This window comes from Myotis myotis, unplaced genomic scaffold (genome assembly GCF_014108235.1).
Source record: "Myotis myotis isolate mMyoMyo1 unplaced genomic scaffold, mMyoMyo1.p scaffold_m19_p_17, whole genome shotgun sequence".
NCBI lineage: Eukaryota > Metazoa > Chordata > Mammalia > Chiroptera > Vespertilionidae > Myotis > Myotis myotis.
In genome coordinates, this window is record NW_023416321.1 from 18690184 (window position 1) to 18933976 (window position 243793).

Here is a 243793-nt window from a genome sequence, read left to right on the forward strand (position 1 = left end):
TTCCCCTGCGCCTGTTCCTCTCGTGGTACGGCCTGGAGACGCGAGCCGTTTGGCGCCGGAGGAGGCTGCGCGCGCAGCTGCCTTCCCGCCTCAGACCGCGGAGCTCGGTGGGCGTTGGACCTCGGTCCTCACGGGCTCCAGGTCCTGGCCGGCCCTCTCGGCCCGTTTCTGGATGTGCCGAGAGATGGGTTTGGCAAGACTCAGCCAGCATCCGAACAGTCACTTTTGTGTGCCGCCTTCACATGCACGTCACAGGCTTGAGCGGACCAGACTTTCCTCATTTCCTGCCAAACGGGCCTGTGTTCTCGCTTCCCTCAACCGCGAGGGAGCCATGGGAGTGGGAGAGAGAGAGTAAGCCCACCTGTTTCGTCTCTCCACCCTGTACCCCTCTCCTGAGTTTCCATGTCCGATGTCTTCCCAGGTTGGGTCTCAGAACATTGTCCCTAGTTTCTCATCTGTCAAAGGGAATGACATTTAGTTTATATAGAGAGGACCATTTTTAAAAAAAATTTTTTCAGTTACAGTTTACATTCAATATTATTCAGTCCCTATGTGGCTTCTTCTGTAAACCGTTGGTTATAACACTTGTGTTCAGCTGGGCTTCAGTTGGCCGTTCAGGTTGGTTCATCTATGTAAGTCGTAAATCCTTTTGGCGCGTGCAGCTTCCACCTTCAGGTGTGCAATGGATGGTAGTCTTGTCTGACTTTTACAGCCTCAAGAAGGTGTTTCCTGGCTACTCTCTCAGAGTACTGGGCTTTCTTTTTCTTTACAGCATGTATCACTACCCGGCGTTGAGGGAACCATCCCGTGGTGCCCTCCACTAGCTTCTATTAGCCCATCTCTTCCCAGCTTGGCATTTAGTGATAGCAGGTTGGGGCTTGAAGACATTCATGGTGGGGAAGTACTTACATCACTAACATCGTCAAAGGTTACAAATTAGGGAGGAGGGGAGTTTTCTTTTTGAGTACTGGTTGTTAAGCCTTCGCTAGAATACTGCTGTATATAGCTATGTATTTATCTGTTTACCACCCCTTGTCCCAAAGGTGGCGATGAGAATTTGGATCTGTCTGACCAACAAGCTTGGTTCATCATCCCACCCCTGTCATCCTCTATCAGTAGGAGAGAATGGAGGATACGATGGATAACGAAATGGAGAATAAAATCTATAATTACTGGTTTGAAACAGTATCAGGACCCCAGTATTTCCTCCACAGCCAACTATTTTTGAAGTAAGAAAAGGCTTAGAAGTCGGTAATGGGTGGGGCTGAGAGTCAGGTGTACTAAGGTGAAGAAAGTGGTGGTGGAGTGGAGAAATGGTGCTAGGTGCCATTGATGTGGGGGTGCTTTGGGAGAAGGGGCTAGAATGTATGTATCCGTTCATTTGTGCATGCATTATTCCTGTGTGTCTCTGCTTCTCCACCTAGATTATGAACACCTCAAGAACAATGGTTAGGTTTCATCTTCCTTCTTCTAGTACCTAACATACTCCAACTACATTAGGTGCTCTCAGATATGTGGAATTAATCATGAATACTTAACACATTCTTTGCACAAAGAATGTTTTAATAATTCCCAAAATACAGAAACATCTTCATTGTGGTCCTCTTGGTTTACAAATGACAATCAGCAGCCAGGGTCCTGGGCCTGGATGGGAACAAGGAGTAAGCCCGAGAAAACCATTTATTCCTGGGGCTCTGGTCAGTTTTATTTGTAAATGGAAAGGGAAGAAAATAACATGAAGTGTAGGCAAGAGGCAGAATCCCCACGGGAGGAGAGGAGTTTTAGAATGACTCCACAGCAGGCCTGCACCCTGCCTCATCCCATGTGACATCCTGTTACCCAGTAGGAGAGTGGCCGGCCGGCACAGTGTATCGACCATTCTGCCCTGTGGAGAGAAAAAGACTGGTTCTTGCTTCCCACACACGTGACCCAGCTCTTAGTGAGTCTTCCACGCAGAGCAACTTGGTGCCCAGCTCTCTCATCTATCTTTCTGCCGCCCCTCTGATTCTGCCTTTAAGTTTCCCTTGTCCACGGTATTTGTACTTTCCCCCCAGTCAGTATGCTTTGACATTTTAAAATCCTTCTCTCTTTCTGAAGGGGGAGAACACTGTTTTACGGGCTGAGAGTTACTAATATATAAATATCCCAGGTGCAACCATTGCCTCTCCCTCCAGAAAGGCTCAGCCCTAACAGTCATCATGCCCCTTGTTTTGCAAGGCATTTTTAGAGGATGCAAGGCACTTAACTCCTTCCATCCGCACAGCTGCCTGCAGAGGCAGCCTTTTACATTATTTATGTATCCAGCTTAAAGCACAGGAAAGTTAAGTAACCATCCCAACGTCCAGTGTTGGTAAGCTGGCAACTTTGGGGCTGACTGCCAGATGATGAGCAACACATTTTTATAGAAAATGTTGCTGCCAGTGATGAAGAGAGAAATGCTGTGGCAGCCATGATTGCATTATTTTAATTGTTCCCATGTCTACAGCTGATTGAACCAAGTGGGCACATGGGGTCGAAGCTGAGCCAATCGGATTCTCTTTCCCAGGCACTTTGACGGGGTCTGGGCTTAGCTAGTCCCAGTGGTTGCTTAGGATGTTAGACCCTAAACGTAGGCGGCGTAGTCTGTCTTGTAGACCCGGAGCAGAGAAAGCTGGTCTGCAGAGGGAGTAGTGAAGCAAATGCATCAAGAGAAGCAGAAACCTGCCAATTTCCAGCCCAACTTCCACTGTGTTCCTGAGGCCCAGCTGCACCCCTTCTGCGGGCTCAGCAAGCCACCGAGTCTTCTCAGATCAGCTCTCCCTCAGCTAGCTCAGGTTGTTTTGTTACTGCAGCCAAAAGACTTTTCTTTAATATCAGAGAAAGAACTAGATCTCAGGTCTTCAAGTCAGAGTTCCAAGCCCTGCCACTGTCCCACACTAGTCTAGACTGCAGAAAAGGTCTGGTCCTTGCCTACTGCCCCTTTCCCTGTCACCACACCCTTGTTAGGGCTCTGCCCACTAACTTATTCCTACAGTGTCCTCCTCACCAGTTCTTCATCCCCCCTGCTCTGGACACAATCTTTTTTGCACAGTGGATGGTTGCGAGAAGATTGGGGCTCAGCAGGTCTGAAAAGGAGAAAGAGAGTACCTGTGAGAGCAGAGGACAGTCCCAGAGACTGAGGCAGACTCTTGCTCTCCCGCCCAGGCGTATGTTTCCTGGGGGCTGAGTACTTCCAGAGTAGGCGAGGCCTCCCTCCTAGAGGCCCATGTAGACATCCCTACAATGCCTGCTGGAGGTCGGGGTGGCCAAAGGTGGGGACAGGAAGACTGAGATTTGGGTCTGTTTACTATTATAGTTTTTAGCCAGAGTAGATGGTGGTCCACCCAAACTTTGGGAGTTTCTAGGGAAAGAAAATGCCAACACAAGCAGACAGTGAAGTCCTGACGAATGAGGGAACTCTCTAGGTAAATGTCCAGGGACATTAATCAGAATACAAAAGATGAGGTGAGGGGCAGAGTTATGCACCTGTGGAGTCTACTGGACCAGCTCTGAAATGGAGAGTTTGCCCTTGGCTTTTGGTCAGATCATTAGCCAAAGACACTTATTGGTTTAGAGCAGTGGTCGGCAAACTCATTAGTCAACAGAGCCAAATATCAACAGTACTTCTTCAAAATAGACTCGCCCAGGCTGAAACCCGACTTCTGCACACGGGCCATGAAGTTTCAATCGCACTGTATGTGCGCCCGCACGTGGTATTTTGTGGAAGAGCCACACAATGGGGCCAAAAAGTCACATGTGGCTCATGAGCCGCAGTTTGCCGACCATGGGTTTAGAGGGACACTTATTGGTTAGCCTCCAGGATCACCAGCCTGGCCACCACCAATTCGATAAGCCTCAGTTTGCTCTTCTGTAAAGTGGGAATACTGGTTTTCACAGCATGGAAAGTTGGATGAAATCAGCTATGCATGTAAAGTGCTTAGTACATAGCATGCTCTCAATAGATGCTGGCTGCTGCTCTACTGCTGCGGGCTGTGCAGAGCCCTCCTGGACCCTGCTCGAGGACACAGAAGAATCTCCTAACGGATGAGCATTGTGGCCACTAGTCAAACCTGCTCAGTAAAGGAAGCCCCTGATTTCCTGAGCCATCCCTCTGGGGGCACTTTCAGACTGCAGGTGGAAAGAGAAGTGCTGTGAGTAGAACTTGGTCATCTTCCCCGCCCCCCCCCCCCGCCCCCGCCCCGGGCCCTGGCCAGACCTTGGCATGCCACATGGCAGGTGTTTTCCGAGTGACTCTGGTAATCGTTGCACCAGTAGTGGCTGTTGATCTGGAAGATGCCATAGTCAGAGCTGCCATCTGCATATTCATTTACCTTTGACATATTGAAATGGCTTTCCACAAACGCTAGGCACAGCCCTTAGGGAAAAAGAGAAGAGGGTGCTAGAGGAGGCCAAGCTGAGGGAGAAGGGAGATGAAGGAGAAAGGGAAATGAGGACTCGAAAGAAACAAGGTCTAAGAGGCTAGATGGGGCTCATGGGCTAGAAACACCTCCCAGCTTCTCCTCCCATCCTTTGGTCCATCAGCCCACCCATCAGTTTAACAATTCATCTTCCCATCCATGCTTCCGGCACTTAATAATCACCTACTGGGTGCCAGGAACTGTGCAAAGCCCAGCGAGGGACACTTAGTTGGTCCAAAGACAGATGCCGCCTTCAAATGGCCTATAGTACAAGAATGAAGATATGGACCTACAAATACCACAAAATAAATTAAAAGATGAAAGTGTTGTAGGACAGGTGTGCACAAATTCTGGGCAAAATGGAGACATCCCTAGCATACAGTAGTGTGAAGCCTTTGCATTGACTGTTCCCTCTGCCTGGAATGCTCACCTAGACATTTGGGTGACCATGCCCTTTACTTTATGCAGCACCGTTCAATGCCACCTCCTCAGAAAGGCCTTCCTTGACTTTCCTTTCCAGTACAGTGTTACCTATCACCTGCCCCCTGTTTTATTCTTCTGCATAGCACTTGTCAACACCAGGAAATACTTTATATATTTTTGTGTTTGTTAATTGCTTGTCTCTTCCCCAGAATGTGAACACTATGAGAGAAGTGGCTTTGTTTATATCCCTAGCACCTAAAATAGTTCCTGGTATATAATAAATACTCGAATAATTGTTGAATTAATATGGAATGTTGGGAAAGGTGTCTTGGAGGGGGCTGCTTTTTGAACTTGGCTTTCAAAGACGAGAGAGAGAAAGAAAGATGGCCAAGTAGGAGATGACCAGGACAGGAGAAATGGGGGTGAGGGATGAGGAAATGGCACTCACAGTCACTCACGGAGTAGCCCTCAAACCCATCCAAATCTTCCTGGTGCAGCAGCTTGGCCAAGTCACAGCGATTGATGAGGCTGGCCTGGGTTATGGCAACAAGGCAGCTGAACAAGGAGATGAATAATGCCCTTGTCATCCTCGGAGGGGAGAAGGTTAGCTGAGGGCCTGTGGTTCTTAGGGTCTCACAGACTTCCTGCTGGCTTTCTCTCTGAAAGTCTGAGAAATCTGGAAAGAGAAGCCAAACATCCTCGCTCGCTCACTGCTCCCCTCCTGGCTGCTTCGTCTCTTCTTAAGTATTATGTACTATTCTGACGAGGGATGCATAACCTATATCTAATCCCAAGGAAACATCAGACAAGCCAAATAGAGGGAACTTCTAGAAAATAACTGGCTTATAGTCTTCAAAACAGCCAATGCCATGAAAACAAAGAACGGGGCTATTTTTGACACTAGTGGTGTTTGTGCGTGTGCATGTGCGTGTGTGTATGTGTGTATCTTTCCCCTTAAACTAGGTGTATGTTCATGAGAGCAAGGGCCTTGGTTTCTCTATCCACCAGCTCCCTGAGTCAGACATGAAGCAGTTTCTGCTTGAACAAGGTGGCTACCCTGATGGCCTTGTCTCCTCACAGATCTTTTGTTCTGTCTTCTAAGACTCACTCCATGCCATCCTGAGCTTGCAACCATTCTTTTGTTTCTCTCTCCCACCCTAGAGTTGCCAGACTTAGCAAATAAAATCACAGGATGTCCAGTTACACGAGAATTTCAGACAAACTACGAATAGTTTTTTACTGTAAGTCAGTCTCATGCAACCCTATCCTGCCCTGACTGAGCAGGTTCCTTCAGAGACACGTGTCACTGAGCCTTGGAAAGCAATGACGTCCACTCTTGAGGTCCCCTTGGGGAAGACAGTGGTTCTGGCAGGTGCATTCTTACCTCCCCTTCTGAAGCTTACCTCTCTCCTACCCCTCTCTGACTCCAGTCCCAACTGGCCCAGGAATTTCTGTGAGAATCTGTAGAACAAGCTGTTTGGGTAGGAGTCTCCTCTTCCTCATGAACTATACTCTAGCCCCGCCCAGGTCACAGCTGTGCCTGTTCTAAAGAAGGTGGGAATGCTGGGCAACCCCCACCCCCCACCCCCTGCCTCCTGGAACCCCAGTTCTGTGACATCATCACTCTCTTGGAAATACTCTGGTCTTAACCATGCAAACTGACTATGTCTTTGAAAGCTTAATTCAATTTTAAGTAACTTTAAATTTTAAATTATAAATTTAATTAACACTTTAACTTAAAACTTAAGTAACTTTTTATGCAAAAATATTAAAATTTAGAATTCTAGCATTCAATGTCCATCTGGTTATCAGTGTAAATAATTAGTATCATGTTATGTCTAAAGTGCAGACGTATAGACAAATTTAAGAGTGATGCGTAATGTGATTTATGTAATATTGCAAAAATGTCCTCAGCTTCCATTTACGACTGAGGCAAATACTGTACTAATTCACAGGTACCTCCAGAACCACGAACAGGAACACAAGAACAAGAAGAAATTGTACACTCGGCATTACTAGAAAATGCTATTTCATTGCACTCATTTCTATCGCTATCTGAGAGGAAAGCTCCGACAAGTTCATTAATTTGTCTTTTCTCTTACGTAAGTACTTTTCTACTCAAAGCTTCTTTGCACTTTCAAATACAGTGGGGCCTTGACTTACAAGTGTCCCGACTAACGAGTTTTTTCGAGATATGAGCCGTCTCTCGGCCGATTTTTTGCTTTGAGTTGCAAGCTAAAATTCGGGTTACGTACGAGCCAGCTTCAGATACCCCACCGCTAGTTGGCGCAGCGAACGTCACAGTGATTTGACATACAAGTAATTTGAGTTACGAGCTCCGTCACGGAACGAATTAAACTTGTAAGTCAAGGCCCCACTGTAGTACCTAGCATGGGCCCCATTAAGCTTTCATTAAACCTGCAGAAGCAGTTGCAGTTTTGCCCCCATAGACTTAGGTAAGATGTGAAGAAGCACCTCCCAGTCAAGAGAGTGGGTGTTTGGTTAGCTCGTGCTGTGCCGGGCTGTGGGCCAGATCCTGAGTGACAGAGGTGTCTGTGGTCCTTGATACATTTAATTATTTTGTATGAGGGGGACTGGAAAGTACAGGGCACAGGTAGGAGCTCCTCTTGCCAGTTCTAAAGGTGACAGTAGAAAAGACAGTAGAAATCAATTGCTATGGAAAATGTGAGGAAATGACTGTTCTAAGTTTTCAGTAAGATACAAGAAAAACTTCAAATGATACAGCCCGCTGAAATGCAGAACACACAGAACCAAAATCAGTGACAGAGATGAAATCTGCACTGAAGGTAGAGGAGCGGATTCCACACTGCGGAAAACTCAAACAAGGGTGAAGTCGCACATTTGAGAAGTTCTCCACATGCAGAGCAGAAAGACACGGGGGAATCAATGAGACAAAGAGGATGGATATGGACGACGAATATTACAGACTTATACTGGGCCAAAGACACCAGTGCTGAAAAAGGTGTGGGTGCAGATCTGACGGCAGCCTATGTCCCAGGAAAGGACAGTCACCACTTAGACATACTCAAACCATATAAGACTGTGAGTGTTTGGCTTTATCATCAAGTTTAAACTTTACCCCACAGAACATATCCCTTTTCTTTTTCTTTTTAAATATATTTTATTGATTTTTTACAGAGAGGAATAGAGAGGGATAGAGAGTTAGAAACATCGATGAGCGAGAAACATCGACCAGCCGCCTCCTGCACACCTCCTACTGGGGATGTGCCCGCAACCAAGGTACATGCCCTTGACCGGAATCGAACCTGGGACCCTTCAGACCGCAGGCTGATGTTCTATCCACTGAGCCAAACTGGTCTGGCCCTTTTCAAATACTTTACAAATCATTTATAAAATAGACTACAAATAATACTCAACTTCCCCTTCCAAAGGAGGAATTATATAGGCTCCATACTCTGGCAACAACTAAAACAAAACAAAACAAAAAACAATCACACACACACACTTCCCTCCTGAGTATTGGGTCAAAGGCAAATTAAAATCTGGAATAACAGGTTTCTAAAACCATGAAAATGACATTAACATACAAAGTTTATGAAATCAGAGTGTTGATAACAGTTTATGGAAGAGGGAGTTATGGATCTGTCAAGCTTGAGAACTCCAGCATCAGGTAGATTCAGAAATGGAGAAAAGCTTTTCACACATCTCTAGTCTCAGGCCAACTCACTGTGCAATTTATCCAGTGGCCACTAGAGGCCAGCAGCGGCCCATGCCCAGGAAGTGTATGGGGGGTGGGGGGGGGAGGCCGGGGGCAATATCTCCATTTTATACAGTAGTAGAGCTGGGATTTGGGATGAGGTCTCTTTAGTTTCTGATTCCACCTTGTTGGTCCCTCAACACCAAGAGACTTCCCTGTGCTACCATATATTTAAATTTTTTATTGATTGATTTTTTTTTAGAGTGAGAGGAAGGGGAGAGAGCTATTTGTTGTTCCACTTATTTTTGCATTCATTGGTTGATTCTTGTATGTGCCCTGAGCAGGAATCAAACCCACAACCTTGGCATTTAAAAACTCTTTCCAGGGGAGTCAGAGGTCCATCACTGTTTTATAACAATGTTTATCAGATTTGGATGCCACATTCAAACGTTAGAACCAACTGTGGAACCTCCACTTTTGAGGGAGAAGATGGAATGGAGACAGCTCAGGAAGTGTAGTACAGTAGAGAAACTTGGGAGCCAGATAGGCTGCCACTTACTGGCCCTGTGACTTTGACTGAGTTCCTCCACCTCTTTGAGCCTCACCCTGCAGAGAGGAGGCAGAGAGATAGAGGGTGTGAGCCCAGGCACAGGTAGGTTTGATATATGGCAGCTACTACTATCATTTTTATTAAAAACTAGTGACCCGTTGCACGGATTTGTGCACATTGAAAAGAAGTTAATTAGAAGGTGGCCAGTGGGGCGGGACTGGGTGAAATGGGCTGGGCACGCCCTGGAGCCAACCTCCTGCGGTCCCTCCCCAGCATCTGTGGAGTGAGTCCAGTCCCTCCGGCAGGGGGGTCCCTCAACCTGGCCTGCAGGGATCGGGCTGAAACCGACTCTCCAACATCCCCCGAGGGGTCCCGGAGTGTGAGAGGGCACTCTGCAAAGTTGCTGTCATACAGGGTGTGGAACACAAACGCAAGTGTGCAGTAAACCAAATTTGGGGTCAACAGTGTTCCAGCAACAACATAACTCACAGCCAAAGGTGAAATTGCGCAGCCCCATGAGGAATCAGGCTCCTTCCTCTCTGGTTTCCGGGTGCATCACCCAAGAACTGCCACTGCCAAGTCACTGCAGCTCAGCAGCTCCTGTGCTGAGCATCTGCCCCCTGGTGGTCAGTGTGCATCATAGTGACCAGTCGGATGGTCAGACACTTAGCATATTAGCCTTTTATATATATAGATGAGTAGCTTAGAAAGACTGCAATCCCTTTCTTTATGTAGGAAGGACTCAATCTGGGAACAGTGGGTATAAGTTGTGTTGATTAGCAGTCAGCAGGTTGTGTTGATGAGAAGCCAGGGTCTTTCTAGGGAGCATGGGAAAATTCCAGGGGCAGCAGAGGCTCCAAGTAGATAAGTGGTGGCTGCCAGCTAGACAGCTGCAACAGTATCCAGGACCAGCAGCTGTGGATGAACTTGGACAGGTCCAACTTTGGCAAAGCCAATCCTTCTCCTTCCATACGCATAGCAAGAAGCTTCCTGACTGCTTATAAAGAAAGAAGACACAATCTTCATTGAGCACCTATTTTGTGCCAGACACTGAGCACTCATTCATGCCTGTGATCCTGTCAGGTGGGCACACTCACCCCATTTAACACTGGTGGAGCCTGAGATTTAAAGGCTTCAGGACCTGCCTAAGTCACAGAGCCCTGCTATCTCCACGAGGTTCAGACCTGCCTCGCTGTTGGGCAACAGTAACAGCACCTGATGGGTGTGCTGTGTACAGGAATGGCCTGGCGACCTCTTGTTTTATTAGATGCTAATTTCTCTACATTTTACCAAAATATAAGTATATGGCTTTATAAGCAACTGTTTAATGGGTATGGAACTTTCTTTTGGGGTGATGAAAATGGTTTGAAACTAGATATAGGTGGTGGTTGCACAACACTGAATGTACTAAATGCCACTGAATCATTTACTTTAAAAGGGTTCATTTTAGGTATTGTAAATCTCACTTCAATAAAAATAAAGAGAGTCGGATCCTGGCAGCAGCTGCAGCGGCGCTCATCTTTCCAGGCTCTTCTTGCTATCTCCTTTAGCTTCCGAAACATGGCCTCTGGTGTGCCTGCCTCTGATGGAGTCATCAAAGTGTTCAATGACATGAAGGTACGTAAGTCCTCGACACCAGAGGAGGTGAAGAAGCGCAAGCAGGCGGTGCTCTTCTGCCTGAGTGAAGACAAGAAGAACATCATTCTGGAAGAGAGCAAGGAGATCCTGGTAGGTGATGTGGGCCAGACAGTAGACGACCCCTATGCCACCTTCATCAAGATGCTGCTGGGCTATGCCCTGTATGATGCAACCTATGTGACCAAGGAGAGCAAGAAGGAGGAGCTGGTGTTTATCTTCTGGGCTTCTGAGTCTGCGCCTCTTTAAGAGCAAAATTATCTATGCCAGCTCCAAGGATGCCATCAAGAAGCAGCTTACGGGAATCAAGCATGAATTACAAGCAAATTGCTATGAGGAGGTCAAGGACCGTTGCACTCTGGCAGAGAAGCTGGGGGACAGTGTTGTCATCTCCCTGGAGGGCAAGCCTTTGTGAGCCCCCTCCAGCCCCCTGCCTGGAGCATCTGGCAGCCCCAGATCTGCCTGTAGGGGGTTGCAGACTGCCCCCCTTCTGCCAGTCCCCCACCTCCTGGACCTTCCTTCTCCCTCCACCCCTGATGGTTCTGGCCTTCCCAAACAGCTTTTGATCTTCTGATTCCTCTTGGGTTGAAGCCGACCAAGTCCTCCCTACCCCAGGCACCCCAGTTTTGGAGAGGGCCTGTATTTTTTTTAACGACACCCCTACTTGCAACCTGTTCCCCCTGCTTTCCCATGCTGCCAACTTCTAACTGCAATAGTGACTCTGTGCTTGTCTGTTTAGTTCTGTGTATAAATGGAATGTTGTTAAAATAACCCCTCCTTATGCTGCCTGGTTCCCCTCCCCTTTTCCACCTGGTCTCGGCCACTGGAAGCAGGACCAGTAAGGGACCCTTAATTAAAAAAAAAAAAAAAAGGAAGAAAAACAACAATAAAAAGCCTCACTTAAAAAAAATAAAAATAAAAACAGACAGTTCCTCCCCTAGCCTGTTTTGCTCAGTGGATAGAGTGTCGGCCCGTGAACTGAAAGGTCCCAGGTTCGATTCCCGTCAAAGGCACATGCCTGTGTTACCGGGCTTGATCCCCAGTAGGGGGCGTGCAGGAGGCAGCTGATGATTCTCATCATTGATGTTTCTCTCTCTCCCTCACCCTTCCTCTCTGAAATTGATTTAAAAAAATATTTAAACAAGTAATTATATAATGGGATCATCACTTGGTGGAAGTAATAAAGGGAGAGAGGAGAAAAGTTAAGAGCTGAGGGCGGAGAGGTTTTGTGGTGGGAAGGGGCTTAGTAGTTTGGGAAATGGTCATAAGAATCTCTAGACCAGCGGTTCTCAACCTGTGGGTTGAGACCTCTTTGGGGGTGGAAGGACCCTTTCACAGGGGTCGCCTAAGACCATCGGAAAACACATATATAATTACATGTTGTTTTTGTGATTAATCACTATGGTTTAATTATGTTCAATTTGTAACAATGAAATTGGGGGTCACCACAACATGAGGAACTGTATTAAAGGGTCGCGGCATTAGGAAGGTTGAGAACCGCTGCTCTAGACTGACTCTGAGAGCCAAAGGCAGAGATTTAAAATGAGCCGGAGGAGGTAAGCAGGAGCCAGGCCCTGCAGAACCTTATAGTTCATGGGAGGGACTGGGATGTTCAATCTAAAAGCTTGCTAGAAATGCAGAAACTTGAGCCCTACTCCAGACCCCAAGCCTACTGAGTCATAATCTGTATTTCTGACAAGAGTCCCAGATGTTTCTTACATTCATTACGGTTTAAGCAGCACTGGTCTGTATCATGGGAAGAAAAACCCGTATCACCAGCCAAGAGGGTAGGCTCCCAGGCATAGCTGGCGCACTTTATTTTGAATACCTTCTGAGACAGGGCAGTGGTTTCTGAAAAGGTATTTAATTTTTGAAAATTAGGTGCTATAAATCCTCGAGAAAGACCTTACTTAACTGCAGGGAGTTTTGTCATAATAAAATTCCTTCGCCTAGAAACATTTCCTGTGGAGTTAGTACTCGTCTTCCTTAAACTGAAACGGAGCCACAGTAACAAAAATGCGATAAGAAGCCGGCGCTTGGCCAGGTCCACCCTTCACACAGCTGGATCGGGTCTGAGGCAGCCCAGGTCCCGTGGCAGGTCTGAGCCAACGCGGACTTTTAAAGAAATTAAGCTGGTGGCAGTTCTGCCCCTGAGCGCAGCTCTACGTTGAATCTTTAATGCTGAAAATGTAGAAACTTGACAAAACTATTCCGGGGAGTGTGGTGGCCAGGTCTCTCGGCGAGTAGCGTGCACCGGGGAGAGAGCAGCAACTACCCTCTGTTGAAGCCCTAGGTGACCTTCGACCTATGACCCGCACCTTGCTCGGCGCTTCCTGGCGCAGCTTCCGCCCCCGCCCCTCCCGCGAAGGGCCGGCCCAAGGGATGTGGGCAGGGCCCTGGAGCCGGCGGTTAGGAGCCGTGCCTGTTGGGGGCGGGTCTCGCGAGGGGCGGGATTTGAGGAGGCATCCCCGCATTGGGCTGCCGGGTGTGGGCGGGGCCTAGCGCCGGGCTGGGTTGGACGGAGCGGGGTGCGAGTTGCCGCCTCTGGGTTAACTGGACTCCGGCGGCCAAACCTCCGGAGGCCGGGGGAGGCAGGCCGGCCTGTAGCAGATCCCGGATCTAGGACTTTCCAGGCCGGACCGGAATCAGGACCGGCCCTGCCCCAAACCAGTCTGTGAGGAACTCGCGAACTTGGGTTAGGAAATCCCGGAACCCGGATCAACAAACACCAGAACCGGAATTTAGAGCGGAAAGTCCCGGAGCACGGATCGCGGAGCGGACTCGGCGCGGAGCCCGGAGTCCGGATCGCTGCATCGCCGGACGGGACGGAGTGATGTCTGGCCGTGGCGCGGGCGGGTTCCCGCTGCCCCCGCTGAGTCCCGGCGGCGGTGCCGTTGCCGCGGCTCTCGGAGCGCCGCCTCCGCCTGCCGGACCCGGCATGCTGCCCGGACCGGCGCTCCGAGGGCCGGGGCCGGCAGGAGGCGTGGGGGGCCCGGGGGCCGCTGCCTTCCGCCCCATGGGCCCCGCGGGCCCCGCGGCGCAGTACCAGGTGAGCAGGGATGGGCGGGCGGCGCCGCGAGCACGCGGGTGTCAGGGTACGGGAGGGGGTTCTGGGGCGACCTCCTGGACTGGAGGTACAGGGGCCCTGCATGTGGAACGCACGCGACAAAGTGGAGGGCAAGGCGGCCAGGGGCCCTCGGAATCGGCGAGGTGGTGGTGGAGCACTTCGGGGACAGGGTAAGAGGGTGGAGGGGATTCTGAGTAGCTGAGAGATGGAGGAGTTGTGGGCGGGTGGGCTGAGAAAGAGTGTAGGTCCTGGGGGGAGGGTGGGGGCGGGTCCTAGGAAGTGATCCGAAAGTTTTGAAAAAGGGCCCCCACCGAGAAACCAGGGTTACCCTGCAGTTGGCCTCGGTCCCACTCCAAGTCTGAACTGTTGTTTGTAGCTGGGAACTGGCAGGGTCCTAGCCAGTCTGAGATGGCTCCCAGCTGCTCACGAGGAGGCAGGGCCTGGCTTCCCACGGGCACCGGAGGCCCAGGATGGGGCCGGGGGATTTCGGCCTGTGCAGTGGCGAGTCGACCCCTGGGTCAGGCCCAGGAGGCCTTTCACGGGATGACTCTGAGTTGGACCAGAGACAGTGGTGGCCAGGCCTGAAGAAGGACACAGCCCGGCCCATTCTGGGCAGACTCTCGTTCTGGCGTTCTGCCCGGTGTCGCAGTGTCCAGCAGTTGATTTGTTTGGAGGAGCAGAGAGGCTCCACCGAGCCCTGCTGCTCTGGGGCTGGAGGATCCTGGGAGAGTTGCTTCAAAGGGTTCTATCCAGAGCCCTTTGGGGCTTGGCTTGGAAGAGAGCGTCTCAGGTTGCAGCTTCAAAGGCCATTGAGAGGCAGAGGCTGGGAGCCTGTGTGAGGAACTGAGCCTGACTCTGCTGGTGGGATTCATCAGCCCCCCGCCGTTGTTTCTGGTTGTCCCACAACGCTTGGGGATTGCACCCATCCTGTTTCCTGTCCCCGCTCCACTTCTATTTAGCCTTTACGTTCTAGCAATGCCATATTCCAACCCATGTGCCACTTGGCACTGGCTCCTGGCAAGTTTGAGGGAAAGAAGGAAGCCGGGGCTTCTATTCTTCCTTTATGTCCCCAGGTGGAGGTCCTCGAAATGGGTCCTCATCGAATAGGGTACGCATGTCTCCCCAGGAGCCCTGGGCCCCACTTTCTGAAGAGATGCTTACCTGGGAAGAGTGATTTTCCCCTCTTACCACTCATTCTCCCTGCTCCCTCTAAAAAAACAACAAAAGAAAAACAAAGGGTTTTTCTGACAGAGACAGACCTGGTCTGTCTTTCTCATCTTGCTCTTCCCCATGGGGATTCATGGGCCCAAGGTGCCCCGAAGGGATGCCTCCATCAGTCATTCCGGCCCTGGGCCAGCTAGCTGAGCCCTGGCCTGGGAGCCCTCCTATGGGCCTTTGGCCCGAGAAGGATCTGAGGGATGGATGATAGGAGCCTCTCCAGTTCCTCAGCTTGCAACCCATGGGAAACGGGCTTTGGGGAAAGCCCCTGAGAGGATGGATTCCACAGCAACCCGTAGACCAGCGATGGCGAACCTTTTGAGCTCGGCGTGTCGGCATTTTGAAAAAACCTAACTTAACTCTGGTGCCGGGTCACATATAGAAATTTTTTTGATATTTGCAACCATAGTAAAACAAAGACTTATATTTTTGATATTTATTTTATATATTTAAATGCCATTTAACAAAGAAAAACCAACCAAAAAAATGAGTTCGCGTGTCACCTCTGACACGCGTGTCATAGGTTCGCCATCACTGACGTAGGGAGTGACCTTGAGCCAGTGGCAAGACTGAGCAGGCTGGTCAGGTAGCCTCAGGCTGCTGGGGGTGGGAACAGGGGTGAGGCTCACGGGGAAGGCGCTGAGCCTCTGCTTCCCTGGGCTGCCCATCCCACCAGCTCGACCTTTTCCAGGGGGAGGCAGTAGAGGTTGATGGGAGGGAAGACCCAGTTAGTTCTCTCTGCCTGAATTGAAGGAGGGTCGTGTTTGGCCTCTTACCAAGTCCAGTTGTGTGCTCAAGGAGAAGGGACTTGAGATCTGAGAAGCAAGGAGGGTCCTGTCTGTTAGGGCACATGAGGTGAGCTGGAAGAGCAAAGATTTCAGGACCCAAGTTGAGCAACAAGGGAGCCTATTGAAAGAAGGGAAGTGATGACCCACCTTCCTCCAGGCGTGGTCCTAGCTGTGGATCACAGATAGCCAAGCTCGCGGCTGAGGAGCTCAATGCAGACAACAAAGAAACACATTGCTGTGTTCACTCCAGAGAGTTTAAAATAGTTTTCACTTGTGGAGGGGGATGTCTTCTGGGCCCGTAGGCCCAGCCACCAGCTTTGAGGCAGGGCTGAACATGCTTTCTGGAGGCCTGGAGGGAGCAGCATCAGGCCCAGTCCTGCTCCTGGGTGGTGGAGGTAAAATAAAGCTTAGAATGTGGGTTGGTGCGAGGCTACAGGGCCAGGAGTTCACCTCGCGCTTCTGGGGTTCAGGGCACTGAGCTAGACCTTCCTAGCCCTGCTGCAGGTGGGGAGTTAGGGAACTTGAAAGTTCTGGGTTGCATTCTTTTTCCTTTTTTATAATCCTTGGGTTGTTTTTTGGAAGAGGAAGAGTTACTGGTGGAGCTTGGCAGGGCCAGGCTGGGATTTCATGAATAAGCAGCCCTCCCCTGGGCCCCTTCCCCCTCCTGGAGGAAGCCAGGGGCCTGGGGTGCGCTGGGGGCTCTGCGCCTGGGAAGTCTGGAGCAGATGTCTGGGAGGGGCCTCCTCTAGGCCTGCCTGTGCTGCCTTGTCTTGGAACTTTGAGTTACCGGAGCACCTGCCCGGGAGGGGTGGTGCTGCAGAGGTTTTGTGAACGCCCTAGTGAGGAGCACAGGGGCCTGGCTCGCACTCGGCTGGTTTCATTGCCTCAGTTGTTCCTCCCCTTCGGATCAGGCACTGAGTGGGAAAACATATCTGGGATGTCCGGGGACTGGGCTTACAGCTGTGGTCACACTGACTTTTTTTCTGCAATCCCTGGCCATGGCTCATTAAGGCAGAGAAACGGCTGTCTTTTGCCTTTCAGCAGCTCAGATGAAAATCTCTCTGATGAGGAGAGACTTATGGCAGGAATCCTGAGGCCCCAGAGCTCTCACCCCACCCCCATGGTTAACTCTCCATTCTCCCAAATGCTTCCTTCCCACCCTACCTACTCTTCCCTTCCCCATGCTTTTGGTTCATGTTTCTCTCCATCTCTCCATCTGGACAAGAATCTGACCCTCTGTGGTGAGAACATGGATTTTGTGCTAGATGAAGAGATGGGAGGAAGAATCTCATCTCCATGATTCTGGGGCAGGGGTCCTTTGAGTTGGTGCGAGTCCCCACCGGCTTGGCTTGGTTGGCTGGTTGTGCTGGTTGCATAATCTGGGCCCTGGGGCCAGCCCTGTGAAGCTGCCAGGGCCTGTGTGTGAGGCAAAGCTGCCAAACGGGCCTTGCAGACAGCAGCCATGGGAAGGGAGGTGGGAAGAGGGTTGGTTACTCCTGCATGGGCTCCACAAATGTTGGGGAGCTGGACCTCTGGGAAAGCCTACAAGCTTCTAAAGAAGTCATTTCTGTCACCCAGATTCCTCTGCTGCCCCTATGACTCTGTCCCTTGTGTCCCAGGATAATCTTATCTCCATTCTCCAGGTTGGGACTGTGAGGGCTTATGAGCCAGGTGGTGTGTGGACATAGGCAGAGTCCAGGTGTCAGCTGCTCTGTCTCCCATGAGCCACAGCTTCCCTTTGGGATCTTCTGGTATAGGGGGTTGGGGGCTGGGCAGTAGGGAGGTGAGCGAAGAGTCCAGTTCTGGGTTGTGAGTAGGGGCCATATGGTGACCAGATGTTTCCATACTGTGCTGCGGCCACCCCCACCAATTGAGACATGTCCAAGCCATCCTGTTGCAGCTTGCTTACCTGGAGTGCTGCTGCCTGATGGCCTTGCCAGCCTATTGAACTTCTTTCTCCCCTCAGGCACAGCACCAGGCTGGCAACGGGATGGGTTTAAAGGCTCTGCCCGTTCAGCCTGCTCATACCACACACTGCACCCTGCTGCTTGGCTATGACACCACCCCCGGGCTCCTGTGCTGTGCTTCTCCATCCTAGGATGGGAATGCTTGGTTGGACCATCTGAGGGCCTCACGAGTGCCTTGAAGCTGGCTAGTCCCAAGGAGCAGGGGCATAGCCTGCTGGGGCTGGAAGGTGGCATTAGGCCCTGAAAACTCCCCCAGGCCTTTCCCTCTGCAGGCAGGATTCTCCTCCCACCCCCCCGGGCTCTGCAGGCCTCATTCGCTGGCACAGCTGCCAGGGCGGTTGAAGGGGCGGGGCAGGTGTGGTTTACACTTCTGCTATCAGACGCCTGCTTCCCTTTGTTTCTGGCACTTCAGCCTGGCCTCTGCGGTGTGCTGTTCAGGGCTGGACCTGGCCGAGGACAGGGATGGAGGGGTTGGGCTCTGGGCCTCATAGGGCCCTGCCACTGACCTGTGCACCCCCTTTGGCTCACTTCCCCCAGCGGCCGGGCATGTCACCAGGGAGCCGGATGCCCATGGCTGGCTTGCAGGTGGGACCCCCTACGGGCTCCCCATTTGGTACAGCTACTCCACTTCGACCTGGCATGCCACCCACCATGATGGACCCATTCCGAAAACGCCTGCTTGTGCCCCAGGCCCAGCCCCCGATGCCTGCCCAGCGCCGGGGGTAAGCCTGTTTTTCCCACTCTACCTAGCACAGCTGTAGTGGCAACAGAAGGCTTTCCTCCGTCCTAAGAACTGCTATGACTGAGGAAGGCTCCTTGTTCTCCTGGGGGAGGATCCTGGGGACTGGAGGGATGGATGGGGTTGGGGGTCTTTTGGACCATTGACCTGTTAATTGAGTTTCTGTCCTCCCCAGGTTAAAGAGGAGGAAGATGGCAGATAAGGTTCTACCTCAGCGAGTGAGTATGTTGGGAGGGGCCTAGGGGGCTCACCCAATGGCTGGCTATGGATGGAGTCAATCTCCTCCAGCCCTGCGATGGGGAAGGGAGAGAAGAAAGAGCCAGAGCTGCAGCTGAAACAACGGATGAATTCCTTCCCCCTTCCTCCAGATTCGGGAGCTTGTCCCAGAGTCTCAGGCGTACATGGACCTCTTGGCTTTTGAGCGGAAGCTGGACCAGACCATTGCTCGCAAGCGGATGGAGATCCAGGAGGCCATCAAAAAGCCTCTAACGGTGTGTGCAGCCCTGGCTAATCGTGGGCCTTCCCACGCTCTCTGCCTCTCCTCGGCCTGGTTTTTTGGGGGCTAAGTGAGGGTCTGTGATGAGTAGAGCAGGATTTTTCACTGCGGATGCAGCCTTTAGTGGAGCATGAACTCAGTTAATGTGGTGGGACCAGCATGTTTTTTATGAAATATAAAATAGTAGAAATTAAAATAATTCTCCATTGTAAAGTACTTACCAGAATAGTAGAGGTATTATTCATAACATTTTTGTTTCAGGTGTTTATATAGATGTGTGTGGATTCTGGGTCATGATTTAAAATGTAAATCATGTTGCCCTAGCCCAGTGGTTGGTAAACTGCGGCTCGTGAGCCACATGTGGCTCTTTGGCCCCTTGAGTGTGGCTCTTCCACAAAATACCACGTGTGGGCATGCACATACAGTGCGATTGAAACTTCGTGGCCCATGCGCAGAAGTTGGTATTTTATGGAAGAGCCACACTCAAGGGGCCAAAGAGCCACATGTGGCTTGCGAGCCGCAGTTTGCCGACCACTGCCCTAGCCGGTTTGGCTCAGCAGATAGAGTGTTGGCCTGTGGACTGAAGGGTCCTGAGTTCGATTCTGATCAAGGGCACATGCCCAGGTTTCGGGCTCGATCCCCAGTTGGGGGCATGCAGGAGGCAGCTGATCAATGATTCTCTCTCATGATTGATGTTTCTATCTCTCTTTCCCTCTCCCTTCCTCTCTGAAATCAATAAAAAATATATACTTTATTTTTAAATATTTTATTGATTTTTTACAGAGAGAAGGGGAGAGGGATAGAGAGTTAGAAACATCGATGAGAGAGAAACATTGATCAGCTGCTTCCTGCATACTCCCTACTGGGTATGTGCCCTCAACCAAGGTACATGCCCTTGACCGGAATCGAACATGCAACCCTTGAGTCCGCAGACCGACGCTCTATCCACTGAGCCAAACTGGTTAGGGCTATACTTTTTTTTAAAGTTAAAAAAAGTAAATAAAATGCAAATCATGTTGATCATGGTCAGAAGTTTGAAAGGTAAAACTGGAGGATTAGGATAATTCTTCTCTCCTTACCTATCCCTAGAGCTTTTCTTTTTCTTCTTCTTCCTCTTTCTTTTTAATAATAATCTAGCACAGTCCCCTGAATGGTGAAGGCTTTCTAGGAGACGAGAATGTTTTGGGGCTGTGATGAGTTTTATTTAAAACTAGAGGCCTGGGGACAAAAAATTTGTGCACTCGGGGCGGGGGGGTTGGGGGGGGGGCGCCTCCTCAGCCCAGCCTGTGCCTCTCACAGTCTGGGACCCCTTGGGAGATGACCACCTGCTGGTTTAGGCCTGCTCCCTGGGGGATTAGGCCTAAGCTGGCAGTCAGACATCCTTCTAGCAGCCCGGGAGCCCTTGGGGGATGTCTACTTGTCAGCAGGGAGCAGGCCTAAGCTGCAGTCAGACATCCTTAGCGCTGCTGAGGAGGCGGGAGAGGCTCCCACCACCACTGTACTGGCAGCCGGCAGCCTGGCTTGTGGCTGAGCAGAGCTCCCCCTGTGGGAGCGCACTGACCACCAGGGGTCAGCTCCTGCATTGAGTATCTGCCCCCTGGTGGTCAGTGTGTGTCATAGTGACCAGTCATTCCCAGTCGTTCTGCTGTTAGGGTCAATTTGCATATTATCCTTTTATTATATAGGAGTGCCTGGCCAGCCTGGGTGAGGGGCTGATGGCTGTTTGCAGGTTGGCCACAGCCCCTTTAGGGTGGGGGTTCCTGCTGGGGTGCCTGGCCAGCCTGGGTGAGGAGCTGAGGGCCGTTTTCAGGCTGGCTAAGCCCCCCAGTGGGGACCCTCACCCCATGAGGGTGTGGCTATCCTGGGTGAGGGCCTGATGGCTGTTTGCAGGCTGGTCACAACCCCAGGCACCCAAGCTCCAAGTGGAGGCTGGCTGGAAGCAGGTATCTGGGGTTTATTTGTCTTCTATAATTGAAACTGTTGCCATGAGCGGAGGCCACAGCCGGCTCAGGGCAGGCAGGAAGCTTGGCTTCCTCCATCGCCCAGGCAACCAAGTCTCCTGCTTGCTCCAGCTCCATGGCTGCTGGCCGCCATCTTGGTTGGGTTAATTTGCATATAGTCACTCTGATTGCTGGTGGGCGTGGCTTAGGGCATAGCGAAGGTACAGTCAGTTAGCATCTTTGTCTTTTATTAGTGTAGCTAAGAGCTGGAGGCTTCTGATTTGCCTGATAGCACCTTGTGTGTCCACTGATTCCACAGTGTTGGAACTGTGGATAGTGCATCTGTTCCCCCCATAAAACTGGAAGTCCCTTGAAGGCCAAGATAAGGAGCCTAACAAGGTGCTGGCCCATAGCTGCCACTCAGTATTGATGTTGAATGAGCTCAGATGGGAAGACAGGGGGAGCATTGTTTTCTAACATGTTGGTCCACCTCTGTCTTCTTCTTTTCAGCAAAAACGAAAGCTGCGGATCTACATTTCCAATACGTTCAGTCCCAGCAAGGCGGAAGGTGACAGTGCAGGAACTGCAGGGACCCCTGGGGGAACCCCATCAGGGGACAAGGTGGCTTCCTGGGAACTCCGAGTGGAAGGAAAACTCCTGGATGATGTGAGTTGGGGAAGAAGCTATCTGGAGAGGACATGGCCTGTGTGGATTTTAAGACTGGGGCCAGCCACTTGGGCACTTCTGGGAAGTCCTACCTGAGGGAAAGGGCAGTGCTCCCGGTCAAGCTTTGCACTGGGCCAAGCCAGTCAGAGGTTGGGAGATTTGTATGGTTATTACAACAGTTCTCCTACAGGTGACAGTAAAGTGTCTTGAAGGGATTCCCTTTAAAAAAAAAAAAATATATATATACACACACACACACACACACACACACACACACACACACACATACATATATTTCTTTTATTGATTTCAGAGAGCAAGGGAGAGGGAGAGAGAGATAGAAACATCAATGATGAGAGAGAATCATTGATTGGCTGCCTCCTGCATGACCCCACTGGGGATCGAGCCCGCAACCTGGGCATGTGCCCTTGGCTGGAATCAAACCCAGGACCCTTCAGTCCACAGGCCGACGCTCTATCCACTGAGCCAAGCCAGTTAGGGTGTCCCTTTTTTAATTAAAAATCCTATGTTGGCTAACAGTGGGGCTGCACAGAGAGTCCTTTTCTTACTTCCAGTCATTCATTCTTCCCTGCTTCCTTCAGGGCCTAAGAATCCTCAGTACCCTGAACTTCAGGGCTGAAACAGTATTCCTCTTTTGGGGGCTTAGCATAGCTTAGCTTTGACAGCTCAGCAGCACTCCCATCTCACCCCTTTCCCTCCCCAGCCTAGCAAACAGAAGAGGAAGTTCTCTTCATTCTTTAAGAGCCTCGTCATTGAGCTAGACAAGGAGCTATACGGGCCTGACAACCACCTGGTGGAGGTGAGAGTGGACCTGGGGCATGGGAGCACAGGCTGATGTGCCAGGTGCACAGAGAAATAGGCTCGGTCCCCTTGGAGAGGGCCGAGTGTATGTTCATGCCCACCCCTTGGTGATGAACTGTGCTCCCTTCCTCCCTGCCAGTGGCATCGGATGCCCACCACCCAGGAAACGGATGGCTTCCAGGTGAAACGGCCTGGAGACCTCAATGTCAAGTGTACCCTCCTGCTCATGCTGGATCATCAGGTGACTGGGGCCATGTCTCAGGGACAGGGGCAGGTTTATTATAAACCCTTCCTGTCCCTGCCCTATTCTGTGGCTTTGGTTTTTCACAAGAACCCCTCCTTTGACTTCCTTCTATCCCCAGCCTCCTCAGTACAAGTTGGACCCCCGACTGGCAAGGCTGCTGGGAGTGCACACACAGACAAGGGCCGCCATCATGCAGGCCCTGTGGCTTTACATCAAACACAACCAGCTGCAGGATGGGCATGAGCGCGAGTACATCAACTGCAACCGTTACTTCCGCCAGGTTAGCTGGGAACTCCTCCTGGTCTTGCAGCCCCTGCGTTGCCTGTTGTCCCAGAGCCCCACTGAGCTAGCTCTTGGCCACATTCTTCACACACTCCCTGCGAGGACCCGCTTCCCCCCCGTGCCCTGAAAGGCACCTTTGGTACTCTCTCTAGATCTTCAGTTGTGGTCGTCTCCGATTCTCCGAGATTCCCATGAAGCTGGCTGGCTTGCTGCAGCATCCAGACCCCATTGTTATCAACCATGTCATTAGGTCAGTGGGAAGAGGGCACTGGGAAGGCTCTTCTAAGAGCAAAGAGCAATTTACCTTTGGATTGATCTAAAGCAGGTCTGGTTTCTTGCTCCCCAAGTGTGTGTAGGTTTGGCCCAGGTGGGTGGGATGGATACTGCTATGTACTCATCCTTCCCTTCCTGCGTGCTGCCTACAGCGTGGACCCTAATGACCAGAAGAAGACAGCCTGTTATGACATTGATGTGGAGGTGGATGACCCACTCAAGGCCCAGATGAGCAATTTCCTGGCCTCTACCACCAATCAGCAGGAGATTGCCTCCCTTGATGTCAAGGTTGGCCCTCTGTACCTCCCCCCTCACCTCCTCTGGGGCCCAAGTTGGGGGTGGGCATTCTCTTGGGCATTTCTATACATGTAGCACCTTGGGATAGGATTTCTGCCCAAGTCCTTTGTGGTTGGGTCTGGAAATAGACCCCTTAGAAGTGGGGGCCAGTCTGACATATATATATATATACACCCCTCCCCCCCAGATCCATGAGACCATCGAGTCCATCAACCAGCTGAAGACCCAGAGGGATTTCATGCTCAGCTTTAGCACTGACCCCCAGGACTTCATCCAGGAATGGCTCCGTTCCCAGCGCCGAGACCTCAAGGTGTGGTCCTCTTTCCTGGTGATGAGACCAGGTTAAACTCTGGGTGGTTTTATCCCCATCACTATTGATTCCAGGGGCTCAGGAGTGGGAATTATGCTACCACTTTTTCCTGGCTCTTTGCAGATCATCACTGATGTGATTGGGAATCCTGAGGAGGAGAGACGAGCTGCTTTCTACCACCAGCCCTGGGCCCAGGAAGCAGTGGGGAGGCATATCTTTGCCAAGGTGAGACTCTGCCCTGTTTGCCCTTCTGTGGTTGTGAGCAGCAGAAGCCTGAGCTGCTGGTCTCTCTTCCAGGTGCAGCAGCGAAGGCAGGAACTGGAACAGGTGCTGGGAATTCGCCTGACCTAACTGCTCAGGGATCCCTTCCTTTCTTCCCAGCCCAGGCATCATCCCTTTCTCAGCCTGGAAGGGACCACCATCTGAGGCTGCAGACACATAGGATAAGGAGCAGGGTGAGGGTTTGTCCTGTTACCCTCAGCTTCCCAGTGTTAGTTTCATAAATGTAGCAGTAGGATTCCTTGTTGCTTGGTCCCCAAAGCCTTATTACTTACTTTACGCATTGGCTTTAATTGGGTTCACAATAAATGCCTCTGCTCCCTGCAGGCAGGCCCACTAGGACTACTGGGGGCCTGGCTTTGCCATTGTAAGGGAGAAGGTTCAGAACCAAAGGCCATTGGCTTTGCTTGTTTACAGACTTCCCCTTGGGGCAAGTGCCCTAGCTGGCTCTGGGGAGCTGGGCAAGGAAGAGAGACTCAGCTCACTCTTCCTACCCTTTCTAAACCAAAGTTCTTTGCCATTCCAACCAGCCCAGCCTTGCTGCTGGCTTTTTCCTTTTCTTTGGGTATTTGCACTATTTGGGGAGCAGGTTCTTCTATGTGGGAGCCACTTTTTTGTACAGGGGGCAAGTTGGGGTTTTTCAGGGAGCCCTGTTTGGTGCCTCCTCCCTATTTTCTTTCCTCAATCTATGCAAGCGGCTCTGGCCGCCATCATCTCCTGGGATGCCAGAGGGCTGCCACTCCAGCTCTTGGGCCCAGGGCTATAAAGCCTCCTAGAGGAAGGGGACACTCACGTTCTCTGGCTTGGCCTGAGGCATGGGTGTGTGTGCTTGGTGGAGGGCAGGGGGGAGGGGGAACTCATTGCCATTTGGAGCTTGGTAAGAAGGGTGGGCCTAGGGCTTGGAAAGTGCCACTTCTGGCAGGTTTGGAAATTTCCAAATAAATCCTTGTTTATTGGTGGTGCCCAGACCTGGTCATTGAACAGTGCGGCCACTCATTAATAAACCGAAGTCCTAAAGGCCTTGTCCTGCAGAGCTTTATTTGAGGATCTACACGGACCATCCACCTCACTTCCATAGCTTCTTGATGGACATGTTTTTCTCACTATCCTTCTGCATGACCTGCAGAGAGAGAAAACATTAAGTTACCAACTGGGTGAACACAGGCCCTATCCCCACTGCTTTAGAGCCACCGTCAGCAAAGGCAGAAAAGATGGAGACCTGTACCTTGGCTACCGCCATCTCGAAGTCCTCCTGGGTGACATGGACTCGCCGTTCCCGTAGGGCATACATGCCAGCTTCCGTGCACACACCCTGAGCAGGGAAAGGAAGACAGGCTGTTACTGTGTCCTTGAACCCAGAGCTTCCTGCCTCTGCCCCTTCCTTTTCCTGGGCCTGCTGATTACCTTCACTTCAGCCCCTGATGCTCCTGGCATGAGCTCAGCAATTTTTCTCAGGTTGATCCCCCGGGTCAGGTTCATTTTTCGAGAATGAATCTTCAAAATGTCCAGGCGAGCCTAGAGATGAGAGGAAAAACCTGAGCCCCACTGTCTACCCCCTCAGCCAGATCCATGCCCAGCAGTGCCCATCACAAACCTCCTCATTAGGGGGTGGGAATTCAATTTTTCTGTCAATGCGCCCTGGGCGAAGCAAAGCCGAGTCCAGGATGTCAATCCTATTAGTAGCCATGATAACCTGAGTGGAGAAGGGGTGTGGCATCAGTTAGGCTCCTCCCCAGGTTGCACCTCACCCATGGCCTTCCCTCAGCTCCTCCCATCTCTAACACCACCTCACCTTGATATTCTTGGTGGCCTCAAAGCCATCTAGCTGGTTGAGCAGCTCCAGCATGGTACGCTGCACTTCACTGTCCCCCCCAGAACCCCCCTCCAGCCGTGAGGAGCCGATGGAGTCGATTTCGTCCATGAAGATGATAGATGGAGCGTGTTCTCGTGCCATGACAAACAGCTCCCTCACCATTCTTGCCCCTGTGCCGAGGCCAAGCTGGCATTAGGAGTTGAGTTCCCTACCCTTACCCTACCCCACCCCCCCTCCTTCTGCTTGGTTTTCATGTTTCTAGCCACAGTTACCTTCCCCGATGAATTTTTGTACCAATTCAGAGCCAGAGACACGAATAAAGGTACAGTCTGTATGATGAGCTACAGCCCGGGCCAATAGTGTCTTCCCAGTGCCTGGGGGTCCATACAGCAGCACTCCCTAGAGGGAAACAGCAGGTCTCAGGGCAGAAAGCCAGCCCCATGTTTCATTCAATGAACACATGCTGCTTGCTCTGTGCTGGATCCCATAATAGAAGCTTAGAGATATAAAAGAATGAATGTTAAGGTCCCTTCTGGTGTTTCTATCCAAACCTCCTCAGTGCCCTGATAGTATCTCTCCCCCAGCCCTCTTGAGTGGGGAGGGCCAACTTATCCCTCCCCAAACCCTGCACCCTGCCTGGCCTGGGACAGGTGAGGAGGAACAGCATGGCCCTCCCACAGAAGCCCTACTTCTCACCTTAGGCTGTGCAATGCCCAGTGCTTCAAAGAGTTCAGGATGCTTAACAGGCAGCTCGATGACTTCTTTGATCTCCTTGATCTGCTTGTCCAGTCCACCAATCATCTCATAAGTGGAATCTGGCACCTTCTCCACCATCATCAGTGACACCAGTGGGTCTACCTTGTTGGGCAGGATCTTGTGCAGAGTGTAGCTGTCATTCCTTAGAGCCACCCGGCAGTTGGGTGTCACCTGGGAGAGGGGAGAGACTTTCAGGAAGCTGTGTGGAGAGAACTGACCCAAACTCCCATCTCATCTGCTGCACTCACATCATTGATGTCGATGTTCTTGTCCACGTCTACAACAAACTTGCCCTCAGGATGCACCTAAAGAAACAGGACTCATGATTTTTCCTGATGTCACCAAACCACCAACCTCCCCCAGGGAGACCCATAAGTCCTAGAATAATGTGACAGAATGCTGTCCTTGGAAGGCTACACACAAAGGTATGGGAATGCAGCGGATGGTCCCTGGGGTGATGCTGCCTTTACCTTAACCAACACTTTCTTCTTATCCATGGCACGGACTACTTCCCCCACATAGGAGCCCTGCTCCTGCAACAGCTGTAGCTCCTCCCGCAACAGGCGAACTGGATGGGAAACAGACATAGTGGTCACCCAGCTTCTTTGGTGTTCCCTCCCCGATAATTCAATACCCAGGAACTAAGCACATTTGGAAGGGAAAGCCACAAAAAGAAAATACCAATTCTATTTAAGGGGGTTGCTATGGGGCTTGGAAAGAGATGTGCATGTGAATAACTATATAACATTGCAAGCCATATCCATGGACTGGGAGAAAACAAAAGCACCAATGTGAAGGTCATTCAAGGAGATCTGAACAGTCAGAAGTCAGACCAACTGCCCACAGCCAACCTTCCCTCTTCCCTTCCCCCTCACCTTTTGCATTAAGCTCATTTCTCTGTGCCTGCAACCTCCGGAGATTTTGGCTTTTATCATTCACAATCAGCTGCGGAGGACAAGAAGTTTCAAGAGGCAGAAAAAAGTAGGACGTTAAGATCTTGGTCAAGACCCTCAGGCTGGTATGAACCGAGTGAGGGAAGAGGACAAGCATCTTCAGGTTTCAGATTCACCATGATGCTAATGGCCTTGGCCTGTCCTCCAGCAGCCCCTCTGATCAAAAAAGGCTACTTGTCTAACACTGGTCCAGAAGAACAAACCCTAATGGGGCAACATTACAACTGGCTCATGTAGACAATTTCTTGCAGGGTGGCATATCAACATGCTCCAGTGGGAAGATCTTTGAGTCAGAAGCCTAAGTTCTAGCCCTCCTGCTGCCAAGTAACTGCTAGGCAGAGCCATTTAAAACATCTAGTTCTGTTACCAACTGCAAGTGGGCATAGCATCACTACACCATGCCTCTTTTCAGGACTGTCGTATGAAATCACAAGTGCATTTCAAAAATGAAACCCATATACAATACCTACAAATGTACCTGGAGTTTAGAAACTCCCTATGGCTTTCCTCCATCCAATGCGTATTCGTTATTCTCCTTATTTCTGTGGTCCCCGCTCCCTCTTTAGGCAAGAGCACTGTGTGGCCAATTCCTTTTTTCAGTCCCCTGGTGTCAGCAATGTCCAGACTCAATTCTGTCTCCCCTTGCACTCACTCTACCCCAACCCCCATCTGATAAACCTCAGCTCCTGAGCCTGTGTCCTCCCTTTTATGTGAAATCCTCTCCATCAGGCGTCTACCCAAAGGAACGGCCTCCTCTGTTTGACTCTGGAAGATGTGTAACAAACTATTCTCCCACTGGCCCCAGTGGGATTGTATGGATCGTTGAAATTCCTCAACCATTTATCCCCCTGCCAGCTCCCTTTGTCCCTCTGGAGCCCGTCTCACCTGGAGTTCTTCAATCTTGGACAGATAATATTGGCGGAGTCCACTGCCTGCCTTCCCCTCTTCCAGCTCCATCTGATGACACAGTGTAATTATTAAACAACAGGCTACATAGCCAAGCCACTTCCAGCCTGGACGGAGGCTTCAGATTTGGGTTCTAACTCTTCCTGCATTTCTTCAGAGCCCTCCCTGACCCCATGACTAAACTAAAAGCAGAATGCGAATGCCGCCTCCCTCATAGGAACCGTAACGACCCAGAGACGACAGACACGCACGGAGCGCTTTGTCCCGAGCCCGGCGCTTTACCGACCCGGGTGCTATTACCACAGGCAGAGCCGGGAGGATGGACGCGTTTCCTGTCTCCTGCGACTCGCAGACGGGCCCGTTCCCGCTCCCATCGCTCATGTCACTCCGCCTCCGCCGCGTCTCCTCTCCCGGCCTGGCCCTGACCCCCCGGGGCCGCGCTGACACAGCACATCCGGTCCCAGGCAGGGCCCGATCTGCATTGGACCACCCACCCCCGACCCACCGACCTCTTGCCCCAGCCGGCGGCCCACCTCGGATCACTCCTGCTCCGCAGCCAGCCCTGGCCCCCGCCCAGCCGCCGCCGCCGCCGCCACATACCTGCTCTGGCCCATCAACCGCCATCTTTCTTCTGTAGTGGAGATCGCCGGCATCCCAGCCGCCTCGGCGCGCAGGCGCAGAAGCAGGGACTCGGAGCCGGAAACCGGGGCAGAGAGTGCTTCCGGGTCATTGGGCCGGGTGCGCGCGGGAATGATAACAAATAACAAGGGCCCTGAGGGACCGGAGGTCAGCGCCGCTACGAGAGGCCGGGAGCTTTGGGAGGGCACAGAACTCCTAAATCTCTAGAAACTCGGTTTTAGTTCACGTGGTCTACTCTCTTGATCCCAACCTACAGTTTATATAAAACCTGGCGACAGAGTAAAATACTTTTTGGGGCCACGCTCCAAGTGACAGAAAACGTGGAGCCGGGGACGCGTGCTACGCAAGCGGAAGCGGAAGTACGTTGCTGCCTCCATGTGCTGCTCCCGGAGTTGTGGAATCCGTGTTGGCAGCGAGTGATGTGGAGCAAGGCGCTGCGTGTGATTGCTACGGCGAGCGGAGTCTAGCGCTCCGGGAAGAGACGTCCGGTTTCTCCTTTCTCCCCAGGTTGAGTGACACTCCCCCGGCCCACCATGGGCAAGAAGGGCAAAGTCGGGAAGAGCCGGCGGGACAAGTTCTATCACTTGGCAAAGGAGACAGGTGAGCCACAGTCGCGCCTTCCGCGAGCTAGACGGGCGACTTGTCAGGTTCGCCCCCCTTTCCGAACATTGAGTTTTTCTCGCAAAAGAGACAGTGGGTTGTGAGGCCGCAGAAATCCCGCCGGGAAAGCACCTCGTGGACTTGATTTTGTTGACGCCCCCAGGTTATCGTTCCCGCTCTGCCTTCAAGCTGATTCAGCTGAACCGTCGCTTTCAATTCCTGCAGAAAGCCCGAGCCTTGCTGGACCTGTGTGCTGCGCCGGGGGGATGGTGCGTAACTCCCGCGCTGTCACTCCCGGCGGCTGGTTTCTGGGCTCCATCCGGCCTGGGATGACTGAGAGCTGCATTGGGGGAGTGAGGGGGATACAGTAATACCAGCCTCAGCTTCTTACTCCCCAGAACGTGCACTGCAGAGGTTTGGAACGTGTACACAGGACGTGCTCGGGCCACTGCACTTGGCTGGGCTCCTTCTAACACGGAAGAGGGTTCATATTGTCAAGGGTTGGGAAGGAATAGGTAGTCCTGCGTATTTTAATCTTTATTCTCTCATAGGCTGCAGGTGGCTGCCAAGTTTATGCCTGTGTCAAGTCTTATTGTGGGTGAGTGACAGTGGTTCAGTGGTGCTTTGGGGGTGGGAGTACAAGGTGGTGTGCTCTACATTTCCTTTCTTCATGCTTGAGGCAACCTTTTGGAATACTCTGACCTGACTTCTTCCAGGGGTGGATCTGGTACCAATCAAGCCTCTTCCCAATGTGGTGACACTCCAAGAGGACATCACAACGGAACGCTGTAGGCAGGTGATAAGAATCTCTCTCTTCCTGTCCCCTTTCTATGCAAACATCCACCTGGGTCCTCTTACCCAAATTTTCTGAAGGCGAGACTTTTCATGTTTACTGTGCCTTGGGCAGTGTTTGCATGATGTCTGCAAGCCTGGGATATGCCTCGTGCACTCCCGCCTTTATTTGGTCAGGAATGAGGTGTTTGAAATTGGAAGAAGTGTGGAGATTTCAGTGACGTTATTTTCAGGAAGGTTCACTAGTATTCTTTCCTTTTTTTTTTCCTTTTTTTTAAATTTCAGAGAGAAAGGGAGAGGGAAAGAGAGAGAGAAACATCAATGGTGAGGGAGAATCATTGATTGGTTGCCTCCCACACACCCACATGGGGGATGGAGCCCGAAACCTGGGCATGTGCCCTGACAGGGAATTGAACTGTGACATTATGGTTCATAGGTTGAGCTCAACCACTGAGCCACGCCACTCTGGCAGACGTGTTATATCTCTCCCCTGTGCCAGGCACAGTATTTGGCCTTTGATGGGCACTCAACAAATGATTGGGTGGACAAATGACTGAATCAGGGACTCCTCCTTCTGTAGCTATTCCTGTGTTTCTGTTGCTATAACCCCTTCCCTCTTTTGTAGGCCTTGAGGAAGGAGCTGAAGACCTGGAAAGTGGACGTTGTGCTCAATGATGGGGCCCCCAATGTCGGGGCTAGCTGGGTCCATGACGCTTACTCACAAGGTGCCAGGGGCGTGGAGATGGTGGAGGTGGGCATGCCCTTTCAGGCTGCATTGGTCCTCGGCTAATCCTCTCTCCCCCACAGCCCATTTGACACTGATGGCTCTCCGTTTGGCTTGTGATTTCCTGGCCCGTGGTGGCTGCTTCATCACAAAGGTTTTCCGTTCCCGTGACTATCAGCCCCTGCTATGGATCTTCCAGCAGCTGTTCCGCCATGTCCAGGCCACCAAGCCCCAGGCCTCTCGCCATGAATCTGCAGAGATCTTTGTAGTCTGCCAAGGTGAGTGGGCACCACATCTTTCTCGTGACTCGTTTCTTAACTACCAAAGCACACTTTTTTTTTTTTTTTTTTTTAACACTTTCTTATATATCCTATCATCTTAGGATACCTGGCTCCTGACAAGGTTGACAGTAAATTCTTTGACCCAAAATTTGCCTTCAAGGAGGTTGAAGTTCAGGCCAAGACAGTTACTGAATTAGTGACTAAGAAGAAACCAAAGGTGTGTTTGAGTAATGTGGTCACTCTCAGGTCCTGGATCTCTGGGGAGATTGGGCCTGATGGGTCCAATAGACACCACATAAGGGACCACTCAACCTTCTTTATTTCCCTCCCTAAGGCTGAAGGCTATGCTGAGGGTGACCTCACTCTCTATCATCGTACCTCAGTCACTGACTTCCTCCGAGCTGCCAATCCGGTTGACTTCCTCTCCAAAGCCAGTGAAGTGAGTCCCAGACTTGGGAGAGGGTGAAGGGAGCCTCAGAAACATGGCCTGAATGTTTCCCAACTCCTTTCCCTCCTTCCAAACAGATTTCACTAGATGATGATGAGTTGGCACAGCATCCAGCTACCACTGAGGATATACGGGTGTGCTGTCAGGATATCAAAGTGCTGGGGCGCAAGGAGCTTAGGTATGATGTGAGGGTGGTGTAGGTGCCAAAGGCAGGGAAAGGCCTTTGAAGGCCATGATGTTGATCTCAGAACAGAATGCTGTTTGCTAGAGGTTTGGGCTGGGAACCTGAGCCCTAGGATTTGTGACTCAAATAGGAAATTTGGGGTGTGGGCCTATGACAGAGGAGGAAGCAGGGACAAAAGGAGATTGAAGGTCTGTAATGGTATTTCTGGAACAGGTCCCTACTGAACTGGAGAACGAAGCTTCGGCGATATGTAGCCAAGAAGCTGAAAGAGCAAGCAAAGGCGTTGGACATCAGGTGAGGAGGGAGCTGAAGCACAGTAGATGTTGACTGGGTGTTGGGGGCGGGGTGTCTAGGAAATAACCAAACTCCTTGGGCTGTTTTGTCAGCCTCAGCTCAGGAGAGGAGGAGGAAGGTGATGAAGAGGACTCAACAGCTGGGACCCCGAGGCAGCTCTCCAAGGAGGAGGAAGAGGAGGAACAGTTGAATCGGACCCTGGCAGAGATGAAGGCCCAGGAGGTGGCAGAATTAAAGAGGTGAGGAGAGCAGGGAAGAGTTTGGGGAACTGCCCCCCTCACCTCCCACAGCATTTCTGTGGGGATGGAGGAAGAGAATGAGGAAATGGTTGAGCAATTTTCAGAGCTGGGCAGGTATAATTCCTCCAACTGTCCCCTCAGGAAGAAAAAGAAGTTGCTGCGTGAGCAGAGAAAGCAGCGGGAGCGTGTGGAGCTGAAGATGGATCTTCCCGGGGTTTCCATCGCAGATGAGGGGGAGACTGGCATGTTCTCCCTGCGCACCATCCGGGGTCACCAGGTGAGGCGGGTTGGAACAGTTTGAGGAGACCAGAGGATCTGTTTGTGTATTTGGAAGGGGATCGGGGATTAAACATTTTCTTAAGTGTGCTGCATGATCCCCGCTCATGGCTGCTGTGTCCACCCATAAATATATGACTCGGTGAGGGGTGACTGGGAAAACAAGCAAGAGCCTTGTTTCAAAGGCCAGGAAGAAACATAAACATAACATGAAATTAGGAAGATTTGTGAATACTGTAAGAATATTGTAAATGTGTGTATCACATATAATATGTAAAAATAGAAGAACCAAGAGGCACTCTTTTCAAGAAGCTGTTTCTGGTAGGTGCAGTCAGGGTAACTGGGTTACCAGCGCGGTGATGGAGCGCTTCCCTCGGAGGGGAGCAACACTCCTCAGTTCACCGAGACCAAGGTAGCACCTTGGTGCACTTGGCTGCTGGATGGTGAATACAGGGAATTTGATTTAAATAAAAGCAGTGTCACAGGCAATTTGTGGCTTTTGTGTGGGAATGGGATCCAGATCTTTGTTGTACAGGAAAGTGTAGTGGTTCTGGAGCAGACTACCATTCATTTATCCATGTTTTGCCTCAGTTCCCTCATCTGTAAAAGAGAATAGAACCTACCTACTAGGGCGTGGGGGTGAATAAAAATGTTGCCTGGGCTCCTTTCTTCAGTGGAAACAAAATTCGTACATTATATCATTCTCAGAAGGTGATGGAGAACCTTTTTCTTGAGGTAATGTTTTTAGAGAAAATGTGTTAGAATATTTTAAAATGTGATGCTATATAGGCTATGGATACTTTTCCATAAACCTATTTTTGCTACCGTTGAAGATGAGACTGCTGAGTGGAACAGATGGGTGGTCTGGTTTGGAATGGGATGGTTTTGACAGCCCCATCACTTCCATGTCTGTAAAAGGAGATAATGTGTTTGCTGAAACTAAGATAATGGACACAAAAAAAGCAGTATGTTCTTTTAAGTACCCTCGATCTGTTTCTCTGTCAAACTTTAGTTGTTAGAGGAGGTAACACAAGGAGATATGAGTGCTGCAGACATGTTTGTGTCCGAGCTGCCAAGAGACGACATCTATGTGTCAGATGGTGAGGATGATGATGATACATCTCTGGATAGTGACCTGGATCCAGAGGAGCTGGCAGGGGTTAGAGATCCTCAGAGTCTAAAGGACCAAAAGTGGTAAGGTGGGGGCTGGTCTGCAGGTGTTGCCAAAGGCACTGGGTGGGGAGGGGTGTGAGTTCTCCAGGGTACCGGCCCACTAACCCACTTTCCTTGGGGCTACAGTGTACGATTTGCTAAAGCAAGAGATGATAAAGGGGAGGAGGATGAAGAAGAGAACCCATTGCTGGTGCCTTTGGAGGAAAAGGGGGTCCTGCAGGAAGAACAAGCCAGCCTGTGGTTCTCAAAGGTAAGAAGAGGCTAGGGGTCAAGACTCGGAATTGGCATTCACTGCTGAAGGATACCTGAGGATTTCCCCTATCACAGGATGGCTTCAGTGGGATTGAGGATGATGCTGACGAGGCTCTGGAGATCCGTCAGGCCCAGCTGTTGTATGAGAGCCGCCGGAAGGGGCAGTCACAGCTGCCACCACGACCACCACCACTACCACCTTCTAGTTTGAAGACAGAGAGAAAACCTTCCCAGTGCCCGGATGAGGCCCTTAAGGAGACACAGGCTCCACCAGGGACAGAGGCTGCCACTGGCCCTGGGGGTGGGGAGAAAGATGACAGCTCGGACAGTGACAGTAGCAGCAGTGAGGATGAAGAGAGGTGAGTGGTTGCAGCTGATGGGAGAAGGGATAATGAGGAAGCAGTGGTTCTAACCTTTTCTCTAAGTTGGGTGTTTTCAACCTTGCCTGTAGATTGAGAGTTTTAAAAATACTGATTATTCTGATTTAACTGGTACAGCCATGGTAGGATTTCTGGAAGTTATCCACGCAGTCTTAAATAGGAACCCGGGTTGAGGCGAGGTGGGAGTGGGCCAGAGTGATGTGGAGTGATGGTGGACACATAGTTCTTCTCTTCTGCAGCTGGGAACCACGCCATGGTAAGAAGCGAAGCCGTGGGCCCAAGTCAGAGGATGATGGGTTTGAGATAGTGCCTATTGAGGACCCAGGTGAGTGGGTCTGCACCCAGTGGGAGGGGAGGAGACCATGGATGTTTGGGAATCGAACTTGGACTTTTGTCCTCCCCCTGTAGTGAAACATCGGATACTGGACCCCGAAGGCCTTGCGTTAGGTGCTATTATTGCCTCTTCCAAAAAGGCCAAGAGAGACCTCATAGATAACTCCTTCAGCCGGTAAGGGAAGAAAATCACGAGAAGTCGCCCAGTGTGGGGGGTAAGTGGTGGTTTCTTCTCTACAAAGCATGGAGTGTCATTAGGGCTGTATCCTCTCCACCTAGGTACACATTTAATGAGGATGAAGGCGAGCTTCCAGAGTGGTTTGTGCAGGAGGAAAAGCAGCACAGGATACGGCAATTGCCTATTGACAAGAAGGAGGTGGAGCATTATCGGAAACGGTGGCGAGAAATTAATGCACGTCCCATCAAGAAAGTGGCTGAGGCTAAAGCCAGAAAGAAACGCAGGGTAGGTATTGGGGCTGCCCCAGATGAGGGGTAGGTGGGGCAGGGGTGGGGAAGAGATTAACCTGACTGAGGGCCTCACACAGATGCTGAAGAAGCTGGAACAAACCAAGAAGAAAGCAGAAGCTGTGGTGAACACGGTGGACATCTCAGAACGAGAGAAAGTGGCACAGCTTCGAAGGTAATTGGGGGAGGTCACCCACAAAGATACATAAGGGTTAAAAAGTGCCAGAAAGCTAACTGTTTCTTCCATTTACAGTCTCTACAAGAAGGCTGGGCTTGGCAAGGAGAAACGCCAGGTCACCTATGTTGTAGCCAAAAAAGGTGTGGGCCGCAAAGTGCGCCGGCCAGCTGGAGTCAGAGGTCATTTCAAAGTGGTGGACTCAAGGATGAAGAAGGACCAAAGAGCACAGCAACGGAAGGAGCAGAAGAAAAAAAACAGGCGGAAGTAAGCAGAGCCACCAGGGCCTCTGAGAAGGCAGTGTATGGAGAAGCGACTGCAGTTTACTCCAGCCTCCGTTACCAGCTGCACCCTGCTTGCATCACAGTCATCTGAAAAGACAGTGAGGTGTGGGGTACCTAGAACTCTCACGGTGCTCTGAGGACATCTGCCTCTTGTGAAAGCACTGCCGAAGTGCCCTGTTGGACTCCACAACCCTTCCATGAAGAAGACAGGGTACTTTTTTAAATCATGAAAGGGAACTTGAGTGTTGAGGTGGCATTCACTCTAATCTATTTCTGGACCTCTCAGGTCTCTCCATCCTCTTCCATTGACATTTAAATAAAACCATGCTTATAGATGTCTTTTCTGCCTTCCCATTAAGTGCTAACTTAGGTGCTGCACTGTTCTAAATCCTATTTAGCATGTTCTGACTCCTGAGGTAGAAATGACAGACAATCCACAGGTCCCAGTAGTAAAACATTTACTAGAGCAAGCAGAAAAGAATGCACATCTTAAAGAAACCTTCACAAAGTCACAAAATTTGAATTATGTATATTTCCTTTATAAACAACATAGAACAAAAATCATCAAAATCATCTCAGCAAAAGATTTTTCTACCATTGTGGCAAGTTAAAAAAAAAACAACACACAATGAAATAGGGGAAGACAGTTAAAAGCTGTTGGGGTTTTAAATTTAGCAACACTTCAGACCTGGAGCAATCCTGTTTTTAGGATCATCTTTCACCTTTTAATAGTAGTGGCTCTGGGCTTCTACTACAGGCTGCTTCTTCCTGTCTCAGGGCTGGATACAAACCTGAGCATCAACTCCACTTAGAATCAGATACCTCCCTTCCCTGCAAATGTATGGAAGCACCAAAGTGCTTCCCAAACATCCCTAACACCTCAAAGGACTGGCTTTGCAGAAGCCAACTCCTAAAAGGGACTGCCTGGGCACATGGCTAAGAAAAAGATTTTTACTTATAGATGTTTATAAGCTGACAGTAAAAAATACACACTACATGATATAAACCTAGAGTTTTATATCCTATAAGGCCCTTACAACAAACCCAGAGCCAAAAGAAGCTTCCCAGTTCTCACTGCTTATGATCAAAGCAGCCCCCCAAAATAATCCAAAAAACGATCCAGATGAAGGGGTAATGTCTCCAAGGGCCAGCTACCCACTAAGGGAAGGGGGTCCTTACACCTTGGGCCCCACCCAACCCAGCCCTGAGACACCTAATTACCAAAAATCTTTCTAAAAATAACAAAGGATTTCACACTTCAGCACATACCATCTAACTGTCCCATCGACTTTTCTTGCGCTTGGGTGGCTCAGGGACAGCAAAACCATCAGCTGTCTTATCTGTCTTGCCGTCCATCTTATCCATCTTACTGCTATCCACCTTGGGGTCCATCTTGCTCTCACGATTACAACCTTCTTTCCTGCTTTCACCATTCCGGCCATCATTTGCACCCCGGCCATCATTTGCACCTCGGCCATCATTTGCACCTCGGCTCTCTCCATGTCGGCCTCCACCTCCTCCATGCCTGTTCTCCCCATGACGATGGCTATCAGTATGACGGCTGCTGCTTTCTGGATAGCGGTATCCATCTCCATGGCGACCACCGTCTCCATGACGTGGGCTATCACCATGCCGATTGCCACTGCCACTCTCTCCATGGCTGTGACGGCTGCCACCCCGGTTCTCAGTATATCTCTCTCTCTTCCCATTGCTACCCCCAATCCCTTCTCGGCTGTTATTCCCTGAAGCTGTGTTGTTGACTCCCTGGGCTCCAGCAGTGGGGTAGGTCACCGGGGCACTGCTGAGGTTCCCAGTATTGCCAAAGCCTGAGATGCCCTTGGTGGCACTAGCAACGGGGCTATCAGGACTGTTAAGACCCTGCTGGGCTGAATTAGATGGTACAGAATTCAAGCTCCCTGCACTTGTCCATCCACTTGCCCCAGCAGCAGAACTTCCAGCTTTCTGGTTGCTTAAGCTGGCGGCAACAAAGTGACTCTTGTACTGTGACTAAGAGAGAAAAAGAACGAAAATAGTTATGATGGTGAGTTCAAGAAACTTATAAGCTTGGCAATGATATACAGGAACTAGGGTGTTCACACACACGAGAGTATCCATACTGTCTTGGCCCTGTGATTTTAGCATCCTGACAGCCCCACAATCCTGTGGCTTCTGTGCATATTAATCTGGAGATGGATAAAATATGTAAATTAAGGCCAGCTAACTGGAGGGGTAAAGGTAGAAGAGTTCCCTAGATACAGAATCAAATTTGTCTTAGCTAAAATATTACTGTCAACCAGATAGCAGTAGCCTTTGAGGAGGAAACTCAGTAGGTTGGTGAGGCAGAAGGGAACGGCAATCCTGCTGCAGTGCCACAGTCCTGGGCTCAGTGTGCCTGAGGTAGACGACAGCAAGAGGGGTTTCTGTAGCCTCTACACCTGCATCTCTAGATTAGCTACAGTTTATGTTCAAAATGGAAAGCAGTGAGAGAAATCCAGTATCAAGTGCACAAGCCCAGCTACATCTCAAGGCTAGGCCCCCTTGTCATTGCCCAAGAATTACTGCTGTAGCTCTTTTAACTAAATGCTGATCTCATACCTGGAAAGCCGCTTTCATTGCCGTCAGCCGATCTCCCATGGCTCCTGTGGAGGGCTTGTAGGCCTCATAGTTGCTCATTACATTGTTGTTATTTCCTCGGTCCTAAAAAATAAGCACACTGTAAGAATGGATGCAAAGTAGGAGAGCCCCTGCTATAGACTAGGCCTCAACATACTGAAAACGAGTGGGAAAGGGAACAGGATTTTTTTTTAGGAAGTTATGTTTTGTGAGAAAAGGTGTGGTAATGATGAATAATTTAGAAACACTATGCCTTTCAACCCAGTATTTCTATTTCTGGAAATTAATCATAAATAATGAGAAATGAGATCAGATTATGCCCAAAGCTGATTATGTGGCATTATTTATACACAAACATGAACATGTTTATGTAATTATGTAAAAACTAGAGGCCTGGTGCACAAATTCATGCACAGTGGGGTCCCTCGGCCTGGCCATCGATCAGGGCCAATCAAGGCTGATTGGGCCGGCTGGGGTAGGGATCACTGGAGGCTGGCTGGCAGTGGGAAATTGGCTGTAGGAGCGCAATGACCACCAGAGGGCAGCTCCTGCACTGAGCATCTGCCCCCTGGTGGTCAGTGCACACCATAGCTACCAGCCAGTCATCTGGTCGTAAAGGTCGCTTAGACTTTTATATGTATAGATTATATTAAAGATGGAAAGGCAACATGGCAGTATGCACATACTTTGAATCCAGACCCTTGAGTCTGAACCTTAGCTTTGTCACTTACCAGTGTGTAACCCTGAGTGCCTCAGTTTTCTTATCTGTACTCACTCTTACTGAGTGGCTGAGAAGACTGAGTTAATATGCATGCCTGCTTGGAATGGACCTGGCATATAGTAAGTGTTCAATACTATAATGTGGGAACAGATTATTTATCAAGGATACCAAGCTAACTATAATGATCCAGAAATGTAGACTTGGCTTAGGAATCAGAGTAACAGGAAACAGGCAGTTAAGATAGCAAGTCAGGGAGAGCTTTTGTTACCTGATTTGTGAGAAAAGCTCTCCCTCTCCTCTCTCTGATGAAATTTCCCAGAGAATGTAGAAATCACTCCTGAGTTTAGTTACAAGATACAACTAGAATCTACACAGTGACCCTGTGGCATGTCTAGCAGCAGGCTCTATCGAGGCGAGTGCTGGGAAAACAGACTGTGGAGTCCCATGTCCAGAGTTTCTGATTCACCAGGTCTGCGGGGGGCATAAGTCTACATTTACTGCTAGTCCAGGAACCACTGCTAATCTAGACTGACTTCCTGAGCACATCAAGGTGCTTCTTCAATAGAAGTCACAACACTAAGAACAAGCATTAATGTAGAGGTAAGCCAGCAAATTGAACACAAGCTTCCTTCTAGACAGAATTCCGAACTCACTGAGGTTTTCTCAGGTAGAGGAGAATAGTCCTACATTACTCAGGACTCAGGACCAGCCTTCAGGGCACTACTGTAGTACGGACTCACCGTGTTCTCAGAGCCTAGCCCAGGCCGCTCCCTGTAGCCCAGGCCTCCTCCACCAATGTTCAGCTTTTTGCCTTTCCCTCCTTTGAAGCGGGACTTCCGAAACCAGGCATTCTGCATTGAACACAATTCAAGGTTAAGCCAGGGTAGAGAGAAGGGGCCAGAGAAAGGATCAGATCGAAGAGGAAACTAAGTGGGAGGGAAGAGCTTCTTGCTTCATCTTTAGCCAAGAACCACAGATTCCCTTCCTTTAGGTAGTTCAATCCACCAATCTCTCAGGCGGCTTAGATCTTTATCTAAGGCTTCCTTTATTGCTCCTTCCCCCAGGCCTCCAAGGGAAGTGATTAGTTACGCTGGCCACTTCTAACTTCCTTGAGGAAAGTGAATTTGTTTTCTAGTTTGCAATTTACCTATACAAACCACTGGACATAAAAACTCAGAGCTTTTAAAGAATTACTGGGTTCAGAAGTAGAGGAAAAACTATGTGAAGTGAGGTTTATTAGAATCGACTCTAGGCCCAGGACTGGTAGTCACATAAATAAAAATAAAATTTTACCCACAGAGCGTAAAAGTTTTCACTGAACTAGATCACTGCCAGAATACTACTAATCAGATTTATTCACATTCTCTTCAGAATGCAAACACCTCTGGGGGAGGTTAGAGCTTTGACTGACAATCACACATGCCAAAGTTCTTGAGAGGCAGGGCAAGCTTGGCAAAGGTGATGAGAAGCTGACAGTATGAGAGCACAGGAAGCCTGAGGCACAAAAAGAGATGTATCTTGTTCAAACTTTCAGTTTAGAATTGGCTCTCTACACCCAGGAAAGGGAAGGAAACTACTCTCACAGGTCCTTTACTCTCAGGACCACATGACAACCGCATTATGGGTAACAGTGCTGTAGGCTGGCCTATCTGAAAAACACGTAAGTCTCTGATATCAGAATGTGTACTCTGAACACATTTGTAATTTGGGGATTGCATGTATTAACACGACTTAAGATTTAATTCGGTAGAATGGCTCACTCAATTTTGGACTGGCAATCAGTGTGGTCTAAAATCTGAAATCTAAGTCTATGAGGAATAGTTAAACACATAATTTTTTAAGACGTCACACATTTTTAGCCCCCAAAAGAGAAGACTGTTTGGGAGGAATAGAAGCCATCTTTGAAATTACACTTACATAGATGCTGCTGAAAGGAAAGGATGAGAAGATAACCAGATGAATTTTAATGCCCTACAAAACTGATCAGTACCTCTAAGCACTATTCCCTCCACTCCCCCTCCTTTCTTGACATGTTTCTAGGTTATCTGCCTCAGGCTTGTTGGAATTTGGTAACCTAGTTTAGTATTACAACTTGGAGCAACCTGAAGTGTGCCCAGCCCCTCACCTGCATCGCCAGATCTAGGAGTTCCTTGGAAACATGTTGATTGGCTCCTTCCAAGTTCCGGACAAGATCACCAGCAAAATTGCTGTCCTTGGGGGTTAGCAAGGTATAGGCCACACCCTTCTCACCCGCTCGTCCTGTGCGGCCAATTCTATGAGTATGGGTATCAATGTCTCGAGCCACATCATAGTTAATGACAGTCTTAATTGAAGGAATGTCCAGACCACGGGCTGAAATAATAAACCAAATTCTTTTATTCTTCATCAGGAGTCAAAAACCAAAGTAACCCCTCTCTAGCTGGTCTGGCTTAGTGGATAGAGAACCGGCCTGCGGGCTGAAGGGTCCCAGGTTCGATTCCGGTCAAGGGCACATGCCTGGTTGTGGGCTCGATTCCTAGTAGGGGGCGTGTAGGAGGCAGCTGATCAATGATTCTCTCTCATCACTGATGTTTCTTTTTTAAAATATATTTTATTGATTTTTTACAGAGAGGGAGAGAGAGGGATCGAGAGAAACATTGATGAGAGGGAAACATCAGCTGCCTCCAGCACACCCCCTACTGGGGATGTGCCCACAACCAAGGTACATGCCCCTGATTGGAGTTGAACCTGGGATCCTTCAGTCTGCAGGCCAGCGCTCTACCCACTGAGCCAAACCAGTCAAGGCTCATCATTGATGTTTCTCTCTCTCTCTCTCTCTCTCTCTCTCTCTTTCTCCCTTCCTCTCTGAAATCAATAAAAATATATTTTAAAAAAAGCAACAAAAAAGCAAAGTAACCCCAAATGCTAAATCTCTAAGAACTCAGGTTCCATTCTTTCACATATATATATTACATATATATTATTGATTTCAGAGAGGAAGGGAGATGGAGATAGAAACATCAATGAAGAGAATCACTGATTGGCTGCCTCCTACTGGGGATCAAGCCTGCAACCCAGGCATATACCCTGACTGGGAATCAAACTGTGACCTCCAGGTTCATAGGTTGACCCTCAACCGCTGAGCCACTGCAGCCAGGCCCAAATTCCATTCTTATCTAGGCAAAGTGCATAGTTTGCTGAGCTGAGATACAAGTTACCCTTCTAGAACAAATGCCACTACTATAGAGTCTATGATGCAGGGCCACCTACTGTAAGGTATATAACATCTGCCATCATAACCTGCCATTGCCTCTCTTGCACCAGGAATATATAAAAAATTAAAATCAGCTTCAAATATGCCTTGAGGCTGAGAAATTAACCTCTTTCTGGTTATGCTCAGTGTACTCTAAATTGCTCCATGGGGTATGGCCAGCCAGGCCAGCAGAGCACCCTCAATCAGCTTGATCAGGTATTATAGGTCTTGTATAGCAAGACGGAGCATCCTTACAGCACAGACACCTAAGGTTATTGGGGAAGTTCATATCCTACCTGCAACATCGGTGGCCACCAGGATGGGAATGTCCTTTTTCTTAAAGTCTGAAATGACCTTGTTTCTTTCACTCTGATCCATGTCCCCATGAAGCAGCCCAAGATTATGATCCTCCTGTTTAAGGTTATTGGCCAGCTCCTCAGCATTGGCTTTTTTAGTAACAAACAGGAGGACACTCCCAGAAGAGGTAAACTCGACCAGACGCCGGGTAAGCCAGTTCCATTTACTAGGCCCAGAATGGAGAATTTCCACAATCTGTGTCACATCTTCATTTGCCTGAAAAGGAAGAAATGAAACAGGATTGTGACATTTGTGCCACAGGGCACCTGAACAAGGACCAGACATCACATTTTCTACCTGCATCTAGCAGAACCGTAAACAATCTCTCTTCTCCTGGGCCTTCCTTCAGCAAGTCAAGTGCACTTGAAACTTAGGTCCCTTTCTCAAATCACTGTGCTCTCTATCTCCCCTAATGCGTACGTGTACCAACTAATCTGCTAACCGCAATATTTTTTATATGCCCACTACTCAGATTATTCTTAATAAATTAAGCTCCTTTTCTGCCCCTCCCACTCACTGTTCCTAGAATTCATCCACACACACAGAAGGCACTCAAAAGTGAAGAATGGACACTGTCAAAATGCTAACTGCACAGAACTTTAATAAACATGGCAAGCAACTTAAGGAATTCTCAAGGCAGCCTTAACTCAATTCCAAATCACAATTCAAGAGAAATTTTCCACACAGCGCATCTATACAGGTAAGGAAAAAACCCTTAACTCATTTTCACCAGGCCATTCAAGTCCCCCACTCCATGCTGTGCAGGTCTCCTCCCTCCATCATTTTAAATGTCAGTTCTATCCTGAGTGGTAGTGTTCTAGGCAAAGCTTGTTTCTTTTTTCCCCACAAATATTTTTTTTAAAAAATGGATGCATTTATTTATGGATCCATTGGTTGATTCTTGTATGGGCCCTGGCGGGGATCAAACCCACAACCTTGGTATATAGAGACCACACTCTAACCAACAGGGCGTCCCTTCTCTTTGGATATTTAACTTTAAATCAAGTTTGAAACATGCTGCCTCATCCATAAATACATATTTTTCCTCTCAGTAGTTAAGAAATTCATTCCATGTCTCCATAATCACTGAAGTCCCATCCAGCCCTGCTAAGGTTACCTCTCCAATATCTCCCTGCACCACTCGAATAGGGTCGATCAGGATGTCTCTGGCCAGTTTTTCAATCTTTTTCCGAAAAGTTGCACTGAATAAGAGAGCTAAAAGGTAAATTAAATTTTGTTAAAGAGTATGACTTCTTTTTTGAATAACCATTAAGCTTCCTACTGACATTCAAAATAGTTTTTAAAAAATATTCAGTTTTTAAAAAATAAGCCTACCTGAACTTTAACTTTAGTTAAAACAAAAGCAAACCAAAAAAACTGATTTACTAAGGAAAAAAGGCTTGATCGTACTCTATTTTTATACATTTTCTGTTAAGACAGGGTTGTCAGAAATCATATCTGCACTGTGCGTTGCCTCTACCCAATAAAACTGTATATATTGGAGCAAGTCACTCAATTCTCAGCCTTAGTATTTTCATCTATAAAAATGAGTGAATTATAACCGATGACCTCTAAGGTCCTGTGCAGCTCAGATAAACTGTCACTATCTCACCCTTTATAGTTCTCACCAGGACACACACATGATCACTTTTGCTGCCACAACTGAGTGCTTATAAAATAAATAGAGGAGCTTATTCTGAGTACAAATGTGGCTTAATGAACTGCTTCATACATACTTTGTCTGTCAGGACGGACATGACTGGCTATCGACCGCACCTGGTACTCTGGAAGAAGTAGAACAGTACAATTATTATAACTCTGCAATACAGTTTGGGATGCCTGGAAAAGTCATTTTAGTAAAAATCTTCATATGAAAGGTTGTAAGAATTAAGGGTGGGGGCGGGTGGGGGGGGGGGGGAGAAATAAGGAAACTTTGAAACTCCTAGATCTATCATTCAGTATGAAACGCAGAAAACATTTTGTCCTCCACCCAGTTGGGGTAGGTCCAGTAGTGTTTCAATCAATGAAGACAGCTAGAATTTTTACACAACCAGGTTAAGTGAAGGAGGACAGGAAAGCAAAGGGCCTTGAATGACATGACATCCACCCAACTAAGAACACAGACCTTGACATCCACAATCAAAGGCATATGAATAAAAATAAAACATAAAACCAATATTCCCCCTACATACAAAGGCATTTTCAATTGTCCTCAACCCAATCACACCTAACATACTTCTCCTGAGGGAACTCCTAAAAATAGTTAATATTTTAGCTGTAGCTCTACAATCTAACCCTCCCCAGGAATATTTTTAGCTTCTCTCACAGAAAAAAAAAAAAAATTGCTAAGTCCAGACATGGGAAAAATTAGTATCATGAGATCAGGGACAGAAGAAACTGGTATTCAGAGCATACCAAATCCCATGTCAAACATTCGATCTGCTTCATCAAATACAAGGTAAGAGACTCTCTGAAGATTGGTAGCTTTCTTCTTCACATGATCAATCAGTCGACCCTATGAGACCCAGAAAATGAATAGTAAATATAATTAAAGGCATTTACAACAACTTTCTAGAGCTGCGTTCCTGGCAAAAGTATTAATATGTCTTAGACTATAACAGACCCTGGTCCGACAGCCCTGACAAAGCCTAAAAAACCCCAGAAATTTTGAAAACTCCATTAGATTCTTCCTTTACATTGTGATTTAAATTGTGGGAAAATGGCCAGAACACTTTTTGTGAGGCATTCTGAAATGACCTAATTTAAAACCTTACTGATGGGCTTTAATGTTTAGACTACTCTTCTAGACAGCCTGACTATACTTTGAATGCCTTTCTGATTCTTGATGCTCTCAGTGACCTCATCCATTTTCTAGGAGAACATAAGAAAACTTATTTTAAATAAAGGGGAATTTGTAGCTATCCTATATAATAAAAGCCTAATAATATGCAAATGGTCTGAATGACGGAATGACCAGTTGGCAGGGGGCGGGGCTGGTGAGCAGGTGGCACCAGGCCAGACAAGGCAGGTGCCAGCAGGCAGAGGGAGGGGACGGTAATGGGGGGGGGGGGGGAGCGGAGGGGCTGCCACTCACTGGCTGGAGCCGTTCCCCGATCGACCTGTGGGTCACCTCCCGCAGAGGGAGGCCAGATTGAAGCTTAGGCCCACTCCCCTCCCCTGTATCAGTTGGACATCCCCCAAGGGCTCCTGGGTGCAGGTCAGGCTGAAGGACACCCACTCCCCCGCCCCCCCCTCCCCGCCCCGGCAAGTGCACCAGGCCTCTCGTTAATATATAGATCAGAGAATCTTAATGGACTGCTATTTTAGTCAATTAATCAAAATTAAACCAATGCCATGGGCCAGTGGTCGGCAAGCTCATTAGTCAACAGAGCCAAATATGAACAGTACTTCTTCAAAATAGACTCGCCCAGGCCGAAAACCGACTTCTGTGCATGGGCCACGAAGTTTCAATCGCACTGTACGCGTGCCCGCACGTGGTATTTTGTGGAAGAGCCACACTCAAGGGGCCAAAGAGCCGCATGTGGCTTGCGAGCCGCAGTTTGCCAACCATGGCCATAGGCTGTGACTCATCAGAGTATTCTCTACCATGCTCTAACACATTTTAGGGGGAATTCCCTCTAATAACTAACCACTTTTCCATACAAAGAGAGGCCGAGAAGCCATTAAATCCAAGACATACTTACTGGGGTACACACAACAATCTCTGCCCCTTCCTGAAGGGCCTTGGCCTGCTCCCACATGCTTCCTCCTCCATACACGGCCACTGATCGAAGATTATATGCTTTTCCAAACCGCTTACATTCTGCATGGATCTAAAAAGTTGTGGACATAATGACACATTAACAAACTCTGACAAAAACCTTTGTCACAACAAAAAAGGGAGTTATAGAACACACTCAGAATAAATGTCAGAAAATAAAGTGCTAGAAAATACTTAAACAATTCTCATAGCCTTTTAAAAAGTCTTAAAAGAGTAGTTTTTCAAAGGAAAGTATGTATTTGGTCATATAGAAAGTATATAACAATATTATCCAAAAGTTTCCTGGTAGCTCAATGTAAATGTATTTAATGCCACTGAATTGCACATTTACAAATGGTTAAAATGGGAAATTTGATGTGTATTTTATCACAATTGAAAAAGAAGTTTCCTGTAATTCTACCCACTTAACTGGTTGGTCCCTTGCTAGTTCACATTTGCAAGGAGGCATTCCATACAAAGCACATACCTGCTGGCAAAGCTCCCTCGTAGGACACACAATCACTGCAATTGGTCCATCACCTGGTTCCAGTTCCTTCTGGTCCATTATATGAATCAGCATGGGCCAGATAAAGGCAGCAGTTTTTCCACTGCCTGTTTTGGCAATACCAATCATGTCTCTTCCACTTAATGCCACAGGCACACCCTAGAGAAAAACAAAATATATCCACTTTCAACCTTCTATTGTGAAGATGTTTTGAAGGAAATTCTGGGGAAGGAGTAAATGACTATTAATGACATGCATTTTCACTGGAACAAAATTATCCTGGGCTATGCATGCCAACTATGGAATAACAAAAAATACATGGCATTCCCCTAAACTTCTTGATTTGGAAGAAATATTTATCATTCTCTTCATATGGATCAGCCACCACTTACAAAATATGAATGACTTCATTCTGCTTAAAATATAGAAATAAAAAAATTGTAATTTATAAGTATGTTACTAAAATTTTTAAGATCTTGTCCCCTTAAGAAGGTACAGACTGCCCCATCCACATACATAAAATTCTCAATTTTGGTGTAGGAATGAATCTGGTATATAAATGTGAAAAAGAAGGTACTACTTTCAGTTACAATGAGAATTTTCAGGTCACAGCCAAAGGGATCCTAGTCACTGACGAGTACTAAATTTGTCCACAGAAATCTTTATTTTTTATTTTATCCTCAACCGAGGACATGACTGGAGGGGGGGGGGGCACACATAAAAATATCGATGTGAGAGAAAAACACCGATCAGTTGCCTTCTGTACACACCCTGACCTTGATGGGGGGAGGAGGAAGAGGGATCGAACCCGCAACCTGGGTATGTGTTCTGACGGGGAATTGAACTGGCAACCTTTTGGTTCACAGAATGACACTCAACCAGAAATCTCTGACCGGGCCACACATAACCTTTTTTATTAGACTCTTTATTTCATGTACGTCTTCCCTCCTCTCCCCTTATTTAGGGCAAAGGTCGAAGACGAAGCTACAGAGGGAATATATGGATACATTCTACCCATGTCAATACAGTTCTGTACTAATCAGTGTGTTTTGTTTTTTAAATTGATTTTAGGGAGAGGGAGACGGAGTGGGAGAGAGGGTGAGAGGGAGAGGGAGAAACATCAGGAATTGAACCCACAACCTGAGTATGTGCCCTGATGGGGAATCAAACTTGCCACCTTTTGATGTACAGGACGATGCTCCAACCAATTTGAGCCACACTGGCCAGGGCTGCACTAACTAGTGTTTTATTGATTTGACTTGTTTGTAAAATAAACACAGTCACTGACTATCATTCTACTTCATTTTCCTATCAGTATGCTTTACTTACCTGGCACTGTATTGGAGTGGGCTGTGTGTATTCAGATTTCCGAATCTGGTGCATAAGTTGTTCATCAAACCCGAAATGAGCAAAACTGCTTCCTGGTCTAGGAGGTGCAGCACCAGAGACCTAGAGGTAAAGACAACTCCCAGGAATGATTTGTACTTCAAAATCAATAGCACTGGAAGTTCAACAATATTTACCTGAACCTAGCATTTAGCTTGAATATAATGTGAAAATGTACGCCTGTAGCCAAAAGCAATGCTGTTAAAAAGGTAAGAAAATAACAGATCTAAAACCTTATATAAAAGACTCCAGGATAAATATTCCTGAGATAAATGTCATGATTTAAAATGATTAAGTGCCTAGATATCTCTTTAATAAAAATTAATCTTCTGTAAGAAATTAAAAAATCATTGTTCAATTCATTGAAAAATGTCATTTTATTTTTTACCATTTTGCATAACTATTAGCCAGATGGTAGAAAAAAATAAAAGTTGCTCTTAAAATAAAATAAAGAGTGCAAATGAGCTCTAGATATGGTATGCCTTTGTAACCCACTGGTTACAAAGATACCTGCCATCTCCATGTTTAGTCATGCTTGAGGAGTTAATTCTCCACTTAGTGATGGTCCAGACACTGTCAAGCACTACACTGTACCCAGGTAAAGAACAAAGCTTATAGTTTCCATGTTGATTCCAACAGTGATAACCTCTCAGTGCTTCCTCTGGTGATGCTATCTATTTCTAATCAGGATTTTGCGTAAAAGATATTTTTTTTTTTTGGGGGGGGGGGTACTTTTGGCAAATAGACACACATATATACACTGTCAGAAAACAGAAGTTCAAATATCACATAACAACTGGTAAGGCATAGGCCAAAAAGCTGTCCACACCAGAGTAGATATCACCGTATTACCTGTGTGTTTCACTTTACTAACATCTAGCAGCACCCTAAACAACATGGCCAATGTATAACCTAAACTTTTTGGGTGGGCAATTTACACTATTACTGTGAAATTAGTGCACTCATGTTTTTAAAAGGTGTTAATTTCTTCTAATTGAAAAACACACACACAACTGTGCTGTATGTAATTTGAGAAGCAAGTGTATCTTAATTTTGAAATATTCTGACTTTATGTATTGATCACATCTACTGATCTTGTCTTCTCTTCCTGAAGGTGACTCCTACCATTCATTTCTAGCCCACCAAACACAGTTCTCAAAACACTATTCGTTGGAGAAATACTTGATTAATTTTAAGAGTGCAATGACATATTGATCCATACAACATACGAAGTTGACTGAACACATTTAGCATTCATGTGTGTCACATGCAAGAAGAATACAATCCTATCTTCGAAGAGCTGGAAGACTAATACAATAAAAACAAGACACATGAGCCCAAGGGATATAATTATTGCTCTAACAAAGACAGTCCAGAGACCATTAGAAAAGAAATTCAAGATTAAGAATATCTAGCTTAATGGTTGAACTTACCCGAAGATTGAGCTTATGCCGGAGATCTATTAGCTGCTGTGGGGTGAGGTTTGTTATCTCTTCATGCTCATTGTAAAAATTTTTTTCAAATGGTGGATAGTCAATCTGCAGGTCCAATTATTCAAAGTTAGTCTAGAATTCAAGAGTCAATCCTGTAAGTTTGACTTTAATGCAAAATAACCTTTTACAAATATTACACAAGTAAAGCCATATCAGAGAACAAAGGAATTCACTTATTCATGACAAACATCCCCAAAGTACAACTAGTACCATTCCCTAATCCCATTTTCAATATAAACACCAACCTGCTTTCTAAAGAGACACATAAGAGCACACTTCAGCAATAGCTGGTTTGGCTCAGTAAATAGAGCACTGGCCTGCAGACTGAAGGGTCCCAGGTTCAATTCCAGTCAAGGGCACACACCTGGACTGTGGGCTCGATCCCCAGGAGGGGGTGTGCGGGAGGCAGCCGATCAATGATTCTCATCATTGATGTTTCTCTCTCCCTCTCCCTTCCTCTCTGAAATCAATAAAAATATATTTAAAAAAAAAAAAACCCACAAAAAACACACACCACACTCCAGGGGAGTGAAGGGTGGAAGCAGAGTAGAGGGGGTCAAGGGGGGGAAGGGGACATATGTAATACTTTAAAAAATAATAAAAAAAAGATTTTTAACAACTTTGATGAAGACTAAGGAATTTACAATGCCAAAGGCTTCAGATTTTAAAAGAAAATAGTCCACCCTATAACATTTAAATGTTTTGGAGTAAGCTGTTCACTCACTTAGCTCTAAGCATTTAAAAATATTTCTAATATTTCCTTTGGGGACAGATCTGTGTGTAGAGGAAGTTCTATTCTTTTTAAAAACATGGAACTGTTTACATAACTTTTAAAAAAGGAATGACCAAGCACTTCCAATTCCAAGAAGGGAAGAAGTAATTTCTGCTACTCTTCACTGCTTACTGTACTAATAATACAAAACCGAAGCAAACCACCACATATGAATTTGGTTAAATGATTTTCTTTTTGACAACATGGTATGTCCACAATAAACTTAAGGAGAATCTTCTAAATCTTTACTAGGTGGTCGAAAACTTCCTAATTCTGGACACAGCCTAATTATCTCTCTATAGCACTGTTAACAAAAAGCCTTACAGTTTGCCTTTTAGGCAGGAACTTTTGTTATGAGACCCACAATGCTGCTGCACATAATAGAGTCTTTACCCATTTCCTTTAGTTCTCTTTATCAGAATGGAAGCTCCATGAGCAAGAATTTTTATTTTTGTTCACAAATTTTACATATAAACATGTAAATTTTTATATTAAGAAACAGAATGAGAAGAAAGCTACTTTTCAGTAGAAGGGATATCCTTCCTTTACTTCTGGTCTCTCCTGGCAGACTACCCATTACATAAGAAGAACTGGGAATACCCCAGGATGACGAAGTTTGAGCACTTTGTCAAAGATTTTTTTATTAGATGATTATTTCAAGTACTTGTATGTTTTTCCTTATTGAATTTTCACTCTTTATCATGGATAGTTCTTCCTAGATCAGATTCAAGTATTTCGTTTCATCTGTCACATGTAAAATACGAAGGCATTATGTGACAGCATTTATGCAAAAGGAAACATTTAGAAAACTGAATAGACCGGTGGTTCTCAAACTTTTTAGCTTCAGGTACCCTTTACACTTAACAAAACTAGATATGTGGGTTATATCTATTGATATGTACTGTGTTAAAATTAAAGTAAAAAATTTTAAAATTGCCGAAACCGGTTTGGCTCAGTGGATAGAGCGTTGGCCTGCGGACTGAAAGGTCCCAGGTTCGATTCCAGTCAAGGGCATGTACTTGGGTTGCGGGCACATCCCCAGTGGGAGATGTGCAGGAGGCAGCTGATCGATGTTTCTCTCTCATCGATGTTTCTAACTTTCTATCTCTCTCTCTTCCTCTCTGTGAAAAATCAATAAAATATATTTTTAAAAAAATTTTTAAAAATTTATTAATTCATTTAAAAAATAACAACGACCCGACCAGCATGGCTCAGTGGTTGAGCATTGACAGTCCGATTCCTGGTCAAGGCAACTGCCCTGGTGGTGGACTTGATACCTAATGTAAGGGGTATAGGAGGTAGCTGATCAATGATTCTCTCTCATCACTAATATTTCTCTCTTCCTTCCTCTCTGAAATCAATAAAAATAGATTTTTAAAAAATTTACAATAAACCCATTACACTTTAACATAAATGCTTTAATAAAAATAAGTTTTGACAACATTGTTTTACATTTTTAGAAATCTCTTTAATGTCTGACAAAAGAAAATGGTTGCTTTCAGCCCAGGAAAAAATCTGGCTCCTCAGAGATATGTGATTGGAAAAGGGAATTAAGTATTTATTAACAGCCTTTGCAGATTGTTGTGGATTTTTACTCTTCCTCAATTCTATACTAAAACTTGACAAGAGGTCATTTCTTACAGGTTATTTTCACTGCGTAATCTGAAATCATATCATGAACTTTTACATTCTGTTACATTATAACCAATGAATCTAACGTATACACTTTGAATGGGAATCTTTATTCATGCATGATTTTATAACATCATGGACTGGCCATTTTGAAAACACTGGTTTACTGAGGTAGTATGCAGATGATTCAAATGGTAAAATTTCATTATAAACACCTATTTTTAAAATCAGTTATTACCATCAATTTCATTACAACAGACTTTACATATAAGAAAGCTGACAAGCTCACTGTGATGAATATGTTTCCAAAATTCTAAGTTTTGTTTGAAAGTTTAAGTTTCTAACCTTGGCAATAAACACTTGTAATTGTTTTCCTTAAAGTGCCATTCATTTTCTCAAGTAAAAACAATATTCCATGAGAAAAATAGCTAGTTCAACTCACAACTCCAATACCTAAATGCTTTATTCTATTAATATATTTTTATTGATTTCAGATAGGAAGGGAGAGGGAGAGAGAGATGGAAACATCAATGATGAGACAGAATCATTGATTGGCTGCCTCCTGTACATCCCCTACTGGGGAATGAGCCTACAACCTGGGCATGTGCCCTTGACGGGAATCGAACCTGGGACCCTTCAATCCGCAGGACTATGATCTATCCACGGAGTCAAACCAGCTAAGGCAAATGCTTTATTCTTACTTTCCATTGTTTGACACAGAAAAAAGGACATGTAACGTAAGATCAAGATTTAGTAAATAATAATTTCTACTGTTTCAAAGGTATTATTTTTAAAATATATATTTTTATTGATTTCAGAAAGGATGGGGGAGAGGTAGAAACATCAATCATAAGAGATAATCATTAACTGGCTGCCTCCTGCACGCCCACCACTGAGGCTTACGCCTGCAACCCAGGCATGTGCCCTGACTGGGAATCGAACCGTGGGCTCCTGGTTCATAGGTTGATGCGCAACCACTGAGCCACATCAGCTGGGCTGTTTCAAAGATATTCTTAAGTGAAGCTGGCTTTTTTTTTTTTTAAACTGTGATAGTCTAGTACAGTGGTTCTCAACCTTGGCTGCACATAAGAATCACCTGGGAATCATTTTAAAATCCTGATTTCTGGGCCTCATCCTCTGGAAATTCTGTTTCGTTGTTATGGGGTGGGGCCACAACATTAGTAACAAAGAAACCGAATTTCCGGAGGATGAGGCCCAGAAATCAGAATTTTAAAAAGATTCCCAGGTGATTCTAATGTGCAGCCAAGGTTGAGAACCACTGGTCTAGCAGGAAAGAGTATACTGACTACAAGAACAGTTGGTATCACTGTCTTTTTAAATTCTCACCTGAGCATATATTTTCCATTGATTTTTTAGAAAGAGTGGAAGGGAGTGAGGTGGGGAAGAGTGGGAGGAAAGAGAGAAACATTGACGTGAAAGAGACCGGGGCTGGAGATTGAGCCTGCAACTGTGATATGTGCATTCAAACAGGAATTGAACCTGCGACCCTTTGGTCCAGGGGTTGACACTAACCACTGAGCAATCGGCCAGGGATAGTTACTACTGTTGATTCATGCTAAGGTGTTAGAATAGTTTTATCTAACATTGATTTTAAGCACTGATACAAATGCTGACACAGTAAACAAAAAGCAAAAATCTTAACATTATGAAAATTCTTTGACTGTAGAATCCCTGAAAAGATCATTCCAGGAATCCTTGGGCCACACTTGAGAACCATTGTTCTAGATCTAGAATCACTAGGGTATCAAAGGTCTAGTCTGATGTTTAACCTCGATGAAATATGATTTTTTTTCAAGTGAATATACGGATATCCTCATTTCCTTTTCCTGATTTAAGGAACCTGTAATTCCTGGTACCCCTTTGAAAGAACAGTCTCTTATCTGCTCCATATCTGTGAGAAATAAAGGTTTACAGCAATTATAAAATAAATGCAGGCCTAACAGTCCATTTTGAAAGGAAGATGGGTAAGTGATCTCACAGAACACCAGTGGTCCACAGACCACCGGTTGGCGACCACTGGTCTAGAAAAGAAGTACAATTTATTGAAAAAAAATTCTTCACATATAATCGAATGTGAACAAGCAATTCAGCTGTACCTTGAACAACATAGGCTATAAAGCCTCAATCACTCAGTTACTTTTTGTTTCAACCACTTGGCAGAGCTGACAAGATCCCCAAGAACAAATATTCTTACGACATAAGGAGTATAAATCAGGAGTACTCAGATATTGAGTACTCAGATATTTTTAACACTGAAGAAACTATTGGCTTGAAACAAGAATCAGATTCATCAAAAAACATCATACCTCTGAATGATCAATGGGAGGAAGAGGATCAATGATTTTTTTGGAAGGTGCAATTGGATTTCCATCACTATCATATTCCAAATTATCTTCCTCTTCCTCTTGAACCACACCAGCAGTTGGGTTCTCTGCCATGTACCGAAAATAAGCTTCCTGCAGGAAAGCACAAGAACATAATCATACCAAGTACAACTGGGAACATTTCTGCTCCTGTAATTAGTGCACACTGCGTACCAGATAATTGCAGTTTAAATACCTACCAAGTAAGAAGACTTTTACTAGCAATGATTCCTTTAACAATAGCAGTACTTGGAGGGACAATCAGAAGAAATGAGTGAGACAGTTAGTACTACAAAATGATTTAACTGAACAGAAGACTTACAAATCTGTCTGTTGCACAGCGTTCCTGGGGTGGGGTGTCTACCTACCCTGCCCAGAGCTGTGGGAACACATGCTGTGGCTTTACCGATCCAATTTTAGAAGGTGCCACTAATTAGAAGGGTCATAAACCTGGAAAGGGCTACTGCTCACTTTGGTTCCCTTCTCACCATCCCATAACTGACCAATGAGAAAAAAAATACTAAAGGACAGTCATTAATGTTCCATCTTGAAATATAAAAATCACAAACAGAACCCCTAGAAAGAGGTAGAGGTTGGATGTTGCTAGAGGCCTCAGAAGATCCCATACTACTCTACTTCTTGATTTATGAGAATACACATTAGGTTGGATTGTAAAAAATCAAGCTGAATAAAGCTCCTATTTGTTTCTGACGTCATAGTTGATCAAAAGTTCCATCTTCAACATGGAGGAAGGCCATGTTAATCTTTGTATTACCAACTGGTCACACATGTAGAAAAGGAGCAAGTCAAATGACATTCCCTGCTGAGTATCAGGAATGGCCATTTCAGTGAAGGCAAGCTCTCGCTTGTCCTCCGTGTAGACTTTGGGGTAAACATAAAAGATAGAAATCTGCATAGGAACTCACTTGGTCATCTTCCTCTTCAATGTCATCTCGAATACCCCTGGAAAAACAAGCGGAGAAACAAACTTCCCTGCAAATGTTCCACATACCCAGCTCCATACTTATAGCAGATTAGTGTTGAACTCCATACAGCACAGGAATTCTCAACACTAATAACAACAAAGCAGCAATAAGCACACTGAAAACTATCCATCCATCATACATGTGTAATTTCACTCTATATGTGGCAGTTTGCATTTCTTTTGAATGGGGTGCTAGGGTACCCCTAGAAACATCAATTACTAACGAGGTATAAGGAGTAAAAAACGTCTGAAGATATATACCCAAGGACCCTAGTCTTGTCAATCCCATACAACAAATACCAAGCAGTTGTGAAAAGCATTTTATATTAAAAAAAAAAAAAAATCCTGCTTTTGGTACACTAAAATAGGTCACAATTTTCTTAATGTCCCCTAGCTCTGGAGTAACTGCATTCAGCTATAGAATACTTAGAGACAGAAAAAAAATTAAATCAATTCTTGGTAAGTTTGAGACTAAAACTCCTAAGCAGTTCACCTAGAGAAGGGGTAAACGTCCCTTTGCTGACTCTATCAGGAGCTTTAGAAAGTGTGGTTGCTTAGTTCCCACAACCATCTCTTTCTAATCAACCATTTCTGTCTAATCTAGAGCACTTACTCTTCCTAAGGCAAGCTACACCGCCAGTGGAGGCTTACTGAAAGAGGATGAACACACAGTAAGCACCAAAGAGAGGGCTGAACCTCCATATGGCACAGGAACCTTGGAGAGGGCCTGAAACACTGATTACCAAGCAGAGGGAAAAGTCCAACCATGCCTACTTTTGTCTGGTAGCAAAAACTTTAAGAGGAGTGTATTCAGCAAGGGACAGAGGAAAACTCATTTTTCCAGAAAATAATGTATTTCAAGTTCTGACTCATTGCTAAAGCATGGTGTAACTCCTTAAATAAAAATTAGACTGTTATTTATTAACAATATACATAGTTTTTAAATGGCATAATCACCATTACTTCTCATAATCAACCCTATAGGCATTACCTGTTTTTTTATTAATTATGGAACAAAACTCAGAACAGTGAACCCAAACTTTATTAATCATGCGCTCTTAACTCCAACTGTAACTCATTCTTGAGTTTACTAAAACCAAAACCAAATAATGAACAAAAACTACAGAACATCAAATACCATTTTACCAAAAAAAAAGCTAATTACTGCAAATTTAAAGACTTTTGTCATTTCTACTATCTGCAGAAATGTTATTCAAGATACAGGGGTAAACTTCAAGTCAAGAATCTATGTATTTTATTTTTTCCTCTATAAATTTTAAGAGATATAGGTTTTGCAATAGTTGATTTTTATATAATCTTTGTGAGGGAGAAGAAAACAACTTACTTTACGTTTTTCTTTTCCTTGTCCTTTTCTTCAAGCCTCTTCATGTCTCTTGCTGCCTGATCCTAATGAAACAAAAGGATGTATACAATCATAGCAACTAAAAAAGAAATTTCTTTACAAAGAATTTTTAGATTCAAACAAATGCCATCATACTTTTAGCTATGCATTCTGACAATTGAATTTGGATGCAATCAAACTACATTTTGACAATTTTCCAGAGAAATACCCAAATGTTATAAAACCTTGGCTATACATCATGTGGATGACTTTTACTTGCAATTTATAACATGCATAGAAAAATTAGTAAAAATGCTTGCTCACTTTTTTTTTTTTAAGTTAATGAACTTATTAGTGGCTGTAAAAGACCTTAAACTTAGGCAAATCAGGCTTTCTCAAGGTGCAGCGTAAGAAAATTTGCTTCACATTATCATTGGGGATAGTAAAAAATGCAGATTTCTGGATCTGGCTGAGGAAAGGTTGCTGTCAATCCAAGTTTAGAAGTTGACACTGATTAGAAGGGTCACAATTTTGTCCCTAGTGGACTTTTGGTGATGTCTATAGACATTTTTGATCATCCAACTTGGGGGCAAGAGGAGGAGTGAAGGAGAGGTCTTTAGTAATATCTAGTGAATAAAGGCCACAGATGCTGCTAAACATCCAACAATGCACAGAACAGTCACTACAACAAAGAATGACTGAGCCCCAATAGTTGTGGGGCTCAACACCCTGCTCCAAACCTCCTAGATCAGAATCCTTGTGGATAGAGTAAATTGCATGTAGTTTTCCCATTTTCCACAGGCACATTCTTATACAAATAAAATTTATAATCACTGATCTAAATTAATTCTTTGTTTTATGCGTGAATATCAAGGTTAGAAAAATTAAATTTTCGCAAAGTTAAACACGTTCTGCACAAGTTTTTTATTATAAAGTAACATGAATTTTTCTGACTTCTTTCATTTAAAAAATGCCAGTGTAAAAAATCTGGCATCCTATTTAATCAAGTGGTCCTGACAAAGAGAAATTATTTTTAAAAGAAATATTATAGCCCTACCAGGGGTCCTCAAACTTTTTAAACAGGGGGCCAGTTCACTGTCCCTCAGACCGTTGGAGGGCTGGACTATAGTTTAAAAAGAAACTATGAACAAATTCCTATGCACACTGCACATATCTTATTTTGAAGTAAAAAAACAAAACGGAAACAAATACAATAATTGTATTTGCATGTGGCCCACAGGCCGTAGTTTAAGGACCCCTGCAACCAGTTTGGTTCAGTGGATGGAGGATTGGCCTGCAGACTCAAGGGTCCCAGGTTCGATTCTGGTCAAGGGCATGTACCTTGGTTGCGGGCACATACCCAGTAGGGAGTGTACAGGAGGCAGCTGATCGATGTTTCTCTCTCATCGATGTTTCTAACTCTCTATCCCTCTCCCTTCTTCTCTGTAAAAATCAATAAAAATATATTTAAAAAAATATATATTTAAAAAAATATATATTTAATACACAATCTATTTTTCAAGGGATTGAGCCACATGTAAGATATACAGGGTGGGGCAAAAAGTAGGTTTACAGTTGTATGTGAAACAGACTATTCTTGTATTATTATTAGTTATTGCATTATTTTCCATACGGACAACTGTAAATCTACTTTGGATCCACCTGCATTTAAGGCTATAATTAAAGTGAAGACGACATAAATAATGTAACATAAGAAATGGCTGGCAAACACTTATAGAACATATTTGTTAAGCCCACATAAACCCTTTTTTGAAACACTCGCTAAAAATAAATCCTCACATGACTGAGAAGAGAAAAACAAAAATCATACCTCAAAAAGTAAAATAAGCCCTGACCGGTTTGGCTCAGTGGATAGAGCGTCGGCCTGCGGACTGAAAGGTCCCAGGTTCGATTCTGGTCAAGGGCATGGTGCCTTGGTTGCGGGCACATCCCCAGTAGGAGGTGTGCAGGAGGCAGCTAATTGATGTTTCTCTCTCATCGATGTTTCTAACTCTCTATTCCTCTCCCTTCCTCGCTGTAAAAAAATCAATAAAATATATATTTTTTAAAAAGTAAAATAAAATCCTCATTTTGAGTTCAATCATAGAAAAATTTATACTGAAGATCAGTATACTTTGGCAACAACACTTTCTCCAAGATCAGACAATATCCAATCTCTGTCCTAAACCCAGTAAGACCCTTTTAGATACACCACCAGAAAATATTCAGAATGATACCATATCAAAAAGATTTAATCTCGCCAAAACCGGTTTGGCTCAGTGGATAGAGCGTCGGCCTGCGGACTGAAAGGTCCCAGGTTCGACTCCGGTCAAGGGCATGTGCCTTGGTTACGGGCACATCCCCAGTGGGAGATGTGCAGGAGGCGACTGATCGATGTTTCTCTCCCATCGATGTTTCTAACTCTCTATATCTCTCCCTTCCTCTCTGTGAAAAATCAATAAAATATATTTAAAAAAAAAAAAAAAAGATTTAATCTCCAAATTGCTTCAACTACTTGAAATGCCAAGCAACTGAATCTAGGCCATGCTTGGATACTCCCACTCAAAAAGGGTGATGACAGCTTGCACTACCAAAAATCAAATCTAAATTTAAACCTAGAAAATAAAGAGCTGATTTTTCTTCTAATTCATCACTAAGGATATCTCAAGAAATAATGAGAAATAAACTCCTTTGAGAAATGTCCATATCTGAAGGTTATATACATATATAAAGATATCTCAAACATGAAAAACCATTTATTGCCTTTACTTCTAGAGAGAATCATTTAATATATTTACTAACTTGCTACCATGATGCAAAAGCACATCTATGTTCTGAATAGTTTTGGTTGGTGTTAGACGCTCATTTTATTATTATACTTTTGTACGTGTTTAAAATTTTTCTTAGTAACAAGTAAATAAATAAAAAGAAAAATCAGAGATGGGGAAAAAAAGGACAAAATGCAAAATCATAAGAGCCTAGTAAGAAGAATTTTATGGAGTAGCCAGAAGTTTCAATTTCTACAGGGAAGTCATGAATGTTGGTGATAATGTTGGTAGTAAGAAATACTAAACATTAAAAGTAGAGAATACAAAATTTGTGATTTTAGCAAGTTCCTTAAATGTAACTGCCTTAAATATGTATTTAATAAAATATAGGTTGAATGAGATGTTCATTCCGCTTAAGAATATACCAAGAACTATTAAAACAAAACACACACAAAAATGTTGAGCTACTACGTTCAAGGTTTACAGGGCAAGTGGAAGTATAGTTAAGAAACTGGAGTAAAAGAACAAAATTCTCCCCCAAAAAGGTCAGAAAACAAATTCTGAATGAGGACTGAAGCGCTAGGTTACTTTGGGCTATTTCTAATTACTGAGAATTTTAACAAAACAGAGTTGATACTTGCTTCCACTTCAGCCATGAATGCCTCCAAGGGGTCATCATCGCTGTCAGAATCTGCTGGCTTGGAACGGAATTGCTGGCGGGTAGGGGAGTTTTCAGCAGGAATGTAAGGTAAATCAACATTGCTAGAGTCTTCTTCCTCATCTTCAAAGTATCTGAAAATTAAGATGTGTGACTGGTAAAGTGAATGTTTAGTTTGGGGTCAATGAATCTTTCATTTAACAGAAATGTTTATTATGATACATGTTACTATTGAGAGATTTAAACTACACAGGTCAAATTAGAGACCTTCAGGCTTTGTCTAAAGACTTCAGTATTACTTATTAATGAAAAAAGTCACAGCAGATTCTCCATTTCAATAGCGTCTGTTCAAATCAATTTCCAGTTCTGTTAGGTTTTCAGTACAAATTTAGTATATTATTGTTGAATAGATACAGCAAATATAAAGAATGTATGCTATGGGAAAAATTACTTTCAAATGAAATATTAAAAACCTCTAAAATTTTCTTATAATCCTTTAAAATTTAATTAATAAATCTGGAGTAACTGCAGATTTTTTTAATCCTTTAATCCTTAGAGACATATTCATAAGGGTAGGGACTTCCATCAGAAGTTCTGGGCTATTTCCTGAGGACCAACAGAAAACTTCTAGAACAGTGGTTCTCAACCTGTGGGTCGCGACCCCTTGGGGGTCGAATGATCCTTTCACAGGGGTCGCCTAAGACCATCGGAAAACACATATTTTCGATGGTCTTAGGAACCGAGACACAGCTCCTCTGTCTCCAGGCGGGTCCATCTACATGCAGATACGCCCACATACGAGTACACGGCATGATGACACCATCGCGCCAACCCCATCACATACACCCTGTACAAATACAGGTGTATGTGACAAGGCTGGCACCATAATGTACTTATGCGGACCAGTCACACATGTGTAAAGAGCAGCTACTGTGTAGAGAGCAGCTGCTGTGTTGAAAGCAGCTACTCTGTTAAAAGCAGCAGTACTGGAGGTAAAACGACACTTCATGAATTATAATTACTGGGTAAATGTAAAGTCATCAACTACTGCAAAAAAAAAAAAAATCTGTACCACGGGAACTTAATCTGGATGCTGATTGGTCTTTTTATATTCAGCTGTGGTTGATGTGAATACTGCCCCCTTGTGATAGTAAAAGGTATGTAAAAAAAACAACAACACAATGGTAAATCATAGGAAACTTTAATGAAGTGAATTGACTGAACTATGCCATGTATCATCTTTTGTATTATTAAAGTTACTGTTATATATTATTTTCATCTGCAAACCATCCCATGACAATGGATCGTGTAGAGAAGAACGTTAAGAAAATATAGTGAGAAAAAAATAGTGAGGATTTTTTTACTTTACAGTTTTACCTCAATAATTATAGCAGGAATTGAGAAACTTGCAATGTGTTATTTGTTGTGAAGTTCTATCAGCCAAATCTATGAAGCCAAACAAACTAAAACGCCATTTTGATAGCGAGCATCAGGGCTTTGCCGGCAAGGATACCAACTATTTTAGAAGCAAAGCTGATGGACTCAAGAAAGCCAGACTTGACACTGGTGGCAAGTACCACAAACAAAATGTAGCAGCCGTTGAAGCTTCATATTTGGTGGCACTCAGAATCGCCAGAGCTATGAAATCTCACACCACTGCTGAGGATTTACTGTTGCCAGCGGCCAAAGGCATTGTTTTGAGTTATGATTGGAGAGACAAATTTGTTACAGAATTGAGTGCAATTTCCTTATCTAACGACACTGTCCACAGAAGAATAGATGACATGTCTGCTGATATTCTTGATCAGGTAATCCAGGAAATTAAATCTGCTCCACTTCCAATATTTAATATCCAGCTTGATGAATCTACAGACGTTGCAAATTGTTCAGCTACTGGTTTACGTGAGGTATATTAATGATGGCGACTTTAAAGATGAGTTTCTTTTTTGCAAACCTCTTGAAACGACAACTACTGCACGTGATGTATTTAACACAGTTGGTTCATTTCTGAAAGAGTATAAGATCTCCTGGGAAAAGGTTTGTGGTGTTTGCACAGATGGTGCTCCAGCTATGCTAGGATGTCGATCTGGATTTCAACGTTTGGTATGGAATGAGTCACCAAAAATCATCACTATGATTCATTGGCAAATATTAGCAATAAAGACGCTGCCACCAGAGTTACAAGAAGTAATGAAAAGTGTCATAAGTTGTGTCAATTTTGTAAAGGCGAGCACTTTAAACCGTCGACTGTTTTCGCAACTGTGCAACAAGTTGGATGCGCCGAACAATGCTCTGCTATTTCACCCTGAAGTGAGATGGTCGAGAGGAAAAATTTTAAAACGTGTTTTTGAGCTTCGTGATGAACTCAAAACGTTTTTTAATCAGAAAGCAAGACCACAATTCGAAGCACTTTTCAGCAATAAAAGTAAACTGCAGAAAATAGCTTACTTGGTTGCCATCTTGAATGAGTTAAATTTATCACTGCAAGGACCAAATGCAACATGCCTCGATTTGTCTGAAAAGATCCTATCATTCCAAATGAAACTTCAGCTTTGGCAAAAAAAAGAGATGAAAATAAAATTTACATGTTGCCTACCTTATCTGCTTTCTTTGAGGAACATGACATTGAACCAGACAAAAGGATTACGATAATTTCTGTGAAAGAACACTTGCACATACTTGCAGGCGAAATTTCATCGTACTTTCCAAATCTGACAGCCCATTTGCACTTGCCAGAAGCCCACTCACAAAGTTGAAGATGTTCCTGAGACATCACAAGAGGAGTTCACTGAACTCATTAACAACAATGCAGTGAGAACTGATTTCTTTATAATGCCAGTTACAAAATTCTGGATCAAGTGTTTGCAGTCATATCCTGTTCTGAGACTGTGTTGCGCCTTCTTCTTCCAACAACATATCTTTGTGAAACAGGGTTTTCCAGCTTGTTGGTTATCAAGTCTAAATACAGAAGTAGACTTGTTGTGGAAGATGATCTTCGTTGTGCTCTTACAAAGACTGCCCCAAGAATTTCTGATCTGGTGAGAAAGAAGCAATCTCAACCTTTGCACTGATGTTGGCTTTTTATGCACACTGTCGCAACATGTAGCAATGTAGTTTACTGTTGTTATATTAAGACTGTTACCCATGCTACACCATGCTTCAAGCCAGAATTTCATTTATTTGTAATCAGAAATAAATATTTCACAATATATAATTACATATTGTTTTTGTGATTAATCACTATGCTTTAATTATGTTCAATTTGTAGCAATGAAAATACATCCTGCATGTCAGATATTTACATTACGATTCATAACAGTAGCAAAATTACAATTATGAAGTAGCAACGAAAATAATTTTATGGTTGGGGGGGTCACCACAACATGAGGAACTGTATTAAAGGGTTGCAGCATTAGGAAGGTTGAGAACCACTGTTCTAGAATTGAAAATAAATTCTCAATCCGAAACCATTCATCATACTACTTAAGTATTCAGAAACGACAACTTCAAAGTCGGGAGAAAATATCACTTTATCACTAACAAAAATCCCAGAAAAGGATACAGCTCTTTATAAACTAAACCAAAACAAAAACATTATTTATGCCTTACCTCAAAATTAAACATATAACCAAATATTTAATAAATTTAAATATAGTATGATTATATCACAAATATAATTGTAAATTTAAATAGCTGCAGCTTAAAATTTTAAAGCACTTCAAGTCTTTATAGGAATTACTTTAAAAGCTTTTATGTGACACACGCACGTGTGCATATTCACTTATATAGGTTTCATTTAACTAAAGAACTGGTAAATTGCTCTCTAGAATAATGATTCTTTGCTGAACTTTAAACACTTACTTCTATATTGAATTCCTGAATAACATAGCAGCAGCATGTACTTAAAAAAAGCTGATCTTGAGAAGTATTTTCGTTAAAAAAACAAACAAAAAACCTCAGTGTCACTCAACCAGGTAAGAAATTAAGAGATTTCTTTAGACTCAGCAAAGACAGAAATTATAATCTATAGCAGTTCTCAACCTGTGGGTTGCGACCTCTTTGCTGGTCGAACGACCCTTTCATAGGGTCACCTAAGACCATCCTGCGTATCAGATATTTACATTACAATTCATAACAGTAGCAACATTACAGTTATGAAGTAGCAACGAAAATAATTTTATGGAAGGAAACCAAGATGGCGGTATAGGTAAACACCAGAAATTGCTGCCTCGCACAATTACTTCAAAAATACAACTGAAAGATAAAACAGACATCATCCAGAACTACAGGAAGGCTGGCTGAGTGGAAATTCTACAACTAGAAGGAAAGAGAAAAGCATACCGAGACTCAGAGGAGGTGTGATGTGGAAGTAAAGTGCAGAGGCACGAGGCGCACGCGGAAAGGGCTGTCGGCTGAGGACACGGTTGTCTTTTTCAATCAGGAGGGAGTCTCAAGCTCCCGACTGCTCTGAACTCCAGTCCCGGGTGAGTCTCTGGGGACACAGGCTCATACGGGGAGAAACTGGACTGTCTGGCATGGGTCGGACCTCGAGGGCGGCTTTCTCTCAGAGGTGCTTGCAGCGATTACCAGGACACTGAGAAGCAGGGCCTCTTAGGGCAGGACTGAGGAGCAGCCATAGCTGCTTGCTCTGCCCTGTTGATCCCTGGGGCCCCGCCCCACACAAGCTGTGCGCCGGCTTTTGCATATGAAATGCCTGGCCCTTTGCAATCTGAAAATTACCTAACCAACTGCAGCTGGCCAAAGGCCCCACAGCAGCTTGCATTCCTTCACAGCTGAGCTCCTGCAGGGTAGTCTCAGGCAGAGGCTAAATTAGCAACTCCTTAGAGATCCAAGAGCCAGTGTACCCAGTGGTCAGAGTGGGACCATCCAATTACAACTCCTCAGATCCATAAGGGAAACACTCAGGGGGCAGACTCAGTGAGCACCAAAGCCCCACTGAAGCAAGTCTTGCCCCAGAAGGGTGTCTCCAGCACATAAGTTCTCCCACTGCAGACACAGCTGATTCTCACAGACAACTGGCCTGGAGGTCAATTCCTCCCAGTGATACCTACAACAATCAAGGCTTAACTATAACAAGACTGTGCACAATGCCCTGTCTGGTTTGGCTCAGTGGATAGAGCGTCGGCCTGCGGACTGAAGGGTCCCAGGTTCGATTCCAGTCAAGGGCATGTACCTTGGTTGCGGGCACATCCCCAGTGGGGGGTGAGCAGAAGGCAGCTGATCGATGTTTCTCTTCTCTCTCATCGATGTTTCTAACTCTCTATCCCTCTCCCTTCCTCTCTGTAAAAAAATCAATAAAAAATATATTAAAAAAAAAAATTTAAAAAAAGACTGTGCACAAAGCCCACAAGGGGGTGCACCAAGAGTGTCCACCTCAGGTAATTGGGGAGGCTGAGCCACTGGGCCCTAAAGGACACCTAGCACAGAAAGCCACTCTATCAACACAGGGAAGCATAAAAAATGCGGAGACAAAGAAACAGGTCACAAATGACAGAAATGGAGGAAAGCAAACTACTGGATATAGAGTTCAAAACCACACTTTTAAGGTTTTTCAAGAATTTTCTAGAAACCGCCGATAAACTTAGTGAGACACTCAAGAAATCTAGTGAGACCACCGATAAATTTAATGAGATCCTCAATAAGTCTAGTGAGACCCTCAAGGTTGTGAAAAAGGACCAACTAGAAATTAAGAATACACTGACTGAAATAAAGAATATTATACAGACTTTCAACAGCAGACTAGAGGATTGCAAGAATCAAGTCAAAGATCTGAAATATGAAGAAGCAAAAAACACCTAATTGGAAAAACAAAGAGAAAAAAGAATCCAAAAATATGAAGATAGTGTAAGGAGCCTTTGGGACAACTTCAAGCGTACCAACATCTGAATTATAGGGGTACCAGAAGAAGAGAGAGAGTAAGATATTGAAAACCTATTTGAAGAAATAATGACAGAAAACTTCCCCTACCTGGTGAAAGAAATGGACTTACAAGTCCAGGAAGCACAGAGAACCCCAAACAAAAGGAATCCAAAGAGGACCACACCAAGACACATCATAATTAAAATGCCAAGAGCAAAAGACAAAGAGAGAATCTTAAAAGCAGCAAGAGAAAGACAGTCAGTTACCTACAAGGGAGTTACCCATACGACTGTCAGCTGATTTCTCAACAGAAACTTTGCAGGCCAGAAGGGAGTGGCAAGAAATATTCAAAGTGATGAATGCCAAGAACCTACAACCAAGATTACTTTATCCAGCAAAGCTATCATTCAGAATTGAAGGTCAGATAAAGAGCTTCACAGATAAGGAAAAGCTAAAGGAGTTCATTACCACCAAACCAGTATTAAATGAAATGCTGAAAGGTATCCTTTAAGAAGAGGAGGAAGAAGAAAATGGTACAGATACAAATTATGAACAACAAATACACATCAACAAGTGAATCTAAAAATCAAGTGAATAAATAATCGGATGAACAGAATAAACTGGTGATTATAATAGAATCAGGAGCATAGAAAGGGAATGGACTGACTATTCTTGGGGGGGAAAGGGTGTGGGGGATGCGGGAAGAGACTGGACAAAAATCGTACACCTATGGATGAGGACAGTGGTGGGGGGTAAGGGCAGAGGGTGGGGTGGGAACCGGGTGGAGGGGAGCTATGGGGGGAAAAAAGAGGAACAACTGTAATAACCTGAACAATAAAGATTTAATTAAAAAATAAAATAAATAATGGACTTGAAGACAGAAAAAAAAATAAAAAAATAATTTTATGGTTGGGTCACAACCTGAGGAACTGTATTTAAAGGGCCAGAAGGTTAAGAACCACTGATCTATAGGAATTAGAACTCAAAACCCATCTTTTTATAATAACTACCTTATTAGAGTTAAAAAAAGATAACTGCTAAATATGTTTCCTGAGAACTGTGGGCAAAAATCTGAGATTTTTTTTCTACCACTATTAAGATTTTTTTATTTTAATTTAAATTCTTTATTGTTTAAAGTATTATATAAAACTATTAAGAACTTAAAACATAACAGCTTTAAGAACTCGGGTGTTGAGGCAAACTGTATCCCATCCCTACGTTCTGACAATAGCCTGTGTTTACAAAACAATTTATATGATGCCAATAAAAGACTTCAGTAAAGAACATAAAAAACAACAACACGTGAATTATTTAAAATCTCTTTAGCCATATTTAGGTCTCATTGGCCTCAAATCTTTTTTGGAACAAGTAAAGGTACAAGTAAGCACACAAGTATTTTTCCTTACAAATGAGTAAACTCGACAATTTAACTTATTAGCAACAACTCAGTGAGATAATCAATTTTAGAAGTTATTATTCTGGAAACAAAGTGTTTCTTTGCCTTAATTTCTGTTGATGGAATGAATTATCTCAAAGCCCAACCTTTGTTAAATTATCAGAAGTTACCACTTACGCATTCTCTTCATCAAAATTGGCCCGTTTAGATCCAATTTTATAGAAAGAAGGGAGCTGTGGTGGAGTTGACTTCCCAAATCCAGAAGAAGAGCTGGTTGCCCCAAAGGCACTGTGGGACTGTTGTGGGAGTTTTGGTTCTTCCTTCTTTCCAGCACTAATGGCAAAACCTCCAAAGCCAAATCCCCTTTTAGTGCCAGGGCCACCTTTATTCCAGTTCATGGTGTCAATGATTGATCTGTTAGGAACAAGATACATTAATAGAAAATTAACTTTATAAAGTAAATAGCCATTGACTTTATGTCTCTCCCAACCTCTACCAACAATTTCATACTCAACTTGTGCCTCTCAATTAACTTTAACTTTATACTTCAGATATGCAGTCTGCTAACTTCAATGAAATGGTCACGTTTTCTAAAACACTGAAGAAATTTTTATTTTATTGGACTCTCAATCTAAATGGGATGCAACATTTAATATCACCCCCTTTAAAAGGATTTGATTGCTAATTTAATATTTGTTAAGCTGCAAAAATACTCCTAAGACAACTAATACTTTGGAAGATCAATTGAAAAGACTTAAGCTCTTAAATTTTATCCTCAAGAGGTTTACAGTCTACCAGGAAAACAGACAAAAAAAAAAAAACACACAAAAGCCACTAAAACAATCTACAATTAATGTAATGCTTGCTATAACAGAGACTGAGGTGCTATCAGCAATGCTGTCCCAAAATTAATGATTTTCCTCTGGTAATAAAACCTCGAAGACTCAAAGAATCAAAATTTAAAAAATAGTAATTTGTAGAAATTACCTGTTATTATCTCTGAAGGGTACTTGTGAACCATGCATTTATTTAGCAAATGCACACTAGAACACTAACTAGGAAGAAACCCCTATTCATTGATATGTTGCCTTATGTGTTCAGTTAATCCTATGATTAAGGATTACAAAGAAATTTCCTGAGCTTCAATTCAATCAAATTAAAAACAATATTTTATAGCATCTTATTAGTCTTGGCTCAAAAAAAAATGTTTTTATATACATAAGCTTCCTAAGTTTTGTAGAAAAGCAGGAAGCTCAGAAAGCATAAAGGAACAAAATTTAAAACTACCTGAAATTTCCTCTCCCAGATATGTAACTTTGTTGATCTCTTTTGCTATGTATTCTACTCTATTTTTGTTGTTGTTGCTAATCCTCACTCTAGGATAGTTTTCCATTGACTTTTAGAGAGAGTGGAAGGGAGGGGGAAAGACAGAGAGAAACATCTATATGAGAGAGACACATTGATTGGTTGCCTTCAGCACAGGACAGGTATCTAAGGTATGCAACTAAGGATGTGCCCTTAACAGGGATCCAACTCAGGACCCTTCAGGTTGAAGGCCAAAGCTCTATCCACTGAGCCAAACCGGCGAGAGCTCTCCACTAGTTTTTAAGTTGTATACGCACACACATACAATTTGAAACAAAATAAAATCATACTGTACATTTAGTTACTGATTTCCTCACCTAATGATACACTATGAACATCTTTGAATATCAATAAATAAATATATTTCTCTACTACTGTTTTATAATGTTGTGAAACATCATATAGCTATATCTTTGTGTACCCTGATTTCGTTAGGATCCTTTTTTAAAATGTAATTGCTTAGTCAAAGGGAAAATGCATTCTAATTTAAAAAATGTTTAATTACAACTTACATTTATGGAAAAGTGTCCATTACACATTAAGTCAAATAAAAAGGGCATAGAACAAGGTGGACGATATGATTCAACATAATTCAACGTGAAAGCATGTGTAACATATCCAGAGATAGCTGGAGGGCTGTTAATCAAAATGTTAACTGCATTACTTGATTTTTACTTTCATGTTTGTATTAAAGTTTACAACTAATAATAAAAATTAAAATACTTATAATGGGCTCTGAAGCAAGTGTAGAAAGAGTTCCAAAAATGGCTCTTTATGATGACAGACCAAGAACAACATGCTCTACTTTTCTGCTTCTCTTCCCCTCCCCCATATATCTTACAGGTTTTGTTAGAAGCATAGCACTTAGTTCAGTTTTAGTATTAAATTTGATTTATGCTATGCCAATCTTCAACCTTAGGCCACTCTTAGTTCCACAGATGGGTCAAAGTTTGATTCCTGGTTCTGGGTGCATGGGGGAGGGGGGTAGAGGGGGTAACAATCCATTTTTCTCTCTCTGGAATCAGTGAAAAACATATCCTAAGGTCTTTTTTTTTTTAAAAAAAAGGAAAATAAGAGCTGACTATATTAGTATCATTTTGATAAAAACTAAAATATAAACAGCTGCACTCCTCCATGAATTATACTCAATTATTACAAAAGAATCTAAGTCAGATCTTTTCACTCCTCTGCTCAAAACCCTCAGATGGTTCCCATCTCCAGCACAGCAAAAGTGAAATCCTCACAATAGCCTAAAAGGTCCCAGTAGTTCTGCTCCCATCCCCAATTCTTTTCTTTTCCTCCCCTGAGCGTATCTCCTACCACTCCCTCCTTTGCTCACAGCGCTACAGCACACTGGTCTTCGAACTGGTCCTCTGCCAGGCCTTTAACCGGGTGCTAACCTCTGCCTAGAACATTCCTTTCCCCAGACACTGGCTGGGCTCACACTCCCTCACCTGCTTTCAATCTGCTTAAATAGTAGGTTATCTGTATCCCTGACCACCCTACTTCAAAATGCAACATCTTCCCATCTTTCATCCCAGCTGTATTTTTTCCTAAGGCACTAATAATCTTCTAATTTACAGTATAATTTATAGATTTATTTGTCTCGCTTCCCTCCACTAGAAAGTAAGTTTCAAAAAAAAAAAATAAGTAAGTTTCATGAGGGCCGGTGGAGGGGGGGCATCAGAGCCTAAAACAGGCCTAAGGAATAGGCACATAGTAGGCATCAGTAAGAATATTTCTTAAATGCATGAATTGCAAATGAGGCCATATAATGCCCCTTCTAGGTACAGGAAAACACAATATACCTTTTTTTCACCGCTCAGAGTCTGAACATTAATTTTTGTTTGAAATACTTATTGCTCACCTCCTATGTGCCAGAACCGGGCTTGGCTCTGAAAAGTTACAGTGACTAAGAAATAATCTCTGCCTTGTAGGAACTCCGGGGCGTATACAGCGGGGAGAAGAGATACAGAAACATCATTACAAAAACAAAAAGCAACATTCAAGGAAGCCAAAGGAAACTGGAGCCTACAGGAGTGAGCGGCAAAAGGGGAATGCTTCACCAAAGTGACAAGGAAGCTATCATTTTCCCCCAAACTCTCGACTAGCAGGTAGTTTCTCTTTATATTACTGGTACGTATGCTTGCAACTCCACATAAATTATTTACTCACATCGGGTAGGCCGCAAAAAAGTTTGTGTGACGATGGCGATGCTAATCACCATCTACTCAAGGCTGCACAGACATCGCCCACTTTGTCATTTACTGTCTTCCGATTTGACAACTTTTGCCGATGGGATCCCCCCGATTTGGAGGCTTGCGCCCGCCAACTGCTGCCGCCCAGGGTCAGAATCCTCCCGGTGGCCATCCCAGCCTCGGAGCTCGGCAACTTGGAAATCTCTTCCGTAGTCGAGGGGGCGGGCACTGCCTCCGGAAAGCCGCCAACTGGGCCTCCGTAGGAATTGCGGGAGAAGCGGGAGCCGGGGAGGGCGACCCGGCTCGGAAGGACCCCTCCAGGCCTCAGCCCCGCACTCCCGCCCCTCCCCGTCTTCCCAGGGGCTCCGCCGACTCTTTGTTAACTGAGGCCGCGGTCCCCTGGCTTTCGCTAGGCCCCGCAGTTGCCTCCGGGGCGACCAAGGGGTCGCGGCCCCGCGTCCAGACCCACCTCGCGCAAAACTGCTGCAGTAGCGGCAGCAACTACTACCGCCGCCGCGGAGTCCCACGTCCCGGAGTACGCGCGGTCCAGGCCGCGTCCCGCCGCGCTCCTCCTTCTCCGCCCCTTTCGCCGCCGCCACTCGACCCGTTGCTGACTGGGGGAGGGGAGCACACACCTGACATGCGCAATGCAGAGCGCGGGCCGAAGGGCGGGGTCTGGGTCTGCGATTCCCGGAAAGCGCCGCGGGCTCCTGGCCTTAATGCTCCAGAATGCCTTGCAGACCTCTCAGGCCGTTCGACGGGGTTCTGCTGCTGGGTCAGGGGTGTCCATAGCCTGTATAGGAGATGGGCCTAGGAGGGGAGAAAGAGTAGCAATGACGAGGAGCCGCCCAAAAATTCCAAGAAAAGGGGCTTGGGCGGAAGCCGCATAGACATAAGACCGTCGATCCCCTAAACGCTGGTCCTTTGCAAATCCGACCTGGGCAACATCTCTCCGCGTGCCTCCGGCCGCGTGGTTCCATGGAGCATGGCCACCTTCAGCTTCCGGAGCACCACTTCAGCGTGATGACAACCTGACTGAATCCTAGCGGAGAGGGATGGGATTGGCGAGAGCAGTTCCGGCCCCGGGGCCGAGATTATGTAATTTTCCCAGCAGCCCCACCTCACCTCTGCGGGGCGTAGGTGGAGGAGGTCTCGCGCGGTCCCGGAAGCTGCGTCCCGCCCCTTCGCCGCGCGCAGGCGCGGACGGGCTGCACGCAGTCTACGTAACGGATGGCAGAGGCGACGTGACGAGTGGGGCGGCGTGACTGAGCTACCGGGTATTGCTGTGTCCTAGAGGCATCAGGGGCACTAAAACCGCGGTGACCGCGCAGGCGGCGGCCAGGCCGCGAGGCCCGTGGGGTAGAGGTGGCAGACGCAGGAGCGCTGAGCCGGCTTCTAGCCCCGGTACAGGTAGGAAGCGGGCCATGGCGTGTGACTCGGTGGGGGCCGGGCCAGTCCCAAGTGGTCGCTCTCTGAGTTGCGTGGCCTAGCCCGGTCCGGTTTCCCACCCACCCCCCTACGTCAGGCCTGTGGTGACATGCACCGGCCCCCGCCGTTCCTTCTCACTTCTCCCGACTTTCTGAAACCACACAAGCAAGCTTCGCCCACTCCAAGGCCCATGTTCTGTGGGTCTTCCGGATTGGGGTGATTTTGAACGGTTCTGCGGCACTTCCCCACAGATCTGTGAGCAGATGCCGACCCGAAGGGCAAAGGTAGAGGAAGCTTCCAGTGAGTAGCAGGAAGTATGGAGTACAGATGTCAGGATGAATTGATTCTCCCTAGTGGGGAATGGACCCTGGTGGTTTGACAGAAGCAGCCACCTCTGACTGGTCCTCTCGGTAGGGTTCTAACACAAAACGGGTTTTCATTCAATGTGTGCGTGACTTCCAGAAGTCTGGCCATTGTCAGAAAGGCCTAACCAGCGGTTGACCCCTCTGGCGGTCGAACGACCCTTTCACAGGGGTCGCCTAAGACCATCCTGCACATCAGATATTTACATTACTATTCATAACAATGGCAACATTACAGTTACGAAGTAGCAACGAAAATAATTTTATGTTTGGGTCACAACATGAGGAGCTGTATTTAAAGGGCCAGAAGGTTGAGAACTGGAACAAGTAATGATTTCCCCCACTTATTCCCCCGCTGGTTTTGTAAGTCCAGACCCAACCTGTGAGAGGCTGCCGAGTGAGCTTGCAGAAGGTAATGAAACCAGACTTGTTAGTGTTTGTGTTCCCTGCCCCAGGCGTCTCATTCAGGCAGGCCTGGTGGCCTGGCAGGGAATTGTGCAATTGAGAAATGAATTGACAGGTGGAGCAGAGAGACCTGAAAGGGAAGGCCAAGGCACAAATGGCTTGGATAATTTTAACCTAAATAACCTAGAAGGCTCTATGTTACAGTGCTGAGTTGTCTTAGAAATGCTTCTATGGTGTGAACATTCTACGTGGAAATCCAGCTTGAAATGATCAGATCTTTTGGCAGGCAATTGACTGTGTCATTGGTAACTTTTATTTGCTTCTACTTGAAAAAGTTTAAACCAGATCTGAAAAGAAAATCACTAAAAACGAAGTTTTTAAATCTTAAAGAGTGTTCATAAGGCACAGGGGAAGGAAGTAATGGGACCTAATATTTATTGTGTACCTTCTGTGTGCCAGGCACAAGTCTGTACTGCCCACACTACAGCCCTGGGATGCAGTGGTATCTCTTTTTTGTAAGTGGGGAGCAGGAAATTTTCAGTAATTAACCCAAGATCGTATGGTTGGCAAATGGTAGAGCTGACATTAAACCAAATCTAACTATACCAAATGCTTGCTATTTTTCATGTGTCTTCTACTTTTGACTATACTAATAAAAGGGTAATATGCTAATTAGACCGGATAGATGGACAATCAGGCCCGCAGGGGAGAGCAGTTAAGGGCCATCAGGCAGGCAGGTAGGTGAGTGGTTAGGCGCCAGCTGTCCGGATTGCGAGAGGGATGTCCGACTGCCGGTTTAGGCCTGAGCCCACAACCCAGGAATGTGCCCTGACCAGGAGTTGAACTGTGACCTCCTGGTTCATATGTCGATGGTCAACCACTGAGCCACGCTGATAGGGCAATGCTGATAAGTATAAGTGTTAAATCTGTCAGATCTGTTTTCCTGTTCATTCCCAATACCACTGCCAGTTCAATCGTGTGCTTTTTTCTTTTAAAGAAAAATATATATTTTGATTTCAGAGAGGAAGGGAGAGGGAAAGAGAGATAGAAACATCAGTGCTGAGAAAGAACCATCGATCGGCTGCCTCCTGCACGCCCTCCACTGGGGATAGGGCCCACAACCCAGGCATGTGCCATTGACCGGAATCGAACCTGGGACCCTTCAGTCCACAGGCTGATGCTCCATCCACTGAGCCAAACCAGCTAGGGCCGTTGTTTTTTTTTCTTATCTAATTATTTCAACCACTTAATTTTTCCTGCTTCAGGTACCCTTTTCCAGTTCACCCTGTGTATGAGCTGTCAGAGATAATGTCATTCTCCTACTTAAATTCTTTAGTTGATTCTAATTATTCAAACTTATTAGTGTGGTATTTCCAGCCTCATTTCCCCCTCTTGAGTCTATAAACCCAGCATCCTATCAAACTCCTACAATATGTTATTTTAGGCCTTTATGCATAACTATTCTTCCATCTGCAGTGCCTGTTCTTGCATGCAGAAACCATGCTTTTAATTTTTTAAAAAACTTTTTATTACAAAAGCACATCATAGGAAAATTAGAAAACATAAAGAAAAATAAGGCAAAATGCCCATAGTCCTACCATACAAAGTAATTATTATTTATATGTAGATGTATATACATCCTTCCAAACTATTTTGTTTACACGTATTCGCTTCTAAAATAATATGGATTCTAACTTCATTTGTAACAATTTTTAATGGACAAAAAGTAAATTTGCCCTTTGTATATATCCACGGTTTAACCAAACAATTTCAAATTTTCCACTACTATAAGTAATACTGTAACACATATCCTTGAAGCTGAATTCTTGTGCAAATTTACAATTATTCAGGAGTCATGTTTTACTCTCTTGGCTTAATATCTGACATGGTAGTATGTTCAGTGAAGGTACATTTATTTAGATATGGTAGGATCATTTTATGAAAAGCAGTAAAAGCCAGAGTTCTTATATTCTGCAGGACTTGCTTAGCTTTTGATGGTTATTGAATCCTTATGTAGCAAAAATGGAAAGTTGAGACAAGGGAGACCATTTAGGAAAATACTGCAGTTCTTCAGCAGGTGCTGGTAGCTTAGGTTATGGTGGCTTTGAGAATCAAAGGAAATACCAGGATTTGGTGGCTGATTAGATTTCAAAGGGAAAAGAAAGTGAGAAATTAGATATCTTGCTTTTTTTCAGTAAGTAAGATTGGGAAAATGGGGTTAATATTAATATAAAAATAGAGATATTCAGGTACCTGTTGATTTTGAGACAGTTGTAGAGGAGGGATCTGCAGACTGAGATGTGGACTATTTTTGTACAGCCTGTGAACAGAGTGGTTTTTCCCATTTTAAAAGGTTTTACAAACATTTTATTTTGTGTTAGTTTCAGGTGTACAGCATAGTGGTTAGACAATAATATACTTTACAAAGTGGTCACCCCAATATTTCAGGTATGCACCTGGCCCATATATAGTTATTACAATACTAGTTATTATGGGTGGGGTCCCTCTGCCTGGCTGGTGATCGCCCAGTCCCAATTGAGGCTGATGGGGGTCAGCTGGCCCAGGAGGGACCACGGGAGGGCTCCAGGGCATGTCCAGCCCTCTCGCCCAGGCCCTCTTGCCCAGTCCGGATTGCCGGACCCCAGCAGCAAGCTAACCAACCGTTGGAGCATCTGCCCTCTGGTGGTCAGTCTGCATCATAGCGACTAGTTGAGGTGTTGACCAAAAGTTTGACAGATCAGTCAGATACTTAGCATATTACGTTTTTATTATATAGGACTATTGAATATATTCCCTATGCTGTACTTTACATCCCCATGACTATTTTTGTGACTACCAATTTGTAGTTCTTAATCCCTTCACTTTTTCCCTCAGGCCCAACTCCCAATTAACCCCTCCTCTAACCACCCCCCCCCACCCCCCACCCCCCAGGCTCTGGCAAGTATCAGTCTGTTCTGTGAATCTAGGAGTCTGTTTCTATTTTGTTTGTTCATTTATTTTGCTCATGTATTGTTTTCATTACCACCAACAGATAAGTAGTTGCATCTCATTCTTATTATATCCCTTCCCAGTTCCTATTTAAAGTTTTTCAAAAAATGCTTACTGAATGCATAGTGTAAAAGATTTTACAGATAATTAGTGACAGAATCCAGATGAGAACCTAGGCCTCTTTACCCCCACCTCATTGTTTTTTGTGATGCTTTCTAAAATGAATAATATTAAGAGAAAAGTAGGAGAGTGTCATAGACATATCTTTTGTTTCCAAATTTGATCATTTAGGTTTTGTGTGTTTTTTTTTAAGGTGCCATGAAAGTCTTCCTTGCTTTCTGTGTTGTCCTTTTGGTGTTTGGGAGTGTCTCTGAAGCTAAGTTTGATGATTTTGAGGATGAGGAAGACATAGTAGAGTATGATGATAATGACTTTGCTGAATTTGAAGATGTCACAGAAGATTCTGTTACTGAATCTCCTCAACGGGTGATTACCACTGAAGATGATGAAGACGAGACCACTGTGGAGTTAGAAGGGCAGGATGAAAACCAAGAAGGAGATTTTGAAGATGCAGATACCCAGGTGAGGTTTTTTTTATTGATTTTTTGGGAAATTGGAAGGATGGGAAAATTTTTAACTAGCACTTTTCCCAGACTTTAAAAGTAAAACCCAGGTCTAGGGAGACGTTTACTCTCTGGTATCTTTATTTTTGTTTAGTATGTGGAGTTCTTCTAAATGTTTTGTGGTGTTTTCCCACCTTTCGCATTGATGGAAAAATGAATTGTCTTTCTCCTCTTTGGAAAGCATGGGGTGGGGGGTTGGAAGTGATAGAGGATGAATTCTATGTTTGGATGAGAATTATATCATTTTGAACTCAGGGTTTAATAGCATTGGAGAGTCATTTGTTAAAAACATGTAATATCTCTCTGTTCTGTACTTGTTGCTAACATGTTCTATTTTCCTCTACAATTGTTGCCTACAAGAAAGAGATATAATTGCTGGTGACATGTGTAGAGAAAAACAGATTGCTGCCTCATTTTTGTAGGAGGGAGATACCGAGGGTGAGCCATATGATGATGAAGAATTTGAAGGTTATGAAGACAAACCAGATACTTCTTCTAGCAAAAATAAAGACCCAATAACAATTGTTGATGTAGGTATACAGGATTCTAAATTCCAAACTAACCAACAAAATATCTTACTGTTATTAATCCCAGAAATATAATTAGTGACATGTAGATGGTGTTGATATAATAGTGGTAGCTGTGAAAGAGTTTGACATCAATTCTTCTCATAAAACTCCACACCTATAGAGGCAATCCCTGTGTTTTTGTTCTAGTCCTCATAGTTTTATTTATTAAGGAATGATGAAGATGATAGCCATTGGATTTATTTTGGGGTGGGAGTCAAAATCAAGTTTAATACAAAGGGCTTTCCATCCTTTTATCCTACTTGACTGTCTTCACATTTCCTTAAAGAGTCTTTTACAAAGCCAGCCTGGAAAATCAAAATGGGCATGTTTTTCAAAGTATAATCATATTTAGTGACAGTTATTTAAAGTATCTACTTCTGTTTATGGGTTTTTTCATTGTCCTTCATTCCATGAGTTAGACTCCATCCTTCAGCCTCAACTAACATTCAATGGAATAATTGTTTTTCTGTAGGTTCCTGCACACCTCCAGAACAGTTGGGAGAGTTATTATCTAGAAATTTTGATGGTGACTGGTCTGCTCGCCTACATCATGAACTATATCATCGGGAAGAATAAAAACAGTCGCCTTGCTCAGGCCTGGTTTAACTCTCATAGAGAGCTTTTGGAGAGTAACTTTACCTTAGTAGGTAAGTTAGGCTAATAGAAGTCCTGCTGTGGGCTTGGAAAACATCTAATAAGCACTGTTTATTCCCCTCAGTATAAGTACCTAACTGCTTTCAGGGACTGCCAAAGAGGGTGCTTTTTTATTTTCTTTCAAGGGATCCTGTTTTTGTTGGGTTTTATATGCTGAATAAATTGTATTTATGAAATGATTTTCTCATCTGCTATTAATCAACATTTGCTAAAGAGCAATTGTTTCAAAACACATTTGGATAAGAGTCTGGCTGAAAGCAAGGAATTTTAACATTTTAAGTAGCTTGATAAATACTTTCAGTTCATCTTTTAGAAATTAGAATTCTCTCAGGTTCTAGGCACTTGAGTTTCTTTCTGATCCACTGAAGAGGTATGTACACTGAAGTACAGGAGAGGAGCCCATGCAGTTGTATAATGTAAAGGGTAAGGTGGACTTGCCCACCTTCAGCTCTGTTTGGCATTTAACACTTTGTTTCCCTTTAATAGGAAGCAAGTATGCATCTGCTCTGCTCTTTAGCAGACTGTTCAGTGTTGTGCTCGGTACTTTGCATATATTGTTTCTCATTTAAACTTTGTAAGAATACTGTCAGTTGGAAAGTTTCTTTTTTCCTAAGGAGGGGACTGAAATCCAGAAATGCTATTTTCTTGTAACCATGATATACTTAAACTTAGTATACATGCTTTCAAATTCCATGCTGTCTCTGCTGTACCATATTATTTCAGAGTACTTATTCACCTGGACATTAGGAAAATAATAAGCCGCCTTTAAGCCTTCGACTTCTCTCATGTGTTTTCATTTGGTGTGTCAGTCTTGCTTTACCTTGTGAAGTTCTGCACTTTCTTTCGTACATTTAATTAAATGAAGTGAGAGAATGGTTGGAATTTTAGTTTTTTCTAGATCTAAAATACAGCTTTTAATACCACTATTATTTTGCTGTTGAAAAAGCAAACTTTTTTTTTTAAATATATTTTATTGATTTTTTACAGAGAGGAAGGGAGAGAGATAGAGAGTCAGAAACATCGATGAGAGAGAAACATCGATCAGCTGCCTCCCGCACATCCCCCACTGGGGAAGTGCCCGCAACCCAGGTACATGCCCTTGACCGGAATCGAACCTGGGACCTCTCAGTCCGCAGGCCGACGCTCTATCCGCTGAGCCAAACCGGCTTTGGCGAAAAAGCAAACTTGATCAAAGTTAAGTCATACACATGGTGAGGGAGTGTTAAATAGTTTGTAGTGATGGTATTTTTTTTTTTATTCATTACATTGGGAGTATTTTTTTTTTATATATTTTATTGATTTTTTACAGAGAGGAAGGGAGAGGGATAGAGAGTTAGAAACATCAATCAGCTGCCTCCTGCACACTCCCCACTGGGGATGTGCCCGCAACCAAAGTACATGCCCTTGACCGGAATTGAACCTGGGACCCTTGAGTCCGCAGGCTGACGCTCTATCTACTGAGCCAAGCCGGTTAGGGCAGTATTTTTAACTTTGGGGAAAAACATTTAAACTGATTTTGTTCCATTTTTTATCTACTCTTAAGAAACTTATACTGAAGCTGACTGTCTAACTAACAAGAACATAGTAGTAATGCTAGAGTATGATTTTTTTATGGAGACAATAGAGTTTTAAAAGTAAAAGGAACAATGCCCATTTGTTGTCATGTATGTTCAAAGGAGAGTTCTATATGATCTCAAAGTATTGCCACCCAAAAACTCTGATCATTGTGGGGTCAGAGTGGAGGCGGGAGTGGTAATTAGGCCTCAACACTTTTAGGGAATCACATTAAGTGGTTTACTCCTAGGGGATGATGGAACGAACAAAGAAGCCACAAGTACAGGAAAGCTGAACCAGGAGAACGAGCATATCTACAACCTGTGGTGTTCTGGTAGAGTGTGCTGTGAGGGGATGCTTATCCAGCTCAGGGTAAGTAGGGAATTTCTGGTGCAACGTATATGTCTACCTTTTGTTTTTTCCAGCATGATTCAAAATCCTCTAAGTTTAGTGTCTTCAAGGAGGTCTAAAAGTCATCTTCTACTAACTGGCAAATGTCAAGTATATTTGATACATCTGATTCCCCCTCCAGGGTCTCTTCTTTGTAGTAAGTGGAGGTTACAGCTGTTCTTTTTTTTTTTTTCCCCCAGTTCCTCAAGAGACAGGACTTACTGAACGTCCTGGCCCGTATGATGAGGCCAGCAAGTGATCAAGTGGTATGTATTCTTCTTGCTGTTTTTCTCTGTACAGATTGAATTCTTAATTTCTCAGAGCTTATTCCATTTATTGTTTAGACTCCGTTTGGAGTTACGGACAACTTGTGTACTTTGTCAGAAAATTGTCCATTCAGTGTGTAGCTGTGAGTGGAGGTGCGTGTGATTAGGTCAGTCACCTGGATAATGTCTCTTTTGATTAATAGCAAAGTCAGCTCATTAGGGACCTTCTGCTACATAACACAACAGAGTCATGGGAGTGATGTCCCATCATTTCACAAGTCCTGTTCCCATTCAAGGGGAGTTTGTACGGATACACCAGGGGAATCTTCGGGGCCATCGTAGAAATAGGCCTATCACAGAACCTAACAGGTGAGTTTTGTGTGGTTTTTGTTTTTGTTTTAATAGCAAATAAAAGTAACCATGAATGATGAAGACATGGATACCTATGTGTTTGCTATTGGTACTCGGAAAGCCCTGGTACGACTGCAGAAAGAGATGCAGGATCTGGTATGTTGACTATTACAACTCAAACATACATAGAAATTGTGCCTAATTATTACATAGATGTTCAGCTTCAGAGCATAGCATAATTAATCACTTTGAAATAGGTCAGTACATATTCTCTTGAGAAGAAAACGTCTGTGCATAATAAAATGTCACATCTTACTTTCAATTACTTCTTCCTCTAGAGTGAGTTTTGTAGTGACAAACCTAAGTCTGGCGCAAAGTATGGACTGCCAGACTCCTTAGCCATCCTGTCAGAGATGGGAGAAGTCACAGAGGGAATGATGGATACAAAGGTAAGTGTGATGGAAGGCATATATTTGCAGACCTTGGCATTTGCAAGGTACTCTCCCTAAAACTCACGCTGTACAACAGCGGTTCTCAACCTGTGGGTCGTGACCCCTTTGGGGGTCGAACGACCCTTTAACAGGGCTCGCCTAAGACCATCGGAAAACATATATATAGTTACATATTGTTTTTGTGATTAATCACTGTGCTTTAATTATGTTCAATTTGTAACAATGAAATTGGGGGTCACCACAACATGAGGAACTGTATTAAAGGGTCACGGCATTAGGACGGTTGAGAACCACTGCTGTACGAGTTCTTCATTTATGACAGTGTATTGATTATGTGTTCCTTTCCCAAAAACACTCTAAGTCTTTCTTTAAGCAATAGATTAACTTGTCAAAAAAAATTGTTTAGTGAAGAATGCTCTCTAAATCCAGAGCAAATTGTTCCTAGGATTGCTGATGGCTTTTAGTTTTTTTTAAAAAAAGGACTAAAACTTTTATCTTTATCACCATGTCATTTAGTCCATTATTTTAGTTTCAACTAGTTTAAGAGAAGAGGGATGTATAGAGAGCCATGTTTTTTTTCTATTGGTTGTATAATGGTAACAGTACATCTTAATATCATAAAAATGTAGGCTAGCTCAAAGACAGTTATAAATGTAAGTTCAAGGTGATATGTTCATGAAGAATCTCCTAAAATTATTTAAGATTTTATCTCCATGCTTTTATTCTTATTTAGAACATTAGTTTGAGACATATTTTCAGCTGCTCAATAAGAATATTTAAGCATTGGTGTTACTAAAGAAAAGGTACAAGTTTCATTATAGAGAAATTCCTTACCTTATTTAAATTTAATTTTTTAAAAGCTTTAGCCTTAATGACATTGTACAATAGCAAGGAGGACTGAAGAGTAAATATCTTTATGAAAAAAGGGAAATACATTAAACCCTACTTTAAAATATAATAATTTTCTCTATTTCAGATGGTCCACTTTCTTACACACTACGCTGACAAGATTGAATCCGTTCATTTTTCAGACCAGTTCTCGGGTCCAAAAATTATGCAAGAGTATGTATGAAATAAAAATACTGAATATGATTTTCTTCTTTAGCTTTCTGTGTTGAAACACCTGCAAGATGCTTCTGCAATTTCCCTTGCCATATGAGTGAGGGAAGTTCATGACTCCCAAGTTTCCTTTTGCTTTGACTACATGCATCAGGAAGGTAGTTGGAAACCTATGGGAGATAAACAAGCCTCCCCAGTTGGCATGTGTTGCTGCACGTGTGCACCATGCACTCAGTGAGGTGGAAGAGAATCTTACAAAATGGCTCATATAAGAAAATGCAATTGCTACTCTCTGTCCTTTGTAGTCTATGTTCTTTTTTTTCCTTTTTCAATTTATGTTATGAATCTGTAATGTTTGAGTGAGTGCAAATCTGGCCTTTTCTGGCTTCTGTTTTTGTATAGTGGATGCTTATATTCTTTCTAGTATATTATCAAACACGTTAAATACCCATAGTAATATTTATAGTAATATATTTCAAATGTACGTACTCAGGGCTTGAATTTGTTGTTTGAATTCCGATTTATTGTATGTTCCCATTTCAGGAGAACATACTTATTTAAGTTCACCCTTGGTGTAGAAATGGTTCTGGCCTAAATTTTTGATTAAGGGTTACTCTCTCATAGGCTGTGGAGTTGAGTACAATTAAAAGCCATTCTGGGTTTTCATTGTGTGTCAGAATTACTCAGGTCCTTTTGCCTTTAGATGGTGTTGCGTCATCCTTGCCTTGTTTAACTCAGTATCAACACCGTGGGCAAAATACCACATTATGGTAACTGTGGAACCTTTTGGGGTGGGGGAGAGGTGAGTTGATAGTCAAAGATTACAAGGGAATCTTTGGTGAGTCGGAACTAAATTATATATGCTATAGTTGATGATTTCTAAACTTATTCTAAGCCTGGCTCAAAAATAAGATACTTCATTATAGGAAGGAAGCTAAAATAGGAGTTGGAAATAGAACCTAGAAACTCATCAAAATAAGCAGAAATGTTATTTAAAATATGGGCCTCTTACTTAAATGTAGGCTTATTTCTGGTTCCCCAGGTGAGATGGAATATATCTTGCCTGGAAGGGATATCACTTGGAGGTGTTCAAGTATAGGATAAAGGTCACTGGGGAATGCATTCATCAGTTAGGCAAGTGGATCAGGTGACCTGTAAAGCTCCTTCAGGCTCTGAGATTATATTTGACTATGGGATGCCAAGCCAGATACTATGCTGATTAATTGTAGGTATCTATTCATCTAAGTGAACTGGGTAATTTATATGCGTAGAGAATATCTTTCTTGTGTTCTTTCTAAATAGCCTTTTCTTTCATGACAGAGAAGGTCAGCCTTTAAAGCTACCTGAAACTAAGAGGACACTACTGTTTACATTTAATGGTAAGTATCCCATGTCCTGTCTGGGTTCTTCGTTTTCTGAGAGATGACCTTAAGGAGAGTATTGTTCCCTCCTAAGTGACAGCTATAAAAAAAACTATATTAGCCCTAACCCGTTTGGCTCAGTGGATAGAGAGTCGGCCTGCGGACTGAAGGGTCCCAGGTTCGATTCCGGTCAAGGGCATGTACCTTGGTTGCAGGCACATCCCCAGTAGGGGGTGCACAGGAGGCAGCTGATTGATGTTTCTGTCTCATCGATGTTTCTAACTCTCTATCCTTCTCCCTTCCTCTCTGTAAAAAAATCAATAAAATATATATTTTTAAAAACTGAATTATTAGCCCTAGCTGGTTTGACTCGGTGGATAGAGCGTCAGCCTGCGGACTAAAGGGTCCCAGGTTCGATTCTGGTCAAGGGAACATGCCTGGGTTGCGGGCTCAATCCCCAGTGTGGGGCATGCAGGAGGTGGCCAATGATTCTCTCTCATCACTAATGTTTCTCTCTCTCTCTCTCTCTCTCTCTCTCTCTCTCTCTCTCTCTCTCTCTCTCTCTCTCTCTCTCCCCCTCTCCCCTCCTACCTCTCTGAAATCAATAAAAATACATTAAAAAACAAACTATATTAAAACAAACCCCATGCCTTCTTATTGCTGTTGGGTTTCTTCAATAAGAGATCCTTGTATATACTTTAATTTATATTTTCTGTTGCATTTTAGCTGCCTAAGAAAAAAGGAGTTTATTAATTAAAAAAAGAGAGGGAGTTGGCGACTCAGAAGTATTAATGCTCTGTTAACTCAATAGGAAATGGCTTTGTTTTCCAGTGCCTGGCTCAGGTAACACTTACCCAAAGGATATGGAAGCTTTGCTACCCCTGATGAACATGGTGATTTACTCTATTGACAAAGCCAAAAAGTTCCGACTCAACAGAGAAGTAAGACTGCAGCCTTTATCATAAGTTGGCACCTGTTATTTTTTTCCTCTGGGGGAATCATCTATCGAGGATTTCAGTGATTGTATCTTTGCTACTTTACTTGAAAGTGCTAAATGGGAGTAGTTTTATGAAAATACTAAATGGGCTTTTGCTTCTGTTGAATTAAAATGGATTTCTTATGAAACTCTTTGTTTCTTGGGGAAAGGGCAAACAAAAAGCAGATAAGAACCGAGCTAGAGTGGAAGAGAAGTTCTTGAAGCTGACGCATGTGCAAAGACAGGAAGCTGCACAGTCTCGGCGTGAAGAGAAGAAAAGAGCAGAGAAGGAGCGGATCATGAATGAGGAAGATCCTGAGAAACAGCGCAGGCTCGAGGTAAGACCAACTTTTCTTATTACTGGGGTAAAAACTAAGATTTATAAGGATACCTATTTGTACCAAATTGGCTCTTAAGGTAATTTTGTGGAGGAATGTACACAGGCTAAAAGTTTAGCATTTTCTCAGTACTTGGGACCTTCAGTTAGTTAGTGGCACTTGAAGAATAGGGCTTCAAACCATGTTAGAGTGAGTCTGATCCTGGAGAATGATATGAATTACCCTATTTCCCCTGCACAATCTCATTTTGCAAGTTAAACTATCATTTTTCAAGCCAAATACTTACTGAAGTAGAAAGTAGGAATTTTAATAGAAGCCAGTACATGTACCCTATGGTTCAAATAAACTTGTTTTATAACATTTCTAATTTCATTATAGAATTAGAGACTTATATTTTATTTTTTTGTATTTTTGGTATCTATTTTGTACATAACTAGATTTTCAAACTTCAGAGCTTTTTAGACTATGGTATATTATGTTTCAAATACCAGTATGTTTTCACATTTTTGTGAAATAAGATACCATAGTCCAGCTCTAAAATTTTAAATCTTATAAATGCTGATCAGAAAAAGAGGAGGAGAACAAAGTTCTGGGTGATGTGGCACTTTAGTTGCCTGTAGAGTCACTAAAGCTGTTGAGCCAAGTGCCCAGGATACCACAGGCCTCCTCCCATCTTATCATTTCTCATCATTTTTTCTTTAGTTTAGTTTATGGGAATTTTTCCTCTGAAAATAGAGCTCTGTGTTTATGCAACCTTCTGTATAAATAAAAATGGCTTTTTAATTAATACACTGGAACAATCTACATGGAATCATTAATAGATAATGCCTTTCATTTTTCTATGAAAAAAGTTTTCTAGTTCTTTCCAGGGTTTGAAAATACAATAGGTTTAAGAAAAAGGAGGGCCCAGAACTTAAGTCAGAAATGAACTAACCTTAATTCTACCATGTAAAAATAACATAATCCTTTACACAACTCTCATGCCTAAAGGTAACCACTGTTACCTTTTAGCTTATAACTAAATATAGCTTATTTAGTTCCCCAACTCTATATATGTTTAGTGTGCATACAGGGATCAACCAATGAGTGCATAAATTAGCAGAACAGCAAATTGATGTTTCTCTCTCTCAAATAAATTTTTAAAAAAAGATCTTATGCTTTTCTGAAATGAAGTACAAATCCTTGGTAAATTCATATAATTGTTATATTGAAAGTTTTTTTTAGTTTCTGATTTGATATTGTAGTTACCTTTGCTTCATTTCAAGTTAATTTTTGTTAACCAATGTAGATATTAGCAATTTTTATAACTATCTTCTGCAATGTTATTTATAGTGCAAGTCTAGGTTTTTGAATAATATTATAGGCAGTATTCTAGTTTTGATTTTTTTTTTTAACATATTTTATTGATTTTCCAAAGAGAGGAAGGGAGAGGGACAGAGAGTTAGAAACATCGATGAGAGAGAAACATCGATCAGCTGCCTCCTGCACACCTCCACTGGGGATGTGCCCGCAACCAAGGTACATGCCCTTGACCGGAATCGAACCTGGGACCCTTCAGTCCGCAGGCCGACGCTCTATCCACTGAGCTAAACCGGTCAGGCTCTAGTTTTGATTTTTTAAAAATCTTTGCTTAGAGCTTAGTTTGGATTATCTCTGTCTGTCTGTCTGTCTGTCTCTCTAGGAAGCTGCCTTGAGACGTGAGCAAAAGAAATTGGAAAAGAAGCAAATGAAAATGAAACAAATCAAGGTGAAAGCCATGTAAAGTCATCCCAGAGATCTGAGTCCTGCTGCCACCTATAAGCTCTCTATTCACAGGGAGCATTAAAAATATCAGTCCATTTCTCATCGAAAAGTTTAAACACTCCCAGTGACTGAGAAATCCTTATTTCATCATCTGTTCTGTTTTTGGTTTGGAATTTACAGAAGTTAGAAATACATTGGAAGGACTCTGTTTCAGTAATTTTCTTCCAGATAATCACATTATTTTGATTATTTTACAAAAGGAATGATATATGAACTCTGTAGTTTTAAAATTCTTTTAAAATTATAACATGAATCATCAGTGCTTTTAGTGCTATTATATTTGAAGAAATATCATGAGTTTATAGATAAACAATTAGATTATTGCTTTTTGTTTAAACTAGGCAGTTGAAATGGCTATAAAGAATGACCCTAAACCAAGATTCCACAAATAACAATAAACATTGCTTGTTTTCTTGTGTGTCTACATTAAACTTGTAAAAAAATAAAACTTAGAACACTATCTGTGGTGTTGAAATTTCAGGGACTCAGAACAGTGTAGTTCACTCTATCTGTTTTGTAGGTGGAGGGTGCTGATGACAGTATTATAGGGTATCCAGATTTTAGGGTACTGACATGTACTGGAAAATTCTACAGATAGTACAGGAGCACAGTTTTCTCCTTACCTGATACCATAAGCTAATGACATTGTGAATGCTGTATTTTAAGTGGTTGTATGTTTTTCTTGAGTTAAATGCATGAAAAATTACCTGCTTCACCTAGAGTAGATCAATGGTCTACGTGAAGTCGAAGATGTTTTCCTTCTTGGTTGCCTCACCCTATTGGCTGTTCATGGAGAAGTTCTCTGTGTTGTGGCTGTGTCCCTTTGCTTCTCCTGCTTTTATCTCTTCCACAGCTGAGGCTGGGTATATTTTTTCAGAGAAATAGCCATGAATATGCATAAAAACACTTTTAAAAAATGAGCTTTCCTAAACTATTGAGAGTTCTTTCTGCCTCTTGAGCATGGTTGGGGAACCTTTTTTCTGCCAAGGGCCATTTGGATATTTATAATATCATTCTTGGGCCATACAAAATTATCAACTTAAAAATTAGCATGCTGTCCTAGCCAGTTTGGCTCAGTGGATAGAGTGTTGGCCCGCAGACTAAAGGGTCCCAGGTTTGATTTCAGTCAGAGTTGCGGGCTCAATTCCCAGTATGGGGTGTGCAGGAGGCAGCTGATCAATGATTCTCTCTCATCATTGATGTTTCTATCCCTCTCCCTCTCTAAAATCAATAAAAATATATATATATATAAAATTATCATGCTATATTTGGTCAGGCATTTAATTAACTCATCCCTAATGCCTGGCAGGGCCAGACCAAATGATTTCATGGGCCTTATACAACCCTTGGGCCAGACGATCCCCACCCCTGCTCTTGAGAAAGGAACTCTTGTGGGGGAGGCCCATTCATCTGCACGAGCATTTAGCTTGTTCAGATTTCTGCATTTTATAAATGCTTCCTAGTAAGAAAGCATTTTTTTAAGTCACTGCTTCACCGGGTAATTTTTGCTGGGGATGGGAAAGGGTTGGGTTTTTTGGTGGGAGATGGGGGTGGGCGGGTATATTTTTGCTGATGCTTTATGTGCAGGTGTGTTCTGAGGCAATAACAAGTTGCTGTGGAAACAGAATGTGCTGCTGCCTTTGAAACTGCATGGAAACTTTTCACATGGGTTTTTCTCTTAGTTAATGCAGAAATGTGTCAGCTGGGAAATGCAAATGTAATTTTTTAAAACAGTTCATGAAATTAAGTTATTAAAAATAACACAACTTAATGCTATATAGTTCTAGAATTAGCCTTGTTTTACAAACCTTTAAAATACATTTTAGAAATCAAAATTGATATGCTTAGCTATCTTTAATAAAAGCTTTCTTAAAGTCCCACACATTTGGGCCATGGCAGCTAATTTTGTAATTTAAGCATTCATATGAATGGTAACCTATGGACATATATTAAACTCATTGACAAAAATCTCAGAGTGCCGCCTTTACTTTTCTCGGGTTTCTCTACAACAGTATAAGCCCATAGGAATGTTTTTTCTGTTCAATAAAAATCACTTAAATGCTTTTCCTTCAAGAGTTGGCCTTGACAAGAATCCCGTAATTGTTGCCAGTTATTTTTTTAAATATTTCTATTTTTAGAACTCCCATCTGTTATTGATCGGCTTCTCCCTGAAGTCCCCCTCTTGAGTTAGAGGACACCATTATCTTCTAGGAATCAGAGGACAGAGAGAAGAGAATGTTAACTGTCACATTGGAAAACCACTAAGCTCTCCAATCTTGTCTGCATTGCCTGGGCACTTAGCAACGCTGAAACAAGCGCTGGACTGGGAAATAAAACCTGGTTTTAGTGCCAACAAAACCAATAACAAATCCTTTGACTTAGGGCAAGTCCTTAACCTCTTTGAGTCTCTGTTCTGTTCTTCCTTCTACGAAGTAAGGATAGTAATTATTTTCTCTACCTATCTCACAGGTATATCAACATCAAGGGATAGTATCTATAAAATTCTCTTCTAAACGATAGCATTGTAAAAATGTTAGGGATGTGCCCTGGGCAGGTGGCTCAGTATTGGAGTGTAGTTCCATGCACCCAAAGGTTATGGGTTCGATCCCAGTCAGGACACAAACCTAGGTTGCGGGTTTGATACCCGGTAAAGGAGCAAACAAGAGGCAACCAGTGGATGTCTTTCTCTCTCTCAAAAATCAACAAAACAAATCAATACAACATATCTTCAGGTGAGGATTTTCAAAAAAATGTTAGTGGCGTCTGGCTCTCCCTGTCCGAAGCACGCCAGCATCTTTCCCATTCCCCTCTTCCCCCAAGTGTGTTACCTTTGCTTTTCTCGCTAAGCCTGCGGTTCTCAACCTGTGGGTCGTGACCCCTTTGGCGGTCGAACGACCCTTTCACAGGGGTCGCCTAAGACCATCCTGCATATCAGATATTTACATTACGATTCATAACAGTAGCAACATTACAGTTCTGAAGTAGCAACGAAAATAGTTTTATGGTTGGGTCCCAACATGAGGAACTGTATTTAAAGGGCCAGAAGGTTGAGAACCGCTTCAAGGGTTCTTCTTTGCTTCTATAACTTGTTTCCTGAGCCTGCCCAGCCCAACTGGCTCACATCTATGTAACTTTCTAAAAAAACTCATAATTTGAAAAAAAATTAAATGAAATTTAAAAATTAAAATGTGCCCTTGCCAGGTAGCTCAGTTTGTTAGAGCGATGTCCTAATACACCAAGGTTGGGATTCCATCCAGGGTCAGGGCACATAAACGAATCAACCAGTGAATGCATAAATAAGTGGAACAACAAATCCATGTCTCCCCTGCACCCCCACCCCTCTCTCAAACAAATAAATCACCTAGGACTATTTTCCAAGTGGTGCATTTTTGCTTTCCTCTCGTGTTTCTCCTAATAGAAACCAAGCAGATCCTTGCAGAGTTCTCTAACTTGATCTGCAATATTTGACTTTTTTTGTGGGGCAGGACAATCATTTATAATTCTGTTTCCTTAGTAACAGAACCTTTTCCTGTCAAGCACCGAGATGTGAATCTCTTTCCTTCAGATGGGTCTTAGACCAAAGAAATCCATTGACTGGTCCTCTCACTCCACGCATCCAACAGAAATGGGCAATGTGAAAATTATTTAGAGCAGTGTCTACAGGATCTATTTTGGTGGGAAGGGTGAAATATGGTAGTTTATCATCCGGGATTCTCTCTCCTTTACTGTTCCTGCCGTCACTCATTTTGAATGATTTGAAAGGATGTAAGGGGGAGACAATTATACCCATAGGAGTGGCTTCTATTACAGACTGCTAAAACAATAGCAAAAAGTATTTTTTTAGTTTCTGGAGTTTGGTGAGCGATGTGTCATCGATGTTTCTATCTCTCCCTCTCTATCTAAAAATCAATAAAAAATATCAAAATAGCCCTAGCTGGTTTGGCTCAGTGGATAGAGCATCAGCCTGCAGACTCAAGGGTCCCAGGTTCGATTCCGGTCAAGGGCATGTATCTTGGTTGCGGGCACATCCCAGGTGGGGAGTGTGCAGGAGGCAGCTGATTGATGTTTCTCTCTCATCGATGTTTCTAACTCTCCCTCTCCCTTACTCTGTGAAAAATCAATAAAATATATTTTTAAAAATATCAAAATAAAGTTTTAAAAATAAAAGGCATTCATACCTTTTTGTTTTTAGATATTTTTTAAAATATGTTTTTATTGATTTTAGAGACAGAGGGAGAGGGATAGAGAGATAGAAACATAGATCAGTTGCCTCCTGCTCACCCCCTACTGGGGAGCAAGCCCAAATCCCTGCACCCTGACTGGGAATCCAACCGAGGACCTCTGGGTATATATCCAATTTTAGAAAAATCGCCCCCCCCCGTCCTGGTTGGAGTAAGTCACTGAAAAAACAAAACAACCCACAAAAGGAAGGTTTGTTCCATCACTTGAAATTGCTTCATCATTTCTCAAGCCCTGCCTGCTTGGCTTAGGCTAGCTTCCTCATCAAGGCAAACCTTACAGGTGTCTGCAAACAGCAAATCTCTAAGGCAGTGGTTTTCAACCTTCCTAATGCCATGACCCTTTAATACAGTTCCTCATGTTGTGGTGACCCCCAATTTCATTGTTACAAATTGAACATAATTAAAGCATAGTGATTAGTCACAAAAACAGTATGTAATTATATATGTGTTTTCTGATGGTCTTAGGGGATCCCTGTGAAAGGGTCGTGACCCACAGGTTGAGAACCGCTGCTAAGGGCTGCAGATGAGGAAGGATCCAGGGGGAAAGAAGATAAAAATGATAGTCCCATTAGTTGAGGTGTTTTCCTTTTACAGATAAGTAACCTGAAGCATAGAAAGTGTGGGTTTCCCTTTGCAACTTGTCAGCTTGTTACCCTAGAGGCCAAAGTGAGGGGGCATTTGCGATGTCTTTTTTTAAAAGGTGTGCCCTCGCCCTAGCCGGTATGGCTCACTGGATAGAGCGTCGGCCAGCGGTCTGAAGGGTCCCCGGGTTCCATTCCTGCCAAGGGCACATGCCTGGGTTGCGGGCTGATCCCCAGTAGGGGGCGTGCAGGAGGCAGCCCCTCAATGATTCTCTCTCATCATTGATGTTTCTCTCTTTCTCCCTTCCTCTCTGAAATCAATAAAAATATTTTTAAAGTGTGCCCTAGCACTAACCGGTTTGGCTCAGTGGATAGAGCGTTGGCCTGCGGACTAAAGGGTCCCAGGTTCGATTCCGGTCAAGGGCATGTACCTTGGTTGCAGGCACATCCCCAGTAGGGGGTGTGCAGGAGGCAGCTGATCTATGTTTCTCTCTCATTGATGTTTCTAACTCTCTATCCCTCTCCTTCCTCTCTGTAAAAAATCAATTATATATATAAAGAAGTGTGCCCTGGTGGGGTGCTCATTTGGTTAGAGTGTGGACCCCCAGGCAGGTTGCCGCTTCCATCCGGGATGTGTCTCCCTTCCCTTTCCTCTCTCTAAAGTGTAGGGCAGGTGGTCCCATTTAAGTCCCACCACTCGGAAGTAAAATTCTCAAAGTAGCCCAGTCAGCAGTCTAGTCCCCCCAACTCTTCATTATTGAAACCATCCCACTTCCTTCCTGCTGTGGCGGCAAGAGGTTCTGGGGAGCCCTTTTCCGACCCCAAAGGCTCGTCTTTGTGGCTTCCACGCACCTGGGAAACGGGTCCCTTCGTTGGAGACGGAGCGCCCTCCCGCAAGTCTGCGCGGAAGGAGATGACTCGCACCGAGAGCGGGTGGGGGCGGCCCGAGCGAGCGAGCGGGGAACCAGGCGGAGCTTCCGACCCGCGTGGGCCGAGCGGGGAGGGCGGGGCTTCCCCCGCGCGGGGCGGGGCGGGGCGGGGCGGGGCGCTCCAGCTCTCCCCGGGCCCCTCGACTGCGCATGGCACGTAGCGTCCCTCCCTCCCAGCAACCGGCCAGGCGGCGGCGAGGCCATAAACTAAGGAGGCGGAGCTGAGGCGCGATCGGGACGGCTCGCTAACTCCAGGACCAGGTACCGGGCTGGCCGGCCGTCTGGTGCGGTCCAGGGATCATCCGTCCATCCTCTCCCTGCCTCCGACCCCATCTCCTCCGGGCGGGCCTTCGTCCGATCGGCCATCCCGGGCCCCCTCTCAGCGAGTCCAACTCCATTCCCTCCGTGAGCCGTTGCATCCCGAGAGCAGCATAGGCTTGGGCCTGGCGGGGCGACACCGGAGCGGAGTTACCGGGCGGGAGAGGCGAGCGCCTGCTTTCCCGCCCCCTCGTCCCCCCCTGACGTACAGGTGGCGAACTCGGGGCCCAGGTTCAGTGTGTCCTCCTCGAGCCCAGAGACGGCAGATCCTGCCTCTCCGCCCCCTCGCCCTCATCCCCATCTTCCCAGGCTGGACAGGCAGCGGGGTCGAGACGCTGGAAGCACAGAGGTTCGGGTGACTCCCCGAATTAGCGAAAACAAAGAGCTCCCCAGCGTCTTGTTTTCCTAGTATGTTCAGTGTCCGCGGTAGGTTTGGGGTGGAGACCGCGGGCGGGGGTATGGAAGGGAGTGCGAGGAAGGGGCGTGGCTAACGAAAATAGTCCAAGTTCCCGGGAGATGGGCGACCAACTTCCCTGGCCAGCCTTCCGCCAAGACGTCCCAACACATCCCAGTGTTTCCCCCAAAGGGGAGAAGCCGTTCGAATCGGTCCCTTTCTTGTCGCAACAGCTGTTGAAATAGAACCATCTTCCAGTAGGTATCTGCGGCATTAGGCAGTTCTTCATGGAGGGATTGGTGTGTTCTAGGGACACCCAGGGCCTTTTCTTCTCCCTGAATCGTACCCGATTTCCTGTCTCCGGCCAGGAGCCTCTCCCGCCATTAGTTACAGTGCTGAGCTAGTTAATCGGTTCCCCCAGCCTTTAACCAGGTTTCTTAGAGGTTTTGTGGCTCAAATGCCGTATTTATAGTTGTAACCTCCGACATGGAGGAAGTTTAGAAAACCAGCGTCAAATATAGGGGGTGGGGGGGAGGGATGAGTAAATGAATCCTCCTTGCTATACCATTTGTCGCCTGGTCATCAGCATTGTCCAATCAGTTGGTGCCTTCTCAGTCATCATTATGCCTTTGCACACACAGTCTTGACAGGTCTCCCCGGCATCTCTTGACAGGTTTCTGGGGCACAGGCATTGGAACAGACCTCATCAGTCCTTTACCACTTGGCTGTGTGACTCTGGGTGTTGAGCCTCTCTGAGCCTTAATTTCCTGATCTATAAAACAGGGAAGATAATACTTATTGTGAGCTGATCTCTGCGAAGCTTTTAGCACAGATCCTGGCACACAGTAAGTTCACCACAAATGTTTGCTGCTTTTATTCTTACTATTATTAAGTTAGCAGATACGGGAGTGCCCATATTATGTGTTGGGCACAGTAGTCCCTGGAAATGCAACAGTGAACAAGATTATTCCCTACCCTCAGGGAAATTAAGAGTGTGATAGGTGTAAGGGTTGAATACAGAGGCCAGCCTGGCCTGTGTGGTTCAGTGGTTGAGCATCGACCATGCACCAAGAGGTCGCTGGTTAGATTCCCGGTCAGGGCACATACCCAGGTTGCTGGCTTGATCCCCATTATGGGGCATTGATGTTTCCATCTCTCTCCCTCTCCCTTCCTCTCTAAAATCAATAAAAACATATTAAAAAATACAGAGGCCAAACATCTACCATAGGTGGGAGGGGAGTGAGGGAGGATTTCCCATAGCACCGGACAACTGAGAGGGACAGGTCTAGGAAGGAAGGCGGATCTGAAGGGAAAGCAGGATATTTTTTCTTTCTTTTTTTAAATATATTTTTATTGATTTCAGAGAGGAAGGGAGGAGAGAGAGATAGAAACACCAATGATGAGAATCATTGATTGGCTGCCTCCTGCACGCCCCACATTAGGGAGCAAACCCGCAACTTGGGCATGTACCCTGATCGGGAATCGAACCGTGACCTTCTGGTTCATAGGTCGATGCTCAATCACTGAGCCGCACCAGCCAGGCAGAAAGCAGGATCTTGAAAGTTTTCCTTTGGGCTCCATTTCCTCCCTGCCTCTCAAGCGCCATGTCCTCACTTTCCCAAGGCTCTTCCCCGCCTTCTGCTTTTCTCTCACCATTTTCTCCTTTAGTGAGTTCCTGTCACTTGTATAGCTTTAGCTCCTAACTCTGGCTCCACGTAGCCTTCTCTAACCTCTCTTTTGAGCATCAGTCTTAACTTTTCTAACTGAATGCTATATATTTCCTCTTGGAATATATCTTTTCTCAATTGAAATATGATTTAAAAAGTTGAACTCATCTTTCCACCAAAACCACTTCCACCTCTGAGCTTTCCTGTTTTCTTGTTGACACACTACTCTTTTCCCAATTACTTGAGCTCACACAAAAAATCAGTCATCAGAGTTGTCCACAGATAGGATGGGCTCCCTGATAAGGTAGTGAGTCTCTGGCCTGGGACATTTTCAAGCAGAGGCTAGATAACCTTATATCCAGGAGTTTGTAAAAGCTATTCCTCCAAAGGGTGCAGGATGGGCTAGATAACTTATGGTGTCCTCACTAAATACATTTAATTTTTCTTCTCCCCTATCCATCAATTTCTTAACATTCCCTCTACCACAGGCTCTTTCACCACAAATACGGTCCACTATAATTGTATTCTAACTGGCATTCCTTTCTCAGTTATTTTTACACTCCACTCTCCCTCCCCCGCCCCCCATCCCTTTTCAAGTTAATATTCCTTCTATGTTCCTTAGAACAAGGCTTCTCAGATGTAATGGTCCACAGATCAGCACATTACCATTACCTGGGAGCTTGTTAGAACCACCAGACCTTCTGAATAAAAATCTGCATTTTAACAAGATCCTCAAGTGATTTGCATGTACAATAAAGTTTGAGAGACACTACCTTAGACCACAGTTTTGTGTTTGTCCCCTTTCTGTTCAAAACCTACAGTGACTTTCTTCTGCTGAATAAAGTCCATACGCTAGCATCACTTAAGACCTACTCATTGCTCTCCCATATGTGGAATTCTGCTTCTCTAACTGCCCCCATGAGGTGCTGACACACTTCTCGGCACATTTGGTCAGTCGTTCAATAGTACTGTGTGCCTCCTATGTGGTAGGCACTGCTCTAGAAACTAGGGGATATATACGCCTCTGGACAAGACAGAGTAAGCAACGGACAATAGCTAATCCTATTTCATGCTTAGAATTCACTCAAGCCCCACCCCTTCATGAACCTGTGCAGATCCACCTCTGCTCCAGCAATCGTTCCCTTTGCTGAGCTCCATAGGGAGTTGCCCATTTCTACTTGTGCATCCCCAACCTCCTGATTGAAAATTTTTAAAGGTGGGCCAGGCATCCATAGGTTGTTTGTTTGTTTTTTGTTAATCCTCACCTGAAGGTATTTTTCCATTGACTTTAGATAGAGTCGAAGGGAGAGAGAGTGAGAGAAACACCTCTTTGCCCTAGCTGGGTTGCTCATTGGTTGGAGCGTCATCCCATACACCAAAAGGTGGCAGGTTCAGTTTCTAGTCAGGGCACATAACTAGGTGGCAGGTTTGATCCCTGAACGGGGGACAACCGATTGATGTGTTTCTCTCACATAGATGTGTGTGTCTCTGCTTCTGTCTCTGTCTCTCTCTCTCTCTCCCCCCTTCTCCCTCCCTGCCCTCCCTCTCTTCCATTCTCTCTAAAAAAAATAAATGAAAAAAAATATCCTCGAGTGAGGATTAACAACAATAATAAAAAAAAAAATAATGCAAGAACTTTTCAAATATAAAAGTGCAGATGGGCTAGAAAGCAGCTGGTTCAGATTGTAGGAGGAGGATGGAGGGCCCTGGAAGGCACTCTCCAGGGGAGTTTGAGTGTATGGAAAAATATACTGGTAAGACAAATAGCAGAGATGTTGAAATATTTGGAAAAACTTAATAGCTACATGGAAAACCAAGAGAATGAAAAAAATGAGGCAATGATTAAATGTTTATAAAGAAAGAAGACATGGTCATCTTTACCTGTTTGCCCAGCTGCAAACCATGTTTGCATAGTCACAGTCATGTAAACGTGGATACCGATTTCATCAAACATGTGCCAGCACTGCATCAGAAGAATGAAGGCAGGAGAGTGGAGTGCAAGAAGGTGACACAGGAGAGCTTAGTCCCCATCTACCATGGTAGGAAGTTAGAAGATAAATGTCTAAAATGGGTAAATCATGGCCATATACACACGAAGAATAATGATGAGTCCTGGCTGATGTGGCTCAGTTGGTTGGGCTTCATCCCATGCCCGAAAGTAAGGTTGCTGGTTAGATTCCTGATCAAGGCACATGCCTGGGTTGATCCCCGGTAGGGGGCATGCAAGGAGGCAGCCAATCAATATTTTGTTCTCATATCAATGTTTCTCTGTCTCTCTCTTGCCCTCTCCCTCTCTCTCTGTAAAAAAATTAATAAAAACATTAAAAATTTTAAAAAATGATGTTAAACAGGCACATGAATAGAAGATAATTACTTCTGGGAAGGAGTCAGTGGGGATTGAGCCAAGAGAGGTTTAAACATTAAAGAAGAAAACCATATAATAAACTTCTTTCTTATAGAAGTTGCAGTATTTCAGATTGTACTTGGACAAAGTACATCCAGGTCAATTGTCACTGAAAGTTTCTCTAAGCAAATCTTTGGAATCTACAATTTATAGACTTAGTACAGTACTTTGAATGGTAGATTTGCAGTAAGTTTTTATTAATCAAAAGATATTTCTACAAAAAGAGATTTGACTAACTCCACCTGTTTCTATTTTCCTTTTAGGTTTAAATTTTTGAAATTGACATAGGCCTACAGATTAGGAACTCATGTCTTTTCTTGTAAGTAAACCAGAGCGAATTAGGGTGAGTGTTTCTATTCTTCTGGCTTTACTGTTTTTATTTCCTGAAGAGCAAAGTGTTTTGGCAGTACTGTAGGTGGTTTGTTATGTGAGGTTCAGAATCATGCAGAAGAGAGGGATGTGGGAAGTAAACCGGGCATCGCAGCCTCCACTCAGAGAAAAGAGCTTGCAGGCAGAGGCTGACCAGAGACACAGAATACACCCACCAGGTTGTCTGATGGAGAAGAAACAAGGTGGTGTGTTTTGTGAATATCCATCATTCAACATTAAATGAGTTGAATGTGTAGGTATGTAACCACTAACCATCTGCCCATTTCCTATGTATTTTCAGCGAGTTTGTGTGTTTGAAAAATCAGTATCAAATTGTAATCCTTGGAACACTTTTTTCTAAATATAATCATAGGTTTTCATCGAAAACTTTCTTAACGTGAAAAAATTTATTATACCCAAACACTTCACCAGCTAAAATGACCTTGAGAATGAATACTAGATTTAGCCTCTTTACAAGCTACCATGATTTCATAAAAGAGTGTATTTTATTTTTTATCAAGTATTTAATTTCTGAGTGCAATAATTATTTTAAAATCTGGCAACAATGTATAAATGCTATGATACATGATGAATATATCACTTTCTTTAAATATTAAAGTGATAGTTTATTTTTACTAACTATCTTGTGGCACAGTGCATGTGATTTTTTTATATCAAGTGTTTTTTAATTGATAGTGTTGTGTTTTGTAATTTGGAAAAAATTTTAATTGGAGAAGGAGAGAGAATGATGTTATAGTTCCAAATTATAATTCGTATTATGCAGCATATTTCTGAATGTTGCTTAATCTTTTTTCTTATGTTTATATATATAAGAACAATTTACATTGTAAAGAGTAAACTTCACTGTCAGCTGAGAGGAAAAACAGATTCTCTCCTTAGCCAGAACTCTGCCCAGTGGAAAGAATGTGTCCAAGCCAAACTTTAACACCAGTCCTTATGTGAAATACAACCTTGATTCCATTGCTTTTAAATGTGAGCTTCTTTTCTATTTCAACCCACTCTGATACAGGTGAAACCAGACCACTGATCAGTATGTGGAAACCCAATACTCGGTTGAAATAGGCCAGTAAAGTGAACCATAGATTGATCATGCTAGTTCCGTCCTTGTAAAAGTAGCATTTGGTAGCAAATGTTAGCAGCGATGACTTTAGAGATCCTACTGGATGAAGGATATGCAGCTAGTAATTTTCTTTTACAAACTAGTAGAGGCTTGTGAAAAACTCCTGTTTCATCCCTATTTTCTATATTGTGAATTCTAGTAATTTTCAAATTGGCCTGAGCATCTGTAATAGGTAGCCATGGAATGAGTAAGATGGAGCCAAAAGGTTGTTTTACATGTAGAAAGGAGAAAAACATTCTTCATTATCAGGGCCAGTACTGGGTTCTTCTCAATTTGCCAGATTTAAGAATAATTCATCAAATTAGGCAAAGAGGAATAGAGAAAGGAATTCATCTATTGTTTTCTGCAGTTAAATTCAAGATTCTTTTCAAAACTTTTCCATAGAAATGTATCTTAACTGTAATGCATGATTCTGTTTTTGTAGTTGTGTTTTGTTTGTCTCTCTAACGGCTGAGAGCTAATTTTTTGTGGTTTGGAAGAAATACTAATTCTCTTTGGGGTTTTCCTCTTTAGCGGTGGGTCTCGGAAAAGTTCATTGTTGAGGGCTTAAGAGATTTGGAACTATTTGGAGGTAAGTACAGTATGGCATTTAGCCATCACTTCAGGATAAATCTCACTGCTCTTTTGTTGACTAAATCAATTCACAGAAATTAACAATTCTAAGGGAAAGTGTACACTATAGTTGCTATATTTATTTGGCTCCTTTTGAATCCATGGTTTCCCAAAAACTTGAGGACTAATCTGGCAGTTGTCATTAGCCTGTCTTGATTATTAGAAAGCCAGTATTTACTCAAAGGCACATGTATTTCTCCTAAGTATTTGTCCAATTGAAATATATATTCTTAAAGGAAAATATAAGTGTTTAAAAGTTGCTAGCCTTGAAGATTTTAAAAGTAAAATTTTAGTTAGGATGAAGGTAGCAATGGTATGAAAGTTCTGGTTTTCCTGATCAGTCTAGTTGACTCATCTTTTCATGGCAGAAATTATGAGACTTAAGAGAACCAAGGAAAAGATCCATCAGAACAAAATATTAACTTCCTATTGGAAAACCCAAATGCTGATTTCAGAAGTTATGTAGGTTTGAAACTTGGAGATTTAACAGGCACAGGCATTTTCCTTTGGCTATTTTCAAACTGAGCCATTTGGGGAACTGTGACCTTAATTTATAGTAAATAAAATCCTTTTCTATAAAAATAATAGCAGTAGGGCTGCATTCTTTGTGTCTGAACACCAAGATACTCTCGTTGGCATCTGTAGCTAAAGAAACAGGTTATCAGATTGAATGCATTTGGTGGCTGATCCAGAATACCCCGAATAGGCCTAAGTAATTGAAAACTCAAACTTGTTAATTAGTAGGTGATACCTATGAATTTATTTTCCCTAATGCCACTCAACAAACTTCTGGAGCAGTATTTTTTATCAACTTTGTCAAAGGATTGTGTTTTAGATAAATGAGTTCAGAAAAATGATGAGTTATTTTTGTGTTCCTTATAAAGAACAAAAATTAGCTGTATAATAAAGGAAAGGCTAACGGAACAGAAATACTACATTCTGGTCCTATCCTCAATTTCTTCCCATCATTAATGGGGATACAATGTTTTTTAAAAAAGTAAACATTGGCATTGATGGAAATTGAATTGGGAATCCAGTGTATAATCAATTAGTTTAAAATATTCCAGTGTATGTGAACTGAATTTATGGATTTTGGTTTCAGTATAGGATCCTGAGTGTAGGATCTCTGGCTATCTTTTTACAGTTCCCTGGTCTCTCTTCTGAGGCGGGTGAAGAGATTCTTCTGTATATTGCTTACATACTTATGTTACCAAGTTTTGTACAACTTGGAATTTGCCCTCTACTCTGGAAGATTGGGTTTGATTTCCTTTAATCTAGTCACCTTTGGCAGACTGTCTTAAGCAAGCACTGCTCCTGCCATTTGTGTACCAGAAAACTGATGCCCAAGGCAAAAATATATATACATATTATTTTGATAAATTGAGGCTAATTGACTCTGCAGCCACTCTCCTCTAGCACAGTTGGATGTTATAATTTCTAATATAAGATATTTGGAAATGTATTCCAATATTTTAGAGTTAAAAATCTTGCTTTGATTATTTTTATCACTTTTACAGAATGAAGAAAATCCAAAGCACAGATACATAATTTGTCCACTTTAAGAGCAGAAAGTTGTTTCAGTTGTCTTTTGCTTTCTTCATTTTCACCAAAAGCAGCAGAGAGCTCCAAAGCCTTTGCTCTATTTGCATTCAGAATAGAATGTCTGACTAGAGAATCTAATTGGGTAATGGTCCCACATACACGTGTTGCTGTATTAAAACTTTTTTTAGAAAACCTGTTTTCTCGTCCTGCACTCCCTGGGAAATAGCCAGCTAACACTTTAACTTTATAATGAATTGTTTGTTCACAGTATTAGACTCTGAAACCAGGTTATTGAAAGTAACATTGAATGCTGAAGAAAAGTCTATGTATGACCAGAATTATAGCAGTTGAGTTATACTCAGTAAAATATACCCATAGAATAGTTCCCTGGTCAAGTTTTGAAGAGCCATAAATTCATTTTAAAATCCCATCCTATCTGCAGCATTTTTACTGTGGATGTGTGTGTGTGTGTGTTTATATGTAGCACTGCAGGCACTTTTCGCTGTAATGACTCTTAAGTGTTTTCTATTAATAAATGTAGTCCTAAGTGCAATAGTTGCTGTTCTGAATGTGGGTGTGTCTTTTACTAAAAAACAAAATGCCAACAACCCATTTCTCTACTCCAGAGCAGCCTCCGGGTGACACTCGGAGAAAAGTAAGTGACTTTCTAGGCTCTACCCCTGTGGCTGCTGCATGGAGATGACTTCTTGTGGCAGTTCATGTGTTTTGTTGGCTTATCATTTTATGTTTCTGCTTATCTGTCATTGAGCTTTATTTTAAGTGTAATCCTTTCCCTTGTAGAGATTCAGGTTTCACCCTGGAAAGATTTTGATGTAGACTTTGAAAACTGAAAAGAAAAAAAAATCTCAGGCACTTTTTGCCTCTCTCCTGGGGATTAAGGTCTCCTCCCCTTCCCAACCCTCCCAGTCGCCCGCCACCCCTCCAGAAAAGGAGAACGTTTCAACAATCTGAAATGTGGTTACCTTTTAGTGGCCAGTGGTATTACATTTTCCACCCTTAGCCTATGAATAATAGATGGTAGTCCACAGAGATGACATTGATCTCTGTCTAGATTGTAAGGCAGGACCTCAAATCTCCTACCTGAAAAACAAAGCCCAAAATTAAAAACTATAAAACAGAAAATGCATTTTTTATCATTAGCAAAAGCTACAAGACCTGCCCTCCTTCCAACTCTTCTAGCTTATTTTACCTAAGGAAATAACACACAATGCACATAGCATACTAAGCTATTTTTGATAATGTGAATCAGGGAGAGGGTAAGAAGCCTCTTCTAAATAGACTGCCTATTTATTTATTTATTTATTTATTTATATTGATTCTAGAAAGAGAGGAAAGGAGAGGGAGAGAGAAAAACATCGATTGGCTGCCTCTCACACGAGCCCCGACCAGGGGCCAAGCCTGCAATCCAGGCATGTACCCTGACCGGGAGTCAAACCTGCGACCTTTAGGTGCATGGAATGACACTCCAGCCAACTGAGCCACACCGGCCAGGGCGACTTCCTACTCTTTCCAGATGACAGACATGTGCACCTTTGTGAGCAGCCCCACAGTCAAGTGAAGGATGATGATGTTGACTAGGAATTTTGAGGAAAGCTATGGCTGTGCTTACTTAGTCTGCTAGCCAGGAGTAAGCACCTCTCTCTCAGATCCAAATATTTTCCAGTCAGGAGACCAAATATATTTCTATAGGCTCAATTGGGTATTTTTCCAGAATGCAGTGCCAATTATATATAATATTTCTATTTTCACAGCTGCAGATGTTACACCAAAAAGTTATCCTGTGTGAAACCTGTGGTTGAATGTGTTCATTTGGTAGCAGTATTGTCTTTGTGTCCTTTGTTGTATTTTGTTCTGAACTCTTTAAACAAAGTTATGTTATGGTCATTTCTGGATATCAATAGCTTATATATTTTTTAAATGTTTCAAAATGAAAAAATTGCTTTTCATGATGGGGGAACTAAGACTAGGCTTTGCTAGAATCAGTTTCTTTCTCTAGGCAACTTGAGATTACGCATTACACGAATAAACCTATGCTGTGCTGTGTTTAAAGAAAATGGACTAAGTATTTCATCCTTTTCATCTGAATTTTGACCTTTTCTAAATCTGAAACAACATAATGAGGCAATATCAGACCAGATCTCCTCCTTTCAAAATACCGCCTTTGTTTTCCTCAGTAAAGGCTGGTTTTTCTCTGAGCTCAAACCTAGAGGACCTCCACAAAGTAGAAAGCCTCAATGCAGTGCCGTTTCCAGTCGGCTGGGGACAGAGTGGTCGAGGAACCACAGCAACCACTAGGCTAGTTCATTTCATGCAATTGCAGATTGCCCAAGAATTCATTGAGTAGTTTTCTATAGTCAACAAAGATAGTAGAAATATTTGTCAAGTTATTAACTATTCACATCAGTAGTTCAATGAATTATTCCCTACCTAGACTCAACAAGTGTGTGTCTTTAGACTGTAGCCTAGTATAGCAGTTGTTTTATATGCACTCCTAGCAAGGAAGAGAGACACAGGTAATAAAAAAGTATCTATCTGTAGTTTTCCAAAGGGAGTTATTTAAAATGTATGTAGTAAATATTTTAATCTCAGGACTCCAGCTGAACTTTGTAGTCTCGTTCAAATTAGAGAAACATTAAGGAGTTTGCCTGAAGATCAGAGAAGAACTTCAAAGTAGCCCTAGATTTATTCTCTTTGAGACCATATTGTTACCTGCTAACATATGCAGTACAGTAGGTCTTCACTTAACATTGTCAATAGGCTCTGCAACTTTAAGAGAAACAACGTATTACCATAGGCTAACTGATAAACACAAGAGTTAAGTTCGTACAGCATCTCATCAATTTTATAACGAAACAACATTGAATGAAACTGTTCTTTGAGGACCTGCTGTACTTTCTCACATGCAGGTACAGATTCTGATCTATAACATGCCCCTAGTGAACGTGTTATATGAGGGCTGGCATTTCCGGTATAGGACCTTATATTGAAGCCTGTCTCCAATGGAACTGGCTGGCACCTTTACCCTGCTCTCCTTTTCAGCCGGTAGGAATGATGAGATCATGGGCAGAAAACCTCATTAAACTTTGTTTAAATGACTTTTTAAGTGTGTTCCAGCATTGTTGTATTTGACCAGCATACGAAATAGGAGCTGGCCTGAGGCCTCCATAGACAATGCCTGCATTGTTGTAGGCGTTGGGGAATGATACATCAGTGAGCAAGACCGATCAGGTCCGTGCCGCATGGAGCCTGCATCCTAGTAGAGAGACAGGCGATAGGTAAACTGCAGTAATTCCTACTATGAAGAAAGGAAAGCAAGATAATTAAGTGACTAGGAGCCTATTTTACTTTAGCTGGACAGTCTTCAATGAATAAATGACGTTTAAGTCGAGACCTCAGTAAGAAGGATAACCAGCCATGAGAAAACGGCAGGGTCAGGGGCAGGGCAGCTGGGGCAAGTTTCCTAAGATGGAGCAACAGAGTCACGGAGGGTGCTTTGGCGGCAGGTCCTAGAAGCGGGGAGGGTCCAGCCCGTGGGTACTCACAGCCAGAGAGGGGAGCTGGGTCTGAAAGCAACACCTGGATTCATGCTGACGGGTGGTGCGGGTTTAATTGAGTAGATTGATACTTGAGAACACAGGATTTGCAGAGGAAGACTGTGCAGGCGGTTAGAGGTATAATGGCAAAAAGATGGGATTCTTCAAGAATAACTTAGCGTGCAGCCCGTAAATGCTAAATAAAGGGGGAGTCATCATTTCAGAGCTCTTGGTTTGAGCTTTTTGCTCAAATTGCTACTCCATTTTTATCTCTCTCACCTGTGTGAGGCACCCAGCATGTAGTAACCAGTATCTGCAGATTGTTTCAAAGACAAAGTAGTTTCAAGAAGCTACAGTGGCTATTACATGATCCTAGAATTTGATTTCAGAACATTTGAAAACACAAGGTAAAACACAAATGTAAAAACCAAAACCAAACCAACCTTAACTGTTGATCAGGCTCTGCTTAGGATTCTGTTTTCTCTGTTCCACCTTATTTGTTGAGTAGGAGAGTGCCCAAAAAGCAGACACCAAAGAGGGAGGAGAAGAACAGAATTCACATTTACTGAAAACCCGGCAATGCTAGGCTCTTTACATATTGTATCTCATTACATTGTCACAACAACACTATAAAGTGGGAATTACTCCACTGATGAGACAGTGGAGATCCCGTGAGAGTAGAGTAACTTACCCAGGATCACAGAACATGTGATAGACCTGAGTTCAAGTTCTGCCTCTGGCTGGCCCCTAAGCCTATGGTCTTTGTGTTACACCATATGTTTTACTTAAAGTAGCCTTTCCCAAATTATCTTTTCCAACATTTAACAGATGTTAGGCACAAAAGGGTTCTGTGGACAAGTACCTTTGGGAAGTGTTAGGCTGAACAAAGTTGAACAAGTTTCCTTACTTCTCAGAGCTTTGAATATGTAGGTATGCCTGGTGATTCTCCATGAGAGAATGTCTGCATTTGCTAACTTAATTGGACGTGTAAACTTTGGGGAAATCTTACATTAAAACAACTCAGTAGAAAAACGGACAAGAGACAGAAAGAGGCACTTTCACCTTGGAGAAAACCCACATGGCCAATAAATACATGAAAAGATGTTTAACTTCTTTAGCAATCAGGGAAATGTAAATCAAACCCACAATGAGACTGGCAAAAATGAAGTCTGAACACAAGTGTTGGGGAGGAAAAGATGGATCAACAGGAACATACATACATTGCTGGTGGGAGTGTATATTGGTATAACCGTTTTGGAAAACAATTTGGCATTATCTCGCAGTTGATTGTGCATATACTCTGTGACCCAGCAATTCCACTCCTAGGTACAAGCTTTAGAGGAACTCTTGCATATATGAACAGGAGACACATTCAAATGTTTCTAGTAGCACAGTTCAGAGTAGCAGAACTGAAAAACTACCCCAAAAGCCCATCAGCATTGGAATGGATAAACTGAGCTAGGTCCCCAAGATGAACATGACACAGCATGGGTGTACCAAAGGCTAAATACAACAACAGGGATGAATCTTAGGAATGTAGAAATTGAGTTAGAATAATAATCTGCTGACAAAGCTCAATTTTGCTTGGCTAGGCTCCTCTGCTGTCAGCGTAAGCGGTACAGGAGGCAGAACCCCACTTAGTTTCTTTTTTTATTGGCAGCATCAACTGTTTTGAAACCAGGTGCACTTGAAACATCAGGGATCCCCAACACGGAGGTTCTGCCATATTAGAGCATTCTCAGTCACACTCCTCTGGTTAGCGCTGATCCAAGGGCCTTTCGTAGTTCACAAAGACCTTTTCCTGACTAGAGGTCAGCATAGGAAATCTGAGCTGGCCTGAGGCTCTCCATTTCAGTTAGACACGCATCCAAAGAAAGAGGATCCAAAAGAAAGGAAAATACTCAGAAAAATACACAGTCCCCCAGTCATACAAATACATTTTGGTCTGGAAGAAGGAACTGAGCCTATTAAACTGAAAGAAGAGTTGCTGGTCTGCCATGTATTTTGCTGGGCGCTTTCCTTCAGTACCTCGAAGGCCAATGGTGTGACGCCCACATCCTAAATGGCTGAGATCCAGCATCATTTGCAGCGCGAATGGGCAGGAATGAGGAGCAGGTCACTTTTGCTGCCTGGGATGATAGCTGAGACCTGACAGCTCTTTCTCTCTCGCCCGCAGCCCAGTGTGTTGGCTGTGTTCTTGCTTCCCTTGGAAATGTCTGAGGGACTGATTGGTCTGAGGTCTTGGTTTGCTAGAGAGAGGGCTTCTTATGGCCACATTTTCCCTATAGTAAGGTTCAGCATTTGATCTTTGGGATCTTATAGTCAGGACCTTAAAAATAGAACCCTCATGCAACAGGAAACTCAAGAGAACCTCCCACCTCTTCATCCCCCTTCTCTTCTGTAAATGTCCTTTATCCAGACATCCTTCCCCCAAGTAGGAATTTCATCGTGTTCACCATGCTGTGTACCTGAAACTAATATTGGATGCCATCGGTAACTGAAAAACATTTTTAAAATTTTTTAAAAGAAATTTATAGTTCTTAGCAAATGCGCCAGTTGTTGGAAGGACAAGCAAATCAACAGCTGGCTGGAACTGGCCCTTGTCCCCCACCCACATTTGTGGATGGTGCTGCATCAAACACCTGATGTTTTACTTCACATTCCTCATCAGAGTGCTGGCACCAGAGCCAGAATTTCTGCTTGTTTAGATGCCAGTCTCCTCATGGGTCTGAATTACTGCCTCCCCACTCCCATCCCACCCCCAATTTTCTCTTATTAACCGATTTTTCTTTTTCTTTAGACCAATGAAGCGAGCTCAGAGTCAATAGCATCCTTCTCCAAGCAGGAGATCATGAGTAGCTTTCTGCCGGAGGGAGGGTGTTATGAGCTGCTCACCATTATAGGTAATGTCCAGGGACTGCCAGGACCTTGGAGCTCCGGGGGGGGGGGGGGGGGGGTGCTGCAGCTTCCCTTCATCACCATGAATGTGTGCCTGAGGCTGTTAGCTACTTAGAAGACTGTGGTGACAGAACTGGCTTTGTTGTGTCTTCTTGGGTTTGTTTCTCCTAGTATGGGAAAAGAGATCATGTTCCCAAGAAAGGAGCTCTTATAATTTTTTCTTTTTGACTGCACGCTTCTGGGGTCCTGGGCCAGAGTCAGTCAGAATGGTTGGCTGAGAAGGAAGTACTAGGAGAAGAGTCAAGAACTGTCAGCCATGAAAGTAACAGTAGTGCAAGTCTTAACTTGCATTTTCTTTTGAAATCAAGTTTCTTGAAGGAAGAAGGAAACCTTTGCTGTTGTTCACCTTACTTATGGCATTCCTCTGTTCTTTTAGGCAAAGGATTTGAGGACCTGATGACAGTGAATCTAGCAAGGTACAAACCAACGGGAGAGTATGTGGCGGTACGAAGGATTAACCTAGAAGCTTGTTCCAATGAGATGGTGACGTTCTTGCAGGTAAAAAAGAATGTGGATGTGACACTTGGAGGGTGGGCTCTTTGCTCCAGTAGTAATTACAAGGCATCTCTTCCCTCTATCTTCTGAAAGCAGCTGGCAGGAAATGAAGGTAGACCATGCCGATAAGCTACGGAAGCTCTCAGTGAATAACCTTGGGCATTTGGCACTGAGGATTCCGTAATGCTGCCCAGCCCAATCTATATTCCTCTCTTCTACAAGGACTCCTTCCTGTCTCATTTATTTATTATTCAGAGAGGCTAGGCCACTCTCCTGCTTTTAGCACCCTATTGGCCTGAGGTTCCTTTCTATTAAAGAAGCAAGTAGCTAGCCTCTCATTTAACTGGAGAGACCACAGGTCTAATAACTGGCTGGGGACCGAATTCTCCTTGGCTGATGAAGGCTTGCACTGAGAACTCCTTCGATTTAGGGCATGGGTTAGTGTATTTTCAGTACAGGTAGTTGCACCCCTTCCCTTCTTCGTGTACAATGTTCTTCTGAACTCATGCTCATCTAATGGTGTTGTAATCCTGCTCCACAGGCTCGGAGCAGTTTTGCGGATCTGAGGATGTGACAGAAAGTCAGTCCTGACTGAGTTATTTGGGAAAAAAACATAGATACCTGATTTTATTCTAGATCATGTTGGACTTCCAGATTCTTATTCTGTAGAGCAATGGACAGGCAGGAGGTACTGTCTATCTGGCCTTAGCTCACATCCCAAAGGCCAGGACCCTAGTTTCTACAGTCCTCTTGTCCATTTTTTTTTAAACATCTTTTATTTTAAATAAATCCAAATTTATTTTAAAATTTCGTAGGTCTGACACTTTCTATAGCTGCTTCTAAGGAAGGGATCTCTCAATCTGAGGTTAGCTGGAGAAATAGCTTCCCATGTTTAGTAGTTGTTTGTTCTTTAATGCTTTCTTCCCTTGCCTACAACCTTTTCCTTAACAATAGGAAGCATTTCTTGTTTTTCTATCTTGAAGAGGAGTTCTGTGCCGTGGCCCTTGAAGTTGAGCTAAGCTTAGGCTTCGGAAATGTTCAATCAACAGTTTGTTTTCAGCGCCTCCGTGGTTGGGACTGTTATCAGCAGTTTCCCTGTTGGCGGGATTGTTTCTGGAGGCCCTCTCATTGGCTGGCAGAGAGCAGAACCTGGTTTCTCTCACTCCAGAGGGCACCTGCTTAGGCTCCTGCTGCTCCCAGGACTCTCAGAAGAGCACCCATCTTATTCATGCTGCCACCTTCCTGTTGAGTGTCATTCCTTGTGCCCCTTGATTCTGACTTCAGTTACCATTGGTTGCAGGGGGAGCTTCATGTGTCTAAACTCTTCAGTCATCCCAATATCCTGCCCTATCGAGCCACCTTTATTGCAGACAATGAGCTGTGGGTTGTCACGCCATTCATGGCATACGGTGAGTGGGAAAGGGCTCCCCGCAGAGGGGCGTTCTAAGAATCTGTTGCCAGCTGGCTTACATGCTGTATTTTTTCTCTGTTACCCTTCCCCACCTCCCCACAATTCTGTTCTTCAGGTTCTGCAAAGGATCTTATCTGTACTCACTTCATGGATGGCATGAATGAACTGGCCATTGCTTACATCCTGCAGGGGGTGCTCAAGGCCCTTGACTACATCCACCACATGGGATATGTACACAGGTGCATTCTTAAGCCTATTCACCCTTCACAGGAGCAGAGATCTGTGCCCAGGAGCCTTCAAGTAAACACTGGAAGGCTGACTGAAGTTAGTGAAGCTAGACTTGGGATTCTGCCCTTGCCTCTGAGCTGGTGGGCAGAGCATCCAACGTGTCGGTGCTGGAGCTCTTGACTTCCTCTTCACTGAGCATTTTGGCCCTGAGTATTGATTGGGTGAGAGGGACATCTGAGGTGGACCACTGCACCTGTCTCTCCCCCTTCTTCCTTGGGGCACCCAAACTGGTGTGTGCATGCCAGAGTCGGCCCTATGCTGAGAGGCTGGGGAGAAGACAATGCTTAGTAGATGGTGCCAGGAAAGTGGCTCACCGTAGGGAAGATAATAAAACGGGGCCCCTACCTCACCCCCCCATACAAAGGAGCCCTTCAGACGGATTAAAGGCCTTATGTTGATGTAAAACTACAGACTTAGAAGGAAACATAAGGAAATATTTAGAACTTCTAAATGTTTTAGAAGCACAAAACATAAGACAAAAAATTGGTGAGTTTGATTATACCAAGATTAAAGATTTCTCTCCAATAAAGGACACCTTAAATGAAGTTAAGACCTGTTCGGTAAGTAGACCTGTTCCCTAGGTGACAGCATGGAGGATGTTAGCTTTGTCTAAAACACACAGGAGGTTGGTAGGTAGCAAGGCAATCTTGTGAATCACCAAGAAAAGGATAGCCAGACACTAGGAAAATGAGTGAAGGATATGAGGCTTATAAAAGAGGAAGCCTAAAGGCTAAGAGCCATATGAGCAACAATCAGAAAAGCAAAACAGGAGGATGTGCGTCTACATACCAGGCACTGGCATATTTGGAGGCTGAGGGAGGCCCAATGCGGTGAGGCGGTGGGTTCACCCGTCTGTATAGTGGAAGACGGCCCGACACAGCCAGCCAGGCTCACTGGGAACCAGAACCATCAGTGCTGCCTCGTATGCACGCCAAACAAACCTCACACGGGCCCATCCGGGTCCTGTATGCAACATCACTTCCTTTTCATGGTGGGAGACAGTGGGAGTGTCCCCTGCTGGAAGAATGGATGAGTAAAAGTGTCAGACCCCACCCCAGATGGCAGCATGAATGGATCTCAGAAATACAGCACTGAGAATGGGATGCATATCACAGTAGCATTAAGTAAACCGAACATATATGCAAACAAAACAGTGATACACTTTATAAGAACAAATGAAAAGAACAGGTCAGTAGTAGTAGGTGGTGGAGGAAGCAGTGGTCTGTGAGCATAAGAGAACTTTAACAAAAAGTTGGTGATATGTAAGTGGGGTCAGGCTTATTTTTTCTTTTGGGGGAATGTTATAAACTTCACAAAAATAGGTTTTGTATATAATATGTATATACACGTATAATACACACACACACACACACACACACGCTGCTGGGGCGAGAGCTGACTGGATCTAGTGTGTAAAGACCAAAGGTTTGCGGTGTGAGGGGCTCCTGCTGTCCTGTGACACCCTCCTCCCGCCACCTGCCACCCCTCACCCCCACAGGAGTGTCAAAGCCAGCCACATTCTGATCTCCATGGATGGGAAGGTCTACCTGTCTGGTTTACGCAGCAACCTCAGCATGATCAGCCACGGGCAGCGGCAGCGGGTGGTCCACGATTTCCCCAAGTACAGTATCAAGGTTCTGCCTTGGCTCAGCCCGGAGGTCCTCCAGCAGGTCTGTACTGGGTCCCCCGGAGCTGGGAGGGGAGCTCTCTGCCTCCCTCCGAGCGCAGTACGGGCTCCTGGAGGGAGGCTTTCCTGTCGGGAGGTAGACCTGGAAGGCCCCTCGCAGGGCAATGATGTGCCCCTGGCAGATGGAGTAGGTGCCCCTCTGTGGGGTCCTAAACGGCTTGACGCTATTTCCACTCCCTTCAGAGATCTCCGCATCTGTGGGAAGTGAGCATTTGGTGCTCTCTCCATCCCTGTACTAAGCTGAGCCTGGGGCTCCATTTCCTGCTGCTTATTTCAAACAGTCCTTCCTTCTCAACTAGCAGCTGTTCTTCGTGGTGTAGGCAAGGAGAGTCTTCGCAGCTGGCCCTGGTTTGGGGAGAAGCATTCTTTCCCTCTCCTCAGTGATAGCTCCACCCCGTTCTTTCTCAAGGAATAATGACCAAGGCTACAAATGGAGTGATGTGTGGCTTTTTCCTCCTGACTTAGAATCTGCAGGGTTATGATGCCAAGTCTGACATCTACAGCGTGGGAATCACAGCTTGTGAGCTGGCCAACGGCCATGTCCCCTTTAAGGATATGCCTGCCACCCAGGTGAGCTGCACCCCAGTGCTTTCCTTCTTGCCTGCCTGCCTCCCACAGATGCTTGTTGATTACCCACACACTCAGGAGCCGGCCAGAGATACTCGGGCAAAAGACAGGCCTTTCCTTCAAGAGCCGCACCCAGGAGGTGGTTGTGTAACTGTTTGCTTCTGTGTGGTAACTGCTGTGCAAATGCAGACCAGGGCAGGGGAGCTCAGGAGCAGGCCCGCTGCTAACAGCTGCAGGGCCCGGAACGGGTGCAAAAGGAGGCCCACTGACCAGGTGCCTTTAAAATGTGTAAATCAAGCTCACACATTTATAAATGTATAAAATACGTTGTCCTCCTACCTTGATAAATATACGTGGAAGGCCAGTTTCTAATTCAGAATTCTCAGACCTCTGTTCATGCCACTTACAATAACTGCCTTTGGCCACTCCTAGGCGTACCCAGCCAGTGGCATAGTCAACCCTTGGGAGGCAGACCCCAGAAGAGGCCTATCAAGCCAGGCTTTGTCAAGTCCAAGAAGTGGTCTTGGGTCATTGGGGCAAAGTTTGCCCCGGTCTCCGGAGCATGAGAACTGGGAGGGAGTGGGGGTGCATTACAAGTTCCGAGTGAGCCTCTCCCTTGAACCCACATCCTGTTCGCCCTTTGTGGAGAAGGGCAGCTAGAGAATGGCAAAGGGGAACTCTGTAGAGCAAGGGGCCCAGGGAGACTTCTGGGAGGAGGTGACACTTGAGTCTTGAAGGTAAATAGGAACTAACTGAAGAATGGGAACTAGAAGGAAACTCTATTAGGCTGAGGAAACAGCATGTGCCAAGATCCAGAGTCAAGAAAGAACAGGATCTGGGCAATAGCAAGTCGTGGTAAATGGCCTAAGTATAGGTGCATCTGGGCGCGGGTGCTGGGTGATGTGGCTAGAGGAGGAGCTAGGGCAGATCATGAAGGGCTTTGTGTGCCATGTCAGGATACCTGGTGCCTCTTGCAAAGGTTGTGGAGACTCACTGAAGGCTTTTAAGCACAGAGTGATAGCATCAGACCTGCTAGTATATTTGAGGAAGCTCACTCTAGCAGGTAGGTTAGATCTGGGAGATCAGGAAGGTGTAGAAATCTAGGTTAGGAATCTAGAAAACCTAAGTAAGACACTGACAGATGCTCAGGAAAGAGTTAAAAGGCTGTTTGAGGTGAATAAGAGGTACAGATCCAGAACAGCCTGGTCCAATAGAACTTTCTGAGATGACCCAAATGTTCTATATCTGCACTGTCCAGTATGGTAACCACTAGCCATCTGTGGCTATTAAGCACTTAAAATGTGGCCAGTCAGATTGAGGAACTGAGTTTTAAACCTAATTATATTTAAATTCACCTATATATATCTATATATCTAAAAGACTAATATGCAGTGTCCCCTTGGGAGTTTGACCGGGAGACTGATCACTTGCTGTGATGTGCACTTGACCACCAAGGGGCAGTGCGGAACGAAGGAAGGCCTCAGCCAGCAGCCAGAACGCCCTGATTGGCAGCAGGAAGGCCCCGATTGGCCCTGATCGCTGGCCAGGCCTAAGGGACCCTACCCATGCACGAATTTCATGCACTGGGCCTCTAGTTTAAATATAAATAGCCACATATACTAAGTAGCCACCATACTATTGCAGCTGGAGAGAGATTTTCAGGTTTCTGGCTTGGACAGCAATCCACAGACTCAGACAGAGATCCCCAAGATGGGGTGGGTTTTACATGCGCTGAGTCTGAGGGCTTTCAAACAGCTGTCCAAGCTTGGCCTGTTCCTGGGTGTGCTGCTCCTGTGTAGCCTGCCACAGGGCCAGCCCAGGATGTGGCACTGCAGGTGCTGCTAATGGGCCCCATCAGACCCACCTGGGCTTGGCAAATTGGGGCTGGGCTTCAAAGAAAGTCTGCCGGCTGCTGCCTTCACCCGAGGGTGAGGGCTCTACAAAGAGGATCTGATGCCTATAAACAGGAGACTGTGAGCCCCTTCCTTGCAGCCACGTTGAAGGGGGACCTTTTTTGCTGTCCCTCTGCAAAAATTTGGCCTAGTGAGGGTGTGGCTGCCAAGCATTCCTTTGGAAAAGTTACTTATTCTACTTCTGTCTTTTCTGTACTCCCCCAAATCACATGTGTATTTGGGGAAAAGTGTTTGTGAAGAAACTCTATAGGTCTCCCAGCCTCCAGCCCAGTCCTGGTCTGTCCCCCGCAGATGCTGCTGGAGAAGCTCAATGGCACGGTGCCCTGCCTGCTGGACACCAGCACCATCCCTGCCGAGGAGCTGACCATGAGCACCTCGCGCTCAGCGGCCAACTCTGGCCTGAGTGACAGCCTGGCCACAGGCACCCCCAGGACCTCCAACGGAGACTCGCTATCCCACCCCTACCACCGTACCTTCTCCCCCCACTTCCACCACTTTGTGGAGCAGTGCCTTCAGCGCAACCCGGACGTAAGGTATTTCCGCTGAGCTGGGGTTGGGCTTTCCAGGGAGCAGGTGGGCTCTGGGGGTTAAGGGTTTGAGAGGGTGCATCTGTCCTGTAAGGGTCTGGGTTCTGGGGAGGAGTCCAAGCCCCCACAGCCAGAGGAGTCGGCCTGAGGGTTTGCTAAGAAGGCAGGCTGAGTAGCTCTGGCTGCTTTTCTGGCTGAGCTGAGGGATGAAGCAGAGGGCACTTGAGGGTGAGGTATAAGCAGCAGGACTTTGGGAATCTGGGGCACAGGGATGATGCTGGTCTCTCTTCCCCTTTCTCTGCAGACCAAGTGCCAGCACCCTCCTGAGCCATTCTTTTTTCAAGCAGGTACAGTAGCACTTTGCTGAGGCTCCCCGTTTTCTTGCCTATGGTCTGACTCCCCCAACACCCTTAGCTTTGGGGTCTAGGTATTCTCTCCTCCTTCCTTCGCATCAGAGAAATGACCATTTCTGAAGCCCCTTAAAGGTGCTGCTCCTTCCTCTTATAGAAGCTCTTGACTCAAAGGCCCATCTGTCACAGGCCATGGTTCCTCGCTCAGGATGTCCTGGGACCAGAGCAGCAGGATCCACCCCTCGCTCCCCTTTTCCTCCCCCAGATCAAGCGACGAGCCTCAGAGGCTTTGCCTGAGTTACTTCGTCCTGTCACCCCCATCACCAGTTTTGAGGGCAGCCAGTCTCAGGGTCACAGTGGGATCTTCGGCCTAGTAACTAACCTGGAAGAGCTGGAGGTGGACGACTGGGAGTTCTGAGCCTCTGAAGAAGGTGCACATTTTCCAGCACGGGATGGACGTGCGAGCCTCCGGGGCCCTCCCTCGGGCTGGCCACATTCCCACCCTCCGGGGTGCAGACTGGGTAAAGGACTTTTCTGCCAGGAGAGTTGCCTGCTTGCTGGTGGGGAAAGAAATTCCCAGAGAGAAACTTCTTTACTGCTCCAAGGCTTCTGAGACACCAACCAGGAATCCGGACCAGCCAGAAAGCGGATACTCCCAGTCCTGGGAGTTCAATGACCTCTTCAGAAGGAAGAGATGCTATCCTGGCCCTGGGGGCTGAAGTTCAAGTCCAGGGTTTGACTCATTGACACAGAGAACTGTGTGACTTCCTCTTCCCACTCATGTTCTCCTACCAGCCAAATTCCATTCTTTTCCAGTGTTCCCAGATGCTGTAGGCCCATGAAGAGGCCAGCAATAAGCACCCTGTGCCCCCTCCCCTCGGACCTCTCCCTAGTAACTGGGGGAAGGGTGTGATTCTCTTTTTAAGCACCAGGTCAAGGCTAGGGCAGTCTGTCTGACCCTTGTCGTTGGGCCCTTCCTCCATAGTTCATCTGTGTAGTGCATTCCTTTCCCACCAAGTCCATCCCACCGCCTCCTGCCGCTGCCTTGGTGCTTTCTCTTAAGGGTCCTAATGTCTTGCCTAGCCAGAGGGCGTAAGTCCTTACACCGTGTTCGTTTTATTGTCAGAACAAATTAAAATTTTCAGAGAACCCATTGGGGAGTGCATCGTTGTGTGTCGCCCGTACAGGCTCAGACACGTCTCATTCCACCCGGGGCCCTGCCATCTGAGAGCGGTGCCACAGGTGCTTACGGAAGCACAGCCGTGACCTTTCTTTAGCAGACAGCCTCACAGCACACCAATTCTTTCTTACAGCCCAGAATAGATTTTTGTCTCTTAACTATCTGAAAATTAGAGACTGTTCATTTTAGCCTGTGGCCATCCAGACGCTTTGGGGCTGGAAAGGATAAGGTGCTGGAGACCAGCCCCCCTGAGGGTAGGACCACCAGGGGTCCAGACTAAGGACCTCACCTTTGGCAGGAAAGGAGGTGGAGGGGTTATTCTGTAACGTGACTTGCGGTGTCTCCTTACCTCTGGAACTAATACCCAAAGAGCAGGTAACCCAAGAGCCAGCCCAGCCCCTGCCCTGTCATCCTGGCTGGCAGCCAGAGTGGCCGGGCCAGCGGGTGGTTCTAACCTGGGTTTTCATGGTGCTTCTCAGCCTGCACGTGCACCAGCTGGGCACCTCCCCCCTGCCAGCCCCTCAGGGGTGAGGTGCCCTGCACTGGGTGAGGCCCTTCAAATGTCAGATTAAGGAAGTGCCCCTCCCTCTTCCTTGAAGCCGCTTTGAAGCATCGAATGCTCTCCCTTTCCTCCGAAATGGTAACATCAGTTTTAAAAAGAAAAAACTCTCTTCCTTTGGCAGTTGCAGGGGTGGAGGTGAAGGAAGGACCCCAGCCATGAGGTGGGGTGGGGAGGCCTGAGATGGAGTGTGGGAGGTCAGGTCACATTTATTTCCAACCCTCCTCTCCCCTGCCCAGCTCTTTATTTCTTCTTTAAACCTCAAGTTCCCCTTTCCTAACATCATTATCAGCTGGTTTTCTTTGTAAACTGCTTTCTTCACCTGGCTTGTCAGCTCATTCTTAAGCCAAACTGCTGACTCCTGCAGCTCCCTGCAGTCCAGCCCACAGACTGGGCCTGGGCCGGGCCGGGCCGGGCCAGGGGGCCGCGGGGTCAAGCCCGCCGGACCCTCCCCAGCGGCAGCCAGCCCTGCGCCTGATGTCCCGAGGGCTTCGCCCTTTTTAAGTCATTACGGCCCCCTTGGAGAGCCGCTGGCAGGAAACCTGGCCCGGAAGGATACGCAGAAACAGGTTTAGAAGTTTCTGCCCATCCAGGGCGTCCTCAGGCCTGCAGCTCAACCCAAACACAAGCCTCCGGAGAGGACCGGGAGGCTGCGAACAGGGAAGCGGGGCGTGGCCGCGGGCGTGGGCCAGGGAGCAGCCGGGGCCGGGCCGCCCGCGGCCTCGCCCTCCCTGCCGAGTGCGGGGCTGCGTGCGCTCCCTGACGGCGGCCGCCTGCGGACCGGCCCTGGTTAGGGCTGCGCTTCGTGAAACCGGTCCCGCCTGGTGTCAGGGCCCTGCAGCCCCAGTGCCCGCAGGACCCCGCCTCCCAGCACAGGTCTCCGCACAGCGGAGGGTCCCCTACCTCTGGGTGCCGGCTTCAGGCCTGGCCGGGGCCGGAGGCCGGGAGTGAGAGCCGGGCCAGGCCTGGCCTCCCCGCCGGCCTCCCCAGCTGTCACTGCAAACCTGCAGGCCTCGCTCCCTTGCGCGGAGGTTCGGTGCGCGGTTTGCTTGTCTGGAGGATGGAGGTCTCTTCCCCTGAAGGGGGCGTCCTGACCTCTGACAGCCTGCGGTGCCCACAAGGGCCAGGGGGGACGAACCCCGCAAAATCTGGCCACAGAAACGCCAGGTTTGAGAGGACGAGTGTTGTGGACACTAAGGGCAGTCGCTTCCCGGGCCCTCGTCTCGGGGGTCGCGGGAGGCGGTGCTGAGGGCCCTGGCGCAGCCGACCCCGTGGGGAGCGGGCGGCCGGCGATGTGAGCACCCGCCCCGCGCCCTCCCTGCACCTCGCCGCCTGCAGGCCGGGCTGGGGGACCGCGTGCCGGGCCGCCGCGGGCATCTTTCCGGCGGCCGAGCCAGCGCGGGGCGGCCCTGGCGGCAGGAGGGCTCCGTGGCCGGAGGAGGCGTGGGGGCCGCGGGGCCCCCGCCGTAAGTGGGCAGCCGGGCCGGCTCCCTCGGGGGCCACCGAGGGGAACCCAAGCCCCCAAAGGCCCAGGCGAAGGTCGGTTCGCCTTTTCCGCCGCCGGGGCCTCGCCGGAGCCCCGCGACCCCAGCGCCTCAGCCTGAACTCGCCCCCGCCCCCGCCCGGAGCGGGCCGACGGGCGCCCGGGTTCGCGAGGCCGGCGAGCGCGGGGCCCGCGGGGGGGTGCGGAGCGCAGGGCCGGGGCGGGGGGGAGACAAAGGCGGGGCCGGCGCGCGAGGGAAGACAAAGCGCAGAGGGGTCGGTGGCGGCGCTGGGCTCCGGAGGCGGCTCCGGGCGCGGCGGAGCCAATGGGCGGGCGCGAGGCGGGGGCCGGCGGGGGCGGCGCTGCGATAAGGCGGGGGCGGCGGCGGGCGCCCGGGGACCGACCACAGGCGAGTGGCGGCAGCCCGCGCCCGCGCCCGCGCCCGCGCCCATCTCGCACTTGAGGCGACACCGAGAGACCGACCCCCGCCCCGCGGCCTCGGTGGGGACCCGGTGAGACACACGGCGGGCGGGCAGCCGGAGGGTGGGGTCTGCAACGGGCTCGCGAACCGGGCGCCTCGCGGGGGCGGCCGCTCCGGGTCCCGACGCAGGGCGCTGCCGCCCGTCGCCCTGAGGCGAGCAACGGGCCTCCAGGACGAGGCTCCGGCGGGAGTGGGCCAGGTTCCCTCGCGTGGGCCCGCGGGGATCCGGGTGTGGGGTCGCGTTCACGCGGGTCTGGGGGCCGAGAAACTGGGCGCGCCGATGGCCGGCCGGGGAGCGCTGTCCAGGGGCTGGGGGCGCCGAGCTGGGGGCGCCTCGGCCCTGCTGCGGCCGAGCAGCGTCGGGCTGGGGTCAGGCCAGGGCAGCGGTTGCCGCCTCAGCCCTGCGGCCCGCCCTCCCCTGACCTCCGTCACCCCCACCCGACCCCCGGCCCGGACCGTCCCGCTCCAAGAGGCGCTCTCGGCGGCTGTGCGCAGCCCCCTCCTCAGCCGCCCTGTTCCTGCCCGGACACACGGTTCCCCTCAGGAGCCCCTGCCCCCGGGGAGCCGCGTGGGGGGCTGGCGGGAGCAGGGGGTGGGTGAGGGGCGGAAGTGGCAGACCCAGAGCAACAGGAAATGACTGAGGGAAAGTCCCAACCACAGCCCCCCGCCCCCCGGCCTGTCAACACCCCCACCCTGCGGGCTGGGGAAGGGCTGCTGGGGCCTGACCTGCCGACTTCCCCTTGCAGAACCCGGCGGGTGCCGCGTCTCCCCGGGCCTCATCGCTTCCCACCAGCATGTTCCAGGCCGCAGGAGCCGCCCCGGCCGCCCCCGCTCATGTAGGTGCCCCGCGGGGGGGAGGACGCCCCGGGCAGGTGCCTGGCCTGGGGCAGGAGGGGTGCGGAGCGGAGCTTGCCTGCCACCCTGGCCCCTCACCCCTCGAGTGCCCCCCGGGACCTGGGCTGGTGACCCCCGTGGAAGTCGGGGGCCTCTCTCCGCTGCCCCTGCCCTGACTGGCCCTCTCCCTCAGGAAGCCAAAGGCGGCGGCGGCCCCAGCACTGTCCAGCGCTCCAAGGTAGGACCGGGAGTGAGGCGCGGGGGAGGCGGGACGGGCGCCGGTCGGTCGGTCGGTCGGTCGGTCGGAGCCTGGGCTGAGTCTCCCTCCCACAGTCCTTCAGCCTGCGGGCCCAGGTGAAAGAAACCTGCGCCTCCTGCCAGAAGACCGTGTACCCCATGGAGCGGCTGGTGGCGGACAAGCTCATCTTCCACAACTCCTGCTTCTGCTGCAAGCACTGCCACTCCAAGCTGAGGTGCGCCCTTGCCCTGCCCCCGCCCGCCTCCAGCCCCGACCCGACCTGACCACACTGTTCTGCTTCTGCAGCCTGGGCAACTACGCGGCGCTGCACGGGGAGTTCTACTGCAAACCCCACTTCCAGCAGCTGTTTAAGAGCAAAGGCAACTACGATGAGGGCTTCGGCCGGAAGCAGCACAAGGAGCTCTGGGCCCACAAGGAAGTGGACCCCAGCACCAAGACAGCCTAAGGCCCTCTGACCATCCACGCCCTCTGCGCGGGCCTGGAGCAGGACAGTGGGAAGTGTGGAAAGAGATTGGACCTGGGCTCACGCGGGGAGACAGGGTGGGAAGGGGTGAGGCACTCGTGCTCCAGCAGAGGGTTATGGGGCAGGGCTCGGCTCGGGATTCCTTCATTCTCCCTCAGTGGGTGGCGACTTAGGAACCAGGGTTGGGGGTTGCTCACCACCCTGCTTCCTGCTTCTTTCACCCGATCCCACCGCACCCCCTGGCTCCCTGGGAAGCCCCCAAGCCCAGCTTCCTTATCTAGGTGCCTTTGCTCCAGCAAGGAGTCAGCATGCCCCCCTCAGGGTCCTAAGCTCCCTCACTGCCACCTGGGGCCCTGTGCGGCCCCTTTGTCTCCCCATCTACCTCTGTCCTTAGCCTGGTTCTGAGCCATGGAGACGTTGGAGGAAGGAGAGCCGGAGTGCCTCTGCTGGGCCTCGCAGAAGGTCCGCCAGGGCTCTGTGGGGGAGGGGAGGGAAATGGCAGGGCATGCCCCAGTGGGGCTTGGGACCATCGCACACCACCCGTGCATATCAAGAAGCAGAAGCTAAAGCACCTGCCAGGCTGAGAGCCACAGAGACCCGCAGGGATCTGGCGGGGGCCACACTCCCTTCTTCCTTTCTGCTGGTTCTGACTTGTGATCAACCCTGTTTTAAACATGTTTCAACAGATCCTGACTGTATTATGTGGTCTGATTGGCTGGGGGGGGGGGGGGGGGACGGGGGGACAGGGACACATTCGTCATGCAAAGGTGAAGGGGGGAGGGCAGGGTCAGCTCAGAGCCCATCTGGCCTTGATGGGGGACAGTGATGGCTATCAGAAATACCAGTCAACCTGAGAAAAAGGGTGTCCTCTTCCCAGCCAGGTCTCCATGCTGTCCAACCACTCTGGATTTATAACTGAAACTCCTGTCCTTCAGCCTTGGTGTTGGTTAAGAGCAGGGTCCTCAAACTTTTTAAACGGGGCCAGTTCACTGTCCCTCAGACTGTTGGAGGGCCGGACTATAGTTTAAAAAAAAAACTATGAACAAATTCCTATGCACACTGCACATATCTTACTTTGAAGTAAAAAAACAAAACGAGAACAAATACAATATATTTGCACGTGGCCCGCGGGCCGTAGTCTGAGGACCCCTGGTTAAGAGGGTCAGGCCATCAGTGCGTGATGGTGCCTGACTTCACTGCACTTCAATATGTCGGGGTATAAAGCAGAACCCTTTGCTGAGCCCTGGTCCAGGCCCCTTTTGTCCTGGAATCAGTAAGGGATGGAGAGAATCAGATCTCACCCTGCCTTTTCTCACCCAAGCTCCAGTGAGTGGGGCAGCCATAGTCACTGTCCCAGGTAGTCCAAACAGCTTGCCTGCCCCCTCTGAGGGACAACAAGGCAAGCTTGGGAGGACCCAAAACCACCCCCACCCCCACCCCCAATAGAGACAAGAAGTCTGGGTTGTCCCACCCCAGACCCAGCTGTCCCGATTTCTCCAAATTGCCTATGAGCCATGTAAGTAGGTAGAGCAAGAGGGCAGGCTCCTGGGGACTTGGCTGCCACTGCCCTATATACTCAAGTTCTTAAGTGGCCTCATGCCCCTAGGACAGGGTAGAGAGTGAGGCCTCTAGCTCTGGTGGCAGATGGGCCACTGTTGTGAAGTAGACTTTGCCCCCTTAAGCAGCAGAGCTAACACTCAGTAAGCAGAGTGGGTCCTCTGAGAGCCTCACTCAAGGCAGGCCCGACTTCTGCATCAGGAGCTTCAGATGGGGACAAGGATGGTCTCTCTACCCAGAACTAAGCAACAGCCTCAGATAAACCAGGGGGAGATACCAGAGAGACGGCTCCTGGAGGCACCTGATTCCGGCCTTGAAAGAACGGGACAGGGAAAACCCCTGGGCTGGAACCCAGCCACTGGTGACAATGGGGTCTGCCAGTGACATGTCGGTAAATCAGCCCACAGAACTGCCCTCAGCAGAGCCCCTGGAAGCGAGAAGGGAAGGTGCCATCTCAGCTAGCAGTGGTACCAGCCACGTCATCCCATCCCAGGACCCCCTCTTGGAGTCATTTCAAGTTCTCTACTCAGGGGCCCAAATTTGTTAACAGGCACTATGCCTGGCACTTCCCAGGGAAACACCTGCTCCCTCCACCCTGCAACCCAAAGCACCGTCACGGGACCCCTTGGGTATAAATGATCCCTTTTTATTTAAGTAATGCACGACACTGGCCTGGCTTTGCTCTGCAAGCCCTCGGTCAAGATATAGTCAAATAACTATGGCTGCAGGTTCTTCTGCACAACCCACAATTCAGACACAGACACAGAGCTGAGGTGGGTGGGAGGGGCAGGAGGGTGGCAGAGGGCAGACTCTCCCCAGCCCTGGCCTCTGTTGGGTTGGCCAAAGCTGACATACCCCACGGAATGATGAGCAAATGGCACATGGCCCTTCCCACAGCAACCTGGAGCTGCTGGGAACTGCCCTTCAGAACCTTTGGACCCAGGCCGTTCTAAGCCCATAACTTTTCATCTGGATTATTTAATAATAAATTAAAATTAAGCAATAGCTTGGTCCTGAGGATGCTGAGCCAGCATGTCCACATTTTTGGCACAAATATCAGGGTCTTGGTTGTCGGTTTTCTCTTTTGAGTGCATGGCTTGTTGGTTTGTTTGCAAATTAATTTTTAAAAACACATTCCCTGTGAGGTAAGACCCTGGGGTGGGGGGAGCGGGGCTCTGTGAGAGCCTGAACCTGGGACACAGAGTCGTCTCATCTTGTCAGCTCCGGCACTGCGCATGCTCTGTTTCCTCTTGGGAAATGGAGACAGGACAGGGGTGTGGGCCCAAGAAGAGTGGTGGAGCCATCAGGACAGGGTTGTGGAGAGGCCGAGCTGCCACTACGCAGCTTTGGTCGAGATGAGGGACTGGTCCCCACCCTGGGCAAGGGCCGAGGTGGAGGCAGGAGCATATGCTCACTGTCTTAGGGCCGGGCTGGGGGTGCCTAACAAACACGCCCGGGAGAAAAGGATGGAAATGGGCCCAGGCCCAACTGGCACCGTGCAACACATTCCTGCAAAACCTGCTTTCATTTTTCTGTCTCTCAAGGCGTCCATCACCTGTAACAGTCTAGAAGTGATATATATAAACCACCAAATATGATCTGAGATATAAATTAACAAGTACAAGGCCTCACATTACATGATGTGAAAAGGCTAAAAACAGCGATAGAAACTACATTCATAAAAGTGCATCGTCAACATACAACGAAGGCTTTGGCTTGTTCTGGTGCCCGCAGGGAAGTGGGCATGGCTGGCAATGAGCTGCCTGGCGCTAATCCTCAGCTCCCTGGAGACACCCATCCCTGGGCACTGGCTTTTTTTTTTTTTTCCTTTAATGACAACTCCCAAGGAAACTGGGTGTTGAGAGGGAGGAGCTCTAGCAATAGGCACATTTTGGAGGGGAGGGGCCGGAAGAAAGGACTAGCGCCCAGGCTGAGGTAAATAAGGCCAACTCTAAGCTGCTTGGAGATACTGGCTCCCAGACCCCTGATGCCATTCCTCCCCCAACGGAGGAGCAAGAAGGGAAAGAGGGTGAGACCTCATGGGGATGGGAAGGCTGGCCAAGGAGGAACAGAGCTGGCGGTTTTAGACATGGTTGGTGGCATCACAGGGGCTCTCCCTTCTGGTAGAAGTTGGAGAGGGCTCTGGCCTAGCAGGGTCATACTCACAGACAGCCTGATACAACCCCCCTGGCTAGCCTAAGTGGCCTGCTCAGGGCCGGGTGGTCAGCTGGATCAGAAGCTCTCAGTGTGCTGTCCATCTTCCTGTCCGCTGCAGTGGGGGAACAGATGCCAGGTGAGGAGCACAAAGGCCATTACCTTCAGCTCTTTCCAATCCAGCCCAAGGCCTGGGCCCACAGCAGGGGGACTCAGAACCCAGAGGGCACACAGTCTCCAGTTCAGAAACTGGGTACAGCATAAGAGTGACTCCAACTTGTAAAACAGACAATTGCATTGACAAAACTGCCCCTTAGTGGGGCAGTTCCACATCTCAGGCTCCTGCTTGGGAAGGCAGGGTCACAGGGCAGGTAGGACAGGTCCTCCTTCCCCGAATAAGGCAGCATAACATTGCTTCATTCATCTTTGGTAAGGAAGGGACTGGCAAAGCTGACCTGGGGCTCCAGGGGGAGTGCAGCCCAGGACTCTGCCTTCCACTGGCTGCAGGACGCTGGGCTTTACCTCAGGCTTGGGTGGGCTCAGCCAGCCCAGAGATGCCCTGGTGATCTCCAGACATGGGGAGGAGAAACAAAATAACACTCTGAATGAAAGTAACACTATTCGGACCCCGTGTCCATCTTGTGCCCCAGACCTTCTGGGCTCTGGAGCTGATTGCAGTGTCAGGACACAGCCCCAAGGGTGGAGACCATGGCACCTTGCACACTGTTCCTAGCCCCTTACCCTCCATTCTGAGCTTATGAGGTTGGAACTCTCAGGTCTGGCAGGCTGGGGGCTTCCAGTCCTTGAGGCTGCAGCCACCCCACCCTGGCTCTGAGCCCCAGTGGCAGAAGGGGCACAGACAAATGCCGGCTGGACTGTAGTTCCATGGTTCACAGCCTTGCCTGGGAGAAGCAGCAACTTTGCTGAGTCCCATAGCAGCCCCTTGCCCTGTAGCAGGGGCAGCTGGCAGCAGCGTGGCCTTGAGAGCTCAGTACACAAGCTGTGCAAAGTGGTGTGTGAGCAGCTCCTCGGCCGAAGGTCTCTGTCGGGCCTCCACAAAAATGCGCCTCAGGAAGTCCCGACCGTGCTCAGAGATGTGGGAGGGCAGCTGAGGATTGGTGGGCTGCGTGGCAATCTTGAAAATGGCGGCCATGGCTTCATACTCTGCCCAAGGTGGTTTCTCTGTCAGCATTTCTACCACAGTGCAGCCCAGGCTCCTGAAGAGAGAGAACCCCATGTCACCTCTTGGCCATCCTAGGCACCCAGCTGCCCTGCCCACTGTTGTGAAAGGAGGTGGTTTTCTCAGAATACACTGAGGCAGGATGGGCCAAGGTGAGGGTCAACACCCTATAGAGCAGCGGTCGCCAACCTTTCGGACCTCACAGACCACCAGTGGTCCGCAGAACACCGGTTGGCGATGGTGCTAAAGAGGGTCCCCAAGGCCAGAAGAGGATTCAAAAAACTATCAGCCTTATCCGCACAGCTTCATCAACCTATACCCACCTGGATACTTTTTGAGATTGGGGAAGAGAACCACTTAGTATGGACAGAAAGAGCTCCAAGATAACTATATTAGTTTCCTATTGCTGCTGTCACAAATGTGCCTGCTGTACAAATGAGCCTAACGGCATAAAAAACAATACAAACTTATTATAGTTCTGGAGGTCAGAAGTCTAAAATCAGTCTCATTGGGCTAAAGTCAAAGTCTCAGTGGAGATGGCTCCTTCTGGAAGCTCTGAGGGGAGAATTTCCTTGCTTCTTCCAGCTTCTAGAGGCTGCCTGCATTCCTTGGCTTGTGGCCCCTTTCTTGCACCACTTCAACCTCTTGCTTACACTGTCACACCTACTACCCACTCTGATCTCCTGCCTCCCTTTTATAAGGACCCTGTTGATTATGCTGGCCCACCTGGATAATCTGGGATGATCTCCCCATCTCAATATTCTTAAATTAATCACATCTGCAAAGGCCCCTCTGCCATATAAGGTAACATTAACAAGTCAAAGGTGTTAGTACATGGACATCTTCAGGGGATCATCATTCAGCCCACCACAAAAATGTTCCAAGGGGAAGAGCCTTCTAGATCCTTTCAGAGGATGGACATGAAGTTAAGGGGAGCAAATGTAAGCTGTCTGAGTAGTAGGAAAGGGAGCAGAAGCCTGCTAGTGTTTAGAGGCTGATCCAGGCCCTCAGAATGGATTCAACCTCTTTATTTTAGCAAATGTCAGAGATGTTTCCCACACCATAAGTTCCCAGCAATAACATTTGTTATTTGGAGTTAAAACATACTGCCACCTCTGTATCCTGATCTAGTTGGCAAGAGGCGGACACTCCTTCCCTCCCACCACACCAGAGCCCAAAGCTCATTTGTAAGTTGGGGCCACAAGAGCCCAGACAGGGAGGTGGGGTCCCAGCATGTTCGTAGTGCTCACCACACATCTGCTTTCCTTCCGTAGCCTTCGCCGCTGATCACCTCAGGGCTCATCCAGTAGGGTGTGCCGGTGACCGAGCGCATACCCGGGCCTGACATGCAGATGGTCTGCAGGCGCTTGCTGGCCCCAAAATCCCCCAGCTTCACATTCCCGGCAGAGTCTCGGAGGATGTTGGCTCCTAAGGCATGAAAGGGCAGAGCCTGCAACCCTGAACCCTCAGGCCTTTTTCCTCCCTCCCAGGTCACAGGGCTGCTGGGCAGGATGGAGCTACCATGAATTAGATGTGAACTGCACAGGGCAAACAAGCCTTAGTCCTACAGCACAAAATGATCACTGCCATGGCCAACATTGCTGAGCACTTTATCTGCAATATTTGTCCAAATTGCTCAACTGATCTTCACACCAATGCCCCAAGAAAGCAATTAGAGTCCTACTTTTCAGAAAGTTCGAAATGGTTAAGCGACCAGGTCTTGGGGACCCTGCTCACCCTTGATGTCCCGGTGAACGATCATGTTGCTGTGCAGGTAAGACATGCCCTCCAGGATCTGCCGGGTGTATTTTCGGGTCACACTCTCTGTCAGGGCTCCATAGGCCTTCAACTGGTCTTTCACTGAGCCCTACAGCCACAGAAGTCAGAGGGAGTCACTGCAGGAAGGTGGCAGGAGGGGGGCAAGGCTATTTCTAGCCCCCAGCACTGCAGCCAAGAAGTGATTCATCCAATCCCCACTTGCAATGTACCAGACGCTTTGCTAGGGACTGCTGGGCAGCTTGGAGAAAAGTCTGAGACAGCCCTTCCCTCAAGCAATGTACGACTCAAATCCAGAAGGGGGGTCCCACTGCTCCAGGTAAAGGCAGTACTTAGTGGACAGTGCAGCCATCCTGGAAGCCTCAGGTGAGGGTGGCCTGGGAGCATTTCTCACCCCACACCATCACTGTGGCCACAGGCAGGCCCTTCTCGACTACACATCCTGCTGTCACCTCACCTTCTCCTATGAGCCTCTGGAGTTTCAGGGGATCAGACCCATGTCAAAGGGATCCTTTCTGTAGCCCCAAACCCCAGGTCAGGTCCTCTCTTGTGTGTGCCTTACACACATCAAGGGGCACATACCCCCGGCATATACTCCATGAAGATAGTCAGAGTCTTCTCAGCGCGGTCCCGCAGACAGCCATAGTACTGCACAATGCGCTCGTGCTGCAAGTTTTTCAGCAACTGGATCTCACACTCCAGAGCACTCACCTCCTAGGGGAGAGGCCAGTGTTCACCTCAGCTCTCAGGGCCCTGGTCTGCCTGCCTGGGATCAGCTCAGCTTGCCCTAGTCAGTGTCCTCAGAGGGGTCTATCTGCCTTGGGAACTTCAGCTGGAGAAACGGGGGACTCTCTCAGCTGTCTGGCTGTTGGCCTCAATGCAGGGCAACCCTTTGAATGCTGGCACTCCAACACAGGCAATAGGAAAATAGTGGGGTGGGAGGAGTTGTGGGTGCTTGGTAACTGCTGTACTTCAGGTAACTGATGTATTTATCCACTCAGACTAGAGTGTAGGCCACACCCAAAGGTGAACTATAAAGACAGGCTCCTTCCTGGGCTGAAAGAGAACATCATGTGGTAAGGCATGTGCGACTCTTTGTGGCACTCTCATTTTGGGTTGCTTAGTACTTTGGCATCAACTCAGTTCCTCATATCGAATCCTTCCTTGGGGTGCTGGAACTTTGGACCACAGTCCCTTCACTCCATGGCCAGGGCCACAGTGGACAGCAAGGGAATGTGGGAGGAAGAATAATGGAGGAAACAACCTGTAGCTTTTAAGCAATTAGCCTGTGCAACAAAGACAGGTATTTGGTTGAGGGGAAGACAGTACCTTGCTTGTCTCAGGACTGTCTGGATCAAACTGGACCTGCTTGGAAGCAAGTTCACGTCCTGTATCCACGTCATAACACAAATAGACCCTGCCGAAGGCACCCTGGCCCAGGAGCTTCCCCCGGCGCCAATTGATGGGGGCACTAGGAGCTACAGGAGAACAGAAGGAAAGAGCTTTAGTCTGTGCACATTATTTATTGATGTCCTCCCTGATTCCCCAGAGGCTCTATATGGGACCTTTGGCTGGAGCTCCCCCATCACCTGGCACTATTGCAACTGACTGCATCATCTCCACCCCCACCTGCAGCAGGCCCAGTGCCCTGGCCAATAAGACCTTCAGGCCTGAGTCCCAAGAAGCAGAGGACTGAGTCATGGTTAAATGCTTTTCTGCATCGATCAAACACCCAATTTCCAAAGCCCCTAAATATCTTAATATGACAGGGATTAAGGAGACTGCTTTTCAGTTTAAACTAAAGACCAACGAGGGGAAGTGGCCTGTCACACAAAGGTGGAGTAAGGATTAAGGTGAAGTGGGTCTGCTGTCCCCCTGCAGGCTCTTCCAGTTTGGAGAGGATGAGCCAAAGCAACATACTGCTGAGCCAGACAACCCAGTAGACTCACTGGCTTCCCAACCTGCAGTTCATCTGAGCATCCCCTGGGCAATTTCCTTCTAGCCAGGGTCCACTCCTTACACTTGGTTGGCACATTCCTCTCCTGCACAGAGAGGGCATTCTCGCTGTCTGCACTCCGCAGGCGCCCACGGGGGTCCATATATTGCACTGCCAGACCCATGTTCTCGCCGTTTGTGCTCAGGGAACGGCTGGAGGGCACCAGGGTGAACAGGTTACCTTGATGACGTCGTATTCGGGGAAATGTTCTTCTGCCTGAAGGGGTGCAGGGGCCAGAGTAGAGTAAGTCAGACCTCTGGTCTTGAAGCTGAATGTGCAAACCAGGTCATAACACCAGCTCTGGTCCATCCTACCTGCCTTCCTGCCTAACTCATGCCAGAATGGCTTATGTCCCACACACCTTAAGAATCAGGACAAACGCAGGAATTAGGAAGCAGCCAAAGATGGTTAACGAAGCTCTGGCCAAAGGGAAGGCACAGGGCTGTTTCTCAGGCCCCACAGTACTCGCAGGCCAATCCATAGCTGAAGTCTATTTCCCTTGGCATCCTAATCCTAAATCTCAGCAGAAGCTTCATTCCGTTTGCTGCCAAAGGGCAGAAGAGGGCAGTGGAGAGCTGGTGACCCGGAGCAGGCTGCACACTCAAACAAAGAACAAAGTTCCCAGTGACGGTATCCTGAATCTACAAAAGCTGTCTCCCCCTTTTTTGTTTTTCCCTGTCTCTAAAGCCTCAAGTCTGGACACAGCTCCTCAGAAATCAAGGAAACACAGGATCTGGAGTGCCCTGGCCCATCCCTTTGCAGTGGCTTTTCCACAGCAGAGCTGTAACTATGTCCTTTCTGAGGCAGCCAGCAGGGTGGAAATGAACTCACCATCATTGTAATCCTTGTGGTGCACAGAAACATGATAGCGCCGGGGGTAGGTTCCACCTTTGACCCCTTTGTCATAGAGCTGAGTTTCCCGATCTGAGTAAGATAGAGGAATCACTGGCTTCTGGGTAGATAGTGGTGAGTAATCCATTTAAGCCCCTAGGTCATCTGAGACCTCAGATCAGTAGGCCCAAGGAAACTTAAAACACAGTTCTGGCTTCCCAACTCAGCTTTCCAAAGCAGAACGCAGGCAGCCTCACCCAGGCACCCTGCAGTGCTCACTGAGGCTCTGGGGAACTCACCTGAGAACTCCTGTCTGTTGTCTGGGAAGCTCTGGGCTCGGGACATTCGTGATTTCCGGAAGGATGGACTGGAAAAAAACAAAACAAAATCACAGAGTAGACTTTAGCATACTTCCAAAGCAGCTCACCAGGGCAAAAGGCAGGATATCCAGACTCCAGACGGACTCCCTTTTCTAACTTCCTCACACGTCATTGTATGGTAAGAAGCAGAGTACACGAAAAACAGACCTTTTCTGGGCTCAGCCTCCTACCTTCTCTTTATTAGTCTGAGACCCAAATCTGATAGAACCCTGAATGATGAGCCCCTCCAGTCTTACCGAACTCCACTCTGGCTACACAGCACTTTCCCTTCTTACCCTTTCCTCCCTCCCACCTTAGTAACGGAGGAGTTGAAAAAAAACAAACCCTTGCCTAGGGCAGTAATAAAAATAGCAACACCACCAAGCATCTTCCTTTCAGACTCAACACCACTATCCCATTTTGGAGTTGAGGAAACTGAGGAACAGAGAGGTTAAGGGACTTATCCAAAGCTACCTGACTAGTATTTGGTGGAGCTGGGGTCCATCTGGCCCTAGATCCTATGAAGGGAAGACGGAAATCCTATGCTCAAGTTAGGCCAGGCATCAAACAAAGAAGTCCAGGTCATTGGGTTTCACTCCCAAGGAGAAGAAAAAACAAGAACAAGGGAGCGATGGAGGAAAAACCCAAGAATCAAGTGAGTAAATTTAGCTGTCTTTCCCAGAATCCATCTGAATCGTCCTTTCCCTTACAACGACTAGACTCAGACCTTCTTTAGTCCTGTCCTGCTGCCCCATCCCTACATCCCAGTTTGGCCACAAAGTTTAGCAGATAGTCCAAAGCCAGAGCTGGTCCCTATCCTGGCAGAGCCCTCAGTTTGTAGTAGCAAGCCTGAAACAAAGCTATAAATCAGATATCAATAACTATAACTGTATGTATTCTATATCTAGAGGGAAGACAGCGCTCACCAGTGCTCAGATCTGTTAAGAAAGACATAGTACCAATTTGGCCGTGGTCACAAGGACAGTACCCACAGGAACAATTTAATCAGTGACACAAAGAAAAAAAAAAATTACAAACCTGCCCCATAGCCTCTGACCACAGCTCTGAGCCCAGTCAGATGTGATCAAACGTTCTCTTGGTCACAACAAAGTCAAGGTGAGAGGCTGGCTGGATCAGTGCCAAAGCCAACTCCAAACAAACCCCTGCTGATGGGCAAAACAGCTCCACAGAACCATTTGGCATGTAAAGGACAGCACTTGTCCCCTCCCAAAGTGCAAGAACAAGATTACACACCAACTAGGCAGTTATGTAAGCTAGGCAGTCTGGATATTTTATTTTTTATATCCTAGTTTATTATTCCACCAGAAACACTTAAAAAAAGAACCCGTAGATGATAATTCAATTTTGTCCCCAAAACATTGAAGGTCCACTGCTTCTCAGTCCAGATCACAAATGAGGCCAAGAGTACTAGAGCAGCATGTATTATGTAGAGACAATAAAGCAAGCATTTAATACATGTGAGCTGCTATTCTGAGCTATTATATTCATCTAATTATATAAACATAACATTCTCATGGTGTTTGGAAAATTAAGGAGGTTCTTTCCCAGAAGCACATTTTTACCATGGGCATGTAAGACCAGTGTCTAGATTGGAGACACACATACTAGCTACCTCTATTTCCTCAGCCCATCAGTTCCAAAATGCCTAGGTACTAACCCCACAACCCATACCTGTCTGCTGACCTGTCCAAGGATTGGCAGCTTCCCGACAAGGAATTTTCAGCACTGTCCAGGGGATCCAGCATCTGCAAGGCAAGTCATACAATAAAACCCCAGCCCTAGCTCAAATCCCTGAATCTAGGTGAATGGGGGATTTAAGGCCTAGCCAGGGCTAGCAAATGATCCTTTCTGTCAAAATATGAAAGTAACCTTTCTCTGCCTGTGCAGTGAGAAGAATGATTAGGAAGGTACCATTCTCCCCCAAAGTTTGAACGGCAAGTTCCAGGAGGGAGAAAAATGCCTGGCTGGCATCCCAAGGAGTTCTGCAAGGAAAGCAAAGCTGATGTTGCTTCTCTTGTTGGCATTTTCTTGGCTCATGACTACTAGAGCCTGGCGCTGGAGATGGTACTACCCTGCAAAAGCTTCCAGTGCATTTGGGTGGGACCATAATGCTTCTGTTTACACTCCATAATCTATAATTTACAAAGACAAGTATTGCTCTCACTTCACAAATAAGCCACTGCAGGTCTAGAAAGTTGAGGAGAATGGTCTAAAGTTATGAAACCAGTTAGAAGGCAGCTAAGACAGATAAAAAATTTCCCAGTTTCTGGTTCTTGTTTAGGAACAATAGGTAGCTATATAAGTTAAAATGTTTCTCTGGTCCTTAGTCAAATGCAGTAACAAAAAGCCTTTAGATTAGCTTTGTCTCCAACTAATCTTCCCTTCATTTTGTCCATGGGGGAAGTGGTTATCTACTAGCAAGAGTATTTACTATCTGGATCCAAAGTTAAACATGACATAGGAAAGCAGAACACTGGAATTATGAAAATTCACTAATAACTTTCATAAAATTAGTTTCCAACTCAAATGATCTCTTACCATTTAATACTATGGTCCATCTCACTCATAATTTCAAACACATTAGGTCATATTGTCATATATGACATATTTTTAAAAACTACCAATCAAAACAAATTAATGGCAAAGTAAAACTGCAAATCTTGCTAAGAATGTAGGATTTTTCCAAAGTGGATAAAACCAATATGGAAAGAACTGCTTGTAATTCATCAAATGCATATTTGACACAGTAGGAGCAGTTAATAGAAGGAGAGAGAAATGGGCAAGTGTAACAACATGACAAATTATCAAGAAGGAGCAGGAATACCAAAGGTTCAAGAAAGGCCTTTGGAAAAGCCACTGAATCCTGTGAAGGTGTCTGTAAAATAGGACCCTCTTTATGACAGTGCTGCAGAAATCAAAGGGGAAGTGAGGAAAATTACGTTGCACTAGCAAAATTTTTGTTACAAAAATTAACCACCACCCCCCCCAAAAAATCAACATGAATCATGCTTCTTAGAATTTCATTGTAAAAATTAGCAAGTAGATGCAACTATTACTTAAATCTGATTAAATCAAAAACAAAATAAACTTAATTTAGTTTCACTTTTTAAGAAAGTCTCAATTGAATATTCTTTCACTATACACTATGCTGTTTTGGTCTCTAAGTTCATTTATCTTGAACAGCTCAATTACCAGCAGCAATTCTCTTTAGCTAAAGAGGTGGGGCACTGGAGAATGACCTAGGCATTCCCTAGCCACCACCTCCCTTGGCCTCTTTCCAGAAGTCCTCACTGGGAGTCTAATACTCCTATGCCTTGGAGGACCAGCCAGGTAAAAGAAAGCAGTAAAATATGAGGGTACAGGAACATGGGGAGGGATATAGAACAAAAGCAACCGAACCTATTTGCAATCTCCAAGACTTTACACCTAAGTCACCCCTAGAGCGGCTGATGTTCAGATGTGTTCTGGTTAGAGAAAACAGGAAGGATGGTCAGTAAAATACCCAAGAAGGGAATATGCAGCTAAAAGCACTCCAGGTCACTGTTCTAAACATAAATTTATCTGAAGGCAGAAATATAGAAAAGAAGCAGTGTAAAGAGCCTCTCATAGCTTACATAGTCCAAATAATGTTGTACAGAGATTAGCTATTAAAGGGAAAAGAAAAGTTATAAGAATCAGTTTTAGGAGAAAGAAAAGTTACAAGGAGCAGTTTTTGTAAAATCCCCCATGTGATGTTGCTGGCCCTTTTGTTGGATGGCTTACCCTTAAGAAATTTCCCCTTCCCAGACCAAAACCCCAAAATTTATGAGTGGATCTTTTTGCGATCAAAGCAAGGTCACTGAAGACTTCAGAATGAGGCCTAGCTGATGTGGTTCAGTGGTTGAGTGCTGAACTATGAACCAAGAGGTCACCAGTTCGATTCCTGGTCAGGGCACATGCCCAGGTTACGACTTGATCCCCAGTATGTTTCTCTCTCATCGATGTCTCTCTCTCTCTCTCTCTCTCTCTCTCTCTCTCTCTCTCTCTCTCTCTCTCTCTCTCCCTTCTTCTCTTTCAAAAAAAAAAAAAAAATTAAAAAAAAAGACTTCAAAATGAGGCCAGAATTCTCACTCTTGCTGAGTTCACTAAACCAAAATGCCATTTTCATCAAGTGAGCCACTAGTTAAAACACTAGCCATTTTTTTAAATCAACATGCTGTGAGATTCATTCAAATTGTTGCATATATCAGTGTTCCTTTTTAAAAACCCCTGTCTAGCCCTAGCCGGTTTGGCTCAGTGAATAGAGCCTTGGCCTGTGGACCAAAGGGTCCCGGGTTCAATCCCGGTCAAGGGCACATACCTTGGTTGCAGGCTCCTCAGGCCCTGGCCCTGGTTGGAGGCAACCAATCGATGTGTTTCTCTCACATAGTTATTTCTCTCTGTCTTTCCCGCTCTTCCACTCTCTCTAAAAATAATCAATGGAAAAATATCCTCCGGTGAGGATTAACAAAAAAAATAAATAAATAAATAAAATAAAATTTGAGAATCAGAAACATTCTCATTAAAAATAAATAAATAAATAAATAAAATAAAAATCTCTGTCTAATATTCTGTTGAATGACTATAATACAATTTGTTTATCTATTCTCTCTTTGATGAACATTTAGGTTGTTTCAAGTTTTTGACACTTAATGAATAAAGCTCTTATACTAGTAAATATCCATGTAGAAGTCTTGGAGAGAAAAAAAGCTAGCCATTAAAATGGATTATCCCTTGTGGTGGACCCACCATAAAGTGGTCCTTCTTCCATGAATCACAGCCTTGTATAATCCCATCTCCCTGAGCCTGGTAGAACTTAGAACTTGCTTCTAGTCAATAGACTACGGCAAAGAGGATGGGATATTGGGATATTCATTTCTATGATTATGTTACATTTTGTAAGACTCCATCTTTGCAGACTGGAGCAAGAGATTCTTTCACTGGCCTTGAAAAAGCTGCCATATTGTGAGAGGGCCACATGGCAAGGAACTGTAGGTAGCTTCTAGAAGCTTAGAGTGGCCACTGGCCAAAAGCCAGTAAGAACTATGATCAGAAGGAACCAAATTCTGCCAACTATGTGAGCTTGGGAACCCCAAGCTCCAGAAAGAAATGTAGCCTGGCAAACACTTGATTGCAGCCTTGTGTGAGCCTGAGCATAGGACCCAGCTAAGTCATAACTGGATTCTTAACCCAAGGAAACTATAAAATACTAGAGGCCCGGTGCACAAAATTTGTGGACCCCGGGGGGGGGGTGTCCCCCATCCCAGCCTGCGCCCTCTCATAGTCTAGGAGCCCTTGGGTGATGTCTGACTGATGGCTTAGTTCCTGCTCCCTGTGGGGAGTGGGCCTAAGCCGTCAGTCAGACATCCTTAGTGCTGCCGTGGAGGTGGGAGAGGATCACACCACCACCGCTGTGCTCGCCCGCAGTGAGCTTGGCTTCTGGGAGCACACTGACTACCAGGAGGCAGCTCCTGTGTTGAGCATCTACCCACTGATGGTCAGTGCATATCAAAGCGACCAGTCATTCCGCCATTCGGTCGATTTGCATATTAGCCTTTTATTATATAGGATATATATGTGCTGTTATAATCCACTAAGTTTGTAGCAATTTGTTATGTAATAATAGAAAATGAATATAGCTGCTTACCATCATAAAAGTTCAAGTAACTAATCCTGCAGTGTAATCTGGATATGGCATACTTCCTACCTTTGAAAAAAATTTTTGTTGTTGTTAAATCTTCATCTAAGGATATTGCTTTTCAGAGAGTGGAAGAGAGAAAGAGTGAGAGAGAGAAAGAGGGAGAGAGAGGAAAAGGGAGGGAGAGGGAGAGAGGGAGAGGGAGAGAGAGAGAGATTCCATGCCTTTGACCCGGAATCAAACCCATGATCTTTCCCGTGAGCAGGCTTAGGCTCTAACCAAATAGCAACACTGGCCAGGGCTATAACCTACCTTTTATCAAAAAAACAGCAAAACTAAAATACAGCTGATGAAAAACAAAATCTGTGTCTTAGATTTGGTCAAATGTTAAACTGTGGAAATGACAGGTAGTTATAAGGAATATACAAATAGCAGAGTGTTATTTTGCAAGGACATCAGTGAGAGAACTATAGAAGAGAAGAACTTTATCAAATGCATATTCAGCACCCAAGAAGGCTAGGTAGTTTAGGTCCCATTTTTGGCACAAATTGGTATTTTGCCCCTAGAAAGGCATAATCCACATTTGGGCAGGACTGGTTTATAGAAGAGCTATTGGATGGGGCTCGAGTCCCTTAGTTCTGCACCATGCCCACTGAGAATGCCCCAATTTAACCTTGGTCTGACACACTCAAAGGCGCACCCCAGCCTGTACTCACACATTGCTCGTTGGTCTCTGGAATGAACTCCCCCTCACTGTTGATGCTGGTGTAGGATCCCTGCCGGGCAATGCGCTGCTGCCTTTCAGGCACATAGCCAGGGGGAGGTGAGCTTCGTCCAGGGTTCTGGGAGCCTAGATCACAGAAACAAGACCTTTGAGTACAGCCCGGATGTACAGCCTGAGAGGAGCAGACATCCAGCCAGCTCAGACCAAGTCTCTTACAGATGCTAGTGGAGGGCTCGTCACAGCTCTTTGAACATCCTAGAAGAGAGTGCTAAAGCTCAAGTAAACTTCTTGAGCCAGATGGCTCCTCCCCCTAATCCAAAAACCCCAGAAAAGGAGGGAAAATACTTACAGAAAAGTCAAAGAGTGGTGGGGAGGGATGCTTTTTGAAAGACAGTCTCTAAGGAGTTTAAACTATTATTTTCAATGTCCTTCAAGAAACACTCCTTCATTCTTCCACATGAAACCAGTCATTAAGAATATATGGCTGATCCAGGTGTAGAGAAGATAATTTAATGAATTGGCCATCTAGAACACTTCCAATTTCTTGTTGGGCAATCAACCCAGCCTCTTTAAGAACCATGACAATTAGGTTTCTCAGGTGGGAAGGCTAACCTGGGGGTGTCAGTAACCTAGCTTTCTCACCTGTCTCCACAGCACAGACCAGACACAAAACTGCTCTGAAAACAGACAAAGATATTTGCTGGATTTCCAGTCTCAAAGCTCACTCACGGTAAGAAGCTACCAATTCTGAGGTACCTGAGCCATGCCTTCCAAATGATCTCAAATAACTCATGGAGGAAAGAGTCTGTTCAAATTTTCCAAGCCCTGACACCCTGAGCCTCTAAGCAAATACTGACACTACTCTGAGTATAAACTCATGGATATTGTCCCATAACAGAGCAATGAAATTAGCCAAGACATTTTTTCTTTTCTTTTTTTACACTGTTACCTCTTGTTTAACCCTTACAATACCCCTGCAGTGGAAGTGCATTATCACCCACACTCACCAGAAGGGGAAGCCCCAGCCCAGTCACAGAGTGATTTAATGGTGGGGCTGCAGCTAGAAGATAGACTTTGTGATTTCTAGTGCAGATCGACCAAGGCAATTCTGAGAAAGTAATTTATTTCTAAAAGGTAGGCATGCTGCTCAATACAGCGGCCAAAGGCAACACTTCTCCCATGGGGACAATAAGCTCCCCAGGAACAATCCAAACAGAGGACAGGGATCTGCACCCATGAGGAAATGTGACAGCCTTTCTGCCAGGAGCTAATATGGGGAAACATAGTGCCATGTTTCATGCAGCTCAAATTCAGAGCTGTTCTGTTTATGGTCACTTGTATGTCAAAGGCCAGGGGTGCAAGATGCCATTTGGCCATCTTAAAGATGGAGGTAAGGGAAATCTGGACCAAAAATAAGAAATCTACTCCACTTTTCAGAAGCCCAAATGTCAAAGACCTACATAGCTGGCCCTTTCCCTTGGCACCATAGCACAGAATTCTAGTGCAACCATGAAAAAAGGATGGTTTGGTTTTTTTATACCCCCAAACATGGAGCACTGTTTAATACTTGGCTTACAAACATTAGCCTAGTGCCCGCTTCACACTTCTGGCTTTGGATAACATTTTAGTAGCCCATTCTATGGACAGTCAACCCATATGTTGGCAACATTTGTCAGCAGCAGAAGCAACCCAGAGCAAGGTATAGTGAGAAAAGCCTAAACTTGGGAATCAGATAACAGGGGTTCAAATCAGGCTTTGCCACTTAGCTAAATAATTTAAACTCTTACCAAAATTTCCTCACTTGAAAAACTATGTACCTCATAAACTTTTTTTTCGAAGTTATAAATGTGGTGGACACAGGTAAATTGATATGGTAGGAACCCAGTAGAATTCCATTCGTTTCCTTCACACTCTGTGGCAGATATAATGTACTAGAGCAGTGGTCGGCAAACTCATTAGTCAACAGAGCCAAATATCAACAGTACAACGATTGAAATTTCTTTTGAGAGCCAAATTTTTAAAACTTAAACTATATAGGTAGGTTATTAACTTAATTAGGGTACTCCTAAACTGGCCTTTGCTAAAAACATCCTCAATCTGATTGAGGTACGTTCTTTGAGGTTGACCCCTTCCAACTCTCCTATCCACACTCGTCTTGTATACTTGTTTTGTCTATCTCCTTTCCGAAAACCGACTTCTGCGCGTGGGCCACGAAATTTCAATCGCACTGTGCACGTGGTATTTTGTGGAAGAGCCACATTCAAGGGACCAAAGAGCCTCATGTGGCTCGCAAGCCGTGGTTGCCGACCACTGTACTAGAGGCCCGGTGCACAAAATTTGTGCACTGTGTGTGTGTGTGTGTGTGTGTGTGTGTGTGTGTGTGTGTCCCTCAGCTTGGCCTGTGCCCTCTTGCAACCCAGAAGCCCTTAGGGGATGTCCGACTGACGGCTTAGTCGGGAGCGGGCCTAAGCCGTCAGTCAGACATCCTTAGTGCTGCTGCAGAGGCGCGGGAGAGGCTCCTGCCACCGCTGCTGTGCTCGCAAGCTGTGAGTCTTGCTCAGGCTTCTGGCTGAGTGGCACTCCCCCTGTGGGAGCTCACTGACCACCAGGGGGAAGCTCCTGCGTTGAGCGTCTTCCCCCTGGTGGTCAGTGCACGTCATAGCGACTGGTCGTTTGCTGTTCAGTCAATTTGCATATTAGCCTTTTATTATATAGGATATTATATAGGATTAGGCTCAGGATCAACTCCACCCTTCTAGCAGGCCTTCCTGTGCTTCAAAGTTAATCACCTAAAAGCTATTATTTCTAAGACCCCCTGTAGGTTCAGCCACTCAGATGTACTTGTGTGAGATTTAGATGGCTTCCTGCTGTTCTTGCTATTTCTGGGAACCACACACGGAAGCCTTGGTTTTCCTGCTGCAGCATTAGAAGAGGCCACACACTTGGTCTCCAGTTGTACAGGTGCAGGCATCCCCATGTAATTGGTGTGGACCAGAGAAGAGATGCACTGTACTTCTGGATCTGGTGGCTTCCTGATTATAGAAGAGGGAGGAGCTCTGTGGTTTGTCTGTTTCTCACTCTCCCAATGCTCTGATAAGTCAGAAGTGCACTAAATCTCTTCTTGCTGAAACTAGTTAGATTTCTGTTCTGTGCAACTGAATTCTAGCCAATAAAATCTGAAGTGTCCTAGAACAAAATGTCTATTGTAAGGGACTGATTAGAGAGAAAGAAAAACTCTTATTTACTGAGGAGAGCGCAGACATTGGTTCAAACTATCCCAGACAAGATGAACTGCCTTCAATCTATGACCTAGAGTGTCTAGGGTGAGACCTCCCTGGGATAAAATACCCATGGCCCCTGACACCCATTCTCTCCATCAGCTGCTAGTAAACTCTTTCCTGGTTTTACAGGTGGGATAGGACTAGCTTACATGAAGCCAGCACTACAGACCCAGGAGGGGTTGGGGGAAAATAGCAAAGGTTTTCTGAGCTTTTATTTCCAGCCAGAGACTTTCACTTTTTCCAATACACATTGCTGCCTGCAGAGAGCCAGCCTTGTTATCTGATGGGCAATGGGCCAGAGGCTATTGTGTACAGGCCACAGCTTGTGGCAGGAAAGGGAAGTCTCCCCAAACCAATGGCTATCAGAGGAAGCCAATGGAAAAACCAGGAGTTGGCAGAACTGCTCTAGAGCATTTTCAGTTTTGTTTTTATCTTCCATTTCAGAAACTGGGGGCCAATGAGATGCACAACAGGACTCAAGAACAAGTGAGACAGGGACTTGAACAGGACAGGATCCTGAGCTAAGAGAGCTCTAAGATTCATCGATGCTCACACATTTACCAGCAGGGACAGCAGTGAGCCAAATAGTACAAATCATAGTGTTATGTGAGACACAGGTCATTCTAGGTCTCAGAAGGCAAGCACTGCAGGAATGGTAGGTTCTCTGAGACACCCTTCTCTGGCTCTAGTCTCATCAGGCCATTTGTACCAAGAGGTCCCATTCTAATACCAGCTTAAGCAAAAGATCAGAGTAGTAGTCCTGTGTTCAGAGTGCCCCACCATTTCCCATGAGGGAGGAAGCCAGGGGGTTAAGCTGCCAGCAGTCCGAATTCCTCCCAGGGCACACTAGCTCTCTGCTAGACTCCTTAACCCAGAACAGCAGAGTTGAAACAAAACTCTCATGGTAGAATATGCTGATTCTTTTGCTCTGTACTCTGACTCAAAGCTGAAAGACGGGCTCTCAGATTCTAGCCCTTCTCATAGGAGCCTCCTGGCAGGAAGCTGATGCAGTCAGGAAGTTGCCTCCGGCGGGAGTACTAGGGCTTTGGGTCTGTTAATGTGCAGGTCATTGCAAGTACAAAGAGACAGCTTGTTTTGGACATCAACTATTTTCTCTAAACCCTATTTTCTGTTGGGGGGCTGATGAGATGGGGGAGGAATCAAATCATTTTTTTCTTCCTCAATGGAAAATCTTAACCATTATTTTCCAATATGCTCATAATGGACCAGGCCATCTTCATTTCATAAGACCATGAGAAGAGCCTATGTGTGTCAACTTTCAAAATTGGCGTTTTATTTTGAAGTTGCTACCACCATTACACAGTTTTTGGTCTCATCTAGTATCACCGAAGAATTTATAATGAGGAGAAAAACCTATAGAAGTGAAAGAAGCTGACCATTTTGTTTCCCTGTGTATGGTCACTACCTCTGCAGTTGGGGTTTCCATTCTTCCAAATCTGTACTAGGATCGGAGGTTTGCACTGTGCGCAGCTCTCTAATTATTGTCTGGGTGTCAATACAAGTCACCCTATTCTTTCAACTCTCCTCTGCCTGAATTTTTTCTCCTCTCCTCACACAGGAAGAGGGCTCCCCTCTTCCTTGCCAAGGCATTGTAAGCCCTCTACCTAGATTCCCAATTCCTCCCTAGCAGGAGTCAGCTCCTCCATGGTCCCCTCTCACCATCTTCAATCTTCTTTTCAGCTGTCTTTGTGCCTCCCTTCATAAATCTGCTCAAATCTCTAGCCTAAAAATATCCTGAGCTTATTTTCCCCACTCTCTTAAGCCACTACCCTAACTTTTTTAAAAAATATATGTTTATTGATTTCAGAGAGAGAGATAGAAACATCAATGATGAGAGAGAATCATTGATTGGCTGCCTCATGCACGCCCCCTACTGGGGTCGAGCCTGCAACCCAGGCATGTGCCCTTGACTGGAATCGAACCCAGGACCCTTCAGTCCACAGGCCAACGCTCTATCCACTGAGCAAAACCAGCTAGGGCCTACCCTAGCGTCTTGAAAGAACTGACTGTCTTCACTGTCTCCTCGGCTATGCATTCCTGAGAATTTGCAACCCGGCTTGCCTCACTGTGGGAGGCAGTGGCAAGACAAGGAGCAAGATGGAGTAAAAACAGAGCCAAAGCGCTTGAGTTGCATTAGACCAGCGGTCGCCAACCAGTGGTCTGTGAACCACTGATGGTCCATAAGGTCTGAAAGGTTGGCGACTGCTGGTTTAATGAAACCTTGATTAGACCAAATGCGTGTCAGAATTTGAGAGACAAGTCCTTGAGTTGAGGTTTGGCTAGCTACATGGCTTAAGGGCACCACCCAATGTATTACAGAAGAAATGGCACCTGAGCTCAACTTCAAAAGTGGGTACAATTTCTATAGGCAAAGATAGGAGGAAGAGCATCTTCACGTACAAAGGGAAATTCCATCTGTCTTGTCTGAGGTCTCTCTTTTGGGTTACCTCATTACCTAGTAGTTTTTTGTTTTTGAGGGGGTGGTTGGCTTGTTTTTGCATTTTGGCATCAATCAGTTTAACAGATTAACTGGCTTGAAAAAAAATTGTAATTCAAGGTATGTATATTATGATGTCAAAAACAAAAGATGAACATGATAGCTGGTTTCAAATATTTGAAAAATTGTCATATGAAATATGTTATTTGTGTTATCTATATTGCTCAAGAAAGCAACACTAGAGTCAATGGGTAAAGTGAGGCAGATATTCAATTCAAAATAAGGAAGAGCTGCTCTAGCCAGTGTGGCTCTCAGTTGGCTGGGCATTGTGCAGGAGGAAGCTGATTAATGTTTTGCTCTTACACTGTGTTTTTCTCTCTCCCTCTCCCTTCCTCTCTCTAAAAATCAATTTTAAAAAATCTTAAAAAAAACAGGGCGGGGGGCTTAGCTGTTTTGGCTCAGTGGATAGAACATCAGTCTGCGGAAGGACTAAAGGGTCTTGAGTTAGATTCTGGTCAAGGGCACATGCCTGGGTTGTGGGCCAGATCCCCAGTAGGGGGCGTGCAAGAGGCAGCTGATTAATGATTTTCTCTCATCATTGATATTTCTCTCTTTCCCTCTCCCTTCCTCTCTGAAATCAATAAAAAAACATATTTATTAAAAAAAAAAAAAAAAGGAAGAACTGCAAATAAATAGAACTGACTAAAATTTGATTGGGCTATCTTGCACTTCCCCATCATGAAGATGTTTCAATGAGAGCTGAATGACTTACATGTTCAGTCTCTCACTAAATACTCACAGGTATGTTACTGTTGGTGGGGGAGGAGAGCATAGAATCCCCCTTCTATTGCTGGGGGGTTGAATCACTAAGGCTTGTCCTTGGACCCTATTTTTACTGCTAGGATTCTACTCCCTCATGCTTTGACCCTGACTCCTCCCCTAATGTTTTCTTCTACTTCCAGAAGGCTTTACCCTGTACCAGCATAGCAAGCACTCAGAAATTTATGGATGAAAATGACAACTTTATGTCTTTTACCCTTGGTCTGTCCTTTCCAACCTGGCTGGTATGTAAAGCCTCCTCCCCGCCCTCTCCTACTTTGCCTCCTACTTCTCTGGTCACTCCTTCCCTGTGACCTTTATAGGCTCATCTCCCTCTAATAGGCGACTGAGGGTCTGGGTTTTTAAGGCTCAGTCCTAGGCCCTCTTCTATTCTCTCTCGTTCTACAGTCTGTTTAGGCGCTCTTTTCTTGGTCCATGGCTTCAATTTGACAATTTCCAGTTTTTTCACTACTCCTGATTTTCTCCCCTATGAGCTAGAGATCTGTGTATCTAACATATCAAATGGGTATCTGGCATCTCCTCTTGGCTGTCTCAAAGCACCTCCAATTCAACTTGTCTAAAACATCAGGTCTGTTCCTTTTTAGAACCCCAACCAGGCCTCTTTTGGAGTCCCTGTCAGGCTAAAAGGCAGTGTCATTTATACACATCCATAAAGCTAATCTCCTGCTCACTCACCATCTGCAAATTCAATCTAATACCATAGTGGTTCTTAAACCCTTTGGTCTTAGAAGCCCTTTATACTTTAAAAATTGAGGACACTAAAGAGCTGTTATTTATGTACATTATATCGATATTCACGGTATTATAAATTAAAGCTCAGAATTTTTAAAAAAGATTTTTAAATTGATTTTTAGAGAGAAGAAAGGAGAGGGGGAGAAAGCGAAATACTTGTGCGAGAGTGAAACAACTGGCTGCCTCCTTCACGCCCACCACTGGGGAATCAAGCCCACAACCCTGGCATGTGCCCCGACCAGGTATTTAACTGGCAACCCCTCAGTACATGGGACTACACCCAACCAATTTGAGCCACGTTGGCCAGGGCAAAGCTCAGAAATTTTTAAAACACAGTAATACTCACGCACACAATCCATTAGCCACCAGAGAAATGACATTGCCTCAGGCATATAACCTCTGGAAAACTCATGAGGGAATGAGTAAAAAGGCAAATAATTTCTTAATACTATTATGAAAGCAGTTTGTATCTCACAGACCTGAAAGGACCTCAGGGACCACTCCAAAGTCCCCAGAACACACCTTGATAACCACTGCAATGCCATGTTCTGTCAGTTTTACCTTCTAAATGTCTCAAATCCATCTGTTCTTCCTCTCTCCACTGTCACTAACCTATTCCAAGCTCTGTCTTCTTTCATCTGGACCACTACATTAGATTCAGTGGTTCCCTTAGATCCATTCTTGCCCCACTCCAATCTGTTCTCCACACTGTAGCTAGATCAATCTTTTCAAAGTAAATCTGAGTATGTCACGTCACTCATTCCTTTTCACTTAAAAACCCTACAATGGATTTCCCATTGCTTTCAAGGATCAAAATTTTCATCACATTCTGCAAGGCTCTGTCTCCCTCCCCAGTCTCAGCCTGTCCCCCTTCCTCTTGTTCTCAGCTCTCCAGCCCTCAGGATTCTTTGTTTCTCAAACACACCATACTCCCTCAGCCATCAGGCTCTTCCTGCCTGGAACTCTTATTGTATCTCCTCTGTATAACTCTCATTCATGCTCTGGGTTATAGCCTAAGGCTTTCCTGGCCCCCAAATCAGGCCACATCCATCTGTCATACGTGCTCACAGCACCATACACCTTTAGTCATAGTCTATAATTATACATTAGTCACAGCATGACAAGTAGATGTCTGTCTTCCCACAGATCTATAAGGGCAATAGGGACAGGAGTTTTGTCTTTTTTTATTCTCATGTTGCCGGAATACAGATACTTTGGCAATTATTTCTTGAATGAATAAATGAATGAATGAAATAAAAATGCAGTCTGATAGGGAGATAACAAGATAATGTGATAAGCATTATAAATGGAGAGGGATATAAATAGTCAACATTTTCAGCAGCTTCCCACTGCCTACCAAAGCCTCAGTGCAGTCAAGGCTCCTCAGAAAGTGGTCCAGGCATCCTTTCTCACTCTATTTTTCCTCCAATCTAAAGGATAAGTAAGAGTTCCATACGCAAATGGTTGAAAAGCCCTCTCCCCTTATCTTTGCCTATGGAAATCCTCCATAATCTCTAAAGATCAGCTCAAATAGCTCCTCACCAGAATGCATTTCCCAGGTCATCCCAGTTAGAAATACCCCTACCACTTCTCAGCTTTTTTTTTTTTTAAATATATTTTTTATTGATTTCAGAAAGGAAAGGAGAGGGAGCGAGAGATAGAAACATCAATGATGAGAGAGAATCATTGATTGGCTGCCTCCTGCACCCCCCCCGAACTGGGGATGGAGCCTGCAACTCGGGCATGTGCCCTTGACTGGAATCGAACCTGGGACCCTTTGGTCCGCAGGCCGAAGCTCAATCCACTGAGCCAAACCAGCTAGGGCCAATTCTCAGCTTTACAGAAAGACTGGCAGGCTCTGCCCATTACTCTCGTGACATCTACCACTCCAAACCACCTGGGGTTCTTGGACCTCACCACCTTCTGTTGTGATTGTGTTGGCAGGTGGTCTTTCTTGTGCTTGGAATATGTCTCTACTTTAAACTTAGTAAATCTTCCTTTGTGTGTCAGCTCTGATGTTCCCTCTTCTGTGAAGGCTGTTCTCCAAAGTCCTAGGCAGAGTTGGTTATTGCCTGCCTCCTCTGTGCTCCCACACTAACCTTAGCCTTCCATTTGCCTTCACTATAGCATTCATCCCAGCCCAGTGGCTGGTACATAATGCTTACTGAATGAAGGAACCCAGGATCTATCTGTGTTGGGAGGCTGTATTGCCCATTCTCTAGATAAACAAGAACTACTTCATAGAAATCTTATTTCTCAGCATTCTCAGACAAAGAATTTCATATATGACTCTCTACAACAATGGCCCAGCATTTAGCTCCTGCTTCCACATACAAATCACAGGCACTTGCCTAGGAAAAGAAGGCCTAGTCACTGCCCCAAGTCAATTCTCACCGCTTATTCCACAAATGAACAATGCTGCCCTCCCAGCCGCTCAATCTCCAGGGCCAGAGATGCTCTGGACAGTCTCCTTGCTGGGGTGCAGGCTCTCTCTCCTCAATCAGCTTATTGAAAACACAGCTGCCAATTATCAATAATTTAGAGAAATATGAAACTGATACACAGACTTTCAGCTTGGCAACACTTACTACCAGTGCTTGTTTGAGTTCAAGAAACTACCCAGTGAGTCGAAGTCAGTGCCTCAGCAACATATTCTTCTTGTTATTTCCTCAGGAGGCTTATCACTCACAGACAAGCTTAGAAACAAGACCAATGCTCAGACCTCCCTAAGCTCAGCTCAAGATCTTTAGAGAGCAATTTAGTTTGATGCAATTCTCCCTGTATGGATAGAATTTGGTTTCATAGTGGCAGCAGGGGTCTCAGCAACGTTAGGACAGTAGGCTCAACACAAATGTTTGATAAGGCCAGATTTCCCCCTTGATACAAATTCCCAGAAGTCAAGAAATGGCCCTTTTCTTCAGATTCTAGGAAACAGGATCCAGAGCAATATGGAGTTATGTGGTATAATGCACAGATCTGATTTAGATTTATTTCCTGGGGAGGCCCAGCAGCAGCTACACAGCTTTCTTCCTAAGTAGCCAATTGTATATACGATGTCAACAGTCTCTTGTCCTTCCCATACAACTTAGTTTGACTTTTCCAAAATTTCATTTGTCAACATCTACCTCGAAGCACAGGGACTCCTCAGGAATCATAGGCAAGAGGTTTGAGGTCAAAACTCAAACTTAGACCTGATTCTGAACTCCACAAGTCCACAATCCTTTGGGGAAAGAATGGTCAAAAATGAAGGTAGACTACTGCTGGAGGGCTTCACACAGATGTTTGAGGAGATCAGTTTTTCAGAGATGTTTAAAAGGAATTTGATTACGCCATCACATCATTACAGTATAAGTTTCCTGAGGATCACAATACCATCCCAGTCATTTTTTTGTATTCCTTTTTCCCAAATAAAGGCATAGAGGATAATTCTGCACAGAGTAGCAGTCAATAATGTTTGCTGATTGTTTTTTAATTAATAATTTAAAAAAATATGGGCAGATATATTAGATGAGAGAAAAAAAGGGGTGAAATACTCACTGACAGAGAGGTGCCTGCTTCTGGACTCAGGGGGCTGGTAGACAGTATTTATATCTCCTGCAGACTGGGAAGCTTTGATCCGTACCTGCCTGGACACTCCGGAGTGGGGAGAGGAACTGGTCTGCAAGATAAGAAGAAAAAGACTGAGATATCTTTAAGCAAGTGAACTGAGAAAAGCCCCATCACACTTACCTAGAATCCACATATTTTCAGCTGCCTTCATGTTTTCAATACATGAGCTACAGCTACCCAGCTTTCCTGCAAATTTCACGCCTCAGTCTGTCTTGGAAAATCACTATTTGCTCTATATAGTTTTATGGCTTCACTGACATATGAGCACTGAGACCCAGTGCCCCGATTTAATAGGCAATGACCCAGACACGGAGGAATAACAGGCATTCCTCTATTAATCTGCCAAACAGAAAAGAGTTGTAAATACCCTCTCATAAAATTCTCCAGAGAGCTTGGGAAGAATAGCAGGAAAAGCAGGAAATTATTTCAGCAGTGAGACCACCTGCCGAGTGGGGGTCAGAATAGAGAATGATGGCAACCTCCCTGCCCAACAAAATTCTGGTTGATAAATATGTATTTTTAAAAGTAACTTGAGGAGGGTGGGTGTGGCTGGGAGGAGGGGAGTAAAGGAGGGGATGGGAGATATCTGTAATACTATCAACAATAAAAAAATATATTTTAAGAAGAGTATTTGAGGTTAGGATTGTTGCAATAGGAATGTAAAAAAAAAGTAACTTGATATGCTATTTCTTCCCATAATCATTCCCTGAAAATTAAGGTAAGATCTCAGTTGTTTCATATTATTGAAGTTTACATGTAAACCATCTCAGAATTGTGTTCATTTGGGAAAGGCTATTTCTATTCTGTCAGAGGTCAAGGACCTCAAAACAGGATCAGCAGCATTACCATACTGACCCCCAACTTTTGCACTGACCCAGTCAAGCCCTAGAGAGATAACAAAACAATAAAGGGGGATCCTTGCACTGAGAAAGCTTAAAACTGAAGTTTGGTGGTGAGCAAGTGAAGTCAGGATGTGCTTACAAATATCCAGAGCACTACTGAGAGTGGAAATGGGAGCTTGGGATTTATGAATAATTTGGGTCAAAGTTTCTACTTACATCTCTGTCTTTTACCTCCCAGAAGAAAAAAAAAAATCTGACTTAAACAAACTATATCCTGTCCTCCAGGAAAAAGGCTTCCCGTTCTCAGGGGTGAGTTCAGCTGCCAAGCAGCCTCCTCTAGTTTCCCCAGGCCAGACTTTTCACATGCAAGTTGTCTTGACAAACTGTATTGGTCTAATGGGAAGTCAGAACCAGGGGGGCATGAATGTTCTTGCTGAAGCCTCCAAGATGCAATAGCTCTCTGCTGAGAGTCAGAAAGCCACATACTGAGGCAGCAGGCCAGTGAAGGGCAAGCAAAGGGCCCAGCCCTGCAGTCAGAAGAGTTGCATGATGAGCACCCAAAGACACCTGCTTGGACACAGGGCCTTACACATAGTGGGACTTCAATAAATCTTGGCAATATGAATTAGAAATGTATCAAAGAACATATACTCTAAACTCTCAATTTTAAAATAAAAAAGCTGAGATAGGAAAGTAGGTTCAATAGCCAGCGTAAGATTTGTAAAAAAAAAAAAAAAAAAAAAGAGGCTGAAGTTGCGGCAACAGGTTGGAAAACAGATGAAGGGAAATTAATAAAGGTTTCAAAGCAAGGCTTCTCACACTTGAATGTGTACACAAAATCACCTGGGACCTTGTTAAAATGTAGATTCTGACACAGTAGGTCTGGGTGGGGTTGAGAATCTGCATTTCTAACAAGCTTCCAGGTGATATTGCTGACACATGGTCCATACTTTGAGCAGCAATGTCTTAGAAGGTGAGTCATGCTTTAATTTAAGGCAACGCTTCTCAATCCTAGCCACCCATAAGAATTGCCCATGGGGCTTTTGACACTTCAGACCAACTCAGAGGATGGGGCTCAAAGATCGGCATTTTTCAAATCTTCCCAAGTGTTTGTAATAGTCAAGTTTGAAAACCCCAATTTAAGGAGATAAAAGAGAATGGTGTAGCAAACAAAAATGAAGTTGATACAAGGATTCAGAGAACCTTGAATAAGACTTAGAAGTGGGAAAGAGGAAGAAGGAAGGTGGGACTAGGAAAAATAAATGGGAACTATAATAGAGTGAAAAGAGAGTCAACAGGTGTGAAGGGTGTAGCTAGCAGAACTTTCTAAAGCTAGCAAACAGAATGTGACATGTGACCATTCAATGAAAACTTCACTGAAGGATTCTGTGGGTAGCAGTGTATGTGGCTGACACAAACACATGCAACATTATCAGGGAACCATGTACATAAAGATTGCAGTGAGTGGAAGCTAGAAGATCAGCAGAGAAAGAGGTTATAAAAGTTAACCTACAATCTTGATACAAGATTTGGTGGCATCAAACAAAAGGAATAAGTGGATTCAATTCTGCAGGGGGGAAATTAGGTTCATGGGAACACGAGCTGAGAAACAGCACCCTGGATCTCACCATGCTCTGCTTCAATGGTGGCACCAAGAGACATTTGCATGAATACCAGTATAGTTATGATAGTTGTAGAAGCATCTAGGGAGGTTACTTAATAAATTTATAGCTTTAACATTAATTTACTAAAAACCTTTAAAAATGTTTTAAATGAATGTCATGTTTACAACCCTCGTATAAATTATTTTTTTCTTTTTGTTATATACCACCAATATTCACAGAGCTAATCCATATTGAGATTAGGTGAGTAAACCTGTTTTCATTACTTCTACTCTTCAATGCTTTGCAGACTTTGATTACATATATGCTTTTGTATGCAAATACAAAAGAATGCTAAGCTTAAAAGCTGGGTCTAGAAAGTTATAAGATCAAGAGCAGAAAGATAAGAGTTAGATGCACACATGTTTAGAAAAGTCTTTATTTATTTATTTTAATTCTCACTGAGGACATGTTTTTTTGTTTTTGTTTTGTTTTCAAAGAGAGAGAAACATTGATGTGAGAGTGAAGCATCACTGACAATTACAGAAGCACTGTTCTAGAGGTGGGATTCTTGAGCACATAGTTATTTTGAATCATACTTCTGTTTATTAAGAAGTTTGAAGTCTAGTTGAGGAAGTTTCCAAGGAATTATCACCACCATTATCACTCACTGTTAGTCTTAAATGCACATCTTTACAAATGCAAAAAATAATAGCAGCTTAAGTGTCCCAATATAGCACAAATGGTTATTTAATTAAATTATGGTACATCCAACTCAAGGGAATTATGTATTTTTATAAATTATAATTATGAAGATTGTATGCTCTTATAGGGTAAAAGTTACAAATATGCAACAACTAGAGGGTAATAATTAAGCAACCTATAAACTGGTGTGCAAATTACACCCAATGACTAAACTAATAGGGAATAAATAAAATGGTTTCAGTCAATATATTAACCAAATTGTAGGGGGTATATCAGGCTAGATCCTTTAAAAGGTAATGGCCATGGTCTGACAAAGAGGAAGAAGAACTGAAGAATGGGAGAGTATGAGGAAGAATGTGGAAAGATGAGACTGGGGAATTAAAAGCAAGGGTAGCTGGTGATAAACCCTGGGTGCTAGGCTAAATGTAGATCTATGACAGGCAATAAGGAAGAACTGTAAGGTGCAGGTGAGTAATTTAAATAGAGAAATGAAATAATAAAGTATGTATTTTTACTTCAGAATACTTCCCAAAACATATTTTAAAAAAAGACACACTTGGGATAGAGAAGACCAATCTTCATGCACAAGGACACGTCTGTAATATCAGAAAATGTCTTCTTAATTCTAAGGCTCCCTAACTGCATTATCCTTTGTCTCCTCCTAGTAGGACAGTTCAACCCCATATGTCTCTTAAAAAAAAAATGGTCGGAGGAAGACATGGTTGCAGCTACAATACAGCTCTGTCCCTCCCACTCCTGCCTCACCACTGTTCACTCTCACCCAGGAACAAGTTGGTCAGGCAGCTGTGCCGCAGCCATGGCTTTTAAAAATACCGGAAAGACACCATGGAACCAGAGGTAGTGATTCACCAAATCACAATTTCTCTAACTAGCCACATTGTAGAGCCTTTGGAGAAGGTGTATGCTCATTTGATCAGAGGTGCAACAGAAAGGAATTTTAAAGTGGAAGGACCAGTTCAGATGCCTACCGGAGACTCTGAGAATCACTACAAGAAAAACTCCCTGTGGGGAGGATTCTAAGACTTGGGATCACTTTCAGATGAGGATCCACAATCGACTCATTAACTTGCACACCCCCTTTGTTAACCAGATTACTTCCATCAGTAGAGTTGAAGTCACCGTTGCAGATGCATGAGCACCATTCCATCTAAATTCTGTCCTGGTATAGTGCACCCATGGCTCTCATACAGCATGTCAGCTGTCTACAGTTGGCTGTCTTCAAGCATAAGGGAAGGAAAGAGTGCCAAGAAACCATTGGGAACATGCATCTGAAGAAAACTGGTAGAGGAATCCGTGATTAGAAGCCAGACCAAGTTTACAAGCATTCTTGTGGAACGTAGTCCCTCAGAGACCCTTTAGGAAAGGAAACTGCATAAAGAATAACTCCTCACTTCTGACGGTCCCTGTTGATTGCCTGCCATTTGGTAAGGCAGCAGCTAGTAAGTTACAAGAGCCCTACAGCCCAATGGCCTTTTTTCCAATGAAGAGAAGGAAAAGTTTATTTCCTACATGTGTCCTAAGAGAAAGGCACAGTTGCTGAGGAGCTGGGATTTATAAAGCATGCGAGTCTTGAATCCTTAGTAGCCTTTGCTTATCAGCACCCCCCACACTAATCAAATCTTTCTTGTTAGGGTCCAAATCTAATTGAAAGGACATAAATATAGAGAAAAAAATATCCTTTATTATAAAATGTTTTCCTTCCTCCCACACCACAAGTGAAGTAACCTTTAGTTGCAACTTTAACACTGACGATCTGGTTTCACAGTGAAATCAAATGCAGAAGGCTAGCTGGCTACTGACACTGTGGCCATGCTTATGTTTTCACTTTAGTAGTGGCTGAGGAACACAAAATTCTGTCAAGGAAGCAAGGTGAACTAAAGGACAGCAAGCTTTGTTTTCTGCTGCCAGGCTATGATAGGGGCTACTTACATGGTTTCTGTCCTGAGGCAGCAGCAATATCCTAAGGCTTTTCATGCTTGAGCTCCTATCCAAAATGTCAATTGCTTTATCAAGATCATCTTGGTTCTTCAGCAGGATGGAGAGCTGTGACACAGGACACAAAAAAAGGAAATCATATTAAAGTCTTTAGTTTGCAGAAATAAGCAAAATAAACAAAAATAAAATTGGAAGAAAACAATCTCGTTGGATACTATGGGGTCTTAAAAGATTACATTGAAACTATAGAGATATTTTCTTTTCTTTACATGTACAATTCAATAATTTTTAGTAAATTTACAGAGTTGTGCAACCATCACCGCAATTCAATTTTAAAACGTTTCACTGCTCAAAACAGATATCTTGTGTTATTTATAGTCACCGGCCGCCCCCAAACAGCTATAGTCCCCATATTTCTTTCCAAATTAAGCAGTAGAATCCTGTCCAACATTAACAAAATAAGAAGAAAGGCATATTGGAGGAAGGAGGCTGGAAGAAGATGAAAACTGTTACTTAAATAAGGACACAAATTTAGACCACATAGCAGGGTTGGAAAGAGTAAATTTTATGGTAGGTGAATTATATATTAATAAAACTATTATTATAAATATATAAACATAAATAAAATAAAATTTTAGTAATTACTGTACGTATGTCATGAGCTGAAAAAGGTGGGAAATCACTGCTCTAGACATACTCTCTTTAATAGGCACAAACATGTTACCTTTCAGACTAATGCAAAGCACCAGTCTAAACAGACTGCAGCCTCTAGTACCTTTCTTATAGCTGGGAAAGCAGCCAACTAACTGACAATCAAAAGAATTCCTTCCTGCCCTAGCTGGTTTGGCTCAGTGGATAGAGCGTCAGCCTGCGGACTAAAGGGTCTCGGGTTCAGTTCCAGTCAAGGGCACATTCCCAGGTTGTAGGCTCAATTCTCAATAAGGGGGCGTGCAGGAGGCAGCCAATCAGTGATTCTCTCTCATCATTGATGTTTCTATCTCTCTCTCTCTCTCTCCCTCTCTGAAATCAATAAAAATATATTAAAAAAAAAAAATTCCTTCCTGCCCTGGTCAGGTAGCTCGAGGAGAAAGAGTCAAAGAAATCGTTGAAGTATGTGCTAACTTTTGAAGCAAGCTACAATCAGGAGTTAAATTCTGAGAGAAGAATCCAGCATTTATGACTGTTAATAGAGTTTCTACCCACCAGTTTTCTCCCCTTCCCAGTTCCTCTGCTTCTAGTTAAGTCTGTGCTGGAAAGAAAAAGATCACCTCCAAAATGTAAAGAAGACAATATAAGACCTGGCTCTGACACCAAACCTGACTCCACCATGGAGTATTAGAGCTACCGGCACTGAAAGAGCAAGGGAAATGAAAATAGCTATGTAATCTCCCCATATAGTGAAAACAAAACAAAACAAACAAAAAAACCCACCAGAGTTATTGGAATTAAGAAAAAAAGCTCCAGAAAGTGAAAACATATGATGATATTACAAGAACAAACCAGGAAATCCTCAGCTAAGCAGAGAGGAAAAAGGTAGGCAGCTGTCCCTACTGTTGTCCCCATATCATCCATCTACTTTCTCACCTCATTGTTCATGTAATGTAGATCAAGAGGCTGCCCAAACACTGTTGTCACCTTGCGCTCCACATCTTCATATCTCACAGGCCGGCTGAATGCTATAATCCTGAAAAGGAATAGGAAGCATGGTTAATTGCATATTTTAACATAGGATTTAGAAAGCTATGACTGCTGATGAGTTTCTTGTGTTTTTTTTGTGTTTTTTTTTTCAATTAGGACACAATTTGCCTTTTTCTTTATTGTTTCTTTTTCTTCTCTTATCTATCTGTATTTTTTCACTCTTCCTCTAAGCATCTTTCAGGTTTGCTAATAGTATTAGCAAAGTATTTGCTTAGACCCACCCACTGCTCTACCACTTCAGCTTAGATTTTTCTGTCAATGACAGCTCAGTATCATAGCAGGACACCTAGATTTAAAAACTATGTTCCAAATACTCCTGTTAGGAAGAAAACCTGGAGATTGGTGCAGCAGTCCTAAAACCATGGTGTTAACTCCTAAGTGACTCAACTTCAGACTTGAAAGATTTTTTCCACTGCTCATTTTTGAGATGTCATAGGAATCTCAATATTGATTATCCTCAGAATCGAGATTTCCTACCATAGAGTTACAGGAATTTCCCTTGAGTTGGTTATACGTCTGATTAGTTTATTAGCCAGCCACACAAGTGGACATGTAAGTAGTGTTGATATTGATGCTCTTCTAGAAAGACTCCTTTGGTCAGTTCAAAGAACAATTCCTATAATGGAGGATACAGTAAGAACTGCGAATATACTAGAAGCCAATGAGTTGTACAGTTTGTTAAGATTATACAGGTGTTAACATGATTTGTCTTTAACTAGCACAGCAAAATTTAAAAGTGGGAAAAGATGAAACAAGACTGGCAAAATGTTGATAATATTGAAGCTGGGTGACACAAAATTGTCATGGAGGTCCATGGAGGTTCAGTATAATATTCTCTCTACTTTTGTGTGTGTTTGAAATTTTCATTAAAAAGTTTTAATGAATGTATTAGGATGAACTATATGATCCTGCTGATAGTCCTAAAGAGGCAATTTCATATGGATTCAACATAATACTCTGAAACTTAAATTAAAACAAAAATAAGCCAAGAGATAAGCAGATGAGAATATCAGAGAGAACCTCATATATATACTCTTTATATATATATATATATATATATATATATATATATGAAAATATAGATTAAAAAATATTAGCATGGGGATAGACTTCCTAATTATGACATAAAATATAGAAGACCAAAAGGATAAAGACAGATTTGACAACAAAATTTAAACTTCTGATGACAAAATAAATCATCAACAAAGTTTAAAAAAATATCGCCCTAACCAGTTTGGCTCAGTAGATAGTGTTGGTCCACAGACTGAAGGATCTCGGGTTTGATTCAAGGGCAGATACCTCAGTTGTAGGCTCAATCCCTGGCCCTGGTCGGGGCACGTGCAGGAGGCAACCAATTGATGTGTATCTCTCACAACAATGTTTCTCTCTCTGTGTCTCTCCCTCTCCCTTCCACTCTCTCTAAAAATCAATAAAAACATATTCTCAAAAAAAAAAAAAATTCTCAGGTGAGGATTAAAACACACACACACACACACACACACACACACACACACACACACACACATCAAATTTGGAGAAAATACTTGCCAAATCAATAGGAAAAAGTCAGAAAATCCAATTAAAAAACAGGCAAAGTATGATGAGACAATTCAAAGAAGAGTTATGAATGGCTAATAAACACATGAAAAGAAGCTTACTGTGATGGGAAAAATGCATATTAAAATTTCCTTCATCTTTTAATAGGTCTAGGCTAGATGAAATCTAACTACCATGTGGTGGAGTAAAGTACTCAGCCATGGAACCTCTACAGTTCTTGCCTTCCTCCATGCTGAGAGGAAGCAGTGTGTTGTTCTTTCACATCTTTCCTGCTTCCCCAGAGGGGGAAGAGGTATGAACAGAAGCAGCAACAAGACACAGGAAAGAGGAATCTATGCTATTGGATTTTAATGAAATCTAACCAGATTAACTTCTTTAATGTTGGAAGTTATATTGCTGAATATATTAGTCTATATCCACCAGGAAATCTAACCATATTGTAACCCTTATATTTTTTCCCTTAAATCATCTGTCCCAAGCAATGATCCTGTTGGGTGCTATCTAGAGATGGGTTACCTAGATATGAGTGTTTTTTGGAGCCTGAGAGAATGACTCCTGTAAATTCCTAGTCATAAATCATACCCCTGCCTCTTCATTAGGACCTCAGCAGTTCAAAAGGGGCCAGCCGTTTTGAATAAAATATCAGAAGACCACTCAAATGTCCCCAGCACACTATGAGAAAAGGATGGCTCAGAGATAAATTCTCTTGCATTTGCCCTGGAGACAAGCCATTCAAAACCCCCAAGAGCAACCAAAAGCCTGGTCAGGATCAGAAACCAGGACTTCCAGAGTTGTTAAGACCTAAACTGCTGCCCACCCAGTGAATAACAAGCATTTTTAGGCCAGTGTTTCAAAGAGGGATCAAACACTCATAACAATCATCTCACCAGTATCCAGACATGAAGGTTTTCAAAGGGAAGGAGATCCTAATCTACAGGCCTCCTCTTCTGCCCTCTTGGGGTTAAGAGGGAGAAAGGTCAGGAGTTTGGGCCCCAAACTTCCAAAGCAAAGGGGAAGTCAGCTCTCCCGAATGGCTACTTGGCATAGATGAATGGGAAAAGCCACTACTTCTTTTTTTCTATAAATTTTAATTCTGTAAGGGACTATTTAGATAGATACTGTCTATATTCCCTGTAAAAAGTAAAGAAAGCTCACAATAACATTCTCTACAAAATCCTAAGACATGAAATACACAAAACCAGAGCTGTCTGGCACAAAGCACCTTGAACTTGGCTTCCTTGCACCAACTTTATAAAGTCCTCAGTTCCACACATAGTACACAAACAGTGAAATGCCATGGCTCCTGAAAACAGCTCCATAAAAAGAGAATGCAGTTTTCAAAACCTTGATACCAATGCTCTGCTGGCTCAGGGCTTCAAAAGACCATTCCTGTCTGACCACCTTAAATATTTGTGGTTTCGATCTGGCAGCTTCTCTGAAACTAAACACATACACGTTCTCAGTGTAAGTCTGCTCACTGTAACTGCATACCACTTTGGGAACAGGAATTCAGGAGAGCATAACTGCATAATTAGGCTCCAACACAATTGAGCTTTTGATTTCATATCTACTGAAAACTCTGGGCTGCAAGTCTGGCCATGCTTCCAAAACCCAGTCAGGTTAGAAGTGTGAAAAGCAGCAATAATGAAGTGACAATTTAACTTCCCAGCTACTGGCAAGACACAAGAGGAGCAGCTGGTGACAGGGCTCAGAAGGCCTTCCTCCTTCCAGGCCTGGAAGAGCCGTAGTACCCACATGGCAGCAGTAAGATTATGGCACTGCAGACCCACTCTTTGCAAAATGTTTCCACCAGGCAGGCTCTGACAACTTTGTGGGCTTGTAGATGTATCTTTTTAAGGAAGAGCTATAGCCACAAATATCCTATGGAGCTAGCTTCAAAGTGGACTGAAAACTGCCAGCAGCAGAGAGGTGCCAATACTAAGAATGTCTGGAGAAACTAAGGTCCTCTGGAGGGACTTGTAAAGTAGGGGGACCTTATACTTATCAGTAGTATCCTCTTCGCCTCTCCAAATGCTGGGAGCAAAGAAAAATGGGGGATATCAATGAAAGAAAGGCAAAGAGTGGGAGACAGATATGAAAGGCACACTTATGCACATATATACACACAGGGTCCCAAATATCCCGTGACCAGAATTCTCTATGGCTTTTAGAAGTTTTTCTTTAAATAACATGAGAAATTAAGTGAAGTCATATTTTTCTTCACTAAGAACATCTACCTTAACTTCCTATCAACCCCCCCCCCAAAAAAAAACAAACAAAAAAACACAACAAAAAAACCCCAAAAAACTAAATATTGACAATGGAGAAAAGGACATCAGGGTTTTGTAATATTACTTTCACTTCCCTAACAAGGTAAGGGAATATAGACTGAAAAACTCCCTCTTTCTTTGTTCTCAAATGATCTGAACTCCTTCACATCTGAGGGACTTGGTGGAGCTTCCCATGACCTAGACGTTATAAAAAAACTTCCAATTCATCACGCTGGCCTCTGACATGGACAAAATTAGGGCCACTCTATCAGGGAAGGTAATGGCACATCACAGGAGAATCCTAAACTCCCTCTAATGCGTTGCAAATGGTACAGTGTCAGAGTGTCTGGAAGTTATGACTCTGAGAAGGGTTGAAGTCTTGACTTCCTCCCCTCGTAAACTGGCAGATCTCACAGTAGCAGAATAAGAGCAGGAGAGTAAAACATCAGTTTAAGTGGCTTCCATATAGACTAGAAATAAGGTTCAATTGGTAGGCCAAGCCAAGGGTGAAACTTTACCCTTTATGTCCAATCAACCCCACTGTCCAGCCAGTGACCCCACAAGAATCACTCCAGGGACACAACCACTAATCAGAAAGCAGACTTACCGCCTCTCCCCGTTGTGCTCAAACTTGATTCTGACGTCACTCTGCCAAAGAAATGACAGACAAGTTAGCGGGTACTCTGGCATGTGTTACTCCCAGGTAAGCAATAGGCAGTCATTTGGCAACATTAAGCAAATATCCCTGATGTCCTTTTCCAGCATCTCTACCCCCTGGGTATTCCCCTTTCCAATCAGTGGTAGTCTTCCAGTTCTAATCTCAGGGGCAACAAAGCTCTTGGGACAAGATCCCTAGGCGGCTGCCCCAGCTTAGTTGCTAAGCTCTGGCATTTCATCCCTCCATATAATTTCCTGGCCAGGATACCGTTCCTTCTTGGCTGATGTAACTGAACAGAAAAAGAAATCTTAGTACTAACACTTCCTAACTATATAGCTATGAGCAAGTTACTCATCCTCTATGAATCTTGGTTTTTCCATCTGTAGAATGGGGCTAAACATGTCTAATTTGCAGAGTTGCTATGAGAACTAAGTAAGATAATAGAAGTAAAGTGCCTGATATACAGTAGACATGCAATAAATGGTTGCTACTGCTAGTATTGATTTCTGTGATCCTCTCAAGGCTACCCCCAGGGGGATAACGTGGAACCCTGGACAAATTACCTTATAACTGCCCCCAGCTTTATCCTAAATGACCATCATGGGTAGCCTATAAGCTCTGGGAGAACAGGAATCACATCTATCTTGTTTCTGTACCCCAGAGACAATCAAGGGAATATGTAATATATGTGCTTAATATTTATTAAATGGATTAATTAGAGAACAAAGTTGAGTGTAAATATCAGAAATAAAAGGAAGTAGAAGTGTTAGAATGTTAAGGAACAAATCAAGGAGTAAGAGATATTGTGAAGGGCAAACAAACAACTTGTGGGAGTTAAAAATGAAAGGAAAAGGGAAGAGCTATGACAGAACAACAGATATAGAGGGGGGGGGGGAAGTAAGATTGTTAGGAAATCAACAAATAATATAGAGAAGAGAAAGAATTCATAATCAATGAAGATCATATTGAGAAAGACACATTTATAGAATGGCATAGAAGAAAGTAGAGGCTTTCAAAGCATTTGAAGATGAGGAACACAGAACAGACAAAAAAGGAAGAGCCTGAAAGGTAGAATGGATGCATAAGGACTTCCTCTTCCCAAGAGATTAGGGGCCTACAATTCTCTTCCAGTCCACTGAAGAACCGGACCAGTGGTTCTAATTTACACTCTTAAAATTGTGGAGAACCCCAAAGATCTTTGTTTATGTAAATTATATCTAATTTTTCCATACTAGAAATTAAAACTGAGAAAAAATTTTTTTCATTTTAAAATAAAAAACCATTACATGTTAACATAAATACATTTTTTATTTTAAAAAATAACTATGTTTTTTAAAAATTTAGTGAGAGCTGGCTGGGTAGCTCGGTTGGTTAGAGCATTGTCCTGATACGCCAAAGTTGCGAGTTCAATCCCCAGTCAGGACACACACAAGAAGCAACCAATGAATACATAAATAAGTGGAACAAATCGACGTGTCTGTCTGTCTGTCTGTCTCCTCCTTCCTCTCTCTCTAAAATCAATCAATAAAATTTTTTTTAAAAGGGTTTAGTGAGAGAATGCAAATCTTTTCAATGCATGGCTTAATAGGAGACAGCTGACTTCTCATATTAGCTTCTGCTTTGTATATATTGCAATATTAGATATCATGTAGCCTGTGGAAAACTTTAGATTCTTAAGAAAATGAGGCTGAAAATGGCAAGTAACATCTTGGTATTATTATTATGAAAATTGTTTAGACCTCAAGGACTCCTGATAGGGTCTTAGGAACCATCTAGAGGTCCCTAATTCACACCTTGAGAATCAATGAATTAAAATATAAGCTTTCCATCCTCAGATTATTTTAAATACAAGGAAACTGGGGGCCAGAGAGCTTAATGGCCCTGAAAAGGTCGCCTACTAAACAGTGGAGACCATAGCTTCCCTGAGGAATAGGTCTGTGATGTGACAATTCTTCCAAATACAGCCCTAATATAGCTCTCTCATCCTTAATATAACATATGGACCACTTCATCATGAATAACATATGACGATAGTTAACATTTTTTGAGCATTTACTATATACTGAGACTTGTTCTAAGCATCTATCGATATAATCCTTCCTATATAATAAAGAGCTAATATGCTAATTAACTGGACAGTGGAATGACTTTCCAGAACGACCAATGGGCAGGGGGCAGGGCCGTGAGGTCCTGAGGCAGCCGGGACCATGAGGGACAAGGCAGCCGGGGCTGCAAGGGCTAAGCCCCTTGCACAAATTTTGTGCATCGGGCCTCTAGTCTATATAATAAAAGCCTAAGTGACCATTATGGCAGAATGACCAGAACGATTGGTCACTATGATGCGCACTGACCACCTGGGGCAGAGGCTCAACGCAGGGGGAGGGCCGCTCAGCCAGAAGCCAGGCTCACAGCTGGCAAGTGCGGCGGCAGTGGTGGGAGCCTCTTCTGCCTCTGCAGAAGCGCTAAGGAGCAGTGAGTCAAGCAGTAAGGAGCAGTGAGCAGGCGGGCAGTAAGGAAGGAGGGGTCCTGGACTGTGAGAAGGTGCAGGCCAGGCTGAGGGGCCTCCCCACACAGTGCACAAATTTCATGCACCAGGCCACTAGTGTTACATATATCAATTAAACTAACCCTCACAACAGGTACTATTATTATCCCTATTTTATATAAGAAACCGAATTACAATGAAATTAAATAAGTTCTCTCAAGGTCATGAATCTTGTAAAAGAAAAGGCAGGATTTGAACTGAGGAAGACCAGCTCTTAACTACCATATTATGCTACAAATTAAGCATTATATAGGCAAAGGAGGTTTATTTTATTCACAGATGCAGGGCTTCAATGGGAGCACTGAAAGAAGGAAACTGTCAAATGATCATTTGTAATATTACTTTTTGGAACTCATGGAGGAGATGAAAAGCTCCCCATATCTAGGGTAATAATGGAGTCAGAACCAGGAGGTTGGTACCAATCATGAAACAAGCTATGGGAACTGGGGGACCAGTAGGGAGGGTTGTGGTTAGGGTTGTGAGTAGATGGGGATGGAGGAGGTAAATGGGTAAGGCACTGTGTCCCACCAGGTCTGCATTCTAGGTGAGGGTAAAGATATGTGTATGTGTAGCAGAAAGGAGGGGAGGTGGTGCTGCAAAGAAAATTATCCTGTAGATTCAAGGTTTGTAACAAGTGACAGCAGTTTTTTCACTGTCTTCTTTTCTCTTCCCCTGAAACACTAACCAGTTACTGAAGCAAGAGCTCTCCAAAGCATGGTGCCTGAGACCTGATGCTGGGCTCTGACATGCCCTCTCTAGCTTACCACTATCTCTAGTTCTACAACTGGCTCTGGAGTAGTCCAAGTGCTCACCAGTTTGCAGTCTTGTCTGTCCCTGCAGGTAAGTTACTACATCCTTTCACCTCCTCCTGCTCACAGTCCAGGATAACTTGGTGTAGTCTTTCATTATTATTTTTTATTAATAGACTAGAGGCCCAGTGCATGAATTCGTGTGCAGGTACAGTCCTTAGGCCTGGCCTGTGATCAGGGCCATCTTCCCCGGCTGCCCACAGCCGGCCCCGCCCCCCGTCACCACCTATCCCCCACTGCCACCTACCCTCAGTTCCCCATTCGCCATTAGACGATCGGAGCCTGCCGGCTGGGGGGAGGGACCAAGAGGTGGTCAGTGTGCCTCATAGTGACTGGCCATCCGAGGCTTGCCTGCGCCTCGGGCCAGCCCTGGGCAGCTGGGGGGCTGAGGGAGTCCAGAGGCAGGCGCCTGCTGCCCCAGGAGGGCTGAGGGGACTGGGCGCCACCATCTTTGAGGGTGTGGCAGTCAATTAGCATATTCCCTCCTTATTGACTGCGGGTGCCGCCATCTCTGAGGGCGGGAAGCAATTAGCATATTCCCTCTTTATTGGCTGTGGGTGCCGCCATCTTTGCGATGGGGTGAGGGTCAATTAGCATATTACCCTTTTATGTATAGGATTCTATTTTTAGAACAGTTTTAGATTTACAGAAAAATTGAACAGATATAGTAATGAGTACCCAAATACCCCCCCCTCTACAGTTTCCCCTACTATTAACATGTTATATTAGTATGGAACATTTGTTTTTGTTATAACTAGTTAACCAATATTGATGTATTAATTAAAGTCCATAGTTCATCCAGATGTCCTTAGGTTTAGTTTTCTCTGTTGATTTTTATTTAATTTTTATAGCAATAACAAGCATGTAACAATAGCTCTCATTTTAAAACTGAGATAATAATTAGATGCACCTATGAAGGAATCCCTTCAGTCCATTGGGACTGAGGGAACCAAATACATTCATAATCTAAGCACTATTCTATTAGTCAGAAATTAGTGCATTTAGTTGAAAAGGGTATTAAACTTTTGCTCCAAACTACAGATCACTCCTACTCAAGCATGTGATTAGTAAGCAGTGTAAGTAAAGAAGCCTAGTGCTCTGAATCCCTTCTCTGATGTGATGACAGCCTTTCAGAGCACATTCATGACCGACTTCCATGTACCACACAGTGTGCCAAAATCTGCCAAATTCCCAAATCGGAGTTTCCCTTTTCAGGCTCACAGAGTAAGCCATGGATAAGGAAAGTTCAGATAAAGATAATTTAATTCAATTCCTTCCCACCAAACATTCTCCTTGCCTCTCTGAGGCATTTCAAACTGGCCAAGTCCCCTTTCATGAGCTTCTCTCCCCCCGCCCGCACCCCCCTCCCCTCCCGCCTCTGTGACTCTATCCCAGCCCAAGGAACCTGCCACCACTCTAACCACTTCTGCTTCTTTGTTGGTTCCTCTTCCTCATTTCCTCTCCCACCCCTCCCCCAGCACAAGACCTGTCCTGATATCTGGACTTTTGGCCTCTGGATTGATCCCTCCTCACATCTTCTCCTCAGTAGAAATAAAAAATCTCTATATTCAGCCCCAATCTCTCAAGCAAAACTTCATCCAGAGAGAGGTCAATGTGGGGAAAAGGAGATATATGTAATATTTTCAACAATAAAGAATTAAAATAAAAAAAACCCACATTCATCTGTCTTCCACATATCTAAGGCAGATATGTTGTTAAGAATGTAGTGCTAGCCCTGGCCTGTGTGGTTCTGTTGGTTGAACGTCGTCCCACGCATCAAAGGGTCGCCGGTTTAATTCTGATCAGGTGACATGCCCAGGTTGTGGGCTCAATCACCAGTAGGGTGCATGTGGGAGGCAGCTGCTCGATGTTTCTCTCTTTCTCTCTCTCAAATCAATAAAAACATTTAAAAAAAAAATAAAGAAGAAGAAGAAGAATGTAGCACTAGCTTCAAACCCTGGCTCTACAACCTCTTAGCTCTGTGACCTTGAACTTGTTACTAACCTCTCTGTGATTCAGTTTTCTCATCTATAAAGTGAGAATAGTGATAGTATCTATCCCATGGAACTATCAAAAGAACTGGATGAAATAACTGATAAAAGTCTGAGAACTGATATATCATAAGTGCTCAATAAATAATAATACAGGCCCATTATTCTTTAGCCAGAACTGTTGGGCCAAAAGTATTTCAGAATGCACTTTTGGATTTAGAGAGGTACTATAGTACATGTTCTATGTCTTTTTTATTATTTGACACCTCCCCCCAGGAGGAGGGGCAGCACTCGCATGGCAGAGGTAGAATGCTCACAGGTATCTCGCGTACTCCTCTGCATTGCTTAGCCTCTCTTGAAGTTAGTTTCGGGCTTTGTGTCTTGTTCTGACCAAGAGTTGGGAACAGAACTGAATTTCAGATGATCTTCCCCGACAGCCACATGTTCCAAATCAGTGAAGCCAACCTCAATTAGGGTCTCTAAGTGACTGAGGAATCCTATCCTCCCCTTCTCTGTATTGGACATATTGTGTTAAGTCACTAAGATTTAGGGTTAATCTGTTAAACTAGTTTTTGTAATGAAAAGTATGAATATTCACAATAAATGGAATAAAGACTACAAATAATCCCTATGTTCATTCAGACCAGGTATTTGTTTTTGTTTTTTTAATCCTCACCCAAGGATATGGTTTTTTATTTTTAAGATAAAGGGAGAGGGAGAGAGAAACATTGATGTGAGAGAGAAACATCGGTTGCCTCCCACATACACCTCCACCGGCTATCAAACCTGCAATCCGGGTATGTGCCCTGACCAGGAATCGCACCCAAGAACCTTCAATGCATGGGAAGACGCTCCAACCAACTGAGCCACACCAGGTTTTGTTGCCAATCAGTTTGCCACAAATTTACCAAAAAATAATAAAATTGCCTTTCAGTTTACAGTACTCTTTGAATTGCAGAATTGCAGATAAGGGACTCTGGACCTGCAAAAGCCATCTATAGACGCACAGTCTGTTTTTTTCACTGTAATATCAAACTCAACCTAGACATAGTCTGCATCAACTACCCTCCTAAACTAGTCTCCCTTCTTAGTGTTGCTGTTTCTAACCTTGGTACCACCGTTCTCTTGGCTACAGGCTCAAATCTCAGAGTTCTGCTTGATCCATTCCTTTCTTTCCCCTCCTCACAGCCAGACAGCAAGTTCCAATTCTCCCTTCAAAGGTGTCTGGTTTAAGACTCTGTTACCCACTCTCTCCATCATCACTTATTTTGCCCCTTATTCTATCACTCCTGGATTCTAAAAGTAACTCTGTACTTTTTGGCAACCCCCTTCCAACATAGTTTACATTCCTCTACAATTTCAATCATCTTAACCACTGCTTTCATCATGTCCCTTCCTTACTAAAAAAGTAATCAGTAATCCCCATGACCTTACAGAATAAAGTCTAAGTTCTCAGCTATCATTCTAAGTTCTCTGGAATTTAAGTCCATTCAGTTTACCTAACCATCTCACATTGCTTGTTCTCAACAGGAAGCCTCTCTCCAGATAGATCAATGTCCACCCTATTTCCTGAAATATGCCATATTCATTCCTTTCCCTAGACCTTTAATCATCCAGTTTCCCAACCTGGAATGCCATTCTTCTTCCTTTCCACCTAACTAAACTTTTGCAGCCTAGTTCAAGTGCCATCTCCTCCAGAAATGACTCCATAACTCCTTGGCCCAAGTTCATCTTCCACTTTCCTGGCCTCCTATAGCACTCACTACTTGTACCATATATTTAGGCATAGTCACATTTACCTTAGTTTATTTTTTTCATGAATTTCTCATTTCCCAATATGACTGCATGCTTCCCAGGGTACAGCAAACATAACTTATATTTCTTTTGTGTGTCTAAGAAACTTAAACTATAGGCACGTGTTGAACTAAATGGAGAGATGCCATAGCTGCTGAGATAAAAGTTCCAGTACAAAAATTGATACCTAGACAGATTCAAGAGTCCCCTGCCCACTACAACCAATCTGGTGAATGGAATAGTGAGAGATGTACCCAGGAGAACAGTGCAGGTTTCCAGGGTGACCTACATATTTGGGAACTCACTAGGGGCAATAAGAGTAACAAACAATGACACCAAACTTATGCAGAAATGAACTTCTCAAAGTCTGAACTCAACAACTGAATATGGCTCACAAGAATTTAAAAAATGCAGTGTTTGTTAAAGGTTTGTGAACTAATTTGACCTGATAAAGAGCTCAGCTAGCCATCAGGTGTGGTACCCTCCCTCTAATTCTATAGTGCTCACTCTCCCTATACTTGCTATATTCTTTTGATGGCTCCCACATCTTTGGCATTAGAGTCCTTATTTTGCCAAAGATAAATAAATGAGAAGAAAAAGAAAAGGGCAATAAAAATCATTTTATTTGTATGTGACTCATTAATGTCCAAAGAGATCAGTGGAAGACATTATTTTAAAGCAGCTTCTTACAACATAGAATACCAGGCTTGTGTATTGCTTTATATGTGTGGGATTTTTTTGTTTGTTTGTTAATCCTCACCTGAGGATATCCCCCCCCCCCCACTAATTTTTAGAGAGAGAATGGAAGGGAAGGGGAGAGAGGGAGGGAGGGATAGAGAGAGAGAGAAACATTGATGTGAGAGACACATCAATAGGTTGTCTCCTGCATGCATCCAGATGGGGGCCGACAAGGGCCAGGGATCAAACTTGCAACCCAGATACATGCCCTTGACCGGGAATAAAAATAGGTGTGTGGGCCGACTCTCTAACCACTGAGAAATGCCAGCCAACGTATATTCTTTTATGTTTTATTTTCAAACTAGCCAGCCTATTTTGCCTTGAAAGACAAAGGAAGTCCTGAAGAGCCAGGTCTATCATAGTAAAAACAAAAGGCAGTCTGTTAAATCACTGATCCTGCTGGGGGAACAACTCTTAAAGTTCTCCTCTAGAACTGATAGCCAAGAGAACTGACCTGCCTGTGCCTGCTATGAAGAAAGCAACTTTCCTATTCTGAAGCACCCAATAATGAACATCTAGAGCAGCGGTTCTCAACTTGTGGGTCACGACCCCTTTGGGGGTCGAACGACCCTTTCACAGGGATCACCTAAGACCATCGGAAAACACATATATAATTACATATTGTTTTTGTGATTAATCACTATGCTTTAATTATGTTCAATTTGTAACAATGAAATTGGAGGTCACCACAACATGAGGAATTGTATTAAAGGGTCGTGGCATTAGGAAGGTTGAGAACCACTGATCTAGAGGGTCAGACTGAGACCCTGGGCTTTGTTCGAGCCTCTACCTACCATTTTAATAAGATTTGAGAGAAATAAGAATCTGTGGAAATAAGAATTCTATATTTTCCTCCATTTGGATTTTCAGAAATGAGTCTAGTTTCAGAAGTTTGCAAAGGGCCATCAGACAATAATAACAATTCAATAAAGGTAGAAAACCTTAACCCTTTAGGTTCCATGACAGTCTGCATAATTCTGGTTAAAAGCTTTCACTAGAGCTCATACCTACAAGGCCAGAACATAACAGATGTGATGTAATCACTACTGCTTCATTAGTTTTAAATGTATAAAATGCTCTATGTTCTGTCCATGAACTTAAAACAGCTTGATGAGATACACACAATGGGTATTTTCTCTGTATTTTAGGCAGAAATACTGAGGTTTATAAGGCTGTTAGACTTACAGTAAAATTATTGTGATCAGGAGTCAGAAGATCTGGGTTTGCTTCTTGGTTCTACTCAATAACTTCGCATAATCACTTTGCAAACTTTAAGGTACTACACCGCGGGCCGGATTTGGCCCGTTTGAAATGAATAAAACTAAAAAAAAAAAAAAGACTGTACCCTTTTATGTAATGATGTTTACTTTGAATTTATATTAGTTCACACAAACACTCCAGTCCAGTTTAAGAACCCATTGTGGCCCTCGAGTCAAAAAGTTTGCCCACCCCTGTACTACACACATGCTTATAGTTGTTGTTACTGTTGTTAACTATTGTTGTGGAACGCCCTCTGTTAGTTGTAAAAGCCTATGTTAATGGATTATTAACACTCAATGGCTCTGACCAGTAATCTTTTTACTACACTAAGCTGTCAAGCTCACAGAAAAAGAGCACCTGTTGATTATAAAGCACTGTGAGTTGATGACTGCTAAAGGGATGTTGCACCTCACTACCTGCAAGACTATCCATAGGCTCTAGCACACTTAGAATGTGCCATATGTCTAAGAATGTCCAGCCAGCTCCAATCAGGTTGCAGGCTTTCAGGGACCTAATGTACAGAAGGAAAAGTACAAAGAATACAGATCCTACCTCCTAGCAAATAGTTCATAGCTGAGCACCTCATGGCCCGTGTACTTCCATAGTTGCTCAGATGTTTAGTTGTTCCCTAAAGCATTTTCTTTTCAATCAGTTACTTAGCTTATTTACTTAGAGAAGAGGATGACTGAAGCCCTGCCAAGCAGATATATTAAATTAGGTGGTCTAGTTCTTCCAGGCCTCAGCTCCCAAACAACTCTGTCAATGAACCCACAGCACCTCTGGCTTTCCTTGTTGTACCAACCTTGAGCTCCATAAATCTGTGCCAATCTCAGCTCTGCCTTGTAGCCAGTACTGCCATTTTCACACTAAAGTGTTGTTTGCCTCTGCTAGTGCTCTCTCTCTCTCTCTCTCTCTCTCTCTCATGAAAAAGCCTTTCCTGCTGGCCAAAATACTTAACTACTTTCAACTGGGCCTCTGTAATTTGAATCTTTAGTCCAATTTTGACATCTCTTAGCCATTTAAATTAGGTTTTGATCTTTCATTCCTTTCTTCTCCTAAGCATGGACCTTCTGGCAAAAGATCTGATAATGGAGAAAACTGTTTAGTTCCACCCCAGGCCCAAGTGAACAAAAACAAAAATAATAAAAAATGTGAATTCACTCTGTAAATTGTAAAATCCTATGTTAATAGATCATTAACGTCTCCAGACTCTTAGGTAGGCTCTTTTCATTACACTAAGCTGTAAACACCTCTTTCCCCTAAAAGTTCCCTCCACCTCCATTTCACTTCATCCTTCCCAGAAATGCATTCACTGAGACTTCCTCCCTCTTTCTGCTTTCAGGATTTTGCTGAAGAATATTTCTCCTGGACAGAAATTAAACATCTACTAGACTTCCCAGGAGAAACCATTCTACAGCCTTGACTTTATTAAGGGAAAAAACTAACATTGCCTTTTTACCCAATATTAGCATAACACTTTGTGCTTCAATTAGCATAACACCATGTTTGTTCCATAGCTTCTCAAGCTTATGACCTGTATGAAGAAATGAATGTGTCAATGAATCACTAAACATCTCCAAGCATGTAGTGAATTTTTGCCCAACAAATCAGTAGTCCCTTATCTATATATATAAAGCCAGCGACCATAATGGCCATAATGACCGATCACTATGACGCCCACTGTGGCCAGCGAATGGGCCAAATCAGGAGGTGGGGCCAGCTGGCCAACCTCGAGGCCCCTCCCCCCTGCCTGCCCGCCCCTGATTGAACTATTCAACCCTGATCAAGAGCGGGCCTATGGCCAAATGCTCCCTCTCTTCCCCTGGGCCAGCCCCATCCCGATCAGCCCACCCCACCACAATAGGCCCACAGCCCCTCTCTCCCTGGCCGGCCTGCCCCTGATTGCACCCCCCACCCCAATAGGGGTTGGGGCTGGCTGGTCAACCTCCTGCATCCCCCTCCCCCCAGCTGGCCACACCCTTGATGGGCCCCCACCACCCTGATCAGCCACAGCCCCTCCTCCCAGCCGGCCCCACCCCTGATCACCCCCCCACCCCAATAAGGGGCGGGGCTGGTCCACCAACCTCCTGCAGCCCCTTCCCCCACCTGGCCCCACCCCAGATTGGTCCCCCCACCACATCAGCGGCAGGGCCAGCTGGCCAACCACCCCATGGCCCCTCCCCCAGGCCACTGGCCCCCTGATTGGCACCTCTTACCCCATTCGGGGGCAGGGCTGGCCCCACCCCTAATTGGAAGCAGCCCCTTCCCCCAGCCAGCCAGGCCCTGATCGGTCCGATGGGGGGGGGAGGGGGGGCAGGCTGGCCAGCCAACCTCCCGCCATCTCTTCCTCCTGACAGGCCCAGCCCCCATCCACCCTGATTGGGGCCAGGCTGGCTGGACCCCACTCATACACAAATTCGTGCACTGGGCCTCTAGTATAATATATAAAGTTGTGTTGTCCAAGATAATAGTCACATGTGGCTATTTACATTTTATATTATTAATATTAAATAAAATTTAAAGTTCAGTTTCTCAGTTGCTCTTTAGCTATGTGTGGTAGTGGCTACTACACTGGACAGCACAAATGTAGAACATTTCTATCATTACTAAAATTTTATTGGACAACACTGATTGAGTCTGCTTACAAGTAATATTATTGTGAGGAATGGTGATGCGAAGCACCGAACATAGGTAACAAGTAACCAGTACTACCTACAAATCCACAACTTGTCTGGGAAATGAACTCCGTACTCTTGCAGCACTAGTATCAGGTTCAAAAGAATATTTTAACTTTAACAGATAATTTGGTTCCTTACCAAAAATTTGTCTCACTGACCCCTGCACATAAGCTTGTTGTTACTGTGGGGCTGTTCACAAGGACTGAGCTACTGCTGTTGTGTTTTTTCTTTAAAAACAAAAAAAACTGAGATTAATAGCTTGTATCCTCCTCTATGCAAGTGAAAAAGTTTGACGATATTCAAGTAAATTATGAATCCAAATAGCCAGTACCTCTTGCTAAGATTACTTCCTAACCAGTAGTCAATTTTTTTCACAGCCTTCTACCTTCATAACCACTGACTTCACTCCACTAACAGCAGTAGGCACAATAATCAGGACTTTTCTTATAATGGCTTTTAGCTCTAAGCAAAATCCCTAAAAGGTAAATACCTCTCAAGGATCAATCAGGGTCCACTCTACCCCTCTTCTTCCCAGCCTGGTCCCTTTGGGCTTTCTAACTCAAGAAAGCTTCTCCTTTTCACCTACGAACTGATATACAGGCTAATAGTCCAGTCTGGAGAAAGATCAGCTGACTAGAGCAGGGTTAGCAAGCACACTCAACATAGGAAGACAGGAAGGAAAGTGAGGTCATTAGGCTCAAGCCTGGGGGAGGGGACTCACTTCTGGTAAAATGCTCCTTCCGAAAGCAGCTTTGAATAGAAATGAATTATAGCAAGGGAGAACCCTCACAATTAGACAGAATAACGTATGAAAATAGTACAAGAATGGGCCCTATTCTGTTGTTCCCTTAGTTCCGTAAGGTAACCACAAAAATAAAAACAACTTTCTAAACTAATCCTTCTATTAAAATGAAACAAAAGGTACTCAGGGCCCCCAGTTTTACTAAAGGCATGAAATACTCTAGGAGGCCATATTTAGCAGAACTTGGACAGAAAAACTTCAAGGGTGTCATACTTTCTCTAGAAGCCAAGGGTACTTCTGAAGAACTGGTAGACAAGGTGCAAATGAGAAGAGAGGTTAGCTGATAATGAAGAGATCCACAAGGGAGGATGTCATGGACAAGTTTTCATCAAACACACCCAACACCACCATCTAATATAGTGCTAGATACCCACTAGGGAAGAAAGCTCCCCATCATTCATTCCTTTCTGCAGGCCAAAGTACCCAGGAAACAGGGAGGTAAATGACACTGCACAGAGAAGGTTCTCAGCACGTAAGTTTAAATGTTAACAAAAATAAAAACTGTTTTCCAAAAGAACCACACAACTCTCAATAAAATAGGCATTCTCAACTATCTGAGTTAATAAAGGAAAACAACTGTAAACAACAATAAAATCACTCACTCATTATTACCTTTAGAATATATTATATGACATTTTATTAAATAAATTTCCCTTCGTAATTATATTTTATATAAGCTAATACTAAAATTAATTAAATTTTCCTGAGTATATACTGTAAAGTTGTCTTCTGAGTTAGGGATCATAAATCTGGATAAAATACTGGCCAAATAACCAGAAAAGTTATATAAATACTGTCCCCATAATAAATGAAGGAATTATTCTCATTCTCTGTAAATGAAACACTATACACAAGGTTAGATGCACAAGGCTTTGGATTCCAGATCATGATTCTTTTCACAATCTTTTTTGTTTTTTAATATACTTTTGATTTCAGAGGAAGGGAAAGGGAAAGAGAGATAGGAGCATCAATGATGAGAGAGAATTATTGATGGGATGCTTCATGCACAACCCTACTAGGGATCGAGCCCACAACCCGGGTATGGGCCCTGACTGGGAATCGAACCATGACCTCCTGGTTTCAAAGGTTGATGCTCAACCACTGAGCCAAGTTTCTTTTCACAATCTTTTAAGTGTTACTTTAAAGTATTTATTCTTGGCTTCTCAAATATTTCCTATTTGAAAACTCCTCCCCAACAAATTTCGTTAAGTTTGCCAGGGCCACACATACCTGCCTATTTGGGTGACCCGTGTCTTTGTTCTTCATGGTCTCATATGCAGGCACCCGGGGACGTCGGCTCATCTGGAGGGCCACCAGATCCTTCATGATCGAGTTCAATGCCTCCTGTTCATCTACAATGAAAAAGAGCACATGGGTTAAGATACTTTAGTACAGACCAGCAAAGTACTTTCACAAATTATATGACTAATACTCAGGGAGTTCTTCCCAGGTAAAACGACAGGCTCTATTACTATAATTATATACATTTCTCTCTGAAATCTCTCTGAAAAGTAACTGAGGTCAGACTATGGCAGTTTGAATTTTAATGGATTTTTAACAGTTCTCTAATCAGATCACAGGCAGCAGCATTTACCAATTCACTGGGGACAAAGGAGGTGCTCAAACAGAGCAATTCTTCCAATGTCACAGAAACTCAACCAGGAAAAACATGAAAAGTTGGAGAACTGAAGAACAACACGGCACAGTGTAGTAGGGTACTAACTGAAAAGATGAAGTCATGGAGAGCTGATTATGGAAGGGAGTTAGTCACAGGCTTATTCTTCAAGTATCATATGTAGGAGAGCACATTTTAAAAGGTACCAAACAAGGATCTCAGGTAGTAGTTCTGAACAGAAGTTGTCTTACAAGCCTAGCCTTTGAATACCCTCCTCCCAACCCGTCATAAGTTTATAGGCCTTCTGCTTCCCATGGGAAGTCAAAAGGCAGTTGTATTGTTTTTCTTCCCTAACTGACTAAGCCATACATTGTCTCTTTTTTACTGGCATTACTTTTAAACCCCTTTTCTTGAAATAGCATAAAGTACTAGAGTTCTCATGTACTGAAGACAACTGGCCCAAATCCAGAATCCAAACCAGCCCAATTCCATGTTTTCCAAATTCTCCTTGACCACTTCAATAGCATTTGAGAGTTGAAAATAAATAAATCTGTTGATCTGAAAAGGAACATGAGGGATGGAGTTGTTATACTTGCTTTGGTGACAAGTGAGTCACCTGGGGATTTGGGGCACACCTTAAAAGAATCAAGAACACCCAAATACAGTGTCTATCTTCTGCCCTTTATCACTGTCCCTTGGAAATATTCTAATACCCTATGGAAAGGAAAGAACAGCATGAAGTATTGGAAGTAAAACTACACTCTATGGCCCTCCCCTCTTCCTAGACCAAATCTGCTCAGGTGTCCTACATGACCTCAGAAAAGAAGGGTGCCCTTGAAGAAGTTTTTGTGTGTTCAGAACAGTACAATTAGATTTGAGGCCTTGGCTGGGTAGCTCAGTTGGTTAGTGTCGTCCCAATACGCTAAATTCGAGGGTTTGATCCAGGTCAGAGCACATACAAGAATCAATCAACGAATGCATAAATAAACGGAACAACAAAAAAAATTGATATTTCTCTCTCTCTCTCCCCAGCTTCTTCCTTTCTCCCTCTAAAATCAATAAATAATGCCGAAACCGGTTTGGCTCGGTGGATAGAGCGTCGGCCTGTGGACTGAAAGGTCCCGGGTTCGATTCCGGTCAGGGGCATGTACCTGGGTTGCAGGCACATCCCCAGTAGGAGATGTGCAGGAGACAGCTGATTGATGTTTCTCTCTCATCGATGTTTCTGACTCTCTATCCCTCTCCCTTCCTCTCTGTAAAAAATCAATAAAATATATTAATAAAATAAAATCAATAAATAAAAATAAAAATAAAAATAAAAATAAAAATAAAAAAAACTTGCAGGAAAACCACAAGTAGCTTCCCATCTAATTCCACTTCAAAATATACATATTTACAAAAATATGCATGAGAGTGATACAATTGTACCAAAAGAATGAGATAAATGGGATAAAGACTGAGGAAGTTGGTATTTACAGAAAGACATTTGTCAAAATTAAAACATATATATCCCATCAATTATCTCATTTTCTAACAACTTTCTACAGGCTCCTTCAAACAAGGGAACTGCTTGGGTATTTGTTTATTTTGCATTTTAACCTCCCAATCAAGATTTAAAAACTAGAGAATAACATCTAGGCTAGGAAGTTTGGCATATATATAGGCTTATACATTAAATTGGCTTATATATTATTAAAGATCTATGTATAAAATTGGGCCAACTGTAACAGTAAATTGTGATCAATATAAGGAGGATTACGACTAGGTAGGTGTTTTCATAGGGGCATCCAACAATATTTCTAGCAGCAGAATGCATGGAGTTTTCCGTATCAAGGTAACCACACTTAGAATTGAGAATTTCAGTTGTCTCAACTCAGATATTGAAACAAAATGGACGTAAATACACACACATGCTTTTTAAGTTAAATCCATGACAAATAGACTTTGTAAATCATTTTTAATTCTGTATAAGATGATGCTATTATAAGAGCTGGTTTATCAAGTTGACAAATTCTGTTTCCAGGAAGCTAACCAATTCCTGGCATTACTTAATGGATAAACTTGCTTGGTAGTTCCAGTGTTGAGAATACACTAGACTCCAGAGCAGTGGTTCTCAACCTTCCTAATGCCACGACCCTTTAATACAGCTGCTCATGTTGTGGTGATCCCCAACCATAAAATTATTTTCGTTGCTACTTCATAACTGTAATGTTGCTATTGTTATGAATCGTAATGTAAATATCTGATATGCAGGATATATTTTCATTGTTATAAATTGAACATTATTAAAGCATAGTGATTAATCACAAAAACAATATGTAATTATATATGTGTTTTCCGATGGTCTTAGGCGACCCCTGTGAAAGGGTCATTTGACCCCCAAAGGGGTCTCGACCCACAGGTTGGCGACCCACAGGTTGAGAACCGCTGCTCTAGAGGAATGGTATGGCACTATCTCTTGAAATCCAGGACAACTGACACAAGTGAAACAGGGTTATAGAATCTGATTATTTTTAAATATACATATACATATATATATGTGTGTATATATATATATTTCATTGATATTTTACAGAGGGGAAGGGAGAGGGATAGAGAGTTAGAAACATCTATGAGAGAGAAACATGGATCAGCCCTCCTGCACACCTCCTACTGGGGATGTGCCTGCAACCAAGGTACATGCCCCTGACCGGAATCGAACCTGGGACCTTTCCGTCCGCAGGCCGACGCTCTATCCACTGAACCAAACCGGTTAGGGCTTAAATATATATTTTTATTGATTTCAGAGAGGAAGGGAGAGGGAGAGGGAGAGAGAGAGAGAGAGAGAGATAGAAACATCAATGATGAGAGAGAATTTTTGATCGGCTGCCTCCTCATGCCCCACAATGGGGATTGAAATCGCAACCTGGGCATGTGCCCCCACTGGGAATCGAACCATGACATCCTGGTTCATAGGTCAATGCTCAACCACTGAGCCACTCTGGCCAGGAAGAATCTGATTTTGTGTCAAAAGTCAAATATATTGCTAGAGGCAGACAGGTTTTTAAAATGATACTTCAAACAGAGGGCATCGATAAAGACAGGAAGTAAATCAAGTGGCACTTTTAGGCATTTCTTCCTGGAGTGAGATTTTAACTGAATTATCACTCCAGTATGGAATTCCTTAAAAAATAAAAACAAACAAAACTTTTGAAAACAAATAGCTTTCTTAGAGTACAGCAGTCAATGAACTTTGGAGTCAGAAAGACCTGGGTTTAAGCAGGCCTTGAACAAATCACTTATTCACCTGAAACCTCAATTTCCTCATCTGTAAAATGGAGAACATAAAGTATCATTTCACAGAGCTGCTGTGAGAGTTAAAAGAAGACAAACTTAAAAATTATCCCTCACGTTACCTAACACTTAGTAATGCTATAAAAAATGTTGGCTAGTATTATCATCAATGGAAAAAGGTCAATGGGAAAAACCTATGGCCACTTAATCTACCCTAATACTTAATTTTATTCCTGAATTTTTATTAATAATAACCATTTACTGAGTATAATGGTTAATGTGTAATGTAGTATACATTAATTTTGAAAGATACTTCAAGGGATTCAAACTCTAGGGATAAAAGAATAAACAACACACAAACACGAGGTTATACAAACAGAGCTTGAATCAGACAGTATACAAACTATGGTACATAAACACATGTGTAAAAAAATTTTTTTACAGTGTGAGTAGCAAGAGGTTGTATAGGTTTTTACATAATTATTAACAGAATAAAGATTTGTTCAGAAAAGCAAGCTGTTCCAGTTGTGAAGGAGAGTTTTAAAAAAGGAACTGAGGTGGAGAAAGGACATAAAAGCAAGTGAGAGGTAGAAGGGAAGAAAGGAGACTGATCCTCAGTGCATTGTAATCCTTATAGAGGAGGAAGAAGGTATGCTAGCAAAAAACCCTTTAACAAGATTGGAAAAAACAAACAGTGACACCACAGAAGCCAAGAGCAAAGAAGGGCAGTGGCAGATATAAACTAGGCAGTTCCAATAGAGTAGTAGAGGCAGAAACAAATTTTAAAGGGAATAAAGAAGCTGGAGATTAAAAGAAAATTGGAAGTAGTGGAAGTCAACAATTAATTCATTTGTGAACTTAACACGTGAACAAGTTGAGGCAGGTAATAGTGTGCTATAACCTTGAAAAGATTTCCTGAGGATGGGATGATCTGACACACTTAAAAGCTACCAGGAAGCCGCAGAGAAGTTGATTCTAGAGATTAAGAGGTTAAGAATCTAGAGGGGAAGAGTATTCATAGAAAATAAAAAAGAAGGAATTTATGAAACAAGGCTTAAACAGTGGAAACTCTTAGGCAGTCTCAAGCAGACAGCTATACACAATTAGCCGCCAGCATATACTTCTCCAGATACCCTGACCTATGTATGATATGGGGGCTACCAGGCAACACACTCCTCTATTTTAGCTTCATCAGGAAGTGACTTCCAGACCCAGCTACTGCTTCCCTACCTAAAAGTTGGGTCTTAAGGCACTCCCATTTATGAATTCTCTTGGCTAAAAACCCAGAAAAGTTTCTAGAAGAACCATGTCCTTTGGTAAACATTGTTGTCCTTTATGTCTGTTTACTATGTCAGACACACTCTTTTCCATATATACAAATCTCCAAAGTAATACTTAAATATTTTTCTTCATTTAACTAATGATGTTATTTCTTCATCTTGTCAACGCTCTACCCTACTGTGCCAGATCATCTGATCACAATGCTCACCCAGGAGATCCTGAACTTCAGACACTCTCTGAGTCAGATTTTATTATCTTATTCTACATATTTCACATATTCCCACTGCCTCCACCCTGTCCATACCTAGGCAAACATCATTTTATAGTTAAGTATAAGCAAAAACAGTCCAATCCTCAATTCACTACGAACTTTTTTCCTTCAAGGATGTGGTTGAACTTTTGCTAGATCTCAAAGTCAAATTCTGGTATTTATTTTTCTGTTTCTGGAATATAAGAGCCCTTCGTATTAGATGGTGGTTCAAAATGTAAAGATATATATTACAAAGTAAGCCATTGCTTCCTCATAAGAATCAATACTTCACAACTACATTTTATTTTAATGTTTAATGAAATTAACCTAAAGGTCTGACTATAGGATTATGTATGTCAATCCCAAAACTACAGTATTGAACTTTCCCCTTCCTGTGTACCTTTACAGTTTGACAAAGTACAACCTACAACACCTCATTACACTTGTTTATATGTTTCTGATTTACTGTGCCTAACATAACTTCTTAAGGACATGATGAATTCAGGTACAGGGCCTAACTCTTCATCTGACATATAAATGACAATAAATGGGCAAAGAATAAATGGATAGCTTATATACAACCAAGAAAATTGTTTCTTATCCTTTTATTTTCTAAGTGTTATTCACTTGGACAGATATTTACTTTTTACAAATGGCTAAAATTCTGTTTTAAAATCCAGCTGTCGTTTTTTTTTAAATATCTGAAATCTAGCCCTAGCCGGTTTGGCTCAGTGGGTAGAGCGTCGACCTGCGGACTAAAGTCCCGGGTTTAATTTCGGTCAAGGGCACAAGCCCAGGTTGTGGGTTCAGTTCCCAGTAGGGAGCGTGCAGGAGGCAGCCAATTACTGATTCTCCCTCATCACTGATATTTCTCTCTCTCTCTCTCCCTCTCCCTTCCTCTCTGAAATCAATAAAAATATATTTTAAAAAATAAAATATCAGAAAATTAGTTGTAACACTGCCATATTGGTTTCTTATATCTCGATCCCAATTTCAAAGAAAACAGTTGCTAACTATTCGGAGTCTGCACAGGTGGTGAGATTCTAGCCAAACTGAATTGAGACTGGTCTAACTGGGAGTTTCCAAGTTGTCTATAAATCATATTGATTCTGACTTCAAACCAAGTTACCAAACCAGAACCACATCATCCTAATCCTAGACTCAGTTCATTAGTTTCCTGTAACATTTCCAAGTTGTTACATATTTTTCAGTAATACTTCCCACTAAGTTTCAGATTGCATTTATTTAAAAGTCCAAAATAATGCCTGAATTAATCTCAGGCATTATTAACAAAATTTGCCATTAAATTACTAAAACTAGGAGAGAATTCTAGCATGACCAAGAGAATATGACAAGTCAATCCCAATTTTTTAAAATAACTACATAGTATCAAAGCCAAAAAAAAGAATATTTCCTATTATTTACAGGGATAAGTATAGTTTCCACTAGAAATTTACTGGGGCTAACAGCCAATATAAAATCTGGCATTTTTATTAGCAACCGAAGTTGTCAAACAGACTTGGGTCTGGGTTTAGAACAGCTCAGGAAAATATGACTGTTGGCCAAAGAACCTGCAGGGACTCAAATTAGCTTTAGTCCTTTCCTCACTGGGCTCGAGTTTAATGAGTGTAATGAAAATATTAATAAGTCTATGTTTGTCTCATATCAACCCTTGAGTTTATTTAGAACTATAGCAACTAAAGCAAACCAAGAAGTCTGGGAATTTGAATTTTCAGCATTAATATTACCAAAATGGAAACTAGTATTTAAAAGAGAGGCAGTGTATGTGTGAGTGTGTATGTATCCTTACTGAGTCCTATACAAAGCAAATTAAAGAGCCAGGTTCTGGGAGAATTCAGTATTAGCTCTGCAAGTCAAGGTCATCTATAAAAAGGAAAGAGAATGGTACAAGGCTGAAGAAAGCCAGGCAGTGGTTCTTAAACCACCTTGCCTAATATTATACTGTAGCCACCAGGCAAGTTAATTCCCTCCTCACTGTTTTGGTTTCTTCATGTAAAACTGATACTGGGACAAATGAGAAGACACTGAGATCTGGTCCTTTTTTCTTTTTAAAGTTAAAAAAATTTTTTTCAATTACAGTTAACATTCAACATTATTTTGCTTCAGGTGTACAGCATAAGGGTTAGATAATCACATACTTTACAAAGTGTTCCCTCCAATATTCCCCGCCTGGCACCATACATAGTTATTACAATAGTACTGACTATGTTTCCTATGCTGTACTTTACATCCCCATGACTATTTTGTAACTACCAATCCATACTTCTCAATCCCTTCACCTTCCTCCTTTTTTTGGGGGGGGGGGGGGGCTGGAGGGAGAGGGGGTGCCTCTAGACTCCATCTATATAGTTCCTTTCCTCCCCATCACTAGCCCTTCTATAGATCCACACACTTAAAATAAACTTTTGAAAATCGTTTGAAATGTGAAAACAGGCTGACAACTATTTTGTTATTGTTAATCTTCACCTGAGGATATTTTTCTCATTGATTTTTAGAGAGAGTGGAAGGGAGGGAGGGGGAAAGAGTGAGAGACACCTCTATTGGTTGCCTCCCGTATGCACCCTTATGGGGCCTGGGGTCAAACCTGCAACCCAGGTACATGCCTTGGACTGGGAATTGAATTGAGACCTTTTGATGTGCGGGCTGATGTCCTAACCATTGAGCACACCAGCCAAAGCTGTCATCTATTTTTATGTCAGACAATGAAAAGAAGCCAACCTATCTGGGTACTCTAACTAGTTTAGCAGTTAAGAAAGTGGGGAGTAGGTCTGCACACCCTCAAGTACTTCACACTCCCCTTTGGGACTTAAGACTGCCTCCAAAGACCTATTAGAAGACTATCACAAATATAGGTTCACAAATCAATTCAAAGACTTAATGCAATCATCAAGACCCAGAACACAAGTTAAATATCTGAAGCCTAAGGAGGGCAAGAAGAATTATGTGCTCCATTTACAGTAAATGTTCAATAAATACTTGTTGAATTATGTATTTAAATACCAGGTCTTACTGGATTCCTTTTCTGCTTATTGTCACAGGAGACTTTCCCCAGAAGAGCAAGCTCTTCTGAAGTAAAGCATGGGAAGGAAACAGTAAGCCCCCAAGTGAGCAAACCCATTCCTTACAGTATGAGGGGCAGCCTGGAATAGAACAAGGCAATTGATTCAAAGTCAGCGTGTACAGAGAGGCCACAAAAGAGTATCTGCCCAATGTGACACAGCATACACTTAACCTACGAAAATGACTTGACCTTGCTATAGGGCAAAGCAAACATTAACGTTCCCTCTTCACATGGGGCACTTCACAGATGCAATGAATGGTTCTGCAAAAGATTCTTTCACTGAAGTTTACCCCTTGGTTATTTAGGACCATACCAAAACTTTCAAAAACTTGTGATTGCACACAACAGTATTACAATAACTGGTCCAACAAGACAAGCAAGTACATCTAAAATATTATTTGCTTCTTGATCTAGTCCAATAGTTCTTTGCTAAGTTACCCAAAAGGACATGAAATATAATTCGGTTCAAATGCTGTGTGTGGAAGGCATTAAAAGCTCTTCTTTGATTACATCTTCACAACAGAAATGGCAAATATTGATAAAAAGGAAATAATTTCATAGCTTCTTTTTGTGCAGCTAATGCTTCTCTCAAAAGTTATGTAATTCCAGGGATACTGTAAGATAAAAACAATGATGCAAAACACTGCAACCGGATCTTTCAAAAAGTAGGACGTGAATTATAACTGGCAGCCCCCGACCAATTCCCAGCCTCCAGCAATCTGCGTGCAGCTAGCATTTCTCCGCCGCGCTGTTGATAACAGTGATTGCCGTTGTAATCACCTCCCAGCCTATCTCCCCATACGCCCTCCCCCCCGCGCTGGGGCGAGCACAGGGCTCGAGAGCAATCCCCGGGAACTCTCACAGACCGGCCAGTGCGAGCAAAGGGAAGGAAATGACACAGGCAGGAAAAAAAAGCAAATCAAGGAAAAGACACAACAGCAGCTGGGCCTGCACCAGCCTCCAGCCCGGGCCCCACACTGCGCTCTCGCTCCCCCGCCCTCGGGCTCGCGGTCCGGCTCGCCCGGGCCCGAGCGGGCTGCCCCGCCGAGCACGGGCCCCCATCCCGCCGCTGCTTCCTCGGGATGCGCCCGCCGCGCAGCCCGGAAGGAGGCTGCGGAGTATGTTCCGCCAGCCGGGGCCGCCCGAACCGTCCGGGAGGGCTAGAACCCCCGCCCCGGCCGCGGAGCCGCAAGCCGGGCGGGCGGGCTCCGGCGGTTCGCAGCCCCGGCCAGGCGGGCTGTCCATGCCTGTCAGGCGGCGGCCCAGGGTCCTCCTCCCCTCACTCATCCTGGGGCGGAGCGACGCGAAGTAGCGCGGGCACAGGCCGGGGCGGTGGCGGTACTCACCCATGGTGGCGATGGCGGCGGCGGCTGGTCGGGCCCGAGTGTCACCTCCGCAGCCGGAGCTGCATGCCGGGGGCCCGGGCGGCGGGGACGGCAGCGGGCCTGGCTCCGGGCGGGGGGCGCGGGCTGCGCTCGGGGCCCCCGCCGCCTCCCCAGGCTCCGGCTCCGGCTCCGCCCGCGGCCGGGCGCTGTGGCATGGGCAGGGTGGCTCGCTACATCCCCGGCGCTCCTAGGCTCGGCCCAGCCCGGCCTCGGCTGCGCCGCTCGGCCCGGCCGCCTGCTAGCCCCTCAGTCCAGCAGTCGTCCCGTCCGGCCACCGTTCTCCACCTCAGGAACGCTCCGAAAAACAAACCGCTGGTCGCGCAGCTCGCCCCCTTGCCTGTCACTCACCCCAGCGCTCGCCAATCCCAGGCAGTCGCGGGACCTTCGTACCACCCCCACTCACTTCAACAGCCAATAACAAGGATGAAGTCACTGCCCCCACCCCCGCGGCCACCGCCCCCCCCACCTCTCCCTTCCCAACACCCTCTCAGCCGCCAGCTAATCATCAGCACCACACGAAGAACCGATCCCGCCTACTCTCGCAGGATGCCAATGGGCGAAGCCAAGGAGGTTTCCGAGGGCTATCTACCGCCTGCCAATCATCTAAACAGCACCCGGTTCACTCCGCTGCTAGCCAATCACGTAGACGGCTCTGATCACCCGCCTCTGCGCATCCCTCGCTGGCTCGCCCTCCCTCTCTCTCCGGGAGGTGTCGTTTGCTCCAATCACAGCTCGTGCGTGAGGCTCCGCCCACATCCCCTCCTCGCGTCAGTCGCCCGAGGCTCCCGGGCGCGCGGGCTGGCGCGGTTCCCTGTCGGCTACTTTCGGGCTGGAGTTTGGGAAAGCTGCTGGATGCGTCCCCAGGCCTTCCGCCTTCCTCGCTCAGCGTTCCGGAGCCTCGTGCCCAGCCCCTTCTCCTTGTGCCCACACCGGGTGCGTAATAAGCGGGGAGGGTTCTGGCTCTAAGCTCTTCCCGGCGTGTGGCCACTTCTTCCACGCGATCCCCTGACAAGTCCTCCAGTGCAGACACTACGCTTGCCTGGAGGCAGGGGCGGCCTCACACTGCCTGCCTTCTCTTGGCTCTCAGACCTCCGGGGCTGCACCCTCCGAGGAATGGGGTAGTGCTAGAATGCGGGTCCTAGGAAATCTGGGAGCTCCGCAGCTGGCCAGGGCTGAGACCAGTAAGTGGCAAAGCCAAATGGTTCTTGGGAGGGGAGGGGGAGGGAGGAGTGGTAGAAGGGATACAAACTTTTCTGGTTATAAAAGCAATACAAGCTCTTTGTATTAATATTGGAAAAAGAAATCCCACCTCAGAGATCATTGTATCTTTCCCACCTAAATATACAACATTTGACAAAAATGGCTTCAGGTTGTTTTGTGGTGTGCTTACATTATAAGTGTTTTCCCCGTGCCACTGAATATTGTTCCAAAACACTTGTACGGGCTGCATATTTCAAAATAGAGATTGACCATAATTAATTTCCCCAGCCCCCCATTGTTCCACATTTTGTACACCCAGATGTTCACCACGGTTGCCTAGGGCTCCCTTCCTCTGGCCCCTGTTAAGTGTCATGTAAATGAGATGCCAGAGCTCTCTTCCTCAGATGTGACTTCCAGCTGTTAACGAAGAACCTTTAGTGGTGGCTTTAAGAATTACCTTACACTCCTCTTTATTTATACCTCCACCCAAATATTTATCTGGCCTTTTGTCCTGTTAAGTTTATTTTTTTTCTTGAACAAGCTTTAAGTCTATCATTTTCCCTGTTGATTAGATCCCTATCCAGTTTATTGTAGTTCCTTAACCATAATAACCTTTTTTTTTTTCTGGGAAGGGGAGCTCGAGTATAGGGAAAAGAAAATTAATATTATCAGTCATTTACTATAGGCCAGGAATGTCCTCTCATTTCATCTTCCTAATAATTGTTTTTTAATTTTTAATTTTTTTATTTCAGAGAGGAAGGGAGAGGGAGAGAGAGAGATAGAAACATCAATGATGGGAGAGAATCATTGATTGGCTGCCTCCTGCATGCTCCACACTGGGGACTGAGCCTGCAACCCAGGCATGTGCCCTGACCGGGAATTGAGAACTGAACTGTGACCTCCTGGTTCATAGGTCAGCGCTCAACCACTGAACCACACCGGCTGGGCCCTAACCATTCTGAGGTCAATAATACTATTCGCATTTAAATGATGAAAATAAAACTCAGAGAACTTAAGTACCATGTACAGATGGTAGAGTTTAGATTCATAACAGGACTATCTGATCCCCAAAGGCTATGTTTTTGCACTAGGCCAGTGTTTTTCAACCATTTTTAAAAAATTATTATTATTATCACCCTCCAAGTTAATTAAATTCTTCCTGACGAGAGAAATTAAATATTAAGGAATAAGGTTTTGTTAGGTAGGGTTGAGCTTTGAAGGCCACACACCATTGTATTATCTAAGATTTTTTTCACCCGTTAAGAATCTCTTTTCACCCAGAATAAAACCCAAACTCTGTCACCCCTTTGGGGATATCACTCTGTTGAGAGTGAAATAGGCTTATGCTGGAGGTCCTAATCTGCCAGTTTGAGGCTCAGATCTGACCCTTTATTTTATTCACCTGAGATAAATGTTTTTTAAAAGACACATTTATGCCAGTAGAAATCTAGCTCCCATTTCATGGTCTGTATCCAAGGGTCTATTCAGCAGCTTCTCTTGGAATACCAGAGCACCTAGTACATTCTTCATCAAAGCACTTATCCTACTCTAAAACACATCTCCAGTTTAACGCTTTACACTGAACTCTGGATTCTTTTCCCCATACCACCAAATCCCCCAGGAGGTAACTCCTCTGTTACCCAATTCTTAAAATCTTCCTTGATTTTACTCTTTCTCTAACACCCCTATATTCAATCATTCAACAAATCTTTCTGCTCTTATTTTAAAATGTATCTGTTCTTGCTTCAAACTGTATCTGGACTCAACCACATCTTACCACTACCAGCCCCGTCCAAACCACCGTCCTCTCTCTTGGAGCACTGCCTTGGCCTCCTAACTGGTCCCCCTATTTCCTCTATGGTCACCCAACAAATGATTCTCCACATAGCAGCCAGATTGTTATAAAATGTAAGTCAGGTCATGTCACACCCCTGCTGTCAACCCTCAATGGCTTTCTATCACACAATAAAAACCAAACGCTGCTCTAGCTGGTTTTGCTCAGTGGATAGAGCGTTGACCCATGGATTGAAGGGTCCCGGATGCAATTCCGGTCAAGGGCACATACCTCGGTGCAGGCTCCATCCCTAGCCCTGGTCAGTGGATGTTCGGGGGGCAACCAATTGGTGTGTCTCTCTCACATCAATGTTTCTCTCTCTGTCTTTGCCCTCCCTTCCACTCTCTCTAAAAATCAATGGAAAACTATCCTCGGGTTTGGATTAACAAAAATAAATTAATTAACTAATTTTAAAAAACCACAAACTCTGTCATGGCCTTCCAGGTCCAACAGGAGTTGGCCCCCATCATCCTCCTACCTCATCTCTACCACTCTCCCTTGATCATTGCCCTCTAGCCACAATGGCCTTCTCACCAGAGTTTGAACCTACCAGGCTCAGGCCCTTTCACCTCAGGTCCTTGCCATTTGGTCTGCCTGATACACTCTTCCCCAGGATGTCCCATGGCTAATTCCTGCTTTTCATTCAGGTCGCTGCTCAAATGTCAACTCTTAACGAATTCCTAACCACCTCATCCAAAATAGCCTCTCTCCCCTCCATCATCCTGGAGCTTCATATTGTGTTATTTTTGTTCATAGTGCCCGAATTATGTATTTACTTACCTGTCTTTCCTCCAACTACGATGAACATAAGCTATGTAGGATCAGGGATTTTGTTCTGCTCATTGCTCTATCACCAGCAGTTAGAATAGAGCCTCTTATGTAGTGGAGAACAGCATACAACTACTTAATACGTCTCTAGCTGAAAAGAACCTTCTGACTTATACCTTTCTAGAAATTACTTTCTTTGAGGGCTTTGTTTCCATCGTCTGTCCCTTAACCAGCCATTTCAACCATTTCCACGCTGCAGTCACCACACTGGACTTTCTTCTGAGCTCCAGAGCCATCACCCCTTGAGTATCCCACAGGCACCTCAAGTTCTCCAGGCCCAAATGAAATTCATTATTTTCCTCCCTAGTTTCCTCCCCATTTCTTCTGTCCATCTTCAGTTCCCCAAGTTGGATGCCTTTGAGTTATCTACCTTGGAGAGCTCTTCCTCTCTATTCCCTTCCCCCAAAGCTACCTAATCTTGACTATGTCCCCAGTCGGTCTATTCCTCTCTCATCCCCAGCAGCACCACTCTAGTTCAAACCACTAAAATCACTTACTTGGATTATTTAGTGTGCTCACATTAAAGGGTGATCTTTTTAAAACAGACACCTGATCTGACATGTTCTGCTTAAAAACTAGTTTCCCATTGCCAGTAGGTTAAATTGAATATGTGAATATAGCTAAAGAGGCCCTTTAGGACCCAGGCCATTCCTTCTCTAGCCACAGGTTTTCCCATTTCCCACCTCCACCAACCCCATCGTTGATATTCTACTTCTCACCACAGAACCACTGGCAGTTCCTCAAGTGTGACTCTTGCCTCTAAACCATGTGCTATTTTCTGTTTCGAATACTCTTCTCCACTCTCCCTTAACATACACGGTGAGGCAGAAGTAGATTTATAGTTATTCATATGGAAAAATAATACAATTAATAAATAATAAAAGAGCCCTAGCTGGTTTGGCTCAGTGGATAGAGCGTTGGCCTGCAGACTGGAGGGTCCCGGGTTTGATTCCAGTCAAGGGCACATGCTCAGGTTGCGGGCTCAATCCCCAATAGGGGCCGTGAAGGAGGCAGCTAATTGATGATTCTCTCTCATCATTGATGTTTCTATCTCTATCTCCCTCTCCCTTCCTCTCTGAAATCAATAAAAATATATTTAAAAATAAATAAATGAAAGAATAAATTGTTTTTCATATACTCACAACTGTAAACCTACTTTTGCTCCACCATGTATGTTAACTTAATTCTCAAAACAACTCTATGAAATAGGTACTATTATCCCCATTTTACAGTTGAAGAACTAGCTGCAGAAAGGTTAAGTTCTCATCCAAGGTTTCTAGCAACTGACAGAATTTGTTCCCCAGATTAGTTCCAATGAGTAGAATAATATAGATAAATGGTAGTTATATTGCAGGCAATGGGATTAGATGGGACTTCTATTGTTATATATTACAATAAGGGTTGGCTTCTTAAAAAACAGTAAATGTTACCTTTCTGGCAGTGACAACTGAAAGAGAAAAAAAGGAAAGAGAAAAAATTGCTATCCCATTCACTGTCTGGACAGAATAGAGAAAGTGATTTGTCAAGACCAGTGTGGTATCTCTCATAACACTGTTTTGTCAAAACTACTGATTCATTTCTCTTTATAGAATGTCTCCAGAGCAGTCTCCAAGGATTCAAATAAAAGTCTAAAGTTGGGATCTCTCAGAGTTTGATGTTTTATTGACTGCTATGCTATGTTTCAGAGACAGAAAAGAAAGTAACTCAACCACATGGCTGAATTGTCATAGTGGGCTGGAGGCAGAGCCTTCACTGTTCCTGTTCCATTCAGCCAGGGCCTCTGGCAGAGGGTGGGGGCAGTTACATATCACATGAACGCTTCTTTTAAGAGTCAAAGCAATGGATAGAGCCTATCACAGATACCTCCAACCCACTGAAAGGACGTCTGAAAATGAACCCAAGCCAGCTCTAAGGTGCTAAATAATTTTATGTTGCTAAGGCAGTGACCAAAGATAAGGCAAGGGCAGGCCAGGACCAGAGCCCATTCTTTTGACTTTAAGGTATGCCTGACTCCCATCCCCTCACATGCTGTCCTCCTAGTTGGACAATATTGTGACTAGTTTTCTTCTTTTTTTTAAATGTTTCCCCTGATGAAAGTAATACATGATTATAGAAAATAAAACTCAGTTATAACATTACCATCCAGAGATAACCAGTTTTGACATTTTGGTACAATTCCTTTTAGTCTTTTTAAAAAAGACATTTTTATGGTTTGAGACATATTTTAAATTTGGGCCATACAATATAGTTTTGCATCTTTGTTTTCCATTTAACATTATATTGTAAATATTTACTCTGACATATTCTTTGAGGAATAATAGCTAGTGGCAGAATAACCCATACAATCTTTAACTATTCAGTTAAATAGTTATTTAACTACCCTATATAGGTAAGGGTCTTTTCACCAGATCTAGAGGCAGAACAAGTTCAAGTAAGGTTTCATTTCTGCCTTTTCCATATTAACTGCAGGAAAGGCTAAGGCACCACCAGGGGTCAGTGCAGAGCCATCTAGTATGCCTTGATGTAAGAAAATAGGTTAAAGAATCCCTATTAACAAATCCTATCTATTAAAGCACTATTCCACATAAGTAGCAAATTCTCTTCCTTAATTCAGAAATGATCACATTCCTCCAAGTTTATACTCAACATTTACAAAACAGCTATTTTGTAAACTAAGGTCTATTAATACAAGATGTAGTATTAGACCTCTTCTTACCTGCTTGGTATGAGGTCATTTGAACATAAAATACTTGGCCTAACTATTTCCTAGGTTTGTTGTGAATATCAAATAAATAAAATGTATTATAATTTATGAAGTAGCACTTAAACTTTTAAGTTGCCCTATTTTAATGATGTGCTATTCAGATATTTAGATAAGTTATCTTTTAAAAACTAAAGAATCCCAGGTAGTATGATGATAATGAAAGGAGGTATAAGAGCATATACTTTGGCATGATCATGGATTATTTCATTGGTTTTCCTTTCCCAAGCCTTCACTCTTCAGATGCTTAAGTCATCAAAGAATTAGTAATCTGTTTTTCCTAGAAGCTGAAGTTATCATCTATAACTAATTTCGTTTTAGTTCTTTTCCATTCTCATTTACCTGAGACTTCTTCATGAAAATTGCTCTGAGCTCAGACTGGCTTAAACAATTATAAGTAGCTGAATAGCAGGGATCAAAAAGCCAGTCCAGGCCTGACATGCTGATGGGCTCCAGAACAGGTGGTTGACACTCCTGGCCTCTCTAAACCCAGAAGTGACTATTAGAAGCAAAAAGCACCAAGGGCCCTATTTCCCACCTGGCCAGGCTTTTGATTCAGCCTTCTGTTCTCATTTCCTCTCCTGTTCCCAGTACCTCACCATCTGGCATTAGGGATGAAGAGGAGCTAGGGTTGGGCATTCTGGGGACCAAGCAGCTTTCTAAACCAGCTTGGTATGGCCTTTTCTGAGAGTAACCTAATCTGCTGACTGGTCCACTCTAACAATCTCAGAGCCCACAGGGGCCCGGGCAAAGCAGGAGTCTCTTATCATTGGCACTTGATTTCCTATTGAGCCAGAGCCTTCAGCTCCCTGGCACACAAAGAGAATAAGAATGCATGTGCAGCAGCTTGCACTGGCCTAGGACAGCTCCCCCTGAGGTCCTATGTCTTAGAGTAGGATCTAACACAGGGTACCAATTGAACAGCTAGTGCTCTTCATAAGTATAGTTCCTGGTACATAGTAGGTGTTTGATAAACATCAGTTGCATGAATGAATGACAGGTTTAGGCCATTAGACCAGCATTAGAACATAGAGTGTCTGGAGAGAGTTACATTCCTATAGTCAATAAAAAAAAAAAACACACCACAAAACAAAACAAACATAAACAACAGTCCTGGGATTGGAGTAGTGGAACTAGGCTTATAGACTTGAAAGGTAGTCAGGAGGGTCCTAACAGCTGGACACAAACCCAGGAAAACTCAAGAGCCATACACAACAATGCAGCAACACAGATCCATCACTCTTACTTAAGAGTATCTGGGCCCTCACAGCACCTACCATCCCCAGAAGGGCCAACTTCCTGAGATCACAGTCTGACCAGATGACTAGCCCCACTCTGCATCCAGGAGGGAATGGGGAGACTCATCCAGGATGGCTCTGAGACACCAGCGGAGCTGACAAAGAGGCCCCAGAGAAGTATGGGGTTCCTGTGCCCACAAAGCTGTAGATCTTATGCCTTTGAACCTGCTAGGCTGCAGACCTACTTCAGTCTAGAGGACACTGTAGAAGCCTGTGCTCCAGAACAAGCTGCCAGTTGCCTAGGAAGGAGCTGGAGGGCACATACAGTCTGGTTACTCAATGTTGTCATAGACCTGGATCACGTCCTCATGGTTGCCAAGAGCCTGGATGAGGTGGGCGGCCTGTTCCAGGTCCGGGTCAGTCAGCCGCACCTTTGTGTTGGGGATGAATTCTTGTGCACAGGACACAGGACACAAGCCCAGGGAGTCCAGCTTCTTCCTCACTTGATGCAGTGAAGAGGCATCACAAATAAACTAGGGACAAAGCAAAGTCAAGAGATGAGGAGCCAGGAGATAACAGGACAAAGCTAGACAGAATGTCACAAAACCTGAATGGAACTACTATAATAGATCTCTCGGCTTAAGCTCTTCACTGGCAGAGATGTCATTTTCAATTGTTCTGAATCCTTCTCACAGTCCTGGGTAGAGTAAGTCCTACCCAGTATTCACATAATAAATGTGCAATGTGTGAAGTCTTTTATCTCACCTGTACCCCAGGGGCAGGAAAGAAGAAACTGAGCGAGGCATGCCTTAATGCATCTCCTAGGGTCCTCTTGGAAGTCCACCAAACACTAAGGCTTCATACTTACTTTAAAAATATTTTGTTCCTCTTCGTCTTCAGTTTCATTAACATCCTCAGCTCCTGCTTCAATCGCCAGCTCCAGGGCACGCTCTAGGTTCACTTCTTTCTTCTCTTTGTCCTTCACTCCAATCACGATCACCCCCTTTTTGTCAAAGGAGTGGCGAGCTCCTTCAGCCATCATTCCCCTGATAAAGAAAATGGGCCAGAACAAATGCCTTTAGACGCTCAGCTTCCACACAGCACTGCATGTCTCTCGCCCACCTCGCCTCTGGAGCATATACAGACATGGAGCAGCTCTCTTCCTAAAGAAGATGCAGCCACCACTGGGCAAGGGAATAATCCAAATATATCCCCACCCTCTCTTTTCTGCCCTGTCTTAAGTTTAGAGGATGCAAAGACTTTGCTCATCAGTTCCTATGCCATTTAGATTCCATTCCTGATGGTACATTTTAAGATGTGGACATTATAAGGCTATAGATGAGATGGGATAACGAGCTCCTTCTACAGTTAGGAACAAGTCTTTTGGATCCTACCTAGTACAGAACACATTAAGGGAGACTAAATTAGCCCATTTAGATTCTGCTGAGGATGAAGAATGTATAAAATCTGAACCAGTACCAGAGAGGACAGTACTTTCCTTGCACAGAATTAGAACCTAAAGGCTCCTTCACTTTCCCCACACACCTACCCATTCTTGTTCAGGATATGTTTGATGTCCGAATGGCACTTGGGGCCACTGTTAGATAATGCCTCAATGAGCAGACAAGAGCCACCAGGGCCTCGACCCTCATACAACAAATAAATGTCCTTGGTTTTCTGCAAAAAAACAACAAGCACATTTTCCTGTTTCTCAATTCCCTCCCCAGAACCACAGGCACCACCCGTACAGTTGACTCCATAAATGGGCTCTTTGGGCTTGAGCCTAAGCTCTCAAGTGTTTATTTTTGTGTGTGTCCCCCACCCCCCGCCCAAGAGGAGGCCTATGGGACCAACATTTAAGGTAATTAGAAGTACTACCTCTTACCTGGAAAGGGGTCTGTTTCTCTGGTCCCTGAACAATCAAGTAGCCATGTCCCAGCTTTGATTCCTCTTCTCCCCAGCAGAATTTCACACCTACCCACCCTTGTAACTCTAACCAAAACTCAACCTCCTTCACCCAATCCCTTATGAGATCCACCTGTGCTCCCACCCCTGGGCTGCTGAGCACCGCTACACAAAGTTGCATACCTGTGCCTTTTCACAAGAGCCACTGAAAATAGCATGGCCTCCAAATTTCAAACAATTGATCAAAAACTATAATGACCCATCTCATCTGGATCTCCCATGCCACTTTGCCCATGCATCCAATCCTTGCCACTTTCTTCAAGCACCCTGCCTGATGCCTTCCCAGGAACTCTCAACTGATAACTTCTCCCTTCCTCTTGCACAAAGGAAATAAACCACCACCAGGTAGGGAAAAAAAATCCCCTGACTCTACCACCTTATCTACACCAGGCCAACATGAAGGCAAGATTTGTGATAGAGCAAGGTTCTGGAGTCTATCTGTTTTCAGTTCTGTCAATTCTGTGTGACTTGGTCAAGTCACCTAACCTTTCTGTGTCTCAGTCTCCACTTAAGGTTGTTCTGAGGACTCAGTGAAATAATGCATTCCATTTTCTTATCAAAGTGCCTGGCCTGCAGTAAACACTCAGCTATTAGCTATTAAGATGATTATTACTTCTTCAGATCCTTCCCACTTGTCCAGAGGAAGAGGTCCTCTCACCTGGGCTTTCTCACTGTCATCTGAACTCTCCCTCTTTCTACTGGCTTTTCTCCTTTTGCGTAAATATCAGAAAAACAAATCCTTCCTCCGTCTAACATCAGAACTTTCCCCACACTGTGCTCACTCTTTCTACCCCATCTCCTCACAACTCAGCTGAGCAGTCCTAGGTTCTATGACTCTGTACACTGTCTATCCATCCTATTCCTGATTGTGCTCCCATAACCAATGGCCAAGGAGAGACACCAAAAGGCTCTGGATTGAAGGTGTCAACTACAGTGCTACCCTTCTCTCTGATAATTTAAGGAGCGGCTGGTGGCCTTTCAGACATGGATCCTGTAAAGGCTCTGATCAATAACAAGAATGTCAAATCGAGGACACACCTCCGTTTTCAGCGCTGCCTCAATCGTTGACTTGGGCATGTGCTTGTTGCGACACACCTCTAAGATGTGGGCCAGGTTGCTGTTGAGCTCAGGGTTGGGGCCTCCTTCTGAGATAGAAAAGAATGAGTAAAGTCATCTCATCTAATTATTTCCAGACCTATACTCCATCATTACCCAGAAGAGTGGCAAGTCACCACTTTGTTCTCGGTTAGTTTAGAATACTTTATCCAGTGTTTGTATGGAATATGGAGGAGAAATATTTTAGAAAAGTTTTTAATTTACTCTGTCTTTAGGAAAATGAAGGGCCGAGGATGGGGATAGGATAGGCCCTGGCCCAGCTCCCGGACAAACTAGGCAAATGAGGCCTTCGGCACGGAGAGGGCAGTAGGGCCAGCCGTGGGTGACGGTCAGGTTCTCACCTTTAACCGCTAGGCGGATGCTCAAAGTAAGCTTGGAGAAGATGCGACTCCTTTCAGTGTCCTTGGGACCCTTGATATGTCGGACTTTGGACCACTTGTTGTGCCCAGCGCGGGCTGCGGTGGTGAGGTGCAGCGTCCGGCCCCGAGCGGGGCCACAGCCCGGGGGATGGGGCTGAGAGCCTGCGGAGACGCACGGAAGAGCCGCCTGGGCTCCAGGGCCTAGAGCCCGCAAGCATGGTGCAGCGGTCCTGCTCAGATAGACAGTGGCCCAAGCCGCCATTGGCTCCGACCCTGGGCCAAGGTCAGCAAGAACAGAGAAAGGGCAGCGGCCAAAGTCATCAGCCAGTCCGGTCGCCGCCGGATCAAGCAGGTCAGGAGCCTGCGGTCGCCTTCACCTGCCACCGGTGACTCAAGGGCTTAGGCCCGCCGGGAGCAGCCGGAACAACACGGACCCCGCGCCGCGCCCGCAGCAGCGGGAGTGGGTCATCTGGCTGGTGTAACACACTTCCTTTTTCCGGTCCGTTCTAAAAACGCGTCCCCACCGCTCTCAAAATCCGTTCCGCAACTGCACGCACTCCACCTCGGCTGCCCTGGGGAGCGCAATTTCCCACAATGATCTAGTAGAGATACGTCTGAGTTAAACTAATTTTGCTTCTGAATTGCTTGCCAACTCTGAGCAGGTCCAGAAGGATAAATATTTTGTTGTTGCAAAGAAATGTGTACTTCAACAACCGCATTACAGGAAAATAAATCGCCGCCCAGAGTTGTGATTTACCTAGTTAATCATTTGGTCTCTCTGAACTTCCTTCTTGGTATTTGTAAATAAGGATGCTACTAGTACTTGCTTTACATAAGGTTAAAAACACAAAATAAGCTCTTGCAGCTTTAAAAGAACAGTCTTATGTAAATAGCAGAGCGATCATAGTGTTGAAGCCCCTAAATGCAAGAGAGGGCCTGCGATTCAGATGAGACTGGCCATTATGAAGAGGGAGGATGATCAAAAACGCTTTCTGGAGCTAAAGTCCCCTCTCCATTTTCCCTTCTGCTCTCCCAAAAGAGAAAACGGAGGCCATTAGAAGGAGAAGACAGAGAAGAAATAAAGTGGCAATTGCTAAAAAACTTTCTTATGGCTTTTCATACTGATGAAATGAAATTCAAAGGAGTTGGTCTGTTAAGGAGCAGGACAAGTGTGAAGATGGATTAGGACAGTGTGAAGTTTAAGCAAGTTACTTAATTTTCCTAGATTTCCGTTTCCTTGCAAGGATTAAATGAGATAATGGATGGAAAGTACATGGGCATGGATTTTATGTTATTATTACATAAGTACCTCCATAATCTCAGATCTACTCTTTTTTTCTTTAAGTACAATTTTCATTACCCCCCCCCCCCCAGAACTTTTCTTCACTCCTTAAGGACTTAGTTCCTTACATGGGCTTTGGTGGAGGTTGTGGGGCAGCACCCGCAGGTCTAAATTGGGGTGCAGGTGTTCGGTCCTTCTGGGCTTCCTGAGAACAATTCTTGACTACCTTGCTGTGAATGGCACAGCTCACACAGTGATGTAGTTTCACATACAGCTTGGGAAGCACATAGGCATCGAAGACACTTGCTTCAGAGATGTCCCAAACGGCGGGGGCCTCAACTATGTTTCAAATGACAAACTTCTTAATGGACTTGTCCTTGGGCATGCATCCGGTGCAGTTGGTGCAACGAATAGGCTGCACATGGCCTCGGCCTTTTTTGGAACAACTGTCATTCCTTCTTCTCTTGGTCATCTTGGAAATGAGGACCCAAGAGCTCAGATCTACTCTTTTTGTTGTTGTTCTCATGTCCTGACATTGTACTCTGGTTGGAGGGAATTACTGTACTCTGAATATGAGTTCTTTATCATCTCTTTGCTTCTCTCTGTCTCGCTAAGATCTTTGACTCAAGACCCAGTTCAGCTGTCACCTCCTCAGTAAAAGAGTCCACCTTTGAATTTTAAGCTATAACTCACAGTTCACTTATGCATTGTTCTTTTCTTACTGTTTGTTATCCAAGCTACTTGGGCTCAGCACTCTCCTCCTTGTATCTGCAGATTAGAAATACGAGATTGCTGGGTGGAAGTGGAACAGGCTGTATGGGGGATAAATGGTGATGGGAAAAAAAATAAAATAAAAATTGTTGCTTTAAAAGAAAGGAAAAAAGGCCAGATTTCTCCTAGTACTTCTCCCAATTCCTATATTAAGCACAAACTTGTGTCTTTGCTAGTCTGTGTCCTACCTCACTTCACCTTGATAATTTGTTTTTCCTTCAAGATTCAGCTCAGGCATTATTTCCCACCAAAGGAAAACATCTCCAAATTCTTTAGTTGGGCTCAGATGCCCTACTCTGTGTGCTCACATAATCTTTCATGCATGTCTCAAAATGTTTATGTCCGTCTCTGCTATGATATTAAATTATTTGAGAGCAGGACTGTATTCCTTTGCCTAGAATACTTCTTGTTTTTAAATAACAACTTTAACATATAATCACAAAGTAACCAATTTAAAGTGTACAAGTTTTGAGTATATTCACAGATTCTTTCCACCATCACCACAATTTTACATTTTAATCACTTTCCAAAGAAATCCTTTACCCATTTCCCCCAGTTACCCAAATCCTAAGCAATCACCATTTTATTTCTGTCTCTATGGGTTTGCCTATTCTAGACATTTTATATGAATGGAATCTCAAAATATACAGTCCTTTATGACTAGCTTCTTTCACTTAGCTTGTTTTCGGGGTTCATTCATGTTGTAGCATGTATCAGTACTCATTCCTTTTTATTACCAAGTAATATTCCATTGTATGAATAGAGCACATTTTATTTATCTATTCATCGGTTGATGGACATTTGTGTTATTTCTACCTTTTGACTATCCTGAAAAATGGTTTTATGAGCATTCATGGCCCTGGCCGGTGTGACCAGAAAGGTTATCAGTTTGATTCCAGTCAGGGCACATGCCTAGATTGTGAGCTCGATCCCAGGTGGGTGGCATGCAGGAGGCAACTGGTTTCTCTCTCACATTAATGTTTCTCTCTCTCTCCTTTCCTTTCTCTCTAAAATCAACAACAACAAAAAACTTATTAGGAGAACTAATAAAACAAAAACCTCTCCAATCTTCATTAAAGAGATAAAAAATAAAAACTCTTGTGGCATACCAGTTGAAAATTGCTGGTGTAAGCAAACCCCCCAATTTTTGTTGTGTTCAGTCTGATTTTTAACTGCAGTATAGCCCAGTTTGAGATGAATAGTTTACCAGCTTTTCCCTTAAAAACGAAAGAGTAAGAATCATGTATTTTCCATAAAATAGAGTCAGGAAAAAACAACAACACACAGTCAGACCACATAGCAGTTTTAACAGCCAGTAGATGCTCATTTTGCCACATAAAACAAACTCTCAGAGTATATACTTCCCTTCAGAGACCCATTGCCACTCCCAGCTTCATTCTTCTGACAGAATGGCAGGCACTTAGTAAATTCTGGCTCACTGAACGAATCACAATTTTGCTTTTCTTTCTTCCCTTGAAATGGCCCAACATGAATAAAGAATGACAATAAAAATAAGTGGGAGGGGTATTCACCTAGGACTGCCTGCATTTGGATATCAGTGGGGACAGGAACTCCTTATCCATCCTACCATGTTGGGAAAGTGGCTTGGACTTGGAAACTCTACTTATCACATTAGAGCCTAGTGTCCAAACCCACAGGATTTGAGTTACCATTTCTTTATCACCCTTCCAATAGATTACTGAATCCTGATTATCCTGGCTCTTAAATCTGTTCAATTGTGGCCTATTCTCCTTTCCTGCTTCTCCTTAGTTCAGGCTTTTTTTTTTTTCCTTCTCTCACTTTGACGATTATAACAGGTGAACTGACTCCCTGTCTCACCCCCCACTCAAAGGTAATTTCTTCATTGCTCCCTAAAATGCAATTCTGAGCATGACTTGCCTCTATGTACAATTTCCAGTCTCATACAGGAGTAAGGTCTAATCTTTCTGCAAAGCACAAAAGATTCTGATCTGGCTCCTACTTACCTCTCTAGCCACATTTTCCACCAGTTCCCGTATAAAACCCCACATCAACTTGTACTTCTCTAAATATGATCACACCTTTTCTTGCGTTTATAGATTGGTACCTGAATGTTGCCTCTGCCTTAAATGCCTTTCCCTATTCCTAGAGAATTCCAACTCAGCCTTCAAAGCCCAGTTCAAGTATGTCTTATGAGATTTCCCCTTACCATCTCTGGCTCCCACCCAGTCAAAGATGATTACTAACTCCTCAGGGCTACAAGTAAGCCTGAACACACCTATTATTGCACAACACTGACAGTACTTGTTTATGTGGCCTTTCCTCTGGTAGACTGTGAGCAACTTGTGGGTCACGGTCCCTGGCATAGAGGAGGCGCTCTGTGTTTTGTTAAAGGTGATGTTAGGCTGTCAGATAGTGATGAGCAGGGGTGGAGTCTAATCCCCCAGCCAGTGTCTCTGGAACATGACCATGGTAGCAGAATGGGAAGAACTAAATTCACCACAAGAAATTATTCAGTCAACCTATACATGTTCAAGTTTTATTACAAAGTATGATGGGCAGAAAATACGGTCTTATACAGGAGGCTGAAACAGAATGAAAGGGCAAAAATTAGGTTTAATATACTCAGGAAGCAAGAAATAAAGTCATAGACATAACACTCCACTTTTAGGTGCTTTTGAAATAGCCGTCAATGGGGATTTACCATTGTGGTTTCACAGCACAGTGTTAAAATTTTATTATAAGCCCTGTGTACAATCAGTCCTGTGAAAATAATTTCTTAAAAAGAAAAATAGTTACAGTACAGTTGTGTAAGGGGCAGCTTCCTCTCCACCTGACCATAGGATGCCACAAAATCCATAGTATAGAGGAAAAGTTTAAATATATAACAAGAAAGTAAGTTCAGACACACTAGGCTAGATTGGCTAGAGCGTAACATTTCAGAGAACAAGAAATCTCCATTTCTACAGAGAGGTTTGTACAATCATGCTACAAATTCACACTAGGGGGAGGAGGGATGGGGATGGAAAGTCACTGACAGGGGGATCATAAAATACACAGGAACCAAAGCAAATGATTCATACTCGACTCAAGCAAGTCAAAGCTTTAGCTCAACAAGTTTCATAACATACTGTACACAATCAACCCAAGGTGAGAACATTTCTTTTAAATAGCAGATAAACAAGTTCATCTTCACTCACTTGTCCCAAAGGTGGGCATTTAAAGTTTTCCAGCTGTTACACAGACTGCCAACATCTTTCTTCTTGAGTTCATACTTCTATTAGCTTATTTGTTTCTGGTTTTTAATACCAGTCCAAGCCTCTTTGGAAAGGCACCTGCATATCCCATATTTAAAAAATAACATCCGGAAAGTAGCCTGAGAGGACTTGGCCCATACATTTGCCTTTGACCATTAGCAGCAATGACAACTGTGGGAGAAGAAAAGGGTGCAGATGGGGTGGTGGGCAAGGCTCTGCAACATGAGACTTTCTCAGTAGCTAGTTCAGCTGGTACAGAAAAGACAATTCTTAGAGAGCTTGGCCCTGAGTTCACAGTGACTGCTCAGTTCAGCTTTCCTCCCAGGGAAAACTCAACTGAAGTGCCAAGCATGACGCTCCTTCCTCATCCTGGACCGTAAAGGGGAGTCTGCTTTGAGACTTCTACTTCGATGGTCTCCCTTACCCCAAGCCAGGCAGTTGAAGGAACTGCCAAATTCTCAAACTGGGGAAGGTGGAGAGATGGTACTGGGCTGGCACTGCCAAGTTTGGAAAACCTTGCAGCTTCTGCACAGCCTAGGAATTTAAGGCCCAGGCTGCAGCAGGGAGAAAGTTCTACAGTGGAAAGGGAGTGGGAAGAGAAGGATAAGAGAAAAGGGAGGCGTGGGGAAATTCAGCATGACTGTTTATGACCTCTGCTTCTTCAGCTCCCTACAAACCTACAACCAAGAAGAGCCATGGTCTCGAACAATCACGGGACTCCCAAGACCTGAGGATTTCTACCAGCAAACATCACATATCACTGCGCTGCTGCAGGGAGGGGCCCCACTGCTCTGAGCTGTCCTCCTGTCCCGTTAGCCAGTATCACAGGTACCCAATGAAGGGTCCCTGACACAGTCTCACTCCATGCCACACAGCATCTGAATACTTCCTCCCCTCGGGCCATCACTGCCCTCTAATACTTTCCCCTTTGATCTAAAGCAACACTTACCATTGATTTTCTCCCACATCCTAAACTGCCTCCTAAAATTTCAGCCACCACTATCATCAAACCTTGTAGAAGTCTCAATTTTTTCTGTTTCTTCCCGAATCTTAACCAGTTCTCTGAGAGCCAATCCTGGTTCTGATAAATTCTCACCTCATTATCAAATATCTCCCATCTTCAAGTTCTCATCTTGCAGCCCGATTCCTACAGGGAAGGAGAGGTTACAACTCTCTGGAGTGTAAACACTCAAGCTCTTGAAGTCTTGTACCCATTCACCAGCTCTCTGATGTGGAACCTGAGGCCTAATTTATTCAGCACTTCCTCCTCTCCCTTCAGAGGAGACAAGAAAAACAAAGGCAGCTTCAGCTCAGGGGCCGCGAACAAGTCAAAGGGTCACCAGAGTAAGAGCCCAGAAGGGTGTGTGGCCTTTCCGGTGAAGTCCTGGCAGCTGCTCTTCGCCCTTTCGAGGAGAGCAGATCTAGCTGTGCTCTCTGCTTGTCAATTTGAGAACCTAAACAAACTAAACAGACACTGGCTCTTGAAACTACAACAGATCTCTGCTTTCTGGAACATGGCTGGCTAAGAGGTTTTCTCAATCTTGAAACTACAGAAATCCCCTCCTCAACCATGAGGCCATTTGGCCTGTGGCATAAAGAGAGGGTGAGAACCAGGACTTTCAAATACCAGCATCCCAGCAACTGTGAGTGTGCGTTTGCTCAGGGAGTGTGGGAGTCTCACCTGGGCCCCAGGTGGGATGTCAGGACTGCACTGTGGGGCCTAAGGATAGTGATAGGGCTAGGAAGGAGTCCACAGGGCAAGGGGGGAAAATCAAAAGCTGTAGATTTCCAGAATAAATAGCAACTTTACCCAAATATATTCTAATTACTATTAACTAATTTTTTTCTCCAGGTTGTTTTTGAATTCTAGTTGTGCAAATCTCACCATTCAGACCAGGCTTAGGTGCAGATCAGGGAAGGGATCTTAAATCAGATTTCAGTACAGTTAAGCCCTGCCTAAGCAGGACCAGCTCCCTCTTCCATTCTGATCTCCATTTCAGACCCTTTTCCACAAGAAGGAACTGATGGCCTCCTAGAGCAAACAGCCATCAATTTAGACTTGCGACCCTTGCGAGAAGGGCCCTGGAGCCATCAAACATAACTACAAGCAGAGAAGGGTTCTGAGCAAGAACTGCTCACTTCACATCTCCAAATGACACGCTGCAAATCTGGTAAATGCAGGAGCGTAAACCTCAAGCAGCTGAGTAGCCAAAGAGCCCCCAAACCAGAAAAAAAAAAAAAGTAAAAAGGCAGAAAGGAAAATATTCTAACAAAAGAGCCTTTTACTTTGGGACAAGCCCCTGTGTAGTAAAGCAAAGAGCTTTGGGGATAAAAATACATCTGCTTCTGAAAAGGAAGACTCAACCAAAGGGTTCAAAGGGCTCAGAAAAACAAAGCTAACTGTCTTGTTTCTCAAGAGCAGGTGAGAGCCTAAGTGGACAAAACCATCAGCCTTGTGGTCTGGTTTGCTACTCTTGGATCTCAGAAACCTTCAGCCACTGGGCAGAGCAAGATGAACCAGGCAGACTCCCGCCCAGACTCTGAGCGTATCCCAAACTCAGCCTACTACCAGTGACATCCAAGACCCTCCATGGAACTCATTCACATAATGGAAACAGACCCCTGCAGCCTGCAAGTTCAAATACTGCTCCGACCTAAACCGAAGCTCCTAACTGGCTGACCCTGGGTCTCTGATTCTTTTTGGAACTATGTAACTGATGGCCTGAAATCACAATGGCCCCCCTTACAAGAGCTGACAGTGTCCCATACTCTAAAGGAGATCGTGTTCAGGGTTAGATGCACAGATTGTGTGCCTCTCAAGCCGGAGTCTCTCACCTCAGAGCTCTCAATCCAAAGAGTGGCTGATATACCACCAGTCACAGTTAACTAAACAAACAGAGATACCAAAGTTCAACTTATAGATCATTTTTGTCCATCATTCAAGACATGAAACAGAATGGCCTGGGGCTTTTATTTGGAGGGAAAAACAGACTCTGAAACTATGTACTGGAAATATGCTCTAGGCTCAGCTTTCCTGAAACTGTTCCCCTCAAGTCAGGTACCCCAATCAGCCTATTTCTGCTCTAGCACGTTCCCAACAGGTCCCAGTGGGGTTGGACAGAGGTACTTCGGCGAGTACAGAAGGCTTCACATGTGTGTTTTGGAGCCCAGAATGCCCTTGAGAAGAGCCAGACTGAAAAAAGGTGTGAGAGCTGGCCAGCTTCAGAGCACCAAGGCGGTTTGGGACTCCCAGTCAGGTCTGTTCTGCTCAGGCAGTGACGCAAGAAGGCAACTGCTCATGGGGTCAAGGGCCTCGTGCCAGGTTCGGGCACTGAGGGAGGAGAGGAAGGTGCTATCAGGGAGGACTATGAAACAAAGGAAAAAACCAGAGAGTAAAATTCTTTTCATAAAAAAATTAGCCTGGTAGATAAAAAATATACAAAGTTGGAATTTGTTACAGACATTGATAATAGGAGGAAAGACAACTTCAAATTGGTATTTGTTCCCACTTAAGTGCTAACACGGACATGGACAGAGATTGCTGCCTTGGGCAACAGACAGACAGAGACATCTGGGGCAGATGAATACAAACATAGCCAGTGCCCGTAATGCTCATTAACACAACGGCTGACAAACTAATATACAGAAATTTTTAATTGAGGAACTGAAGAAGAAGAAAGGAGAGAAAATCTTAAAACTCAGCCCTGGGCTGAGGAGGTGCCACACAGCCCTAAGTGTAGCACAGAGAGCAATGGGGTGACTGGCCAGGAACTCCTAGAGCAGCTTCTGGTAACAGTGGGTGCAAAGCAATGAAAGACACACTGGCCACTGGAAACATGTTTCTTCTTACTTTGGGGTGGGGCAGAGGCGGGAAACACGAAACCCCTGCCTCGTGAACATGGCGCCTCCAACACTACACTCTGAGTATCTCCAGGCAGTTGTTGTAGCAAATGGCGATCCAGTCGGGCTGAGTCGATGCCCACTGCACGTTGTTGATCTCTCCCTCAGCTGTGTAGGCCAGGATAGGGTCCTCGATGGCCCGGGGCATTTGCTGGATGTCCCAGATGAGAGCCTGATGGTCATCCGCTGGTGACAGAAAGGCAGAGAGCAAGGTTACAACTCAGGCAAAGAGGATAATTATCCCTACATTTGGCGGTGCTGGTGGTTAGTTTACAAAACATTTGCTCACCAGTGAGAAAGATTTTATTTTAAGCCCCCATTTTATAGATGAGGAAACGGAGATTTGGAAATTTAAAGGACTTGCCCAAAACCACAGAGCAACGTAGCCAGTGAGTGGCTGAGCCAGGACTCAAAGCTAGCCTCTGGCTGTCCCCAGCTGTGTTCACTGCATTGGAGGTAGGTGATAGAATGGGACCTGGTGGGCACCTCTCATCCCGTAACGCGAACCAGGAAAGGATGAAGGGGTGAGATAAGGATGGCAAGGTTTTGAGTTTTAACTTTTTTCTAGTTTCTAAGGGATCTGTAATGTCTATCATGTTACTTTTATAATCGAAATAGTAAGTTCTTAGTCTAAGAGAAGAAAAAGCAAGGACCTTCTATATCACAGTGTCTTCTAATCCCATCAGCCTATCCTGATGTCTTTTATACTCAGGGGAGCTGAATAAACTAAGCCCTAATTGGCCAGGCTCATGAGGGCAAACGGAGATGTGAAAACTACAGGTCACACACCAATGACCAGACCAGGCTACCAGGGCCCTTCAGTGCATCCAGTGCTCACTGTAGGTTCATTACATCTCCTAAGGGAGATGTCACTCTTGGCAGTCCCAAAGACTCTGTTACGTCTATGACAGACTGTCCCTCTCTTCCACATTCATGGATCTGAGTCCTATGTGTCAACCTAGATTTCAGGGGTGGACATATGAAAGACACAGCCTATAACTGATACATGACGAAAATAGTATATGGAAGATGCTCTGAGAATACAAGTGTATTTAGAAAATTGGACTGCTTCGCTTTCACAAGTGTAGAGCAGCTCCCAGTTGAGTTACTTTGGTAAATCTCTCAAACTATCCTCAGGAAATAGTAAGGATTACAATTCTAAGGAAACATGAAAGATCTCCTTACCTCTCCTCCCACATACTGCCCTCCCCCACCGCGTTTACCTGCAGTGCAAATGTGGCAGGATGAATGTGGGGCCCACGCAATGCCATTGACGCATGCTCGGTGGTTGTTTAACCTTGCGACAGGCGTGCACGGAACTCGGACATCCAGAATCACTACCTGCAGAAACAACAAGGAAAAGGCCCAGGGACTTCAGAGTGTGAGAGGAGAAAAAAAAAAGGCACTTCACAAAATAAAACAAAATTTTTTAATCATGATTTCCTCATTTGTGGATTTAAAGATTATTAGATACAGAGTGTCTCTGTCCCAAAAGCAGCTACTGGATTGAAGAAAAAGGAAAAAAGAAGACACAGGTAGTTTATAGTCTATATCTAAAGCAATACAGGGTCTTTAGACTGATATGGAAGGGGAGAAGCAGGAGTAGGTAACATGAATCTGGATAATGCACCAAGTCCGTTAGGTGCGTATGCTAAGATTCTGTGCATGCTCAGCGGGACAGAGTGACAGCACCCTCTGCCCCCAAAGCAGAATTCGAAATGTAAAGACTCTGAGGTGCTGGCTTCACCAAAACAAAGTTAATAATTGCATTGTCTCTACCCACAATTTACTGCCTGTATCAAGTAACAGGCTACAGAGAGTTGCCATTTCCATGTCTGTTTGCTAAAGCTGGAAGAATCTGTCCTGACTACAGAGGGGAAAACTGCTTCTTACTCAGCCTCATAAGCACGTATGATTTGGTTTACTTTTTAGATATTGCCTTTCTTGACACCAATCCCAACTCTTCAAGTATTGAAGTTTTTAACACACTGTGCTTATTCTGGATCAGGTTTTCCCAATCTCAGCACTCCTGACATTCTGGGTCAAATAACTCTTTATCCTGTGCATTATAGGAGATTTAGCAGCATCCCTGGCCTCTACCCACTAGATGCCAGTAGCACCCACCTCTTCCTTCCCCCCACACCCACAGTTGGGTTAATCGAAACTGTCTTCAGACATTTTCAAAAATCCACTGGGAGAAATCTGCCACCAGCTGAGAACCACTGTTCTAGATACACTTAGTGCCAGAGGTAGGCTGCAAGGCCCATGCCAGCCTGAAGCAGGGTGCTCACCTCCATCCCATCCATGGCCATCGTGGCCAGGTAGTTAGGGTCCTGCTTGTTCCAGCAGAGGCGAAGCAGTGGGTGATGCTGTGGGTCTTCATAAATGATGGTGCTGTGTTCTAGATGGCGGAGGTCAAACATCCGCACCGAGCCATCAGCACCCACAGAGGCAAACATGTCCCTACCACCGCCAGCCCGGCTAAATGCGATATCATAGACCTGTTGGTGAATAAGACACTTCAGCCAGATTCCGATCCATTACTTCCTTTTCCATAGCAGGAAATCTGCTATGCCTAGATCATCTAAACCCGTTTATAACACAGGAGGAGAGAAATAAAACCAAACAATGTCTGCAAAGTCTGGAACCTGAGAGCTCTAACATCAGTGACTTTCCAAAGAGTGAAGATCATTCTGTTATAGAAATTGGCTGGCTTCTTCCCACAGCCCTGCTTTCCAAGTCTTCTTCCTCCAACCCCTATGATAAACTGCTGACCAACAGAGCACACGTGATTCTGAGCAAGTATTCTGTATACTTAGACAGGCTCAGCTCAAGCCAGAGACAGTGGTGGTCTTCTATCATGAGACAAGATTGAGACATTGATTTCCTGAACCTTGATGGCTTCCATTTGTGTGGTGTCAGAGGCAGATCCATGACCACACTGAGGCCAAGATCATAGTTTAGAGAGGTGGAAGAAACCCTCCTGTGGCCACTTAGCCAAGTTGGTTCTGCTGTGAAACCTGGACCTGAGACTCATTCCCAAGAAAGAAGTAACAGCAGTTTTATACCATGAGAGGCATTCCTGTATCTGCAAAGTGAGTTATCACTCTCTTGTCCCAGGACAAGTTGTTTCTTCTCCTAGTTGGCCTGCATTCATAAATGGTTTAGGTTTTGAATCACTGTTTTCTGCATTTACTACTTGCTGTGAACACTGCACACCACTACTGTCTATGAGAAAACAGAGGTAGAGAGCAACAGAGAACTTCAGAGAAAAATAAAAAAGGACAGAGAGAGACAAGTCAGAGCCAGACAAGCAGAGAGAAGAGAGACACACTGAAAAAGAAAAACAAATGAAAGGAAAAACAAAACCCATCTCTGGGGTCAAGATTAACAACAGCTGACTTCTGGAGAGACATGATTGACTCTCACTAAGTACCATGACACCACCTTCTTGAGGTTCTGCCTGCCAAGGGACACTGTGAAACGAGCATCTAGTTCTAGTCAACCTCACAAATTCCTTTTTCTCTGACTATGAAGAAATTACACTTCTCTTTCTACAGTAGGAATGATTCGAAAGGAACTGGGCAGTCACAAGGAGGCCCTGTAGCTCCAGGCTCTGTCCTGCCTGAGGACAGGGGCATGCTTATCAATGTGAGCACCCCAGGGGGCCGGCTCTCAGTAACTGCCAAGAACAGGGACACCAGAGCAGCATCACTAAGCAACAAGGTGCCATGGGCAATGTGACCGAGTGTGTAAAGCTCTCTCAGCTTTAACTGTCTGCTTCTTCATGGGGCTCCACCAGTAATTTCATTCTAAACCACGGGAGATGACAAGCCTCCTCTACACCAACCTGCCAGGCAGCAACAGGAGCCCCCAAACAAGTCTTTACTTTGATAGTGAGAGGTGGACTGAGAAAAGCCATAGGTGCTAGGAGGTATCACTGTTTCTCTCAGAGCAACTATCGTCAGGTTCATTTCTTCAAGACCAGGGCCTGTTTGCCGGTCCTGGCCTTCCCCTCTGGTAGGGAGAGGCTAAGGAATTTCTCCTCCCCTCTCTCTGTCCCCTGAAGCATCTCTGGCAATGACTGTGTCCCCTCCATGGCTCTAGCTTTTGCCAGGTAAACTCAGCCCCTAGATTCCAGTAACCCTGCCTCTTCCCTTGGCCCTTCTGGCCTGTGGGCAGTGCCACTTCCTGCTGCTCCTATTCTCTAGATCAGCGGTCGCCAACCAGTGGTTCGTGAGATCCGAAAGGTTGGCGACAGCTGCTCTAGATTGCCTCACTGCTCCTATTCTCTAGATTGCCACGTCTGTGTAAGCAATCCCCTGGATTGAATCCCCTCCGTTTACATACTTAGAGTACTTCCGGTTTTCTGAACTAGACCCTGACAGAAAACAGCAGACTACATTGTCACATAACTAAAACGTAGCAACCTGTTCCACTTGATATCAACTGGGTTTCCAGAAGTTCCTTACTGGTCCTCTCTGCAGGACAAATTCCTTTGTCCCTTGGCTCAGCAGTAGGCCAGGCCAGCAGTCTTGTAACAGATCTTCCCCTTAGGAGCACAGAAAGCCAAACAACAACCCCTTACTAAGAGTGATAACCTGGTCACCAACCTCCTATTCTGTGGATAACCTCAAGTTTCTGACCTAAAGTCAAGGCATCCTTTTTATCTGTACAGGTATTAATATTCCTTGCTATGCAGGGAAAGGTAGAAGAGAAAGGGAAACACTGCCACAGGAAATCAGAGAACTAGGTGTATGCAGCAGCTCTGGGAGGAAAAGATTTAGGACCATTTTCCAAAATCACTCATAAGAATGCTTTGATTAAAATGCGGCCACAAAGAGTTCCCTGTGAGTTTTGCAATAAACACAGGAGAAACATCACCATCAAGATAAACCATATTCCATTCCAAACAGTTTTAAGTATTAAGTGAACATACTAGAATTTCATAAAACAAGTTTAGATAAAAATTGATTAACTAGGTTTCACAGCCAGGAAATTTCTCTCTTCCTGCCTCTCCCTCTCAAAAGCAAATATATTTCAAGATAAATGTTACTCTAAGATTCATTTTTAATCACATCAGGTCCGAGTTTGTCTACCAAGAGAGTTCATTGTTAAAAAACAGCAATCTTTGGCATGAAAAGAAAAATTACTATAGGACAAGTTGTTTGTATCAGTCAAAAAACGCATTCCTTTACAATAGTGTTTTCCACTCTTGATACGTTACTATTTTCAATTCAGACACAATGTTAGCATTATGATTTTCCACATCATTTGCAAAACAGTGAGCAGACAAAACAACCTGACCACACTGAAGGCACAGAAAGCAGAAGAGGGACAGCATCATTACCTCTTTATCATGGGCAATCAGTTGGGTCTTCACATGGCCAGACACAAGATTCACTCGCCCCAACACCTGCCCTGTCTCCAGCCCCCAGATGGTACAAGTTGTATCAATGCTGGAGGTACCTGGAAACAATCAGTGCACGTCAGTAGCTGACAGGAGTGAGGTTCCCAGGCAAGCTGCTCTCCTTGTGCCTACTCACCAGCTCAGCACAGGAGACCACATGCCATAAACACTTCCTAGTATAGGGAGGGTACCAGGAGAGTCCCAAAGAGTCAAGTGTTCAGTCCTTAACCTAGGCTCTTAGACTCTGACTGGAGACAAACCATACACCTATAAGAAGCTTGACTGCATATGAGGAATGAACCACATTCCGTATCTAGTCTCTTTCTCGCTTGGTCCCATTCTAGGATGATGCCTGTACCTCAAGCCCCTGGTTAAATCTGAGAAAACATACCTTTGCTTCTTCAAACTGTAATCCACACCCCCTCACTCCCTTACCTAAAAGATAAGGATCCACTTCATTCCAGTCAAAGGAGGTCAGAGGAGCACAGAAATCTGAGTTTTTGTTATTATTTAGCAAACATTCCAGTCTGGTCTCCGTCTCACCAACCTAAAAGAACAATGAAAAAAAAAAAAATTAGCCAGTCATTTTCCCAAAAAAACTTTTAATCCCCCTTTAGATAATATCTTAGTAAATATAAGACATGGGGGGAACATTTTTACCATAAAGAGTAATAAAACCCAGAGGAATTCCCTGAATGCTACGTCTCTACAAGCTTTTCCCCTTGCCTAGCTTTGTTTTCCAAATTTTTCTAGAGGAGAGGTCTTCTCACCTTGCCTGGCTGGGCACTCACTACACCTCCAGGCCAGGAGACGCCAATGCTGATTAGCTCAGCTGAGAAGGGAGATGACGCTCATCAACTCCCTAATCCACACGCATACTTGACTAGAATCAGTGGCCTGGTAGTCTGTTTAATTTACTTAAAAGTATCTTGACTGTAAACAGAATAAGAGGCCTCAAGTATCTCCACCCCCTCAGAGGTTCTATCAGGTTAGCTGAGGCTTGGATTTCCAGGGCTGGCTATGGCCAGCAGCAGGGACTTCCAGGAATCTTGGCTAGGTCTACTAGGAAATCTGCTGAGTCAAACCAGGTCATTTCAGATCCGCTAGCATTTGTTTCTCCCCCGTGGCAATGACACTCTGCTGCCTCCAACCCCAGCCTGTTCTCTGTGACTCCATGCTGCTGATAACAGCTGAAACAGCACCTGCTTACCCTCCACACACGGAGATAGTCACCACTTGTCGCCAGTAGGTCTGGATAAACGCCTTTTGTGTCAGGGATCCACATGAGCTTTGTGGTGGGGTATGGATGGTCAAAGGTGTTTCGGCAAATAAACTCCGAACTCTCTTCATCTAAACCAACAAGCTGAACCTGTAACACAACAAAATTGAGCCATGACAAAGACATCAGATTCCTGGGAAGTGACTGCAGAGTCAAGAACTATTACAGAGAGGACATCTAGTCCAACTATCCCATTTCTCAGATGAGGAAACCCAGACTTGAAGGGTTGGGTTACAGTCAACACTGCAAAGCTAGTAAGAGGCAGAGACAAAACTTGAAGACAGGTTTTCAGACTCCAAATCCTACACTTAAAAAAAAAAAGTTTTATATATATATATATATTTCAGAAAGGAAGGAAGAGATATAGAAACATCAATGATGAAAGAGAATCATTTATCAGCTGCCTCCTGCACGTCCCCTCCTGGGGATTGAGCCCGCAACCCGGGCATGTGCCCTGACTGGGAATCAAACCGTGACCTCCTGGTTCATAGGCTGATGCTTAACCACTGAGCTTCCGGCCGGGCCAAATCCTGCACTTTTGACCCACAGAACTGCGTTACCTGCCCAGCAGGTTACACCTTCCCCCACAACCCTGAGGTATCTGATAATGTGTGTGGTTCAGTTACTCCAGTCTTGAAGTGCTGTGTGTATTTAGACCCTGTGCAGTCCCAGTTCCACACAACAAAGTGACATCTCATGCACAAACTGCCCCTTCCCCCACCCTGGCTAGTAACAAGTTTCCACATAAAGGTGTGAAAAACAAGCATTCAAGAAGGTTTTATACCAACAGTTACTGTTTTGTTTTAAATCCATGAAAAGGAATTAGCAAGGAAAGTCAGAAAATCTTAGAGTAGATCAGTATGTTTTTCTCCTTATGTAATTCCTCCGAAATCTGGCAATGCTAAATAAGTACGTTTCTTTGCATAGATTCAGTAAGACTGGTTCCTAATAGTGGTTTTATTAACGGAAAACTTTGACTGGAGTATCATGTTTCGAAGAGCCCTATCTGAGCTCTAAAGACTTGAAGCCAGTAAAAATGCCACGAAGAAAGCCTGGTATCCTGCTTGGGAGCCCTGAAGATGGCTGGCGCTGGAGCGTCAGGCTGATGCCCTACCATCACTGGCGGTTGGTAAGAGTAGAAGGGGAGCAGTAAAGATGCCTCTGCATCCCTGCAGAACCCCACACACTCTGGGCCGCAACAAGTAGGAGGGCTACTGAGATGGGCCTTAAAGCCTGGAGTGTGGGCTCAGGTGGAGTTGCTACAGGTGAGGGATTCACCTAACTCAGCAGATACTGCAGGCAGGCCTGATGGCAGCTGGATGGCTTGGCTCCCTGGCCCTACGGGGCACATTAAGGTTCAACCATGAAATTCCAGCAAAGGTAGTCAGTTACCATTCTTGTTGTGTTTATGCAAACATCAGGAATCTTGATTTGGCTTTTTGATAGTCATGGAGGAATTTTAAGAAGAAAAATCCTGTTTCAATAGAAGTTGTTCTTTCCCTTCCACCGGGCCATTTGTTAAGCTTATAGGGATAGTTCAGTTGATAGTTCTGTGTGCCCAGTATGGGCCTCTAGCAATGGTGGAATAGAAATGCAGTCCGTCTCATGATTGAGCCGGAAGTTCCAAGACAAGGGGGGGAATGAAAGGGCGAGGAGTACGCCCTCCACCTTGCCCCAGGGTAAGGGCTATGCCCTTCATCTTAACTTGGCCATGTGCTCAGCAAGCTTCTTCCCGGAAGATAGTCAAGGGAAGTGCACGCCATCACTATGACCACATCCTGTGTACTCGCGCCTGGCCAATCAGCAGGGCCCACAGTCCTTTCTCCTCCCCTTACCCCAAACCCCTATAAAACCTCTCTCCACACAGAGTTTTCTCTCTCTCGGCCACTGGAGCTTACCGTTGCATCGGTGAGTGTGGCAGGGGAGCCAAACCTAGGTTTGAAATGAATGACTCTTTGCTTTTGCAAAAAAAAAAAAAAAAAATCCAAACCACTCTACTGGCAAAAAAAAAAGGGGGGGGGGTGGGGGGGGTGGGGGTAGGGGTAACTACTGAGAGGAAGTTCCCTGGTTCTGGCCACTTTTTCTTAGAGTTAATTTTGGGCCAATATTGATTTCCATTCTTTGCTGTCAAACTTAAATCAGGCTCAATGGGAAATGCCGTGTATATCTGCTTATGAATTTCCATCAACTGGAAGATGGAATGGAAAATATTTGCTAACGATCCATAATGAGAGGATAAGCACTAACCATACAACAGAAAACAGAATTCCTTTTACTCTTACTTCAGTCTTAGATACAAGTATCTTCCTATCTTTTTTTTTTAATTTAGGTACAGTCGCATACAATAAAATTTCACTAAGTGTTTTTCAATGATTTGGAAGATATATATATTTGCAAATGTATACAATTGTGTAAGCTCTCCCATCCCCCCCAATAATTAAGATAGAGAATACTTGCATCACCCCAAAAAGTTCTCTGGGGCTCCTCTGCAGTCAATCCTCTACCCCTAGTCCTAAGCAACCCCTGCCCAGGGTTTGCCTTTCTGTAATACCGTATAAATGGAATTACAGTATTGAGACTTTTGTGACTTTCAGCATGCTGCTCTTGCGATTCATCCATGTTGTGTGTATCAGTAGTACCTTCTTTTTGTTGTTGTTAATCCTTACCCAAGGATATTTCCCCCCCATTGATTTTTAGAGTGGAAGGGAGGGGGGGAGAGTCAGACACATTGATATGAGAGAAAGGCACCAATTGCTTGCCTCCTGCACATGCCCCAACCAGGGTCAGGGCCAGGGCCAGGGATTGGGCTTGCAACCATGGTACATGCCTTTGACTGGAATCGAATCCAGTACCCTTCCATCCCAGGGCTGACGCTCTATCCACTGAACCAAACTGGCTAGGGCAGTAGTGTTTTCTTTTTATTGCTGAATAATATTGCATTATATGGAAACACTATATCCAGTTGATGAACTTTTGAGTTATTTCTAGTTTGGGGCCATTAATGTAAACTGATATAAACATTTATGTATGAGGGTTTTTTTTGAGGGGGCAAATTTTCATTTTTTTTTTTTGGTAGACAACTAAGAGTGAAATTGCTGGTTTATATTTTAAGTGTATGTTTAACTTTATTTAAAAACTTTGTCTACAACGCCCAACCAAGCCACACTGACAACCTATTTCCTAAGTGGCTTTGTCATTTTGCATTCCTACTAGCATTACATTACAGTTCCATATGCTCCACATACTTGTCGGCACTTGGTACGGCCAACTTTTTAAGTCATTCTAATAGGTGTGTATTAACAACTAATGATACTGAGCACCTTTTCATGTGTTTATCTGCCACCTGTATTTATTCTCTGGTGAAGTCTGTTAAAATATTTTGTCCTTTAAAAAGACTTTAGATTCACAAAAAAATTGGGCAGGAAGTACAGAGTTCCCACACATACACAGTCTTCTCCACTATCAACATAATAAAGTGGTATGTTTGTTTCATCTGACAAGCCTACAATGATACATCACTATCACTCAAAGTTCAGAGTTTACATTAGAGTTCAGTCTTTGTGTTGTACATTCTATAGGTTTTGACAAATATAAGATGTGTGTATACCCACCATTATAGTATCATACAGAATAGTTTCACTTTTTACTGGGTTCCTCGATTTCTTATTTGAGTTTTCAGAGTTCTTTGTATATTCCGGATACAAGTCCCTAGTTATGTGTTTTACAAGTATCTTCTTAGTCTATGACTGCTCTGTAATTTTCTTTCAATGTTTTTTAAACAAGAGATGTTTTTAGTCCTGGGCGGGAGGCTCAGTTGGTTAGAGAGGCATCCTGATGCTCCAAGGTTGTGCCCAATCAGGGCACATATCTAGATTGTATATAAAGGCGCTCATTTCCCTATACTGTCAACAATACAAGAATCTCGATAACTTAAATTCCAATTTCCTTTAACTACCTGTGAGGTTGAATACCTTTTCTTGTTTATTGATCACTTGCATTTCCTCTCCTTGGAGCTGGCTATTTACTAGGTGTACCGGTTAACAATGCAGATTTTTTCAATAGATAGAGTTATACATATGTTGTTATACTAGTATATGCGATTTGATACGTATGCTATTTTGTTGTATTACTCCTTCAGATTACCACTTGTTCGGACCGATGGCACACGCACTTTCTGAGCAGCACTTCAAAACGTACGAAGAAGTGGAAAATTGGGTCTCTGAATGGTCTGCCTCAAAACAAGAAAAGTTCTATTGGGACGGTATCCACAAATTACCTGAAAGATGGGGGAAAGGTGTAGCTAGCGATGGACATTACTTTGAATAAAGCACTTTTGATGTTTCTCTTGAAATTATCGTGTTTTCTTTGATTACAAAATCCACATTATTACGGTTAGTAATGCAGATTAACTACTAACCATTTAATAGTGCGGATTAACTATTAACCAGTTAAAAATGCAGATTAATTATTAACTGGTTAAAAATGCAGATTATTAACCAGTTAATGGTGTGGATTAAAAAAAAAGAAAGAAAAAAATAGTGTGGATTAACTATTAACTGGTTAATAATGCAGATTTTGTAGAAAACACGATACTTTATTCAAAGTAATGTCCATCGCTAGCTACATCTTTGCCCCATCTTTCAGGTAATTTGTGGATACCGTCCCAATAGAACTTTTCTTGTTTTGAGGCAGACCATTCAGAGACCCAATTTTCCACTTCTTCGTACGTTTTGAAGTGCTGCTCAGAAAGTGTGTGTACCATTGATCGGAACAAGTGAGAATCTGAAGGAGTAATACAACAAAATAGCATACGTATCAAATCCAATATATATCAACGTATGTGTAACAACATCTATTGAAAAAATCCGTATTAACTGGTACACCTTTATACTTTGTCCATTTCTTTTTTTTTTTTTTTTAATCACATTAAATAAATTAGCTCCTACTGTCTGCCATGTTTTGGAAATGCTTCCCCCGGCCTATCATGTCGTTTGACAAGGTATCTTTTCATATAGAAATGTTTTATTTATGTACTATAATCTGTCAATCCTTTCCTTAGTTGACTCTTGATTTAATGAGTGACTTACAGACTGTTTTCTCCTCTGCTCATCCCCTCTGCCCCAGTACAAATTTGTTAGTCAATGTTCTCCTACTGTTCGTGAGACTTTATTTACATTTAGATATTTTTGACCTGGAATTTGATTTTCATGTATGACATGAATTAGAGGGTTTTAAATTTTCCTGCCAGATGGACAGCCAATTATGTCATACAATTCATTAATCCCCTTCCCCCCACCCAGGGAATTAAGGTACTATCTTATCAAATACTACACTTCTATATACAACATTTAGATCTGCTTTGGATCATTCTATGTGGTCCCACCAACCTCTCTGGCTATATCAATTCCAGGATGCTTATTCTAATCTGATAGAGCAAGTGTGCCCCACTATTTTTCAACATCCTTTCCCCATAACTTATTTTCCCTCTCTTTACAACAGTATCTATTTAAAACTCTGAGACAGATAGTATTCCAGTTCTGGCTCTGCTTTTATCTTCAATATCACTTAACAGATCTGGGCTTTAGTTTCCTCATCTTCCCGTAAGTGTTGATATGTAGTATTTTTTCCAATCTGTTGATTTCTCTTATTAAAAAAATATATATATGGTCAATTTTTATAAACTGGGTTATCTTTTAAAAAGTGCATTTTTAAATCGTATCTACACTAATAAAAGAGAAAAATGGTAATTGGCGTACGGCGCTACCGTTTTCATTGGCTAATCAGGGCTATATGCAAATTAACTGACAACTAAGATTGGCAGTTAACTGCCAACTAAGATTGGCAGTTAACTGCCAACAAGATGGTGATTAATTTGCATATGTAGGCACAATGCAGGGAGGTGAAAGGGAAAGCAGGAAGAAGCCCCCTGCCACTGACAGTGATCGGAAACCCAGGGGGGAGCTAAGAGCTGGGGGGCAGGGCAAAGGCGGGCCGCCTTTGCCCTGCCCCCCAGCCATGATCGGAGAATCCGGCGCCTTTGCCGCCCTGGCCAGTGATAGCAGGAAGTAGGGGTGGAGCCAGCGATGGGAGCTGGGCATGGTCGAAGCTGGCAGTCCCAGGAGCTAGGGGTCCCTTGATCGCGGGGCCGCTGCAGCTGCGGGTCCCCGCTGCCCGGTCGGACACCCAGGCCAGAGGCGTTAGGCCTGGGCAGGGGCGGAGCCTGCAACCGGGGGGAGCTGGGGGGGGGCGGAGCCGGGGATTGGGGGGATATGATGGTCCCCTTGCCCAGGCCTGAAGCCTGGGTCAGAGGCGTCAGGCTTGGGCGGGGGGTGGAGCAAGCAATCAGAGGGAGATAGGGGTCCCCTGCCCAGGCATGATTCCTGGGCCAGAGGCCTCAGGCCTGGGCTGGGGTCAGAACCAGCGATGGGGGGAAATGAGGGTCCCCTGCCCAGGCCTGACACCTCTGTCAGAGGGGTCAGGCCTGGGCAAGGGGCCGATCCTGCGATTGGAGGGTGATGGGGGTCAACGCCTGAGGGCTCCCAGTATGTGAGAGGGGGCAGGCTGGCCTGAGGGACACTCTCCCTCCCCCCCACCCCCAGTGCACGAATTTCGTGCACCGGGCCCCTAGTATGAATATAAATCTTATATATTAAGTGTATTTTCAGGTATTTACAGAGAACAATCTATAATAGCTGTCGACTTGTACACACTGTTCTATTATCTTCTGTCAAATGGGGCTAGCCTAATTTCGCTTTCCCCTCTTCAAGAGGACTCGATTGTTTTGCCTGGGTGTCCAAAACATTCCTTATTCATCCTTAAAACGTAGAAACTTTCCTAAGAAGTGTTTTGCCAATTGTTTGGTGTCAATTTTTCTTGAGGTATAGTTTGAACTCATTACTTCAAACCTTTGTTTCTATAAAGTTCTCTTTAATTGCATATTTGAGTTTTTGTGTCTCAGTTCTTTGGTCTTCTTCAGGAATACCAATTATACCTAAGTTAGATCTTTGTTTTCTGTATCTATTATGTTCTAATTATTTATTTCCATTTCATTTTCTCAATCTGTCTTCTCTAACCTTCACTCTGTTTTTAACAGTTGGTATTTTTATTCTTTTAATCCTGTGATAATTTTTGTTTTCTCTTCCACTATTTCCCTGGGCTGCACCTGCTGATGTTTCATTTTCTCCTGATACTATGCCTCATTTTACCTGATCGCCTGTATCTCTGCTTGGAGTTTTTTACTCTTAAGTTCTTTGACTTTCTGGTGGCAGGACTGGCCACTAATTTCCAACTGAAGTAAAAAAACATTTTTCTAGTGTGGGTAATTTACCTGCCACTGGTTTCCCGTTTCCCATTCCTCTCCACCCCCCCCCCCCTTATTTATAATATCTTCCTATAGTTACTATGCCGGTTCCTTTCGTATGAGGCAAGTTTTTCCTAGATGATGTAAAGAAGGTTCTGCGGGAGAGAGGTCATAGCCATGCCCCAAGTTCATAGAAACACATGAAGCTTTTGCATCTTGCCAGCCAACAGAGATGAGGAGCTGCTAGGCTGCTCACAATTTAGTCTCTCATTCAACCTGCCTCATCTAATGCTTCTAGAGAAGATAGCACATCTATGTGTCTTCTTGTAAAGTTTAGCTCCCCTCTTGCCGAAGTGTCAACTGGGGTCTGAAGAAGCTCCCGCTGCCAGCCTGTGCAGCCTCTTTTCACTCTCCCAAACAAAGGATTATTGATTTTGCCCATCAAAATCCTATTCTGGAGAACTGCTCTCTTTTGAGTTTAAAACTGCAGCCATAGATACCCTTTCTCAGCATCTTCCCCATCCCATTTGCTCTGCATCATACTGCCATCCTTCCTCATCCTTGTCAGAACATAAGGAAAAATTATCTGACTTTAATCATCTTATTATCAACATTTAAGTTACCCCTCTACCTTTTTCCCCACCCTCCTGCTAAACTTCTTATACTTCCCATCTCCACTCTCTTTCTGAATCTGTTGTTTCACAACACTTTACACCAACATGTGAAACAAATGCCCCTAAAAAAAAAAAAAAAAAAAAAAAAGGCCATGAAGCAAGATTATTTTTACTTATTTTTACACTGTGGATTTACTATGTCAAATGTCTCCTAAGGAGCAGATATGCAAAATGAAATATTTACTCCTTGAAGGCATGACCACATCTTCACTTTTACTTTTATTGCTTACATGAATAACAACATAAATTATTATTCACATTACTCATACCTTATATTTTTCAAAAATTAAAAGATGTCATATCTATCTTGTTAATAATATAAGCTTCCTCAGGGAGAAAATTGTGTATTCCATCTATTACAGAGTGCTAGTACTAGAACATGAAGGTTAATACATATTATACATGTGATTAAAAAAAAAAGCCCCAAGTTACCCAAATCAATATACCACTCCAGTCAGTGAAACATTTCCCCCAAATTGTTAATATAACCAAAATCAGCTAAAGCACAATTCTGAGAGAATAAAGCAGCTTTTCTTGGTCTTTTCCACTTGTCGTCCCTTCCAGCCTATTTCTGACTATTGCTGATCAATGTCTGTAGAGAGCCTGCCTTGTCAAACTCAGATGAATTCTGACACAGCACTCCTTCATCTCCTGGCACAGAGGCTGACCAATGAGGCATCACAGCCTCAGGCAGGTCAGACCATCTACAGAACATGGATTCATTCCTTGTTCAAATCATAGCATCTCCAGTATTATCTGTATGAGCCAAATTATGGCAAAAAGCAATAAAGCAGCAGCACTTTTATCCAGTTGGTCCTATGGAGGAATTAGTCCTCTCACTGTCCAGAAAAAAAGAAAGGAGGAAGTTAAAACCGGAAGAATTTTATGTTTTAAATTCCCCTAGACAGTCTTGCCAGGGACTGATGGAACACTGCAAAACTTCCAAAAGTCTAAATATCAATCAAAGATACCTACATGTACTAAAACACAGTGTCTTTATTGCTGCCAATCTCATATCTGCTAATGAAGACCACACAGTTACCAAGCATCATTATGCCTAAAACATATATGCGTGTGTTCAATACATATCTGTTGAATTAATGAGCAAAAGAATGAGGATTGAGAGAAAGCGAGAGAGACATCCTTTCTCTCTCTCTCTCTCTCTCTCTCTCTCTCTCTCTCTCTCTCTCTCAGATCAGTAAAAATATATCCTTGGTGAGGATAAAAACAAACACAATTTCTGATAATGGAACTTTTTATTTCAGGTGTGACTGACATTATCCTGTTCTTTACTCTGCAACGATTCCCCAATTTATTCTGATGTTAGAACATCTGAAAGTCAAGTTGTTCTTGAAATGCTAACTAATTTTCTCAAAACATTGATGTGAGAGAGAAACATTGGAATAATTTTACTATAGGAAAACATGATTACATGAATACAAACTTTAAAAAGCATAATCATGGTTTCTTATCGTCAATGATTCCACAGTAAAAAAGACCATTTCTGGGCTTTTCATCAATGCTAATTTGCTTTGTCCATTTATTTTGTCTCGCTGGCAATCATTGTCGAGGGCAAGCAGAAACCAAAGGTCTGAAAATTTCAACCAATAATTTTTAAATTCCTGCAAATTATGAAATCTGGTACCTCCATGTCAAGTTTCCACAAAACTAAGCCTGAGAATCAGAGCTTTAAAGTGGTATTTACCGTCCACCAGTCCCTAGCAGAGATTCTCTACAGCAGGATTTTTTAACTTGGGGTCCATGAACTTGAATTGGAAATTTACATTCATATTTTCACTAACCTTTAGCTGAACTTTAGCATTTCCTTCAAAGCGGCATGAATCAGTGACTTTGTCATAAATATAAATAACTGATTTTGAAAATATCACATTGCAGTTATTAAATATCTTGAAATGCTATTTACCTTCATTACTTCAAAAGCACAGTAATAATTACACTGAATGGTGTAATTTAATGAGTTAATATAAAAGTACTATTACTATATCACCCCTTTATTTTTTTGAGAGAGAGAAGAAGGGAGAGGGAGAGAGAAACATAGATGGGTTGCCCCCTGCACGCACCAACACAGGACTGAACCTGAAACCTGGGCATGTGCCCTGACCAGGAATGGAACTGGTGACCTTTCAATGCATGGGACGACTCTCAACCAACTGAGCCACACCAGCCAGGTCATATATCACCATCTTTTAAAAAAATGTTTTTGATAACTGTAGTTCAATATAACTGGTTTCCTTCTTAGTCCTATATATTTTATGCATTTGAAAACATAATTATAAAAAAAGGCCTCTTGATTGCAGATTGCCAAAGAAGTCCATGGTGTGCATATAACACATTAAAAACCCTGACTTACGCAGGTGGGGGCACAAAAATAATTTTAAGTAATAAAAAGTGAATAATAAATGGGATTATGAGTTTGCATTACACTACTAAGGCCACAATGCCTTTGTGCCTGGCACAAGGGAGCTCTCATACAGTTGCTAAATGAAGGGACAAACTTTGAGGTAAAATTCCTGCAACTGAGGTTTGGCACCAATTACTCCACTAATCCCACCAGCAGACTGTGGCTCAGTTTGTCTTTCTTAAAAATGTAACTTCTACTGCTTACTCAAGTTAACTTGCAAGGAAGAACTTGCAAGGAAAAAAACATCTATTTGTATGAAGACTCAAACCCTTTAAAAGACATTATTTTACTTTTTTTAAAAAAAAACATGTATTCTTAAACAATAGTTCTAGTGTTCTTTTTTATATATATATATTTTATTGATTCTTTACAGAGAGGAAAGGAGAGGAATAGAGAGCCAGAAACATTGATCAGCTGCCTCCTGCACACCTCCCACTGGGGATGTGCCCGCAACCAAGGTACATGCCCCTTGACCAGAATCGAACCTGGGACCCTCCAGTCCGCAGGCCGATGCTCTATCCACTGAGCCAAACCGGTCAGGGCTCTAGTGTTCTTAATTTTACTAACATGGTTTCAACATCAGGACCATGAATTCCATTCCCAGCTCTGCTGTCCACTATGGCCACAATAAGGAAGAAAGAGGAAACATAGAAAAGAAAGTTATGTCTTGCTCAGGACTTTCTGGTTTCTGTGGGTAACGGGTGGACTTCCAGATCAGTGTGCACTCCATGGTATCTGTGTAACTTCAGGGCAATAGAGTCCCTCGCTTTTATCAGTTTCTCCAAGGGGATTCCAAAGAAGTTAAAACATAACCCTAGAGAAACAGCTGTGCTTCTGAAGAAATGTAAACAAACTTACAATGTTCAAATGCTTTTTACGGGACCATCACCTTTCCTACAACAAACTGTGGGTCAGAAATAGTTAAGACTGACATGTGCAATTCCCACAGCTAGTCAATGGGTCAGACGGGACCCGATCCTCGACTGCCTGGCTTTTTTTTTTTTTTAATATATTTTATTGATTTTTTACAGAGAGGAAGGGAGAGGGATAGAGAGTTAGAAACATCGATGAGAGAGAAACATCGATCAGCTGCTTCCTGCACACTCCCCACTGGGGATGTGCCCGCAACCAAGGTACATGCCATGCCCTTGACCAGAATTGAACCTGGGACCCTTGAGTCCGCAGGACTGCCTGGCTTTTCCCCTTGCACCAGCCTACCGAGCAGGAGTGCTTTAAGCACACTAGCCAAGGCTTTCAATTGCTCTGATCCCTAATAATCACAACATTTACTCTTAAGAAAAGAAAGAAATTAAGCGGTAAAGGAAAGAAAATTCTTCCCACTGACTTACTCAACAGCTTTCAAAAATAAATGTATGCTGCACTGCCAGCTTAAACGCTTCCCCCTTACTACCGGGGCGTCTATGAAGGCTTCTCAATTGATGGATGCTTGCCACTCACGGTTACAAATCTGTATTAGTATGAAGCCAAGAAAAGATATGGCAAGTGTCCTCCTCCTCTATTCAGACAACAATGGTGGGATCAAGGCTACAGGCCAAGATTTCCAAAAAAGAGATCGCTTTTTAAAGGACAGATACGAGGCAGCAATGGCAATCCTGGCAGAGGGACCTGGGTGACCATGAAGAGCACCTGGGGCTGGGGGCGGGACGAGAGGAAACGGACCGCCCTCATAGACACCCAGTGCGGCCAGGAGTGAACGACCACCGGCTGAAGCGCGAGCATCCTCCTTCCCGGTTATCACTCCCTCTTTCCTCCTCCGCCCCACGGCTGAAGCAATGAGGCCGGAGAGGCGGGAGGTAGGAGTGGTACATAGCGTAGCATGGGGTGTAAATTCGAGTTTGAGATCTGCTTCTGCCACGACATAGCTGTCTGACTCCGGCACGTCACAACATCGTGCCTCAGTTTCCCCATCAGTAAAAGGGGGGTCAGGGGTAACTACCGTCCTGACTACACAGGAATGCTGCCAGGATTAAATGAAACCAGTGCGAAGCCCTCTGCTCAGGACCAGACTCAGAGGAACCGCTCCGTGGTGCCAAGGCAAGTCCGCGGGAGGGTCCTGGGGTCTGGGTTCCGGCCCGGAGGGGGCGCTCCTGGGGCCCGCTCCCCGTCCGCTGGGCTCCGAGCCCCTGCCCGGCCCACCTTGTTGTTGTACTCCTCCACGAAGCTGCCCAGCGCCAGGCGAAAGCGCTTGTCAGGCCGCACGCTCCAGTTCATGGCGTAGACGGTCCAGGGCGCTTCATACTTATAGATCTCCTTCCGTTTGCCGTGCAGGGACATGGTGGCTGCGGCGGGGCCGCAGTGCGGGCCCGGTCGGCAGCGGGACGCGGCGGGCGGGGCGCGAGTCAGGCGGGGAGCCGAGCCTGGGACCTAAGGGTCCGAAGAGAGGCGGGGCCCGGGTGGGCAGGGACGGCCGAGCCCGGAAGCGGGGCCTCAGCGACAGACAACGACAGACAACGACAACCGCCGGGTCCGACCCCCAGTTTCAAACCTGCTCAGGCTCCGACGACAATCACCTTCCGTTTGAGACGTTGCCCCGCCCTCCCGGAACGGAAGCCACGCGTTCCCCACAGTGGGGCCGGGCGTTGGCTGCCTGACACGTCACTTAGGACGTATTCCTTCTCTTCATTGGCTATTGTACCTTTAGCTTTTGGAACCTCCTCGCTATTGGTGCAAATGTTTGTCTTTCCAATTACTTGTCCCACTTAATCCCAGGGGGCAGGCTCTTCCTCAGTCCCAAAGGTCATTGGCTGACAAAGATGTCAGTCAGAGAGATAACAGCGCAGTGCGGGTGAATGGGGGCGTGGGTGGCCTAGAGGCGAGAGTGTGGAGCTCCAGGCTTCCAAGGTCTAGGCCAAGTCTCTGAGAACGAAACCTCTAGTGTGACCTCCTTTGGCTTCCACTCTGCAGCTGCTATTCCGAGCGGCTTCTCTACTCTGTCGAGTGAAAATTAAAATGCTGCCTTAGGCGAGGGCCTGCTCGCCTGCTGCATCTGGCCTGGCAGTCTGTCCGGCGAGCCAAACGGGAAGCACTTTCTCTCCTCACTCCTGCGAACGCCCCTTTAAACCGGGAGGGGAGCGGACCCGCCGCGTGCAGACCGACCCGCCGGGTTTCTCGGGGCCGGGCCGTATGCAGTCAGGCCTTCCCGTCCATCTAGAAATGCTAGGAATTCTAGGGCTGGTTTTCATAAGGCAGCTTTCCGACCAGCGTGGCTCTATAAGTTTTTTAGGTTCCTTACCATCCCTTTTCCGCCTCAGATCCCCAAGCAAAAGCTAAGCAAGCTCTACATTTATGTGTCCTGAGTTTGAAATGGAGAAGGGTCCAGAGCTTTGTCATTTAAATGGTTTCGGATTCTTTGCTTTCAGCAAAATTAAAGAAGGATTATATTGACTTGTAATGTATCACTAAATACAGTTTTTAATAGTAAATGTGACTGTTATCAGACAACTCAGAAAGAATTCAAGGAACTGAGTGACACCGCTATATGTAACAAACCCCCTACAGTCCGATCCTTTATGGGAACAAGTTTTCTCTGTGCTTAAGTTTTGTGTTTTTATTAAAGGAAAGAAAAATAGGTACAAAATTGTTGCTGAACCTTGTCTTATTCTAATTTTTTAAAAAATGGTATTCATCCACACATGAACTGAGAGGAAAGAGATGCATTTCCAATAAAATTTCAGTTTTTATAAAAATTTAATATATATTTATGTTGTTTTGAACAACTCTGTACTAATAAGTGTAACCCTTAAAGCCTTAGTAATGTTATAAAAATTAATCTTAAAATTTCAATGTATACTATATATTTTCAATTTACATATCTGTTGCAAATAGTTATGATGAGATTATGAATAATAGACTTTAAAGCAGGATAATAAATTATATGTAGTATAAACTGAGAAGAAGAGAATGGAATTATGAGAAAAAAATAAATGATGTTAAAGAAGTGCTTGTTCTAGTGTTTTTAAAATGAATGATGTTGGCTCACAAATCGCTATGCTATTTGGATCAAAATGGATCCATAGCAATAAAACAGCTTATAAAGTGTCAATATAATCAGCACACTGGAAATTACATCCTTTACAACTGTTTAAACTTAATAATGAAATACTTCACATGTCAACTTAAAAATGTGCAAAGAGGCAAATACATTTTCAAATTCTTTTAGGGAATAATGGAGCAAAGAGGACTGAAGACCAGTGACCAGGTACAGTCCATTTCAGTGGGGTAGTTAACTGTGCATATTCTCAAGCCAAACCATTTGGGTTGAAATTACATCCTTCTTTTCCTCTATTGTGGACAAGATTCCTTTTTATTATTATTATTATTGTAGTATAATTTTATACATAAAAGTGCACATATTCTCACAACACATGCATGTAACCAGCACCTAGACAGGAAGCAGCATGGTACCAAAAGTCCAGTCGTGCTTGTGTAAGTTTTCTGTCTCTCTGTTTTTGATCCCACGTCTCTAAAATGGGGAGAATAACAGTGACCCCTTAGGGTTTTTGAGAGGATTAAATAAACTAATATCTGAAGGCAGTCAGCACAGTACGCTGAACAGGGTGACTGTTATGAAAGTGTTGGCTGTTGTCATGATTCCCAATGGCCACCAAGCCAGTACCTCTCACTCCCCTTCACCCCACCCTGGCTAAGAGCTCCATGGTTCAAGGGCTCCTGGGTCCAGCAGAGCCACCTTCAAGTCCCCAACACATAGCTCTTTGTGAGAAGGGCTTGGAGAAGACAACCGAGTCATTGTAGTCATGGCAGAGTCCAGGACATAATCACCCTCAGGTAAGTTACACACCCAGCCCAAGGTGAAATGTGCAGACTTTATTAGCTGTGATACACTCCACCATCCGCTAGAGTCCCAGAGGTCATCACAAAGCCATCAGGGACTGAGCCACTGAGGGTGAGAGCACTGTGCCCTGATGTGTCCACTGCAGAGGACACTTGCCTATCCAGCCAGGGCACAGGCTCTCACAGGGGAGGTCTGACCAATTTGGGGTGCTGGGCTAAAAGGCAGTGGATAGTTGTGAGTCAGGAGGTGATTTCACTGGGCCCAGAGCAAGGCTCTCACACAGAAGATCAGAAACTTGTCTTTTCCTCACTGACCCCACTCCCTGTAAGCTAACTCTACACCCAAGGTGCTGGCCCCTCCTTCAGGCTTGCTATCTAAACAGAGGCCTGGAGGCTGGGACAAATCCTGAGCCTCCTCCCTTCTGCCATCTTGGGTCACCTGGGTTAGCGGTTTGTAGCTACTCAAAGAGAATGATTTTCAGAGGTCCGTCTTGGCAGCTCTCTGCCTCCCTCAACTCCTTCACTCTCACCTCACCCACCGTCAATCCCCTTATGGTGTCTTTTGTCTTGGGGTTCAGTGGTTCCAACTCCCTGCAAATCCAGGATCTGAGCCATGTCTTGGGAACTCCAGCTGCTTGGGGACAGAGTCGAGGTATTCCGGGAGGGAGGGGAAGCGGGGACCACAGACGAGTCCCTGTACCTCCAGGGGATGCAGAGGTGAGTCCAGGGATGACAGGAGCCCCTCAGGATGCTCCAGTTCAGAGGACAGTGTCAGAGTTTTGTCCATGGCCATGGCCCGGTGAGGCATCCTGGAGGAGGCGTTCCTGTGCTTCGGCTCACGTAGGTCCAAGTCACCACAGCTTGGGGCCTGAGAAGGGCAAGAAAGAAGGGGTGGGGGAAGGAATGCAGCAGCCTCCAGGCAAACCCCTGGGGAACACCTCACCTGCTCACCTGTGCAGGGGGCAGGCCACCCTGGGGCAGCCTTGTTCCTGGACTCTGAGTCGCTGAGGCCACAGGAAACAAGGCCAGGTCATGAGGTGACGCTCCCAGAATATAGCCAGTGTGGCCCTGGGGCAGGGGCTGCTGAAGGAGCTGCAGGATGCGGCTGAGGTCTGAGGACAGGCGGGATTCCAGCCTGCCAAACAGGACAGAACGCCACAGTCAGGGTCAAGATCAGGGCCAGAGTTGGGGTTAGGGTTGGCAGTTCAGGACCTGCGGACAGCTCCCAATTTGGTAGCCTACATGCAGTTCCTGCCGCTTGGAGAGGCAGCCTGGGGCCTATCTGAAGCCATTTCCTTGCTACAGTCCATAGCCTCTGCCCAAAGTCCCCTAGCACATCCCTGACTTTGAAAATAAGTGACCAGGTGCCGTCTGCATGTCATTTGGTCTTCATCAAGAAGCTTTGATGTGGGTATTCTGAACGGGCAAACTGAGGCACAGAGTGATTAAGTAACTTGCCCACACTCTTGCTGGTAAGAGGCAGAGTCAGCATTTGAACCCAGGATTGTGCTGCCCCTAAGCCCTAATTCTGCCACCACAGCTCCGTTATCCACAGGCCACACCCCTTTCCCAAGGGCCCTTGAAGTTTGTTTCTGCAGGAAGTTATGCCTCTCCCTCAAGAAAGCTTCCTTGACATGTTCCAGGGTTTGCTGGGACAAGCCATCTAAGGAATTGTGCTTACAGGCCTGCTGTTAAATGGGATTGGCCATTCTGAAACTTACAGGACATCCCGTGAGGTTCCTGAACCACCAGGAGGGGGCATCCGTGCCTCACCTGCTGCTGGGCTTGCTCTCCGAAGCCACCAGAACCTGGCCTGCACGGCACTCACCGGTTCATCTGGGCCTGGAGTTGCTCTAGCCTGGGGCCCAGCTCCCGGGACCAGCAGTCTGGGTCTCCCTGAGAGTCTGGAGGGCTGTGCCTTGGCCTTTGGGGCACTTGCTGTAGCAGCTCAGGCCAGAGGCCAGATGCATCTGAGAGGCTCAGGGAAGGGGCTGTCCCTGCAGGAGGCAAAGGAAAGCCTGAACTTGGTTTAGCTGGTTCCGCACCTGAGCCTATGCCCCTCCCCTACCTGCAATGGGAACACAGGGCGGGAGGAGTGGCTCTTCTCACCTGCATGCCTAGGAGTATGAGGTTCTGTCTCCATAGAAGTCTGGTATCCATGACCCATAAGGCTGTAGCCCTGGGAGGGGGCCTGGGGCCCAGCTTTGGGGGCTGGCTGGGTGGGGACATCCAGCCCTGGCCTCACTGTCCAGGAAGCTAAAACCTAGTGGTTTCTCTGGAGCCTTGCTGGGGAATCCCAGAGGCATGGCCAGTATTCCCCTTCTTGTGACAGCACTAGGCACCCAGCTAGCCCTCACCCAGGCTCTGAGGACATGGAGAGGAAGGGTGAGAGGGCCTCCAGTGCAGAGCCTAGGGAGGGAGCCCCTCTCCACTCATCCAGGGTTTGGGGAGGCCTCTCCTCGAGGAAGCAGGATGAAAGGACTGTGAAGGCTCAGGAGGCTGGCTGGGGCTTTGTGCTGGGGGAGGCAGACACTGGTGGAGACTGGCTTTGCTCACCTGACTGGTCGTCACTGAGGAAGAAGCCTTGGTGGTCCTGATTGCCTGGAGCCTGTTGGGGTGATGACTGGAGACCCCCGTCTGCCTTGTGGGGAACAAGAGCATCAAGTAACAGGGACCAAAGCTGGGACAGGGCCTCTTGGTTCTCCCTTGCCCCTCCCCCCCTCCCCTTGCCCCCTGTGGCCCTTGTGACAACTAGGTGAGAAAGTGGTGACAGGTGGCGGGGCTCTCCCATAATACTCCAGGCAGCTTCCTGTAGGCTCCCTCCTGCCTGGGTGGGCAGGGGATGAACAGGGGCTTAGAGGCATGCAGACCCCCAGAGTCTTGGGAAAGGCTACTTTGAGCATCCTGATTTTTTTGCAGGGGATGTGAGGAGGAGGCAGGGGAGCTGTTCTTCCAATCCTCCCTTTCCATGCTCCCGCCCTCAGCATGGCCAATGGGAGTCTCCTTTGAGGAGACTTGGCCTGGAACCCCCAGTCCAGGAGGTGTCCTCAGCAACACCCTCGGCAGCCCACCCTTCTGGTACCTCCACTTAGGGCCACCCTAGGGGCCTGCAGATGCTCATAGAGACCACATCACTCTTGCCCTGGTATCCAGCCACTGAGCACTTGGGCCAGCTAATGTCTCCTAGTGGCTGGGGCCCCCAAGGCAGGGCCTTACAAGGTATCTCCTGGACAGATCAGATGGGAAGGGGAGAGACTGGGGAAGAGCAGAGGGCACTAGGTGGGGAGGGTTGTACTTAGTAAGAAAACCTGTCTCAGCACTACAACCTCCATCCTGGGTGTGGGGTCTGGGCCAGCAGAGCCCCTCCTCCTGAGGCTGGGGTGTTATGTTGGGAGAGAAGGGGCTCAGAGCCGGGGCCTCAGCCACTGTTGCCCCTGACAAGCACGCCTGCCACCTCCTTCCCACTAGCTGATCCCAGACCCCTGCCTCCATGCATTCTTGTCTGGCCATCCCACTCCTTGGCAACCCTGCACACCCTCGTGACTTCCTTGGTTATGTAGCCGCGTGGCTCTTTATTTTCCTGGCTTGTTTAATCTCCTCCACTGAGTGATAAGCTTGAGAGGAGGGACAGCTCCCTCACTCTTTACACCCCAGGATCTGGCACCAGGAGCCCCTGGACGGCACACACTCTCCCTCTCAGCTTGGTACAAAGGGCAGGCAAAGCCTGGGCTCGGGAGTGGCACAAACCTGACTCCACAGTTTGGCTCTGCCATTGACTGTATGTATGGCTTACTGTGGGGCTGAATGGCTTTGGTCAGTGTATCCTCTCTGGCCCTCAGTTTCCTCATCTGGGAAATGGGGATAATAACAGCATTTGCAAGAAAAGGGATTAAGTGAGATAATGTAAAAGAAGCCCAGCACTTAGCACATAGAAGGTGCTCAATAACTGGGACCTATCATCATATTTAGCATTATGCAGGCCATGGTAGGCACAGAAGAAATCATGGTAAAGAACACAGCATGGTTTGAAAGAAAAGGCGGTGTTCAGATGGGTCCCCCAGGCCAAGCAGGCCAAGCTCCCAGCAGGCTGCCTGGGCATTATCTGTTACCAGCTGGCCAAGGGCCACCCCCCCCCCCCCCCATCCGGGCCCACCCAGCCCAGACTCACGTCCCGAAGGTTGAAGGTGACTTCCAGCTTACTCCAGAAGCTGTCCGCGAAGGCAGGGTACATGTCCAGCACCTCCAGCAGGTCTGCCCGCTGGATCTTGTGCAGGTCGCAGTAGGTCAGGGCCCGCACGTCTGCATTGGATTTGCCCGGCTGGGCGTGGAGGCTAACAGGCTCCCCAAAGATGTCATTCTTTCCTGTCAGCCAGAGAGGCGGGGGTTTCTCTAGGATCTGGCTCCAAACTCTCTTCTAAGGCTCTTCCCTGAGGGCCCCTTGTCCATGACCTCTCTCTCACCCCAGGGATTCTGCCAGGGGGGTCGGCTGCTCAGGATCAAGCTCTGGGGACAAGGCTGGATGTCCTGGCTGGGGATGAGGAGTGTGCCCTTACCTTGTCCTTTGAACTCTGCAGAGACACCCCCCCTTCCAGAATGTGGGTGCTCCAGCTGTCTCTGGATCCTCCGGGCCTCCCTCTATCAGAATGCCCCCTCCTAGTTCCACATGCTTTGGGACTGCCCTACCCCCAGCCTGAGGGTCAGTGGGCAGTAAAGGACACTAAAGGCTCCCTGCTCAACCTCTTCCCCTCTCCGCAGCCTGCTGCAGTGACGTAAGAGTGCAGGGAGTCCAAGGCCAGGAGCACCTAGCCCCCAGCGCAGGGCCTGATGCTTCTGTCTCTTTGTGTTCCCACTCCCCATTGTGGGGACAGGTAACCAGTATGACACTGGCAGAGGAAGCCCGGGAAGTCACTTCCCCTCTTTGGACCCCAGTGTCCACATGTCTAAAATGGGTATAACCATATCTCCCCTGTCTACCCCCCGGGGCTGTCCAGAGGAGCAGATGTGATGCTTGAGAAAGTACCTTGAATAGCAAGAGGCAATTCAAGGCATTGGTACCGACAGATGTCACAGGATGGACATGGGCTGATACTTGGGGCATGTGATGAGGGTATTGGGCCCTCCTGGTGTCAGGTACAGTGCTGGCCATGGGATGTAAACATGAATAAGATGCTGTCCCACCCTCACATCCCCATGAGATAGGCACGTAAGCAAGAACTAGTTTACAGAATGATCTTTGACCTTAGAACAGGGAAGAGCCAAGAGCTATGGGCCGTAGAAGAGGGAGGGGCTCATTCTACTAGGAGTGGTTGGGGAGCAGGGAGGAGGGGGGCTTACAGAGGAACTGAAGTGGGGGCTGGGTTGTGAGAATTGACGAGGACTGGGCCCCAAGGAGAAAGGCAATCTGGAAGAAAAACAGTGTGTGGTCAGTGCTACAGTCAGGGCTGGGGGCAGAGAGCCCAGGGCTGGGTGCTGACTGCTTTGATGTCTGAGCTCCCTGCAGGAAAGTCCAGCCCCTTCAGTCTGGTCATGCTGTAACAAGGGTCACAGACACAGGTGGATGGAGGCCAGGACATGTCCCCCAAGAGAACAAGATCAAAGGTCATTCACGAAAGAGGAGGATAGAAGGGACTTGCCAGGATTACCTATGAAACCCGGGATCTTGAAATCTGGGCAACATTATAAAGCGATGGTTTTCTAGTAGATGAGGGATTATGATCTAAAGTCCATTTCCACTCAGGACAAAATGAGAGTTCACGTCTCTGACTGAAACTTAGATTGGACTGGCTTCTTAATTATTAATAATAATTATTATCCCTCCCACACACACGGTGCTTCTAAAATAGGCTGGCAGTGAGGGAAGGTCTCAGAGAGGAGCCTGTGCTTGAGCTCAGCCTTGAAGAGTGACCAGAGCCTGCCAGGCAGGGGTGCAAGGTAGGTGCCCCAAGAGGAGCTGCAGCACTTGCAAAGGCAGGGATGTGTGACCGACAGGCAGCTTTAGAGAGTGACAAGTAGCTTGCATGGCTGGAACCGGAAGTACCAGGGGGAGGGTGGCAGGACTTAGGGTAGCTAGACTGTGCCCACAGGTATCCACTCTTGTCCTGTGAGCCAGGGGGACCCGTGGAAGATTTTGAACAGAAGAGGAATATGCACAGATGTGAATTTCAGGTCACTGGCAGGAGGTGGAAGATGGAGGGTGGGAGTAGACCAGATGCAGGAACATGGGAAAGGAGCTCCGGACACCTGTCCAGGAAGGACACTATGAGGGCTAGGCCCAGGCAGGGACAAGGAGACGCGTGTGGGACAGAGAGGGAGACAGAGGGGCTCTGTGGCTGCCTGGATGATGGGGGCAGGAAGGTCTCTGGCTCAGGCAATGGGTGGTTCACAGTGACGGGGATGCCAAAGGAGCTGCTTCTGAGGGCAGATGGAGATTTCAGGTTGAGATATGTTGTTTGCTCTGCCTCAGGAATAGAAAGGTGGCCGTGCCCAGAAAGGAATGGAATATTCTGGTCTAAGGAGAGATTGGGGCTAGGACAGAGTTCTGGGAGTGCTTGTGGCACAGATGGAGGTTGAGACCCTGGGAGCAAGGAGCTGGCCCAGGTGAGAGTGTAGGATGAGAAGACACCAGAGCCCCACGCGTGGTGGACACCAGCTGAGGGCAGACCAGAGGGGAAGGAGTGGGCATAGGGGGCCTGCCCAGGGGTGCTGGAGGAGGGCCGGGCCATGGAGACCAAGGGAGGGCAAGGCTGACGTCCTGGTCAGGGACTTGGGGTGGCTGAATTTGGGGGAGGGGAGGCGAGGAAGATGAGAAAGAGAGAACCCTGTGAGGCTCAGAAACGTGAAGTGACCTGCCCCAGGTCACATGGACACAGCTGGTAACGGGCAGAGGCTGTGCCTCACATCTGCCCCCACCCAGTGCTCATATCCTTCCTCCAAAGTCCAGCTTTCCCTGTAGTTGTGCCGAATCACACCGAAGACCCCTCCCCTCCACCCATGACAAACCCTCACCCTCTCACCCTGTGCTCCCCCAAAGTGAAAGATGGTAGGAGCCTGCCTGCCTGGACTTCTGAGCCAGACATATTGCCCTGGAATCCCTGCTTGGCCACTTACCAGCATGATCTCTCTGAGCCTCAACTTCCCTATCAGGAAAGTGGGCCTATGGCAGAGGTTCGTTTTAAGGATTCAGCGAGCCGGGGATAAAGCTCTCTGGCACACGCTCAGCACATGCTGGTCATAAAAGGTGCCACCACCATCACCAATAATGGAGTGGTCCAGGCAGGACATCTCCAGCCCCCACCCCACCCCACCCTTCCCGCCTGACCCACCTAGGATGGCCACGACCACGTCCTGGCGCAGGATCTCGATGGAGCCGCGGGAGATGAAGTAGAGCGTGGAGAGCACGTCTCCGAAGTGCACCAGTGTGTCCCCAGGTGGCGCGTGCGACGTCTTGAACTTGACGGCCAGTGCGCGCAGGCAGCCCTTGCTAGCGCCCCGGAAGGCGGGGCAGTGCTGCAGCAGCGCGCGGTGCAGGTGCAGGCAGATGTCGGCCTGCAGGTACTCGGGGAAGCCCTTCAGCACCTGCGAGACGAGGTGGGAGGGGTGGGGCTGAGGGAGCGGACAGGGAAGGCTTTGGGAGGCGCCCTGAGCCCGGGACCTTGTCTCCCCCATTAGCAAGAGTGGGACTTGTCCTAGCTGGTTTGGCTCAGTGGATAGAGAGTGAGCCTGAAGGGTCCTGGGTTCCATTCCTGTCAAGGGCACATGCCTGAGTTGTGGGATCGATCCCCAGTAGGGGGCGTGCAAGAGGCAGCCTATCAATGATTCTTTCTCATCATTGATGTTTCTATCTCGTTTTTCCTCTCCCTTCCTTTCTGAAATAAAATATATATATTAAAAAGAGCCCTTAGCCAGTTTGGCTCAGTGGACTGAAGTGTTGACCTGTGGACTGAAGGGTCCCAGGTTCGATTCTGGTCAAAGGCTCATGCCTGGGTTTCAGGCTCAGTCCCCAATTGGGGGTGTGCAGGAGGCAGCCGATCAATGGATATGTCTCATCATTGATGTTTCTATCTCTCTTTTTCCCTCTTCCTTACTCTCTGAAATAAACATTTTTTTTTTTTTTAAAGAGGGGGACTTGAGTTGGGTCGCCCATCCCACCCCGGGCAGTGCAGCCGGGCTCACCGCGTTCATGTCGATGCCATTGGTGTAGGACCAGGCGTGCTGGAAGTACTCTTCCAGGCGCTGCCGCAGCGGGTTGGGGATCTGGTGGAAGCGAATGAACTCCTTGACTCGCAGCATCTGCGTGTGGTAGCGGGCAGTGCCCGAGTACAGGCGTTGGATGATGGCGGACACGTTGCCAAAGATGCTGGCATACATGAGGGCTGGGGCGGGGAGCCGGGGGTTCGGGGAGTGAGCTCCTCTGCATCCCCACCAGGCCACCCCACCCCAGGGCCTGCTTCAAGCCTCCCTCTTCCTCTGTCCAGGACTGAGTCAGAAGTGGCCAGACACAAGAATAGGCATATAGATCAATGGAATAGAATAGAGAGCCCAGAAATCGGCCCGAACCAATATGCTCAATTAATATTTGACAAAGGAGGCAAGAACATACAATGGAGCCAAGATAGTCTCTTCAATAAATGGTGCTGGGAAAATTGGACAGATATATGCAAGAAAATGAAACTAGACCACCAACTTACACCATACACAAAAATAAACTCAAAATGGATAAAGGACTTAAATGTACGACAGGAAACCATAAAAATTCTAGAAGAATCCAAAGGCAACAAAATCTCAGACATATGCCGAAGCAATTTCTTCACTGATACAGCTCCTAGGGCACTTGAAACGAAAGAGAAAATGAACAAATGGGACTACATCAAAATAAAAAGCTTCTGCACAGCAAAAGAAACCATCAACCAAACAACAAGAAAACCCACTGTGTGGGAAAACATATTTGCCAATCTCATATCTGATAAGGGCCTAATCTCCAAAATTTATAGGGAACTCATACAACTTAACAAAAGGAAGATAAACAATCCAATCAAAAAATGGGCAAAGGACCTAAATAGACACCTTTCAAAAGAGGACATTCAGAAAGCCAAGAGACATATGAAAACATGCTCAAAGTCACTAATCATCCGAGAGATGCAAATCAAAACAACAATGAGGTACCATCTCACACCTGTCAGACTGGCTATCATCAACAAATCAACAAACGACAAGTGCTGGAGAGGATGTGGAGAAAAAGGAACACTTGTGCACTGCTGGTGGGAATGCAGACTGGTGCAGCCACTATGGAAGACAGTATGGAGTTTCCTTAAAAAACTGAAAATGGAACTCCCATTTGACCCTGTGATCCCACTTCTAGGAATATATCCCAAGAAACCAGAAACACCAATCAGAAAGGATATATGCACCCCTATGTTCATAGCAGCACAATTCACCATAGCTAAGATCTGGAAACAGCCTAAGTGCCCATCAGTAGATGAATGGATTAGAAAACTGTGGTACATCTACACGATGGAATACTATGCTGCTCTAAAAAGGAAGGAACTCTTACCATTTGCAACGTCATGGATGGAACTGGAGAGCATTATGCTAAGTGAAATAAGCCAGTCAATGAAGGAAAAATACCACATGATCTCACTCATTCATGGATAATAGAGACCATTATAAACTTTTGAACAATAATAGATACAGAGGCAGAGCTGCCTCAAACAGATTGTCAAACTGCAGCAGGAAGGCCGGGGAGGGTTGCGGGGCAGGAGGTAGGGGGGTAAGAGATCAACTAAAGGACTTGTATGCATGCATAGAAGCATAACCAGTGGACATAAGACATTGGGGGATAGGGGAGGCTAGGGGACGGTCTAGGGCGGGGGGATAAAATGGACACATATGTAATACCCTTTGTAATACTTTAAGCAATAAAAAAAAAAAAAAAAAAGAATCAAAAAAAAAAAAAAAAAAAAAAAAAGAAGTGGCCAGAACAGCACGAGGGCAGCTGGGGGACAGAGGTCCCTGGGCTCCCTGCCCTCCTCCCTCTGCCCTCTGCCTCTTGGCATCTTCCTGGGCCCAGAGGCCAAACTCCTGAGAGAAAGAACTAGGGCAATGGAATTTTTTAGTTCAAATTTGCTTTCTCACTCAGCTGTAAAAGTATAATAAAGGGAAAACTCTTGGTCTTGTTTTCATCCTTTTTTTCCCTTTCTTGTTTTTGTTTTTCTGGGCTTTCACATCTCTAAATACTCTGAACATGACAACTTCATCTACGTGTAAAATCCCACAGTGCCTCTCACATTCCTAGGCCGGGCGTCTTGGGAAGCCGGCAGCACAGCGCAGAGCCTGAGCACACACAGCCCCGGGAAGGGCCCCGGGACTGGAACTGGGTCCCTGGGTATCCCCTGGCAGGTGAGGACCTTTGGTTTCTTGGTCTGTAAACTGGGTTCATAATATGGCCCTTATGTGGGTAGCGATTGGAACGGAATGTGGGCCTTGGATAAGCATGTAGGAAAGTGCCTGGCAGGTCTGCTTCATAGGCATGAGACCTGTGCTAAGAAGGGCCCCACATTTGGTTTAATTTTCTGCTGTCATTGTCTTGAAATCGTAATATTTTTTTAAGGAAAGGCTCTCCATTTTCATTTTGCACTGGGCCCTGCACACAGCGAGGGCTGCAGGGTGTTAAATTCTGTGTATACTTGGTGCATACACGCAACGTTTCACTGCGCTGTATGCTTAGGCTCCGCTTACCACACACATTGTTACCATGGGCTGTTACGTCTCACTACAAAACTAAAAATCAAACTCTACGGGTAAGGCCCGGGGCATGAGGTGGCACTCACAGCCGATGAGCATGACGCAGATGGAGAAGACCTTCTCTGAGTTGGTGTTGGGGGAGACGTTGCCGAAGCCCACGCTGGTGAGGCTGCTGAAGGTGAAGTAGAGGGCAGTGACATACTTGTCCTGCACCGAGGGGCCTGAGGCAGGGTCGCTGACATTGTAGCGCTTGCCAAGCTGCACGCCCAGGCTGTCCAGCCACCCGATCTTGGGCTGCAGGTAGGGCCGCTCCACGTTGCCGATGGCATACCAAATGCAGGCCAGCCAGTGCGCGATGAGCGCAAAGGTGCACATGAGCAGGAAGAGCACGGCTGCCCCGTACTCAGAGTAGCGGTCCAGCTTCCTGGCCACGCGCACCAGCCGCAGCAGCCGAGCAGTCTTCAGCAGCCCAATCAGGGTTGTGGTCTGGAGGGGCAGGGAGGGGCCATGGGGCTAGCGGTCAGCCCTTGAAAGTCTGAGCTCAGGACCACATATGGTCACGTAGTCATTCAACAAACACTCATGAAAAACCTGCTTGGGGCCAGGCTCTTGGCAGTGGGACACAGAGTGGGACCTTAAGGAGCTCAAAAGCAGTGTTACAGTTACTGGGGCAGAAACCCAGGGAGAGCACAGAGGAAGGAGAGGTCAAGTCTGCAGGAGCAGAGCAGGGAGGCTGCACAGATAAGGTGACACATGAGCTGAGTTTTGATAGATGAGGCTGGGCCTCCAGGCAGATAGGAGGGAGAGGGGAAGGGCATTCCAGGCTCAGGGAGCAGCAAGAGCAAAGGCCTAGAAGTGGGAAATCAAGAGTGGTGTTGCAGCCGGGAGCTTAGTGAGGAAGATGGCAGAGTCTAGAGAAATGAGCCTGGAAGATGGGCAAGGGCTGTTCCTGTGGGCCTGAGGTTCCAGAAGGAGAGTGGCTTTTATCCCAAGCCACTGGGTAGCCACTTAAGGTTCTGAGGACAGGGCCAGATAAGGAACAGGGTCATCTGAGTGATCTGAAACTCTCTCTGGCTTCTTTGTGGAAGGAGTATGGCTGGCGGGTGTGGGGCTGGGGCAGACATGGGTAAGAAGGCCACTCAGTGTCCAGGCAGGGGCTGTGGGTAGAGAGGAGGGGAGAGGATTTGGGGAAAGATTTTCGGGAATGGTGGGCATGGGAGCAGGGAGTCATGACGGACAGCCCCTGCTGCACAGGCTGGGGTGATTGGGGGGTGGGGTGGGGTGGGTGGGTGTGTGACCAGAACACAAAAGGCAGAGCTAATTGGAGTGGAAAGCTGATCCCGAAGAGGCGGGGGAAAGGACAGAGTGGGACTAGAAAATGCCCTCACATCAGCTATGGGAAGTGGAGTTGGCACAGTGGAGGGGCTCAGGGGGTGAGGAGGGGTCAGGCTGCATTAAGGAGCAGCTTGCATATTCCCTTTCTAACTCCAAGATGAGTGTGGTTTAGAAGTCAGCGTGAGAACCTGGGACTACAGAAATGCCCATCCCAGAAGGGGCTGAATTGTGGAGCACAGGGAGGCCACCCAGGCCTGGGGCACAGCCTCGGTGGTCCTTTTCCAGGGCTGGGAGATGACAGGAGATGTCTGCCCCCTTCCCACCTCCACTTGCTTTGGCAAAGGTGCCCAGTGCCAGGTACTCTCTGCGGCCAGGGCTGTGAGGCCAGGGGGGCCCCAGGGCTGCAGGTTCACTCACCTCATCAGAGCCAGTGCGGAAGATGAGCAGGTCGAAGGGGATGGCTGCCACCATGTCAATGAGGAACCAGCCCTTGAAGTAGTGGACGGCGATGCGGCGGGGGTGGCTGACCACCTCATCGTTGGTGTTGACATAGGTGGTGCGGAAGTTGATGACAATGTCCACGACAAACATGATGTCCACGATGAGGTCCACCACGGTGAGTGGACTGCAGGTGTAGCTGCAGTCCCCGCGCTGAGACTCATCCTGGTCGCTGAGCAGGAAGGCGGCTGAGTAGGGTGTGAAGACGGCCGTGTAGATGACCAGCAGCAGGATGAGCCAGTCCCATACGGCCTTGAAGGGGCTGTAGTGCAGGAGGGTCCCGCGGTGGATGCGTGGCGCCTGCAACTTATACTCTGGCAGCACATCTGCACCCAGGGACAGGACCTGGAGTGGGGGCCATGGGGTGGTCAGTGGGGCAGCTGCTGCTGGCGAGATGGGTCTGGGGGCGGTGAAGATGTAGGGGTGATGCCTGGGAAGGCCCTGTGGAGCCTGGACCAGTGAAGACCTTCCCTGGGGCCAGCTCCTTCCATGGAAAGAGCCGAATTTGAGGTGTGTAGCTAGTCTGGGGCCTGGACAGGTCCTGAGGACCAGGGAACCTTGACTACTTTTTTTTTTTTTTTTAATATATCTTATTGATTTCTTACAGAGAGGAAGGGAGAGGGATAGAGAGTTAGAAACATCGATGAGAGAGAAACATCGATCAGCTGCCTCCTGCACACTCCCTATTGGGTATGTGCCTGCAACCAAGGTACATGCCCTTGACCGGAATCGAACCTGGGACCCTTGAGTTCCCAGGCCGACGCTCTATCCATTGAGCCAAACCAGTTAGGGCTTGACTACTTCTCATATAGCCTAGGCGGGGGTTGGTTATTGCATGCAGCTGAGCCCTCTCCACTCTGCCCCTCCCACCCTCACGGCCCAGCACAACCCGGTCTGCCTTGCCCTGCAGGCCAAACCTGGGTGACCTTCTCCGTGACATTCTGGGTCCGCTCCACCACCTTGTGGGGTGCGATGATCTCAATTTCCGTGGTGGAGCCTGAGCGGTGCTTCTCCAGGTTGAACTCCACAAAGTTGAGTGTGAACTGCGGAATTTGGCTGATGGTCCTGTACTTGACCCTGCCCGTGCCAGGCCCCTGTGTACCGGGCCTGCCGTGAGAGCCCTCTGAAAGCAGGGCCAGGGTCAGAGCAGCCAGGGTCAGGGACCAGCTGCTCTACTTGGTGCCCCCACTCACCCCTCCCTCCACCACCTGCACCCCTCCTCACCGGAGCCCAGGTAGCTCTGGGACAACAGGCGCTGGGACAGGCTGCGGCTCCCGCTCTTGGCCAGGAGCTGGGCCAGATCCTCAAAGTTGAGAATGAACATGATGACGGCTCCGTCCTCATTCTTCACGGGCACCACGTCCACCAGGCAGCGGAAACTGGAGGCTGCAAACACCATGGGGGTGTCACTAAAGGGGTCCTCTCCTGCGGGAACCTGGCCAGGGGAAACTAGGAAGGGGGCTGGGTAAAAGTAAAATTAAGGGCAGCCACAGGGTGAGCAGGCCTAGATGAGTGTTGGTGATGCTACAGGGCAGAGGTGGGGAGAGCAGCTAAGCTGCTGATTAGGAGATAATGTAGCATCAGGTCCAAGTCTGTGCTCAGGCCTCAGCTCAGGGCTTAACCTTGAGGTTTGCTTCTGCTGTAATTAAAGCAGAGCAGATGGGGGTGGATTAAGTGGGAAGGTGGGTTGGGCATTCTACCTCATGAAGCTCTGGCTGGCCCTGGGTTCAGCTCCCATGTTCCCAGCCCACAAAGCTGACATGGAGGGATCTTATCATTGACTGAGCCAGTGGGCCCATTAGGTTCAGTCTCCGTGGTGGAGCCCAGTGGGTTTTTGTGGGGAGGCAGAGACCCCAATTCTGCAGATGAGGGCCTGGGTTCTGAGAAACTGACCTGCTGGGGCTGGGAGGAGACATGGAGCAGGGATCCCTGAACTCTCAGTGCACAACAGCTTGGAGAGGGGCGGGGCTTGTCTGGGATGGGGATGTTTGAGTGAAGGCCAGGCTGCTGCTCCAGGCCTGGAAGTGGAGCAGAGCTTCAAGGCAGAGGCGCTGGGACTGGGGAGCGGGCAGGGCAGTGAATGGCCTAGGGTATGGAGAAGGAGAGAGATGGCAGTGTGGGGACAGGACAGGCCCCTCCTGCCACTCTCTCCACCCTTCTGGGCAGCCCAGCCCCAGCCGTTTGCCTCACTGTTCCTTATTTTGCTATACTATAGGGTCTTGCTCCCCTGCCTCCGTAGGTGGATGGAACAGAACAAGCTAAAATTGCCTTTGGGCTGGGTGAGTGGGTGGACACCTGGTGTGCCTGCTCTCCATAGTACCTGGTGGTCCTATGTCCCTCAACTCAAACCATTGGGGGTGTCAGGCCCAAAGGGCAGGATTCTAAAGGGCACAGGCCTCAGGTAAACATGCAAGTCAGAAGAGGGAGCTGCCCAGGTTTGGGTCTGTCTCATTTGCCAGCGGCCAGCAGCTGTCCCAGGTGTTGTTTGTTTATGGAGTGAATGAATGTATATGTAAATGTGAGGGGGTGGGAGGTTGGCTGGCAGGAATATTGCTACTTTGGGGTCGACTAGAATCACTCTTCTCCTGGCTCCCCATTTAGCGCTCACTTCCCTTGGTATCTCCTCACAGCCATCAGCACGGGGTACAGCTGAGCTGTCTCCATCCTCCCTCCCACGTTCCTCCCTGGAAGCAGGAATCTCCTGGATCAGATTCCCAGACTCCCAGGCACCAGGCAGTCATCTGCCAGCTGCTGTACTGGGCCCCAGGGGAGACATCCACACCAAGGCAAGGCCACCCACCTGCCTCTGTGACCCCCTCCTGGGGCCACAGTGCTGTAGGCCTGCCTCCCAGGCCAGGGCCTGGCACTACTGTCAGCCCAGGGCATGTGAGTCACGGGCACTGAGAGGAAGTCAGCATTAGGATGCCCCTTAGCAGGATTGTAAGATGTATTTAATATGATTTTTTAAAAAGGTCATGTGGTCAGAGTGGACCATAAGGTAAACAAATCATCCGAGAACCACATCCTTCCTTTAGGCTAATGCAGACTGAGCAGCTCCCTTTTCTGGGCTCCCTTTTTGGGCCAATTTCAGGCAGGTCCAGGTGGTCAAAGACTTGGACTACAGGACAGGAAAGGGCTTGCAGTAGAAGTGGGAATAGACTGGCATTTGGGGGCATCAGGTATATAATTTTCCATTTTCCCCTGGGGTCCACTTTCATGGGTATCAGTATGAACGTGAATATGTGGGTGAGTGCATGCCGGGGTCCCTTCTGATATAAGTGGAGGATTCTGAAGACCTAAGTTCTAACCTCAGAGGGCCAAGGCCTGGCCTTGACCTCTGCCCCTGCCCAATCACATGCCAAGTGCTGAGGAGACCCTAAGAATCCTGATCTGACTTCTCCAGGTGTCTAGAATCAGCCCTCACCCCTCTGGGGCCAAGGTAGAGCTCTGGGGTTAAGGAGAGGGACAGAGAAGGACCTGTTGTTCCCCCTCATTTCCTACTGTCCCATCCTGTTCTTCCAGGACCCTTCTCACTCCCCTGACTGTCACCTCCTCCCTGCAATGACATGAGGAGGTGAGATCACAGCTTTTTAAAATATTCTGACTTCATTAACCCTGTGAGTGCCGCCACACTAAGCCAGATAGATTCTTCCTAGTCACCTAATCTCTACCTCTGCATTCACTTGGGTGGCAACAGCAGGAGAAAGCCACAGGGACAGCCAGGACCTGCCCAAGAAGCACCCTGGAAGCACTTACACACACACACACACACACACACACACACACATGCACTCACACACGTGTTCACATTCACGCTATACCCGTGCTCCACACACACACACACCTGGCCCCTGGAACTTAAGCTTCAGTCCTGCTCAGTTCCCATCCAGAGGTGCCTGACCTGTGTCTGCACTCAGATGGCCCTCATGACTCTCCCCAAAGTCCTGCCTCTGAGCACAGAGGCAGTTGGGGCCCTTCCTCCCCTCTTGGGATTACTCAGCACAGAGATATCTCTAGAAAAGGATCCAAAGACCTGGAATCCAGCCCCAGGTTGGACCTGGAATCCAGCCCCAGGTTGGACCCCAGCAGTAGGATTCTCGTCAAGTCCCTTCTTTTTCTTAAGCCTCAGTTTCTTCATCCATGAAGTGAAAGGATTTACCTAAGCCAGTGGTTCCCAAATTTAGGAGAACATTCGAACCACCAGGGGGATTTTTCCAAATATGCCTGTTTGGGCCTCACCTCACTTCTGAGTCAGCCTCTCTCTAGGGAAGGTGTGTTTTGGAAAACAAGCCCCAGGTAATTTTGATGCAGAACCAGCTGAGTGTGTGTGTGTGTGTGGGGGGGGGGGGGGGGGGGGGGGGGGGGGGGTGGGGAGAGGCACCGGTCCAGGTAATTTCAAAGGGACTTTTATGATGCTAGTTCCCACCCATCTACTCCCCCCCCCCCCCCCCCGCCCCATGCTTCATCCAATAGAACCTCAGAGGTCCTGGGGAGGGCTTCAAAGGCCTGCAGAAGTCTTCATCATCAGGCCCTGCCCTATGCTTCTGTTCTGCTTGCAGTAAATTTGGCAGTGACATCCCAAACTCAATGAGCCTCCAGGTCAGGCCAATCTCCGGACCTTCTCTTTCCAAGGAGCCAGGGCTGGTGAGCCAGACCCACCCCTCTTTCCCATCCAGCAGCCACCAGGCCTTACTTGGCCACAGAGGCCTTGACTCCTCCCCTAATCCCCAGAGCAGACAGAGATGAGGGAAAGTTAATTTCCATCCCAGTTGCCTGACAGCTGGGGCTGACAGTGACAGAGTGGACAGCCAGGAGACTGGGGACATGGGGGAGGGATGGTGGAGTGGGAGGCTCTGCCCAGAACCAGGACCAGTCAGTGGCTCAGCCTGAAGTGCTGTTTCTGAAAAGGACCTCTAAAGGCATCACCTCCAATGCCCATCACTTCCCCACACAGATGAGGAAACTGAGGCCCAGACAGGAAACAAGATTTATCCAGGCCCTTAGTCCTGGGGTCAGTGCCCTCCCCATGGCCACTCTGGCAGAACAAGAGAGGGATCAAGAGCCTATGGCCCGAGGGCTCCTCACCATCCTTGCGGTAGTAGAGGATGTCCACCTTGCACTCCTCAGCCCCCAGCAGGGCCTGCGCCAGGCGGGTCATGGCACTGCGTGGGGTATTGGGGCCGGTGAGGAAGTCACAGGTGCATGGTCGCTGCATCACCTCCACTCGGGAGTAGCCAAAGAGTTCACAGAAGCCATCGTTGCAGTAAATGATGGCGCAGTTCTCCATCTGAGCATTGGCGATCAGGAACTTTCGACCTGGGATGGGAGAGGGGAGGGGGGAAGCCCATGGCAACCAGAATTGGGTGGCAGGGAGGGAAAAATTATAGGGACTCTTGGCAGCAGTGGGGGAGGGGTGGGTGGGTATCTAGATGGGGGAGCAGAGCAGTGACCAGAATGAGGGAAGGAGAGGTCAGGCCTGAGAAGGGCGAGAAAACCAAGGAGGCCCGAGTCATGGGGGTGCCTGAGAGTAATGGGGGGAGGGTGTCAGAATCAGGGAGCAGAACAGTGACCTGAAAAGTGGGGGAAGGAAAGTCAGTCCTGGGGATTGTGGGAAGACCAGGGCAATAATGGGGTCCGTGAAGTGGGAGGGAGGCCTAAGTCTTCCTGGAGACAATGGAGAGGGCCAGGAAGAGGGAGCAAGGGTGTGACCTGGGGGTCAGACCTGGGGGAGCTCCTAGAAAGACCAGGGAGGGCCAGGGTCAGGCGGTGAAGAGGAGAATGTCAAGGAAACCTCTGGAGGAAGTGGGTGTGTGCAGGGGTGAGTGTGTGTGTGTGTGTGTGTGTGTGTGTGTGTGTGTAAAGAGGCGGAAGCTGGGCATTGATAGAAGGGAAGGTCAGGGCTTGGGGGGCAAGAAAATAACTCAGTGGGGGTGGGGCGGCGGGTGCTGTGCGCTGACACTCGTGCTCCAGAAGAGAAGAGGACAGACATTGAGGTAAGTGGGGCCGCTGGAGAAGATGGTGTGGGGGGACATTAAAGTAAAGGATTTTGCATTCAGCATCCGGTATCCCCCACCCTGCTCCACTCAAAGTTAGCAGAGCGGTCCGACTGCCCCTGCCACGGAAACAGAACTCCAGATCGTCCCCCCAGCCCGACGCACACACTCACTCTGGCCCTCGAACTTGCGGATGATGGTGTCCAGGTAAGTATTTTGGGGCGCGACGTGGCCCCTGCGGATCGGCATCTTCTGGCCGTGGCCTCTGCCCGGAGCCACCAGAACCTCGGCTCCCGGCGCCTTCGCCTGTCCTCACTCTCAGCGGCGCCGCCCCCGAGGAGGGCCGCGGGCCTCCGTGCCCCGCCCGGCCTCCTGCAGCTCCCGTACGCTACCCGCCCTGACCCTCCCTCCCCGGCGGGAGGCTCGCCGCGCCTCCTCCCCTCCGCGCCCGCCCGGGAGCTGTCCGCGCCGCGGTGCTGAAAGGAGCCCGAGGCAGCGGCGGGGGCAACTTCTCCCGGACTCCACGGGGCAGGGGCGGGGCCATGACTCCTAGGGGGCGGAGCCG

General features: G+C 45.5%; 12 protein-coding genes, 1 long non-coding RNA gene and 3 pseudogenes across 45 annotated transcripts; 7 read left to right on the forward strand and 9 right to left on the reverse strand.

Moving 5' to 3' along the window:
* Positions 1-1474: 1474 nt before the first annotated feature.
* LYZL6 (lysozyme like 6) lies at positions 1475-5956 on the reverse strand. The gene is made up of 4 exons (XM_036341762.1): positions 5308-5956; positions 4235-4393; positions 3026-3104; positions 1475-1885 (listed from the first exon to the last, which is right to left on the reverse strand). Exons 1-4 carry the CDS (start codon positions 5444-5446, stop codon positions 1816-1818), a joined length of 447 nt encoding a protein of 148 aa, XP_036197655.1. The 5' UTR covers positions 5447-5956; the 3' UTR covers positions 1475-1815.
* Positions 5957-10633: 4677 nt separating this feature from the next.
* LOC118671976 lies at positions 10634-11495 on the forward strand (annotated as a pseudogene).
* Positions 11496-13556: 2061 nt separating this feature from the next.
* Positions 13557-25069, forward strand: SMARCD2 (SWI/SNF related, matrix associated, actin dependent regulator of chromatin, subfamily d, member 2). The gene is made up of 13 exons (XM_036340027.1): positions 13557-13772; positions 18301-18485; positions 18678-18720; positions 18871-18993; positions 21449-21604; positions 22329-22424; positions 22566-22667; positions 22789-22950; positions 23105-23202; positions 23378-23513; positions 23710-23832; positions 23956-24057; positions 24130-25069. The coding sequence occupies exons 1-13, from the start codon at positions 13557-13559 to the stop codon at positions 24181-24183; spliced, it is 1596 nt and encodes a 531-aa protein (XP_036195920.1). The 3' UTR covers positions 24184-25069.
* PSMC5 (proteasome 26S subunit, ATPase 5) lies at positions 25043-29294 on the reverse strand. Of its 2 annotated transcripts, none has more exons than XM_036340047.1 (12): positions 29140-29294; positions 28519-28590; positions 27556-27625; positions 27151-27248; positions 26929-26985; positions 26621-26851; positions 26197-26323; positions 25904-26094; positions 25706-25804; positions 25516-25626; positions 25337-25423; positions 25043-25231 (listed from the first exon to the last, which is right to left on the reverse strand). In XM_036340047.1, exons 1-12 carry the CDS (start codon positions 29161-29163, stop codon positions 25178-25180), a joined length of 1221 nt encoding a protein of 406 aa, XP_036195940.1. In that variant the 5' UTR covers positions 29164-29294; the 3' UTR covers positions 25043-25177. The 2 variants fall into 2 exon arrangements, with proteins under 2 accessions (XP_036195940.1, XP_036195939.1); XM_036340046.1 differs by lacking the exon at positions 29140-29294 and adding an exon at positions 28840-28989.
* A 149-nt stretch (positions 29295-29443) lies between these two features.
* On the forward strand, positions 29444-36417 carry FTSJ3 (FtsJ RNA 2'-O-methyltransferase 3). Its single transcript, XM_036340019.1, has 20 exons — positions 29444-29778; positions 29942-30047; positions 30330-30376; positions 30495-30574; positions 31196-31295; positions 31378-31572; positions 31677-31792; positions 31910-32014; positions 32101-32201; positions 32421-32501; positions 32594-32740; positions 32882-33017; positions 34029-34210; positions 34316-34439; positions 34517-34800; positions 35061-35146; positions 35230-35329; positions 35434-35617; positions 35700-35794; positions 35873-36417. The coding sequence occupies exons 1-20, from the start codon at positions 29712-29714 to the stop codon at positions 36063-36065; spliced, it is 2529 nt and encodes an 842-aa protein (XP_036195912.1). The 5' UTR covers positions 29444-29711; the 3' UTR covers positions 36066-36417.
* Positions 36418-36587: 170 nt separating this feature from the next.
* On the reverse strand, positions 36588-72619 carry DDX42 (DEAD-box helicase 42). Of its 5 annotated transcripts, XM_036340015.1 has the most exons (19): positions 72463-72619; positions 72161-72335; positions 68140-68376; positions 60670-60820; positions 57264-57325; positions 55860-55896; positions 54877-55026; positions 50086-50190; positions 48596-48715; positions 47249-47425; positions 46706-46834; positions 45417-45516; positions 44738-44785; positions 44119-44216; positions 42941-43217; positions 41538-41764; positions 40153-40263; positions 38674-38775; positions 36588-38085 (listed from the first exon to the last, which is right to left on the reverse strand). In XM_036340015.1, exons 3-19 carry the CDS (start codon positions 68358-68360, stop codon positions 37351-37353), a joined length of 2850 nt encoding a protein of 949 aa, XP_036195908.1. In that variant the 5' UTR covers positions 68361-68376; positions 72161-72335; positions 72463-72619; the 3' UTR covers positions 36588-37350. The 5 variants fall into 5 exon arrangements, with proteins under 5 accessions (XP_036195908.1, XP_036195907.1, XP_036195909.1 ...); XM_036340014.1 differs by lacking the exons at positions 72161-72335; positions 72463-72619 and adding an exon at positions 71995-72151; XM_036340016.1 differs by lacking the exons at positions 72161-72335; positions 72463-72619 and adding an exon at positions 71503-71874.
* Positions 71305-87564, forward strand: CCDC47 (coiled-coil domain containing 47). 3 transcript variants are annotated; one of them, XM_036340030.1, is made up of 13 exons: positions 71305-71441; positions 77022-77290; positions 77754-77861; positions 78373-78547; positions 80359-80480; positions 80699-80764; positions 81170-81271; positions 81454-81564; positions 82544-82629; positions 83947-84005; positions 84819-84928; positions 85134-85301; positions 86983-87564. In XM_036340030.1, exons 2-13 carry the CDS (start codon positions 77027-77029, stop codon positions 87061-87063), a joined length of 1452 nt encoding a protein of 483 aa, XP_036195923.1. In that variant the 5' UTR covers positions 71305-71441; positions 77022-77026; the 3' UTR covers positions 87064-87564. The 3 variants fall into 3 exon arrangements, with proteins under 3 accessions (XP_036195923.1, XP_036195922.1, XP_036195921.1); XM_036340029.1 differs by having other exon boundaries at positions 71323-71463; XM_036340028.1 differs by lacking the exon at positions 71305-71441 and adding an exon at positions 72733-72935.
* Positions 74853-111510, reverse strand: LOC118671615. Of its 2 annotated transcripts, XR_004972782.1 has the most exons (5): positions 110798-111510; positions 105300-105348; positions 102286-102403; positions 97116-97265; positions 94202-94339 (listed from the first exon to the last, which is right to left on the reverse strand). It is a non-coding gene; the product is annotated as an uncharacterized LOC118671615 (long non-coding RNA). The 2 variants fall into 2 exon arrangements; XR_004972781.1 differs by lacking the exons at positions 102286-102403; positions 105300-105348; positions 110798-111510 and adding exons at positions 74853-75857; positions 75974-76040 and having other exon boundaries at positions 94133-94339; positions 97116-97988.
* Positions 92986-116205, forward strand: STRADA (STE20 related adaptor alpha). Of its 14 annotated transcripts, none has more exons than XM_036340032.1 (13): positions 93021-93116; positions 97902-97981; positions 99662-99719; positions 101929-101957; positions 107657-107759; positions 108191-108312; positions 109610-109718; positions 109836-109959; positions 111507-111678; positions 112161-112265; positions 114467-114708; positions 115007-115049; positions 115318-116205. In XM_036340032.1, the coding sequence occupies exons 2-13, from the start codon at positions 97946-97948 to the stop codon at positions 115468-115470; spliced, it is 1296 nt and encodes a 431-aa protein (XP_036195925.1). In that variant the 5' UTR covers positions 93021-93116; positions 97902-97945; the 3' UTR covers positions 115471-116205. The 14 variants fall into 14 exon arrangements, with proteins under 14 accessions (XP_036195935.1, XP_036195932.1, XP_036195925.1 ...); XM_036340035.1 differs by having other exon boundaries at positions 93025-93116; positions 97902-97957; XM_036340031.1 differs by lacking the exon at positions 93021-93116 and adding an exon at positions 94275-94412.
* A 648-nt stretch (positions 116206-116853) lies between these two features.
* On the forward strand, positions 116854-121009 carry LIMD2 (LIM domain containing 2). 3 transcript variants are annotated; one of them, XM_036340050.1, is made up of 5 exons: positions 116854-116872; positions 119502-119591; positions 119783-119827; positions 119923-120062; positions 120134-121009. In XM_036340050.1, exons 1-5 carry the CDS (start codon positions 116870-116872, stop codon positions 120291-120293), a joined length of 438 nt encoding a protein of 145 aa, XP_036195943.1. In that variant the 5' UTR covers positions 116854-116869; the 3' UTR covers positions 120294-121009. The 3 variants fall into 3 exon arrangements, with proteins under 3 accessions (XP_036195943.1, XP_036195944.1, XP_036195945.1); XM_036340051.1 differs by lacking the exon at positions 116854-116872 and adding an exon at positions 118629-118786; XM_036340052.1 differs by lacking the exon at positions 116854-116872 and adding an exon at positions 118632-118775.
* A 1817-nt stretch (positions 121010-122826) lies between these two features.
* On the reverse strand, positions 122827-182621 carry MAP3K3 (mitogen-activated protein kinase kinase kinase 3). Of its 6 annotated transcripts, none has more exons than XM_036340021.1 (16): positions 182237-182621; positions 172620-172741; positions 158722-158762; positions 154174-154273; positions 152584-152697; positions 147414-147534; positions 136558-136691; positions 131869-131930; positions 130105-130172; positions 129806-129898; positions 128999-129190; positions 128308-128456; positions 127561-127692; positions 126940-127069; positions 126453-126630; positions 122827-125239 (listed from the first exon to the last, which is right to left on the reverse strand). In XM_036340021.1, the coding sequence occupies exons 1-16, from the start codon at positions 182238-182240 to the stop codon at positions 125011-125013; spliced, it is 1869 nt and encodes a 622-aa protein (XP_036195914.1). In that variant the 5' UTR covers positions 182241-182621; the 3' UTR covers positions 122827-125010. The 6 variants fall into 6 exon arrangements, with proteins under 6 accessions (XP_036195914.1, XP_036195913.1, XP_036195915.1 ...); XM_036340020.1 differs by having other exon boundaries at positions 131857-131930; XM_036340022.1 differs by lacking the exon at positions 158722-158762 and having other exon boundaries at positions 131857-131930; positions 172624-172741.
* LOC118671614 lies at positions 151451-151789 on the forward strand (annotated as a pseudogene).
* On the reverse strand, positions 172620-194033 carry LOC118671611 (translational activator of cytochrome c oxidase 1). 2 transcript variants are annotated; one of them, XR_004972780.1, is made up of 6 exons: positions 193559-194033; positions 193140-193246; positions 191686-191813; positions 191005-191182; positions 190382-190669; positions 172620-172741 (listed from the first exon to the last, which is right to left on the reverse strand). XR_004972780.1 is itself a non-coding variant. In XM_036340049.1 (5 exons), exons 1-5 carry the CDS (start codon positions 193836-193838, stop codon positions 190469-190471), a joined length of 894 nt encoding a protein of 297 aa, XP_036195942.1. In that variant the 5' UTR covers positions 193839-194033; the 3' UTR covers positions 187772-190468. The 2 variants fall into 2 exon arrangements, 1 of the variants encoding a protein (XP_036195942.1); XM_036340049.1 differs by lacking the exon at positions 172620-172741 and having other exon boundaries at positions 187772-190669.
* A 195-nt stretch (positions 194034-194228) lies between these two features.
* On the reverse strand, positions 194229-195545 carry LOC118671613 (annotated as a pseudogene).
* A 1861-nt stretch (positions 195546-197406) lies between these two features.
* Positions 197407-222397, reverse strand: DCAF7 (DDB1 and CUL4 associated factor 7). 2 transcript variants are annotated; one of them, XR_004972783.1, is made up of 8 exons: positions 222008-222397; positions 209386-209544; positions 208611-208722; positions 208116-208234; positions 205057-205266; positions 203989-204106; positions 202716-202951; positions 197407-198193 (listed from the first exon to the last, which is right to left on the reverse strand). XR_004972783.1 is itself a non-coding variant. In XM_036340054.1 (7 exons), the coding sequence occupies exons 1-7, from the start codon at positions 222143-222145 to the stop codon at positions 202779-202781; spliced, it is 1029 nt and encodes a 342-aa protein (XP_036195947.1). In that variant the 5' UTR covers positions 222146-222397; the 3' UTR covers positions 198121-202778. The 2 variants fall into 2 exon arrangements, 1 of the variants encoding a protein (XP_036195947.1); XM_036340054.1 differs by having other exon boundaries at positions 198121-202951.
* Positions 222398-224494: 2097 nt separating this feature from the next.
* Positions 224495-243477, reverse strand: KCNH6 (potassium voltage-gated channel subfamily H member 6). 3 transcript variants are annotated; one of them, XM_036341506.1, is made up of 14 exons: positions 243402-243477; positions 242321-242551; positions 238460-238621; positions 238153-238358; positions 237155-237580; positions 235734-235888; positions 235489-235574; positions 232835-233034; positions 231985-232237; positions 228831-229024; positions 227219-227303; positions 226491-226659; positions 225614-225797; positions 224495-225530 (listed from the first exon to the last, which is right to left on the reverse strand). In XM_036341506.1, the coding sequence occupies exons 1-14, from the start codon at positions 243475-243477 to the stop codon at positions 225237-225239; spliced, it is 2721 nt and encodes a 906-aa protein (XP_036197399.1). In that variant the 3' UTR covers positions 224495-225236. The 3 variants fall into 3 exon arrangements, with proteins under 3 accessions (XP_036197399.1, XP_036197397.1, XP_036197398.1); XM_036341504.1 differs by adding an exon at positions 226772-226873 and having other exon boundaries at positions 227213-227303; positions 235489-235888; XM_036341505.1 differs by having other exon boundaries at positions 235489-235888.
* Positions 243478-243793: the final 316 nt, after the last annotated feature.

Bases quoted from the DNA above. Each gene is read 5' to 3' on its own strand.
- LYZL6 (XM_036341762.1), bottom strand. From the start codon at position 5,446: ATGACAAGGGCATTATTCATCTCCTTGTTCAGCTGCCTTGTTGCCATA. The intron at 4,394-5,307 runs GTGAGTGCCATT...TTTTTCCCTAAG, and splicing joins GGGCTACTCCGTGAGTGACT to GGCTGTGCCTAGCGTTTGTG. The intron at 3,105-4,234 runs GTCTGGCCAGGG...TCTCCTTTTCAG, and splicing joins CTGCCATGTGGCATGCCAAG to ACCTGCTGAGCCCCAATCTT.
- SMARCD2 (XM_036340027.1), top strand. From the start codon at position 13,557: ATGTCTGGCCGTGGCGCGGGCGGGTTCCCGCTGCCCCCGCTGAGTCCC. The intron at 22,668-22,788 runs GTGACTGGGGCC...TTCTATCCCCAG, and splicing joins TGCTCATGCTGGATCATCAG to CCTCCTCAGTACAAGTTGGA. The intron at 23,203-23,377 runs GTCAGTGGGAAG...TGCTGCCTACAG, and splicing joins GTTATCAACCATGTCATTAG to CGTGGACCCTAATGACCAGA.
- PSMC5 (XM_036340046.1), bottom strand. From the start codon at position 28,920: ATGAGCGATGGGAGCGGGAACGGGCCCGTCTGCGAGTCGCAGGAGACA. The intron at 27,626-28,518 runs GTGAGACGGGCT...TGTCCTCCGCAG, and splicing joins CCAAGATTGAAGAACTCCAG to CTGATTGTGAATGATAAAAG. The intron at 25,232-25,336 runs GTACAGGTCTCC...CTCTCTCTGCAG, and splicing joins TCGAGATGGCGGTAGCCAAG to GTCATGCAGAAGGATAGTGA.
- FTSJ3 (XM_036340019.1), top strand. From the start codon at position 29,712: ATGGGCAAGAAGGGCAAAGTCGGGAAGAGCCGGCGGGACAAGTTCTAT. The intron at 30,377-30,494 runs GTGAGTGACAGT...GACTTCTTCCAG, and splicing joins TGTGTCAAGTCTTATTGTGG to GGGTGGATCTGGTACCAATC. The intron at 32,202-32,420 runs GTATGATGTGAG...TTTCTGGAACAG, and splicing joins CTGGGGCGCAAGGAGCTTAG to GTCCCTACTGAACTGGAGAA.
- DDX42 (XM_036340015.1), bottom strand. From the start codon at position 68,360: ATGAACTGGAATAAAGGTGGCCCTGGCACTAAAAGGGGATTTGGCTTT. The intron at 41,765-42,940 runs GTAGGATATGAA...TTATTATTTCAG, and splicing joins GGTGGCCACCGATGTTGCAG to CCCGTGGTCTGGACATTCCT. The intron at 38,086-38,673 runs GTATGAGATCAG...TTTCTCTCTTAG, and splicing joins CAATGAAAGCGGCTTTCCAG to TCACAGTACAAGAGTCACTT.
- CCDC47 (XM_036340030.1), top strand. From the start codon at position 77,027: ATGAAAGTCTTCCTTGCTTTCTGTGTTGTCCTTTTGGTGTTTGGGAGT. The intron at 81,565-82,543 runs GTAAGTGTGATG...TCTCTATTTCAG, and splicing joins AGGGAATGATGGATACAAAG to ATGGTCCACTTTCTTACACA. The intron at 84,929-85,133 runs GTAAGACTGCAG...TCTTGGGGAAAG, and splicing joins AGTTCCGACTCAACAGAGAA to GGCAAACAAAAAGCAGATAA.
- STRADA (XM_036340032.1), top strand. From the start codon at position 97,946: ATGTCTTTTCTTGTAAGTAAACCAGAGCGAATTAGG. The intron at 101,958-107,656 runs GTAAGTGACTTT...CTTTTTCTTTAG, and splicing joins CGGGTGACACTCGGAGAAAA to ACCAATGAAGCGAGCTCAGA. The intron at 115,050-115,317 runs GTACAGTAGCAC...TTCCTCCCCCAG, and splicing joins GCCATTCTTTTTTCAAGCAG to ATCAAGCGACGAGCCTCAGA.
- LIMD2 (XM_036340050.1), top strand. The intron at 119,828-119,922 runs GTAGGACCGGGA...TCCCTCCCACAG, and splicing joins GCACTGTCCAGCGCTCCAAG to TCCTTCAGCCTGCGGGCCCA. The intron at 120,063-120,133 runs GTGCGCCCTTGC...CTGCTTCTGCAG, and splicing joins CACTGCCACTCCAAGCTGAG to CCTGGGCAACTACGCGGCGC.
- MAP3K3 (XM_036340020.1), bottom strand. The intron at 130,173-131,856 runs GTATGGGTTGTG...GTTTTTTTCCAG, and splicing joins TTGGACAGGTCAGCAGACAG to TCCATCCTTCCGGAAATCAC. The intron at 128,457-128,998 runs GTAAGGAGTGGA...GTTCTCCTGTAG, and splicing joins GAGGAATGTGCCAACCAAGT to CTCCTAGTGCCCCCATCAAT.
- LOC118671611 (XM_036340049.1), bottom strand. From the start codon at position 193,838: ATGGCGGCTTGGGCCACTGTCTATCTGAGCAGGACCGCTGCACCATGC. The intron at 191,183-191,685 runs GTAGGTGTGTGG...TTTCTTTATCAG, and splicing joins CATATCCTGAACAAGAATGG to GGGAATGATGGCTGAAGGAG. The intron at 190,670-191,004 runs GTAAGTATGAAG...CTTTGTCCCTAG, and splicing joins AGGAACAAAATATTTTTAAA to TTTATTTGTGATGCCTCTTC.
- DCAF7 (XM_036340054.1), bottom strand. From the start codon at position 222,145: ATGTCCCTGCACGGCAAACGGAAGGAGATCTATAAGTATGAAGCGCCC. The intron at 209,545-222,007 runs GTGGGCCGGGCA...GTTGTGTTACAG, and splicing joins TGGAGGAGTACAACAACAAG to GTTCAGCTTGTTGGTTTAGA. The intron at 208,235-208,610 runs GTAAGGGAGTGA...GATTGTTTCCAG, and splicing joins AGTGGATCCTTATCTTTTAG to GTACCTCCAGCATTGATACA.
- KCNH6 (XM_036341504.1), bottom strand. From the start codon at position 243,477: ATGCCGATCCGCAGGGGCCACGTCGCGCCCCAAAATACTTACCTGGAC. The intron at 238,622-242,320 runs GTGAGGAGCCCT...TGGTGTTTGCAG, and splicing joins CCTCTACTACCGCAAGGATG to CCTCCAGTTTCCGCTGCCTG. The intron at 226,660-226,771 runs GTGAGAAGAGCC...TGCCTCCTGCAG, and splicing joins TCATACTCCTAGGCATGCAG to GGACAGCCCCTTCCCTGAGC.